The sequence below is a fragment of the Pistacia vera genome, unplaced genomic scaffold (genome assembly GCF_008641045.1).
Source record: "Pistacia vera cultivar Batoury unplaced genomic scaffold, PisVer_v2 Contig51, whole genome shotgun sequence".
NCBI lineage: Eukaryota > Viridiplantae > Streptophyta > Magnoliopsida > Sapindales > Anacardiaceae > Pistacia > Pistacia vera.
Window position 1 is genome coordinate 607,954 of NW_022196346.1, and position 286,838 is coordinate 894,791.

At 36.1% G+C, this 286,838-nt stretch overlaps 27 protein-coding genes and 4 pseudogenes across 41 annotated transcripts; 17 read left to right on the plus strand and 14 right to left on the minus strand.

Moving 5' to 3' along the window:
• Positions 1 to 11,855: 11,855 nt before the first annotated feature.
• LOC116106124 (secreted RxLR effector protein 161-like) lies at positions 11,856 to 12,523 on the plus strand. Its single transcript, XM_031392477.1, has 3 exons — positions 11,856 to 12,076; positions 12,163 to 12,298; positions 12,401 to 12,523. The coding sequence occupies exons 1-3, from the start codon at positions 11,856 to 11,858 to the stop codon at positions 12,521 to 12,523; spliced, it is 480 nt and encodes a 159-aa protein (XP_031248337.1).
• A 4,193-nt stretch (positions 12,524 to 16,716) lies between these two features.
• Positions 16,717 to 21,254, minus strand: LOC116106210 (acyl-coenzyme A oxidase 3, peroxisomal-like). The gene is made up of 13 exons (XM_031392551.1): positions 20,699 to 21,254; positions 20,486 to 20,603; positions 20,291 to 20,398; positions 19,993 to 20,165; positions 19,790 to 19,889; positions 19,616 to 19,690; positions 19,348 to 19,478; positions 18,780 to 18,915; positions 18,550 to 18,669; positions 17,876 to 18,022; positions 17,699 to 17,803; positions 17,502 to 17,603; positions 16,717 to 17,114 (listed from the first exon to the last, which is right to left on the minus strand). The coding sequence occupies exons 1-13, from the start codon at positions 21,151 to 21,153 to the stop codon at positions 16,866 to 16,868; spliced, it is 2,019 nt and encodes a 672-aa protein (XP_031248411.1). The 5' UTR covers positions 21,154 to 21,254; the 3' UTR covers positions 16,717 to 16,865.
• Positions 21,255 to 27,423: 6,169 nt separating this feature from the next.
• Positions 27,424 to 29,295, minus strand: LOC116106213 (ras-related protein RABA1f). 2 transcript variants are annotated; one of them, XM_031392557.1, is made up of 3 exons: positions 28,823 to 29,295; positions 27,826 to 28,285; positions 27,424 to 27,749 (listed from the first exon to the last, which is right to left on the minus strand). In XM_031392557.1, the coding sequence occupies exons 1-2, from the start codon at positions 29,041 to 29,043 to the stop codon at positions 27,853 to 27,855; spliced, it is 654 nt and encodes a 217-aa protein (XP_031248417.1). In that variant the 5' UTR covers positions 29,044 to 29,295; the 3' UTR covers positions 27,424 to 27,749; positions 27,826 to 27,852. The 2 variants fall into 2 exon arrangements, with proteins under 2 accessions (XP_031248417.1, XP_031248416.1); XM_031392556.1 differs by having other exon boundaries at positions 27,424 to 28,285.
• Positions 29,296 to 34,494: 5,199 nt separating this feature from the next.
• On the minus strand, positions 34,495 to 35,283 carry LOC116106126 (acyl-coenzyme A oxidase 3, peroxisomal-like). Its single transcript, XM_031392478.1, has 3 exons — positions 34,816 to 35,283; positions 34,603 to 34,720; positions 34,495 to 34,515 (listed from the first exon to the last, which is right to left on the minus strand). The coding sequence occupies exons 1-3, from the start codon at positions 35,268 to 35,270 to the stop codon at positions 34,495 to 34,497; spliced, it is 594 nt and encodes a 197-aa protein (XP_031248338.1). The 5' UTR covers positions 35,271 to 35,283.
• Positions 35,284 to 37,364: 2,081 nt separating this feature from the next.
• LOC116106127 lies at positions 37,365 to 53,436 on the minus strand (annotated as a pseudogene).
• Positions 53,437 to 53,568: 132 nt separating this feature from the next.
• LOC116106212 (ras-related protein RABA1f) lies at positions 53,569 to 55,440 on the minus strand. Of its 2 annotated transcripts, XM_031392555.1 has the most exons (3): positions 54,968 to 55,440; positions 53,971 to 54,430; positions 53,569 to 53,894 (listed from the first exon to the last, which is right to left on the minus strand). In XM_031392555.1, exons 1-2 carry the CDS (start codon positions 55,186 to 55,188, stop codon positions 53,998 to 54,000), a joined length of 654 nt encoding a protein of 217 aa, XP_031248415.1. In that variant the 5' UTR covers positions 55,189 to 55,440; the 3' UTR covers positions 53,569 to 53,894; positions 53,971 to 53,997. The 2 variants fall into 2 exon arrangements, with proteins under 2 accessions (XP_031248415.1, XP_031248414.1); XM_031392554.1 differs by having other exon boundaries at positions 53,569 to 54,430.
• An 816-nt stretch (positions 55,441 to 56,256) lies between these two features.
• Positions 56,257 to 66,593, minus strand: LOC116106211 (GTP-binding protein TypA/BipA homolog). Its single transcript, XM_031392553.1, has 19 exons — positions 66,181 to 66,593; positions 65,592 to 65,666; positions 64,876 to 65,026; positions 64,527 to 64,595; positions 64,254 to 64,426; positions 63,525 to 63,662; positions 62,941 to 63,066; positions 62,658 to 62,756; positions 61,999 to 62,119; positions 61,754 to 61,817; positions 60,547 to 60,601; positions 60,344 to 60,468; positions 59,768 to 59,841; positions 58,903 to 58,952; positions 58,385 to 58,471; positions 57,534 to 57,584; positions 57,371 to 57,454; positions 56,956 to 57,006; positions 56,257 to 56,449 (listed from the first exon to the last, which is right to left on the minus strand). The coding sequence occupies exons 1-19, from the start codon at positions 66,496 to 66,498 to the stop codon at positions 56,366 to 56,368; spliced, it is 1,995 nt and encodes a 664-aa protein (XP_031248413.1). The 5' UTR covers positions 66,499 to 66,593; the 3' UTR covers positions 56,257 to 56,365.
• A 1,358-nt stretch (positions 66,594 to 67,951) lies between these two features.
• Positions 67,952 to 69,532, minus strand: LOC116106214 (annotated as a pseudogene).
• A 4,647-nt stretch (positions 69,533 to 74,179) lies between these two features.
• On the plus strand, positions 74,180 to 74,963 carry LOC116106128 (LOB domain-containing protein 2). The gene is made up of 2 exons (XM_031392479.1): positions 74,180 to 74,864; positions 74,950 to 74,963. Exons 1-2 carry the CDS (start codon positions 74,180 to 74,182, stop codon positions 74,961 to 74,963), a joined length of 699 nt encoding a protein of 232 aa, XP_031248339.1.
• A 1,211-nt stretch (positions 74,964 to 76,174) lies between these two features.
• LOC116106243 (pentatricopeptide repeat-containing protein At1g06270-like) lies at positions 76,175 to 80,869 on the plus strand. 9 transcript variants are annotated; one of them, XM_031392596.1, is made up of 7 exons: positions 76,175 to 76,356; positions 76,432 to 76,545; positions 77,168 to 77,263; positions 77,920 to 78,102; positions 78,177 to 78,202; positions 78,520 to 78,628; positions 79,652 to 79,740. In XM_031392596.1, the coding sequence occupies exons 1-6, from the start codon at positions 76,257 to 76,259 to the stop codon at positions 78,580 to 78,582; spliced, it is 582 nt and encodes a 193-aa protein (XP_031248456.1). In that variant the 5' UTR covers positions 76,175 to 76,256; the 3' UTR covers positions 78,583 to 78,628; positions 79,652 to 79,740. The 9 variants fall into 9 exon arrangements, with proteins under 9 accessions (XP_031248456.1, XP_031248457.1, XP_031248453.1 ...); XM_031392597.1 differs by lacking the exon at positions 78,520 to 78,628 and having other exon boundaries at positions 79,652 to 79,859; XM_031392593.1 differs by lacking the exon at positions 79,652 to 79,740 and having other exon boundaries at positions 78,177 to 78,319; positions 78,520 to 79,228.
• Positions 80,870 to 81,146: 277 nt separating this feature from the next.
• Positions 81,147 to 83,176, plus strand: LOC116106129 (glucosidase 2 subunit beta-like). The gene is made up of 5 exons (XM_031392480.1): positions 81,147 to 81,210; positions 81,322 to 81,435; positions 82,058 to 82,153; positions 82,810 to 82,992; positions 83,067 to 83,176. The coding sequence occupies exons 1-5, from the start codon at positions 81,147 to 81,149 to the stop codon at positions 83,174 to 83,176; spliced, it is 567 nt and encodes a 188-aa protein (XP_031248340.1).
• LOC116106078 (pentatricopeptide repeat-containing protein At1g06270) lies at positions 82,892 to 85,759 on the plus strand. Of its 4 annotated transcripts, none has more exons than XM_031392429.1 (4): positions 82,892 to 82,992; positions 83,067 to 83,092; positions 83,410 to 83,891; positions 84,542 to 85,759. In XM_031392429.1, exon 4 carries the CDS (start codon positions 84,601 to 84,603, stop codon positions 85,615 to 85,617), a length of 1,017 nt encoding a protein of 338 aa, XP_031248289.1. In that variant the 5' UTR covers positions 82,892 to 82,992; positions 83,067 to 83,092; positions 83,410 to 83,891; positions 84,542 to 84,600; the 3' UTR covers positions 85,618 to 85,759. The 4 variants fall into 4 exon arrangements, with proteins under 4 accessions (XP_031248289.1, XP_031248290.1, XP_031248292.1 ...); XM_031392430.1 differs by having other exon boundaries at positions 83,410 to 83,518; XM_031392432.1 differs by lacking the exons at positions 82,892 to 82,992; positions 83,410 to 83,891 and having other exon boundaries at positions 83,069 to 83,092.
• A 6,533-nt stretch (positions 85,760 to 92,292) lies between these two features.
• On the plus strand, positions 92,293 to 93,795 carry LOC116106244 (tetraketide alpha-pyrone reductase 1). Its single transcript, XM_031392599.1, has 6 exons — positions 92,293 to 92,410; positions 92,496 to 92,665; positions 92,779 to 92,967; positions 93,047 to 93,209; positions 93,306 to 93,498; positions 93,580 to 93,795. Exons 1-6 carry the CDS (start codon positions 92,293 to 92,295, stop codon positions 93,743 to 93,745), a joined length of 999 nt encoding a protein of 332 aa, XP_031248459.1. The 3' UTR covers positions 93,746 to 93,795.
• An 8,674-nt stretch (positions 93,796 to 102,469) lies between these two features.
• On the minus strand, positions 102,470 to 103,759 carry LOC116106230 (ervatamin-B). The gene is made up of 2 exons (XM_031392577.1): positions 103,315 to 103,759; positions 102,470 to 103,062 (listed from the first exon to the last, which is right to left on the minus strand). Exons 1-2 carry the CDS (start codon positions 103,757 to 103,759, stop codon positions 102,470 to 102,472), a joined length of 1,038 nt encoding a protein of 345 aa, XP_031248437.1.
• Positions 103,760 to 107,910: 4,151 nt separating this feature from the next.
• Positions 107,911 to 110,017, plus strand: LOC116106229 (basic leucine zipper 61). Its single transcript, XM_031392576.1, has 4 exons — positions 107,911 to 108,614; positions 108,734 to 108,824; positions 108,929 to 109,055; positions 109,500 to 110,017. Exons 1-4 carry the CDS (start codon positions 108,085 to 108,087, stop codon positions 109,655 to 109,657), a joined length of 906 nt encoding a protein of 301 aa, XP_031248436.1. The 5' UTR covers positions 107,911 to 108,084; the 3' UTR covers positions 109,658 to 110,017.
• Positions 110,018 to 117,657: 7,640 nt separating this feature from the next.
• On the minus strand, positions 117,658 to 120,831 carry LOC116106130 (golgin subfamily A member 6-like protein 6). Its single transcript, XM_031392481.1, is given in 6 exon segments — positions 117,658 to 118,448; positions 118,492 to 118,591; positions 118,593 to 118,670; positions 118,672 to 118,812; positions 119,372 to 119,507; positions 119,781 to 120,831. Coding segments are annotated over 6 exon segments (1,824 nt in total). The 3' UTR covers positions 117,658 to 118,130.
• A 3,866-nt stretch (positions 120,832 to 124,697) lies between these two features.
• On the plus strand, positions 124,698 to 127,114 carry LOC116106131 (annotated as a pseudogene).
• A 9,565-nt stretch (positions 127,115 to 136,679) lies between these two features.
• LOC116106132 (golgin subfamily A member 6-like protein 22) lies at positions 136,680 to 139,938 on the minus strand. Its single transcript, XM_031392482.1, has one exon. The coding sequence runs from the start codon at positions 139,856 to 139,858 to the stop codon at positions 137,153 to 137,155; it is 2,706 nt and encodes a 901-aa protein (XP_031248342.1). The 5' UTR covers positions 139,859 to 139,938; the 3' UTR covers positions 136,680 to 137,152.
• A 3,797-nt stretch (positions 139,939 to 143,735) lies between these two features.
• Positions 143,736 to 146,571, plus strand: LOC116106133 (annotated as a pseudogene).
• A 1,343-nt stretch (positions 146,572 to 147,914) lies between these two features.
• Positions 147,915 to 151,829, plus strand: LOC116106080 (sodium/calcium exchanger NCL1-like). The gene is given in 8 exon segments (XM_031392434.1): positions 147,915 to 148,056; positions 149,682 to 149,867; positions 150,115 to 150,299; positions 150,480 to 150,625; positions 150,822 to 151,095; positions 151,186 to 151,473; positions 151,583 to 151,674; positions 151,676 to 151,829. Coding segments are annotated over 8 exon segments (1,452 nt in total). The 5' UTR covers positions 147,915 to 147,929.
• A 1,192-nt stretch (positions 151,830 to 153,021) lies between these two features.
• LOC116106219 (PLASMODESMATA CALLOSE-BINDING PROTEIN 5-like) lies at positions 153,022 to 154,550 on the plus strand. The gene is made up of 3 exons (XM_031392566.1): positions 153,022 to 153,636; positions 153,778 to 153,805; positions 154,195 to 154,550. The coding sequence occupies exons 1-3, from the start codon at positions 153,291 to 153,293 to the stop codon at positions 154,346 to 154,348; spliced, it is 528 nt and encodes a 175-aa protein (XP_031248426.1). The 5' UTR covers positions 153,022 to 153,290; the 3' UTR covers positions 154,349 to 154,550.
• Positions 154,551 to 156,193: 1,643 nt separating this feature from the next.
• On the minus strand, positions 156,194 to 157,134 carry LOC116106228 (RING-H2 finger protein ATL40-like). Its single transcript, XM_031392575.1, has one exon. The coding sequence runs from the start codon at positions 157,019 to 157,021 to the stop codon at positions 156,299 to 156,301; it is 723 nt and encodes a 240-aa protein (XP_031248435.1). The 5' UTR covers positions 157,022 to 157,134; the 3' UTR covers positions 156,194 to 156,298.
• A 17,378-nt stretch (positions 157,135 to 174,512) lies between these two features.
• Positions 174,513 to 177,943, minus strand: LOC116106198 (transcription factor TCP4-like). 2 transcript variants are annotated; one of them, XM_031392540.1, is made up of 3 exons: positions 177,852 to 177,943; positions 175,956 to 177,403; positions 174,513 to 175,039 (listed from the first exon to the last, which is right to left on the minus strand). In XM_031392540.1, the coding sequence occupies exon 2, from the start codon at positions 176,994 to 176,996 to the stop codon at positions 175,968 to 175,970; it is 1,029 nt and encodes a 342-aa protein (XP_031248400.1). In that variant the 5' UTR covers positions 176,997 to 177,403; positions 177,852 to 177,943; the 3' UTR covers positions 174,513 to 175,039; positions 175,956 to 175,967. The 2 variants fall into 2 exon arrangements, with proteins under 2 accessions (XP_031248400.1, XP_031248401.1); XM_031392541.1 differs by lacking the exon at positions 174,513 to 175,039 and having other exon boundaries at positions 175,534 to 177,403.
• Positions 177,944 to 190,651: 12,708 nt separating this feature from the next.
• LOC116106241 (17.6 kDa class I heat shock protein 3-like) lies at positions 190,652 to 191,080 on the plus strand. The gene has a single exon (XM_031392589.1). It carries the CDS (start codon positions 190,652 to 190,654, stop codon positions 191,078 to 191,080), a length of 429 nt encoding a protein of 142 aa, XP_031248449.1.
• Positions 191,081 to 191,680: 600 nt separating this feature from the next.
• Positions 191,681 to 193,888, plus strand: LOC116106134 (pentatricopeptide repeat-containing protein At3g58590-like). The gene has a single exon (XM_031392483.1). The coding sequence runs from the start codon at positions 191,681 to 191,683 to the stop codon at positions 193,886 to 193,888; it is 2,208 nt and encodes a 735-aa protein (XP_031248343.1).
• Positions 193,889 to 229,167: 35,279 nt separating this feature from the next.
• Positions 229,168 to 230,780, plus strand: LOC116106135 (disease resistance protein RML1A-like). Its single transcript, XM_031392484.1, has 3 exons — positions 229,168 to 229,580; positions 230,208 to 230,275; positions 230,392 to 230,780. The coding sequence occupies exons 1-3, from the start codon at positions 229,168 to 229,170 to the stop codon at positions 230,778 to 230,780; spliced, it is 870 nt and encodes a 289-aa protein (XP_031248344.1).
• Positions 230,781 to 238,391: 7,611 nt separating this feature from the next.
• Positions 238,392 to 245,246, minus strand: LOC116106183 (bifunctional aspartokinase/homoserine dehydrogenase 1, chloroplastic-like). The gene is made up of 16 exons (XM_031392522.1): positions 245,182 to 245,246; positions 244,737 to 245,099; positions 243,405 to 243,493; positions 242,980 to 243,283; positions 242,732 to 242,784; positions 242,432 to 242,646; positions 242,239 to 242,326; positions 242,038 to 242,151; positions 241,423 to 241,521; positions 241,108 to 241,302; positions 240,306 to 240,388; positions 239,830 to 240,055; positions 239,446 to 239,591; positions 239,167 to 239,302; positions 238,594 to 238,677; positions 238,392 to 238,514 (listed from the first exon to the last, which is right to left on the minus strand). The coding sequence occupies exons 2-16, from the start codon at positions 244,756 to 244,758 to the stop codon at positions 238,407 to 238,409; spliced, it is 1,962 nt and encodes a 653-aa protein (XP_031248382.1). The 5' UTR covers positions 244,759 to 245,099; positions 245,182 to 245,246; the 3' UTR covers positions 238,392 to 238,406.
• Positions 245,247 to 254,127: 8,881 nt separating this feature from the next.
• Positions 254,128 to 257,465, plus strand: LOC116106225 (probable protein phosphatase 2C 2). The gene is made up of 5 exons (XM_031392572.1): positions 254,128 to 254,935; positions 255,288 to 255,461; positions 255,977 to 256,147; positions 256,242 to 256,421; positions 256,855 to 257,465. Exons 1-5 carry the CDS (start codon positions 254,264 to 254,266, stop codon positions 257,008 to 257,010), a joined length of 1,353 nt encoding a protein of 450 aa, XP_031248432.1. The 5' UTR covers positions 254,128 to 254,263; the 3' UTR covers positions 257,011 to 257,465.
• A 384-nt stretch (positions 257,466 to 257,849) lies between these two features.
• Positions 257,850 to 263,405, minus strand: LOC116106137 (protein PARTING DANCERS). Its single transcript, XM_031392485.1, has 8 exons — positions 263,348 to 263,405; positions 259,631 to 259,755; positions 259,465 to 259,553; positions 259,271 to 259,366; positions 259,086 to 259,180; positions 258,973 to 259,013; positions 258,807 to 258,890; positions 257,850 to 258,004 (listed from the first exon to the last, which is right to left on the minus strand). Exons 1-8 carry the CDS (start codon positions 263,403 to 263,405, stop codon positions 257,855 to 257,857), a joined length of 738 nt encoding a protein of 245 aa, XP_031248345.1. The 3' UTR covers positions 257,850 to 257,854.
• A 338-nt stretch (positions 263,406 to 263,743) lies between these two features.
• LOC116106224 lies at positions 263,744 to 267,249 on the plus strand. Its single transcript, XM_031392571.1, has 4 exons — positions 263,744 to 263,908; positions 264,033 to 264,086; positions 265,223 to 265,274; positions 266,852 to 267,249. The coding sequence occupies exons 1-4, from the start codon at positions 263,814 to 263,816 to the stop codon at positions 267,059 to 267,061; spliced, it is 411 nt and encodes a 136-aa protein (XP_031248431.1). The 5' UTR covers positions 263,744 to 263,813; the 3' UTR covers positions 267,062 to 267,249.
• Positions 267,250 to 270,944: 3,695 nt separating this feature from the next.
• Positions 270,945 to 276,520, plus strand: LOC116106193 (TVP38/TMEM64 family membrane protein slr0305). The gene is made up of 7 exons (XM_031392534.1): positions 270,945 to 271,434; positions 273,131 to 273,183; positions 273,725 to 273,817; positions 273,904 to 274,127; positions 274,908 to 274,974; positions 275,748 to 275,861; positions 276,282 to 276,520. The coding sequence occupies exons 1-7, from the start codon at positions 271,044 to 271,046 to the stop codon at positions 276,303 to 276,305; spliced, it is 966 nt and encodes a 321-aa protein (XP_031248394.1). The 5' UTR covers positions 270,945 to 271,043; the 3' UTR covers positions 276,306 to 276,520.
• Positions 276,521 to 286,838: the final 10,318 nt, after the last annotated feature.

A 286,838-nucleotide genomic window follows, 5' to 3' on the forward strand; every position in this document is an offset into this window, starting at 1 on the left:
CACGATCAAAAGGGATAATAACGTTTGCTCCCATCAGGTTTGGGCTAAGTATAATCGCACCCAACACAATATGATAGTGACAAATATAACCAGATTTTTAATGGACGTTAATAATTTTTACTGAATATTGAGTCATCTTGAGTTAGTGGATATCTTGAGCCTCACGCTGATGAAAAAAATAGCAAAGTGCAGTACTTGATGTCAATTGCATGATCTTATGACCATAATAAGTTACACCTCAAGGCGTTATGTCAAGGACAAGTAGTCTAGGAGTCATGTATCGTTGTTCCCCCAACCCCTTACCCCATCAAAGCGTTGAATGTAATTACTATGGGGTGGGCAAAAATTGACCTCCCATGTGCTTACATAACAGTTAGCCTAGATTCAAGTGGGAAAGACTTGATCATCCTTGCATTCTCTTTATAATTAAGAAATTACCATTTAGTCAAGAAGTTTTTGAAAATTATGAAAGTATCAAAATACCCTTAATTTTAATTAACAAACAAAGGAAAATTAAAAAAAAAAAAAAAAAAAGATATATGTTATATACTTTAATCAGGAACGGATCTAAAAATTTATGTTTGGGTGGGTCAAAATAAAAATTAATTACACATTAATATTTTTGTTAGGATGGGTGAAAATCTAGAAATTGTACATTTTAATATTTAAAAAAAAAAAATTATGACGCACCCTCAACTAGTACTGCAACCGCCCCTAACTTTAATAATATGTTTGTAAAGAAAACCTATTTAAATATATAGAAAATACATATTAAATAATATTTAATATTTGACAAAAAGCATGTGAGAATATTTAATCTTTTATCACATTTAAAATATATTAAATACTAAATAATTTTTTTATTTAATAATAGATTTAAAGAAATCTAACGATAATGTAAAATTTAATTTTACCCCTCATCATTAGTTATATATAAATCGCGTAAAGCTTAAGGGTAGTAAATGATCAATTTTCAAACAGACAAGGGTGGTTTTAATAGAATGGCCAATACTTGGCATATGATTGGGTTTTCTAAAAGCTAGGGATAGTATGTGAAATTTACCCCTTTTAAGTTTATGACGGCTCACCTTCTGTCTCATTTCGAGTGTACTTACTTGGGACAAAAGACTCGTTCCATTGACTCAAAAGAAGTAGAAATACATTTTCACACCCTAACTATTGCATATGTAATGCCACCCCTGTTTAAGAAAACTATTAAAGTTCCACCCATTCTCAAATTCAAACGTTAACATTGACGGTCAAAATTTTCAAAATCCAACTGAAATTGACGTAAAGTAACAAAACTACAATGCTCTTGGAAGAGAATAACCTTAAACCTTAGAAAAGGTTACAAAAGATACAACTTTGACGGTCAAAATTTTCAAAATCCAATTGAAATTGACGTAAAGTTACAAAACTACAATGCACTTGGAAGAGAATAACCTTAAACCTTAAAAAAGGTTACAAAAGATACAAAAAATAAAAGACAAATATTTACATAAAAATATTAAATGATATGACCAGGGCATTTTGGTTTGAAAATATTGTTAAATGTGAAGCCTTAAAGCGACACCGTTTAACTTAAGCCAAGAATTTCCGAAACGACACTGTTGTGACTTAAACCGACGCTCAATCCTGATCGTTGGTTTGAATCCAGATCTAACGACTGAGGACTTAGGCTGAGTCAAACCTATAAAAGCTGATGACTCTTCAGTTTTTCATTAACGCGTTTTTCTCTCTGTTTTGATATCTCTCTGAGTTACAAATTAGGGTTCAAGATTAGGGTTTGTTCGTGTGGGTGTAAATTTGCGGGAAATATGTCCATTGAGTTGTGTTTCTTAGTAAGGAGGGAACTTGGTGTAGTGTTCTGATATCAGATTATAGGTTTACTGTTGTTGGTTCAAATCCTGTTTGATCTTGGTGAAATCTTGTAAGAGAGAGAGGTTGAGGGTTGTAATCGTTCTTGATTGAAATAGAAAGTGCAACGAGCATCCATATTCTGGAGCTTAACGTGGACGTAGCTTGTTCAATATTGAACAAGTGAACCACGGTAAATACTGTGTGTTGAATCTGTTTGGTTTACGTTGATTGTGTGTTTGTTGGTTGATGTTTGCTTGATTTGTTTACGATTCTTTACAACAGTGGTATTAGAGCCTTGTATTAGGTCTAAGGTGTATCTAGGTTTAGGAATCTTGACGAATTTGAAAATTAGGGTTTGGTAGAATTTGGGGGTTTTTCGATTTAAAGGTTCCTAGATCATTAGGACTTCAAATCTCGCTAAATTGTGGGGCCAATTCTTGAGATTGGGTCACAAACACAAGGGATTGACGATTTTTGGGCAAAAATCAAAATTAGGGTTTCGTTAGAATTTGGGGGTTTTCTTTCAAATTATGGTTTCGAATCATACTGCATCTGTTTAAGAGTATTTCGGCTAGAACACTAGTGCCCGCCTTAAAAACTGCCTAGCAGTACTTGGCAACCTCTGGTCTAACAATGCCACGTACTTCTTAAACTGTTTTTCTTTTTTGTTTTTTGCCCTGTCATTACAGTATAATGAGCACTACTCGTATGGAGATCTCTTAATATGATGGGAAGATCGACTTCAATACATGGAAAAAGAAAATGAAGGCTTTGTTATCACACAACAAAGTCGGGATCGCACTTGAAAAGGATGAGTCCAAATGGCCAGAAGAAAAGAAAAAGAAAAAGGCAAAAGTGGACGAAAAACATACAATTTGATCATTGTGAACGTGTTAGACATCGTGCTGCGAAAGGTGGATGGTGTGGAATCTCCAATTCCACTATGGGGTAAACTCGAGTCTCTATATGCTCTTAAATCTGCCCCTAATTTAGCTTTCTTGAAAGGTGCTTTATTTTCTTATAAGATGGATATAGCTAAATCACTAGATGACAATCTTGATGAATTCTTAAAAATGACCCTAACCCTAAAATGTACTAACTAGGAACTAGGAGATTCAAGCCTTGCTATGATTCTGTTGAATTCACTACCTGAAGAATATTTAGTAGTTAAGAATGCACTCCAGTATAGTGGGACAGTACCTAGTGTGGACCTGATAGTTTCTGGACTAAAATCTAGGGAATTAGAATTAAAGATCCAGAAGCGTAATGGTAGCAACTTGTTTGTGAAAGCGGAAGTTGAGGTTGGGCAATCTAGTAAAGAAAATGGAAAGACTCACCAGAGAAATGTAGGCTTTAAAAATAAGAAGAACAGTAAAGGAAATGGTAGAACTAATGGGGAATCTAGGAAATGTTTCTTCTGTAACAAGGTAGGACACCTAAAGAAAAATTGCTATGATTGGATTAAAAAGAACAAACAGAATAGTACAGAGACAAACCTAGCTAGCTCTAGTAGTAACCTAGAAATATCAGAAGCCCTTACCATTTCTAATACATCTAGAGGCAGTGAATGGGTACTAGACTTAGGTTGTAGTTTCCATATGAGCCCTAACAAGGACTGGTTCCAAAGACTTAAAATTGGGGAGCAGGAAACTGTTTTTATGGGGAATAACCACTCCTGTGAGATTCAAGGGATAGGGGATATAACCATTAAGCTGAATAATGGTAAGTTAGTATTACTAACTAGGGTCAGGTTTATACCTGAATTAAAACGAAACCTAATTTCCTTGGGAACCTTGGATGAATCAGGCTGCTCTTATAAGGCACAAAATGGTTGTATGGAAGTCTACAAAAATGGAAATGTGTTAATGAAAGGGGTTAAGAAAAATGGTCTCTATATATTGTGTGGACAGTTCTATCCTGATGTTTCTAATTCTATTTTATTGTCTACTAACATATCTGTTGCAGCAAAATGGCACTTGAGATTAGGCCATATAGGCCAGAATGGTATGAATGCATTGAAACAACAAGGTTATTTTGGTAATGATGTTGTAACAACCTTAGATTTTTGTGAAACCTGCATCCTTGGAAAACAGCATAGGATGAGTTTTCAAAAGGGGACTCATCTTGCTGCAAACTATCTAGACTATGTCCATGCTGACCTTTGGGGTCCAGAAAAGGTGAAGTCACATGGAGAGAACATATACTTCCTCTCCATTGTGGATGATTACAGTAGAAAGGTATGAGTATACCTCCTAAGGACTAAGGATGAAGCCCTAACCAAGTTCAAAGGTTGGAAAACCCTTGTAGAAACACAATTAGATAGAAAGGTCAAAACCCTTAGGACTGATAATGGTCTGGAGTTCTGTAACCTAGAATTTGACACCTACTGCCAAAATCAGGGGCTACAAAGGCATAGAACTGTCAGGGCAACCCCTCAATAGAATGGGGTTGCAGAGAGAATGAATAGGACTCTCCTAGAAAGAGTCATGTGTCTTCTGTTCACTGCTGGGCTACCCAAGACCTTTTGGGGAGAAGCCTTAACTACTGCTGCTTATTTGATCAATAGAAGTCCATCCAGTTCAATAGGTTTTAAATCCCTGAAGAGAGATGGTCTGGAAGGAAACCTAACCTAAATCACCTAAGGGTTTTTGGGTGTGCAGCATATGCACATACCAGAGAGGGTAAACTTGAACCCAAGTCTCTAAAGTGTGTCTTCCTAGGGTACCAGGATGGTACAAAAGGTTATAGGTTGTGGGAGAGAAATGCACCAGGAGTTAGGATCATTATAAGCCGAGATGTAGTCTTTAATGAGCTAATCTTCCCTTGTAAAGTGTCTACTGATAATGCAGGAAACTCAAAAACAGATTCCGAATTGCTTGATCAAACAGAGAGATCACAGTTTGAGGTGGAGCCACAGAACTTGCCAGAGCACTTAGAACAACCTGAACAAAGAAAACCAGAAAATGGCATACTGCAAAACATTGGGGATCAATATGAAGAAACTGTGCAGCTTGAGAACAATGAAGAAGAACAGGATGAGAACCTAGCAGATTACCAACTGGCCAGAGATAGGGTTAGAAGGGAAATAAGGCCCCCAAATAGATACGGCTATGCAGATTGGATCTACACAGCCCTGGTGGCTGGGATAGAAACACTGAGATCTGAACCAGAGACATATAAGGAAGCTGTGAGTTCAAAAGACAGTAAAAAGTGGCTGGAAGCAATGAAGGAGGAGATGAAATCCTTAAGACAAAACATCACTTGGACTCTGGTCCCAAAACCTACAGACCAGAAGCTAATTGACTGCAAATGGCTTTATAAACTGAAGGAAGGTCTAACAAGATCAGACCCTCCAAGATACAAAGCAAGACTGGTGGCAAAGGGCTACACACAAAGGGCAGGTATTGACTTTACAGAAGTTTTCTCTCCTATGGTTAAGTTTAAAACAATTAGACTTATGCTAGCTGCAGTAACTCAATATGATCTAGAACTGGAACAGTTAGATGTTAAAACAGCTTTTTTACATGGTGAATTGGAAGAGAAAATTTATATGAGTTAGCCATTAGGGTTTAGAGATAGAAACCTACCTGAGCATGCCTGCCTGTTGCACAAGTCCCTGTATGGACTCAAACAATCCCCTAGGCAATGGTACAAAAGATTTGACTCCTTTATAGTGGGAATTGGGTTCATTAGGAGTGCTTATGATAGCTATTTGTATTATGCTTGTTTTAATAACCTACCCATGTACTTACTGCTATATGTAGACGATATGCTAATAATCAGTAAGTCCAAACCTCAAATAGATGAATTAAAAGCAAAATTAAATGCTGAATTTGAAATGACAAATCTAGGATCTGCAAAAAGGATATTAGGGATGATGATTGATAGAAATAGAAAAGAAAATAGACTGAAACTACACCAATTCCCATATCTGCAGAAACTAATATCTAGGTTTGGTTTGACTGGTGCTAAAACTGTAAATGTACCCTTAGCAGGTCATTTCACCTTAAGCAAAGTTCAATCCCCCAAAATTGATGTAGATAGGATTAAAATGGAAAACATCCCCTACTTTAGTGCCATAGGATCAGTGATGTATTCAATGATAAGCACTAGGCCTGATCTTTCATTTGCAATATCTCTATTAAGTAGGTTTATGTCAAATCTAAGAATAGAGCATTGAGTTGCCTTAAAATAGATACTTAAATACATTAATACTACAATGCATGTTGGATTAGAGTATTGTAAAAGAACTCTTGCACTTAATCTTGTTGGGTATGTAGATTCTGACTTTGCAGGAGATCGTGATTCAAGGAAGTCCAACACAGCTTATTATTTCACTTTAGGTGGAAATTGCATTAGCTGGAAATCCCAGCTTCAACCATTAGTGGCACTGTCCACAACAAAAGCTGAGTATGTGGCAGTAACTAATGCTTTCAAAGAGGCAATCTAGCTACAAGGGATTTTGAAAGAGATAAACTTGATGAATGGCCCTGTGACTATATATTCTGACAGTCAAAGTGCCATTCATCTAAGTAAAAACCCAGTATACCATGAGAGGACGAAGCATGTGGATGTAAAGTATCATTTTGTCCGAGATCAGATTTCAAAAGGAACTGTCAACCTGCTGAAAATTCCAACTGAAGAAAATCCATCTGATATGGGAACCAAAGTTGTAACTGTTGTAAAGTTCAAGCACTGCTTGAACATTCTTCACATCAACTGAATTCAGCAGAGCAAAGAAGGAGTATGAGAACTGCTTGCTGCACCTACTGGTTATTGACAAAGGAAAGAATAAGGCTTCAAGGTGGAGATTGTTAAATGTGAAGCCTTAAAGTGACACCGTTTAACTTAAGCCAAGAATTTCCAAAACGACACCGTTGTGACTTAAACCGACGCTCAATCCTGATCGTTGGTTTGAATCCAGATCTAACGGCTGAGGACTTAGGCTGAGTCAAACCTATAAAAGCTGATGACTCTTTAGTTTTTCATTAACACGTTTTTCTCTCTGTTTTGATATCTCTCTGAGTTACAAATTAGGGTTCAAGATTAAGGTTTGTTCGTGTGGGTGTAAATCTGCGGGAAATATGTCCATTGAGTTATGTTTCTTAGTGGGGAGGGAACCTGGTGTAGTGTTCTGATCTCAGATTGTAGGTTTATTGTTGTTGGTTCAAATCCTGTTTGATCTTGGTGAAATCTTGTAAGAAAGAGAGGTTGAGGGTTGTAATCGTTCTTGATCGAAATAGAAAGTGCAGCGAGCATCCATATTCTCACTACAAGAAAATTGACATTTTGTGTCTAGCAAAATTAGACGTAGAAAGTCACATTTAGACGCTAAGCCATTTTTAGCGTCTAAATTTGGTTGTCGCCCCCTTAGTTGCAGTAGGCTGGTCACAGATTCATAGTGCGTCTATATTGTGGTTTAGACGCAAAAGTTTTTTTTTTTTTTTGCGACTAGCAAAATAGTCGGTAAATCCTGGTCAAAATAGTCCTCCAACTTAGACGCTAAAAGTTCAAGGGTAATTTAGTAAAATTGTATAGCGACTAATCAATTAGTTGCAAAATGTCAGTTTTAGTGTCTAATAATTTGTCGCGAATCCTACACAAATTAGACGCCAAAGGTGTAAGGGTAATTTCGTAAAAGGCTTTTGCAACTATTTTGTTAGTTGACGAATGTATCTATTAGTGACCAAAATTTAGTGGCTAATTGTAACTCTTTTAGACGCTGAATGTAGAATCCAAACGGTTTTCGCGACTATTTTATTAGTGNAACACTTCCAAAAACTCGCACTTTACCCCTAAACTACAAATTTTCAATTCAACACAAACACTCCAAAAATTCAACACCCACACTCCTAACAATCATTCAATGCATAAGCTACCCTTCTTCAAACAATATCAATGCTCAAAATCACCCAACACAATCAACTCAATCGAAATAAAAATTTTCAGATCTACTATTCGAAACATGAAATTTTTCGATACAATTGAACCAGAAACAGCCCAGATTGAAAAGCCCCAAATTTTGGATCCACAAATTTTCGTGAAATTTTCGCAAAAATTGTTGTTGAAATGGGTTGATTTTGTGTTTAGGAGTGTCATGGAGTAAGAAATTTGGTTTAAAAGGCACTAGGGAAGCAAAACATTGAAGTTTGAAAAATTTTCTCTCAAATGGAAGTGAAGGGTTTCGTTACAAATGAAAAATAAAAGGTTGTATTTATAGAAAAGTGTCGTCGCCGCGGCGAAGAAGAAACTTCGCCACGGCGATGTTCTTCGTTTATAACCCTAAAAATTTCCCAAGTTTCGCCGCGGAGAAGAAAGAATTCTTCGTAGGGGTGAAACTTTCCCGAGGATACAAGGCTTCTTCGCCCCAACGAAGAATATTTCTTCGCCGCGGCGAAATGCCTTAGCCAACTTTCCAAAAATTTATTTTCAATTTCTTCGCCAAGGCGAAAACAGCCAGGAGCTTACCCAATTTTCAAGTCTCTTCGCCCTGGCGAAGTTTGGAACTTTTTCATACTTCCTTTGGCTAAAGACTTCACCTGAAACACCCAAAAACAATTACATAAGAATTCATAAAAACTCATAATGAAATTAAACAAAATTAACAACCACAATGAAAAAAAAAAAGTTAAAAACACTTGGGTTGCCTCCCAAGAAGCGCTTGTTTATAGTCGAAAGCTCGACTCTCTCAATTCTCAAGTTGGGATGTCAAGCCGGATTGGGATGGAGTTGCAACTCATCACCCCCTCAATGTATGGCTTCAACCTTTGTCCATTGACCGTGAAAGTGCCCTTTTCTTCATGTGTAACTTCGACTGCTCCGGATGCGTGAATCCTTGTAATAGTGAATGGTCCGGACCATCTAGACTTAAGTTTTCTGAGGAATAGCCAAAGTCTAGAATTGAACAACAACACCTTCTGTCCTACTTCAAATTCCTTTCTCCTGATATGCTTGTCACGCCACCTTTTTGGCTTCTCCTTATAGATCCGGGCATTTTCATATGCTTCAAGACGAAACTCATCGAGTTCATTCAAAGTCAGCATCCTTTCTTCTCCAGCAGCTTTCAAGTCCATTTTAGCTGATTGACTGCCCAGTATGTTTTATGCTCGAGTTCAACTAGCAAGTGGCATACTTTCCGATAAACCACCCTGAATAGAGACATACCAATCGAAGTCTTAAAGGCAATTCGATAAGCCCATAATGCATCGTCCAGCTTTCGTGACCAATCTTTCCTAGATGCATTAACTGTCTTTTCCAAAATCCCCTTGAGTTCTCTATTTGATAGTTCCACTTGCCCGCTCGTTTGTGGATGGTATGGTGTTGCGACTCTATGTGTCACACCATATTTACTCAACAACGCATCCATTTGCCTATTGCAAAAATGTGACCCTCCATCACTAATGATTGCCCATGGTACCCCAAACCTTGAGAAAATATTCTTTCTCACAAACTTAATCACTACCCTAGCATCATTAGTCGGCAATGCAACTGCCTCAACCCACTTTGACACGTAATCCACCGCAACTAAGATAAATGTGTTTCCAAAAGAATTTGGAAAAGGACCCATGAAATCAATCCCCCACACATCAAAAAGCTCAACCACCAAGATGTTGTTCAATGGCATCTCATCTCTTTTTGAAATATTGCCCATCTGTTGACATTGGTCACACTCTTGAATCATCTGGAAGGAATCCTTAAAGAGGGTTGGCCAATAAAAACCCGATTGTAAAACCTTCGCTGCTGTCTTAGCTCCTCCAAAATGGCCACCTACTTCTTTCTCGTGACAATGCCTAAGAATGCTTTCCATCTCCTCCTCTGGGACACATCTCCATATCATTTGATATGTACAGTGTCTGTATAGAAATGGTTCTTCCCAAAAGTAGTACTTCAAATCTGAGAAAAATTTTCTCTTTTGTTGGTACGTCATACCACTTGGGAGCACCCTTGATGACAAATAGTTTGCAAAATCCGCATACCATGGTGCTTCCTCCACTGTCATCAACTTCTCATCCGGAAATGTTTCTCTAATCCGCATACCAAAAACTTGATGCGTTGAACTACAACATGCAAAAATAGCAAGTATACTAGTCGCATAAAGTAATATAATGATGAGTAAGAGTATCGTTCCCACGAGGATTGTTAGCTAATCACTAAGTTCTCTACCGTTTTCAAGTTGGAGCAACCGAAATCTTTTAGATAATTGGGAGCAATTTAACCTATTGCTAAGACAAATTCACTAATTGCAAATTAATTAAGAAAGCAAGATGTAAAATACGGATAAAATCAATTCAATTAAAAAGGGTAGGGTTTTGACTTCATTCGGATTTTATGGGTTGAACCTAAAATTTTACTAAATTCATATTCATACGCAATGGTTGTAAATCAAATTTACGAAGGTGTTAAACATACCCTCTCGAGCTATGTTTCCTATTCTTCCTTATTAACCTTCCGCACCCAACAATTTGAAGGTTAACAATTCCGAACTCATTAAGCAAGAGAATCCTACAATGATTTCATTGATTCTTGCATCTATCTCTAGCATCCAATACTATAATGGTGATTACCCAAGAAACCTAACATGATTCATTTCTCAATCTTATCATGTTCTTCATATAAAAGCATTAAAACTCAGAGTAAACACACAACCAAAGCATACTCATATGAAAATAAAACACTCCAACACTTAACCCATTAAAATCCAAATTACAATCAAAACCCTAACCCAAAATGGGTTAGTTCATAGCTAGATCAACAATACAACAACGAAAAACGAGAATATCAACATCTAGCATAATGAAAAATGAGATAAAAGATAAGAGATCTCCCCAAAAGATGAATCCCTCGGTTAGAATCGAATCTTCACCCTTGTTACAACTCAAAATCGCTCAAAATTCAGCCAAAAAATGTAAAAGCTGCTTAACCTAAAAAAAAACGAAGTTATAAAAGGCTAAGTGTTTCTTTTATACCTTGCCCCAATTACCCAACAAAAACACACACAAAGTAAAACTGTGCGTTTAACAAAACTGAAAATAATGACCGTCGCCGCGGCGAAGAGAGAATCAGACATGCTCGTCTCTGGCCTACTTCGCCGCGGCGAAGCTTCTTGACAAGTTCTGAAATTACAAAATTGCCACTTTTCTTTCTTCTTCGCTTGATTCTCCGATTCCCGGTGCTCTCTCTCTTTGGAACAAACCTCATCGTGCTTTATCCTGCTTCAGAACTCTCTTATCTTCTGAGATCCGCTAATTCTGAGTCAAAAACTTTCAATTTTGTCCTTATTTGCTCCAAATGTCCATTTTAACCTGAAACACAAAATGTCAAGAATTAAGAAACAATTCAGGTAAAAATGCACTAGAAAGTACCTGAAATCCGACTAAAAAGTCTAATGAAAACTGTATAATCCACGGATTATCATAACTCAATATGATCTAGAACTGGAACAGTTAGATGTTAAAACAGCCTTTTTACATGGTGAACTGGAAGAGAAAATTTATATGAGTTAGCCATTAGGGTTTAGAGATAGAAACCTACATGAATATGCCTGCCTGTTGCACAAGTCCCTGTATGGACTCAAACAATCCCCTAGGCAGTGGTACAAAAGATTTGACTCCTTTATAGTGGGAATTAGGTTCATTAGGAGTGCTTATAATAGATTTTTGTATTATGCTTGCTTTAATAACATCCACATGTACTTACTGCTATATGTAGACGATATGCTAATAATCAGTAAGTCCAAACCTCAAATAGATGAATTAAAAGCAAAATTAAATGTTGAATTTGAAATGACAGATCTAGGATCTGTAAAAAGGATATTAGGGATGATGATTGATAGAAATAGAAAAGAAAATAGACTGAAACTACACCAATTCCCATATCTGCAAAAACTAATATCTAGGTTTGGTTTGACTGGTGCTAAAACTATAAATGTACCCTTAGCAGGTCATTTCACCTTAAGCAAAGGTCAATCCCCCAAAACTGATGTAGATAGGAATAAAATGGAAAACATCCCCTACTCTAGTGCCATAGGATCAGTGATGTATTCAATGATAAGCACTAGGCATGATCTTTCATTTGCAATATCTCTATTAAGTAGGTTTATGTCAAATCCAGGAATAGAGCATTGGGTTGCCTTAAAATGGACACTTAGATACATTAACACTACAATGCATGTTGGATTAGAGTATTGCAAAAGAACTCCTGCACTTGATCTTGTTGGGTATGTGGATTCTGACTTTGCAGGAGATCGTGATTCAAGGAAGTCCACAACAGCTTATTATTTCACTTTAGTGGAAACTGCATTAGCTGGAAATCCCAGCTTCAACCATTAGTGGCACTGTCCACAACAGAAGTTGAGTATGTGGCAGTAACTGCTTTCAAAGAGGCAATCTGGCTACAAGGGATTTTGAAAGAGATAAACTTGATGAATGGCCCTGTGACTGTATAATCTGACAGTCAAAGTGTCATTCATCTAAGTAAAAACCCAGTATACCATGAGAGGACGAAACATATGGATGTTAAGTATCATTTTGTCCGAGATCAGATTTCAAAGGAAACTGTCAACCTGCTGAAAATTCCAACTGAAGAAAATCCATCTGATATGGGAACCAAAGTTGTAACTGCTGTAAAGTTCAAGCACTGCTTGAACATTCTTCACATCAACTGAATTCAGCAGAGCAAAGAAGAAGTATGAGAACTGCTTGCTGCACCTGTTGGTTACTGACAAAGGAAAGAATGAGGCTTCAAGGTGGAGATTGTTAAATGTGAAGCCTTAAAGTGACACCGTTTAACTTAAGCCAAGAAATTCCAAACGACACCGTTGTGACTTAAACCGACACTCAATCCTGATCGTTGGTTTGAATCCAGATCTAACGACTGAAGACTTAGGCTGAGTCAAACCTATAAAAGCTGGTGACTCTTCAGCTTTTCATTAAGGCATTTTTCTCTCTGTGTTGATATCTCTCTGAGTTACAAATTAGGGTTCAAGATTAGGGTTTGTTCGTGTGGGTGTAAATCTGCGGGAAATCTGTCCATTTGAGTTGTGTTTCTTAGTAGGGAGGGAACCTAGTGTAGTGTTCTTATCTCAGATTGTAGGTTTACTGTTGTTGGTTCAAATCTTGTTTGATCTTGGTTGAAATCTTGTAATAGAGAGAGGTTGAGGGTTGTAACCGTTCTTGATCGAAATAGAAAGTGCAGCAAGCATCCATATTCTGGAGCTCAACGTGGACGTAGCTTGTTCAATATTGAAAAAGTGAACCACGGTAAATACTGTGTGTTGAATCTGTTTGGTTTGCGTTGATTGTGTGTTTGTAGGTTGATGTTTGCTTGATTTGTTTACGGTTATTTACAATAGTTTCGAATAAGCTAATTGGGTAAAATAATCACGTGAACTAATCAAATTAAAAATAAAAGTAAAACTTTGCACTAAACAAACATTAATCAGATCTTGAAAGTAAAGCGACAAAGAAACAATTGAATACAACCTTCAGTATAACTTCATTGCACACTTCACAGGAAGGAACATCTAGATTGCAGAACCAACTCCACAAATCAAGGCAAGACCTGACACCAAGTCTTATTTTACCATCTTCTGTGTAAAAAAGGCACTTCTCTTGCAGCAGCTCATCCGAAGTTTTTTCCTTCTGAGACGTTGTGAAATTTCTTAATGCAGCAGGAGCATGAACAACATTTTGTGACTGGGATCCCATACCAGCAAGAACATGAAAATGTACCATGAGAATCATAAAGTATTAACCCTATGTACACGAAAACAACAAACAAAACTTCCTGTCACTAACCCATTTGCAAACAAAAACAACAAAACAAAAACCAAATTTTTTCCCATACAACCTACAGTAAACGAAACCAACAAAGGTGAAAAAAAAAAAGATGACTACCTCCAGTCCTCCACAAGTTCAACCACTCGCAAATGCAAACCCTATCATTACCAGCCTCAACGATGAACGACTTCAAAAGCCGTGAGTAAGTAGACCAACTGTCATTGACCAAAGAACTTGCCGTTCGTTGAAAAAACAAGTCTACCGCCGAAAAAACTCTCTGATAACAACCCCAAACCCTTATCCTCAACACTGTAAACGAACCCAAAACTCCAAAATCGCCAAACACAGCCACAACTGCATTCTGGTGATTATTGTCGCCATAAACAATCAAATCACCAGAATGCAGTCGAAGCCATCAGCCAGAACCCAAAAGTTGCCCCTTCCAAAACACGCAAAAGTCATCGTTTCTTTTGTTTTTCTTTCTAAGTTCAAATACCCTGGACACGTGCAACGCCTTAGCCCACAACTTCAATTTTTAATTTTTAATTTTTAATTTTTAATTTTTATTTTTTATTTTTTATTTAATAATAAAATGACCATCCTACCCTTAATTATAAATGAATTTTGACCATCTTACCCTTCTTTATAACTAAATTTACTGACGGAAATATGTTGTGGGTGGTCATTTGGTATTATGAAACTTTTTGGGTGGGAAAGTGTCACTTAGGCAAACCTTGGGTGGGAAATAGTCGTTTACTCTTATTTTAATGCGATATTAATCGTCGCTGTCACGTAATGACATGGATATCCAATTCCATTACTTGTGAATATATTATATTTTAAGGTCATCGTCTTTAAATATCTAACCGAAGTACAATAATTTGAATAATTAAATTTATGTAAACGACTTTTTCCAAACCCAAGGTTTGCCTTAATGACACTTTACACCCAAAAGGTTTCAAAATATCATTTCTTCACCCAAAATTTATATTCTGTTAAGACCCAAAGTTGATTAAACACCACCATTTGAACCAGTGGCGAACCCAGGATTTTTGCCCAAGGGAGGCATCCGTAGCTCTATCATTGTTTATCAAACAACTAGTGAAAAATTAAAAAAAAAAATATCAAACCTTAAGCAAAGGAAATAATATAATATCAATAATCTGAAAGAAAATAATGCAACAATACAATACTTTACCACTTGAATAAATCTATGAGAAGCAAAACCTTGAGCAAATTATGTTGAAAATAATATTCAAATATAACATTAAATTCGCGAGGAAACACAGGAAGTTTTTTACGTGGAAGAACCTCTTCAATTAAAGAGAGCAAAACGCCACGAGAATCTAACGATCAACTTAAATTCAATATAATTAAAAGAATTTACGACAATCAGAATCCACCAAAAATGTTTTACACAAATTTCTTATTTCTCCTCTTTTTTTTCTTTTAATTTTTTTTTTCTTTCAAAGATTATAATATAAATTTTCATGACTTTGATCAAGCATAACCTTAGTTAAAGTCAACCAAAACTTAAATTAAGTCAATGTTGCCTTGACTTTTAATATGAATTAATAAAAAAATTGGAAATTTTCTTAGTCTAAACATAAATAATAACTCAAATTTCCTTAATAATTTTGAGCAGCTAAACAGTGACGTTTGAAATATAGGAAAGTGATCGGTAAAAAGTGAAGAATAACGTTCAGTAAAATATAGTTAAGCATGATTCAACCCTAAAATAAACTAAAATGAAATGAGCAATAAACATACCTAAAACTGATAAAACAGAAAACGAAGCTAATTATGGGACCTTGATAAGTGAAGCTTCAACAATTTCAGTCTTCAAAAGGTTTAAGAACGAATAATATAGAGAAAGTGAAAGAGAGAACGAGAGAATAAAGAATTTTAGGGATAAAATTATAAAAAACATATACACATAAAAAGGAGTGGAGAAAGTTTTAAACTTTTAATATGTTGTAGGCGTAGAATATATATATATTAATGGTAAGTTTTTGATGAGTATGGATATATATATAATATTTCTCTTTTTTTTTTTAAATCTGAAGATATATATAATTTTTATAAGCCTATATAAATAATTTTTTTTTTTTTTTTTAAATGTGAGGCCTACCCTCTAAGGGGTTGGGTCCGCCCCTGATTTGAACTTCCAGTCTCTTCTTTACAAAAACCCTCACACTCTACAACTCGATTTCTCGCTGATTGTTGTCCACCACAAAGCTAGGGTTTTCTGTTTTTGATTTATTTTTGATTGAATCTGATGCCGAATATTCAATTAATCACCACCGTTCAATCCACTGGCCTCTACCCTATAAAACACCTCTTACCTTAACTCTTGGTAACACGTCGAACGTCGGCTGAAAAAGTGAAGTGTACTTCAAGTATTAACGGAATATAAGTTTAGGGTTGGAAATGTGGTATTTTAAAACTTTTGGGGCGAGAAAGGTTATTAAGGCAAACCTTGGGTGGGAAACATTCATTTACCCTTAAATTGAAGATCAAAAGTCTAAAGAACAACAGTGTGGAATGGAAACGAGAATTTTTGGGCACGACAAGGTAAATGATATTTTTGATAAGGTTGTTCGAGTTGCCAAATCCAATTGCATTGCATATGCTGATATGCACTGAGGTCATATTTGTAGATACAAAACAGTGTCTAGAATACAGAGTGTGGGTCCGTTTTAATATTTTTAATGTGTTTTTTTTTTTTTTTTAATGGTAGTTTGTTCGTTTATAATAAGTTTGTGTTTCTCAAACTCTTACTTTAAATATAGGGTCAAAGTACGGTGTAAGGTTGACCTCAACGTCATCTTTAGAAGATGAGTTGCAAATCGAAGGATCATAGGGCTTAAAATATTAACACTATGTTATATTGAATGCAAAAGTTAAAAATAAATCAGCCATATTAAGATATATTATGTAACATTATTATGGTTTATTTTCAACTTAACCAAGAGTCCCTTTGCTTGTTAACCTCAACCCTGTGTCATTTTTCCAGTACCTTTTAAACCCAAGGAACAAACAGTAACGAGTACCAAAACAATCCATTGGGTAATTGTGCTTAGAAAACAAGAGCCCCGATTTATTAATAAACTGTTTTACAAAATGTATGTTTCATCACAATTTCAATAGCATGTGTTTGACCGGCTGCTTACTCTCAAGGCAGACAGCTGCGGGCATTACACCTTTTGCTTCAACTAAATAACCAAACTATTGATGAGCTGAAGACCAAGAATTTGCATCAATCCAGTTAAATGCTATAGGGCTCAAGAAACCATCGGGAATGCCAAAGGAACTGACCAAAGCGAGTGCATGTGGTCGCACTTCGCTACACAGTTGTTTGACTTCTTTCCTCACAGCAGCATCATTGTCTGTTGATAAATACGCATATCGGAGAAACGCAGCATCTTCTTCCAAGCATATTAAAGCATACAACGATCTCAACAAACCTAGGACATGCTGCAGAAGAAACAATTCACCTGCTCAGCAACTTCCATTTCACCTTTTTAACTAATTTTGTTATAATATTATATAACAACATTAATGCTAATTGCAAACAAACCCCAAATATTTATACTTCCAACAGAATATTGGAAACTGTAAGTATCCCAAAAATGTTATCTGGCTGTAATAAAAGGACTCTGCATACCTAAGATTTCTTAATCTGCTATATTTCATTTTCCATTCAAAACAGTTGATTTCCCATTGCAGCTTTTTACTTGGTCACATAATATCACAACCTTTATATACCCATACAAATTGGACAAATGGATATCTGAAATTGGTTCTAGATTTCATGCGGAGGTCAAAGTAAATAAGTTACTATAAATAATTGCTAAAATTTACCTTCAAAGAACCCTCTGATACAGTTGCCTCAGACTCAATAAAGGTTTGCAATATTAATCTATCTGAAAAAGCTCTACCCAAATCTTCTGCAAGCTGGTAACTCTGGGTGTGGTAAAATGAAAACAGCAATTAGAGAAGAATACTGCAAATGGGAGGAGAAGCAGTTTCCAAGTTTGGTTACATAAGACCATTCTCACCAGAATGAAGGCATACTCTTTACTTTGTCCCCTGGCTTGATGCTGCGACACTTCCAAAGCAAAACGACTCAAGAGATCTCTCTCCCTTAAGCAGAACGCATCCATCTGACTTGCACAGAGGTTAGCAACAATCAAATAATATTTACAATAGCAATTGTAAAAGCTAAATTAGCTTACTTGAAACTGGCTGCTCCTGAGGATAGAACTTGCAAGTTGAGATGGGATCACAGGGCAAGGCTTATTCATGTGTTCTAATCCCAAACCTTTGAAAGAATTATTTCTCGTCTTAGCTGCTATATACTCTGCAAGAAGCGCCTTGCTAACCTATATTCACACATTTAACTCACAAATTAATTTGATTTACAAATAGATCTATTGAGAATGTAAAAATGAGTAGAAATATACTTCCATATTAAATTTTAGCCATTTAGCAAATCAAATTAAAAATTGGTAACTCAAAGCTTAACATAATAAATCTACAAATCAAAATTGAATATTGCAATCTGCACATTGTGATCCAAAAGAAGCAGGAGATTACTAAGATTCAACCTATATAACTGCCAGAGAGTTATCAATACTCAATATAAACTAAACTCATTTATGATCAAGAACAAAAATATTGTTTAGCCTCCAACCTTTGGAGATGGCTACTAAATAATTCATGTCATTTGAAGAAGGTATTAGAATCTAACATTTTCTGTGTCTTAGATAGACTGATACCTATTCTAATTTTAAAAAAAAAAATGAATGAAAATACTCAGCCAGGTCATTTTGAAAAAACAATTTATACCAAAATATTGAAGTCTTACATTAAAAAGGTTTATAAAAAAAGACCATAAACTTTATGCTACCTGCTGCATCAAGACATTGTTATCCCCTTCAAAAGTAGACTGCACATCGAATTCACTTTTCAAATGACCAACATGATTCTCAGTCTTAAGTCCCTGTCCTCCACAAGCTTCACGACATTCCTGAAAGTACAGTAATGTCACTTTGGTGAAACCACTTAGCAGGAATGTATATAACACAATTATAATTGCAGAAGCATGTAAATCATTCAACAATAATTGCAGTTTCTCACCTGTAGTGTTCGCATATTATGCCAGGTATGTGCGGCCTTGAGTGCGCTTGAAACAACATGAATGGTTTTGTTTGACTGAGGTGTTCTATTCACATATATCATCTTCAAGTAATTTGTGGCCAAACTCATTGCATATCTGTAGCCCAGCAAGAATTGGGAGAAAAGGGAGAGGACGGCAGGGGAAACAAGAATAGCAGTTTGCTAGTTAAGATCATCAAGAGACAGGTCTTTTAAGAATTAGTGTCATTCGCATACCACATATTACTGAAGCAATCAGGATACTTACATAAGTATTAACTAAGTGAAAGAACAAAGACACTTGTAATAGAATCAAACTCCCAACTTAGCTTTGAAAACAAATAAAAACTGGCAAGAATTTTAAATGTGCCAACACAGTGGAAAATCCAGTTCTACATATACTCAGTTGATACTGGATGCTATTTCTACATTCATTGTAATGAAAGTGCAAGACAAAAGTTAATATCCAAAATACGTCCAATTTATATATACATTCTTTCGATAGGAGCTAAAATTTAAATTTCACAATACAAGTTATTGAGATGCTTACGTCTTTGCAAGGAGAGGCAATAGTCGCCGTTGATGACTTGGGTAATCAAGCAACAGGGTTTCAGGCCATTTTGGTGAAATAGAGAAGGCCCGTCTAGATAATGCATACCTTATAGCAATTGCTAAACCAATCTAAAAGGAGAAGAATGCTATTTATCAGTACTTCATTAAGTTTCTTATGAGTTACCTGCATCACAGGCCCTAGAATTATACACATGCATCAAAAGTTGTCCAACCCAAATACAGACCAAATTTAAAATGTATTTTACCTTTGATATGTACACTGCACTAGCTGCAATAGTTACACGACCAGATGTTAAAGGGGCCATAAAAGCGGCAAACCTCTGAACATAATATACTTATATTAGCATTTAGAAAGTTAGATAAATAAGCTAGAAGAAAAAGAAATAGAACAAAATGCCATCCAACAGCAAGATAATTACCTGATCTGGGTCTTTAATTGCACTCAGGTATTCCCCATTTGGTGAAACATCAGCAACCGAATTCAATAAATTCTCCCTGGGGATGCGGACATTGTCAAACCTGGACAACATTCCAAAACTTCTAGAGTTACATCTCAACCATAGAAAAAATAAATTTAAGGTCATTGAAGCATGAAGGAGAACAGTTGTCTCATAATTATTACCAGAGACGACCATTATCAACACCATTCAACCCAATTTTATGACCACAGTCAGCTATCTGGATATTAGGACAGATGTTACCATCTTCATCCCTGATCTGGCAAATAAAAGCATGAACCCCTTGATTTTTCCCATTAATTTCAAGCTGCGAAAAGACCACTGTATGTGTTGCATGCTAAACAGGCAAAACAACAAAAACAATGTAAGCACAGATGCTGCAAGAACAAAAACAGTAGCGTACAAAATTTTACATGTGGCACAGGAATCAAAAACCTTATGAAATTAAAAAGAGATTCTTACATTAGCGGCCCCACCAATCCAGTACTTCTGAGCAGATTCACAAAGAGTGTTTATAACAAACTCGCCAGTGTTTGAATCATAAGTGGTAACCGTTTCAATTCCTCTGACCTAAAAACAACAGTCCCAACCAACAGTTCAAAAATAAAGGATATCATAAGATTCTACAAAAGGAATTAAAAACATTACTATACATACATTACTTCCATGTCCCAACTCCGTCATTGAAAAGCAACCCTTCACCACATAATTCTCAGTGTCTCTCAGCCACTTGTCGTGGTGGCGCTTCGTCCCGAAAAATTGGATGGCCCCACCCCTGCAACCAAATCAGAATCCAAAACTTTTTTTAATTTTAATCAAAAATCCAGCTCGTACAAATTAATTAAATGACAAATTTCAATATTTAATTACCACAAGAAGAAGTGAACACCGAGCTTGATGGCGAGCGAGTGGTCGAACATATTGACAACTTCAAGAAGAGCTAATTTGGTCAGCTCAGCTTCGACTCCTTTGGCAGTAAGCCAGCCTTGAAAAACCCCTCTTTCCAGCAAGTAGGAAATTCTCTTCATTGTCATCTCCCGTTGTTGCTCCATCGACTGATTATAATCAGGCGATATAAAGACTTTCTCTCCCGCTTTTTTCGGATTAAAAAGTTTGCTCTGTACGATGAGATTGAACAGCCAGTCTCGGTCTTGGACGTTGTGGCCATCCAATAGTTTCCGCATCTCTTTGATGTCGAAATCGTAAAGTTCATTGAGTTCGGGCGGACAGTAACTTAAGCATGCGTTTGTGGAAATAATCTGAGAAGAATTGGATTGCAAGAGATGATCGCTGAGGATTTTGGCTCGTTGAAAAGCGCGATCCATTTTGTTGTGAGACGAGAATGGTGATGGAGGAGGTCTGATTTGTAAGTGGAATTGTTTAACGGCTAAAGGGCGTTTTGATTTTACGCGTGCAAGCGGTGGTGTGAGCAAAATGACGCGGTTAGTTGGATCGATAAATTTATCGGTTAAAAACAACAATATTATATTTTATCAACGAATAAATTTTATAAAAATTTGTGTATAAATTGTGGTGGCATAAAATATTCGTTTTTCCTTTTATTATATACCACATCAATTTATACATAAATCTTTATAAAATTTATTAGTACATATAACATTATTCTAAAAATAAAATGACGAAAATATCTTATATCTCTATCACTATCAAACACCAACAAAAATAGTTAGTCATTATTAAAATAAGATTAATTCTATTAAAGCAGTAAATAAACAATGGTAGATTACTGTAATACCTTCTTTCTTAACTAGTATTCGTAGAAAATATATCATGATAAAATACATAAGTATAACAGGAAAAGTAATGGGCCCAAAAATTTTCTTTACTTTATATATAATTCTTTACATAACAAAATAGCATATACAAAAGCTTTAATAATGGTGGACAGTAATGTCATTTCTCTTCGCTTCCCGATGTCCATTCGACCGCTTTTCACCTATTTCCTGTAAAACATGGAAAAACAACGAGGTGGGCACTAATTGCTCAATATGTAAATTATCTACTCTTCTATCCTCGTGACTTATTGAGTTCTTTCCTTACTCTATTCTTTTTATTTTTCATTCTCTCTTTGTTCTTTCTCTTATCTTTCACTGTTTCTAGTTCTCACTGTTCTTTCATTCTAACTTTCTTGGTTCTATCTTTCTTTCTAATTCTCTCTCTGTTCTTTCTTTCTTCTAATCTCTCACTAACCATGATAAGAATCATGATAATATGCATGGATGAGATGCAATGCACAAAATGCATAGAAAATGCATTTTCTTTCTTCTTTTCTCTTATTCTGTTTTCTTTTTCTTTCTTTCTGTTTCTTTTCTTTCTTTCTATTCTTTCCATTCTTTTTATTCTTTCTTTCTTTCTTTTTCTTTTCTTCTTTTCTTTTCTCTCTTTTCTTTTCTTTCTTTTCTTGTTTGCTCATTCTTTCTTATTCTTTGCCGATCGGACTTGGTTGATGCATGGATTCGGAGCCCCAGCCGTGTAAGTGAGTACAGTCCTTATCTACATGTACTCTTACAGACTATACAAATTGTTTTCTTTTTAGGCCACTCAATTAAGGTGGTGTGCATGTAGATATTTCTTCTTGATACAACCCTCATCCACATACACTCTAACGGGCCGTACAAATGCTTCTTCTTCTTCTTAAGCCGCTCACTTAAGGCAGCATGTATGTGAGAATATTCTTCTTCTTGTCACCCACGGGTTCCCCATCACAACAACCTTTCTTTTCTTCTTTTAAAGCATTCTAGCTTTTTCTTTCTTTTTCTTTAATCTTTCTTTCTTTATTTTTTAGGTTCTCATACATATGCATATGTATGCATGTGGATGGCTCATGCTTTTAATTCTTTCTAAGTGCAAACATGTAATGCAAAAATGTCATGTAGCACAAAAATAAGTTTTCTCTACTCATGCACACACTTCTCTTAAGCATTGCATCAAACATCATGTATGCATACGCAATTTCTATTTTGACTATATTTCTATTTTCTTTCTCAATCTACCAATAATTGGAGTAAAACCCCCTTAAATCATCACTAATCCTGGCCAGGAAATTACACTTCATAAATCTTCTTAAACTATTTCCAACTTCTATCAACACAACCATCCCTTCTCATGGTGGAAATCCAATCATGGACCATCATCAAACTCAATAACAATTCCATCCACAAATCTCAAGCATATAAATTCATATAAGATTCATATGAAACAATCTCTACACTTTTATTGCTCAAACAAGGGTTAGGGTTGGATTTACTTAACTTGTGCTTGAGTAATTCCACTACAATTCCTCTTCTTTGATGGACTTGTTCTTTCTCTAAAACCCTAAGCACAAACACTATAAGAATCCAACACTTTTACAAATTAATCTCATATCTATAGCAAGAATCCTTACCTTTGGATGCTTAGGATCAAATCTTTACCAAAATCCAACCAAAAACCCTCTAATTTTCCTTAGAAATTTAATGAAAAGATGAGAGAGTTGGAGAGTAGAAATGGCGTGTGAGTGTAGAGAATGGAAGGGTTTGTGAGATTAAACCCTTAATATCTCATATTAATATGCATGCTTTCCCATTTTGCCCTTGCACTTTCTTTAAAATTTCATCTTTGCCCTTTAGTTCATTACCAATACACCCCCATCTTCATTACATTCTCCATAAAATTTTCTTACTTTTCACTTCACACTTTTACTACTAATTAGGGGTAGAATGGTCACTTTGCCTCAAAGGAAAAAAAATTCTCTAAAAACTTCTCAAGAATTTCAACCAGCTCTTTAGCCCCGGCGAAGATTTTTCTTCTCCTCAGCGAAAAATTCCAGAGCATACGTCGCCACGGCGAACTTTATTCTTTGCCTCGACAAAGTCTACAATTTTCTAACTTCGCCAATCCTTCACCAACTCAGGGCAAACAATCAATATTAACAGCATACAAGTTTGGCTAAGGGCAAACAAACAACATTAAGGATCAATAAGCATATTCAAGCTACGTACCTCAAAATGGGCCTTAAAATTACTAGATTCAAAGTTTTTTTTTTTTTTTTTTAACAGTAACAAAATAATAATTACAAGAGGATTTACAGGTAAGGACACCAAAGTTTTTTAGGCGTAAGTCGATTGCGGTGGGGGCAAAAGCTATGATGTTTAATGTTTATGTAGTGCTAAAAGATGGGTGGGTGGACGGTGGACCTCACAAAACATACCAATTAAATTTAGTGATATTTTAGTAGGGTTTACAATCACAGTCACGTGACTCACATGCTATATCATCCGACGAATCAGACGGACCTTCTCCTACAAATTAAAAAAGATTAATCAAGAGAATAATAGAATAAAAGGAGTACACTAGCATTAATATTTTATAACACTCCAAAATGTATTTTCTAATTAAAGGATAAATGGGCAAGGCCACGTTTTTCCATGTTAATTAGAAGCACAAGTCCTATTCATAACTTGGACATTATTCTTCAATATTATTTTCGATTTCAATCAAATTATTAACAATTTTTAATGTGAAATTTTTTTATTTAATGAACAAAACAGTAAAATAGTAAAATGTTATTGTTTTCCATACTCTCCTCGAAGGCGCGTGTTGTCCTTATTTGTGCACTTAACAGAAAGTCTTTAACAGAAATTATGGGAAGTCATTTTCGACAAAATCCGAAAACTGAAACGATGTCGTAGGGGCAACAACATAACCTTAAGAAACGTAATGATTGGATAAGCGGATAAGGTCGTTGCTTATCTCCAACTACAATTGCTTATGCATTGGGGTTCTAAACAATGACGTGTCTGTACTCAACCGTTCTAGGACGCCATTTTGTAGTTGATGTGGCAGTAGGGGGGATGTCACGTTCAAGACTCTTAATCTTGTTTCTTAACAAATATAATTTTTTTTTTTTTTTAATAAGCAGGTCGTGTGACTAGGGCTGTATATGAGCCGAGCTGAGTCGAACATTACAGTGTTCGAGTTTGGCTTGTGAAAATTTAATGAGCTTGAGCTCGAGTTCGAGTTCGACGAGCTCTGAAAACCAGGCTTGAAGCTCGAGTTCGTTAAATATTTTGAGCTCGAATTCAACTCGCGAGCCGCTCGTTTATGAGTTCTCAATCTAAAGCAATCCATCAACAATCCTTCAAAATAGCCCCAATACAAAGCCAACCCACTAATCATCACCAACCATCATTAGATCCAAAGCCAAATAGCCACAAATATATGACTCAAAATTCCATCAACTGTGAGAGATAGAAGAAAAGAGAAGAGGAGAGAAAAGAAAAGCAAAGAGGGAGAAGGAAAGAGATGGAAGAGCGAAGGAGAAGTAAGAAGAAAGGTGAAGAAGAAGGAAAATGGAGGAGAAAAAAGACGAAGGAGAAAAAAGATGAAGAAGGGTATGAGAAAGTGGCGGCGCTGGAGACAGAAGATAGGGTTTAGGAAGTGGGATAATTTATATTGGATATAGTAAATTATGTATAACCCCCTGATACTTAAAAAAACAGTACTTATACCCTTTCGAGTCATTCACGAGCCTATCGAGCCGAGTAGTGGGTGGTTCGTAGCTCGAGCTTAAGCTCAGCTTGACTTTTTTCGAGCCGAGTCGCGAGCTACTCGCAAGCGGCTCGGCTCGCTTACAGCCCTAGTCGTGCCAGTTGATGCTCACTTAAAGTTAATCTCTCTAAGTTCCGAAATTAATAATCGAATAATTCTTTAGTAAGGTTCTAAAATTAACAATCGTGTAAGTCTTCGGTATTCACTGATTATCCATTAAAAACTAAAGTGAATCAAATTTAAAATCCTTTAAATAATACATTTAAAAGTTGACAACTCGATCATATAATGATAATTAAATACAAATTATTTTGTGTTGCTCGGACTCTATTTGATTAAGCACAAAAAAAACAATTCAATATGAACTGAAGTACTTTATGATAACAAAGAAATAAACCAAATAATTAAATAAAGATAGATTATTACAAGATGATTATACAACGGTGTTAAGTTGCGTGGACTGACACCCACTCATTTCCTCAAGAGAAAATTACTTAATTGGATACTTGGGTCTGGAATCACAATGGAAGTTGATTTAAAAGTAGTAATAAAATAAAATAAAAAAAGAAAGAGGAACAGAAAATGATTTAAACGAACGAATGCTGTAAACAAGCCGAGTCGAGTCGAGTTTTCGACTTATCAAGCTCGACTCGTTTGCTACAAGATCAAGCTCGAGTTCGAGCTCGAGCCTGTCGAATCAAAGAAAAGGGACTCGAACTCGAGCTCGATCGAGTTCGAGCCGACTCGACTTCATCTTCATCATCTGCATCTCTATCTCCATCATCTTCATCATCTGCATGACTGCATCATCTTTATATCTTTATCTTCATTATCTTCATCTTTATCTCCATCATCTTCATCTTCATCTTCATTTTCTTCTCCATCTCATCTTCATCTTCATTTTCGTCTCCATCTCATCTTCATCTTGCAGAAAATCACGATTTACACTGCTTCCATCTCCATCTTCCTCATCTTCATCTTCATCTTCATCTTCGTCTTTCGTCTTCGTCTTCGTCTTCTTCCTCAATACAACCTTATTTTGATTTTGATTTTGATTTTTTATTATAAAAACTTGCAAGAACAAATTTAAGAGTTAGGATTTGTCGATTTGGGAAATCTGATTTGAGGGTTTAATTTTGTATTTTAGAACTAATTACATTGGGGGGTTAACATAAAGAATAAAGACAACACTTCAGTCCCCACTGTTTATAAAATATAACAAATAGAACCCTGCTTAGTCGAGCCACATCAGGCTCGCAAGGCTTCAAGCCGAGCCTCCCCATGTTCGAACTCGGCTCGTTTTATACAGCGAGCTCAAGCCGAGTTGACTCGGCTAATCACGAACCGAGTCATAAACGAGCTTTAGACGAGCCGAGCCAAGCCAAGCCAAGCCAACTCGCGAGCCGTTCGACTAGTCTGACAGCCCTAAAACAAACTAATTTTATAATCACCAGTATCCCCTCAGTTTACGATAAAATAGAGAAGAAAAAAAATGTTCTCAAAGCTGCAAAGTTCACATCCTTGAAGCTATTCATGTAGAATCTATAGATTTGTTATGAGGCAAGAGGAAAGAAATTTAAGAAGCTGCAGAAGGTCAAGCTTTGGAGAGGTTTCATTTTATATTATGGTATTTACAGGAGTTAATATCTAAATGATATTGGATCTATTTAATGATATGTATGGGCAATGAAAAAATGGGATCGTTTAAGATTCATATATTTAGAATAGAATGACTCAGCGGTAAAATTAGTTGCGGTATCCGGTGAGGAAGGTACAATAAGGTGTTCTTCATTTAAGGCAACGCCAATGTCAGACAGCGAAATGACTATTCACAACTACTACCTGCCCTGGGTAAACTTAATGAAAATACAGATATACACATTCATTAGACCATCATTCATCTCATGCCCCATGCTGACCAATAAATGCTGCCTTCTCAGTTCTCACTTCTCACTACCAAATTTAACATCAACTACAATAAAAGATAAGTATATAATACTCCAAACTCCCAGATTTTTTAACTCCCTTGTTGGGTTGCAAGTGAATTAAGTAAAAACTTAAATTTCAGTACCAAATAATCAATCAATCACTTGGAGAACAGAATTATCTTAACATACTTTCCAAATTTCAATCCTTTGCAATAAAATTTAAACTAATCTAGAGACTGGATACTGAATACATACTATAATAATACTCGGAGACAAAACAAACAATACATTAAGAAAAAACACAAGGAGCTTGCACCAAATGTGAGCTCTTAGATCTGAGGGCTTATGATTTCAATTAAACTCCGACAAGATTTTGACTCTCTCAATCCATGATGTACCACAAAACTACAATTTGTTCCTGCACCACTCCATGTGATCTCATCCTGACACATACAAAAACGAAGATGTCTCCAAACCATGGAAATGTAAATTTGAGAAAGAGGAGAAACTAGTTTTTACCACGATAACTTCTTTCATTGCTGCAGATTATGCACTGCAGCATCCAGCCTTTTTCACCGCTGATACATCATCTTTAGTGCCAACATTAATAGTTTGCCCCTTGGGCAAGGCTGCTGGATCTTCGCCAACATCAAGAGCTTTCCTGCTGACAACACGATATATCTGAGTGAGTACTTCTGTGAAGGCATTTTCCACGTTTAGTGATTCTAGCGCAGAGGTTTCCATGAAAAAGGTAGTCTCTCTCTCAGCAAATGACTGAGCATCCTCGGTGGAAACTGCACGCAAATGACGTAAATCTGCCTTGTTTCCAACAAGCATGATCACAATGTTGGAATCAGTGTGATCCCTAAGCTCCTTTAACCATCTCTCCACATTCTCAAACGTGACATGTCGTGTAACATCATAAACAAGCAATGCACCTACCGCTCCTCTGTAGTATGCACTTGTGATTGCACGGTACCTAATACAAGATGATCAGCATCAATGAAATGATAAAAAGGACTATATTCCACAGAAATATTAAGCAAACATAATGTGTTGCCAATCAAGAAGAGGCAGAATGCCAACAATGAAAATTAGTACAAATCAGTTAAAAAGAAAATGAAGCCAATCAAAATGCATTGGTTTCTCTCTTTATCACTATATTGTTTACTTTTCTTGTCAATTTCTTACACTATCTCAAATGGAAATCAGTATTAGTGATAATAGATTAGATCTTAAACAAGAGTGATACTGATGCCACAATATGCACCTAATTTTGCAGATCAAAACTTAACACAATGAGCTTTATATCTGTAACAGAACTATGCAGCTAACATTCATCACATCAAATGCAATTCAGCGAAAAAATCTCAATTAATAAAAAATATACGCATGCGATAGTTGATTGACAATCGGCCTTAGTTGTATTATGAATTTATAAAACAGGGTATTAAGTAGGGATCTCAGATAACAAGATCTGTGGAATTCAAATGAAAATGATGAACAAAACATTTACCGTTCTTGGCCGGCAGTATCCCAAATCTGGGCCTTGACGACCTTGTCATCGACGCGAATGCTGCGAGTAGCGAATTCGACGCCGATGGTGGATTTAGATTCGAGACTGAATTCGTTTTTAGTGAATCGTGACAAGAGATTGGATTTACCAACTCCAGAGTCGCCAATTAAGACCACCTTGAACAAGTAATCGTAGTCATCATCAGCTCTGTAAGCTCCCATTTTATGTTGTTTGTGTTTATCAGATTCTTGTACTCTAATCTATTTTAAGTAAGTAGAAGTAATATCTACTATGAGAATGGAAAGGATCAAGATGGCGATCTATACATTTGAGTTTGAGTGAAAAAGAGAGATTTGATTTGCAGGAAGAGGGAGAGAGAGAGGCAATGAAGTTGAATTAGTTGGAGCCTTACCTTTTCAAAGCTTTCAATTTTACCTCATCTCAACTCAAACTGGCAATTGCTATTATTCCTTTCTTTTTCACTCTACTTTCCTTTTCTAATTCTAATTCAATAATAAAAGTACAAAACTGAAAAAGATATTTACAAGTGAAATTACATTCTACGGAATGTCTTTACAATATTTACAAATCTTGCCATAACTGGCGCTTCCTTTCTGTTGTTAAATTAAATCAAACTTTTAAAATTCAAAATTTCAACCTCATCTAGCGAAAACTATAAAATATAACATTTTAAATTTTAATTAATTTGTGAATGGATATTGAAAAGAAATAATCTGTATCTGAATGAGTCTTCCTTTGATTTACTTTAAGTTAACAGGTTCCTTTCCAGGAAAGTTGTTTTCCTAACTCCATGATCATTTCCTCTGTTCACATTCTTCAATATCATTACTATTACAATTTCAACTTTTTTATGCATATTCTTTAATTATTTAGACGTGAAAGCTCACCGCCTATTTATGACCTATACCATGTCAAATTAATAGCAGACTTGTTTGTCATAATCCAATTAAAATAACAAGATTGTCAACTTTTAATTATATAAAAGGAAAAAAATTCAAGGTATTTGACGAAGAAACAAATCAGGATTCAGGAAGGACAATTTTGAAGAGCTTCTTCTATCAATTTCCCGGCAACCATTCACTATTATATAAAATTACATTCGCTTAAGCATTGCATCAAACATCATGTATGCATAACGCATTTCTATTTTCTTTCTCAATCTACCAATAATTGGAGCAAAACTCCCTTAAATCCACTAATCCTGCCAGAAAATTACACTTCATGAATCTTCTTAAACTATTTCCAACTTCTATCAACACACCATCCCTTCTCATGGTGGAAATCCAATCATGGACCATCATCAAACTCAATCACATTCCATCACAAATCTCAAGCATATAATATAGTCATATGAAACAACTCTACACTTTTATTGCTCAACACGGATTAGAGTTGGATTTACTTACCTTGCTTTGAGTAATTCCACTACATTCCTCTTCTTTGATGGACTTGTTCTTTCTCTAAAACCCTAAGCCACAAACACTATAAGAATTCAACACTTTTACAAATTAATCTCATATCTATGCAAGAATCCTTACCTTTGGATGCTTAGGATCAAATCTTTACCAAAATCCAACCAAAAACCCTCTAATCTTCCTTAAAATTTATGAAAAGATGAGAGTTGGAGAGTAGAAATGCGTGTAAGTGTAGAGAATGGAGATTAAACCCTTATATCTCATATTATATCATGTTTTCCCATTTTGCCCTTGCACTTTCTTTAAAATTCCATCTTTGCCCTTTAGTTCATTACCAATACACCCCCATCTCCATTACATTCTCCATGAAATTTTCTTACTTTTCACTCCCCACTTTTACTACTAATTAGGGGTAGAAGGGTCCTTTGCCTCAAAGGAAAAAAAATTCTCTAAAAACTTCTCAAGAATTTCAACCAGCTCTTACCCCGGTGAGATTTTTCTTCACCTCAGCAAAAAATTCCAAAGCATACGTCGCCGCGGCGAACTTTATTCTTCGCCTCGACAAAGTCTACAATTTTCTAACTTCGCCAATCCTTCACCAACTCAGGGCAAACGCAATATTAACAGCATACAAGTTGGCTAAGGGCAAACAAACAACAGTAAGGACCATAAGCATATACAAGCTACGTACCCTCAAAGTGGGCGTTACAATTACTAGATTCAAAGTTTTTTTTTTTTTTTTTTTTTTGTATAGTAACAAAATAATAATTACAAGAGGATCTACAGTAAGGACACCAAAGTTTTTAAGGCGTAAGTCGATTGCGGTGGGTGCAAAAGCTATGATGTTTAATGTTTATGTAGTGCTAAAAGGTGGGTCGGTGGACAGTGGACCTCACAAAACATACCAATTAAATTTAGTGATATTTTAGAAGGGTTTACGATCACAGTCACGTGACTCACATGCTATATATCCGACGAATCAGACGGACCTTCTCCTGCAAATTAAAAAAGATTAATCAAGAGAATAATAGAAAAAAGGAGTACATTAGCATTATAATTTTATAACACTCCAAAATATATTTTCTAATTAAGGATAAATGGACAAGGCCACGTTTTCCATGTTAATTAGAAGCACAAGTCTATTCATACATTGGACCTTATTCTTCAATATTATTTTCGATTTCATCAAATTATTAACAATTTTTAATGTGAAATATTTTTATAATGAACAAACATAAGAAGTAAAATGTTATTGTTTCCATACTCTCCTCGAAGGCGCGTGTTGTCCTTATTTGTGCACTTAACGAAAGTCTTTAACAGAATGGGGGAGGTCTTTCGACAAAATCCAAAACTGAAACGATGTCGTAGGGGCAACAACATACCTTAAGAAACATAATATTGGATAAGCGATAAGGTCGTTGCTTATCTCCAACTACAATTGCTTATGCTTGGGGTTCTAAACAATGACGTTTCTGTACTCAACCTTCTAGACGCCATTTTGTAGTGACGTGGCAGTACGGGGATGTCAGGTTCAAGACTCTAATCTTGTTTCTTAACAAATATAATTTTTTTTTTTTAATAAGCGGTCATCTGGTTGTATACGAGCCAAGCCGAGCCGAACTACGTGTTCAAGCTTGGCTCGTGAAAATTTAACGAGCTTGAGCTCGAGCTCGATTTCGACGACTTTGAAAACTAGGCTTGAAGCTCTAGTTCGTTAAATATTTTGAGCTCAAATTCAGCTCGCAAACCGCTCATTTATGAGCCCTCAATCCAAGCATCCATCAACAATCCTTCAAATAGCCCTAATACAAAGCCAACCCACTAATCATCACCAACCATCTCAATCCAAAGCCAAATAGCCACAAATATATGACTCAAAATTCCATCAACTAGTGAGAGATAAGAAAAGAGAAGAGGAGAGAAAAAGAACAAGAAAAGCAAAGAGGAAGAAGGAAAGAGATGGAAGAGCGAAGGAAAAGTAAGAGAAAGGTGAAGAAGAAGAAGAAAATGAGGAGAAAAAGACAAGGAGAAAAAAGATGAAGAAAAGTGAGGAGAAAGTGGCGGCGCTGGAGAAGAAGATAGGTTTAGGAAGTGATAATTTATATTGGATATATAAATTACATATAACCCCCTGATATTTAAAAAATAGCACTTATACCCTTTCGAGCCATTCACGACCTATCGGCCAGTAGTGGGTGGTTCGTAGCTCGGCTCGAAGGTACTCGAGCCGCTCAAGCTCGAGCTCGGCTCGACTTTTGTCAGTCGAATCTGGCTCGTCGAGCCGAGCCGCGAGCTACTCGCGCGCTCGGTTCCTTACGCCCTAGTCGTGCCAGTTGATGCTCACTTAAAGTTAATCTCTCTAAGTTCCGAATTAATAATCGAATAATTCTTTAGTAAGGTTCTAAAATTAACAATCGTTGAGTCTTCGGTATTCACTGATTATCCATTAAAAACTAAAGTGAATCAAATTTAAAATCCTTTAAATAATACATTTAAAGTTAACAACTCGATCATATAATGATATTAAATACAAATTATTTTGTGTTGCTGACTCTATTTGATTAAGCACTAAAAAAACAATTCAATATAAACGAAGTACTTTATGATAACGAAGAAATAAACCAATAATTAAATAAAGATAGATTATTACAAGATAATATAACATGTTAAGTTGCGTGGACTGACACCCACTCATTTCCTCAAGAGAAAATTACTAATTGGATACTTGGGTTTGGAATCACAATGAAAGTTGATTTAAAAGTAGTAATAAAAAAAAAAAAAAAAAAAAAAAGAGAACAGAAAATGATTTAAACGAACTAACGCTGTAAACGAGCCGAGTCAAGTCAGTTTTCGACTTATCAAGCTCGACTCGTTTGCTACAGGATCAAGCTCGAGTTCGAGCTCGTCCTGTCGAGTCAAAGAAAAGGGACTCGACTCGGCGCTCGATCAGTTCGACCAACTCGACTTCATCTTCATCATCTGCATCTTATCTCCATCATCTTCATCATCTGCATCTTTATCTCCATCATCTTCATCATCTGCATGACTGCATCATCTGTTATATCTTTATCTTCATCCTCATCTTTATCTCCATCATCTTCTTCATCTCCATTTTCATCTCCATCTCATCTTCATCTGTAGAAAATCACGATTTACACTGCTTCCATCTCCACTTCTTCATCTTCATCTTCATCTTCATCTTGTCTTCATCTTCTTCCCAATACAACCTTATTTTGTATTTGATTTTTTATTATGAAAATTTGCAAGAACAAATTTAAGAGTTAGGGTTTGTCGATTTGGGAAATCTGATTTGAGGGTTTATTTTGTGTTTTAGAACTATTACATTGAGGGGTTAAACTAAAGAATAAGACAACACTTCAGTCCCCCACTATTTATAAAATATACAAATAGAACCCTGCTTAGCGAGCCACATCAGGTTCGCGGCCTTCAAGCCGAGCCTCCCCATGTTCAAACTCGGCTCGTTTTATACAGCGAGCTCGAGCCGGTTGACTCGGCTAATCACGAGCCGAGTTGACTCGGCTAACACGAGCCGAGTCATACGACTTCAGACGAGCCGAGCCAAGCCGACTCAAGAGCCGTTCGACTCTTCTGACAGCCCTAAAACGAACTGATTTTATAATCACCAGTATCCCCTCAGTTTACATAAATAGAGAAGAAAAAATATGTTCTCAAGCTGCAAAGTTCACATCCTTGAAGCTATTCATGTAGAATGTATAGATTTGTTATGAGGCAAGAGGAAAGAAATTTAAGAGCTGCAGAAGGTCAAGCTTTGGAGAGGGTTTCATTTTATATTATGGTATTACAGGAGTTGGTATCTAAATGATATTGGTCTATTTAAGATATGTATGGGCAATGAAAAATGGATCGTTTAAGATTCATATATTTAGAATAGAAGGACTTAGCGGTAAAATTAGTTGCGGTATCCGTGAGGAAGGTACAATAACGTGTTTCTTCATTTAAGGCAACGCCAATGTCAGACAGCGAAATAACTATTCACAACTATTACCTGCCCTGGGTAAACTTAATTAAATACAGATATACACATTCATTAGACCATCATTCATCTCATCCCATGCTGACCAATAAATGCTGCCTTCTCAGTTCTCACTACCAATTTAACATCAACTACAATAAAAGATAAGTATATATACCCAAACTCCCAGATTTTTTAACTCCCTTGTTGGGTTGCAAGTGAATTAAGTAAAAACTTAAATTTCAGTTTTCAATTCCTCTGACCTAAAAACAACATTCCCAACTAACAGTTCAAAAATAAAGGATATCATAAGATTCTACAAAAGGAATTAAAAACATTAGTATACATACATTACTTCCATGTCCCAACTCCGTCATTGAAAAGCAACCCTTCACCACATAATTCTCAGTGTCTCTCAGCCACTTGTCGTGGTGGCGCTTCGTCCCGAAAAATTGGATGGCCCCACCCCTGCAACCAAATCAGAATCCAAAACTTTTTTTAATTTTAATCAAAAATCCAGCTCGTACAAATTAATTAAATGACAAATTTCAATATTTAATTACCACAAGAAGAAGTGAACACCGAGCTTGATGGCGAGCGAGTGGTCGAACATACTGACAACTTCAAGAAGAGCTAATTTGGTCAGCTCAGCTTCGACTCCTTTGGCAGTAAGCCAGCCTTGAAAAACCCCTCTTTCGAGCAAGTAGGAAATTCTCTTCATTGTCATCTCCCGTTGTTGCTCCATCGACTGATTATAATCAGGCGATATAAAGACTTTCTCTCCCGCTTTTTTCGGATTAAAAAGTTTGCTCTGTACGATGAGATTGAACAGCCAGTCTCGGTCTTGGACGTTGTGGCCATCCAATAGTTTCCGCATCTCTTTGATGTCGAAATCGTAAAGTTCATTGAGTTCGGGCGGAGAGTAACTTAAGCATGCGTTTGTGGAAATAATCTGAGAAGAATTGGATTGCAAGAGATGATCGCTGAGGATTTTGGCTCGTTGAAAAGCGCGATCCATTTTGTTGTGAGACGAGAATAGTGATGGAGGAGGTCTGATTTGTAAGTGGAATTGTTTAACGGCTAAAGGGCGTTTGATTTTACGCGTGCAAGCGGTGGTGTGAGCAAAATGACGCGGCTAGTTGGATCGATAAATTTATCGGTTAAAAAGTAATATTTGATCAACGAATAAATTTTATAAAGATTTGTGTATAAATTGAGATGATATAAAATATTTACTCTTTCTTTTATGTTATATCATATTAGTTTATACATAAATTTTTATAAAATTTGTTGGTACATATAACATTATTCTAAAAGCAAAAGGACGAAAATATCTTATATCTCTGTCACTGTCAAACACCAACCTAAATAGTTAGTCGTTGTTAAAATAAGATTGATTCTATTAAAGCAGTAAATAAACAATGGTAGATTACTGTAATACCTTCTTTCTTAACTAGTATACGTAGAAAATACATCATGATAAAATACATAAGTATAACAGGAAAAGTAATGGGCCCAAAAAATTTCTTTACTTTATATATAATTCTTTACATAACAAAATAGCATATACAAAAGCTTTAATAACGGTGGACAGTAATGTCATTTCTCTCCGCTTCCTGATGTCCATCCGATCGCTTTTCACCTATTTCCTGCAAAACATGGAAAAACAACAGGGTTTTTACTAATTGCTCAGTATGTAAATCATCTACTCTTCTATCCCCGTGACTTAATCTTGAGTTCTTTCCTTACTCTATTCTTTTTCTTTTTCATTCTCTCTTTGTTCTTTCTCTTATCTTTCACTGTTTCTAGTTCTCACTGTTCTTTCATTCTAACTTTCTTGGTTCTTTCTTTCTTTCTAATTCTCTCTCTGTTCTTTCTTTCTTCTAATCTCTCACTAACCACGATAATAATCATGGTAACATGCATGGATGAGATGCAATGCACAAAATGCATAGAGAATGCATTTTCTTTCTTCTTTTCTCTTATTCTGTTTTCTGTTTCTTTTCTATTTTTCTTTCTTTCTGTTTCTTTTCTTTCTTTCTGTTCTTTCTATTCTTTTTATTCTTTCTTTCTTGCTTTTTCTTTTCTTCTTTTCTTTTCTCTCTTTTCTTTTCTTTCTTTTCTTGTTTGCTCATTCTTTCTTATTCTTTCTTACTCTTTCTTATTCTTTGCCAATTGGACTTGGTTGATGCATGGATTCGGAGCCCCGGCCGTGTGAGTGAGTACAGTCATATCTACATGCACTCTTACGGACTGTACAAATTCTTTTCTTCTTAGGCCACTCAATTAAGGTGGTGTGCATGTAGGTATTTCTTCTTGGTACAGCCCTCATCCACATACACTCTAACGGACCGTACAAATGCTTCTTCTTCTTCTTAAGCCGCTTACTTAAGGCGGCGTGTATGTGGGAATATTCTTCTTCTTGTCACCCACGGGTTCCCCATCACAACAACCTTTCTTTTCTTCTTTTAAAGCATTCTATCTTTTTCTTTCTTTTTCTTTAATCTTTCTTTCTTTATTTTTATATGCATATGTATGCATGTGGATGGCTCATGCTTTTAATTCTTTCTAAGTGCAAACATGTAATGCAAAAATGTCATGTAGCACAAAAATAAGTTTTCTCTAAATGGTAGTTGTTCGTTTATAATAAGTTTGTGTTTCTCAAACTCTTACTTAAATATAGGGTCAAAGTACGGTGTAAGGTGACCTCAACGTCATCTTTAGAAGATGAGTTGCAAATCGAAGGATCATAGGGCTTAAATATTAACACTAGTTATATTGAATGCAAAAGTTAAAATAAATCAGCCATATTAAGATATATTATGTAACATTATTATGGTTTATTTCAACTTAACCAAGAGTCCCTTTCTTGTTAACCTCAACCCTGTGTCATTTTTCCAGACCTTTTAAACCCAAGGAACAAACAGTAACGAGTACCAAAACAATCCATTGGGTAATTGTGCTTAGACAAACAAAGCCCCGATTTATTATAAAACTGTTTTACAAAATGTATGTTTCATCCAATTTCAATAGCATGTGTTTGACCGCGCTGCTTACTCTCAAGGCAGACAGCTGCGGGCATTACACCTTTTGCTTCAACTAAATAACCAAACTATTGATGAGCTGAAGACCAAGAATTTGCTCAATCCAGTTAAATGCTATAGGGCTCAAGAACCATCGGGAATGCCAAAGGAACTGACCAAAGCGAGTGCATGTGGTCGCACTCGCTACACAGTTGTTGACTTCTTTCCTCACAGCAGCATCATTGTCTGTTGATAAATACGCATATCGGAGAAACGCAGCATCTTCTTCCAAGCATATTAAGCATACAACGATCTCAACAAACTAGGACATGCTGCAGAAGAAACAATTCACCTGCTCAGCAACTTCCATTTCACCTTTTTAACTCATTTTGTTATAATATTAATAACAACACTAATGCTAATTGCAAACAAACCCAAATATTTATACTTCCAACAGAATATTGGAAACTGTAAGTATCCCAAAAATGTTATCTGGCTGTAATAAAAGGACTCTGCATACCTAAGATTTCTTAATCTGCTATTTCATTTTCCATTCAAAACAGTTGATTTCCATTGCAGCTTTTTACTTGGTCATAATATCACAACCTTTATATACCCATACAAATTGGACAAATGGATATCTGAAATTGGTTCTAGATTTCATGCGGAGGTCAAAGTAAATAAGTTACTATAAATAATTGCTAAAATTTACCTTCAAAGAACCCTCTGATACAGTTGCCTCAGCCTCAATAAAGGTTTGCAATATTAATCTATCTGAAAAAGCTCTACCCAAATCTTCTGCAAGCTGGTAACTCTGGGTGTGGTAAAATGAAAACAGCAATTAGAGAAGAATACTGCAAATGGGAGGAGAAGCAGTTTCAAGTTTGGTTACATAAGACCATTCTCACCAGAATGAAGGCATACTCTTTCTTTGTCCCCGGCTTGATGCTGCGACACTTCCAAAGCAAAACGACTCAAGAGATCTCTCTCCCTTAAGCAGAACATCCATCTGACTTGCACAGAGGTTAGCAACAATCAATAATATTTACAATAGCAATTGTAAAAGCTAAATTAGCTTACTTGAAACTGGCTGCTCCTGAGATAGACTTCAAGTTGAGATGGGATCACAGGGCAAGGCTTATTCATGTGTTCTAATCCCAAACCTTTGAAAGAATTATTCTCGTCTTAGCTGCTATATACTCTGCAAGAAGCGCCTTGCTAACCTATATTCACACATTTAACCTCACAAATTAATTTGATTTACAAATAGTCTATTGAGAATGTAAAAATGAGTAGAAATATACTTCCATATTAAAATTTAGCCATTTAGCAAAACAAATTAAATTGGTAACTCAAGCTTAACATAAAAATCTACAAATCAAAATTGAATATTGCAATCTGCACATTGTGATCCAAGAAGCAGGAGATTCTAAGATTCAACCTATATAACTGCCAGAGTGTTATCAATACTCAATATAACTAAACTCATTTATTCAAGAACAAAAATATTGTTAGCCTCCAACCTTGGAGATGGCTACTAATATTCATGTCATTTGAAGAAGGTATTAGAATCTACATTTTCGTGTCTTAGATAGACTGATACCTATTCTAATTTTTTTTTTAAATGAATGAAAATACTCAGCCAGGTCATTTTGAAAAACAATTTATACCAAATATTGAAGTCTTACATTAAAAATTTTGTAAAAAAAGACCATAAACTTTATGCTACCTGCTGCATCAGACATTGTTATCCCCTTCAAAAGTAGACTGCACATCGAATTACTTTTCAAATGACCACATATTCCAGTCTTAAGTCCCTGTCCTCCACAAGCTCACGACATTCCTGAAAGTACAGTAATGTCACTTTGGTGAAACCACTTAGCAGGAAGGTATATACCACAATTAATTGCAGAAGCATGTAAAAAATTCAACTAATTGCAGGTTCTCACTGTAGTGTTCGCATATTATGCCAGGTATGTGCGGCCTTGAGTGCGCTTGAAACAACATGAATGTTTTGTTTGACTAGGTGTTCTATTCACATATATCATCTTCAAGTATTTGTGGCCGAACTCATTGCATATCTGTAGCCCAGCAAGAATTGGGAGAAAAGGGAGAGGACGGCAGGGGAAAACAAGAATAGCAGTTTTGTTAGTTAAGATCATCAAGAGACAGGTCTTTTAAGATTAGTGTCATTCGCATACCACATATTACTGAAGCAATCAGGATACTTACATAAGTACTAACTAAGTGAAAAACAAAGACACTTGTAATAGGATCAAACTCCCAACTTAGCTTTGAAAAACAAATAAAAACTGCAAGAATTTTAAATGTGCCAACACAGTGGAAAATCCAGTTTCATACATATACTCAGTTGATACTGGATGCTATTTCTACATTCATTGTAATGAAAGTGCAAGACAAAAGTTAATATCCCAAATACTTCCAATTATATATATTTCTTTCGATAGGAGCTAAAATTAAATTTCACAATACAAGTTATTGAGATGCTTACGTCTTTGCAAGGAGAGGCAATAGTCGCCGTTGATGACTTGGGTAATCAAGCAACAGGTTTCAGGCCCATTTGGTGAAATAGAGAAACCCGTCTAGATAATGCATACCTTATAGCAATTGCTAAACCAATCTAAAGGAGAAGAAGCTATTTTCAGTACTTCATAATTAGTTCTTATGATTCTGCATCACAGGCCCTAGAATTATACACATGCATCAAAATTGTCCAACCAAATACAGACCAAATTTAAAATGTATTTTACCTTTGATATGTACACTGCACTAGCTCAATAGTTACACACCAGATGTTAAAGGGGCCATAAAAGCGGCAAACCTCTGAACATAATATACTTATATTAGCATTTAGAAAGTTAGATAAATAGCTAGAAGAAAAAAATAGAACAAAATGCCATCCACAGCAAGATAATTACCTGATCTGGGTCTTTAATTGCACTCAGGTATTCCCCATTTGGTAAACATCAGCAACCGAATTCAATAAATTCTCCCTGGGGATGCGGACGTCAAACCTGGACAACATTCCAAAACTTCTAGAGTTACACTCAACCATAGAAAAAATAAATTAAGGTCATTGAAGCATGAAGGAGAACAGTTGTCTCATAATTATTACCAAGAGACGACCATTATCAACACCATTCAACCCATTTTATGACCACAGTCAGCTATCTGGATATTAGGACAGATGTTACCATCTTCATCCTGATCGGCAAATAAGCATGAACCCCTGATTTTTCCCATTAATTTCAAGCTGCGAAAAGACCACTGTAGTGTTGCATGCTAAACAGGCAAAACAACAAAAACAATGTAAGCACAATGCTGCAAGAACAAAAACAGTGCGTACAAAATTTTACATGTGGCACAGGAATCAAAAACCTTATGAAATTAAAAGAGATTCTTACATTAGCGGCCCACCAATCCAGTACTTCTGAGCAGATTCACAAGAGTGTTTATAACAACTCGCCCCTCAATTTTCTTAGGTATTTTGAGATTATCAGGGTTATCTTTTTCTGTTACAATTTTATCCCTTATTAATAAAAATTTTAGACAATAATACCCCTACTTTAAAACAAATTTACATTAATATTCTATTTCAATTTTACCCTTGTTAATTAAAATTTTGGACAATAATACCCTTATATTTAAAATAATTTACAGACCACCACTCACCGAGCCACCACCGCCATTGCCACCCAGCCACCACCGCCGGTAGCAACCAACCACCACGAACCGTCGCCGAAAAATCGTCGGAGTCCTTGAAAAGGAACGAAATTCCGTGGGAGGCTCCGGGAGGCTTCGATATGGCCGTTTTCGGCCATATTGATGGCTGAAAACAGCCATATCAGGCCAGATTTGGCCAGAAATGGCCAGATCTATTCTGGCCATTTCCGGCCAGATCGATGGAACTGGTCGTTAACGGCCAGATCTGGCCTGATATGACTGTTTTCGGCCATCAATATGGCTAGAAACGGCCATATCAAAGCCTCTTTGTCACGGTGAGGTACTCACGGGTGCTTTCGGAGATTTTCGGCTGTGGTTTGCAGTGGCGGCAAGCGGCGGCAGGAGGTGGGGGTGATTTCATCATAAATTAAAGTTTTATATAAGCGGGGTTGTTTTAGCTAAATCTGAAATATTGGGGGTTAAAAGAAATTATTCAAAAATTAATAATAAAAATAATCTTATATTAATATTTAAAAGGGGGACAATTTAGTAATTTAAAGAACATACCCACCAATTTATTCCCCATAACCAAACATATTCATATAACATACCCACCAACTAACCAAACATATTTTTTTAAAGATTCTCAGTAATCTTCCAAGGTAATCTATCTTCCCAGTAATCTAACATTCCTGAACCAAACGTCCCCTTATTTTAATGCTATATTAATCGTCGATGTCACGTGATGACATGGATATCCAATTCCATTACTTCTGAATATATTATATTTTAACGGTCATCATCTTTAAATATCTAACCGAAGTACAATAATTTGAATAATTAAATTTATGTAAACGACTTTTTCCAAACCCAAGGTTTCCCTTAATGACACTTCACACCCAAAAGGTTTCAAAATATCATTTCTTCACCCAAAATTTATATTCTGTTCAGACCCAAAGTTGATTTCGCACTACCATTTGAACTTCCGGTCTCTTCTTTACAAAAACCCTCACACTCTACAACTCGATTTCTCACTGATTGTTGTCCACCACAAAGCTAGGGTTTCCTATTTTTGATTGATTTTCGATTGATTCTGACGGTGAATATTCAATTAATCACCACCGTTCGATCCACTAACCTCTATTCTATAAAAAACCTCTTACCTTAACTCTTGGCAACTCGTTGAACATCGGTTGAAAAAGTGAAGTGTATTTTAAGTATTAACGGAATATAAATTTAGGGTTGGAAATGTGGTACTTTAAAACTTTTGGCGGGCAAACCTTGGGTGGGAAAAAGTTATTTACCCTTAAATTTAAGATCAAAAGTCAAAAGAACAACAGTGTGGAATGGAAACGGGAATTTTTGGGCACGACAAGGTAAATGATATTTTTGATAAGGTTGTTCGAGTTGCCAAGTCCAATTGCATTGCATATGCACTGAGGTCATATTTGTAGATACAAAAAAGTGTCTAGAATACAGAGTGTGGGTCCGTTTTAATATTTTTAATGTGTTTTTTTTTTTTTTTTTTTTAATGGTAGTTTGTTCGTTTATAATAAGTTTGTGTTTCTCAAACTCTTACTTTAAATATGGGTCAAAGTACGGTGTAAGGTGACTCAACGTATCTTTAGAAGATGAGTTGCAAATCGAAGGATCATAGGGCTTAAAATATTAACACTATGGTATATTGAATGAAAAGTTAAAAAAAATAACAGCCTATTAAGATTATTATGTAACATATTATGTTATTTCAACTAACCAAGAGTCCCTTTGCTTGTTAACCTCAACCCTGTGTCATTTTTCCAGTACCTTTTAACCCAAGGAACAAACAGTAACGAGTACCAAAACAATCCATTGGGTAATTGTGCTTAGACAACAAGAGCCCCGATTATTAATAAACTGTTTTACAAAATGTATTTCATCACAATTCAATAGCATGTGTTTGACCGGCTGCTTACTCTCAGGCAGACAGCTGCGGGCATTACACCTTTGCTTCAACTAAATAACCCAAACTATGATGAGCTGAAGACCAGAATTTGCATCAATCCAGTTAAATGCTATAGGGCTCAAGAAACCATCGGGAATGCCAAAGGAACTGACCAAAGCGAGTGCATGTGGTCGCACTTCGCTACACAGTTGTTTGACTTCTTTCCTCACAGCAGCATCATTGTCTGTTGATAAATCCGCATATCGGAGAAGGCAGCATCTTCTTCCAAGCATATTAAAGCATACAACGATCTCAACAAACCTAGGACATGCTGCAGAAGAAACAATTCACCTGCTCAGCAACTTCCATTTCACTTTTTAACTCATTTTGTATATATTATAACAACACTAATGCTAATTGCAAACAAACCCCAAATATTTATATTCCAACAGATATTGGAAACTGTAAGTATCCCAAAATGTTATCTGGCTGTAATAAAAGGACTCTGCATACCTAAGATTTCTTAATCTGCTATTTCATTTTCCATTCAAAACAGTTGATTTCCATTGCAGCTTTTTACTTGGTCACTAATATCACAACCTTTATATACCCATACAAATGGACAAAGGATATCTGAAATTGGTTCTAGATTTCATGCGGAGGTCAAAGTAAATAAGATAATAAGTTACTATAAATATGCTAAAATTTACCTTCAAGAACCCTCTGATACAGTTGCCTCAGCCTCAATAAAGGTTTGCATATTAATCTATCTGAAAAAGCTCTACCCAATCTTCTGCAAGCTGGTAACTTGGGTGTGGTAAAATGAAAAACAGCAATTAGAGAAGAATACTGCAAATGGGAGGAGAAGCAGTTTCAAGTTGGTTACATAAGACCATTCTCACCAGAATGAAGGCATACTCTTTACTTTGTCCCCGGCTTGATGTGCTGCGACACTTCCAAAGCAAAACGATCAAGAGATCTCTCTCCCTTAAGCAGAACGCATCCATTGACTTGCACAGAGTTAGAAACATCAAATAAATTTACAATAGCAATTGTAAAAGCTAAAATTAGTTACTTGAAACTGGCTGCCTCTGAGATAGAACTTGCAAGTTGAGATGGGATCACAGGGCAAGGCTTTTCATGTGTTCTAATCCCAAACCTTTGAAAGAATTATTCTCGTCTTAGCTGCTATATACTCTGCAAGAAGCGCCTTGCTAACTATATTCACACATTTAACTCACAAATTAATTTGATTTACAAATAGATCTATTGAGAATGTAAAAATGAGTAGAAATATACTTCCATATTAAAATTAGCCATTTAGCAAAACAAATTAAAAATGGTAACTCAAAGCTTAAATAATAAATTACAAATCAAAATTGAATATTGCAATCTGCACATTGTGATCCAAAAGAAGCAGGAGATTACTAAGATTCAACCTATATAACTGCCAGAGTGTTATCAAACTAATATAAACTAAACTCATTTATGATCAAGAACAAAAATATTGTTAGCCTCCAACCTTGGAGATGGCTACTAATAATTCATGTCATTTGAAGAAGGTATTAGAATCTAACATTTTCGTGTCTTAGATAGGCTGATACTATTCTAATTTTTTTTTTAAATGAATGAAAATACTCAGCCAGGTCATTTTGAAAAACAATTTATACCAAAATATTGAAGTCTTACATATAAAAGGTTTGTAAAAAAAGACCATAAACTTTATGCTACCTGCTGCATCAAGACATTGTTATCCCCTTCACAAAGTAGACTGCAATCGAATTCACTTTTCAAATGACCAACATGATTCTCAGTCTTAAGCCCTGTCCTCCACAAGCTTCACGACATTCCTGAAAGTACAGTAATGTCACTTGGTGGAAACCACTTAGCAGGAATGTAATAACACAATATATAATTGCAGAAGCATGTAAAAAATTCAACAATAATTGCAGGTTTCACCTGTAGTGTGTGACATATTATGCAGGTATGTGCGGCCTTGAGTGCGCTTGAAACAACATGAATGGTTTGTTTGACTGAGGGTTCTATTCACATATATCATCTTCAAGTAATTGTGGCCGAACTCATGCATATCTGTAGCCCAGCAAGAATTGGGAGAAAAGGGAGGAGGACGGGCAGGGGAAACAAGAATAGCAGTTGTTTAGTTAAGATCATCAGAGACAGGTCCTTTAAGAATTAGTGTCATTCGCATACCACATATTACTGAAGCAATCAGGATACTTACATAAGTATCTAACTAAGTGAAAGAACAAAGACACTTGTAATAGGATCAAACTCCCAACTTAGCTTTGAAACAAAATAAAAACTGGCAAGAAATTTTAAATGTGCCAACACGTGGAAAATCCAGTTCTACATATACAGTTGATACTGGATGCTATTTCTAATTCATTGTAATGAAAGTGCAAGACAAAAGTTAATATCCCAAATACTCCAATTTATATATATATTCTTTCGATAGGAGCTAAATTTAAATTTCACAATACAAGTTATTGAGATGCTTACGTCTTTGCAAGGAGAGGCAATAGTCGCCGTTGATGACTTGGGTAATCAAGCAACAGGGTTTCAGGCCCATTTGTGAAATAGAGAAAGCCCGTCTAGATAATGCATACCTTATAGCAATTGCTAAACCAATCTAAAAGGAGAAGGATGCTTATCAGTACTTCATTAAGTTTCTTATAGTTACTGCATCACAGGCCCTAGAATTATACACATGCATCAAAAGTTGTCCAACCAAAATACAGACCAAATTTAAAATGTATTTTACCTTGATATGTACACTGCACTAGCTGCAATAGTTACACGACCAGATGTTAAAGGGGCCATATAAAGCGGCAAACCTGAACATATATACTTATTAGCATTTAGAAAGTTAGATAAATAAGCTAGAAGAAAAAGAAATAGAACAAAATGCCATCCAACAGCAAGATAATTACCGATCTGGGTTAGCTTAATGCACTCAGGTATTCCATTTGGTGAAACATCAGCAACCGAATTCAATAAATTCTCCTGGGGATGCGGACATTGTCAAACTCGGACAACATTCCAAAACTTCTAGAGTTACATCTCAACCATAGAAAAAAATAAATTTAAGGTCATTGAGCATGAAGGAGAACAGTTGTCTCATAATATTCCAGAGACGACCATTATCAACACCATTCAACCAATTTTATGACCACAGTCAGCTATTCGGATATTAGGACAGATGTTACCATCTTCATCCCTGATCTGGCAAATAAAAGCATGAACCCTTGATTTTCCCATTAATTTCAAGCTGCGAAAAGACCAGTATGTGTTGCATGCTAAACAGGCAAAACAACAACAAAAAACATGTAAGCACAGATGCTGCAAGAACAAAAAAAGTAGCGTACAAAATTTACATGTGGCACAGGAATCAAAAAACTTATGAAATTAAAAAGAGATTCTTACATTAGCGGCCCACCAATCAGTACTTCTGAGCAGATTCACAAAGAGTGTTTATAACAAACTCGCCGTGTTTGAATCATAAGTGGTAACCGTTTCAATTCCTCTGACCTAAAAACAACAGTCCCAACAACAGTTCAAAAATAAAGGATATCATAAGATTCTACAAAAGGAATTAAAAAACAGTACTATCATACATTACTTCCATGTCCCAACTCCGTCATTGAAAAGCAACCCTTCACCAATAATTCTCAGGTCTCTCAGCCACTTGTCGTGGTGGCGCTTCGTCCCGAAAAATTGGATGGCCCACCCCTGCAACCAAATCAGAATCCAAAACTTTTTTTAATTTTAATCAAAAATCCAGCTCGTACAAATTAATTAAATGACAAATTTCAATATTAATTACCACAAGAAGAAGTGAACACCGAGCTTGATGGCGAGCGAGTGGTCGAACATACTGACAACTTCAAGAAGAGCTAATTTGGTCAGCTCAGCTTCGACTCCTTTGGCAGTAAGCCAGCCTTGAAAAACCCTCTTTCGAGCAAGTAGGAAATTCTCTTCATTGTCATCTCCCGTTGTTGCTCCATCGACTGATTATAATCAGGCGATATAAAGACTTTCTCTCCCGCTTTTTTCGGATTAAAAAGTTTTGCTCTGTACGATGAGATTGAACAGCCAGTCTCGGTCTTGGACGTTGTGGCCATCCAATAGTTTCCGCATCTCTTTGATGTCGAATCGTAAAGTTTGAGTTCGGGCGGGAGAGTAACTTAAGCATGCGTTTGTGGAAATAATCTGAGAAGAATTGGATTGCAAGAGATGATCGCTGAGGATTTTGGCTCGTGTGAAAAGCGCGATCCATTTTGTTGTGAGACGAGGATGTGATGGAGGAGGTCTGATTTGTAAGTGGAATTGTTTAACGGCTAAAGGGCGTTTGATTTTACGCGTGCAAGCGGTGGTGTGAGCAAAATGACGCGGTAGTTGGATCGATAAATTTATCGGAAAAAAATTAGTATATTTGATCAACGAATAAATTTATAAAATTTGTGTATAAATTAGTGATATAAAATTTACTCTTTTTTTATGTTATATCAATTATTTATACATAAATTTTATTAAAATTTATATGGTACATATAACATTATTCTAAAAGCAAAAGGACGAAGAAAATATCTTATATCTCTGTCACTGTCAAACACCAACTAATAGTTAGTCGTGTTAAAATAAGATTGTTCTATTTAAAGCAGTAAATAAACAATGGAGATTACTGTAATACCTTCTTTCTTAAAGTATACGTAGAAATACATCATGATAAAATACATAAGTATAACAGGAAAAGTAATGGGCCCAAAAAAAAATTTCTTACTTTTATATAAATTCTTTACATAACAAAATAGCATATACAAAAGCTTTAATAAGGTGGACAGTAATGTCATTTCTCTCCGCTTCCTGATGTCCCTCGGCTTTTCAACTTTTCCTGCAAAACATGGGAAAAACAACAGGGTTTTACAATTGCTCAGTATGTAAATCATCTACTCTTCTATTCCCGTGACTAATCTGAGTTCTTTCTACTTATTCTTTTTCTTTTTCATTCTCTCTTTGTTCTTCTTATCTTTCACTGTTTAGTTCTCACTGTTCTTTCATTCTAACTTTCTTGGTTCTTCTTTCTTTCTAATTCTCTCTCGTTCTTTCTTTTTCTAATCTCTCACTAACCACGATAATAATCATGGTAACATGCATGGATGAGATGCAATGCACAAAATGCATAGAGAATGCATTTTCTTTCTTCTTTTCTTTATTCTGTTTCTGTTTTTTTTATTTTCTTTTCTTCTGTTTCTTTTCTTTCTTCTGTTCTTTTATTTTTTTATTCTTTCTTTTTTTTTTTCTTTTTTTCTTTCTCTCTTTTCTTTCTTCTTTTTGTTTGTCATTCTTCTTATTCTTTTTCTTTTTATTCTTTGATTGGACTTGGTTGATGCTGGATTCGGAGCAGACGAGCCCCGGCTGTGGTGAGTGAGTCAGTCATATCTACATGCACTCTACGGACTGTACAAATTCTTTTCTTTAGGCCACTCATTAAGGTGGTGTGCATGTAGGTATTCTTCTTGGTACAGCCTCATCCACATACACTCTAACGGACCGTACAATGCTTCTTCTTCTTCTAAGCCGCACTTAAGGCGCGTGTATGTGGGAAATATCTTCTTCTTGCACCCACGGGTTCCCCATCACAACAAACCTTTCTTTTTTTCTTTAAAGCATTCTATCTTTTTCTTCTTTTCTAATTCTTTCTTTCTTTATTTTTTTTTTTTTTTTTATAGGCATATGTATGCATGTGGATGGCTCATGCTTTTAATCTTTCTAAGTGCAAACATGTAATGCAAAAATGTCATGTAGCACAAAAATAAGTTTTCTCTACTCATGCACACACTTCTCTTAAGCATTGCATCAAACATCATGTATGCATACGCAATTTCTATTTCTTTCTCAATCTACCAATAATTGGAGGAAAACTCCCTTAAATCATCACTAATCCTGGCCAGAGAAATTACACTTCATGAATCTTCTTAAAACTATTTCCAACTTCTATCAACACAACCATCCTTCTCATGGTGGAAATCCAATCATGGACCATCATCAAACTCAATAACAATTCCATCCACAAATCTCAAGCATATAAATCATAAAGATTCATATGAAACAATCTCTACACTTTTATTGCTCAAACAAGGATTAGAGTTGGATTTACTACTTGTGCTTGAGTAATTCCACTACATTCCTCTTCTTTGATGGACTTGTTCTTTCTCTAAAACCCTAAGCACCAAACACTATAAGAATCAACACTTTTACAAAATAATCTCATATCTATAGCAAGAATCCTTACCTTTGGATGCTTAGGATCAAATCTTTACCAAAATCCAACCAAAAACCCTCTAATCTTCCTTAAAAATTTGATGAAAAGATGAGAGAGTTGGAGAGTAGAAATGGCGGTGTAGTGTAGAGATGAGAGGATGGAGATTAAACCCCTTATATCTCATATTAATATGCATGTTTTCCCATTTTGCCCTTGCACTTTCTTTAAAATTCCATCTTTGCCCTTTAGTTCATTACCAATACACCCCCATCTCCATTACATTCTCCATGAAATTTTCTTACTTTTCACTCCCACTTTTACTACTATGGGGTAGATGGTCACTTTGCCTAAAGGAAAAAAAATTCTCTAAAAACTTCTCAAGAATTTCAACCAGCTCTTAGCCCCGGTGAAGATTTTCTTCACCTCAGCAAAAAATTCCAAGCATACGTCGCCGCGGCGAACTTATTCTTCGCCTCGACAAAGTCTACAATTTTAACTTCGCCAATCCTTCACCACTCAGGGCAAACAGCAATATTAACAGCATACAAGTTTGGCTAAGGGAAACAAACAACAGTAAGGACAATAAGCATACAAGCTACGTACCTCAAAAGTGGGCGTACAATTACTAGATTCAAAGTTTTTTTTTTTTTTTTTTTTTTGTAATAGTAACAAAATAATAATACAAGAGGTCTACAAGTAAGGACACCAAAGTTTTTAAGCGTAAACGTGGGCAAAAGCTATGATAAGTAAGGTAACTAAAAGGTGGCGTACAATTACTAGATCAAAGTTTTTTTTTTTTTTTTTTTTTTGTAATAGTAACACAAGAATAATTCAAGAGATCAAAGTAAGGACACCAAAGTTTTTAAGGCGTAAGTCGATTGCGGTGGGTGCAAAAGCTATGATGTTTAATGTTTATGTAGTGCTAAAAGGTGGGTCGGTGGACAGTGGACCTCACAAAACATACCAATTAAATTTAGTGATATTTTAGAAGGGTTTACGATCACAGTCACGTGACTCACATGCTATATTATCCGACGAATCAGACGGACCTTCTCCTGCAAATTAAAAAAGATTAATCAAGAGAATAATAGAATAAAAGGAGTACATTAGCATTAATATTTTATAACACTCCAAAATATATTTTCTAATTAAAGGATAAATGGGCAAGGCCACGTTTTTCCATGTTAATTAGAAGCACAAGTCCTATTCATAACTTGGACCTTATTCTTCAATATTATTTTCGATTTCAATCAAATTATTAACAATTTTTAATGTGAAATATTTTTATTTAATGAACAAAACAGTAAGATAGTAAAATGTTATTGTTTTCCATACTCTCCTCGAAGGCGCGTGTTGTCCTTATTTGTGCACTTAACAGAAAGTCTTTAACAGAAATTATGGGAGGTCATTTTCGACAAAATCCGAAAACTGAAACGATGTCGTAGGGGCAACAACATAACCTTAAGAAACATAATGATTGGATAAGCGGATAAGGTCGTTGCTTATCTCCAACTACAATTGCTTATGCATTGGGGTTCTAAACAATGACGTGTCTGTACTCAACCATTCTAGAACGCCATTTTGTAGTTGACGTGGCAGTACGGGGGATGTCAGGTTCAAGACTCTAAATCTTGTTTCTTAACAAATATAATTTTTTTTTTTTAATAAGCGGGTCATGCCTAGGGTTGTATACGAGCCAAGCCGAGCCGAACACTACGGTGTTCAAGCTTGGCTCGTGAAAATTTAACGAGCTTGAGCTCGAGCTCGAGTTCGACGAGCTTTGAAAACTAGGCTTGAAGCTCTAGTTCGTTAAATATTTTGAGCTCAAATTCAGCTCGCAAACCGCTCATTTATGAGCCCTCAATCCAAAGCAATCCATCAACAATCCTTCAAAATAGCCCTAATACAAAGCCAACCCACTAATCATCACCAACCATCATCAAATCCAAAGCCAAATAGCCACAAATATATGACTCAAAATTCCATCAACTATGAGAGATAGAAGAAAAGAGAAGAGGAGAGAAAAGAGAAGCAAAGAAAAGCAAAGAGGAAGAAGGAAAGAGATGGAAGAGCGAAGGAAAAGTAAGAAGAAAGGTGAAGAAGAAGAAGGAAAATGGAGGAGAAAAAAGACAAGGAGAAAAAAGATGAAGAAAAGGGAATGAGAAAGTGGCGGCGCTGGAGAAAGAAGATAGGGTTTAGGAAGTGGGATAATTTATATTGGATATAGTAAATTACATATAACCCCCTGATATTTAAAAAAATAGCACTTATACCCTTTCGAGCCATTCACGAGCCTATCGAGCCGAGTAGTGGGTGGTTCGTAGCTCGGCTCGAGAGGGTACTCGAGCCGCTCAAGCTCGAGCTCGGCTCGACTTTTGTCAGTCGAATCTGGCTCGTTCGAGCCGAGCCGCGAGCTACTCGCGAGCGGCTCGGTTCGCTTACAGCCCTAGTCGTGCCAGTTGATGCTCACTTAAAGTTAATCTCTCTAAGTTCCGAAATTAATAATCGAATAATTCTTTAGTAAGGTTCTAAAATTAACAATCGTGTGAGTCTTCGGTATTCACTGATTATCCATTAAAAACTAAAGTGAATCAAATTTAAAATCCTTTAAATAATACATTTAAAAGTTAACAACTCGATCATATAATGATAATTAAATACAAATTATTTTGTGTTGCTTGGACTCTATTTGATTAAGCACTAAAAAAACAATTCAATATAAACTGAAGTACTTTATGATAACGAAGAAATAAACCAAATAATTAAATAAAGATAGATTATTACAAGATAATTATATAACAGTGTTAAGTTGCGTGGACTGACACCCACTCATTTCCTCAAGAGAAAATTACTTAATTGGATACTTGGGTTTGGAATCACAATGAAAGTTGATTTAAAAGTAGTAATAAAAAAAAAAAAAAAAAAAAAAAAAGAGGAACAGAAAATGATTTAAACGAACTAACGCTGTAAACGAGCCGAGTCAAGTCAAGTTTTCGACTTATCAAGCTCGACTCGTTTGCTACAGGATCAAGCTCGAGTTCGAGCTCGATCCTGTCGAGTCAAAGAAAAGGGACTCGGACTCGAGCTCGATCAAGTTCGAGCCAACTCGACTTCATCTTCATCATCTGCATCTTTATCTCCATCATCTTCATCATCTGCATCTTTATCTCCATCATCTTCATCATCTGCATGACTGCATCATCTGTATATCTTTATCTTCATCATCTTCATCTTTATCTCCATCATCTTCATCTCCATTTTCATCTCCATCTCATCTTCATCTTGTAGAAAATCACGATTTACACTGCTTCCATCTCCATCTTCTTCATCTTCATCTTCATCTTCATCATTGTCTTTCATCTTCTTCCTCAATACAACCTTATTTTGATTTTGATTTTTTATTATGAAAATTTGCAAGAACAAATTTAAGAGTTAGGGTTTGTCGATTTGGGAAATCTGATTTGAGGGTTTAATTTTGTGTTTTAGAACTAATTACATTGAGGGGTTAAAACTAAAGAATAAAGACAACACTTCAGTCCCCCACTATTTATAAAATATAACAAATAGAACCCTGCTTAGCCGAGCCACATCAGGTTCGCGAGCCTTCAAGCCGAGCCTCCCCATGTTCAAACTCGGCTCGTTTTATACAGCGAGCTCGAGCCGAGTTGACTCGGCTAATCACGAGCCGAGTTGACTCGGCTAATCACGAGCCGAGTCATAAACGAGCTTCAGACGAGCCGAGCCAAGCCGACTCAAGAGCCGTTCGACTCGTCTGACAGCCCTAAAACGAACTGATTTTATAATCACCAGTATCCCCTCAGTTTACGATAAAATAGAGAAGAAAAAATATGTTCTCAAAGCTGCAAAGTTCACATCCTTGAAGCTATTCATGTAGAATGTATAGATTTGTTATGAGGCAAGAGGAAAGAAATTTAAGGAGCTGCAGAAGGTCAAGCTTTGGAGAGGGTTTCATTTTATATTATGGTATTTACAGGAGTTGGTATCTAAATGATATTGGATCTATTTAATGATATGTATGGGCAATGAAAAAATGGGATCGTTTAAGATTCATATATTTAGAATAGAATGACTTAGCGGTAAAATTAGTTGCGGTATCCGGTGAGGAAGGTACAATAACGTGTTCTTCATTTAAGGCAACGCCAATGTCAGACAGCGAAATGACTATTCACAACTACTACCTGCCCTGGGTAAACTTAATGAAAATACAGATATACACATTCATTAGACCATCATTCATCTCATGCCCCATGCTGACCAATAAATGCTGCCTTCTCAGTTCTCACTTCTCACTACCAAATTTAACATCAACTACAATAAAAGATAAGTATATAATACTCCAAACTCCCAGATTTTTTAACTCCCTTGTTGGGTTGCAAGTGAATTAAGTAAAAACTTAAATTTCAGTACCAAATAATCAATCAATCACTTGGAGAACAGAATTATCTTAACATACTTTCCAAATTTCAATCCTTTGCAATAAAATTTAAACTAATCTAGAGACTGGATACTGAATACATACTATAATAATACTCGGAGACAAAACAAACAATACATTAAGAAAAAACACAAGGAGCTTGCACCAAATGTGAGCTCTTAGATCTGAGGGCTTATGATTTCAATTAAACTCCGACAAGATTTTGACTCTCTCAATCCATGATGTACCACAAAACTACAATTTGTTCCTGCACCACTCCATGTGATCTCATCCTGACACATACAAAAACGAAGATGTCTCCAAACCATGGAAATGTAAATTTGAGAAAGAGGAGAAACTAGTTTTTACCACGATAACTTCTTTCATTGCTGCAGATTATGCACTGCAGCATCCAGCCTTTTTCACCGCTGATACATCATCTTTAGTGCCAACATTAATAGTTTGCCCCTTGGGCAAGGCTGCTGGATCTTCGCCAACATCAAGAGCTTTCCTGCTGACAACACGATATATCTGAGTGAGTACTTCTGTGAAGGCATTTTCCACGTTTAGTGATTCTAGCGCAGAGGTTTCCATGAAAAAGGTAGTCTCTCTCTCAGCAAATGACTGAGCATCCTCGGTGGAAACTGCACGCAAATGACGTAAATCTGCCTTGTTTCCAACAAGCATGATCACAATGTTGGAATCAGTGTGATCCCTAAGCTCCTTTAACCATCTCTCCACATTCTCAAACGTGACATGTCGTGTAACATCATAAACAAGCAATGCACCTACCGCTCCTCTGTAGTATGCACTTGTGATTGCACGGTACCTAATACAAGATGATCAGCATCAATGAAATGATAAAAAGGACTATATTCCACAGAAATATTAAGCAAACATAATGTGTTGCCAATCAAGAAGAGGCAGAATGCCAACAATGAAAATTAGTACAAATCAGTTAAAAAGAAAATGAAGCCAATCAAAATGCATTGGTTTCTCTCTTTATCACTATATTGTTTACTTTTCTTGTCAATTTCTTACACTATCTCAAATGGAAATCAGTATTAGTGATAATTGATTAGATCTTAAACAAGAGTGATACTGATGCCACAATATGCACCTAATTTTGCAGATCAAAACTTAACACAATGAGCTTTATATCTGTAACAGAACTATACAGCTAACATTCATCACATCAAATGCAATTCAGCGAAAAAATCTCAATTAATAAAAAATATACGCATGCGATAGTTGATTGACAATCGGCCTTAGTTGTATTATGAATTTATAAAACAGGGTATTAAGTAGGGATCTCAGATAACAAGATCTGTGGAATTCAAATGAAAATGATGAACAAAACATTTACCGTTCTTGGCCGGCAGTATCCCAAATCTGGGCCTTGACGACCTTGTCATCGACGCGAATGCTGCGAGTAGCGAATTCGACGCCGATGGTGGATTTAGATTCGAGACTGAATTCGTTTTTAGTGAATCGTGACAAGAGATTGGATTTACCAACTCCAGAGTCGCCAATTAAGACCACCTTGAACAAGTAATCGTAGTCATCATCAGCTCTGTAAGCTCCCATTTTATGTTGTTTGTGTTTATCAGATTCTTGTACTCTAATCTATTTTAAGTAAGTAGAAGTAATATCTACTATGAGAATGGAAAGGATCAAGATGGCGATCTATACATTTGAGTTTGAGTGAAAAAGAGAGATTTGATTTGCAGGAAGAGGGAGAGAGAGAGGCAATGAAGTTGAATTAGTTGGAGCCTTACCTTTTCAAAGCTTTCAATTTTACCTCATCTCAACTCAAACTGGCAATTGCTATTATTCCTTTCTTTTTCACTCTACTTTCCTTTTCTAATTCTAATTCAATAATAAAAGTACAAAACTGAAAAAGATATTTACAAGTGAAATTACATTCTACGGAATGTCTTTACAATATTTACAAATCTTGCCATAACTGGCGCTTCCTTTCTGTTGTTAAATTAAATCAAACTTTTAAAATTCAAAATTTCAACCTCATCTAGCGAAAACTATAAAATATAACATTTTAAATTTTAATTAATTTGTGAATGGATATTGAAAAGAAATAATCTGTATCTGAATGAGTCTTCCTTTGATTTACTTTAAGTTAACAGGTTCCTTTCCAGGAAAGTTGTTTTCCTAACTCCATGATCATTTCCTCTGTTCACATTCTTCAATATCATTACTATTACAATTTCAACTTTTTTATGCATATTCTTTAATTATTTAGACGTGAAAGCTCACCGCCTATTTATGACCTATACCATGTCAAATTAATAGCAGCCTTGTTTGTCATTATCCAATTAAAATAACACGATTGTCAAATTTTAATTATATAAAAGGAAAAAAATTCAAGGTCTTTGACGAAGAAACAAATCAGGATTCAGGAAGGACAATTTTGAAGAGCTTCTTCCATCAATTTCCCGGCAACCATTCACTATTATATAAAATTACATCGAGGCGTTCCGCTACAAAATTTGAATAACTTCTCACTGCCTTTGATATTTACACAAAATGTAATATTCTAGTTTTAATTATTATTTCTCGATACAACATTCAGTATTCTCAGTCCTTACTGTTTGTTAATGAATAGTTTTACATGTTCATATATGGAGCTATACTAATGCGAACCTGTAATTATGGTATAATAACTTAGTGAGTTCAACAAATTGTATCAAGGATAAATCCTCTGGTACAACAATTTTATAGAATACAAAATTGTAAGGACAAAGGCTTATTCCTTCGGCCTTTTGCTCATGGCTTTACGCTTGTTAACGTCCAGGTATTTCTTTCTCAACCGAATGGCCTTGGGTGTAACCTGCATACATATATGATATTATAAGATATCAATAAACAAGCAAAATCACGAAACATTTAAGTTTCATAATTAAAATTTAAGCTCAAATTATATGGATAATCAGCATTCAATTACATGGGAGAAATTTATAGTTCTTTTTACGCCATTTTGTTTAGTGGAGTTGATAGCTCAAATTATGTATCATTTACAGGGATTCCCTTCTCCAGCGGATTCCCCATAGATTTCCTTCCCAAGGGTGGGCATCCCACTTGGAAAGGAAAAAATTACTTTGTTTTTTGAGTTAAAAAGGGTGGTATAATCTTTTTCTTTCAAATTGTGTTAAAAATAATAAGAATTTCCTCAATCAGAAGCCACCAATTATGTGATCTGTTTATGACAGAATGGAAAATGTAGGGAGAAAAAATGACATAATAAGTAGAGCCTAACGAATTTGAAAATTTCTATAAAAAACTAAGTAAATATCTCCTAATAGCTAAAAATGAAGTTAAATATTATTCACAACTAACCTCAATAAGCTCATCAGAAGCTACATACCCTATAGCCTCTTCCAGTGTCATCTGCACAGAAAATAACATATCAACAACCCAATACATAGCTGAAAGAGCTTCTAGTTAGCCAGCAACCAAAAACACCCTATTGCTACTTGTTCTCCAATTTTGAATAGTAAATTATATGACAACTTGCTATGTCAAAATAAAAGTTCACTTTGGTGCAGTGCAACTCATAAACGACAAAATATGTCATGTACAGAGTTTCAAAAAAAACCAGTCAATGTATAATAAGATATTAAAAAACAAGCTGCAGGAGAATATTAATGCTACATGGTCTGCGTTAACAGCTCATAGATTGAAAAACAAATAAACATATATATTGAAAAAAGAAAACCAGACAACTCAAGTTCAACGGTAGAAAATTGCATACAAGGCGAGGAGGAGATAGCTTCACATTCTCGTCCTTGCCAGCAGCCCGGATATTATTAAGTTCCTTGGCCCTCGCTGGGTTGACCTGTTAAGGAAAATAATAGCAAAGTCAGTCACCTTGAAACAACAAAAATGCATAATGTGAGAGGTAAGATCAATCATACATCGAGATCCGTATCCCGTGAATGTTCACCAATAATCATGCCATCATATGTCTGCACATAATACAATAACATTAGCAGCAAGTCAAATGAATAGCCACACTTAGAAATGCTATTTGCTAAGGTTGGTGTCTCAAATTCCTTGAATACAGATAATCTCTTTCACTCTCCCCATTAAATGTTTATCATTCTTTTTATCCAAAGGCCCAACAGACAGCCAACATATGCTATCCTAAATTCTTTTCCCTTTATCACATTAGATACAAAGAGTCTGCAATATACTCATGTGACATAACAAGAATCTGCAACATACTCATGTGAGACAACAAGAAACTGCAACATTCTTGCAGGATATACACATCAATCCCATCGGAATCAGGGTAATGAAATCATGATCAGACGGGAAGTTAGAAAGGCGTCAGCAGTCTGATATAACATATAAATTATCTACACTTCCAAGCTTATTATACAAGCTCTTATAACTAAACTAACTTAAATACTATGTTTTATTGCTAAATCATATTATTTTTTTTAAAATAAAAATTGTTTAATATAAGTTCATCTTCCTTTATGTTATATGTCAATATCTGTTTGTATAAGATTTCTGACAGTCAGTTTATAACTTAAGTATTTCATAAAATACCAGTACTAAACATGCTTGGCTACAATAATATGTCTTAAACAATATATGCAGAGTTTCTTGTCAGAGGAAAACTCGAAGATAGGAGGGCTACCAATCATGTTCAAATTTTAAAGACTGGAACTTCAATATCACATATGGATGATAATGAATCTGAGCAAAAGCAAAGAGGCAAAAATGAAAGCAGTAAAAGTGGTTATTTTAAGTAGACAACCTCCACTCCAGGAGGCACGAAAAGAATTCCACGAGCTTCTAAACTCATTAATGCATGAGCTGTGATTGTACCATAGCCCATTGATATCTGTTCAATCAGTAAACAGATAACATCAGGTAGTAGACTGAAAAATATTACAAGTAAAATAAACTCCAAGATCTAATTCAATTAGAAGACATAACAGATCTTACAACATACATTTTCAAAGCATTGAATAATTGGTGGTATCTTAGCAACAAATACATAATATTTAATGCATACTATCAAGAAAACAATATGTTTTAAACTCTTAGTACTTCATATATCCAATAAAACTCTATATTATAAAATAGAGAGTTTGAAGGATCTCTGTCCATTTGCAATGTCAATATTTATGTTTCAGAAACTAAGAATGCAAAAAGACACAGCATCTTATACAGTTATAAACACTATTTCGCTCTTTTTGGTGAGAAAGTGAAGATTAACAGATAATTTTCAGTAACAATGTCATGAAGCAGAATGGCATTTGATAAACATACCAACACTCCTTTTCTAACATTTCCAAGAGGCCCTCGATATTTTTCATACTCTGCAACACATAGATTACAATGCGCATTAGTGTGAAGATTTTTCCAAGACAAGAAAGGAGGAAAGATAATCAGCCATGAACAAGTGAGATTGTGGACACATTAAAACACTTAAAAAGCAAATAATGCATTCAGGTCTTTTACCAGTCCGTGGTTCACAACTCATCTCAAAGCAAAATGATTAAGATAATGATGAAAAAAAAAAAAAAAAAAACAAGGTCATTGCTATGAACTGAAAATTGATTGTCAAAAGTAACATTAACTATTACAAGTCGTCTTCTTTTTAAGAAACAGTACCAGGATTAACCTTAATCAAAGTCTATCTCCCTGTCATGCTAGAATACTAATATTTCAATTCCCCCAGAATCCATGCCCTTCATAAAACAAAAGTGACTACCCTCAAGTAGTCATACTCCAAGATTGAACTGACAATAAGCAAGTACTATTACATATGATCTACCACCAGATTTCTAGGCACACATTTAGGGAACCAACCCATTTTAGAATTTAGACATATTCCTACTTCCCTATACATTTTTTATTTTATTTTATTTTAATTGTTATATATATGAGTGTGAACATACATATCATAGCCATGTATATATACACATGTATTTAGGCACATTTGGAAATAGATCGTATTTATGTCCAATCAATCTAATCTTTCAAAAAACTAAAGCTCTGGACTATATATTCATGTACCTAGGTCACCAAGTGTTAACAGGGTTAAGGAATTACTACCCCAATGGGACATTAAAACAAAGAACAACAAATAGAAAGTAACAGTCAAAAAAATCCCTAGATTAAAAACACATACTTAGGAAAGCACGATGCATAAATCCAGTTCCTCGAGTGTCACTGCTGAACACACTTCTGTAACCAACAAGGCCCCTGAAGTACATAACAGACAAGAAAATTATAATTTTGAAGGATAGTCAGACACCCCCTGGGATTTGAAACAAAGTAAGCAATGTCAAAAGAAAAGGAAAACAATCACCAGTATTCTAGAATTGTGAACCATAAACATCAAAGCAGGTAACAGACCTACTGGGCCTTAACTTCTAACTAGTAAGTTATTTCTTTTTTGATGAATTTTGGTTGCAAGGTAAAAAACCACACTCAGACCGTACAAGAAACAAATACATAAAGAGGTTAGACAGTATTTCTTCCAGAGGGTTTCTTTGCACCTTGATTTTGCCACCCCTCTAATAGAGATACCTTATATTCTATTCTTTATTCATTTCTCCTCAATATCCTTTACCCAAATCTTGTGTCATCAAAAAGAGTCTACATCTATCATTTATTCTTAACTGTAAGGTATTGGAAATATGTTTTATGAGCTGGCATTAGATGAACACTTAACTGAGAGTAGAAAGAGAATTTAAGCACCAACCTCGAAGGACAAGTCAAAGATAATTTGGTTCTGCCATCATTTCCAGGGACTGGACCCATGTCGACAACTTCAGCTCGTCTATGAGAGAGAGCTTCCATAATCAACCCCACATGTTCTTCATTAATCTGAAATAAAATCATAATAAGTAAAAGTTCCAATTATAAGAGTGTAAAACCAGTTGATATGCAGATCAGAAATCCTACCTCAATAGTCACTTCTTCAATTGGCTCAAGCTTCACATTATTTTCGGTTTTATACCTGATTTGGGAAGGAACATTGTTCAAGAGATAAAAATCATAACTTGCCAAAAAAATAAAAAAATAAAAAGAAGAGCACACAAATAAAGGTATAAGACAAAACAGAGGCAGCAAACAAGACCAAGAGATTTTAAAAATAACATCAATAGATTTGGAGAAGAATTGATACAAACAGATGCTGTTTCTACAGTTTTGGCAATGAACCCATCACTCAGATAAATTTCTGATACCTCATGAACAGGAATTATGATTTTTTTTTTTAATATAATAAACATTAAACTAACTTTATTAATAAATAAGAATTTTGATTCTTAACACAGAATTACAGAAGAAACATGTAGGATTAATTTTGCTTACCTCCCCTGAGGTTTGTTCTAATTTTGCAAACACCCCTTATAGTTAGAAAATTGTTTCTGACCTCCCTTTGTAAGCATCTATTACCTCCCTTAAGATTCTACCAAATTATTGGTAATCTTCCTAAAAAATTTTCTTAATTATCATTGACCTCCCATCAGATTTTGCTTAATCATTGTTTACAGTGGACAGGATAGCAATACTAATACTATAGGGGAGGTCAAAGAAAATTACCAAACTAAATCAGAATTTGTAAAATTACACTAACAGTGAGAGGAGGTAACCGAAATTAACCCAAAAATATATAGCTCAGCAAATATATGAGAACTTTTCAAATTTGAAACACAAAAGTCAACAGAAGAGGAAGAATAAAGGTTCCTGAAAAAGTTAACATCAATCAAAATAATCTGATTGTTGTTACATTTTTCAGTAGGACCTACCTCAGACCAGTGGCACTCATCAACAAAATTTGATATTACTTTGCTTATATTAACAACATAAATCCAGTAAATGAGAGTTTAAAAAATAAAAATAAAAAAAAATAACCCTCCCCTGTAAACAATACTTTGACGCTATAGTAAGTTGCATCCCAGATAATGCTTACAAACTTTAATAGATATATTAGATGCTTTTCACCTCTCACTTCTGATCTTTCTCTTTCAAATCAATACTAATATTGTGAGGTTTCCAAAGACTTGATCTATGGATTTTTTATTCGTTGGACACAAACAAATGACATGTGTCATTAATATGGAATGAGACAAAACCAGTGCCTTAATCAAGAATCTTAATAACGTACATAACTTTTGGTGGTGAGACAGAAAGCTCAAATCCTTCACGTCTCATATTCTCAATTAATATACCTATTTACCATAAAAGAAAAATTAGAATCAGCAGAAATTTAAAAAACAAAAAAAAAAAAAGGAAGCGAGATACAAGTGGACGCAATTCATGGCTATACATATTCAGAGAAATGCTTTTACCTCAAGTAAAAGAGGAAAAAGGAAAAATAAATAAACAAATCCAATGTTAGGAGATACAAACCAAGTTGAAGTTCACCCCTTCCCTGAACCTCATAAGTTTCTGCCAAGCCTGGAAGTACATTTATGGCAAGGTTTGTTTCAGCTTCAGCCATTAACCGATCACCAATTTTTCCTCCTGTCAGCTACAATTATAAAACAACGAGAATCCCATCACCTCAGATAGCGGCAAAAAGAGATATACATACATCTTAAAAAGCATTGTGGTGTGGAAGAGACATATAGTACAGGCAAAGCATCATAGGGACATTTCATACGATTCCCCAGTAGTAGATCAGCAAAAATTCTTGTGCAGCCCAGCATGAAATCAGTAAAAACATATTGCAAGGGTTTACATAAAAGTTTAAGAATGACAGCTGCAGTGATGTTTTCTATGAGGCACTTCCAAGGGATTGACATGTACCAAAAAAAAAAAAAAAAAAAAATTTCCAACTGTGTAAGCATTTAAGCCATCAACAAATAACATCATAAAATCCAATCTCTTACTCTATAGAAGATGTGGCTAAGGTTAGTTTCAATAACCATGACCAGTCAACATGTTGATGAACATGCGGCTGTCCATTGAGAAATGCATGCTAGCAACCATGGAAAACCAGGATATTGAAAGTAGCATAAAGCAATGTATATGTTAGGGAAAGAGAAAAGGCAAAGTTTGAGACATACATGGCTACCATCGCGACCAGCCAATGGAGAATCATTTACACCAAAAGTCATGGAAATGGTTGGGGGGTCCAACTCAATGGTGGGTAATGCAGTCATAACCTATCAGAACATTCAAAATCCAATTCAAATGGAAGTAATTATGTTATTTCACAAACAAAACAGTTAAGTACACTTTTAAATAGAAAATATACCATAAATAATCTGCTAATATCGAATGTTACACATGATATACCAAAGCACACAATAAATCTCAGAAGAAAGACTATAACATGCACCCAAATACCTCTGTATTTGCCACTGTATGGCCTATTGATGGTTTTGTCATCCCAGCTATCGATATAATATCACCTGCTCCTGCACTGTCAATTAGAACCACGGATGTGCCTTTCTTTTTCATTAGCTTCAGAACCTACAAAATTAAGATCATCAATCAAACTGATATCACTGAGAAACATAGGGTCAAAGTAATTTGGTATACCAAAGAGAAACAAAGGTGAAATAATTATAATTCTCAAAGCTTTATCATTTAATTTGAGCGATTTTGATTGTATGCAACACAACCATTGAAAGGATTTACCGATATTATCAAAGCAACATTGGATAACAATAAATTTTTCTCATCATCCATAAAAAAGACTAATTGATTTTATAATGATGTAATTATTTTCTTGAATCTTCAATGTGATGAATCTCGTGATTTTAATAAAGAAGGCCAAATTCATTGATGAAATTTGTAGCATTGTCATGCAACTCTTTTTCATTGTAAAAAAGAAACTGGAGCTTACAGCTCAGACCCAGTACCAAACAGCAGATTGAATATAATGTGAATCAGGATCAAGTGAATTCAGTTAACACCGAACAACAAACCTTTCCTTCTTCGATTTTCTCAGTCCCAGAATCAGTGATACGTAGTCCATGTACTCTGTCACCAACATAAATGACTCCAGAAGCAATGCGTCCACTCAATATCCGCCCAAGATAAAAGTCCTTTTCCATCATTGTAACCTGAAAGGCAACATCAAGTATCTTTGTCAATGTTCACAAAAAAGAGGTTAGTGGAGTGAATAGCAAATGAAAAACAAAAAATAAATGACTTAAGAACCAAAAGAGAAGAGAATGCTAAACAAAAAAATAGGAAGTAAATAAAAGCTATGCCAGATAACCTATAATTTACTCTGTTTATATGAAGATAGCAAAAATATAGCAAGGAAAGCATGGACCCAAAAAGTACACTGAAAAACAGTGCAAGTACCATTCACCCCAACGCACTGCCAATAGAAAAACTCATCTTCGACATTTCATATTAAAGAACACCTAGCAATCGCCATAATCAGGAAGATGACTTGCACCAGAACAAGCTAACAGAACAAAGACAAATTACAAACTGGAAATGCATAATTTGGCAAATCTTCATCTTGGTGGACAAAATTTTGCGATCCAACTATATTTAGATTTTTATATAGCATAAAACACAAATAGACTCACACCATTTTATCATATTATATGTACATCCGCAGCACAGAAAAGCAACTAAGGAGAGCATTAACAGAATTACATGGACACAAAACATTCACTGGACCAGCAATGAATACCAACCAGCATCTGGAATGGTGCATCAAGGCTTGCTTTGGGTGGAAGAACATGTCTTATGACGGCATCAAGCAGCTGAGACATGTTCTTTGCATCAGCTGGAGGATCTTTGGTAAAGGTGGAAGATGCCCATCCTTCTTTAGCAGAGGCATAGAGAACAGGAAAATCTAGTTGTTCCTCTAACATAAATATAATAAAATTTATTAGACAATACTTCCATCCAACTTATTACAACAGCAAGTGAAAATCAGATAACACTTTTGAACTTATATTTTTTACCTGTGGCACCAAGATTTGCAAATAGGTCGAAAACCAGACTCTCAACTTCATTACACCTCTCCTCGGAAACTGAGTGATTAGCAACCATAGAAATAAGGACTAATACATATCTTTAAAAAATAAAAATTAAAAGAGAAACATAAATTCTAATCCATGTCTAAACCAAAGAAAATGCCATATGCAAATAGTTGCCACAGATATAATATGATCTTGCAATTGTAAACCAGCTACCTTCTTTTGGGGAAGAAACAAGGAGGCCATCATTGATAGAAAAGTATTATTACAAAGAGTGAACAAGCTATCCACAAAAAGAATTTTTCTAAAGGAAAAATGAAACATATGTTCATACCAGCAGGTCTGTCAACTTTGTTCAAAAGAAGAATGGGACGCAGCCCATATTTCAAGGCTTTGGCAAGAACAAACTTTGTCTGTGCAAGTGGACCTTCACCAGCATCTACAACTAAAATTGCTCCTTCCACCATGCCAACAACCCGCTCAACCTATACCCATCCAAAATAAAGCCAAGCAAATATCAATTTCAGCAAAAGTTCTGTAGGCTGTCATTTTTAAATAAGGCCTCGAAGTAAAGCATATTTTCCACTCCAACTCCAGACATTGGGACTTCAAAATTTTCTCATGTCATTCACTTCATCTTTGCCATGGAAACAATATGCTACTGTTTTTATTCAATCAACAAATTTACACAATTTAAGGCTTATATTTACATAAAACATGTCCCTCTTAGAAAGTAAACGGATAGCAGGCCACCAATGTCGACTGTCGAGAATCATACTTTATCAAATAATTTACCATACATTATATTATAATTCCCACTATGGTATAAGCACCACTCTATACCTTCTTGCCTTCTCCTATATGAAAGCACTTGAACATTCATGTTGTGTACTGAGATCTCCATGCCCACATTATTATACTTTAGATTCTTCCACTTAGATTTTTTAAAGCAGACAACATAATATATTCTGTCATTATTCAACAATTAGACTATAAATAAAATTTAAGTCCTGACAATATGTTCTAAACATAATCACAGTGGAGACATACTTCACCACCAAAATCAGCATGTCCAGGTGTATCAACCATGTTTAGTTCATTTTCCTTCCATGATATCGACGTAACCTGGAAATAATTTAGAAAATTAAAGAGGAAAAGTTAGGGCAGGTAAAGTAGAAGTGATAGAATTGATAGTTTTTTAATCAAATTAGAGAATAGAAATCACCAAAGTGAACAGCAATAACATACTAGAAAACAAAGATTAGCAATTTGCATGGTTTAACAAAAGCAACGAAATCATATCTCGGTGATATGTATTAGCTCATCTACCAATATATTAATACCATTAGCATGTGTCCTGAACAATATATATTGCAAGACTTTTCAATATAATTAGCATAATATAAGTTTAACAAGGATTTCAATCAGCAATAAGTTGAGTGACTTCTCTTGACCGAGCTTACTCATCAAAGTTAAAAGTTTTGATCTATATAAGTAATAAGCCACAGTTGTAGCATACAATACTACTGTGGATTCAGTAAATTACAATCTCATACAGTTTAATTACAACCTTCAAAATCAGAAAAAAAAAAAATGTTTAATGTTAAGTTGAATTCATATATAAAATTGTAAATCAAACCTTAGAGGCGATGGTGATACCACGTTCACGCTCGAGGCTGATGGAGTCCATGGCGCGCTCGTGCGGGATATCAGCGCCGCACTGTCGTAAAAGCCTGTCCATAAGCGTAGTCTTGCCGTGGTCAACGTGCGCTATAACTGCTACGTTGCGGAGACGGCTAGGGTCCAACGCCGGATTTGGAGTTAAGGCAGCATTGGCGGCGGTGGACAAAAAGCGCGCGGTTGACAGATAGGATTTGATGTGAGACGAAGACGGCGATGAGGAGAATGATTTCTTGGAGGTGGACCAGAGTGAACGGAGAAGTAGAGGACCAGCCATTCCGGGAGAGAAATGGCTCTGGTTTTGGAACTCTTCGAGTGTTTTGTCCGTTCTTAGTTTCTGTACATGTGACGATGGTTTAGGGCTTTGGAAATCGTTTCTGTGAGGTGAAACCGTGAAAGGTTTTTTCGGGGGTTTTGCAGTAAAAATCTTTTTGATCCAGAATTTTTAAAAAGTGACAAAGGAGGGTTAAGGGTAATTTAGTCTTTTGACAGGATTCCTCGAGTTACTTAACGGATTTTATTGAAAGATATTAACGGTGGAACGTCTAAGTTCACTTTCACTAAACCTAAAGTACTGGAGATGTTTTGAACTCCTCGCCCTCAGAGCTTTTTTGTAGAAAGTTTGATCTTGGATTTCAGTAATACTACACTAATAAACCATTTTCATTAACTTTCTCTTACAAACACGATGTGTCAGTTCGTAATTGGTTAGCTCGCAATGGGTCTTGTCTGTCTAACAATGGATCTTGCCTGATCAAAAAAAAATTGACCAATTATAAATTATCATATCAATATTTATAAGAGAAAGTTGTAAGAAGTATTTATCAATCTATCTTTTATTTCCCGATTTTATTTATATCCACCAAAGAGTCTTGCAATCCTTTGAAGAATTTGGTGGCTTTGTTAAAGTAATTAATAAATAAGATGGGTTAGGGCCCGTGGGTTTGGGTTTGTAAGGCCCAATTTGGGATGAATAACACTGGATCTACCCCTACAATACAAAACGTCCCCATCCTTCAAATAGATTTGATTTGAGGTTTCAAATTTTACCATGCATTTCTAAGTGTAGAGATTTTATTCATTGCTAACTCGTGGATGATCAAAGGGAAGCGCATATTCATTATTTCATTCTTCTTCATGTCTGCAATTCATCAATTTTTTAACAGAAATTATGGATATAATGTTACATAGCAAGGCCAACAACTCAAATCATTCAGATATAAAGTTTTCCTGCGCATATAACAGAGTAAAATATCTCACCCTTAATCCCTTATATTTACAGGTCATAAGTTCTATTTATATATTATATATATAAGCTCAACCATCCAACAATTACAGTTAAATGAAAAATTCATAGGATTTATAGTAACAGACCATGAAATGTTTGATCCGAGTTTAAAATTATTAATTTTCGATTTGGAAAAGTTTAGGATAGAAAATAAGAGATCTGTTTCGTTGCAAACTCAATTCTGTAAATGACAATCTCAGTTACTAATCAACTTGAAGAGTTCTCAAGTATTTATTCTAGTTATATATATATATATATATATATATATACTCTTGCATGCTACTCAGAGATTACCTTACAGAGCTCTTAGAGAGAGCTCACGTATTCGCAAAGTTTGACAAAATGCCTATTATCCATCAGGCAATATAGACACAGAAATAAAAATGCTAAGAGAAATGGTGGATGTTACATATATGGAGGAACTTAAAAATGAAATTTGGTTTTACAGAAACACGCATGGCCTTGTCTTTCTCCGCTTCTTCTGGGTTTCGGAGGTTGCAAAACACCCTTGATGCGGCATCAAACACAGTCTTACATTCTGTTCATCACAGCAAACACATAACATAAAACTGTTGAACTTGACATGTTCTTATTAATTAGTTTACTATGACTCAGTTAAAGGGAAATTGACTTCTAAATAATTTTAAGGCTCATTATTGCAGATAATGACAAAAGAAGATTGAACAATCATATGCTGAAGCTTAACTTTCTACTTTTTCCGCAAATAAAGGGATCGTCGTTTAAATAAACTTTATCACTATCAAAAATGTTCTGAGATGGTAAAATTTTCTTTCGGTTTGTACATTGTGCTTTTAGAAGCAAGCGCCTAAGATATCCGCTACTGAATAAAACCCACTTCTTCATCAGACATTCATCTGAAACTGGAAGAAAGAAATTAAAAAGTTGGTAGTTTAACGTGGGCTGAAAGTTTGAAACAGAGGCATATTCTTTAGTTAGTAAAATTCTGCATAAAAATTTTATTTTTATTACAAACTTCAGAAAAATAACCAATTACCTGCTGAGTCTTGGAGCTGCACTCTAAGTAAGCCGCAGCACCGATCAATCTTCTTCAGTTCTTCCCCCTGATCCGAATTGAAAATGTCCATCATGACATGTTGAATGCTAATTTGACTCTGTTGAAATAGTATGCCTTAGTTTGCATATAATTTATCTCTAAGAAAATTACCTGTGCTGTTGAGATTGGAGTAGTGGCCAGGATGATCAATCAAGTACTGCTTGTCATCTCGTAAATCTGTATCAAATTAAATCAACAGCTCTAATATTAGAACCTCAGAGTGATGAAAACTTACTGTCTGAGATAATCATAATTTGTTTCCTTCACACAAGTAGAACTATGTTTACCATTTTTGTTCCTACAAGAATGATAGGCACAGTCGGAGCATAATGCCTCAGCTCAGGGATCCACGTGCCAAGAAATTGTTTTCTGTCAGATTGCAACAATTTGAAATAGAAATCAAAAGCAAAAAATAAAAAAATAAAAGAGTTGTAACCTTTTTTGAAATATTTTCATAGCTAGCTTTGCTGACGAGAGAAAAGGCCAACAAGAAACACATCTGCACCCCTGAACTCAAGGCCTAAGCCTGTTGTAATCCTCCTGCCGTGTACAACCAATCTATTCTGTAAGTAATTGAAAGTTTATACTTTATATGATAATTCTTCAGCAGAAATTTTTAGCCATCTAATTTAAAGGCATAATACTGAAGCAAGGTAGCTCAATCCTCACCAGCAGTACCCATAGTCCAAGGGAACTGTGCTGCCATCCACCACATTAGCACTAAAGGTGTCGAACACCGTGGGCACGTAGTCCTATCAGAAGAGAAAATGAAGAAAACAAACTCAAATTAAGCGGCAAGTTTATGCAGATAAGGAGAGGACGCCAATTAAAATGTGATATACGTTCATACCGTTGGGAAGGTATTGCTAGTGTAGGAGATTAGCATGCAAGTCTGCCAACAGCTCCATCGCCGACAGTGACACACTTGATGAATCTAGCCGGGCTCATTTTTTCGTAATTAAAAATCTGTTCTTGATGATCAACCCTTTCTTCTCTTCCATTAACGCTAGACTAGTCTCGAGCTTTGTCACTTTTTACTTGAAGCAAATCTTGAATGTACAAGATAGTTAGAGGAAGCTGGGAAAGAGTTTGAAATTTGAATAGGAAAGAGGGGAGGTGAGATGGCGTTTAATAAAGGTGAAGATATAAATAAAGCACCCAACTTTAGTTTACTATGATTGCCAAATGCTTTTCTGTTTCTTTAAGGGGAAGGACAGTCACACAGTCTAAAGAAACGAGTATATGTTTGGTGGTAGTGTTAGTTGGTAAGTGTTAGACAAGGGAGACTCATATGAATACTTAGAAACTGAACATTGCTATTTTCCATAAATAATCTATATCATGAATCCAAGAAAATTAATACCCAAACGTGTATTTGCACGTTATACTCATTATGTTACGAGAGTGTCTCAAGAAAATTTTGACCTAGACAAAAATTTTGGGGTTCTTTATATATAAACATATATAAAAAAAATTATTTAAATTTTTTTTGTCTTTTGAATCAAAATTTTGGAGAGGTGGACGACGACCGACGGGTAACGGGGTAGGTGGTGGGGGGTTTTGAGAGCATATGGGAGAAGTGATAGTGGTGAAATGGGTGATTTCCAATGTCAGGATTGACCGAAAAGACTTAGAAGTGCATCCCAAAAGGTATCGGCGCTGGCGATTGCGAGTGAACAATGGGGTATATAGGGGTTTTGGTGAGAAGGTTGAGGGGAGGAAGATGGTGTTATTGTGGAAGGCCAACGATGTAGGTACATGCCAAAAAGGTCGAAATGGTTGTTCACACACAATAGAGCTAGGTGTGAGATTCGTAAAAAATTGGCAAATCGGGGCTATCAAACTGGAAAACACTTGGAAAATGATAAAATGATAGTTCCACGTTTGGTGAGGAAATCGAGAAATCAGCTCAAAAGGCTGGCGGCAGAAGAGGGGTGGAGATGATTTATGTGGATACGAATTTTGGAATTGAATTGGGGTGTGTAATTTAGACATTAAATGACATTTTAACCTTTTATTTTAAAAGAAATCAGTGTAATTGAGGTGTAAATTAGAATATATGAAACTAGAGATAAAATTGCATTTCATCAAACTTTGGGGGGAAAATATATGTAAAATTATAATAAATTTATATTTTTTTTTTTTTTTTTTGAGCCCCTTGGAATGGTTAGGTAAAAATTATACATATTTTTATTTTGTAATTATTAAAAAAATTATAAAAAATTGTCCTTTTTTGCCCTATTTTTTGGGCCCTGGCAGCCTCACTGCTGCCCTTGAGCCGCCCTAAGTTTACCATTGAGACATTGAAATTTCCATGCTACCCACCCAGTGATTCAATTTACCAAAGGGATTGTAGATTTCAGAAATTAAACTCAGTTGCATTGAAAGAGTATAGTTTTGGTCAAGGTATCAGTCAAGCGACCGATTAACTTTATTGGGAGCCACGCCATGATTAAGGGAGAAAAAAGTGGAGTGCAACATGGGGGGGTATATTAACTTTGGTAAAGAAATAGTTGCGGTTACCAGGATGAATTGTGAGATAGGATCAGCTCTGTTTGGCGATGGAATTATGGGGGTGTTTGTTTGTTTTTTTTTTTATTTTTTGCGTGATTGAAAGGTGTATAAGTCAATTGTGTGTCTTTTAACTTATTATAAGAACCCTAAATGAAGAGTGATAAATCATCTCATGCTACTCCTGTTGGTATTTGAAAGATTTCAAATCTTAAACTCAGTTATACCCTTTTAACAGTGTGTTGTTAATGTGCTTATCAACCAGCCAGAAAGATATGTCTAACTGTTCAACTAACCGAAAGCAAAGATCTTTATACAGATTTGATGTGAAAGATAAATGGATCTTTCGATATGGCTCTCTGTTAAGTATTGCTCTCAATGATAGTGATGGGTTATGGGTGGGTCTAATATGGACTCTGTGGGTTTTTGGACTCAATTTTGATTAATATGGATCAAAATTTGTTATATATTCAATAAAATTTAATAGAAGACTGGTTGATATATTTCATCTCGAGTGAGATAAAGAGTATTTCCAAAGACTCTTTATATGATCCAAACTATTTATATAAGGAGTTTACTAAAAAATAAGGGTCTAAACGACTTTATTCTTTAAATATAAATCAAAGAGTGAGTTTGACTCTTCCTGTTATAATTTAATTAATAAACTAACGTTTTTATATATTTTATTTATAATTCTCTCTCTTATTAAGTTTTTTTAAATAAAAATATATTTTTATAATTTAAAGAATTTATTGAATTTGATAAAAAATTTTATTTTCATATTTAAAAACTAATAAAATATTTTTATTTATATAAAAGATAACACACATAATTGATACATAAATTAAACTAGCATTTGCCAATTAAGTCAAAGAAACATGAAGTATACTGACAAGACCTAAAGCAGATAACACTATGGTGTTACAGAAGAGTGAGGCCTTAGGATTGTTGTGAAATTCACGCTGTAAGATCAGACTTGCAAGATTTTTCTAATGTGTAATTATGGTTTTACAGACTTTCTCAGTTCCACTTGCGTTAACATTGGGCGGCATCTTTAATTACTCTTCTTCAGGCGTTTCCTGGTGTGGTACCAAAAAGAGGCTAAAGATTGGGCCTTATTCTATAATTTTTCTGGCCCAAATTTTGTTTTTTACATTAACGTAATAGTTCATCTTTATACTCGAGTCCAATGATTTATACAACTTTGATAACAACATTTGAACAATAACAAAAGTTTGTTTTAAATTGGTCAAGTAAAACACATTCAATAATATACAGTGTGATCTCATATCAACTTTTAGTGGTTCCCTTCAAAGAGTGATAAATTTTTGCTCGGTGATACCGATACTGACAAGGCTCTGACTTGAAACCTATAACATTATTACAGTTAAAAACAAGATTTTTTGTTATTATATATAATTTTTTTTTTAACTGGGGGTGTTCAGGTCAATTTACGTGCATCTGAACTAATCCCCCAGATAAGGGTGAAAATCAAGCCGAGCCACTCACAAGCGGCTCAAGCTCAACTCGATTTTGGCTCAAACTCAGCTCAACATTGGTTGAGTCGAGTTCAAGTTCAAGTAGTTTGAGTAGTCATTCAAGTCGAGTTCGATCACAGTAGAACTCGACTCGAAACTTGATTAAAACTCGAATATTCGAATTCAATTAAAGCTCGTATTCTCGAACTCGAATAATGAAATTCCAATTACAGGTACTGAGTTTGAGTTTGAACTTGATTTCTCAAGCTCAAACTCGAACTTGAATTTAGTACTATAGCGTTTGAGTTGAATTCGATTAACTGGATACTCGACTCAACTCAATTTCACCCCTATCCTTAGGACCCTGAAGTTGAAAAGTGGCCACCCCTATTAGCAATCGAGGTAAATCAAACTCAAAACCTCTTGAGTAATACATACAGAAGTCCTAGTTGACCACTTGGTTAGCCAATAGTGGTTTATAAAATACTTAAGTTTTGGCAACTACTAAATTTGTTAATAATTTTCCTAGAGACAATGAAAGATTTTATGAAGTTGACATTCTTGTGTCTTGTAATTGATATATAAAAATAGATAAGAATAATGTGATTGTACATAATTCAAAATAATATTGAGAAGAATTTGACATGGTACTCTTTGATAAACAAAAATAAAGTAATGTTGAGTATATATAGTTGGTAATTTATCACACTTAGGCCTTGGAGTTGATGGATTAAAATGTCTTTTTCTTAAGCATCCTCTTTGTCTGAATAAAATTGATGCAGATTGACTTTCCAGATTTGTGTAGTATAGAGTTTACAGGACACGATATAATTCATGAATCAGGATATATTAGCCTAAAAGAATTTTACAAATTAGAAAAACTATCTTCTCGTCAAGTAGTTGGCTCTTGGCAGACACTGTTTCAATACAAAATATTACTATATAAAAACACTTTTTAAAATACTAGAGTAGTTGTATATTAATAAAATAAAAATTAAAGTTTATAATTAAAATTAAAAAAAACATAGTAATATCGCTTGTCCAAATAATTTACGCGGTCTGCATGACTGTCACACTTTGATTCTTTTACCATCCCAATTAGCTTATGCCAATTTTTAATTAAGGAAAGATGAAAAAATAGATTTGTTTTCTATTAAGACTAGATTTCTTTCTTTATTAAACATAATATTATTTCTTCTTCTCCCGGCGGCTCTTCTTATTCCTATGATCTACCTAAACCCTAATCAACCATCCCCCAAACCTTTACACACACTGACAATCTTTTCATGCCCTTATACACAAACACTTAAACTTGTTCTTTGATCATCTTCTTGTTTTTCTTATATTCTTTATGCAAACATTCTCTTTTCATTCTCGCGCACCCACAAAATACTTGTATGTAATTAAGGTGTGTATATGTAACTCAAACTTGTTTAATTTCTTCCTTAATCTTATATTATATATTCTCCCGCATGTGTTTCTCTTGATTTCTTCCTTACTGATGATGTTTGTTATCTGTAAATTTTGCTAGAATATATACTTTGTTAACATAATTACATAGAAAAGTTTGTGTTTTTATTGTTTTTGTTTTTGAAATAATTATAGGATGCAAAGGAATAACAATAACTCTGCTACATCAAGCGTGCAATCAGCATGTGCTGCATGCAAACATCAAAGGAAAAAATGCAACGAGGAGTGCAAACTCGCCGCCTATTTTCCGGCTGATAGAAGCCGAGAATTTCAAGCAGTTCACAGAGTTTTTGGTGTGAGCAACGTCACAAAGATTGTGCATAGTGTTGATGAAGAAGATAGACCAAAAGTTGTAGATTCACTAATCTGGGAAGCCCTTTGGAGGCAAAAGAATCCGGTTTTAGGCCCCTATGGAGAGTACAAAAGAATTTGTGAAGAGCTTAAATTATACAAAAGCCAAGCCCTAATGCAAAACCAGAACCAAAATCATCAATTAATGGCGGGACAAGGGGGAGTCATTTTCCGACCCCCTTTAATCGGATGGAATGGAACAAACGGGATGAGTAATAATGGAATGAGTATGGAAGAAGTAGTGGTTAACAATAATAATAATGCGGGGAATTATATTAATCACGATGGAAATTCGATGAGTGAATTGGAGAGTAGCTATGGTTATCCTTCAGTACAATTTGTCCAAAATCCAACGAAATTAAAGCAAGAAAGAGAGGTTGGTGGTGTTGTCAATATTCCGCTACAACAGCAGCCACCACAGCAACAACACTCTATCACTAGAGGGTTTAACCAGCAATACTACATTTCAGGTAATTTCGATGTTTAATCTAATTTTAATTTTGTCTTTCTAAGTACTTACTTGATCAATGAATTCTCTTATTTTGTTTTTTATAGGTCCATTTAGTTAAATCAATGGGAAGATGATGGAAAGCAAGCACGCTATGGGAACACAAGGCATGGTTGATTTCGATGTTCGATATATAGAATGCTGATCATGATACTTCTTCTTTCGTCTTGGATATTGAAAGACACACATATATATACATCATATAAACTTATTTCTTTTAAATTAAATGGGCTATAATGATTTTTTTCTTTTTTTCTTCTTCTTATCGAATCCTTTATTTATTCCACTTGAATTACAAATTCAGAAGGGGGAGGTTTTTCATTTAAGAATGTAATGAATTTTGACTAATCTTAAATAAATTTTGTTTTAAAAAGCTGGTACGTACCATATATATATATAAATTATTGAATTGACTATGCATGTTTATATTTTGAATTTTAGTTAATATAATCCATTTTAATAAAATAGGATATTGGAGATTACAGTAAGACATTACCAAAGTAAAACAAACTTCCTAAAATACATAAATTTATTGCTATATACATATATCAATTTTCTTTAAATAATTATATCTTGAAAAATAATGATTGTCTGTGATACATGTATATTGATGGATGCATAAAGAGAACAAGAAATTGGAATTTATAAATGATGAGAACAGGCAATCGGAATTTATTCAAAAAAAAAAATCCAGGCGTGGGGGTTAATGTGTACGTTCTCATCCTTTTTTATTTCTGTATACACCTTGAAGAATGAATAACTCCTTAACTAATCCTGTCCATTAAAAGATAAAGAAAATCAAACGCGGTATGTACCTTATGATTCACCGCAATATCTATTAATATTATAATTGATTTTCAACAATTCACAATTGTTTGCCTTTTGAGCCTTTTAAGTTACGGACAATTTTTAATTCAATTAAGGAATTCGGTTACAATTTTATTTATTTTTTTACAAGTTTTGAAACAATTTTCGAACGATTAAATTATAACATTTGAATAATTGAGATTGAATTTAAATTATCTTATTTTTAAAATGCATTAAAAAGTTAAATATGATATAAAAATTGTGTTATAATTTATTTTAAAATGTGATGCCTGTTAACCTTGACATTCAAGTTGTCACATGTTAGTAATTATTTATACTTGTTGATAAATATAGTAAATAAATAATATTTAACCGAGGAAAGTTAAAAAAAAAAAAAAAAAAAAAGAGGTACAGAACTCAATGTGATTTAACTGAAGCAGAACCACTGGGCTAGCCAATTGGGTCTTGACTCTGAGTCAAGGTCTACTTGTGGAATAATAATGGTTATGTCGAAGTGTTTTCTTTTCGACGAAGCCCAGGAAACACGATGTTCAAAAACTCGATTCCTCTTATTCTGATTTCTATCTGTTTCCAACTCGTTTTTGTTCACTGTAAATCACCCTTCATCCTTGGTGTTCACCCACTTGGTAACGCTTTCTCTTCTTCTCCCAAAAGCTTATTATGCTCCTGAAAATCTTCAATTAATGAATGTGCTTTTGCAGATCAGAAATACTTTTCGTCAGAGATTATAAAGTGCAAAGATGGGTCCAAGTCCTTTACCAGAGACCGTCTTAACGACAATTTTTGCGACTGTATTGACGGAACTGACGAGCCGGGTATCATATTGCTTTTTTTATTTTTTTATTTTTCAGCTTAGGATATAATGGGATATTACTATGTAAAATATGATTGAATGAATTTTAATGTTAATATTTTTGAGTTTTTAGCAGTATGGTATTATATATAAATCATCGGATGCTGCCACTGAGACTATGTAGGTTGATATTCAAGTGATGAAGTGATTTATATGCAGTCCAGAAAACAAAATTAGGGGAAAATATTATAGATATTACCCTTTGGATTAGGTAGTATCAAGTCATTAATTAAGTAGACTCTTAATTTTCTTTGGAAATGAAGCTACCCTTTCCATATATCTTCACCTATGCAGAGATTTGTATCATTGGATGCTTCATTTTCTCTTTCTGTTCTAATGGTATCTTAAGTATCCTCCAGCGTTAAAGTTTTTCGATTATAGTCTGGGCTTTTTCCTCAAAATTTAATTGTTTAAGTTGATTAAACTTCTTAATGAATGAGTTATACTTTTGTTTTTTAATGTCGTCCTGTTGCATGAACTAATTGTATTAGTTAATTGCCAGTTATTCTTCATTCAGTTTGCATTTTCATGTTGTTAATGTCTCTGTTATTAGCTTAATTAAGCCTTCTTTCTTGTATTTTCAGGAACTTCAGCTTGTCCAGATGGCAAATTTTATTGTAGGAATGTGGGAAGTACACCTCAGTTCATTTTCTCTTCTCGTGTAAATGATCATTATTGTGGTAAATATAATTCTTAAGATCACTTCTTTTTCCTCAATTGTGATAGCATAGCCAGTTAGGACTTCTGGAAATGTAAAAACATAGTTCAGGCATGTAGCATTAAGTTTTGGGACGCCTCTTGTATTAATATGCAAATAACTGGAGATAATATCATTGACAACCCTACTGTTTTGAGCGTCATGTTTGTCAATGTCTTTTTTGTGACTTGCCTGTTAATGTTTTGTTTTGGATTTTGAACTAGTCTGGAGACTGAGATTGCTTGTTATGTTATCCTTCTCTAGGATCATATAACTTCTTTTTACAGTTCAATGAAGGCCATTTTATATGTGTGAACTAAATTGATGATTGAACAATGTCTTACTAAAATGGATTTTGAACAATGTCATATTCCCTGTGCTTATGGCTTTTTATAAATTATAAGTCTTAAAGTCATCAAATGTCTCTCTGTTAAAGTTAGCTGAATTCACATAGGTGTAGACTTGTTACATTGATGCCACCACGAAGTTCTGTGGAACTGAACTTGATTTTTGTTATCCAGATTTGTCCTATTTTGTCTAAAATTTGAATTTGCTTGTTTCTTTGGATTAAGAAAAATAAGAATACTCTTGTGCCTCCCCCTTGAAATTCCTGCCTGTTGTTAATGAACATTTTCTTAGATTGCTGTGACGGAAGTGATGAGTACGATGGCAGCATCAGGTGTCCCAACACTTGTGTCATGGGAGGGAATGTTGAGTACAAACATAGTAATTACATCTCTACAGTCAATGATCTGGACTCTATTGATGCAAAAGAAACAAAAAATCGAGTGAATTTGGAGGATTTAATCCAGAAGCTTGAAGGTATTCTGTGTCTCTGATAGTTTTGGTGCAGCTGTAAAACTTTATGAGACTAAGTTTCTGCTGGTTGCTTCCAGGGTTGAAGATATTCTTACTTCTGCAGGTCGGTGTGGTTCTCATTAGTTTTGTGATGATTTTTCGGATAATTCATCGCCGTTTTAGATCTAGAAGAAGGCATCATCGATGAGGAGTTCATTGCCAGTTACTAATTTGTTTTCTGGTAAATAGTTTAAAATGCTGTTTGACTGACTTCCTTTGTTTGCAAAGATTTTGCTTGACTGGTATATAGGAATACCACCATCATGGTTTTCCTTTATTTTTTATTTTATTTATTTATTTTTTTTTTGTAATTCTATAATTAATTTTCTCTCTCTCTCTATATATAATTTTTTTATAACTTTACTCCCTGATTCCTTTCAGGTTCTTATAATGACGGACTGGATTTTTTCATTCCAGGTTTCTTTTGATGGATGTATAATATAATTATTCTTACATGCCACAAGAAGGGAGATCTAGACTAAAATTGGAGGTTGATTGCCTCTGTTCATACCAACAGTGCAAGTTAATTTGTTATTGATGAATGAACATCCCACAGATAAATCTGTTAATACAATATAGAAACTTGTATGGATAGCTTTAGCTTTGTCTCAATCGTGTCACATAAAAGAGAATCAGTCTCAATGTCCAAAAACATTTGCTCACTTCCAATGGTATGCATATTATTCTTGGCAGCAGTTCATACTTCATACATCCCAGTTATAGCTAGCCCATACTAGTATCTCATCCAAGTTGATAATAATTCGTTAAATTATCCTTAAAACTATTATGTAATGAGAATTTGTAAGAGTCAGCCACGCAGCCAGAGATGTGGTTCATCATGATTTCACCTGTGGTGAGCTCAGGTTCGGTCCATTAGAGTAAAGATTTAGTTTCTTGTACTTCATGTTTGTACCCATTTAACCTTTTCCTCATCATGTTCAGCACCTGAACTTGATGAGTATCATGTTGAATTTAATTCTAGTATTATCCACGGATTCAATTAAACGGCCTCGTTTTGATTGTAATTTTATGGTGACTTGTATAAGTTAGATCTTGGTTTTGTCAGAGAACTTCTACTTATACGTTTCGGGGTTGCGACTAAAATCTCTGGCATCTTACAATATTTAACTTATTTACTTGCAAGTACCGTTTATGTTTTATCTATTAAGCTTTTGTAGCATAAAATATTAAATAAATCAATTTTGGAACTTTACCTATACCGTTTTATCAAATGGCAGTTTCCAAATTAATGTCCCACCACTGCCCATCTTGACCCTTTCAGATCAGACTCTTCCATCAATGAATATTCATGTTGCCCCAAATCTCTATGTGACCAGGTGTATTATTTTGTCGATTAATGTATTGTGCATAAGGTGTTCGCTGATATGCCACTGTAAGCTTTGGACCTTGCGTTTGTAAGCATTTAATTAGTTACATAAAGAAGAATAAGAGTGGAAACTTCTTTTTTGCTTTTTATTGATTTAAAACTTTTCTACATGATGATTATCTGCAGGTTAACATTGAAGCACCCTTGCTATCCTTCAATTTTTTTTATTTATTTACAACGAAACGATGATGACTGGAGCAAAAAAAGTTTGCAGATCCCTTGTTAATCTAGGTCCTTCTCTCCTCCAGTTTTCTTCACTATCATCACAAACGCTTGAAGAAATCAAAGCTGCAGTTGAAGCCAAAGACTACCAACAAATTCCTGACCTTCTCATTTCCTACAAACAACCTTGTCAAAACCCCAATCCCTTCTCATTCCTCTCCACCATCCCTAACAATCACAGAATTAAAGTCATTGATGATATTTTGCGTTCTTTCATCCCTCTCAGACCCCGCTCTCGCCCTCAACTTGCCTATGATTGCCTCCTATCTTATGCCCTCCAAAGTTCCAATCCCCTCCCTCTTGCTCTTGCCATCCTCCAACGTACTCTTCGTTCTGGCTGTGTTCCTGTCCCCCAAACGCGCCTTCTTCTTTCTTCTGTATGGCTTGAGCAAAGACGCCAATCTCACTCTGTCGCTGACATTCTGTTAGAGATGCGGTCCATTGGGTATCACCCGGATTGTGGCACTTGTAATTACCTTTTATCGTCTCTCTGTGCTGTTGATCAGCTGATGGAAGCGGTTAAAGTTTTGAAGGGGATGGGTAGAGCAGGATGTTTTCCGGATTCAGAGAGTTACAGCATTGTGATTGGTGCAATGAGCTCATTCAGGAGGACCGATGATGCAGTAGAGATGTTGAAGGAAATGGTGGCAAAAGTTGGATTGGTACCGAGGCATGCAACGGTGGTGAAAGTGGCAGCCGCATTGCGGGCAAACAGAGAAATGTCGAAAGCAGTTGATGTGATTGAGTTATTGGAGAGGGAGAAATTTCTTGTTGGATTTGAGAGCTATGAGTTAGTTGTTGAGGGGTGCTTAGAGTGCCATGAATATGTTTTAGCAGCGAAGGTGGTGATGGGGATGACAGGGAGAGGATTTATCCCATATATAAAAGTTAGGCAAAAGGTGGTAGAGGGGCTGGCTAGTATTGGTGAGTGGAAGGTTGCTTGTGTTGTTAGGCAAAGATTTTCAGAACTCAAGTCTTAGGTTTGTTCGTAGAGAGTTCTTGATGGAGAAAGGAATAAAAACACATAACCAGGCATTTGAATCTGGGAACTAATAATATATGGCACTTGTTTCTTCCTGCAAATTTTCAGAGTTTATTGGGGCTGAATCCCCAGCAGCTGTGCTATGACACGGTGCCGTTTTTGGAGGTTATCTTAACACACTATTTTTACTTTTGTAGCATTCGAATTTAGTGACAATTAAACTTTTTGAATTTGATTGTGTTTAGAAACTTAAGTTTAGTGAATGTAAAATGTGTGCGCATGCAAATTTCATATAAAAATATGTACATGTGATTATGAATAGGTTTTTAATTTTCATTAATCTTTAATGTAATTATTAATTTCATTTTTTATACAATTATCCATGTGTTAATACATGATTAAAGCCCAGGAAACACGATGATCAAAAACTCGATTCCTCTTATTCTGATTTCTATCTGTTTCCAACTCGTTTTTGTTCACTGTAAATCACCCTTCATCCTTGGTGTTCACCCACTTGGTAACGCTTTCTCTTCTTCTCCCAAAAGCTTATTATGCTCCTGAAAATCTTCAATTAATGAATGTGCCTTTGCAGATCAGAAGTACTTTTCGTCAGAGATTATAAAGTGCAAAGATGGGTCCAAGTCCTTCACCAGAGACCGTCTTAACGACAATTTTTGCGACTGTATTGACGGAACTGACGAGCCGGGTATCATATTGCTTTTTTTATTTTTTTATTTTTCAGCTTAGGATATAATGGGATATTACTATGTAAAATATGATTGAATGAATTTTAATGTTAATATTTTTGAGTTTTTAGCAGTATGGTATTATATATAAATCATCGGATGCTGCCACTGAGACTATGTAGGTTGATATTCAAGTGATGAAGTGATTTATATGCAGTCCAGAAAACAAAATTAGGGGAAAATATTATAGATATTACCCTTTGGATTAGGTAGTATCAAGTCATTAATTAAGTAGACTCTTAATTTTCTTTGGAAATGAAGCTACCCTTTCCATATATCTTCACCTATGCAGAGATTTGTATCATTGGATGCTTCATTTTCTCTTTCTGTTCTAATGGTATCTTAAGTATCCTCCAGCGTTAAAGTTTTTCGATTATAGTCTGGGCTTTTTCCTCAAAATTTAATTGTTTAAGTTGATTAAACTTCTTAATGAATGAGTTATACTTTTGTTTTTTAATGTCGTCCTGTTGCATGAACTAATTGTATTAGTTAATTGCCAGTTATTCTTCATTCAGTTTGCATTTTCATGTTGTTAATGTCTCTGTTATTAGCTTAATTAAGCCTTCTTTCTTGTATTTTCAGGAACTTCAGCTTGTCCAGATGGCAAATTTTATTGTAGGAATGTGGGAAGTACACCTCAGTTCATTTTCTCTTCTCGTGTAAATGATCATTATTGTGGTAAATATAATTCTTAAGATCACTTCTTTTTCCTCAATTGTGATAGCATAGCCAGTTAGGACTTCTGGAAATGTAAAAACATAGTTCAGGCATGTAGCATTAAGTTTTGGGACGCCTCTTGTATTAATATGCAAATAACTGGAGATAATATCATTGACAACCCTACTGTTTTGAGCGTCATGTTTGTCAATGTCTTTTTTGTGACTTGCCTGTTAATGTTTTGTTTTGGATTTTGAACTAGTCTGGAGACTGAGATTGCTTGTTATGTTATCCTTCTCTAGGATCATATAACTTCTTTTTACAGTTCAATGAAGGCCATTTTATATGTGTGAACTAAATTGATGATTGAACAATGTCTTACTAAAATGGATTTTGAACAATGTCATATTCCCTGTGCTTATGGCTTTTTATAAATTATAAGTCTTAAAGTCATCAAATGTCTCTCTGTTAAAGTTAGCTGAATTCACATAGGTGTAGACTTGTTACATTGATGCCACCACGAAGTTCTGTGGAACTGAACTTGATTTTTGTTATCCAGATTTGTCCTATTTTGTCTAAAATTTGAATTTGCTTGTTTCTTTGGATTAAGAAAAATAAGAATACTCTTGTGCCTCCCCCTTGAAATTCCTGCCTGTTGTTAATGAACATTTTCTTAGATTGCTGTGACGGAAGTGATGAGTACGATGGCAGCATCAGGTGTCCCAACACTTGTGTCATGGGAGGGAATGTTGAGTACAAACATAGTAATTACATCTCTACAGTCAATGATCTGGACTCTATTGATGCAAAAGAAACAAAAAATCGAGTGAATTTGGAGGATTTAATCCAGAAGCTTGAAGGTATTCTGTGTCTCTGATAGTTTTGGTGCAGCTGTAAAACTTTATGAGACTAAGTTTCTGCTGGTTGCTTCCAGGGTTGAAGATATTCTTACTTCTGCAGGTCGGTGTGGTTCTCATTAGTTTTGTGATGATTTTTCGGATAATTCATCGCCGTTTTAGATCTAGAAGAAGGCATCATCGATGAGGAGTTCATTGCCAGTTACTAATTTGTTTTCTGGTAAATAGTTTAAAATGCTGTTTGACTGACTTCCTTTGTTTGCAAAGATTTTGCTTGACTGGTATATAGGAATACCACCATCATGGTTTTCCTTTATTTTTTATTTTATTTATTTATTTTTTTTTTGTAATTCTATAATTAATTTTCTCTCTCTCTCTATATATAATTTTTTTATAACTTTACTCCCTGATTCCTTTCAGGTTCTTATAATGACGGACTGGATTTTTTCATTCCAGGTTTCTTTTGATGGATGTATAATATAATTATTCTTACATGCCACAAGAAGGGAGATCTAGACTAAAATTGGAGGTTGATTGCCTCTGTTCATACCAACAGTGCAAGTTAATTTGTTATTGATGAATGAACATCCCACAGATAAATCTGTTAATACAATATAGAAACTTGTATGGATAGCTTTAGCTTTGTCTCAATCGTGTCACATAAAAGAGAATCAGTCTCAATGTCCAAAAACATTTGCTCACTTCCAATGGTATGCATATTATTCTTGGCAGCAGTTCATACTTCATACATCCCAGTTATAGCTAGCCCATACTAGTATCTCATCCAAGTTGATAATAATTCGTTAAATTATCCTTAAAACTATTATGTAATGAGAATTTGTAAGAGTCAGCCACGCAGCCAGAGATGTGGTTCATCATGATTTCACCTGTGGTGAGCTCAGGTTCGGTCCATTAGAGTAAAGATTTAGTTTCTTGTACTTCATGTTTGTACCCATTTAACCTTTTCCTCATCATGTTCAGCACCTGAACTTGATGAGTATCATGTTGAATTTAATTCTAGTATTATCCACGGATTCAATTAAACGGCCTCGTTTTGATTGTAATTTTATGGTGACTTGTATAAGTTAGATCTTGGTTTTGTCAGAGAACTTCTACTTATACGTTTCGGGGTTGCGACTAAAATCTCTGGCATCTTACAATATTTAACTTATTTACTTGCAAGTACCGTTTATGTTTTATCTATTAAGCTTTTGTAGCATAAAATATTAAATAAATCAATTTTGGAACTTTACCTATACCGTTTTATCAAATGGCAGTTTCCAAATTAATGTCCCACCACTGCCCATCTTGACCCTTTCAGATCAGACTCTTCCATCAATGAATATTCATGTTGCCCCAAATCTCTATGTGACCAGGTGTATTATTTTGTCGATTAATGTATTGTGCATAAGGTGTTCGCTGATATGCCACTGTAAGCTTTGGACCTTGCGTTTGTAAGCATTTAATTAGTTACATAAAGAAGAATAAGAGTGGAAACTTCTTTTTTGCTTTTTATTGATTTAAAACTTTTCTACATGATGATTATCTGCAGGTTAACATTGAAGCACCCTTGCTATCCTTCAATTTTTTTTATTTATTTACAACGAAACGATGATGACTGGAGCAAAAAAAGTTTGCAGATCCCTTGTTAATCTAGGTCCTTCTCTCCTCCAGTTTTCTTCACTATCATCACAAACGCTTGAAGAAATCAAAGCTGCAGTTGAAGCCAAAGACTACCAACAAATTCCTGACCTTCTCATTTCCTACAAACAACCTTGTCAAAACCCCAATCCCTTCTCATTCCTCTCCACCATCCCTAACAATCACAGAATTAAAGTCATTGATGATATTTTGCGTTCTTTCATCCCTCTCAGACCCCGCTCTCGCCCTCAACTTGCCTATGATTGCCTCCTATCTTATGCCCTCCAAAGTTCCAATCCCCTCCCTCTTGCTCTTGCCATCCTCCAACGTACTCTTCGTTCTGGCTGTGTTCCTGTCCCCCAAACGCGCCTTCTTCTTTCTTCTGTATGGCTTGAGCAAAGACGCCAATCTCACTCTGTCGCTGACATTCTGTTAGAGATGCGGTCCATTGGGTATCACCCGGATTGTGGCACTTGTAATTACCTTTTATCGTCTCTCTGTGCTGTTGATCAGCTGATGGAAGCGGTTAAAGTTTTGAAGGGGATGGGTAGAGCAGGATGTTTTCCGGATTCAGAGAGTTACAGCATTGTGATTGGTGCAATGAGCTCATTCAGGAGGACCGATGATGCAGTAGAGATGTTGAAGGAAATGGTGGCAAAAGTTGGATTGGTACCGAGGCATGCAACGGTGGTGAAAGTGGCAGCCGCATTGCGGGCAAACAGAGAAATGTCGAAAGCAGTTGATGTGATTGAGTTATTGGAGAGGGAGAAATTTCTTGTTGGATTTGAGAGCTATGAGTTAGTTGTTGAGGGGTGCTTAGAGTGCCATGAATATGTTTTAGCAGCGAAGGTGGTGATGGGGATGACAGGGAGAGGATTTATCCCATATATAAAAGTTAGGCAAAAGGTGGTAGAGGGGCTGGCTAGTATTGGTGAGTGGAAGGTTGCTTGTGTTGTTAGGCAAAGATTTTCAGAACTCAAGTCTTAGGTTTGTTCGTAGAGAGTTCTTGATGGAGAAAGGAATAAAAACACATAACCAGGCATTTGAATCTGGGAACTAATAATATATGGCACTTGTTTCTTCCTGCAAATTTTCAGAGTTTATTGGGGCTGAATCCCCAGCAGCTGTGCTATGACACGGTGCCGTTTTTGGAGGTTATCTTAACACACTATTTTTACTTTTGTAGCATTCGAATTTAGTGACAATTAAACTTTTTGAATTTGATTGTGTTTAGAAACTTAAGTTTAGTGAATGTAAAATGTGTGCGCATGCAAATTTCATATAAAAATATGTACATGTGATTATGAATAGATTTTTAATTTTCATTAATCTTTAATGTAATTATTAATTTCATTTTTTATACAATTATCCATGTGTTAATACATGATTAAGAACATGTAACGCTCCACTTGAGGTACGTAGTAAATTATGTTGTATGTTTGAATGTTTCTTGCTTTGTTCTTCTTTGAGCTTGTATGTCATTATTTTCAGTTGATTGACCCTTAATTGGTTTGGTTGAGTGTTTGCCCTGATTTTAGTTGGGTTTTGGCGAAGTGTGAAATTTCGTTCTTCGCCGTGGCGACGTTGGCTTGGTAATTACGGTGTAGGTTCTGTAATTTTTCGCCGGGGTGACAGAACTTTCTTTGCCGCGGCGATGGGACGACAGAAAAGTGTATTGAGGTTTCTAGAGAATTCCCCATATGGGTAAAATGACCATTCTACCCCCAATTAGCAGGAAAAGTGGGGAGTAAATTGTAAGGAAATTTTATGGAGAATATGTTAGAAGGGGTGTGTGTTTGTAATGAATTAAAGGACAAGGATGGAATTTCCAAGAAAGAGCAAGGGCAATATGGGAATGAATGAAGATAATTTGAGCTAAAAAAGGGTTAAGCTTAGTAAACCCTTCATTCATTCTTCTTCCACTGCCTCTTTCATTTTCCATTTCCTCTCAACTTTTCCTTCAAGTTTTCAAGGATTTTTGAGGGTTTTTAGTTGGATCTTGGTAGAGAATTAATCTAAGGCATCCTAAGGTAAGGATTATTGCTTTAAATGTGAAGTTTTTCATATATTTGTGTATGAAAATCTTATGGTGTTATGGTTTTATTGTGTAAAGTTGTAGAGAAGGGACAAGCATTTTAAAGGAAAGGAAAGTGCTTTACAAGGTAAGTAAATCAAATCCAAGTTGAAATTTGAGAAATCTTGTGAGTATGGACTAAGTAGAGATTTATATATGCATGTGTATGTTATGCTATTGAGAAATTGGGTTGAGATGAGTATTTATTTTATGGTTGTTGATTACACTTCATTGATGAGAAGTGTTAATATGTGATGAATATGTAGTGACGAGAGGATGTAGGTTGAAATGAAGTTGGAGGAGATTGAGTATTTTCTTTGGAAGTGTTCTTTTATGACTAGATGTGAGGGAGTTTCCTCCCATTTTGGATGGTTCAAGAGAGGGATGAAACCATAGATAAAGTAGAGTTTATATATGCACACTAGTTGTTTGATGAAATGCCTAAGAGAATCATGAGTAGTAACTTTAATTCTTGCAACATTGCATGTTGGCATTTCATGAGTGCATTAGTGGAGAAGATTAATTGTGCATTGAGAATTGGCTTGAGAAAGAGTAGAGAACTATGTGTATGAACTACTCTAAGATGAAAAACAGGGTGGTGTTTTGTGATCTCCACCCGATTGTGATGAAAAATGGGTTGGTGCTTTGTGATCTCCACCCGATAGTTACGAAAAGCGGGTTGGTGTTTTGTGATATCCACCCGAAAGTTACGAAGAGTGGGTTGGTACTGTGTGAACTCCACCCGACCGTGCCTCGGTAAGATGAGGCTGTGACAATAGCAGAAGTTAAGTAAGAGAGTTGTGTGAAAGAGAAAATAAATGAGATGAGAAAAAGTGTAATGAAAGAATTAAGAGAAAGAATTACGAGGACAGTCGAGTAGAGGATTTAGTTACTGAGCATTGTTTTGTGCTCAACCCGTTGTTTTTTTTTTTTTTTTGTAGTTGCAGGATCTAGGTGAGAATGCGGTCGGATGGGAGTCGGCACGCGAGGAGAAATGGTTACACTGTCCTTCATGTTTTTGATAACTCTTGTACATAATCCAAACTTTGTAAAAAGAATGTATATGTTTAATAAAAGAAAAATTTGGGTCCAACTCTTTTACTATCTTATATATAATTTCATTATGTATATTTTATTAGTACTTGATTAGAAAGGAGATATTATAGAACAAAAAAACGAAGTATTAAGAGGTAACAAATCTTGCTAAAAAAAAATATATATATATATAATCTTGTCAGAATAAATGGCTACAACTCGTCAAACAACATTTTACCATAATTTTAGCTAATAATCTACAATCAATTCATCAACAAAATCACAATACCGCAGAGGTAACGAGTCAATTACTTTATTCCCCATGTCAATCGGACTTCGTCAAAAATGGTTGAATCTCGACGCATCTGCTATCTAGGACGGGAGCCAAAGCTTGGGTGTAAGTGTAACGGGGTATTCGTTGGATATAACTTTGTGTGATTATTAACATGATGTCTCGCGTAATATGACTTAGAAATTAATCTCTCTCTAATACACGCAAGGTTTGAAGTTTAACAATATAAAATTGGAGATTTGGATCTTATGCCTTATCTAAGCTTAAATCAGTCTTGAAATTTACCACTATTTTCAATAATCTGCACGAGATTTCTGATAAAATACTTCAAATTTTCCATTTTTCTTTATCATGATTATGGTTACCATTATAACACTAAACCTTCAAAATTATTTAAAAAAAAAAAGTTATAAAAATATGCATGAATTGAGATTAAAGAGTAATGAAAATTTCTAAGTTTGAGTTCTGTGAGCTAGCATTCTTAAAATGAGAACTTCTTTTAGCATTATTCTCCAGTTCCCTCGTATTTGAGAGAAGTTATTACCATGCAACGAGAACAATGTAGTGAAACCATGTATCAAATCTTTGATGAGTAAGCGAGGATTAATCAAAATAGTTTTGGACTAATGGAATCGACAGAAGGGAGAAAGAGCTGGAATTAACTGTTAACTTACCTATGAATATTACTTTTTATTATCAGCCAGCAAAATAAGTAATGGCTCTTTTTATAAACTATTTATTTGTGCTAAGGCATTTCACTAGTCTGCTCAATATAATTTTTTTTTTTTGCAGCTTAAACTCTTCAAATTCATTGTTTCATTTGAATTGCATATAATATATAAGCTTATTGAGGTGAAGTCTGTCATCCTAAACGCAGCTCAAGCCTAGCTAGCCTCCATAGCAACTCTTTCTGTATATTATTCTTATTATGATTATAATATGGGACAACTCTTTCTGAATTTATGCTCCATTGCACATGGGTATGCCCATTAAATAACCCATTCTATCTCTCTGCCTTCCAACTCCAATTAAGGCCTCCCTACCACATCCTCCTTTAACTATAACCCTTTAAATTTAATTTTAAGGTTATAATTGGCTGGGAATGGGATAAGAAAGACTTTTCTGTTTTGTGTTTGAAAACAGTGTCTTAAAATAAAATATAAACGAAAATCGTTTTTATTTACTTTTGGGTGGGAGTGGGGAGTGTGTAATAACAGTCCACGAAAGTCAAAACAAAAAAAATACGATCGTAGCTTATCTCTGAGTAAACTTTCAAAGAGATTTTGTACTAAGAAGCGCAACATAAACAGGCAATAAGCCATTAGATGTTGTCCAGGAGGGTTGACCATCTTTGACTTTCAAAAATAAGATGGTGATAAATAGGGGATGTTAGAATAGAAAAGAGATGATGAAATATCTCCCACTTAAGTTGTATTTTGCTCTTAAAATAGGGTTTGTTTGGTATGGTTTACCCGAGTAAAGCTTCTTGAAGAAGAACTTAACAAAATATAATTTTTGTAAAAAAGTTGTTATTGTATGATTAAAAGAATGTAAAAGGATTTTCCAATGTTAATTTACAAAAAAGGTTTCAATATACAAAAATAAATCAAGTCAAATATTTAAAATAAAATAATGATACTCAAAAAAGAGTTTCTCGGAAAAACATAAATTTTAAGCCTCTCTTATAAGTAGTAAAATAGTTTATTTTAAATTCTATAAGCGTTTTTGAAATCTTATCAAAACGACAAAAAGAAAAAAACTTCGTGACTTTAAAATAAGTCCGACTAATTTGATCATTGAAGTCAACAATCTTCTCCATAATAGTCTCCATCTATACCAAGGCAAATATGTGAAAGAGCAAACATGATTAATGTTAAAACAGTCTCAAGACTCTTGTGATTATGGGCACTGCTCCATCAAGTTGGTGACCCCATTGAAGATGTTTCATTTTAAATGAATATTTTTAGATCCTTAAATTTTCCACTACGTGACATTCCAAGCAACCGCAATTCACCTATTACCTGCAAAAATATTGAAAACAATGAAGTGAGCAATAATTGCTCAGTAAATAAACCCGCTATGCTACCCTTCTCTCTTCGTTACTTAAGTTCTGAATTTTCTTTCCTTACAACTCATTTCCCGAGTATTCTCTATTCTTTCTCTGTTCTTCTCTCCGTTCTTTCTCTATTCTTTCTCATTCTTTCTCTGTTTTGCTCTCTGTTTTTCTCTCAATTTTCTAATTTTTACTACTCATGATAATGAGCATGGTATTGTGCAAATTCATAATGCAAATGCATAAATGCATAGATTATGCATTTTCTTTTCTATTTTTTTCTTATTCTGTTTCCTGTTCATTTTTCTTTATTTCTTCATTTCCTTTCTTTTCTAGTTTTTCTTTCTATTCTTTCTTTTCTTTTCTTTTCTTTCTATTCTTTCTTTCTTTTCTATTATTTCTTTCTTTCTTTTTTTCTATTCTTTCTTTTCTTGCCGATCGGACTCGGTTGAGGCATGGATTTAGAGCTTTGACCGTGTGAGTAAATTCTCTAATTCTGGGTATAGTCCTCATCCACATGCACTTCTAACGGACTGTACAATTTCTCTTTCTGAATTCTGAGGCCGCTTACTAAAGGCGGCGTGCATGTGAGGCTGTGTCACTCACGGACTCCCCATCACAACAACCTTCTCTTCTTTTTATTTTTTTACACTTTTTTAAATAAAAATTCAGATTTGAATATCTTTAATATTCTCATTTCTTTCTATTTTCTCTTTAACATATTTAAAAAAATTTTCATGCTCTTATGAATATGTATGCATGTAGATGGTTTCATGCTTATAATTCTTTCTATATTCACACATTTAAATGCAATTATGCATTATGGAATGCAAACATGTCATTCTCTACCATCTACAAACTCATCCCAAAATAACACATAATCATACTCATACATGCACTTCTCTTTGGCATTTCATCAAACAATTCATGTGCACAAATCAACGTTAATTTGGCTACACTTCTATCTCTATTCTAAGCCACAAAAAAATTGGAATAACATCCTCCATAATTAACGCCAAATCTGCACAAAAAACACACTCCAAAAATTTCCACTTCAATTCTTCCAAATTTCAACCAAACATTCATTAAGAATTAAATACACCAACACAACTTCTCATGGATAGGTTTTAATAATTATTCAACACCAAATCCATCAACAATTCTACATATAACACATATATATGCATAAAGAAAATTCTCTACACAACATAACTTAAATCATACTTAGGGTATGATTTACTTACATTTGATATGAGCAATAAAACCCTTAAAGAATCTTCTTTGATCAAACTCTCTTCCTCTTAAATCCTATGAGCACAAACCATCAAAATTCAACACTTTAAAAATAAAAAATCACTTCTTAGTGCAAGGATTTTACCTAACGATGCTTGGGATTGAAAATCCACTCAAAAAATACCCAAAATCTATGAATTTCTTTTGAAAAAGAAGTGAAGAAATTGAGAGGATTTGGAGGAGACGGTGGCGTGAAAATGGGTTAAAGAGTGGCTAGGGTTTCACTCTTCAATCCTTGATATAACATAAAATTAAATATAGTTTCCCATTTTACCCTTGCACTTTCTTTAAAATTTCATCTATGTCCTTTATTCAATTACCATAATGCCCTCATTTTATTGTATTCTCCATAAAATTCTATCTCTTTTCACTCCCCACTTTTTCAACTAATTTTGAGTGAAAAGACCATTTTACCCTTAATACAAGTTTAAGGCATTTTCTTCGCATTTTCTCAAAATAACTTTAACAAAAACTCAACTAAAGATATAAGAACATAAATTAAGTTACATACTTCCATGTGTGCGTTACAAGATGTTTCATTTTAAATGAGTATTTTTAGATCCTTAAATTTTCAATATAAAAACGCTTTACGTGATTAGTAATGTATATAGGAAGCAAGCACTTTGTGTACATATTGATAAAGTATTCTGTAGATTCATTGTTCACTCTTAATACAACAAATCTTTACTGGTTAAACTTCTTTCATATAACATGTAATAACAACTTCGATCTGCTTACCTAATTGTAATTTGTAAACATTAATAAGGTAGTGATGTATTTTGCGCCTCAAAATATAATAATGATTCACAAGTGTTGAATGGTTACCTTCTCGCCAAATGCTCAACTGTCAAAAGGGAGAAACTCATATATATATATATATATACTGGGTTGTCATGGCTGCATGACAAGAAGCCAATGGATCAAACAAAAGGGAAAGTTTGCGTAACGGGGGCTTCTGGCTTTTTTGCTTCTTGGCTCGTTAAGCGCCTTCTCTTGGCGGGCTATCAAGTCACTGGAACAGTTAGAGATCCAGGTTTGTCTTTAACCCTTAATTACTCTTCTTTTTGATAACAATGTCTACGAACTATCAAGATTACCCTATTTGATTTTTTATTAAGAAAATGAGAAGAAATTAGTACATTTGTGGAGGCTGGAAGGAGCAAAGGAGAGACTGCAATTGGTGAGGGCCAATTTAATGGAAGAAGGCAGCTTTGATGAAGCAATTAAGGGATGCCATGGTGTCTTTCACACCGCTTCCCCTGTAATCAAACCTTCATTTGACCCCAAGGCATGTTGTGTTTCTGTAGCAATCAATTTTTATTGGGAATTCTAAATAATGTAGAGTAGTAGTAATACCAATTGATGATGATAACGCATGCATGGTTTTCTTTTAAACTGCAGGTAGAAATCATAGAACCAGCTGTGAAGGGGACACTGAATGTGCTACGTTCATGTGCGAAAAATCCATCTCTAAGGCGTGTGGTTCTCACCTCATCTTCTTCAACAGTGAGAGCAAGAGATGATTTTGACCCCCAAATCCCTCTTGATGAGTCATCTTGGAGCTCTGTCGACCTATGCGAGAAACTCCAGGTAATAAGACATCAATCCCTTACAAAATTTTCCAATATAATCATGTTAATGACTAACAATATTCAGTGTCATTGTTAAGATATGGTATGCTCTATCAAAAACTCTGGCTGAAAGGGCTGCATGGGCATTCTGTGAAGAGAAAGGGATTGATTTAGTCACAGTTCTACCTTCATTCGTTATTGGACCTAGTTTGCCTCCTGATTTAAGTTCTACCGCATCTGATGTCCTTGGCTTACTAAAAGGTTAAGGTTAATTTGTTTTTGATTATCTTCTATATGATTTTCTTCGCAATCAGTATAAGTTGATGGCATGCTTATTAATTCATTTAAAACAAACAGGAGCAACAGAGAAATTTCAGTGGCATGGCAGGATGGGATATGTTCACATAGATGATGTTGCCCTTTGCCACATCCTTGTTTATGAGCACAAAAGTTGTCGTGGGCGATACCTTTGTAGCTCAACCGTGGTGGATAACAATGACTTGGCATCCTTTTTGTCATCACGTTATCCATGGCTTCCTTTGCCTCAAAGGTCCTTAATCTAAATGGGATAATCTTAATTTCTTGTTCTTTATTTTGTCCTGCCACTTACGCCACGGATAACTTTTTTCAGGTTTGAAGAACTAAACAGACCATACTACGAGTTCAACACTTCAAAACTGACCACTTTGGGATTCAAGTTCAAATCTATTGAAGAGATGTTTGACGATTGCATTGCTTGGTTTGTGCAGCAAGGTTATATAGATGGCAAAGAGCAATCATACATAAACAATGCTTGAAATTGTACTTCAATATTTCTTTAGATTGTCAAATGAATGAAGTACTAATGAGGAACTCAATAAGACAAATAAATGTTTCTCTTTTTATTCTCTTCTGAAATCATTGTGATTAGTCTTTTAACATAGGTGTTTTTAAAAAAAAAAAAAAAAACTAATCCTGGCTAAAAGAGAAAGAGATTAAAGAAAGGCAATCATATATTCTACATTTTAGCATGAATAGGTTGGTGAGACGTTACAACGAAGGCAGATAATAGAGACCACAAAATCTCGAGTAGCCCAAGACCCACATACAGACACGTATCCACGTGATTGTTGTGGCCTTTTGTGGCTGCAATTGCTGCCACATTTGATTACCACCCGGCCGCTATAGACGTTTTCTGGCCTAATGCTTCAAAACATCACTACATGACACGAGTGGGGTTTTTATTTTTGTTGTTGGACTGATGAGACTGAATTGAAAGTGGGTTGCCTTTAACCTGATATAGTATGGAAATTCACCTCGATTAGACCCAATTATAGATTCCTAAACTCCTGAATAAACTTTTCCCACCTGACCATATTGCTATATTAACAGAATTTTGATTTGACAAATCTCCCTGTGATGAGCAAAATGTAAAAGGGGATTGGCTAGAACAAGCAGTCTGATGAGACAGTAAAGTCTAAAGATGATAGTTCTAGAAATGTAGAACAGAGTGATTGGATTTGGATAATGGAATTTTATGGACGGTATAAAGCCTTAAAACTGTGGTACTGTTATAAGAAGTGGAAGTTTACAAGGCCGTGGTCCTTGTGTGTTTGATATGCAATGGGCACTCATTTTCCAGAGTCGAAGTGATGGCGAAATTTATCTTCAAATAGTGCCAGATAGGTATTTTGCAGCCTCATAATTTGGGTATTTTACGTACAGTTTAAAATTGTGCTATTATGCTAGTTGTCCACACAAGAAATGAATTCAATTCTGTCATTCAGAAGCCAAAAGACGAAGATGATGGACGGCCAACGATCATGAATGGAAAGCCATGAAGAAAAGGCAAATAAAAAGTGCAGTTGTGACTCCCATTTATGATGAAATCTAAACGTTATCTCCCTCTCCACGTTCCTTTCTTTACAGCTCATTCAGTATCAACAGAAAGAAAGAAGAAAAGTTTCACAGATAATAATTCATCCGTACGTACTGAACTTGCTTATATGAAACACCAATGGATAATTGGCTCCATTTCAGCTACTCTGTGTTAAAGTTTGAGCTCTTTTTAATCTGCAACACCAGTGAGAATCACTTCCCTTTCCAATTCTCTTTCTCACATGTCATACCACACTACTTTTCTTTGTCAGTTGCCATACCAATATTTTTTCCTTTGATATAACTACGGTTAAGAATTTGAACGATTCTTGTTGATGTAGTGATGCCTTGCTGGAAATGGATCAATACTCAAGTCTGCAGGATTGTTTTTGGATGATGCAGAAGGCTTCATGCAGCAGTGGTCCAACGTGCATGTCTGCATGGTTTTTGTGTTTTGCAGTAGAATGGTTTAAATGTAATTAAGTTAATATTTTCGGTGTAATTTGTAAAAATAATATTAGTTGTTAAGATTTCAAATTTGAATTGTATTACCTGCTGTAGTTGTTGAATCAGCAGAGAGTAGTTAAGTTGTAAAGCATGCTGTATATATTGATCAGTTTGAATACAAAACTGGGATTTTCAAAAATTCATATTAAGTGTTCTGTTTTCATCTTCATTTTCTTTTAGTATTCTCTGGCTAAAAACCTACAAATGGTATCAGAGCTATTTGCAGAAACCAGAAACTTAGCATCCTAAGCCTTTCGTTTATGACTCAACAACACACTCCATTCTTAGCAAAAACTTAACCTGCATCTAACTTTCTTCTTCTCTACATCAGACGCGAAAAATAGAGCATGACTACTCAAACAGCCTTGATGGCTCCACCGGTCTTCAATGGGGAACATTACCACATTTGGGCTGTCAAGATGAAAGCCTTTCTCAGGGGGCAGGGACTGTGGCAGTATGTGGAAGAAAATAGACAGCTAACACCCTTGGGACCAGATTAGATCAATCGAAGAAGAAGCTATCAAAGCACCTAGAGCTCTCTCTCATATTCATGCGGCTGTGACTGACCTTGTATTCACAAAGATCATGGCATTTGAGACCCCAAAATAAGCATGGGACAAGTTGAGAGAAGAGTATATGGGAAGCACTACAACAAGAAAGATGCAAGTGCTAAATCTAAGGAGAGAATTTGAAATGCAAAGGATGCAAGAGGCTGAGAAAGTGAAGGATTACATTGATAGACTAATGAGCGTTGTCAATAAAATCAGACTAATGGGAGTAGAGTTGACTGACCGAAGGGTTGTGGAAAAGATTTTGGTAAGTCTTCCGGAAAGATTTGAGTCCAAAATATCTTCTTTGGAGGACTCTAAGGACATGACTCAGGTCACATTGACTGAGCTTGTTCATTCTCTCCAAGCGCAAGAATAAAGGAGACTTATAAGGCAAGAAGACACTAATGAGGGTGCAATGGTTGCAAGTTACAAAAGTAAACCTGCACAAGGACAAACAAGGAAGTATGGTGGAGATAGAAAGGGGAAAGAGAAGAGTAGTAACCAGTGGGAAAGGCCTGGTGGAGTGAAAGAATTTTCGGCCTGTACTCAATGTAAAAAGAAAGGGCATCTGTAGAGAAGATGCTGGTTTAGGTTTGGTATACAGTGCAGGAGTTGTAAGCAATTCGAGCATATTGAAAGGGTGTGTAAGAACAAAGGAAACCAGCCAACATAGCAAGCAAAAGTTGGAGAGGATCAACAACAATGTCAAGAGGCTGAATAACTTTTTGTGGCCACCTGTTACACTGCACAAACTAGCAATGAAGCTTGGTTAATTGATAGTGGCTACACAAATCACATGGCTGTAGACCTGCGAAATTTTGTAAGCTTGGATAGATCATACAGCTCCAGAGTCAAGATAGGAAATGGTGAATTCATGGAGGTCAAATGCTTGGGGGATGTTGCTGTCCAAACTTGGTTAGGTACAAAAATAATTCCTCATGTGTTGTATGTTCCTAGAATTAGTCAAAATCTATTGACTGTGGGACAAATGCTAGAGAGGAGTTATTCCTTACACTTTGAAAACCAAGCATGTACCATATTAGATCCTAAAGGGGCTGAATTGATAAGTGTAAAGATGCTAAGGAAAAGCTTTCCGGTTGAGTGGAAAAACACCAATGAATTTGCATTGTCAACTAGGCTAGAAGAGTTAGAAACATGGCACAAAAGGCTTGGCCATTATCACTATAATGGCCTCAAAGAGTTGAAGAATGCAAACATGGTTCATGACCTGCCAGAAATTGAGGAGAAAAGCACTTTATGCAGTGCATGCCAAATTGGCAAATTGAGCAGACCTACATTTCCTTCGAATCAGACCTGGAGAGCATCAATGAAGCTTCAACTGATTCATTCAGACGTGTGTGGTCCTATGCAAACAGAATCCTTGAGTGGTAGTAGGTATTTCATACTCTTTGTAGATGATTATACATGGATGACATGGGTGTATTTTTTACAGCAGAAAGTGAGGTCTCTGCAGTGTTTAGAAAGTTTAAATTGCTGGTTGAAAATGAGGCTGGAACAAAGATCAAATCCTTTAGAAGTGACAATAGAACTGAGTACACTTCAAAGGAATTCAGTTTGCTTTGTTCAGAAGTTGGTATTAGACATCAATTCACTGCTCCTTACACTCCACAATAGAATGGAGTAAGTGAGAGAAGAAACAGGAACATCATGGAGATGGCTAGATGTATGTTGGCTGAGAAACAACTTCCTAAGAGGTTCTGGGCTGAGGCTGTAAATATAAGAGTTTATCTTCTGAATAGGCTGCCAACCAAAGCAGTCAAGGGGCAAACACCAGCTGAGGCGTGGACAGAAATTAAACCAGCAGTTGACTATTTGAGAGTGTTTAGAAGTGTGTGCTATGTGATGGTTCCAGCGTTGAAGAGAACCAAGTTGGATAACAAGGCTGAAGTTGGTATTTTCATTGGTTGCAACAACCAATCAAAAGGATTCAAAGTGTACATTTTGGAAACAAAAAGAGTTGTGATAACTAGAGATGTGAGAATAGATGAAAATGCAATATGGAATTGGGAGAGTAAACAGATTGAGGCTGATTGGAAAATGTTGCAGCCGATTAAAAATGTGTTTGAAGAAGCTGAAACTGAAGCAGATGAGGAACCAACAGTTCGAGGAACCAGGACCTTGGCTGATGTTTATGCAAGGTGCAATGTTGCTGTGTTAGAACCTAAAACATATGCTGAAGTTGCTGGATCAGATGGTTGGAAGAAAGCAATGTAGGAGGAGATTGCTATGATTGAGAAGAACAACACTTGGAAGTTAGTTGAAAGACCTGAAAAAAAAAAAGGATAATTCAGGTAAAGTGGATATACAAATTAAAGCTCAATCCTGATGGTACAATCCACAAACACAAGGCTAGGCTTATAGCAAAAGGATTTGCACAATAGCAAGGGGTGGATTACACTGACACATTTGCTCTGGTAGCTAGACATGATACTATAAGGTTGATCCTTGCCATGACAGCCCAATTTGGTTGGAAAAATTTCCAACTTGATGTGAAATCTGCGTTCCTAAATGGCTACTTGGATGAGGAGATTTTCGTAAACCAACCCGAAGGCTACCAGGTGAAGGGTGAAGAAAGAAAGGTGTACCTGCTAGAGAGGGCTTTGTATGGCCTAAAACAAGCACCTAGGGCCTAGTACAGCCGCATAAATGAGCATCTTAATAGCCTAGGCTATGCAAGAAGTCCAAATGAACATACTCTTTATGTTAAAGAAGCTAAGGGTGATTTAATTGTTGTGTCATTGTATGTGGATGACCTGCTGATGACAGGGAATAATCCGGACCAGTTGAGCAAGTTCAAACAATCCATGCAATCTGAATTTGAGATGACAGATTTGGGGGAGATGTCATATTTCCTTGGTATGCAGATTTTTCAGTCCAAAAGTGGGATATTTGTGTATCAAGAAAAGTATGCAAATGAAGTTCTCATAAAGTTTGAGATGGAGAATTGCAAACCTGCAAATACACCCTTAGTTTCTAACCTGAAGCTGAGCAAGAATGATGGTGAGAAAAGAGTGGATGAGAGCATGTTTAGAAGTCTGGTAGGATGTTTGCTCTATTTAACAGCCACACGTCCAGACCTGATGTTTGCAGCTAGCTATCTCTCTAGATTTATGAGTTGTCTAAGTGAATCACATTATAGGGTAGCAAAGAGGGTGTTAAGGTATGTAAAAGGAACTTCAAACCTTGGCATTTGGTTTAAAAGGGCAGAAAACCTGGTTTTCCAGGGTTACATAGACAGTGACTGGGGAGGTTCTTTAGATGACATGAAAAGTACCTAAGGGTATGTGTTTTACATCAATGAAGGTGCCATTAGTTGGTTGTCAAAGAAGCAAGACTCGGTGGCTCAGTCCACTGTAGAGGCAGAATACATTTCTGCCGCAGCTGCAGTGAACCAAGCTACTTGGTTCAGAAAAATTTTGTCTGATTTGAAGCTGGATCAAGGTAAGCCAACACCAATATTGTGTGATAATCAATCAGTGGTGGCAATGGCAAAGAATCCAGTTCTCCAAGACAAGACCAAACATATTAAGATTAAATTTCATGCAGTAAGGGAGGCTGAAAATGATGGGGAAGTGACTTTGATACACTGTCGAGGTGTGGATCAGATTGCAGATATCATGACTAAGAGTTTGCCTAAAGCCAAGTTCGAGAGACTTAGACTCAAACTTGGTGTTTCCAGCAAATGCATCAAGGGGGAGTGTTGATATAGTGATGCATTGCTGGAAATGGATCAATACTCAAGTCTACAGGATTGTTTTTGGAAGATGCAGAAGGCTTCATGCAGCAGTGGTCCAACATGCATGTCTGCATGGTTTTTGTGTTTTGCAGTAGAATGGTTTAAGTGTAATTAAGTTAATATTTTCGATGTAATTTGTAAAAACAATATTAGTTGTTAAGATTTCAAATTTGAATTGTATTACCTGCTGTAGTTGTTGAATCAGCAGAGAGTGGTTAAGTTGTAAAGCATGTTGTATATATTGATAAGTTTGAATACAAAACTGAGATTTTCAAAAATTCATATTAAGTGCTCTGTTTTCATCTTCGTTTTCTTTTAGTATTATCTGGCTAAAAACCTATAATTCTCACACAAGTTAATGGAAATTCATTCCTTGTAGAATCAAAATCCAAAAGTAGTTGTTATATCAGTATGCATGTGTAGTTCAAATTTAGGAAAAAAGATTTCAGTTTTAGACTTTCTAGATAATAAAATTCATTAAATTCAGGGGAACACTCTGGTTCAGTTTCCAGCTTCAAGTTATTTCATTTAATATTATACGCCGGACTTGTTTTGTTTCTGTTGTATTGTTTCTTGACTTGGGTAAAACATGCAGCATTCTGTTTCACGTAATAGAAATTTCGGAGAATGGAGCTTCCAAAATCATCTGCAAATGATGTCAAAGATCAACGAAGATTAATTGAGAGCAAGTGATGGTGTTGGACAATCGAGTAGTGTCAAACAGGAAGGATCATAAAAAACTGCTGCTTTCAATATCAGTAGCAACAAGGACTCTGTTAACAAATGGATGGTGTTTGAAAAAGAAGAGAGTGGTGGCAAGACGGAATCGAATGGGACTAGTCTCGAGACGAAAGGGAATAAAATACTAGCAGGAGCTAGCATAGCTAAAAGGACGACGAAATGGGGGTTCGTGGTGTAGAAAGACGTCAGAGAAGGAAGTTTCAAAGCCGTTAGTGATCAGAGCAAAGATTCATCAGAAAGATTTGCAGTGGATTTCACAAGGATGTTAGAGGAATCAGAATCCGGGGCCATTCCGAGAGTGTGTCAGGAATTGAAGGAGGCTTTAGCCACATTGCAACAAACATTTGTTGTGTGTAACGCTACTAAACTAGATTGCCCAATTATGTGCGCCGGCAGTGGATTTTTTAGAAAGATTGATTACTCTTTGGCTGTGTTTGGTTTCAGTTATGGGCAGATAACTCTTGTTATCTCTATCTTTGATTCAATATTCTTTTGTTGGGTTTGATAGTAATATAAGATTACGGGAATATTTTATTCTCAATAGTGAATATTGTTGATCATTTTGGCAGTTATCAGATTACCTAGTCTAGGGGTGTTATTCTTTTTTTACCAAGGTTATCTTTTTTTTTTTTTTTTAAAAACCAAATTTGCCCTTAAATAAAAGCCATTTTGGACCGAATTGCCCTCAAATGTCTACTAAATAACAATTACCCAGACCCCCTACATTTGAGAATTTAGCTAAAACACACCAAACATAAAAAATTTAAAAGTTAACAAAATACTCTTAGCCACCAAAGACCACCATCGGCCACCCACAATAATAGTCAGATCAACGGGATTTGGCTGGCCGTGTGCCAATCTTGATGTTTTCGGCCACATCGAAGGCCAAAAATGGCTAGATCGTCGAGGAGTTAGCAGAAACAGCAAAAACTTGGCACGGCCGACCAAATCTTGCCGATCATGTGCCGTTTTGGTGACTGTCGCTAGCAGCCAACGGTGGTCTTGAGTGGTTGAGGGTATTTTGTTAAAATTTAAACTTTGTTTTCGGGTGTTTTAGCTAAATTCTCAAATATAAGGTGCTAAAAGTAATTCATTTAAATAATAATAATAATAATATTAAAATGGAAGGACAATTCAGTAAAAGTTTCTGTTGATAATATTTTATTCTTCACAACCAAACATCTTAATTATTTATATCTACTAATCTAACCAAACATATTGATGTAACATTCCTCTGTAATCTTCAAAATAATCTATTTAATTAGTAATATATCCTATATTTTCAGCAATAAAACATTCCCCAAACCTTCCAAGGAGGTCATTGGAAGGAACTGGTAATCATTGTCCTTCATCATCCATAAAATCGGAGATTTGGATCTTTTGCCTTAGCTTAAATCACTCTTCAAATTTACCACTATTTTTAATAATCCGCACAAGGTTTCTGATAAAATACTTCAAATTAATTTTCCATTTTCTTTATTATGATCACCTTACGATCATCGTTACCAATTACATTAATACTATAACACTGAACCTTTCTCTATCATCGTAATATCTCAAAATTATTTAAAAAAAAAAAAAAAAAGTTTATAAAATACGCATGAATTGAGATTAAAGAGTAGTGAAAATTTCTAAGTTTGAGTTCTGTGAGCTAGCATTCTTAAAATGATATTTAACTAGTTTGAATTAAGAATTTCTTTTAGCATTGTTCTCGAGTTATAAAAAGTTAACCTATTCCCTTGTATTTGGGAGAAGTTATTGCCATGCAACGAGAACAATGTAGTGAAGGCTAGTGAAACCATGGATCAAATCTTCGATGAGTAAGCAAGGATTAATAAAAATAGAAAAAAAGTAGAGAGTTGAAATTGTGCAATGAAGATAATTTTCTGGGAACTAACCGTTAACTTATCTATGAATATTACTTTTTATTATCAGCCAGCAAAATCAGTAATGGCTCTTTTATAAACTATTTATTTGTGCTGGGCATTTCACTAGTCTGCTCAATATAATTTTTTTTTGCAGCTTAAACTCTTCAAATTCATTGTTTCATTTGAATTGCATATAATATATACGCTTATTGAGGTGAAGTCTGTCATCCTAAACGCAGCTCAAGCCTTAGTAGGATAGCTAGCCTCCATAGCAATGCCACAAGTACCTCTTTTGTCTTTGGAATCACGTTCCAGTCTTATATAGCCAGATTCACCCCAGTTATTCCCCCAAGAATTCTTCACTATCCAATATTTTTTACCAGATTCTTCTCCATAACCAACTACTGCGACTCCATGATTGAGCTCATGTCCACAAACTCCAGTGAAAATACCATGGGAATAGAGTTGAAATGAATTTCCACCCGCATCAATTGCAACGGATACAGGTTGTTTGGCAACGGCAGCTTCTAGGTCTTCCTCGTTATTAGCAGTTACGGCTTCATATCCACTTATTGTCACTGCCTGATTTTTTATTTTCGCTTTATTACAGGTTTCATCTTTACCCATGTAAGGGTAATCATTCTCCGTGGTTAAACCACCGTTCTTTTTAATGAACTCAAATGCCTTCTCCATTAATCCACCATTGCATCCTTGGTTGTTACTGTTAACATCGCAGTCCACTAGTTCTTGCTCCGATAGAGATACCAATTTTCCTGTTTTGATTTTGTTGATGCCTTCTACAGCTGCTACAGCAGAAAATGCCCAACAACTTCCTGCATAAAATGTAAGATATTGCTCATGTACAATCCTTGCACATATAACAAACTGTTCAATTTTAAATGAAAAGCGCATCTTCTTTAAACTAGCTTATACACTATCAAAAAAATATTTAAAAGTATGTATTGAATTTAAGGTTCAGGCACCATGGTTGTAAGAAAGGGGGTTTAAGGCATGTATTTCTGCGGTACTCCTTATTCTGTTTAAGTATGTATTTAAAAAGTCTATGAATTGTAAGTTTTTCGTACCACAATAGCCTTGATTCTTGATTGGAGTTACAGCGCCTTTCTTTCTCCAATCTACACTTGGTGTTGGTGGTGAACCTGAAGACAAGCTTTTAACAAACCTCCTTGGATTCGATGGTTTCCTATAACCCAAGTAGATAGATTTAAACTCTTCGTTTGTCAAGTCAGCAAATTGATTGTCAGTCAGCTTGAATGATAAGTTTTGAGAATTGATGAAGTCAATGAACTGAACATTGGATGAGTAGATTCCAAATCGCATTTCCCATTCATCTCGGGTAGCATATTCTTTACCATTTCGTGCCAGCCATCTCTCATACCTCTCCTGCATGGATGATGGATCGTAGTCTTCAGGTCGGTTGTTTCCAGACCTTGCCCCGGAAGGCATCCATGTAACCCACAAAACAAAGAGAATAAAACCAGCATTTCTTAATATCATGTGCATATCCATTGCTGGCTCGATATAGAAACACTGCAAGGATATTAAGATGGAAGCTTCCACCTTAATAATATTGAAACTTTACAGAGTAATATATACAAGTCTGTGATCCTATTTTGGAAATGTACAGCAGTAAATTCCTAGGATATACATCAGTTACAATATTTCAAAAACAGAGAACTATGACAGCAAATATTCTACAGTAATTGCAAATCATTCATGCAGATTTCAGTTTCTGATTTTCTTTAATGTGTTGACTTCCTTTTGTATCACTTTCCTTAATAGAATGAATGCATTGCTTTTAGACCAAAAAAAAAACCATGAAATAGATATTTGCAGTTCATCTATATTGCCTGTTCATACTTGCGTGCAAGATTTTCCAGTTTTGGTTTGTCTATAGTTTTTGTTCACATCTTTTGTGCGTGTTAGTTTCGCTACAAGGTTTATCATGTTTTGATTTCCTCAGCTACGGATGGAAAAAACCGGTTAATCAAACCGGTATCTTGAACCGGACCGGTTTTCGGTATAAAAAAAAATTTAAACCCAAACCGATCTGGTTTTGATTATAAACCGGTTTAAAACCGAATCGAAAATTCGGTTTGATTAACCGGTTAATTATAATAGGCTATATTTGTTCGGACTAATTCTGTCAAACCCTCCACTTTGACCCATTTTTTTCCAGGTTTTTTTTAACTTGAATTAAAGTTATATTTATTGTAATTGAATAATTTGAATTTATATAATTTTAATGCATATCAAGTATTAATAATTTAAAATTACATTAGTGAAGACTTAGGGATAAATTTTTTTAAAATGCGCAAAATATAAAATTATTTTTTAAAAAATTGAATTTTTGAAAATGCGCATTAGTGAAGACCTAGAGATAAATTTTTTAAAAATTGAAAAATATAAAATTATTTTTTTATTCATTAAACCGGTTTAAAAATCCGGTTCGGTTAACCGTTTTTGTTATTTCAAAAAACCGAAACAGAACCGAATATTCGGTTTACAAAATGTGGCAAACCGAAACCGATAAAAAACCGAATTTTCGGACCGGTTTCGGTCTGATTTTCGATTTTTTTTTTCCACCCCTAACTACAACGTCCAGATTTGTTTGATATTGGTAAGATGAGAATAGCTAACTAGCTAAGAGCCTAAGCTTAAAGCTCCGAGAACATTATTGGTTTATTGGAGTTTTAGTGGTTAATTTGTGCATCTAGAGTCTAGACACGACTTCTCAGTATGCGAACCCAAGTTTGAGTATTGGGTTGTCATTCCTGAAAACCAGCCTATTTTTTATGCAAAAGGGTATTATCTTATAGAAGCCTGACACGGATTTGGCGGGGTTTAAACGTGGAAGTGTCAAATTTATGCTAACTGATTGTTAGTTGTGGAGAATTTTGTTTAAATTTGCACCGTTATGGCGAACCTAATTGTTATATATTATCCATAAAAATTGGCTTACAATCTAATTTCATAAACTTGGTTTACAATATAATCTCACAAACTTTCTCTTACAATTCTAATATGGTAGCTCACAATTTGCCAACTCGTAATAAGTCCTGCTTGATCAATTACGAGTTGCCCAACTACAAACTGACGAGTCGAGGTTGTGAGAGAAAATTTATGAGATTAGGTTGTAAGTGTAGTGTTGATACAGAAATCTGTATCAACCAGCGAGATCCGATTGATCTTGTCGGGATCGGAACAGATGTGTGCGTGATTATGGGTAATCAGCTATGAGTAAACGAAAATGCTAGAAAATAAATGACAAGAAGGACTTTTAAAGTGGTTCGGCAAAGTTTAATAGCCTACGTCCACTGTGTTTTACTTATTTGCTGTGAGAGCTTACAATATAACTTCTAAACTAGAATTTGGTATCCCCCTCCTCATCGTTTTAGGGGATATATATACAAGATTTACATAAAAAAAAGAGCAAAAATAAAAGGATTACAATTGATTGGGACTGTAACTCTGATATTCTAGCGATTAGGTTCTAAGATTGCGCAAAGATTGCTGTTAATCTGATTGTTCCCGTAATATCTAGGATCTGAAGTTATTTGGGAATTGATTGAATAATCATTCAGGTTCTCCGTGACTAACTTGTGCTGGGTCGAGCTATGGCTTGACGAGCTTATGTTGGGTTGAGCAATCATAATCACCGAGGTCATTCTAAGTTGAGCTATATCCTCGCGTCGATCCGAGTTTGGCTGAAAAACCACAGACAACATGTAGCATCACCCATATATTATTCATCCTTGATACATTATTATGGCAATAATCACTTAAAGCGCCAAATGTTATGTCGACCATCAAACCCATTAATAAACAAATCAATTGAGCACCACTAATTGTGTCAAGTTAGGAAAGTTTGATTTGTATAAAAAATTATAATATAGAAAGATTATCATGCATGTTACATTGTGTTTGTTCGTGATAAAACGTTTTCTTTTAGGTGGAGTTGGAGAAATTGAGTAGGGTGGATCTGCTTAGCCAGAGAAAAGAGATTAGTAATCAACTTAAGCAATTTTTAGTCTCGTTAAGTCATAATTATTGCAATATTTATAACAGCCTAAGTTCAAATACTCCCTAACATATATAAAATTATTAAAATTTTACTTAATTCATTAATATCAGCCTTAAATCTTATGTTTTGGTTGCCACAGAAATTCTATCCAGACACCGTTTCATTTGAACATGAATTGTGAAGTTTCGAATAATTTGCGTGTAAAAAGCTAGATATAATAGTGTGTCCGACAAGAGATACATGGGGTATAATATAAGCCGAATTGGTAGAACCCATCAGTCGATAAGGAATAAACACAAAGAACAAAAGCCATTGCGCAAAGTTGGTGGACAATCAATTCGGATGAATGAGTTTGCAGATATAGTCACATGCATTTTATATACTGCGATGATAGTTTTACAAAGACATATATAAAGGAGGTATACAAAGACAATCCTCACCCTTAATTTTCATGATTTTTTTCTCTCTCTCTCTTCTCTTTTTTTGTTTTTTCTTTATTATTATTATTTTTTTATGATATCACTTTGTAACTTTCTTTGTATAGATATTTGTAAGAATAGCATTTTCCTCTTATATAGTATACCAAGTGTACTTGTTTTTCAAGATGCTTTACTGCCTGGGCACTTCCTTGAGATGAAAGGCGGCAAAAAATCATAAATAACTAAGAAGGTAAACATAAAAGTAATGACGATTAGTGCCTCCCAAGTCGTAGATTAAAAAAATAAAAACATAAATTCCAGATTGATGAATTGATAGCGATGGAACTAGCTAAGGACACAGTACCTACATGTGCGTATGTTTTGGGGACAAAGCAAAGAAAGCTTAGAGCGTGCAAACAATTCACATGCCTTCATACAAATACAATGACATGATCCCTTACAATCCCAATTCCTTCCCTTTCATAGCTCATCTCCCCAAACTTTTCTTATTATATGCTCCATTGCACATGGGTATGCCCATTAAATAACCCATTCTCTCTGCCTTCCAACTCCAATTAAGGCCTCCCTACCACATCCTCCTTTAACTATAACCCTTTTAATTTAATTTTAAGGTTATAACTGGTTGGGAATGGGATAAGAAAGACTTTTTATGTTTTATGTTTGAACATCGTGTCTTAAAATAAAATATAAACAAAAATCGTTTTTATTTATTTTTGGGTGGGAGTGTGTAATATTAATAGTCCACAAAAGTCAAAACAAAAACGATCGTATCTTATCTTTGAGTAACTGAAGAACTGAATTTTAACTTTAAAACAGATTTTGTACTAACATAAATAGGCCATTAGATGTTATCCAAGAAGGTTGACCATGTTTGACTTTCAAAAATCAGAGGGTGGTAAATAGAGGGATGTTAGAATAGAAAAGAGATGATGAACATGGGAATATGTTTCCATGGATTGTAAAATAATGAGACTATTATAAGTAGGGCACTAAAGAGATGGTCACAAAGGCACGTGGTTGCTGATTCCTCTTCGTTAATAAACTACTGGCGACTTTCCAGTTATACCGTTGAGACCCAACCTCCTACCAGCTGTACATAGCTGTCCAATCTTCCCCCATGTGACCCCAGTGCTCCCACTTTCAGAGAAAGATAAAAGATATAACATTTTCTTTTTCACCCCCCTCCTTCATCATGTTCTTCTTCTCTCTTTCTCAGTTTTAATATCAGCACTACGTTACATTTCACTATATATATTAAACAAACCTTTCTTATACAAGTTCATTTGGTTTGCTCTCGTCTTGTGTTGTGTTGTTGTCTCCTTGTCCATACTTTTTCTCTCTTGTCAACATTTCTTTCTCACTTCTTTTATATGGCACAATTGCCTCCTAAAATCCCCAACATGCCGCCAAATTGGCCTGACTTTCACCACCAGAAGATGCCGTCAATGGCCAACATCAGTAGCACACCACAAAACCCTTCATGGGTGGACGAGTTCCTTGACTTCTCCTCCGCAAGACGCGGAACTCATCGCCGCTCCGCCAGCGACTCCATTGCTTTCCTCGAGGCGCCAATGCTGGATGAATGTCGTGGCTCAGGCGGGCGTCCCGGGTCCGGTACTAATCACGAGTTTGATAAATTTGATGACGAACAGTTCATGTCTATGTTCACTGATGATATGCCAAATGCCGTGGCCCCCACCGTCTCATCCTCCAACCCCTCTACACCGTCAGATCACAATAGCATTAATGACGAGAAAGATACACCTTCCGATCAGAAACAGCAGATAAGGAATGAATCCGATGAGGTGCAGAGCCAGTGCAAAACGGAGACTCAAGCTCCACCTAACACCACATCAAACACGTCCTCTGATAGGATAGTTGATCCTAAGAGGGTCAAGAGGTAATTAATAAACTTTACATTAACTTGAATAATTAATAATGTTGTTGATTATATATTAAGTTGATTAATTATTGTTTGATAATGACATGCATTTGTTTGTTTCTGATTGATTTCTGTAGAATCTTGGCAAATAGACAGTCTGCACAAAGATCACGAGTGCGGAAGCTACAATACATATCGGAGCTTGAACGTAGTGTTACATCATTACAAGTATGTAGATGCTTTCTCTTGAAGTTGGGTAATGCAAAAACTATAATTATGATTACCGCATGCTAAAATTTTATTGTTTTCTGGGTTTTGTTGCTGAATTGAAGGCCGAAGTCTCGGTGTTGTCGCCACGTGTTGCATTTCTCGACCATCAACGGTTGCTTCTCAATGTCGATAACAGTGCTCTTAAGCAAAGAATCGCTGCATTGGCTCAAGACAAGATATTTAAAGATGGTAAGTCTGCTTAATTCTGCAACTATGCATATTAGTTCCATAATTTAAGTTTTTCGTTCTTTAATCATGGGTTATTAGTCTCTCAATTAAGGGATATATCAACTTAGTTGTAGCTAAATATTTTAATAAAACACTATTACTGAGAGGAATGTACTAAAGGGACAGTACTAAAATCTTATTGAAGTTTCTTAATAAATTGGCAGAATTGTTAGGTTTTTCTCATGAATGTTGCATTGGTAGTTTTTATACAATTATTTAGATGGAAGGTGACAGATAGAGATAGGAGATTAAGTACAGAAAAGAAAGTAGCTGTATATATATATATATATATATATACATACATCTGTGATAGCATGTGGGTTGTCACATGCATAACAATAATATATAATGGATCGATTAGGCTTTAACATCTATCTTTTTGTGCTTGTTAAAAATTTTATGCAGCTCATCAAGAAGCTCTGAAGAGAGAAATAGAAAGATTGAGGCAAGTGTACCACCAACAGAGTCTTAAAAAGATGGAAAATCCTGGAGCCTCACCAGCACCAGCACAACCTGCTGATGCCAAACCCTCCATGGAAAAAGAACAGCTTCTCAATGTTTGAATCTCACAAGACGTGAGACTCGATGTCCCATGGCTCCTTTCAGTATGGTTGTACTGATCAAGACTTAATTAAGAGAAAGAAATGTAGCAATGAAACCACAGTTAGCCCACAAGCTACTTGCTTGTGTTGATGCTCGAGTCTTGGTCTCCTCCTCAATGTGAAGGAATTGAATGGGAAAGAGTCAAATTGAAGGAGGAAAATATAAGGCTATCCTGTGTAGCTGTTGAAGCCACATGATACATGTACATTGACATGATTGTTTTACTTGTAAGTTTGGGACCAGTGAGGGTTGCAGGTTGAGATTTCATTAATTAAATCCAGGAAAGAAAAAGAAAGGAGATGCAGCTGCAGCTGTTGTTTCAAAGAAGTAAAAAAAACTGTAGTTTGTCTTTTGGTTTGACTGATTGGGAGGAAGGAATGTGGTTTTTACTTTATTAATTATTTTAAAATTTTTTATTCTCTTTTTCAAATGATAAGGTGTGCGTTTGGAAGGCAAAGGGGCCGCTTGTATTGGGATGTATGAAAGGAAGATGATGGTCGGGCTTAGGCTAGTGGTTTTGCTGTCAGATTTTTGTACTTTATTCAGTGGCTTTTCTTGGTTTGTAATGATGTTTATTTGTCAAAACAAGAAAAATGAAATGTATATTGCCAATTGTAAATAGAGTGCAGTTTAGAAGACCTCATTTGGATTAATCTTTTATTCATAATATGAAGGTTAATTAGTTAGTAATTATTTCTTGTAAAAGGTTTTCAATTTCAAGTGTGTTTGGGGAAATAGAAAATATATTTTATTATTATTGGGAGTAGGCGCTTGGAGGACCACTTAAAATCATTATTATCCATATTTTAATAATGAATAATACTATGTTTACAATTTAATATCACGTTTTTCTCTTATAATTTTAATGTGACAGACGATTGTTACGTCAACTCCTACCATATTTTAGATATTAAATGATTTTAATAATCATTTATTAAGGATGAACGATCATTCCTTACAGATGAACAATCATTTTTCTTAAAGAGTTGTTGTTATTTATGCATGAAACAATCATTTCTTATAAATGAATAGTCGTTTGTTTTCAAGGAGTAGAGTTTGTATATAAAAAATAATTATTTATGTTTAATCAAAGTCATCAATTGACGTAATAATCACATTAACTAGTAAGAAAAGATTAGGAAATTGGATTATATCATATTTTTTTGTTTATTACCGAATAACAACTGACTCGATTATTATGTAACAAAGTGTACATTCTACTTTCACAGTTCCCGAATTAAAGCTAACCAATAAAAACATACTTATATGAACTCTTTCTTTCACATTGTTATTGGCTAACGAATGGCACTAGCTACTATGGAGTGCAGATTAATAATATTTCTGTTTAACATATTTAAAATGCATGCTACTACAGTACAAATTATATTTTTTTTAAAGAAAAGAAAATCAAGTAGAAAAATATACACTGATGAAGGGCATGCATTATAGTAATATTTGATGCGTTGATTTTCCCATTACGAAGCAGTGTTAATATCTGGATGTGGTTGGTTCCTCTTCCTCATCCTCATCCTCATCAACCATTCTTCATTTGCATGAATAATAATATTTATGGGTGGTTGTGGTGGAACATCATAATTATATATGCCAACCACACCAATGTATATATATATATATATATATATATGCACACGGCAGGTACAACTAATATGAAGCATAAAAATAATTGACACCTTAATTCGAGGAAAGAACATAAATATGTACTCATATAACTGAAGCATCTCGTGCCTACCGAAAATATCTACAAAACAGAGTCAAAGGTAGGATAAAGCCTTGATTTTCCATTTCCCAAGCAGATTAACGGTAATCAAGTCCATGACGGGCCTGGTGCGGGTGCGGCTGTACGTGGTCGTCAGTGGGCTTGTTTATACCAAAATTCCATCTGCGCCATAGCTGTTGTGTGGTTCTGGTCCAACAATACGATGCCAACTGCATTGATGGAAAATGAAGAGAAGTAGAGCAATTGTGGATGTTCCTATAGTTATCATAAACAGACCCTCGAAGCTAAGTGGTCCCAAACTATCCAGATCATTATCTTTCTCCGAATTGTCTGAGCAATTGTAGGGGGACATCAATGAACTTTCCAGCTTTTGCAATTCTCCCTTTTCAGATAATCTTATAATTGCTTCGGAGATGTCAGGAATAACGGATCTTTCGAAAGGCCTAGTAATAAACATGCAGGAAATGCACCAACTGTTCAAATCAATCCAACAATTTTAAAATTAAAAAAAAAGATCAACACTTACAAATCCAAAACATATGGAATCTCAAGAAATTGCAGCAGCTATATTTCCACTCATAAGGTCATTACGATAATCATCTTCCGAATATATTTTCTTAATGTTGGTAGGGTAAAAGTGTAATGCATCCTGCAAATACTGCACAACAAAGGACCCTCCCTCGCACCGAACTTTAGCTCCGGTCCTAATTAGTGTATCAACTTGATCAAATCGTTGATGTGATTATCAATGCCAGAAATAATCATACGACCATTGTCATCCGAGACAAATTGTTATGCAGTTTCAGTCCTGTACAAATTAAGAAAATTAACCATGACTCTTGCAAATATGAGATATAAATTACATGAGAAGTTATTACCCTGCAACGAGAACAATGTAGTGAAGGCTAGTGAAACCATGGATCCAATTTAGTGCCAGGTGGTGATTTCTGGATGGTGTTTCCGCTCGCTTAGCCACACAACGAATCCGTTATACAAAATGAGTTGCAGCCCACATGTGAGTGGTGAAACAACCATGCACATGCTCCCCCTGCTTTTCTACGTTTGCGAGCAACCATCTGTTCAGAGTAAGGTCGAGAGAATTCTGTACAATTGCAACGATTGGCTACTACTATAGCCGTATCTTCTCAAGTCAATTTTGGTTGTAAAGATGCAATATGTATTAATTGAGATATAATTAATCCAGATATATGTACCAATACTTATAAGTACTATCAATGGATATCTTACCTTCAAATGAATTTGCTCGACCATAGAATTATAGGAGCCGTTAAAATGGAATAAGATCATACTTCAATGTATGTGGTAAATAATTCTTACTGGCGATGGTTCGAAAGACTTTAACGGAAAACCCAGTAATATTTGGATGACCACCCTCCAGTGTCACGTTTACAAACTCTTTATGCGAACCTTGTAGAGGGTGATGTTGCTCCAGAAAACCCTCTACCAACTGACCAGGGGGCTCCAGCCTCCAGGCCAATGCACTTGTCCTAAGAGTCACATTTTTTTTTTTTATCTATTTTCTGAAATTACCAATATTTAATGCTCTTTCATATAATTTGTTAGTCAAATTTAGCTATAGTCACTTGTTTTTATAATTTGTTAGTCAAATTTAGCTATAGTCACTTGTTTTATTTCTCAATATTTTTTATTAAAAAAAAACTAAGAAATTATTAACTAATTAAAAAGTCTAGATTTTAAAAAGTCATGATGAAGGTAAGCATTAAGATCAATCATTGAAATATCAAATTGTTAACAATTAAAAAGTCTATATTTTGAATCTTTGATACAATATCCAATCGGTCCAGGTATAGTAGTGATGTTAAAAAAATAGACTACAAATTCCATAATAAAAGGTATATGAAACTTTGAAGTCTTTATTGACTTAATTTGGAACTTTTTTTTTTATTAACTCTATGAAGTGAAATATATTATCCGTATTTTATAAATTAATACTATAAATGTTATTATTTAAAAAATTATAAATGAATATCAATGCATGTTATACTCTGTACAATCTATTATTATTATAATTTCTTTTGATAATCGCAGCGTCAATATAAGCTTTAATTATTACAGTGCTTGAGCTCTTTATATCATTGTTTTAAAACCGGGATTGGAGGGCAACCCGTTTTGCTACCCGGGTCACGGGTCAACCGGTCAATCGGTTAGACCGATGACGTCAGCGATAATTTTATTTTTTAAAAATTACATATTAATCCCTCAAATTTTAATATATTACTCCCCTAAAAAGTTCAAATTAGTCCCAAAATTTTTTATTTATTTCAAAAATGCCCCAAAAATTACTAATTAATCTCTAAACTGTTGACATATCTTTAAAACACCCCTATAAAATTACAAATTAACCCTTATAATTTTAAAATATTACAAAAACCCCTAAGACCTTAACCGGATCGGAGAAGCTGCCGGGTCTCGGTCCGATCCGGTCTTTAAAACAGAGCCCATATATATTTTGATCCTGGCTACGTGCCTAGATATAACACCAATATTTAGCTTCGGTCAAATGTATTATTTTTTTAAGAGTAAAAGACATGTTCACACCCAAGGTTTTGGCGAAATGCCAAGTTCCCACCCCTGGTTTCATAAATTCCAGAAATCCACCTTTAAAGTAACACCATTAGTCACTGTTAAATTCTAACACATATGCAAATGATGATATTACTAAACTGCCCTCCCATCTTCTTCATCTTCGTCTCACCAGCTCAAAATCCTCTAAAAGCCATGGCCACCATCGCCACCGCCACCAGCATCCCAAAACTCATTCCAATTCTTCTCATTATCCTCCTCTCCTTCACATTACAATTACAGAAATTTCCAATGATTCATGGTTCAATATGACTTAAAACTAAAGTAAGTAAAAATTAAGAGGGAAGTAATTGCATTATCTTATATATATAAAGATGTGGTGCGAATGAAGCCATTCGTCAACTTTCAACTTCTTCACCAATCACCATCACATCTTTTATTTTTAACTTCTCTCCCTTTGGTACCGTTTGTTGTTCTTCATCTCCCTCAAACTCCACCAACAAGTCACCAGTGAAGCAGCTGAGAGAAGACTGGGAAAAAGCTCCAAACCCATTCCTCCAAGGGGAACTTATCTAGCCAAACACCATTGCAGGTTCTAAACATTTCATTTATTATTCCATCCAAGCTTTGTTTTCATCAATTTATTAATTAGTTTTTTTTTTTTTTTTATTATAGACATGCATGGAGCAGTTGCTGCGGTAAATCCCTTGGCCTCAAAAAGCAAAAGCTCAGCCACCTCCACTTCTACCTCAAAAAGCAAACAACACACAACTCATATCAAGCAATCAGATTTCTCGGTGTCAAACTAGGACCTGTAATTCATAGTATAAACTAGAGAATATATTTTCTTTTTCCCAAAAAAATAGATTTAGTGTTGGTTGTGGGCGTGGCTTTTCTTCGAGCAGGTTGTGGGCGTGGCTTAGGAGTGCAGAAATCCAATGACAAGGGGGTCGTTGGCGACCTGACTACACACAACAGTCAACCAAATACAATAAGCAATTAGGAGTAGGTGTTAATTGTGTTTGATTTGAGGTAAAAACTGGCGGTGGTGAGGCTTCCAAGTGCGCGACAGTCGCACGAGATCAGCTGCGGCAGCCGGTGAACAGTGAGTTGGTGCGGCCAGAAGGTTATGGGGTTTTGATGAGGGTGGGGGGATGAAGCCGACGGTAGTGTCAGGTGAGGTGTTGGTGCCTTCAATCGTCCGAAATCTGGCCATGGAGCAACAATCGCGCGAAGCAAAAGGTTGCGGCGACCGACGATTTGTGGGATGAACAGGATGGGGGATAAAGGGTGAGAGAGAGATGTTTTGGCAGAAACAAAAAGGCAGAACGACTTACACCTAACCAAAGTTTGGAGAAACAACATATTGGTACCCAAAAGGTTTCAAAAAGACAAACATGTACCTTTCGTTAGGGAAAAGACTAGAATGCCCTTTGAGAAATATTAGTCTATTTTTTTAATTACTTTTAAACCCCTTAAGTTTATTAATTTCATCAAATACCCCCATAAAAAAGTTTAAAAATTAACAAAAACACCCCCATCTACCCATACTTGCCAGATTCCAGCGGCCACCGTCGGTGGTAGCCGGAATCTGTCACAACGGTCTCTGCTACCACCGAAAATGGCCTGTAGTTTACTGATCTGGCCTTTTTCGGCCAGATCCACCACGGATATGGCTGGAAAAGGCCAGATCTGGCCGTCAACGGCTGCAACACTCCATCTTTGGCCGTTAGCGACGGCCAAAGATGTGGCCATCTTTGGCCATCACTTTCCGGCCAGATCTGACCTTCTCATGTCAGATCTGGCCTTTTTCGGCCAGATCCACTGTAGATCTGGTCGAAAAAGGTCAGATCGGTGAATTACTGACCATTTACGGTGGTGGCTGTCGGAATCTGGCAAGTATGGGTGAGTGGGGGTGTTTTTGTTAATTTTTAAACTTTTTTCTGGGGGTATTTGATGGAATTAATAAACTTAAGGGGACTAAAAGTAATTAAAAAAATAGACTAATATTTCTCAAAGGGCATTCTAGTCTTTTCCCTAATGGAAGGTACCTGTTTGTCTTTTTGAAACTTTTTGGGTACCAATCTGTCGTTTCTCCAAACTTTTGGTAGGTGTAAGTCGTTTCCCCAAACGAAAATATTAAAATATGTTAAATGACTATTTTAGCCTTTAATAGTTAAAAAAAAAATGAAACAACATTAATGTGAGGGTGGAAATCTAGAATTTATGAAACCAGGAGTGAGACCATGCCATTTCACTTAACGCTGCGTGAGAACATGTAGTTCGCTTTCTTTTAATAGTTAAGATCAATTGTATTATTTTTTTAATAGTTAAACAAAAATTATTTCTTATATTTGCTACAACAATTCAATCATTTTACTGAATTTCTAGGAAAATAATTTTCACATAAATTTATTCCTTGACTCAGTTTGGGCTAAATTTTATTAAGCGAATATAAGTAAATATGCAAGCAATGGACAGCGTTACAGTGCTTTTGTTTGTACCCTCTACCACCACTTGATTTCCCCTTGTTTTCTTATAAAAGTGCTGATAAGACTCTTTAGCATTAAAATTTAGCCCATAAAATCGGTGAGCTGAATTTTGCTGCTTGGCTTGCTCCCAAAGGAAGAAAGTTTTAATACTTAAATTCAAAGGAGTCTTATTACATAGAGATGTTTTTGGTATTATTCAAGTTTGCTTTATATATATAACATACGAGAGAGTCTAGAGTATAACTAGGGTACGAATAATCTAAATTAATGCCACAAGCCTCTAATTAATTGACACCTATTGAGTTTACTAAATTGTATCTTATTGGTCCTCTGTTTTATGCTTCAGTTCAGTTTGGTCTTTTATTTTAGTTTCTGGTTTAAAATAAAATTAATAAAATATCAATTTATTAGTGGTTTGTAGCACCAACTCAAATTATTGAGGTGGTAGTCTAAAATTTTCTTATAACGTTCATATGTTTTCCCAGTGTCAAATTTTTTAATGCTGTCTCATAGCAGGAAATAGCTGGTGATAAACAGCAGAGGGTTGCCCCGCTCTTAACTTGACTCTCACTGCCTCAGGCTGTAGTTATAATTTTCGTAAGGCATGGATTCAGAGCTAACCTCAAAGTTTAACCTGATAAGATCTAACTCTGATCAGCAGCTGCACAAGTAACATCCATCAATACTCGACCAATTCTCATTCTCTGGTAAACGATGTAGAAGATAATAAAGCAAACGCAGGTCATCTTCAGAGACAAGAAAATCCCAAACCAACAAACCAATCATCAAGCAAAGGTTTAAAGTAGGGGAAGTTTAGGAAAAATAACTACATAAATTGGAAACTATTTCCTAGATGATGTCTTACTTCATCCATTTCTGAAACAAACAAGCAGTATTACACTGATTCTAGCTACTTGTCATTGCTGCTGTTAGATGCAACATTCAGATCTCTTTCCACTCTGCAAAATTCCAATTTGTATATCTACATGCAGCAGGCACAAGCTTTGCACAACAGCATAATCAATTTTCTATTCTCCATTTTACAACCCAACTTAGAGCAAAAAATTCACCATAGAAATATTAGATATTGGCATACAGATATTTGATGCTTATTGCTCCACACCAACTTCCCATAAAAATAAAATAGAACAATGAAAATTAATCCTCATTTTTTTAGCAATCATGAGAAAGTGTACAAAACATGTTTTAAAAGAAGAAACAAGTAAATGGCTAACATAACAAATAAGGAACAAGTTTGCAGACACCACCTATCAAAGAAGTTCACCCCAGAAACAACTCATCAGGCAATAGTTAATTTGCGTAATCCCAAATACAGAGGAGCTTGGGGGCAGGGAATTAGCAAATTCATTGCTCATATTTAACGGCAAACAAGAAGCACAAATTGCACGTTCATAAATGATGAGTGATCACAAGCAGACAACATAGTATAGCATTTCTAGCCTACTAAAATGATCTGCCGCCATCTTAACATATCAACACATACTAAAGATTTAAATACATAAATCTATAAACTAGGAAGAAAAAGAGGTGCAGAAACTATAATTTTTTTGGCTAAACGTTCCTCTCCATTAACCTATTAGTAACATGATTCAATTCATTGACTTACCGACCAGACAATCACTCATTTGGAGCGCATTTTGTATCTTCAGAAACCTTTTGTTTTGCAAGCAATTCCTTGAAGTGTTTTACCTCATTTTCAACATCAAGCACCTTCATAGAAAGCATATGAACCCCACAATTATGTGCTTCGAAGTTTGAAATCCATCCTTCTTCAAACTCCTTAATTTTCTTTTCAATTAGCACACGGTTCATTGTCTCTTCTTCCTCTAGCTTCCTTTTATCTGCTTCTTGCTTCTTTCTGTCATTTTCTAGCTTCACTCTTTCTTCTTCCAGCATCCTTCTTTCTTCTTCTTGCTTCCTTGTCTCTTCTTCTAGCTTCATCTCTTCTTCTGCTTCTCGCTTCTTTCCTTGTCTTCCTTCTCTCTTCTTCTAGCTTCATCTCTTCTTCTTGCTTCCTTCTCTCTTCTTCTTGCTTCACACTTTCCTTTTCCAGTTCCATAGTGCTTAGAACTAAACCCACCACCAGTAACATCCTGGTAAAGCGGATCATCAGCCTGCGGGCACCGTGCTCTATATTCAGCAAATGCCTTATGATCTCTTTCAAAGCCTTCTATATCCCTCAAGGACATTTGCCATAACATAAAGTTCACGCTCAAGCTTATAGACATCAATCTGCCTTTTATGTTGTTCCTCCAACTTCGCCTTATGCAAGTGTTCAATCATGTTATCCCGCTTCGCACTTCATTAATTAAAAATTGTTGATTCACATTGGACTCCCACAACCTGATCTTTTGCCTCATACATCATTGTAGCCTTTCCCATCCAATGCTGTATTGCTGCTCCATACACATGTGAAAATCTGAAGATGACTTATTAACCCATGATCCTCCACTCCTCAACCGCTTATTGCTACCACTAAGATGAGACCCCTCATTCTCCTGATCTAGGTCTCTTGTTCCCATTACCAAAATGTGAAGATAAGCGCCTGGATTTGTATGAGTATCAACCCTAGACGAAAGAAACTCCCCAGCAAATCATCATCACAAACTGTATCCCTTATTAAAGGAACTTGCACTGTTTCCATTCCTTGAATAAGATTAGCTGAGGATACCATCTCCAAAGTATCGTTCAGGAGAAAGAGCAAATCCTGCTTCGTGCTGCTGTTCTTCCTCCTCCTCCTCCTCTTTCTCCTCCCTCTTCCTCTCCTTCTTCTTCCACTTCTTGTTTCCTTTCCCTATCACAATCCATAACCTTATCATCACCAAGAGTACACCCCCTTAAAAAAGGCTCTTCTCAACCACATCATTTTTCCCATCCAATAACCAGGACCCTGTTGTTCTTCATTTTTATTTCCCCCAAAATTGACGACATCATCATCTCCGACAACCTCCTTTTCCTCTTTCACAACATTCTCTTTTACATTAACAACATTATCTTGACCAAGACACACCTCAATGTTATGCTCCTCCAACTCAGTTGTTTTACTATCATCAACCCCATCATGCATTTTCACATCCCCATCACAGTCCTCCATCTTCATCTTTGGCCTCTTCTCTCACCTCCTCTTCATCTTTGACCTCTCCCTACCCTCCTCTTGTTCATCTTCAACCTCTCCTCTCGCCACCTCTTGTTCTTCTTCGACCTCCCTCTCACCTCCTCTTGTTCATATTTGACCTCCTCTCTCACCTTCTCCTTTTCATCTTTGACCTCCTTCTCTCACCTCCTCTCTCACATCTTTGACCTCCTCTCTCACCTCCTCCACTACATCTTTGACCTCCTCTCTCACCTCCTCCACTACATCTTTGACCTCCTCTCCCACCCCCTCCTCTTCCTCTTTGACTTCCTCTCTCACCTCCTCCTCTTCTTCTTTGATCTCCTCTATCACCTCCCCCTGCTGCTGTTTGACCTCTTCTCTCAACAACTCCGCTTTCTGACATTTGATCAAACACTGCAAATGCGAAGCGTAATAACAATTCTCCAACTTTGAGACCGTTAACTCTTTCTCCACCATAAACCAAACCAAAGTAGCCCACAAAGTCTTCTCAAAATTCCCTTCTTTGATCATATTCATCCAATTCAGCACATCCTGCGGCATCATCCACGTGTCGTCATGCAAAAGCATCCAATTCGACACTACCTCTTGGATAAACCCTATCGACTCCTCCGATTCTTTCTCACAAGACTCCCCAGAACCGTCCGACGCATGCACATTGACGATATTCTTATCCTTCCCTACCGGCAATTTCAATGCGCGGGACAAATCCGCACGATTCACACGGACTCTTGCACCGTTGACGTAGCTGCTACGAGCGCTCGAGTTGTAATTTGCGATGATTTGGGCGATGAGATCCGTACGAATGTTGGGGTCGAACTCCAGATGAACAAAATCCCATAACCCAATTCGTTTCAACAGAGGTTCATGGCGGGAGAAATCTAGGTTTCTGTTGGGACGGAAAGGAATTGGTCTTAGGGTTTGCTTAAGAATTCCGAGCTTTTTCAACCATTTCTTTCCTAGAGCAGCAGCGCGTCGGTTTTTTTTGTTAAGTTTCTTGCGTTTGATAGGAGGACGGCGGATGAGAGTGGGGACAGTGGATTGAGAGACGGGGGTAAGCACCTCTAGATCGTCTTCATCCTGATCTTCTTCAAATTGGTCAGAGTTATGAAGATTTGGTATATCTAGGGGTATTTCTAGGGCTAGGGTTCTAGGTGACTGGTATTGGGTAGGTGAAGATACTTGTTCTTCGTTCTGGGTGGACATGTTAGGGTTTTGTTGGGTTGAATTTTGGAGTTGATTTCAGAAGAAAACACCAACAGTGGGAATGAAAATGCTAACGGAGACACTCAAAGGCTGTGGCTTTTTGTTTTCTCTGCTACCCTCTGGACTTACCAATTAATGCCTGCCACGTCAGGAAAACTTTTGACTCCACCTCTTAGAACAGAACAAGGGTCATCCAGATCCAGTGTTAAAAAATAAAATAAAATGTTTAATTAAAAAAAAAAGAATCTTTTGAGTTGCCTGAGAGAAGTATATCTAATTCTACCTGAATTTGTGAAAATTTGCTAGAATAGTTTTCAAAATCTGATTTTTAAAAAGGGGCATTCGACCCCTTTATACTGAGGAAATTGTGTTTTGCCTTATCTATACATATACAAAGTTTGATATATTTATTTTCATAATTATAGCATATATTAAAAATTAATTTTTTTTAAAGTTTTATTTTATTTATCTCGAATGACTTATCTATTGATGAGATATTATTTAACATATATTAAAAATTTAATTGGCGCACCGATGATTAGTATTATATCATTCATCATCAAAATAAGTGTTTAAAATGAAATGATGCCATGAGCATTACCAAGTCACAATCCTATACTTGAACGAAGACCAGAAAAATAACCCAAAATCATCACAAAAAGTTTCTACAGCTGTGAAAAACTGATAAAACTTTTGTTCTGTTGTTCAACGTGCAGCAGCCCAATAAACCCATTGTAAGTCGAACAGACGAGAGTGAATTAAAGCAATTCATTGTAGAAGATAATAGTTCAAAATTTTATATGCTTCGAGTTCTCGAAAGAATAAGCAAAATCGAAGCCTTGTTTCTAAGCAAGAAACTCAAATGATCATACTAGTTTTGAGTTATTTAATTTCTTCCAAGATTTCACAGATAAACTGTGTTTGCCAGCAGATATATTTCCGCAAAGTTTGTATAAAAAATATATATATATCAAATATAATAATGCCTCTAACATTGTTATGCCTAAAAAATTAGGCTGCCCAACAAGTGCCTAAAAGATAAAATGTACTAGCTGTCAAACTCATACCGTCTCAGAGATATTCTATATCAACCATATCTCATTTTAAGATAAGGACGAACGAGAGCTCTCTATGTGCCAAGACAACTTGCAAGAGCACTCATTACATTTACTTTAAAGGCGTATAACTTGACACCTCTCTTCTTAAAAGAATAGGGTTGGGCAGATAGAGCTAGGCAAACATTTGAGCTTCATCATTCCTCTTTGTAAACAAAGTATTTTTCCATCTTTGTATGTCTTACGGGCAATATCATAGAAATAGTCAGAGAATAATAAAATAACAGTGTATTTGCTTTAAACATACGAACCACTATAAAAACTTTTCTTGCCTATCTACTATTTATGTTTTCTGCAAACATATATAATCTCAACATCATATTCAAATCTTATGAATCCGTCACGTGTAATTTCTAAGGCTCTCTTAGCACTTTGTACATGTGAGTCGTAGATGTCAAAATCAAGCATCAATAGTTTGGTGGCTCATGCAGGTCTCGAATCTGCGTCCAAGCTCCCTGATCGTGTGGGTCCAAGCTCCCCGATCCTCAGCTCCAGATCGCTAGACCAGATCGCACGCATCAGAGTTCTCGGTCTGTGTGGTCATATCGCAGATCGCACGCTCAGATCGTTGATCTTTAGCTCTCGGATCGAAAGGTCAGATCGCACGCTCAGATAATCCAAATCACGCGTTCAGATCATTTAGATCGTGCTTCCGAGCGGCTAGGTCGCGCTTCCGAGCGCTTAGATTGCTGATCTTGTGTGTCTCAGATCAAGCTTCGCGCTTTTTGATTAAACTTCTTGTGTTCTCAGATCAAGCTTCATGCTTTCTGATCGAACCCCTTGTAATTTTAGATTGAGCTCTTTATGATCTCAGATCGAGCTCCTTATGATCTCAGATCGAGTTTTTCATGCTCTCTAATCGAGCTCCTTATGCTCTCTGATCGAGCTCTTTATACTCTATGATCAAGCTCTTAGCTCCTAAATCACGATCAGCTCTCAATTATGAGATTACGAACAGTCTCAAGCTGTGTTCTCAGTTCTCAGATCATGACCAACTGCCAGCGTCAGAAAAAACACATAGAAAACTCAAAACAGCACTGAAACATGTTAAAACGACGGATTTTGGCCCCGAAAATGGCCCCAATCGGGTTATCTGCTCCCATGACTAGAGCTTGGAACAAGCTTTCCGTGGGTATCTTACAAGCTCCAAAACTCCTCCTGGATCAAAAGTTATGGCTGTTTTAAGTTGGCCTGTCCGTTTAAGGCCTCTAAGTTGTGCATTTGGGCTTTTGACGTTAGCTCCCTCCAGGAATTCGTCTGCTAGACATTTTATGTCAATTATCAGATCACGCTCGGCTTTGGATTGCTGCAAGCGCTCAGATCGCGGTACTAACTCTCAGCACCCGATCATGCCAGGTAAAGTTCGAGCTCTTCAGTTCGAGACTGCAGCCTATAGTGTGACAGCCATTTAGATCAAAGACCTGAGTTTTTTAAGCGCGATTACGCATTCCAAAAATTGGGGGGGTTCTGCTATGTCTAAAAAATCGGGTTGATGTCAGCTCAACAAATGCCTAAAGAACAAAGTGTACTAGCTATTAAGTTCATTCTGCCTCAAAGATACTAGCTATCAAGCTCATTCCGCCTCAAAGATATTTTATACAACCTCTATCTCATTTTAAGATAAGGACGAAGGAGAGTTGTCCGTGTGTCAAGATAACTTGCAAGAGCACTCATTACATTGACCTCAAATGTGTATAAATTGGCACCTCTCTTCTTAAAAGAGGGGGGCTGTGCAGATGAGAGCTAGGCAAACATTTGAGCTACATTATTCCTCTCTATAAACAAAGTATTTCACCATCTTTGTATATCTTACGAGCAATACCACAGAAATAGCTAGAGAATAATAAAATAACAATAGATGTAGAATTTGCTTTAAGCATTCGAACCTCTATAAAAATCTCTCTTTGTCTATCTATTATTTATGTTTTCTGTAAACATATATAATCTTAGCACTATATTCAAATCTCATGAATCCATCACATGTAATTTCTAAGATTCTCTTAACTATTTGCTCGTGCAAGTTGCTAGTGTCAAAATCAAGCATCAACAAACATAATTTTGTTTGTGTAGATTATCCTCGGATATCAAAACCTTGATCTGAATCTCAATTTGTCTGCCCTATTCTCATTGGTACGAAGATTCAGCTGTCTTGTTTATTTCTTTGGGAAATACCCTGACACTGACGCAAGACACCTAGTAGAATCATAAATTTTCATATTAACTACGTGAATTAATTTATTTCCTAATGATAAGTTGTATTAATGTTAGGTTAGTCAACCTCGGACGTTCTACTTCTATGAAAGATCGGCATTCTTGAAAACATGTGACTGATACCTTAATTTTTCTATAAATTTAATTAAAACTTTTGATGACGTCTAGATGGTGATTCTTATAGCTATAGACACAACATGCTCTTTCTAAACTATTGCTTTCCGGATCGAAATCTTGCTCACTTACAGCTGTATATTGCATTCCATCAGAAACTTTAGGCTAGTGATGTTGCATTCCATCAGTTATTTTATTCTCAAATTGGTTTTCATTTTACATTTAGTCCAATTTCATTGGTTGTTCTTAGTTGTCTTGATTTTCCTGTCTTATTATTATATTGAATTTTGAATCACGTTTTGATCTTAGCCCACTCTTAGTAATTAAATTATGAGCTTCCAGCCTTATTTATAAATCATCCGAGGTTATGCAGTCAAAAACACAGCAATAAGCCTTTCAATCTTGTAAAGAAAGCCAAGATAAAATATGGGAAGGAAGCTGGCATTCTGTCTTATACTTTTTTATCTAGCAGTAGCTTGTCCTGCACAGAGTCCGCCCATTAGCAATTTATCTTCTGTTATGGTCTCTGATGGAATCCAAGCTGTTGAGAAACCAACATTCATCTTACTTAACAGCTTCATATCTTCAGATACCTGTGAGCAAGCCTATGGATTTTTGCCATGCACCACCTCTCTCTTTTGCAATATTTTCCTTATCTTTGTCTATGGTTACTTAATGTTCCAGGGTGCCAAAATTTTGTCAAATGGAAGTGCGATTTTGCTGCAAATTCTTGGTCCTGGCATTATTGGTGGCTTACTCTTGCCTGTATTGGGCTCTGCTCCTGATGCAGCAATCATCCTCGGTGAGTTTTTTATTCTTCAAATTTGGTTTAGCTTGTCTATTAGACTAGTTTGATTTTCGATCTACTACCGGATACTTACATTTTTGTTAAAGAACCTCCTTGCAACAGAGTGGTTACCTTAAAATATGGACTAATGTAATCTAATTCAACTCTAATTAGCACTGATGTTTTTATAGATTCTGGACTAACTGGGAACAAAGAAACTGCTCAAAGTCAAGTATCTGTTGGGATGGGCTTGATGGCTGGATCAACTGTTATGCTTCTCACCATATTGTGGGGCTCCTGCCTTATCGTTGGCAAGTGAGACATTGAAGGTTCCACCGCAGTAGATTTAAAAGATACAAAAAGATTCAGCTTAACTTGTATATCCCTATATTTTCACCAAGTCTATGTGCTTGTTGATGCGTACACTTCAGTTTTGCATTACATGCTGATCTGTGAAGGTCTGTTTGTGTGCATACACATTAGAACATATGCTACTTTTCTTATGCAACTGTATGTTGCTTTTTAGTTTCTTGAAAATTTGATCTTTAATCGGCTGGAGATATAGTAGTTCAAAGCAGTCTTAATAATGAAATTTATACTCAATTTTATCCTTGGAGGAATTTTGATGCAGAAAAATATCGTATTCGGAATACTAAAAGGGTAAATGATACGTGTTCAATAATGGGATGCATACTTCTTTTGTTTGCAGGATCTGGTGTGAGCACTGATATTGGACCAGCTTTGCTGCAAGGATGATGATTATATCTGTTATACCAATCATAATAGTCCAGTTATCACAATATTTCTTCACAGAAGCTTCTAGTTGTCGTTTAGCAATCCTGATTTCACTCATTGTCTCCGTTTCTTTTGTGATTTATTATTGCCTATATCAGGTAGTTAGACTGGAGTTCGTAAATGATCCTCAAGATTGAATTTCTGGCTTTTGAATTATGAATTTTCTTCTGGAAACAAGCCCTGTTAACTTGTTGCTAGCAATTAAATTGAATATATTAACTTGTTTTTTTCTTGCTCCTTTCTTCACTGGTCCAGAATAATTTTTCTAAACACTGAATGCAGGTATTTCAGCCATTGATCCAGAGGAGAAGAATTGCACATGCAAGGCTTAAGCATGTAATATCCGGAATTTTGAAACATTTGAGATTGCATGCACTGGGAAGACTCTTTACAAATGATGGTCATCCTAACAGAGATGTCATAAAAAAGTTGGTCTTTGCTATAAACTTTCAACTATATCTTTTACCTTTTATCTGACAGTTGTTTGAATAGATTACAAGAAATAAATTGCAAATAAAGTCACCCAGTTAATTTTCCAAACCATAAAAAGAAACCTTTAGAACTGAACACCAATATGGATTTTCAGTGCACTCTCCCTGCTTTAATGACAGGTTATTTGACGCAATTGATGAGAACTCGGATAGAAAACTATCAGCTACCGAATTAAGAGCTTTGATAATAGGAATCCAATTTGAAGAGATAGATATAAACAATGATGATGATGTTAGACAATTAATGGAAGAGTTTGACACATCTCGGGATTTACATATTGATGTGGAGGAGTTTATCACAGGAATCTCAAGATGGCTATGCAAGGTGAAGCGTTCTGCTACCAGAAAACCAGAAAAAAAAAAAAAAAAAAAAAACGTTTAAATGATTTTCATGAGGTATGTTCATAATTTCTTCATAAGGTTTCCTCCAGGTCATGTCTCTTTGCGTGATGCAATTGTAGATGAAATGCAGAAAACAATACCGGAGTTTGATCTTTTGGGGCATCAGAGTGATGATGTAGTTGAAAGTATTAAGAATCCCAAAGTGGTTGACCTCCAAAGCAGTGTTGTTGCTACTTATGGGAACAATTATAGCAAAGTGGTTGACCTCCAAAGCAGTGTTGTTGCTACTTATGGGAACAATTATAGCTTCTGTGTGTTCTGATCCTCTGGTAGATGCCGTTGACAACTTCTCAACTGCATCCGGCGTTCCTTCTTTCTTTGTCTCATTCATTCTTTTGCTATTCGTAACATTCACCATAGAAATATGATATTATGGCATCCATATTTGATGCTTATTGCTCCACACCAACTTCCCATAAAAATAAAATAGAACAATGAAAATTAATCCTCATTTTTTTAGCAATCATGGAAAAGTGTACAAAACATGTTTTAAAAAGAAGAACAAGTAAATGGCTAACATAACAAATAAGGAACAGTTTGCAGACACCACTATCAAAAGAGTTCACCCCGAAACAACTCATCAGGCAATAGTATTTGCGTAATCCCAAATACAGAGGAGCTGGGGGCAGGGAATTAGCAAATTCATTGCTCATATTTAACGGCAAACAGAAGCACAATTGCACGTTCATATGATGATATCACAAGCAGACAACATAGTATAGCATTTCTTGCCTCCTAAAATGATCTGCCGCCATCTTAACTATCAACACATACTAAAGATTTAAATACATAAATCTATAAACTAGGAAGAAAAAGAGGTGCAGAAACTATAATTTTTTTGGCTAAACGTTCTCTCCATTAACCTATTAGTACATGATTCAATTCATAGACTTACCGACCAGACAATCACTCATTTGGAGCGCATTTTGTATCTTCAGAAACCTTTTGTTTTGCAAGCAATTCCTTGAAGTGTTTTACCTCATTTTCAACATCAAGCACTTCATAGAAAGCATATGAACCCCAAATTATGTGCTTCGAAGTTTGAAATCCATCCTTCTTCAAACTCCTTAATTTTCTTTTCAATTAGCACACGGTTCATTGTCTCTTCTTCCCTAGCTTCCTTTTATCTGCTTCTTGCTTCTTTCTGTCATTTTCTAGCTTCACTCTTTCTCTTCCAGCATCCTTCTTTCTTCTTCTTGCTTCCTTGTCTCTTCTCTAGCTTCATCTCTCTTCTTGCTTCCTTGTCTCTTTCTCTGCTTCATCTCTTCTTCTAGCTTCATCTCTTCTTCTTGCTTCCTTCTCTCTTCTTCTAGCTTCATCTCTTCTTCTTGCTTCCTTCTCTCTTCTTCTTGCTTCACACGTCCTTTTCCAGTTCCATAGTGCTTAGAACTAAACCTCCACCACCAGTAACATCCTGGATAAGCGGATCATCAGCCTGCGGGCACCGTGCTCTATATTCAGCAAGCCTTATGAGTCTCTTTCAAAGCCTTCTATATCCCTCAAGGACATTTGCCAAACATAAAGTTCACGCTCAAGCTTATAACATCAATCTGCCTTTTATGTTGTTCCTCCAACTTCGCCTTATGCAAGTGTTCAATCATGTTATCCCGCTTCTGCACTTCATTATTAAAAATTGTTGATTCACATTGGACTCCTCACAAACCTATCTTTTGCCTCATACATCATTGTAGCCTTTCCCATCCAATGCTGTAGTTGCTCCATACACATGTGAAAATCTGAAGATGACTTATTAACCTGATCCTCCACTCCTCAACCGCTTATTGCTACCACTAAGATGAGACCCTCATCTCCTCTCGTGATCAGTAGGTCTTTGTTCCCATTACCTTGTGAAGATGAAGCGCCTGGATTTGTATGAGTATCACCCTAGAGAAAGAAACTCCCCAGGCAAATCATCATCACAAATCTGTATCCATTATTAAAAGGAACTTGCACTGTTTCCATTCCTTGAATAAGATTAGCTGAGGATACCTCTCCAAAGTATCAGGTTCGGGAAAGAGCAAATCCTGCTTCGTGCTGCTGTTCTTCCTCCTCCTCCTCTCTTCTCCTCCCTCTTCCTCTCCTCTTCTTCCACTTCTTGTTTCCTTTCCTCATCACAATCCATAACCTTATCATCACCAAGAGTACACCCCCTTAAAAAAGGCTCATTCTCAACCACATCTTTTTCCCATCCAATAACCAGGGACCCTGTGGTTCTTCATTTTTATTTCCCCCAAAATTGACGACATCATCATCTCCGACAACCCTCCTTTCCCTCTTCACAACATTCTCTTTTACATTAACAACATTATCTTGACCAAGACACAACTCAATGTTATGCTCCTCCAACTCAGTTGTTTTACTATCATCAACCCCATCATGCATTTTCACATCCCATCACAGTCCTCCCCATCTCATCTTGGCCTCTTCTCCACCTCCTCTTCATCTTTGACCTCTCCTCACCTCCTCTTGTTCATCTTCACCTCTCCTCTCGCCACCTCTTGTTCTTCTTCGCCCTCTCCTCTCACCTCCTCTTTCTATTGACCTCCTCTCTCACCTTCTCCTTTTCATCTTTGACCTCCTTCTCTTCATCTTTGACCTCCTCCTCTTCATCTTTGACCTCCTCTCTCACCTCCTCCTACATATTTTGACCTCCTCTCCCACCCCCTCCTCTTCGTCTTTGATCTCCTCTCCACCCCCCTCTTCTTCCTCTTTGACTTCCTCTCTCACCCCCTCCTCTTCTTCTTTGATCTCCTCTATCACCTCCCCCTGCTGCTGTTTGACCTCTTCTCTCACACAACTCCGCTTTCTGACATTTGATCAAACACTGCAAATGCGAAGCGTATAAACAATTCTCCAACTTTGAGACCGTTAACTCTTTCTCCACCATAAACCAAACCAAAGTACCCACACAATCTTCTCAAAATTCCCTTCTTTGATCATATTCATCCAATTCACAGCACATCCTGCGGCATCATCCACGTGTCGTCATGCAAAAGTCCATTCGACACTACCTCTTGGATAAACCCTATCGACTCCTCCGATTCTTTCTCACAAGACTCCCAGAACCGTCCGACGCTTCACATTGACGATATTCTTATCCTTCCCTACCGGCAATTTGGCGGAACAATCCCGCCGATTCACACGGACTCTTGCACCGTTGACGTAGCTGCTACGAGCGCTCGGTTGTAATTTGCGATGATTTGGGCGATGAGATCCGTCCGAATGTTGGGGGTCAACTCCAGATGAACAAAATCCCATAACCCAATTCGTTTCAACAGAGGTTCATGGCGGAGAAATCTAGGTTTCTGTTGGGGCGGAAAGGAATTGGTCTTAGGGTTTGCTTAAGAATTCCGAGCTTTTTCAACCATTTCTTTCCTAGAGCAGCAGCGCGTCGGTTTTTTTTGTTAAGTTTCTTGCGTTTGATAGGAGGACGGCGGTGAGAGTGGGGACAGTGGATTGAGAGACGGGGTAAGCACCTCTAGATCGTCTTCATCCTGATCTTCTTCAAATTGGTCAGAGTTATGAAGATTTGGTATACTAGGGGTATTTCTAGGGCTAGGGTTCTAGGTGACTGGTATTGGTAGGTGAAGATACTTGTTTCTTCGTTCTGGGTGGACATGTTAGGGTTTTGTTGGGTTGAATTTTGGAGTTGATTTCAGAAGAAAACACCAACTGTGGGAATGAAAATGCACGGAGACACTCAAAGGCTGTGGCTTTTTGTTTTCTCTGCTACCCTCTGGACTTACCAATTAATGCCTGCCACGTCAGGAAAACTTTTGACTCCACCTCTTAGAACAGACAAGGGTCATCCAGATCCATTGTTAAAAATAAAATAAAATGTTTAATTAAAAAAAAAAGAATCTTTTGAGTTGCCTGAGAGAATATATCTAATTCTACCTGAATTTGTGAAAATTTCTAGAATAGTTTTCAAAATCTGATTTTTAAAAAGGGCATTCGACCCCTTTATACTGAGGAAATTGGTGTTTTGCCTTATCTATACATATACAAAGTTGATATATTTATTTTCATAATTATAGCATATATTAAAATTAATTTTTTTTAAGTTTTATTTTTTATCTCGAATGACTTATCTATTGATGAGATATTATGATATTATTTAACATATATTAAAATTAATTGGCGCACCGATGATTATTATATATCATTCACTCATCAAATAAGTGTTTAAAATGAAATGATGCCATGAGCATTACCAAGTCACAATCCTATACTTGAACGAAGACCAGAAAAATAACCCAAAATCATCACAAAAAGTTTCTACAGCTGTGAAAAACTGATAAAACTTTTGTTCTGTTTTTCAACGTGCAGCAGCCCAATAAACCCTTGTAAGTCGAACAGACGAGTGAATTAAAGCAATTCATTGTAAAGATAATAGTTCAAAATTTTATATGCTTCGAGTTCTCGAAAGAATAAGCAAAATCGAAGCCTTGTTTCTAAGCAAAAACTCAAATGATCATACTAGTTTGAGTATTTAATTTCTTCCAAGATTTCACAGATAAACTGTGTTTGCCAGCAGATATATTTCCGCAAAGTTTGTATAAAAAATATATATATCAATATAATAATGCTTCTAACATTGTTATGCCTAAAAAATTAGGCTGCCCAACAGTCCTAAAAGATAAAATGTACTAGCTGTCAAACTCATACCGTCTCAGAGATATTCTATATCAACCATATCTCATTTTAAGATAAGGACGAACGAGAGCTCTCTATGTGCCAAGACAACTTGCAAGAGCACTCATATCATTACTTTAAGGCGTATAACTTGACACCTCTCTTCTTAAAAGAATAGGGTTGGGCAGAAGAGCTAGCAAACATTTGAGCTTCATCATTCCTCTTTGTAAACAAAGTATTTTTCCATCTTTGTATGTCTTACGGGCAATATCATAGAAATAGTCAGAGAATAATAAAATAACAGTGTATTGCTTTAAACATACGAACCACTATAAAAACTTTTCTGCCTATCTACTATTTATGTTTTCTGCAAACATATATATCTCAACATCATATCAAATCTTATGAATCCGTCACGTGTAATTTCTAAGGCTCTTAGCACTTTGTACATGTGAGTCGTAATGTCAAAATCAAGCATCAATAGTTTGGTGGCTCATGCGGTCTCGAATCTGCGTCCAAGCTCCCTAGCGTGTGGGTCCAAGCTCCCCGATCCTCAGCTCCAATCGCTAGACCAGATCGCACGCATCAGAGTTCTCGGTCTGGTGGTCATATCGCAGATCGCCCGCTCAGATCGTTGATCTTTAGCTCTCGGATCGAAAGGTCAGATCGCAGCTCAGATAATCCAAATCACGCGTTCAATCATTTAGATCGTGCTTCCGAGCGGCTAGTCGCGCTTCCGAGCGCTTAGATTGCTGATCTTGTGTGTCTCAGATCAAGCTTCGCGCTTTTTGATTAAACTTCTTGTGTTCTCAGATCAAGCTTCATGCTTTCTGATCGAACCCCTTGTAATTTTAGATTGAGCTCTTATGATCTCAGATCGAGCTCCTTATGATCTCAGATCGAGTTTTTCATGCTCTCTAATCGAGCTCCTTATGCTCTCTGATCGAGCTCTTTATACTCTATGATCAAGCTCTTAGCTCCTAAATCACGATCAGCTCTCAATTATGAGATTACGAACATTCTCAAGCTGTGTTCTCAGTTCTCAGATCATGACCAACTGCCAGCGTCAGAAAACCTAGAAACTCAAACAGCACTGAAACATGTTAAAACGACGGATTTTGGCCCCGAAAATGGCCCCAATCGGGTTATCTGCTCCCATGACTAGAGCTTGGAACAAGCTTTCCGTGGGTATCTTACAAGCTCCAAAACTCCTCCTGGATCAAAAGTTATGGCTGTTTTAAGTTGGCCTGTCCGTTTAAGGCCTCTAAGTTGTGCATGGGCTTTTGACGTTAGCTCCCTCCAGGAATTCGTCTGCTAGACATTTTATGTCAATTATCAGATCACGCTCGGCTTTGGATTGCTGCAAGCGCTCAGATCGCGGTACTAACTCTCAGCACCCGATCATGCCAGGTAAAGTTCGAGCTCTTCAGTTCGAGACTGCAGCCTATAGTGTGACAGCCATTTAGATCAAAGACCTGAGTTTTTTAAGCGCGATTACGCATTCCAAAATTGGGGGGGGTTCTGCTAGTCTAAAAAATCGGGTTGATGTCAGCTCAACAAATGCCTAAAGAACAAAGTGTACTAGCTATTAAGTTCATTCTGCCTCAAAGATACTAGCTATCAAGCTCATTCCGCCTCAAAGATATTTATCAACCTCTATCTCATTTTAAGATAAGGACGAAGGAGAGTTGTCCGTGTGTCAAGATAACTTGCAAGAGCACTCATTACATTGACCTCAATGTGTATAAATTGGCACCTCTCTTCTTAAAAGAGGGGGCTGTGCAGATGAGAGCTAGGCAAACTTTGAGCTCATTATTCCTCTCTATAACAAAGTATTTCACCATCTTTGTATATCTTACGAGCAATACCACAGAAATAGCTAGAGAAAAATAAAATAACAATAGATGTAGAATTTGCTTTAAGCATTCGACCCTCTATAAAAATCTCTCTTTGTCTATCTATTATTTATGTTTTCTGTAAACATATATAATCTTAGCACTATATTCATCCATGAATCCATCACATGTAATTTCTAAGATTCTCTTAACTATTGCTCGTGCAAGTTGCTAGTGTCAAAATCAAGCATCAACAAACTAATTTTGTTTGTGTAGATTATCCTCGGATATCAAAACCTTGATCTGAATCTCAATTTGTCTGCCCTATTCTCATTGGTACGAAGATTCAGCTGTCTTGTTTATTTCTTTGGAAATACCCTGACACTGACGCAAGACACCTAGTAGAATCATAAATTTTCATATTAACTACGTGAATTAATTTATTTCCTAATGATAATTGTATTAATGTTAGGTTAGTCAACCTCGGACGTTCTACTTCTATGAAAGATCGGCATTCTTGAAAACATGTGACTGATACCTTAATTTTTCTATAAATTTAATTAAAACTTTTGATGACGTCTAGATGGTGATTTCTTAGCTATAGACACAACATGCTCTTTCTAAACTATTGCTTGCGGATCGAAATATTGCTCACTAACAGCTGTATATTGCATTCCATCAGAAACTTTAGGCTAGGGATGTTGCATTCCATCATGTATTTTTTATTCTCAAATTGGTTTTCATTTTACACTTAGTCCAATTTCATTGGTTTGTTCTTAGTTGTCTTGATTTTCCTGTCTTATTATTATATTGAATTTTGAATCACGTTTTGATCTTAGCCCACTCTTAGTATTAAATTTATGCAATTATTAACTAATTAAAAAGTCTAGATTTTAAAAAGTCATGATGAAGGTAAGCATTAAGATCAATCATTGAAATATCAAATTATTAACAATTAAAAAGTCTATATTTTGAATCTTTGATACAATATCCAATCGGTCCACGTATAGTAGTGATGTTAAAAAAGAGACTACAAATTCCATAATAAAAGGTATATGAAACTTTGAAGTCTTTATTGACTTAATTTGGAACTCTTTTTTTTATTAACTCTATGAAGTGAAATATATTATCCGTATTTTATAAATTAATACTATAAATGTTATTATTTAAAAAATTATAAATGAATATCAATGCATGTTATACTCTGTACAATCTATTATTATTATAATTTCTTTTGATAATCGCAGCGTCCATATAAGCTTTAATTAGTATAGTGCTTGAGTTCCCTAAATCATTGTTTTAAAACTAGGAGGGTAACCCGTTTTGCTGCCCGATGACGGGTCAATTGGTCAATCGGTTAAACCGATGACGTCAGCGATAATTTTATTTTTTAAAAATTCCTATTAATCCCTCAATTTTTAATATATTACAAAAATTTCCCTAAAAAGTTTAAATTAGTCCCAAAAAAATAGATTTGGTGTTGGTTGTGGGCGTGGCTTTTCTTCGAGCAGGTTGTGGGCATGGCTTAGGAGTGCAGAAATCCAATGACACGGGGGTCGTTGGCGACCTGACTACACACAACAATCAACCAAATACAATAAGCAATTAGAAGCAGGTGTTAATTGTGTTTGATTTGAGGTAAAAACTGGCGGTGGTGAGGCTTCCAAGTGCGCGACAGTCGCACGAGATCAGCTGCAGTAGCCGGTGAACAGCGAGTTGGTGCGGCCAGGGGGTTATGGGGTTTTGATGAGGGTGGGGGGATGAAGCCCATGGTAGTGTCAGGTGAGGTGTTGGTGCCTTCAATCGTCCGGAATCCGGCCATGGAGCAACAATCGCGCGAAGCAAAAGGTTGCGACGGCCGACGATTTGCGGGATGAACAGGATGGGGGATAGAGGGCGAGAGAGAGATGTTTTGGAAGAAACGAAAATATTAAAATATGATAAATGACTATTTTAGCTTTTAATAGTTAGAGAAAAAAAAAAAAAAAAAAAATGAAATAACGTTTAATGTAAGGGTGGAAATCTGGAATTTATGAAACCGGGAATGAGACCATGCCATTTCACTTAACGCTGGGTGAGAACATGTCGTTCGCTTTCTTTTAATAGTTAAGATCAATTGTATTATTTTTTTAATAGTTAAACAAAAATTATTTCTTATATTTGCTACAACAATTCAATCATTTTACTGAATTTCTAGGAAAATAATTTTCACATAAATTTATTCCTTGACTCAGTTTGGGCTAAATTTTATTAAGCGAATATAAGTAAATATGCAAGCAATGGACAGCGTTACAGTGCTTTTGTTTGTACCCTCTACCACCACTTGATTTCCCCTTGTTTTCTTATAAAAGTGCTGATAAGACTCTTTAGCATTAAAATTTAGCCCATAAAATCGGTGAGCTGAATTTTGCTGCTTGGCTTGCTCCCAAAGGAAGAAAGTTTTAATACTTAAATTCAAAGGAGTCTTATTACATAGAGATGTTTTTGGTATTATTCAAGTTTGCTTTATATATATAACATACGAGAGAGTCTAGAGTATAACTAGGGTACGAATAATCTAAATTAATGCCACAAGCCTCTAATTAATTGACACCTATTGAGTTTACTAAATTGTATCTTATTGGTCCTCTGTTTTATGCTTCAGTTCAGTTTGGTCTTTTATTTTAGTTTCTGGTTTAAAATAAAATTAATAAAATATCAATTTATTAGTGGTTTGTAGCACCAACTCAAATTATTGAGGTGGTAGTCTAAAATTTTCTTATAACGTTCATATGTTTTCCCAGTGTCAAATTTTTTAATGCTGTCTCATAGCAGGAAATAGCTGGTGATAAACAGCAGAGGGTTGCCCCGCTCTTAACTTGACTCTCACTGCCTCAGGCTGTAGTTATAATTTTCGTAAGGCATGGATTCAGAGCTAACCTCAAAGTTTAACCTGATAAGATCTAACTCTGATCAGCAGCTGCACAAGTAACATCCATCAATACTCGACCAATTCTCATTCTCTGGTAAACGATGTAGAAGATAATAAAGCAAACGCAGGTCATCTTCAGAGACAAGAAAATCCCAAACCAACAAACCAATCATCAAGCAAAGGTTTAAAGTAGGGGAAGTTTAGGAAAAATAACTACATAAATTGGAAACTATTTCCTAGATGATGTCTTACTTCATCCATTTCTGAAACAAACAAGCAGTATTACACTGATTCTAGCTACTTGTCATTGCTGCTGTTAGATGCAACATTCAGATCTCTTTCCACTCTGCAAAATTCCAATTTGTATATCTACATGCAGCAGGCACAAGCTTTGCACAACAGCATAATCAATTTTCTATTCTCCATTTTACAACCCAACTTAGAGCAAAAAATTCACCATAGAAATATTAGATATTGGCATACAGATATTTGATGCTTATTGCTCCACACCAACTTCCCATAAAAATAAAATAGAACAATGAAAATTAATCCTCATTTTTTTAGCAATCATGAGAAAGTGTACAAAACATGTTTTAAAAGAAGAAACAAGTAAATGGCTAACATAACAAATAAGGAACAAGTTTGCAGACACCACCTATCAAAGAAGTTCACCCCAGAAACAACTCATCAGGCAATAGTTAATTTGCGTAATCCCAAATACAGAGGAGCTTGGGGGCAGGGAATTAGCAAATTCATTGCTCATATTTAACGGCAAACAAGAAGCACAAATTGCACGTTCATAAATGATGAGTGATCACAAGCAGACAACATAGTATAGCATTTCTAGCCTACTAAAATGATCTGCCGCCATCTTAACATATCAACACATACTAAAGATTTAAATACATAAATCTATAAACTAGGAAGAAAAAGAGGTGCAGAAACTATAATTTTTTTGGCTAAACGTTCCTCTCCATTAACCTATTAGTAACATGATTCAATTCATTGACTTACCGACCAGACAATCACTCATTTGGAGCGCATTTTGTATCTTCAGAAACCTTTTGTTTTGCAAGCAATTCCTTGAAGTGTTTTACCTCATTTTCAACATCAAGCACCTTCATAGAAAGCATATGAACCCCACAATTATGTGCTTCGAAGTTTGAAATCCATCCTTCTTCAAACTCCTTAATTTTCTTTTCAATTAGCACACGGTTCATTGTCTCTTCTTCCTCTAGCTTCCTTTTATCTGCTTCTTGCTTCTTTCTGTCATTTTCTAGCTTCACTCTTTCTTCTTCCAGCATCCTTCTTTCTTCTTCTTGCTTCCTTGTCTCTTCTTCTAGCTTCATCTCTTCTTCTTGCTTCCTTGTCTCTTCTTCTAGCTTCATCTCTTCTTCTTGCTTCCTTCTCTCTTCTTCTTGCTTCACACGTTCCTTTTCCAGTTCCATAGTGCTTAGAACTAAACCTCCACCACCAGTAACATCCTGGTAAAGCGGATCATCAGCCTGCGGGCACCGTGCTCTATATTCAGCAAATGCCTTATGAGTCTCTTTCAAAGCCTTTCTATATCCCTCAAGGACATTTGCCATAACATAAAGTTCACGCTCAAGCTTATAGACATCAATCTGCCTTTTATGTTGTTCCTCCAACTTCGCCTTATGCAAGTGTTCAATCATGTTATCCCGCTTCTGCACTTCATTAATTAAAAATTGTTGATTCACATTGGACTCCTCACAAACCTGATCTTTTGCCTCATACATCATTGTAGCCTTTCCCATCCAATGCTGTATTTGCTCCATACACATGTGAAAATCTGAAGATGACTTATTAACCCATGATCCTCCACTCCTCAACCGCTTATTGCTACCACTAAGATGAGACACCTCATTCTCCTGATCAATAGGTCTCTTGTTCCCATTACCAAAATGTGAAGATGAAGCGCCTGGATTTGTATGAGTATCAACCCTAGACGAAAGAAACTCCCCAGGCAAATCATCATCACAAATCTGTATCCCATTATTAAAAGGAACTTGCACTGTTTCCATTCCTTGAATAAGATTAGCTGAGGATACCATCTCCAAAGTATCAGGTTCAGGAGAAAGAGCAAATCCTGCTTCGTGCTGCTGTTCTTCCTCCTCCTCCTCTTCTTCTCCTCCCTCTTCCTCTCCTTCTTCTTCCACTTCTTGTTTCCTTTCCTCATCACAATCCATAACCTTATCATCACCAAGAGTACACCCCCTTAAAAAAGGCTCATTCTCAACCACATCATTTTTCCCATCCAATAACCAGGGACCCTGTTGTTCTTCATTTTTATTTCCCCCAAAATTGACGACATCATCATCTCCGACAACCTCCTTTTCCTCTTTCACAACATTCTCTTTTACATTAACAACATTATCTTGACCAAGACACAACTCAATGTTATGCTCCTCCAACTCAGTTGTTTTACTATCATCAACCCCATCATGCATTTTCACATCCCCATCACAGTCCTCATCTTCATCTTTGGCCTCTTCTCTCACCTCCTCTTCATCTTTGACCTCTCCTCTGACCTCCTCTTGTTCATCTTCAACCTCTCCTCTCGCCACCTCTTGTTCTTCTTCGACCTCTCCTCTCACCTCCTCTTGTTCATATTTGACCTCCTCTCTCACCTTCTCCTTTTCATCTTTGACCTCCTTCTCTTCATCTTTGACCTCCTCCTCTTCATCTTTGACCTCCTCTCTCACCTCCTCCACTACATCTTTGACCTCCTCTCCCACCCCCTCCTCTTCGTCTTTGATCTCCTCTCCCACCCCCTCTTCTTCCTCTTTGACTTCCTCTCTCACCCCCTCCTCTTCTTCTTTGATCTCCTCTATCACCTCCCCCTGCTGCTGTTTGACCTCTTCTCTCAACAACTCCGCTTTCTGACATTTGATCAAACACTGCAAATGCGAAGCGTAATAACAATTCTCCAACTTTGAGACCGTTAACTCTTTCTCCACCATAAACCAAACCAAAGTAGCCCACAAAGTCTTCTCAAAATTCCCTTCTTTGATCATATTCATCCAATTCAGCACATCCTGCGGCATCATCCACGTGTCGTCATGCAAAAGCATCCAATTCGACACTACCTCTTGGATAAACCCTATCGACTCCTCCGATTCTTTCTCACAAGACTCCCCAGAACCGTCCGACGCATTCACATTGACGATATTCTTATCCTTCCCTACCGGCAATTTCAATGCGCGGGACAAATCCGCCCGATTCACACGGACTCTTGCACCGTTGACGTAGCTGCTACGAGCGCTCGAGTTGTAATTTGCGATGATTTGGGCGATGAGATCTGTACGAATGTTGGGGTCGAACTCCAGATGAACAAAATCCCATAACCCAATTCGTTTCAACAGAGGTTCATGGCGGGAGAAATCTAGGTTTCTGTTGGGGCGGAAAGGAATTGGTCTTAGGGTTTGCTTAAGAATTCCGAGCTTTTTCAACCATTTCTTTCCTAGAGCAGCAGCGCGTCGGTTTTTTTTGTTAAGTTTCTTGCGTTTGATAGGAGGACGGCGGCTGAGAGTGGGGACAGTGGATTGAGAGACGGGGGTAAGCACCTCTAGATCGTCTTCATCCTGATCTTCTTCAAATTGGTCAGAGTTATGAAGATTTGGTATATCTAGGGGTATTTCTAGGGCTAGGGTTCTAGGTGACTGGTATTGGGTAGGTGAAGATACTTGTTCTTCGTTCTGGGTGGACATGTTAGGGTTTTGTTGGGTTGAATTTTGGAGTTGATTTCAGAAGAAAACACCAACTGTGGGAATGAAAATGCTAACGGAGACACTCAAAGGCTGTGGCTTTTTGTTTTCTCTGCTACTCTCTGGACTTACCAATTAACGCCTGCCACGTCAGGAAAACTTTTGACTCCACCTCTTAGAACAGAACAAGGATCATCCAGATCCAGTGTTAAAAAATAAAATAAAATTGTTAATAAAAAAATAGAATCTTTTGAGTTGCCTAGAGAAGTATATCTAATTCTACCTGAATTTGTGAAAATTCGCTAGAATAGTTTTCAAAATCTGATTTTTAAAAAGAACCATTCGACCCCTTTATACTGAGGAAATTGTGTTTTGCCTTATCTATACATATACAAAGTTTGAAATATTTATTTTCATAATTATAGCATATATTAAAAATTAATTTTTTTTAAAGTTTTATTTTATTTATCTCGAATGACTTATCTATTGATGAGATATTATTTAACGTATATTAAAAATTTAATTGGCACACTGATGATTAGTATTATATCATTCATCATCAAAATAAGTGTTTAAAATGAAATGATGCCATGAGCATTACCAAGTCACAATCCTATACTTGAACGAAGACCAGAAAAATAACCCAAAATCATCACAAAAAAGTTTCTGCAGCTGTGAAAAACTGATAAAACTTTTGTTCTGTTGTTCAACGTGCAGCAGCCCAATAAACCCATTGTAAGTCGAACAGACGAGAGTGAATTAAAGCAATTCATTGTAGAAGATAAGAGTTCAAAATTTTATATGCTTCGAGTTCTCGAAAGAATAAGAAAAATCTAAGCCTTGTTTCTAAGCAAGAAACTCAAATGATCATACTAGTTTTGAGTTATTTTATTTCTTCAAAGATTTCACAGATAAGCTGTGTTTGCCAGCAGTTATATTTCCGCAAAGTTTGTATAATATATATATATATATATATATCAAATATAATAATGCCTCTAACATTGTTATGCCTACAAAATTAGGTTGATGTCAGCTCAACAAGTGCCTAAAAGACAAAATGTATTAACTCTCAAACCTATACCACCTCAGAGATATTCTATATCAACCATATCTCATTTTAAGAGAAGGACGAACGAGAGCTCTCTATGTGTCAAGGCAACTTGCAAGAGCACTCATTACATTAACTTCAAAGGTGTATAAACTGACATCTCTTTTCTTAAAAGAATGAGGCTGGGCAGATGAGAGCTAAGCAAACACTTGAGCTTCATTATTCCTCTATGTAAACAAAGTATTTCTCCATCTTTGTATGTCTTACGGACAATATCATAGAATGATAGAAATAGTCAGAGAATAATAAAATAACAGTGTATTTGCTTTAAGCATACGAACCACTATAAAAACCTCTCTTGCCTATCTACTATTTATGTTTTCTACAAACATATATAATCTCAACACCATATTCAAATCTTATGAATCCGTCACGTGTAATTTCTAAGGCTCTCTTAACACTTTGCATATGTGAGTCGTTGGTGTCAAAATCAAACATCAACAGTTTGGTGGCCCATGCAAGTCTCGAATCTACGTTCAAGCTCCCCGATCGCGTGCGTCCAAGCTCCCTGATCTTCAGCTCCAGATCGCTAGGCCAGATCGCACGCATCAGAGTTCTCGAATCGCGTGGTCATATCGTAGATCGCACGCTCAGATCGCTGATCTTTAGCTCTCGGATCTAGAGGTTAGATCGCACGCTCAGATAATCCAGATCGTGCGTTCAAAATCGTTGAGATCATGCATTCAGATAATTTAGATAGTGCTTCTGAGCGGCCAGGTCGCGCTTCCGAGCGCTTAGATTGCTGATCTTGTGTGTCTCAAATCAAGCTTCGCGCTTTCTGATTGAACTTCTTGTGTTCTCAGATCAAGCTTCATGCTTTCTGATCGAACCCCTTATGATCTCAGATCGAGCTCTTTATGATCTTAGATCGAGCTCCTTATGATCTCAGATTGAGTTTTTCATGCTCTCTAATCGAGCTCCTTATGCTCTCTGATCGAGCTCTTTATGCTCTATGATCGAGCTCTTAGCTCTTAAATCGCGATCAGCTCTCAATTATGAGATTATGAACAGTCTCAAGCCGTGTTCTCAGTTCTCAGATCATGACCAACTGCCAGCGTCAGAAAAAACGCATAGAAAACTCAAAACAGCACTGAAACATGTCAAAACGGCGGATTTTAGCCCCGAAAATGGCCCCAATCGGGTTACCATGCTCCCATGACTAGAGCTTGGAACAAGCTATCCGTGGGTATCTTACGGGCTCCAAAACTCCTCATGGATCAAAAGTTATGGCTGGTTTAAGTTGGCATGTCCGTTTAAGGCCTCTAAGTCGTGCGTTTGGGTTTCTGATGTTAGCTCCCTCCAAGAATTCATCTACTAGACATTTTATGTCAATTATCAGATCGCGCTCAGCTTTGGATTGCTCCAAGTGCTCAGATCGCGGTCTTAGCTCTCAGCACCCGATCGCGCCAAGCATAGTTCGAGCTCTTCAGTTCGAGACTGCAGCCTATAGTGTGACAGCCATTCAGATCAAAGACCTGAGTTTTTTAAGCGCGATTATGCATTCCAAAAACTGGGGGGGTTCTGTTATGCCTAAAAAATCAGGCTAATGTCAGCTCAACAAGTGCCTAAAGGACAAAGTGTACTAGTTATCAAGCTCATTCCGCCTCAAAGATATTTTATACAACCCCTATCTCATTTTAAGATAAGGACGAAGGAGAGTTGTCCATGTGTCAAGGCAACTTGCAAGAACACTCATTACATTGACCTCAAAGGTGTATAAATTGGCACCTCTCTTCTTAAAAGAGGGGGGCTGTGCAGATGAGAGTTAGGCAAACATTTGAGCTTCATTATTCTTCTATGTAAACAAAGTATTTCACCATATTTGTATATCTTACGAGCAATACCACAGAAATAGACAGAGAATAATAAAATAACAATAGATGTAGAATTTGCTTTAAGCATTTGAACCGCTATAAAAACCTCTCTTGTCTATCTATTATTTATGTTTTCTGTAAACATATATAATCTCAGCACTATATTCAAATCTCATGAATCAATCACGTGTAATTTCTAAGACTCTCTTAACTATTTGCTCGTGCAAGTCGTTGGTGTCAAAATCAAGCATCAACAAACATAATTTTGTTTGTGTAGATTATCCTCGGAGATCAAAACCTTGATCTGAATCTCAATTTGTCTGCTCTATTCTCATTGGTATGATGATTCAGCTGTCTTGTTTATTTCTTTGGAAAATACCCTGACACTGACGCAAGACACCTAGTAGAATCATAAATTTTCATATCAACTACGTGAATTAATTTATTTCCTAATGATAAGTTGTATTAATGTTAGGTTAGTCAACCTCGGACGTTCTACTTCTATAAAAGATCGGCATTCTTGAAAACATGTGACTGATACCTTAATTTTTCTATAAATTTAATTAAAACTTTTGATGACGTCTAGATGGTGATTCTTATAGCTATAGACACAACATGCTCTTTCTAAACTATTGCTTTCCGGATCGAAATCTTGCTCACTTACAGCTGTATATTGCATTCCATCAGAAACTTTAGGCTAGTGATGTTGCATTCCATCAGTTATTTTATTCTCAAATTGGTTTTCATTTTACATTTAGTCCAATTTCATTGGTTGTTCTTAGTTGTCTTGATTTTCCTGTCTTATTATTATATTGAATTTTGAATCACGTTTTGATCTTAGCCCACTCTTAGTAATTAAATTATGAGCTTCCAGCCTTATTTATAAATCATCCGAGGTTATGCAGCAAAAAACACAGCAATAAGCCTTTCAATCTTGTAAAGAAAGCCAAGATAAAATATGGGAAGGAAGCTCGCATTCTGTCTTATACTTTTTTATCTAGCAGTAGCTTGTCCTGCACAGAGTCCGCCCATTAGCAATTTATCTTCTGTTATGGTCTCTGATGGAATCCAAGCTGTTGAGAAACCAACATTCATGTTACTTAACAGCTTGATATCTTCAGATACCTGTGAGCAAGCCTATGGATTTTTGCCATGCACCACCTCTCTCTTTTGCAATATTTTCCTTATTTGTCTATGGTTACTTAATGTTCCAGGGTGCCAAAATTTTGTCAAATGGAAGTGCGATTTTGCTGCAAATTCTTGGTCCTGGCATTATTGGTGGCTTACTCTTGCCTGTATTGGGCTCTGCTCCTGATGCAGCAATCATCCTCGGTGAGTTTTTTATTCTTCAAATTTGGTTTAGCTTGTCTATTAGACTAGTTTGATTTTCGATCTACTACCGGATACTTACATTTTTGTTAAAGAACCTCCTTGCAACAGAGTGGTTACCTTAAAATATGGACTAATGTAATCTAATTCAACTCTAATTAGCACTGATGTTTTTATAGATTCTGGACTAACTGGGAACAAAGAAACTGCTCAAAGTCAAGTATCTGTTGGGATGGGCTTGATGGCTGGATCAACTGTTATGCTTCTCACCATATTGTGGGGCTCCTGCCTTATCGTTGGCAAGTGAGAAATTGAAGGTTCCACCGCAGTAGATTTAAAAGATACAAAAAGATTCAGCTTAACTTGTATATCCCTATATTTTCACCAAGTCTATGTGCTTGTTGATGCGTACACTTCAGTTTTGCATTACATGCTGATCTGTGAAGGTCTGTTTGTGTGCATACACATTAGAACATATGCTACTTTACTTATGCAACTGTATGTTGCTTTTTAGTTTCTTGAAAATTTGATCTTTAGTCGGCTGGAGATATAGTAGTTCAAAGCAGTCTTAATAATGAAATTTATACTCAATTTTATCCTTGGAGGAATTTTGATGCAGAACAATATCGTATTCGGAATACTAAAAGGGTAAATGATACGTGTTCGATAATGGGATGCATGCTTCTTTTGTTTGCAGGATCTGGTGTGAGCACTGATATTGGACCAGCTTTGCTGCAAGGATGATGATTATATCTGTTATACCAATCATAATAGTCCAGTTATCACAATATTTCTTCACAGAAGCTTCTAGTTGTCGTTTAGCAATCCTGATTTCACTCATTGTCTCCGTTTCTTTTGTGATTTATTATTGCCTATATCAGGTAGTTAGACTGGAGTTCGTAAATGATCCTCAAGATTGAATTTCTGGCTTTTGAATTATGAATTTTCTTCTGGAAACAAGCCCTGTTAACTTGTTGCTAGCAATTAAATTGAATATATTAACTTGTTTTTTTCTTGCTCCTTTCTTCACTGGTCCAGAATAATTTTTCTAAACACTGAATGCAGGTATTTCAGCCATTGATCCAGAGGAGAAGAATTGCACATGCAAGGCTTAAGCATGTAATATCCGGAATTTTGAAACATTTGAGATTGCATGCACTGGGAAGACTCTTTACAAATGATGGTCATCCTAACAGAGATGTCATAAAAAAGTTGGTCTTTGCTATAAACTTTCAACTATATCTTTTACCTTTTATCTGACAGTTGTTTGAATAGATTACAAGAAATAAATTGCAAATAAAGTCACCCAGTTAATTTTCCAAACCATAAAAAGAAACCTTTAGAACTGAACACCAATATGGATTTTCAGTGCACTCTCCCTGCCTTAATGACAGGTTATTTGACGCAATTGATGAGAACTCGGATAGAAAACTATCAGCTACCGAATTAAGAGCTTTGATAATAGGAATCCAATTTGAAGAGATAGATATAAACAATGATGATGTTGTTAGACAATTAATGGAAGAGTTTGACACATCTCGGGATTTACATATTGATGTGGAGGAGTTTATCACAGGAATCTCAAGATGGCTATACAAGGTGAAGCGTTCTGCTACCAGAAAACCAGATGAAAACGCTCAGACGTCAAACTTTTAAATGATTTTCATGAGGTATGTTCATAATTTCTTCATAAGGTTTCCTCCAGGTCATGTCTCTTTGCGTGATGCAATTGTAGATGAAATGCAGAAAACAATACCGGAGTTTGATCTTTTGGGGCATCAGAGTGATGATATAGTTGAAAGTATTAAGAATCCCAAGTGGTTGACCTCCAAAGCAGTGTTGATGCTACTTATGGGAACAGTTATAGCTTCTGTGTGTTCTGATCCTCTGGTAGATGCCGTTGACAACTTCTCAACTGCATCCGGCGTTCCTTCTTTCTTTGTCTCATTCATTCTTTTGCTATTCGTAACCTCTAGTGAGGTAGTTTCAACGCTAACGTTTGCGAGCCGGAAGAGTTTGAAAACTGCATCCTTAACATACTCACAGGTTAGTATCTTCTTCACATGCTTTGCAATATAAAATAAAACAATTCATTTTTATCTTTCGTTTAGTGTTTCACCTGCTTGCATCTTCTCTTAACTTATAGCAAAATTATTATGGCCCCTGATAATTGTGAAATTTTCTTGAAACAGATATATGGGTCGGTAACCATGAGTAATATACTTTCGGTGTCAGTGTTTCTGGGACTTGTTTACTTCCGGCAGTTGACATGGAAATTTTCAGCTGAAGTATTAGTAATTCTGCTAGTTTGCATTCCAACGGGCCTCATCGTCAGTTTCCGCACAACCTTCCCTCTTTGGATGTGTGTAGTGGCCTATGCACTTTATCCATTCTCTCTCCTTTGGTGTATGTTCTTGGATGGTCCTAGTCCATTGCAGTTTATAAGAAGCAGAGAACTTCAATAAGCTATATAACCGAGCTTCGGGTTACTTGTGCGCGACGACCAAATTTCAAAATCAAAGCCTGTTTGTAATCGGTGCTCTCTCTTCTTTTTGTTACGGTTCTTCATAAAACTATTACTGCTGTATAGCCTGTCACCATATGTATTCAACTATCCAAGTAAATCAGCAATTAATTTCTTCATTACTATGAGGGATGGACATCACTTCATAAAAAGAGTCGATTTAGTTTAAGGGTAATCGTTACACATCAATTATTCACTTCACATTCATCCATGTGCGTCATTAACATAAATTATCGACATCACTCGCTATAGAAAAAGAGCCAATTCAAAATAGTAAAATGGCCTCAACTATTTTCCCCTTCTCCAATTCTCAAGAATTGTTGCTTTGTAACTCAAGATGAACACAGAAGGTGCAAAAGAAAAAGGTGAGAGTGCATTTCATAAGCAAGATTTTGAATTACTGACAAGGTTATGGTACAACCGAAGAAGTTAGCCTCCAAGAGCAAAAGATTATCAACACCTTATAGTGACGACTCTCCCCCACAAAGTTAAAATAGAAAATTTGAAATACCGTGGCAAGTTGAGGTTGAGGGTATTTTTTGGCATTTACCCTAATGTTAAAGTACTTCTTCCATGTACTATCCACTTGCATTTTTAAATTATAGTATAATGATTTTTTTTGTATATTATAAATCATTAGTGTTACAGGTACAATGTGATGATTAATCATAGTTTTTTCCTAACAAGTTCAAAAATATTTTCATTAAAGATTGAAGTTGTTATATGATTGATGTCGAAATTTAAAATAAAGACCAACTTCACTTGGTACTTGACGACCTAAACCTACTTTGCAGTAAGGTTTAAGGTACCTCCTGTATAAGAACTTCATTTTCAGTTATTTTATTCTCAAATTGGTTTTCGTTTGATATTTTATACAATTCCTCTTGCTTCTTCTTTGTTGACTTATTATTATGTTGAATCACATTCTCATCTTCCTCTTCAAATACCAAAGTTTCCAGCTTCATATTCAGTCATCTGAGCCTGTGCAGCAAAAAAAGATAGAGACTAATACGCCAGTCAATCTGTTTAACAAAGCCAATTTAAGTTATGGCAAAAACAATTGCATTCTTTCTTATACCCATCTTTTATCTAACACTAACTAGCCCTGCACAGAGTCGGCCTATTAGCGATTTATCCTCTGTCATGGTCTCTGACGGAATCCAAGCTGTTGAGAAACCAACATTCATCCAACTTAACAGCTTGATATCATCGCATACCTGTGACCAAACCTATGGATTTTTGCCATGCACCACCACTGTCTTTGGCAATGTTTTCCTTATTCTTGTCTATGGCTACTTGATGTTCCTGGCTGCCAAGTTTTTGTCCGATGGAACTGAAATTTTGCTGCAAATTCTCGGTCCCGGCATTATTGGTGGTCTATTCTTGCCTGTGTTGAGCTCTGTTCTTGATGCAGCAGTCATCCTCGGTGAGCTTAATTAACCATACTTTGCCACCTCTCCATGTTGCTTTCACTCTTCAAATGTTTGCACTTGCCTGCAAGACATTTGTTTCTTCAAACTAAACATTGTTTTCTTTCTTTCTTTGTTCAAACTAGTGCGGTCTGTTGTTTGGTCCTGAGTGCTTGTTGATGCTGGATTTTGCACCAACGAATTTTTACGTGTATAATATCAAGTGACTGTTTGATGTACGTGAAAATAGAATGTCAGAAAAATAAAATAGCTGTAGAGGGAATTTTTAAGTGGTTCGGATGCTAAGATAGCAAGTCCTACGTCCACTGATTTGTATTGATATTAGTGGGTGTCAGGTCGCGGTCGCGAGCTGACTTACAACAGACGAAAAAGTCAAAGCAAAGTTTTACAAGAGAGAAATTTCTGTTTTGTTCCTTTTTTATGTAAAATGGCCGAATCCCCTTAATGAAGGGGTCTTCCCTATTTTATACTGAACTGAAATGTATAATCATTGCTAAATCCGTGGTTTGGTGTGATTGTCAGTGTATAATCAGGCTTTATGTCCCATTTCCCTTTTTCCAAGCTGACATCGCACGACTTGTGGCAGGAGAAAGGACGCGTGTGGGCTCCACATCACTTGGCAGGTCTGACGTGTGCGTGTTGCTCTGACGAGAGCAGGTCGCCCTTCACGTGACTCTTCCCACGTCAGGCCTTTATTTCCTTAGGCATAACAGTGCTTAACTATTATTAGTAATGAATCTCCTTATGCGAGGTTTCCTTAGTCCTTACAACTATATGTCTTAATAGCAGTTTAATTTATCTCTCATTTGGTTGATACAAGAATCGGACAGGGATCACATAACTCTGATCTCTTCTAATTTTATCTTGGTAAGTTTTGCTATTCTATGATTAGGTTCCAAGCCGCCATACGGGCAAACTGTAACCAGACAGTTGATAATTCTAACTAAATTAAAATATTATATAGTTTAATATTTTGGTTCCTTTTTTCCAATCAATTACGGAGAGCACAAGTGTATTCCCGACCAGTTGCTTATATTTTACAACTAATCTGTGATATAAATTCATGTGCTTTCATTTTCCTGCAGCCTTGCTTCAACGTTTGCAACTTCTACTTATTCATTATTTTATATATTTCAAGTTGACATAAATTTCCCTCGAATATTCGAACGCTCATCGTAAGTAACATGTGGTATAAACTTTTATTATAGAATATAATTTCATATTTTTCCACAAGGAATAACTAAAGCCTCACTGTTCCTTTTATTTATTTATTTATTATTATTTTTATAACAAACGAGAAGTAAACTCGGCAGCGCTGTTTTGGCTTAGCTTTGTTTGAAATCGGAACAGTCCTGGCTTGACCTACAATCCAACTGATTATCAATGCTGTAGTGTTAGGAAAAAGGTTGAACTTGCATGGATTTTTTATTTTTGGCTTTTGCACTGTAGTTGAACTGCAGGGACAAGAACTTCATCAGATAATGACTGTATAAGAGTAATTACAAGTTTTCCACCAATTTGGATTTCCTCGAAACAGTACAGATATTAAAAGAGTGAGATCTTCTAATATTGACGTTCAAGTGGTCACTTTATGCTGATATACTCTCTGTTTTTTCTGTAGCTTCTGGACTATCTGGGAGCAAGGATACTGCTCAAAGTCAGGTATCTGTTGGGATGGGCTTGATGGCTGGATCAACAGTTATGCTTTTAACTATATTGTGGGGTTCCTGTCTTCTAGCCGGGAAGTGTGACATTGAAGGTTCCACTGCAGTAGATTTGAAAGATACTAAAAGATTCAGCTTAACTGGTATAACGCTATATTATTAGTGTGTTTTGTGGCATCTGTTTCCTTCCGTAGGCCTTTTACTTATTCAGCTCTATGTTGCTGTTTAGCTACTTCAAAATAGTTTCAACAATGAAATTTATACTCAATTTTTTCCCTTTTTGAGCGAATTTGACCAGAAGAACTACGGAACTTGTAGTTCCAGGTGTGAATGCTCAATGTTTGGATGTCAATAACCTGATGCATACTTGTTCTATAATTATGTTTGCAGGATCTCGTGTGAGCACTGAGATTTGGACGAGCTATGCTGCAAGGATAATGATTATATCTGCTATCCCATTCATCATTGTCCAGTTACCACAATATTTCCTCACTGCAGCTTCTAGTAGTCGTTTAGTAATCCTGATTTCACTCATCGTCTCCATTTCTTTGGTGCTTTCTTATTGCCTTTATCAGGTACTTAAAACTAGAATTCATAAATGATCCTCAAGATCACATTGCTAGCTGTTGATTTTATGAATTTTCTGCCGGAAACAAGCCCTGTTAACTTGTAGCAAATTAACCATAAGATCTTAGTTTGTTCTCTTTCTTTGTCCTTTGAACTGATTCAGAACATTTTTTTGAATACTGACGCAGGTATTCCAGCCTTTGATTCAAAAGAGAAGAATTGCATATCTAAGGCATAAGCATGTAATATCGGGAATTTTAAAACATTTGAGATCGGACACACTGGGAAGATTCTTTACAGATGATGGTCTACCTAATATAGATGTCATACAGAAGTTGGTCTTCGCTTAACATCCTTCTATATTTATTACCATGTTGTTTAATTAGATTTATAAGAATTAAAAACAAAGAAACCCCTTTTCTTTTGTATGCTAGACCATGAAAAACTTTGGGCACTCAGCACAAGTATAACTAGACATCAATTTGCAAGTCAGTATCTGACTTTCATTGCACTCTTCGCATTACTGACAGGTTATTTAGCACAATTGATGAGGATTCAGATGGAAGACTATCCGCTAAGGAATTAAGGGCTCTGATAGTAGGAATCCAATTCGAAGAGATAGACATGAACATCAATGACGCTGTTGAACAAGTTCTGAAAGACATGGATAAATCTGAAGATTCATTCATCGATGTGAATGAGTTTGTTGCTGGAATCTCAAGATGGCTTATTAAGGCTAAACATTCTGCTAAACGGCGGGATGGAACTCCCATGAAACTAACAATTTTGAATGATTTTGATCAGGTATGTTGCTCATTTATTGATATTAAGAAGGTTTCCTCCTGCAGGCAGATTCTATCTCTTTGCATGATACAAATTATTGATGCAATACAGCGGGCGAGGAAAGAGTATGATCCGTTGGGAGATGAAAACGATGAGGTCGTAGAAAGTATCGGAAATCCCAAGTGGAAAGCCTCCAAAGCAGTGTTGATGCTGCTTATGGGTGCTGTGCGTTCTGATCCTCTTGTAGACGCTGTTGACAACTTCTCAACTGCTTCAAGCGTTCCTTCTTTCTTCATCTCATTCATCATTTTGCCATTTGTTACCTCTAGTGAGGTAGTTTCAACTCTAACTTTTGCCAGCCGGAAGAGGTTGAGAACTGCATCCTTAACATACTCTGAGGTTTGTATCCTCTTTACTAGTTGTTTTTTAACATTAAACAGAAAACGTGCAATAAGGTTGGTTTGGCTTATAATTATGGTCCCTAATACGTGGAACAATATTGTTTCAGATATATGGATCTGTGACCATGAGTAATATCCTTTCCCTGTCAGTGTTTCTGGGTCTTGTTTACTTTCGTCAGTTGACATGGAACTTTTCAGCTAGTATTGGTAATTCTACTTGTTTGCTTTGTAACGGGCCTCATTGCCAGCTTTCGCACCACCTTCCCTCTTTGGTTGTGTTTGGTGGCCTATGCGCTTTATCCACTCTCTCTGCTGTTCGTGTCTGCTCTTGACTATGTTTTAGGATGGTCCTAAATCCTAATCTCAGATGACCAAATTTATAAATAAAAGACTTACAAAAGCTTCAATAAAGCCGTGCTTTGGGTTACTTGAGTGATGACCAAATTTCAGAGTCAAATCCACGTTGTACTAGATGCTTTGTCATGGTTCTTTTTCTGTGACTTCATTGCATAAACTTGAAGCTTCAGAGGCTAAGCATTGCTACTGAAAAGGCTCTAATTTTCTGGTGGGGTATGCTATTTTGCTGTATAGTGTATCATTATCTGTATTCAACTATCTAAGGAGGAAATCAATTATTAATTTATGAGCTTCCATTAGTATGAGGGATGGTGACTTCATGACAAGATCCAGTTTTGCTGAAGTGTAAGCATTACATAATCAATTATTCACCTCACCGCCTCTCGTTTGTCCACGTGTGCCTCATTAACATAACTTAGAAGCCAATTCAAACAGTGAAAAGCCCTCAACTTTCTTTTCCTATCTAATTCTCAAGATTAGTCGCTTTATAAGTTAAGAACAACGCAGAAGATGAAAAATATAGGTAAAATGTTTTACACCGCAATTCATTGGCAAAATTTTGAATTATTGACAAGGTTATATTAAAGCAGCAGAGAGGCAAAAGAATAAATGAAATCTTAAATTAATGACTCTTCCCTAGTAGTATAAGTTGGCTTTCATCCTATTAATAATATAAATCTATTGCTTCTATACACATGTTATTTTCTCGGTCGTTAATAAATTAAAATATATTTGGTGAACTAAAATCAAACGTTTTAAGTTTTCCATCAAATGCTAATGTTAATTTGATTATAAATTGATCAAAGACTTGTATCACTTATCCAAATGTGTTTTTTTTCTTTTTTTTAATCACTCAAGTTATTTAAGTCAGTCTGTGGCATTTGAATTAATCTCTTAAAAGTGTTGAGCAAGTAACAATCTCATGGAAATGATTGGAATTCAAAACTTACAAAACCTCTAATTTTTTTTTTTTTTTTTTTTTTTAACCAAATATGCTTTTTAATCGAGATAAAAGTAGACATTAAATGCACCTTCTGGGTAGATGAAAGTTAAAATAAAGAGACATCAAAAGAAGGAATTCGTAAAAGACATAGGTTATTGTTTTCCCTCTCCTCTGAAATAAAAGAATAGTATAACCGACAAAGATGGCAATAATATCTGGTCACCAGATAGATTAACTGATAAAACGACAAAGACTTATTGAGCCTAGTTGAAATGACCTTTACTCTTCTTCACTCCCCCGTCTCCGCCACTCTCCCTACGACACTACCCACTAAGCCCACAGATCTCTCTTTTCGATACACCAACGGTCATTTCGCATCAATCCCAACTCTCTCCCCAATATAACCAAACTAAATCCAAACGCGTTTTTCTCTTCTCTCCCCCTCTCTTTAAGACAATCTCAATAAGATCAAGATAGCAATCACAATCATATTGTTGTCTCTCTCTTAAAAAGACATGTCTTTGTCTAGCAAATTCACTTTCTTTCTCCTCCTTCCGCTCATTTTTCACGCGTTTTTGTTAGTCGTTAGGGCCCAGAACGGTGGGGTTGTGGTATCGCAGCAGCTGTGGTGCGTGGCTAAGAACAACGCGGAGGACGCCGCCCTGCAGGGGGCGCTGGCCTGGGCCTGCGGTCAAGGGGGAGTGGACTGTAGCCCAATCCAGCAAGGCGGGCCTTGTTATGACCCCAGTGATATTCAGCAAATGGCGTCTTATGCTTTCAATGACTACTATTTGAAGCACGGCATGACTGATGATAGCTGCAACTTTGATAACTCTGCCGCTGTCACTTCTTTGAACCCTAGTCAGTATCAAACACAACGCTTCAATTCTTTTTATGTGCTTCTGGATCTACAAGTCATATACTATTTATCAAATTCTGTTTGATTTGCTTATAAGACCCTTTTGCATAATTATTGATTTTTGTACTCTGTTTTGATCTCAGGTCGAGGTAGCTGCAAATTCCCAGCTAGGTAATGCCTTTAGAAGCTTATAAAGAGTGCATTTCTGTTTCTTTATTTACTTACTTTCTAACTGTTATGATTTGAGCTCTGTTTGGTTTTGGGGAAAACCAAATCCCAGAAATTGAATTAGTAAACTGGCCCGGGATTTGTGTCAAAATAAATAGAGTTAGAAATGGCTTTCATTTTTCATTTATGTTGAAATGATATCCCTTAAAATAATTGCCGTTTAGATTTAGTTACTCTGTTCTGAAATGTGAAAAGAAGCTCATAAGCATAATCTTTAGTGACATAGTGCAAATTTAGAGGAGAAACTACGCATTTAACACCCTTCTTTCCACTTAAAATTGCTGTTAAATTGATGATTAGATTGTTTGATAAATTTGGATTTAATAATGCAGCTCGGCAGTGAAGAATGGGAACAATGCAGGCTCAACAGCAACAACAGTGGGAATGGGCACAAATAGTGCAGATTTTAGTGGCTGCAGACAGATGGCTCGCGCATGGTTTTGGCCCTTCATTACCATTCTTTTGTTCTTTTTGAGTATAATTTGAGTAAGATAGGCTACTGGTTTCTCTTTTTTGTTCTTTTTCTCCCTTCTTATGCATCATATTCTTCAAACTGTCCAAAAAAAGGGCACAGACCTTCTGTTGAGATTATACTTTTGTAGACGTTTAGGAACAGTTCTGGTTATTGGATTAGGGTGTTTTTGAGTTAATATTTTTGATATTATTATAGTTATCTTCAATTGTTAATCTACACATCATAGTTTATCCAATTATTTGTTTCATATTAGAAGTCTGTTTCTGTTCATTTGGGGATTATATTCCTAATTGGAATATTTGTGTGGCCTTAGAGTTTGGCTCCAATTCCAGGGCAGCAAAACATATTAGATTTGAGAAGTAGCTTTAACAACAGAAATCACAAGGAATGATTGTTGTTTTTGAGCATATCCATGAGATTTAGTATCCTTAAACTAATTATTTTGTTGGTGAAGTTCCAAGATAGTATTTGATGATGAGTAGGAGATCCAAGTATCCAATCCCAAAAGACAAAATAATTTTCTTTCATTGATGATAACTAGGTTAGATTCAAAACAATAAATTTGACTGACCGAAGCCAAAAAAGAGTAGATTAGTGATTTGCAGACAATAAAAACAGAGTAGTTGATGTGAATATGGCGGAAAGGTAGGTAGTTGGGTCTTTAGTAACAAACGAACAAAATACGCAAGTTGTGGCCTAAAGAAGCAAGACGCCGCCCCACACCAAACAACAAATGACGCTTTGAATACGAAGAAGATTTGACATAAAAGCAGCACAGATTACAGCCCAGGTGTCGTCGCCTGAATTTTACTTTCGTATTCCCTGCTTTACTTTTTTTCTTTATTTAATGTCATGTAGCATTCAAACATCATCAGGCAGATAACTAAAGTAGGCATTTCAAGCTTCTTTTAACAAACATATCAGACTGGCTCTAATTCATGCTGATGGAGACTAATTAACTGACGACGAATGATGGCATTTACTCAAAGTCAACTGATTTGTTATTTGTTGGCGTGTTCTCTCTGAAGATCGTGGAAATAATTGACTCCAAACCAGAAACTAATTTCACCAAATAATCGTATAATAAAATGGTGGTTAAACTTGAGACAAATTCAAAGTTCAAATCAAGAAGGTATTGTAAAACCCTGTATTTTCTAGATCTTATTGTCAAACTTGGCTATTTACAAATTTCCAGAACTTGATAAAGATGTGTCAACTGCATACAATTACCATAACCTTGCGGTCAAGTTACACTTAGAAATTGCAGACATATAAAGTCAACTGAAAAAAAAAAAATCTAGATATTAAAATGAAGGCTAAGTCAGATTAAGGGGCTCAGCATTCGTTAAATTATTGTTTTCTTTATTAACTACTCTGTTAGGTTCCAACCATACTTTGAATATTAATATGAACAAACATTGCATTCACCAGTAAATGTACTATTGGGGTGATGAGTTTAATTCCTTGCTATTTTCAATAGAGCATATCAGTGTGAATCCCTTGAAAATGGTAATAAGTTGAAAATTAATCAGATAATTAAGATATTCGCTGGTCAATGACTAATAAAGAGATTGGTTCACATGGCATGCACCTAATTAATACATTTCTATAATCTGCTTAGGTTACCAAATACTTCCTCTTTAGACTTAACAGACACCATTTAATTAATTAATTAATAATTAGACATCACAAAGTTTGAAAATCATACAAGCCTTTTTTATAATATAAAATCCCTTTAATTTATAAGTATATAATCTCTATGCGGTGCAATTGGAGCCCTCTTTTTCTTTTTTTTTCTATGTTTATCAACTGTATTATGTACTAGATTAATAAAATGCAAATAAAGCCTGACAACAGAGAGAAAAATATATAAAAAAAAAAAAAAAAATTACGAATTTATATTTTATAATACATAATCTAATGAAATATTAACTGTAGAAAATTTAGGCCTTTACCGATAATCACTGTCTCTCCAAATCTACCATATCTTCTTGGGAACAAGATTGAAGTCTCCTTGACGATCTATCCCTGCTGAGTATTCTTCTGAAAGAACTCAATCTTGAACTGGAACCTAAAATTTTAGCAGAGGATTCACCTCCAGTATTCGATGTCCCTTCCTGGCATGACAATGTGGAATTCACACGTTCCAACGGTGGAGCTGTGGCTGCAACAGCAGAGGAAGGACCCTCACGGGATTCCGGCTGCAGCCGCGGCTCGGCCTCGGTGCGGCAGATGGGACATGTGGAATGTGAACCAAACCATTTGTCTATGCACCCTGCATGGAAAGTGTGCTTACAATTCGGCAAAAGTCTGGCCATCTCTTCGTTTTCAAGATTGCTTAAACAAACCGCGCACTCTATTACCATGGTCTCAACATCAACACCATCTTTCTGTTTGAAGACAAACATAGGCAAGGAGGAGATGACCAAAGGGTCAAGGCCGGTCTTGGGCGGCTCACCGGATTGGCCATGAGCCGCGGTGAGGTCCAGACTACGAATAGCCGCTCGGCGTTGTCTGGCTTGGCGTCTGAGGACACATCGTGCGTAGATGTGAAGGACTATAACTAGAACTACGACGAAAGATAGTGAAATGATGGCAGTGAGCATGATCTTGCTGTTAAGATCATAAGGGTTTTTGGAAGTGAAAGATGAAGGATCATGATCATGATCATCGTCGTAGCTCATGATGGCGGAGGGATTGGAGTTCGCTGCTTTGGTGTCTCAGATGAGATGGGAGAGATGGAAGAGCAGAGAAGGATTTTATGTTGGTTTTTAATTCTAAGGTAGACTTTGTGAATAGCGTGGGCAATGGGTTTTCTTAGAAAATTATATGCAACAAAACAATGTAAATGTTACGCAGATGAAAGGTGTTGACTGTTGAAAGTTGACTTCTCCAACTTTACTTCTATATTTCATCTAACTTATTGTATAATCCTTATACAGTATATAACCTATTAACAGTTCTCATCTAAGAATAAACCATATAATAATCTTTTCATTAAATATAAAAAAAAAAAACTGACGAGAAAGTAATAACAAGTATAATTTCAAAGAAAATTGTTAGCTTCAAGGCAGCAATTTCCTCTGATTATGATCCTTTCACGACTACAAGAATAATTTCTCCTATTAATCTCGATTAAAATAGATATTAATGATACTTCTTTAAATTTCTGAAAATTTCAATTACGACTAGATAGAGTTGAGGTTGTGGAGTTCTTATCTTTTAGTAGGATAAAACATCATAAAATTTGTAAAAGACTTTCTATATTCAAGAACCTACCATAAATATTTTGCATTTGGAAGCTTCAATTTTTTAATCACTAAATTATTTATTAAATAATTAATTATCTTTTATTTTAGAGTAATATTTCATCTTAATATATTCTATCACTTTGAATCTCATAACCATAATTTTACGCAATATACTGAAGATATTATTATTATTATTATTTTGAATGGACCTAAGGTAATAGTTTAAATAAACGAAGCTTACAAATATTAACATAGTCTTCTTGTCACTTATTTTATTCAATGTATTTAAACATAAAAAGGACTTACAGAAAGTGATAGAAAATAAAATGTATATTTCACCTAACTTGAGCGTTTTAATCAAATTATTATAATAAATATAATTATATAATCTATCAAAATACAAGATGAAGACTTTTTTTATATGCTGAAAAAATAATTACGCAAATGGATTTAATTTTTAATTCATTAAGGTGAAAATATGTATTATCAATATATATGAAATTAAAAAAAAAAAAAACAAAATGGCGTGGCTAAAAGGTGGATGGAAAGTGGTGTTTAAATAGTGGGCATGCGAGATGCATCAAAGCACATGATTTTTACAAAAATTAATTATTTAGCAATCTTTACACCAAGGTGTGACAAATGTACACATCCACCAAATATTGTGATTCATATATTTATTATTTAATTTGTAAGTTTTAATTTTTGAAGCAAAGATGATACGATGTTGGTGTGAAAAGGGCACATGTTTTGTTACTAGAAATAATAATAAACAAACCACCTTTAATTTATGTGATCTATAAATGTAGTATGCTTTAGCCTAACTCTTTAGAAATTTTAGTAAATTATGTATTCTTGAAATGTGAAAGCCTACTTTTTCTTTGTTATTTCTTTTATTGCTTTATTTTCTTCACCTTCTTATATAAGTGATCAATTACCTCACTCGAATATTTACGTTTTATCTTTTTATATATTTTACAAGTTAATAGTTTAAAAACCATAATTTATTTCATAATATAATATGTTTTTTTAATATCATATATGGCAGTTTGTTTTGATGCCGACTAATGAGAAATGAAGTGGTTCAATTCAATGTGAAAACACTGACCCCATCTCTCTTTCTGTAACCAAAAGTTTAGAAAATTTCACATTTTCTATTCAAAATAAAATTTCCATTCTTTCAATGTCAAAAATTAACTTCTCAACGAACTGGAAGACCGAATCTGATATTTCTTCAAAGAAAAAAGATTTGCAGATTTCAAATTAAAACTTCAACACTGGTTTTACACGGTATTATATATTAAAATATCGTTGGTTTAAGTGGCCTAAAATCTGGAACTTTCTCTATGAAGACTTATTTCTTGTTTGACTTTAAAAATTTCTCACAAGAAATTGCACTGTTACAATAATTCTCATATATCTTTGAATAAAGCTTTGAAGATTTAACAATGACAACGGAAATTTGATTGTCTAAAGACAATGATGCCTTTGAATTTTTGGTAACATGTGGATTGCGACTTTCATTGTGCAAAACCTGTTAATTCAAAACAATGACATAATGAATTTTTTTCATACCATTCAGTTTATTGCAAAGATTTTCGCCCCAGTTTCATGACTTATACCTTCATAATATTATGTTATTCATTTTCACGATTAAAGAAAAGTTTAGTACTTTATACATAGACTTAAGTTTAAGAAGAAAGAGGGAAGAGAAATTACAGGCGCCCGAGTTTTGTGTTTGGGTAATGTTGAAACGTTTTAAACACAATACGAGTATTTTTTTATTTCACATATTTTAAAAATATTAAATTTTTGTCACGTCTTAATATGTTGGTCTGTTATAATACTTCATTACTTTGTACCAATAGAATTGTTTTGACACAAAAGCATAAGATAAATTATTTTCACTATTCACTTAAGAAAATTATTCTTTCAGTGGTATAAGCATATCAAATTATTGTTGTTTACCACATATATTACATAATTTAATTGAAGAAGATATATAACTGTTGATGCTTGATTTTGACACCAACAACTAGCACGTACAAAATGCTATGAGAGATTAGAAGTTACACGTGATACGGAAATGTGTAGCAAGAGAATGAACAAAAGACGGATTTTAAAGTGGTTCGGATGCTCAAAAGCGAATCCTACGTCCACTTTTGTTGTATTATTAGATGGATACAGTCAGGTTGCGTGTAGCGAACTGAGTTACAATCTAGAGAGAATACAGAGAGAGAGAGAGAGAGAGAGAGAGAGAGAGAGAGAGAAAGTGTGTGTGCTTGTGTGTGTGTGTGTGCATGCTATTTCAGACTAAGATAAGCCAATCCTGTAGATGAGAGAGGAGTCCTCTATTTATAGTGGTAGAACTCAAGGTAATGATTACAAATCTACAAGTGGGTAGGTGTTGTGCAAGTCCTCCCTTGTATCCCATTGGTAGTCTGCATGAGAAATATCCTCAAATTGCGTAGGACTTGGGCAGGTGGATGATCGCTAGCCACTCGCAAGCTTGGCATTCACCTACTGCATTGACAAGAACTATACTTCTTCCGTCATTGCGCGACGTGGCAACATTTGGACCGCACAAAGCCTCCCTGAATTCTGATTGGCTCTTGCTGACGAGAGTCCACGTCAGCCTTGACTTCTTAGGCATAACAAAGGCCCCCCAGTTTTTAAGGTTTAAGGATTGAACCTTGAGAACTTCATGATTATGCCACGAATTGACTGTCCCAAATGACGTTTGGTTGAGCTGATCGAGCTGTAAGGAGGTTGCAGCATACACCTCTAAGAATAGCACAAGCGACCTGAGGTGGCCTTCTCCCACAGGTTCAACGACTTAGGTCAGACCCCACTCAGTGCCATACCGACATGCTTTGAATCTCATCCGCAGTTCGTGACCTGAGAATACTTAGCACATTTTTACTAAGAGCAAGGAGTCACATCGTCTCGAAACCAACGCACGACGAAGAGTGTTTTACCCAAACGACCTCTACAGATGTTATTTGTTGCTCTTGACAGCTAGTTTGGTCAATAAAATAATCTTTATTCTGATAGACGTGTCTACTGTGCAATGAGTGCCAGCCATGCGCATTAAATGCAAGTCATGCTGAAACGACATTCTCTTTCAGAGCATTAAATGCGGATGAGAGTGCATTTAATGTGGAAGAGATAATTGAGTTGTCGCTTGGTTGCTCCAATGGAGGGAAGCGTCGATTGGCACTATCGAAGCGTGACATTTACTTCTTCTCGCTAATTAATGACACGTGGTCGCAATCAATAGCAAGAAACGTATCCTACCCAAGCGTCGCTTGCCTAGGGAAATCAATCATCGCTTTTTCCCCCTATAAAACCTCAGGCTCGCCTCAAGTTTTGTCACAGAACTCATACTTTCAAAGAAAGAATAAAGCTCTCACGAAATCGGTCTCCCTTTTTTTCAGTTGATACGCGCCCTTCGTTACGATAGGAAGTTCATTCCCCGCAGCCAAGAGGTAAAGAGGATTTCTTTTTCACTTTCTTTTATTATTTTGTTAGTAGCTTGATCGATGGTAGATATGAACTGTCTGGTGAACTTTCATGGTGCATATTTCTGGGCAGTGGTGAGAAGAGAGGTTTTGTCTTTATAAAAAATGAGAACTTAGGGCATGAATCCTTGGGGATTCATTTCCCAAGGGTTTTTCTAAGGTTTAAGGAAGGCACATTAGGGTTTCTTTTGTTCTTCTACGTCATCGTACAGAACACTATACGAAGATTGAGTTTTCTCTGCGTGTCGCTCATTTTTCAAACTTTGGGAGCAATGGATGCCTCAGCGACAACGACCAAAGTAGTCGAAGGGACGAGCTCGCAGGCGCCCATCGCCCTAGCAGGTCCCGTGCAAGAGACCTTTTCAAGGGCCACCCGGGATGAGATACAAAAAGCAATGGACCAATACGCACTTAGCGTGGATGTCTACCAATACATAACATATACAGCTCAGAATCCCCCAGAGGAAATGGCTGCGATCTCAGAGGCGATCTTCAAATGTGGGGCGTTGATACCTTTTCACCCCCTCATTAGATCGATCCTTGACCACTTCAAGGTCGCGCCATTGCAATTGACACCCAACGCGTATATGATAGTTGTTGCTATGTATATCGCATGTGGCAAGAATGGCCTTGGTGAGCTGACAGCGCTGGAGCTCGCATGCTCTTACTATCTGAAGAAGAGTAAGGATAAAAATTCTTTTTAACTCTCGAAGCGATCTACGATCAAGGGAGGAATATTTGGTTACCCCAGTAACGTCCGGGCCTATGAAACCAATTCTTTTTTTTTTTTAGTGCAATGGTGTCTGCCAGTTTAGGGAGCCGAGTAGGTTTTCCTTTCTTTCAATTTGCAAATTGTTCCTTTTCCTTCAGTTTTTATTTTCTAACAAACTTTTTTGTCTCATTGCAGAAAATAAGACGACCAAATTGACGGCTTTGATTGATTTCAACCGAATTGTAGCATTCGGTAATCTACCCGAGCAAAGTCGCGATGCGAGATTGCTTGTGACTACCGCCAACATGAGAAAATACGATTTTTTCAATCCTGAATCATCTCTAGAACCCTAGTCCATAAGTATCCTCACACTTAGAATCTCTTTCCTTTGTCTGCAGTGGCCTTTTCACTAACGTGCTTTCATGCAGCGACCATGCCACTTAGAGTTTCGAGGCCGACGACAAGGATCGGGGGTTCGTATTTCCCCGGGTTGTCCTGACTGAGCCAGCTAAGGCGATACCCCCACAGGAAGGATACAGATGGGTGCGCGAACACCCTCAGAATGAAAAGGGGAAGCTTCTCAGCCCGCGATTGCTCGTGCCCCAAAGCAGAAAACCATGGGCCAAAAAACTAAGAAAATGAAGCAGATGCAGGCTAAAGAATCAGAGTCCGAGCCAGAAGGCTTAAGGGTGCAGCCTGGGAGATCACAGCCTTACCAGGCTTTCCACTTGGGAGTGCCCCCAAAGCGTGCGTTTGGAATTTCGGTGATCCCCGAGAGCTCGCGTAGAGGAGAATGGGAGGTTGCGGTTTCCCGAAAGAGAGCGGGCAAGCAACAGGCTGACAAGATGCCAGTTCCTTCGGGGGCAGACACGTCTGTGTTGGACTCCATGGGCAACTCCCAAAACACCTGCAGCCAGTGGTGTATACCCTGCTGGAGTGCCAATTGGTTGCGGCCTTTGAGGAGTTCGTGGCCTCCTGACCCGCGGGCCTGATGGCTACAACACTTCAGCTGCAAAGCCAGGTAAAGCGACTCATTCTTGTCGAGGATTTCCCAATATTAGTTGATTTTCTCATCCTTTATGACTTTCAAAAAAATGGAGGTTAACTCTTGTTTCTTTTCTCATGTAGTCTCTATTCGCCTTGCACATAGCCCAACAGAAGACCAATCTGGACTCTGCTAGAGGGCTCCACGAGTTGAGGGATGAGAATGCCAAGCTAAAAAAGGACTTTACGACTCTAGATACAGAGGCAAAGGCGTATCACATCCCGGCGAACCAATACTTGATGGAGAGAAACTCTACCCTCCGCACAATGGAGTTCCAGAAGGCTGAGCTCGAGAAGAGAGGCGAAGAGAACAAAGAGCTCTAGTGGACAGTGGCCAAACTCACCAAAGAGTGTGGCAAGAAAGAGCAGGAGCTGAAGGTAAACTCAGAGTGAGCCATGAAGGCTGAAGAAGAGATAGTTGATTGTGGGAAAATTGTGAGAAGCAGAAGAGAGCATTGGAAATAGACCTTGAGCTTTCCCAAGGGCGGGCCGCTTCATTAACAAATCAGATGAAACGGCAAAACCTTAAACTCGAGAGGAAGGTCACTGACTGAGCAATTCAGGCCATCTATAGCTTACGACCAAGGAATTCGGGGATGGACCTCTCCGACCTCCCGATTAAATATCAGGACATCCTTGCTTCCATGGCCCGAGCTGATGATGAGGTCGAGGAGGAAAAGGGACAAGAGCCTCCTCTAGAGGATGACCAGCTGAAGGAATACGTCCTTGAAGACCCAACAGCTGATCGGATGGTCAACGACCAATTAGGGGATACAGAGGTCGCACCCACAGAGCCTGGAGGTGGAGACCAGTGATCGCTTCTTCTGCTTCTGCACAACTTTTCTTTTGACTCTTGTTTCGTATTACTTAACTCTTTTTCGGCTGCCCACTGTATTTATTCAGATTACATATATAAAAGAAGTATTTTTAGCCATGTGTGATAGCACTTATAATTTCAAGTACTTCACAAGACTAATGTTACATATCTGAACAGGAAACTTGTAAAACATCATAACGAATAAGATCATACAAGACATATTTGTTCAAGACAAAGAAGAACGATCTCATTTATAAAGGTTACGAGGAAAACTTTACAAGTAAAAGAAATGAAAAATTAAGAGCGAGTTCGGAATCACTAGTGATAAGGGCGAAGATGCTTAACATTCCAAGCTCGTAGTACTTTAGAACCGTTAAACCTCTTGAGGTGATACGTTCCTGGTCGTATTACTTTGGCAATGCAGTATGGACCTTCCTAGTTAGGTCCTAGTACCCCCGCACTCGGTTTCCTTATACTGAGAATGGCTTCTTTCAAAGCCAGGTCACCGACCTGAAAGTCTCTTATCTTGAGCTATGAGTCGAATAACCGTTTCACACGCTGCTGGTAGGATGCTATCCTTAACCGATCCTTATCGCGGTGTTCTTTAACTAGGTCCAAACTTGCACGTAGAAATGCTTCATTGTCTGTTTCATTGAATAGGTCTTTCCAGAGTGAACCAGTTCCTACTTTCACTAGGATCATAGCCTCGCAGTCATATGCTAGCGAGAATGGTGTTTCTGAAGTAGAGGTTCTCAGAGTTGTTCTATATGCCTATAGAACTTTTGGGAGGTCATCAGCCCAATTACCCTTGGCAGCGTCGAGCTTGGCTTTCAGAGTGTGCTTGATGGTTTGTTGACAGCTTCAACCTAACCATTAGCTTGTGGTCTTGCGATTGAGGCGAACTTTTTATGGATCCCCAACTCATCGCAAAACTGCTTGAATTCGTCATTGTCAAACTGCTTCCCATTATCATAGATAAGTCTTTGAGCTTCTTGATAGTGAATCCCGTAGTGGCACACTATATTTTTTAAGACGAAGTCTTTGAGCTTCTTGATAGTGATCGCAGCCAAGGATTCAGCCTCGGCCCATTTGGTGAAGTAATCTACCGCGACCACAATATACTTGACGCTCCCCTTACCGGCTGGCATGGGCCCAATTAGATCAATTCCCCACATGGAGAATGACCAAGGGCTAGTCATTGTTGTCACTAGTGGGAAGAAGCTCGCAGGATGTTCGCGAACCACTGACACTTGTCACAATTTTTTACAAAATTGAAAGTGTCTTCCTGAAGTAGAGGCCAATAGTACCCTTGGCGGACAATTTTGTTGGCGAGGGATCGTGTGGCAGTGTGATTATCGCATATCCCTTCATGTATCTCCCTCATAACAGTCTGCTTTTTTTGTCAGTTACACATCGGAGGAAAATAACACTAAACCCTCGCTTGTACAACTAATCTCCGACGAGCATGTAACGAGTAGCTCTGGTGTGTAGGATTTTTGCCTCAATCATGTCACTGGGCAGAGTCCCATCTCGGAGATACTGAATGATTAGAGTCATCCAGAAAATTGATTATGTTGTAGCTACGGTCTGCTCGGGGGAGTTGATACTAGGAATCTCTATGTACCGGACTAGGATATTTTCTGACACATCTTAGTCTAACGACAAGGCTATTCTTGCCAAGGCGTCCACGACAGAGTTATTGTCTCTCGGAATTTGCTTGAACGTGAAGTACTTGAAAGACTCGAGTACGGCTTTAGCTTTCTTCAGATAGCTGATCATGTTCTCTTCCTTGGCTTGATATTCTCTCAAGATCTGATTAACAACCAGTTAGGAATCGTTGTGAATATTGATCGCGCTTGATCCCATTTCTCTTGCTAATCGTAGACCAGCGATCGAGCAACGCTTCATATTTGGCTTCGTTGTTCATAGCTTGGAACCCAAATCGAAGAATTCTATGGATGCAAGTCCCTTCAGGACTGGGGAGGAGAAGACCTGCCCCGGTCCTTTTCCTATTCGAGGAACCATCGACATAGAGGCTCTAAGTCGATAAGTTTTGAATGGTTTCCTAGATGACTTCGCTGGCTTGCTGCTCGGATTCCCAATTCGATTGGTATGAGAATTCTAAAATGAAATCGGCAACAGCCTGCTCTTTGATGGTTGCTTTCGGTCTGTAATACAGATCGAACTGACTCAGTTCCATTACCCATTTGAGTAACTTACCCGAAGCTTCCGGCTTCTGAAGAGCTTGTTTGAGCGAGTAGTTGGCCAAAACATGGATTGTGTGGGCATGGAAGTAGGGTCGCAACTTCCTAAAGGCGATCAGCAGGGCATAAGCTAATCGCTCCATTTCTGGATACCGCATCTCGACATCCAATAGTCGCCTGCTCGTGTAATACACTAGCCATTGAACTCTACCCTCTTCCCGAATAAGAGTTGTGCTGACCGTATGCTGAGAGACCAACAGGTACATGAGTAGAATTTCCTTGGGGAGAGGCTTGGATAGGAGATGTGGCTTTCCGAGGTGTTTTTTTAATGCTCTGAAAAGCATGCTCGCACTCTGGAGTCCACTCGAACTTTTTGTTGGCCCTGAGTATATTAAAACATGGCAAGCAACAATCTGTTGCCCTTGATATGAAGCGATCGAGAGCTATTATTCTCCCATTTAGGCTCTGAATCTATTTTCAATTGGTCGGGCTTTTTATATCAAGGAGAGCTTGGATCTTCTCGGGGTTGATTTCTATTCCCCTCTGGTTAACCATATGCCCCAGGAACTTTTCCGATGATACTTCGAATAAGCATTTAAGAGGATTGAGCTTCATCTTGTACCTTCGGAGTACGTCGAACATCTTAGCGAGATACGCTATGTGATCTAAAGCGACATGCGACTTGACCAGCATGTCATCAACATAGACTTCTATCGACTTTCCGATTTGCTCGGAAAACATATGGTTAACTAGCCGTTGGTAAGTTGCCCCAGCGTTTTTTAGGTTGAAGGGCATGACCTTATAACAATACAGTCCCCAATCTGTAATGAATGAGGTATGTTCTTCGTTCGATGCATGCATCAAGATCTGATTATATCCAGAGTAGGCATCCATAAAACTCAATAGCTTGTGCCCGCAGGTGGCATTGATGAGCTGGTCGATCCTTGGCAAGGGAAAGTTGTCCTTCGGACAGGCTTTGTTGAGGTCGGTGAAGTCAACACAAGTTGGTCACTTGCCATTGGGCTTCTTTACCAAGACCGAATTTGCAACCTAGCTCGGTTAAAACGCTTCTCGAATGGACATGTTCAAAAGGAGTTTATCTACCTCAATTTTCAAGGCAGCATAACGTTCAGGGTCCATTGCTCTAACGACAAGGCTATTTTTGCCAAGGCGTCCATGACAGAGTTATTGTCTCTCAGAATTTGCTTGATCGTGAAGTGCTTGAAAGACTCGAGTGCGACCTTAGTTTTCTTCAGATAGCTGATCATGTTCTTTTCCTTGGCTTGATATTCTCCCAAGATCTGATTAACAACCAGTTGGGAATCGTTGTGAATATTGATCGCGCTTGATCCTATTTCTCTCGCTAATCGTAGACCAGCAAGCAACGCTTCATATTCGGCCTCGTTGTTCATATCTTGGAACCCAAATCGAAGAATTCCATGGATACGAATCCCTTCGGGACTGAGGAGGAGAAAACCTGCCCCAACCCTTTTCCCGTTCAAGGAACCATCGACATAAAGGCTCTAAGTCGATAAGTTCTGAACGGTTTCCTAGATGACTTCGCTGGCTTGCTGCTTAGATTCCCAATTCAGTTGGTACAAGAATTCCAAAATGAAATCGGCAACAGCCTGCCATTTGATGGTTGCTTTCAGTTTGTAATGCAGATCGAACTAACTCGGTTCCATTGCCCATTTGAGTAACTTACCCAAAGCTTCCGGCTTCTGAAGAACTTGTCTAAGCGGGTAGTTGGTTAGAACATGGATTGTGTTGGCATGGAAGTAGGGTCGCAACTTCCTAGAGGCGATCAGCAGGGCATAAGCTAATCGCTCCATTTCTGGATACCGCATCTCGACATCCAGCAGTCGCTTGCTCACGTAATACACTGACCATTAAACTCTGCCCTCTTCCCGAATAAGAGCTGCGCTGATCGCATGTTGAGAGACGAACATGTACATGAGTATAATTTCCTCGGGGAGAGGCTTGGACAGGAAAGATGGCTTTCCGATGTGTTTTTTTAATGCTCTGAAAAGCATGCTCGCACTTTGGAGTCCACTCGAACTTTTTGTTGGCCCTGAGTATATTAAAAAATGGCAAGCAACGATCTGTTGCCCTTCATATGAAGCAACTAAGAGCCGTTATTCTCCCATTTAGACTCTGAACCTATTTTCGATTGGTCAGGCTTTTTATATCAAGGAGAGCTTAGATCATCTCGGGGTTGATTTCTATTCCCCTCTGGTTAACCATTTACCCTAGGAACTTTCCCGAGGATACTCCGAATGAGTATTTAAGAGGATTGAACTTCATCCTGTACCTTCAGAGTACGTCAAACATCTCAGCGAGATGCACTATGTGAGCTAAAGCGACATGCAACTTGACCAGCATGTCATCAACATAGACTTCAATCGACTTTCTGATTTGCTTGGAAAACATGCAGTTAACCAGCCGCTGGTAAGTTGTCCCAACGTTTTTTAGGCCGAAGGGCATGACCTTGTAATAATACAGTCCTCGATCCGTAACGAACGAGGTATGCTCTTCGTTTGACACATGTTTCGAGATTTGATTATATCCCGAGTAGGCATCCATAAAACTCAACGGCTTGTGCCCGCAGGTGGCATTGATAAGCTGGTCGATCCTTGGCAAGGGAAAGTTGTCCTTCGGACAGGCTTTGTTGAGGTTGGTGAAGTCAACACAAGTTCGCCACTTGCTATTGGGCTTCCTTACCAAGACCGGATTTGCAACCCAATTTGGGTAAACCGCTTCTCGAATGGACCCGTTCAAAAGGAGCTTATCTACCTCAATTTTCAAGGCAGCATAGCATTTAGGGTCCATTGCTTTTCTCTTCTGGCGAACCAGCTTGACCGCACTGTCAATGTTTAGTGTATGACATATGACATTCGGGCTGATCCCGATCATGTCAGCATGAGTGCATGCAAAAATGTCAACATTCTCTTTGAGGAAACTTGTCAGGTTTTTGGTGAGCTGAAGGTTGAGATTCCTCCCGATTCTTAACACTCGAGTCGGCTCATTTTGATCGACTGATACCTCAGATAAGTCCTCAACTAGCCCACTATGAGGGCACTCTTGGATGCGAGGATCCATGTTATCCTCTACTATGCTGGGTTGTGGCTCGATCTTGTTGATCGCCATTGCCTGCTCGGGGATGCCTATCGGCCTTCCTTTTCCCTTGCACGCCATCTGCACTGCTCTTATGTGGCAATCGTGAGATTCGCGTTGAAATCGCTTACTTCTCCTATCCCCGTCGGGCTAGGGAACTTCATTTTTAGATGGTAGATGGAGGTGAATGCCGTGAAATTTCTCAGTAGAGTCGTCCCAAAATGCCATTGAAGGAGGACAGACAGTCTACCACTAAAAATTCTATCATTTTGGTCATTTCATTGGTTTCACCCAATGTGACTGGGAGTAAGATCGTTCCCCTAGGAATCAAATGATCCCCAATAAAACCATAGAGAGGGATGGAGGCAGGCTTCAGGTTTGCCTTATCCAGTTGCATTTTCTCGAAAGATCGCTAAAAAAAGATATGTAAGTAATTGATCTACCATACGCAGCGAAAAACAAAAATTCAATCAGTAAATCAATTACCTTTCATTGCCTAGATCCGAATATAGATTATACCATTTATATGTTTATTAAAAAATATATATATATATATATATGTATATGTATAAAGCAAATTCATTCAAGGATTAGAATACTTACCTACGTTTGGAGACTCCTTCGAATATCTCTGATTTCGGACGGTTACTGTTCATGGTTACTATTCAAGATTACTGTTTCATCGTCTACTGCTCACCATCTACTGTTTATGATATACTGTTCATGGTTACTGTTCACGTGATTTGTCGTCAATCGATCACGGAAGTCCACACGAAGATAATCCGCTGAACCCTTGATTATTTTGCTAAAACAATCAAGGGTTTCAAGAATCAAGAAAGAAGAACAAAAAAAGTTTTCTTTTTGAGAGAGAGAGAGAGAGAGAGAGAGAGATAGGGTGGCCAGGATTTTAATTGAATGAATAATTCTCTCATGTTTTAATTTTAAGTTGCACTTATATAGTGCAACAATTAACACCCTATTCCACTTAGGAATAGTAATGGGCTCCAACCCTAGTTTACCCTTGCAACCAAACACACCCTTTATGATATTTTAATTAATTAATTAATATTATAATTAAAATAAATTAATATTTAATAATATATTAATATTTAATTAATAATAATAATTCATTTTAATATATACAGAAATATATATAAATATAATCTCACTAATTTAATTTTAATATTAAAATTAAATACAGGCAACAACCTCAGCAAATTTAATTGCACTGTAAAATTACCAAAATACCCTTTCGTCCTAAAAGACGAAAATACCCTTCTCACAGATTGATTCTTAAATTATCTTCTAAGTGTGTGACCCGTAGGCTCCTCATCATATCGGTAGTGTGTAGTATCGCGATTAACACCAATTAATCGTCTCACTACACACAGACCAAGATTGGCCCCTAGCAAGGCATTATGGCCACCCGATATATTCGGATTCAGCGAAACCATAGCCTATCAACGGTTTGGTTACCGTGCAATCAAATCATTTCATCAACTGTTATCTCATCGAGACTGAGGTACAAAAATAATGTGAACCTTAGATATCATCGACATGTTTGTATTCAGTTACTAGACCAATGTCAGGAATATTAAATTGGATTGAGCATCAACTCAATCCCACTGTGACCACAGATTTTGTGTCATTGTCATTTACTGAATTCCCTAGTGAGATAACTTCTCCCGTACCCAAGAGTGATTAATCATTTGTCGATCCACCATAGTCTCGATACACTTATCAATGTAGCCAATCACTACCGTATTGATAGCTCTGAATAGAACTATGTTGGGCTAGTGTCAAACTACACCAATTGGTGCATAAGGTGTGCCGGTGATCTCAAGTCTAAGGATCACATGCACCACTATCTGTTAAAGGATTTATTCTATAGACACTGGGGTTACCATCTATATGAAATCCTCTAGTGGGTCTGTCCAGTGAACTTGCCTCTAGCAAGCACCCATGCGTTGTACCAGGTTGTCGGCAAACAACCTTGACAAGTGAGATTAGTCACTACCTTTCGACAATGTCGTTTAACACTATGATAGCCTTATCGTATTATCTGTGTCCTTGGTCAGAATAATATTAGGGCTACGAACCTTTCTAGAATGGCCACCATATGTGATCATAAGGTTCTTACTATCAAGATTTGAAACACTTGATACTCTCGTCAGTGTTCTACCATCCTAAGGACATATATCATTACATACATGATATTAAAGAATATGCCTTTTGTTGATAAATAAATATTTATTACAGAGTCAATTTTAAAATAATTGATTGGCTCTAGGGCACCTACTCCAACAGGATATTCACGGCGCTTCCATTTTCCAGCAACATTCTATGGACTTTGCACGGGCCTATTTCAAGCGCGATGACGAGTGCATCCCCATGGGGATGATGCAATCGCACCACGTCTTTCTCAGAGAAGGTGATCTCCTCTTCCCGGCGAATCTTAGCAGGTCGCAACGTTGTGCTCATTACACTCACAGGGTCATGACAGGCTTCCCAAGCATACCTCTCCTGGGCACCTTGAGAATTCCCCGCGAGGTGCGGTCCTCCAAAGATGATCCCTACACAGTAGAGACCACAGCGCTTCTTCCCTTGTTCCACTTGATCCTTTTCCCGAACGGGAGTTAGACCATCAACATACTCTTTGAAATGCCCCTACTTGATGAGGTCTTCAATTGCTTACTTGAGAGTCCGACACTCATCGGTATGATGCCCATTATCCCGATGATAGCAGTAGTATTTTTTGTTGGCCTGCTCTGACTTATCCAGAATGGCCGACACTGAGGCATTCAGATGAGCATTAATTTTTGTCGCGATCGCAACGAGGAACTAGGGCATAAGATTTCTTGGGCTCAAACTGTTGTCTCTTTCCTTTCCGCTGATCGTCATTAGCCCCTGTGCAATCAGTCATTCTACTATTCTCCCTCTGGTTGGGAGCACTGCTCGAGGGACTGGGGTCGTGGCGATTGAGAGTGGCCACGAAATTTTCAATTCGGAGTATTTCTCGGTGAGGTTGTAGAAGCAAATGAGGGAAACATCATCCTCGGATTGCAGTTCCTTCTACAAATCTGTCTATGGGCGAACCCCCACAATAATGAGAGTCCGAACAGACTCCTCGGGAGCATGAGCCACTTTATGGAGTTCCTTGTGGAACCTGTCTATGTAAGATTGGAGGGATTCATCCTTCTCTTGCCATATAATGCTCAGGTAGCTCAACGGCATTGAGAACTTCCTATTCGCCTGGAAGTGTCTCAGGAACGATGAGCTCATTTGATGCCATGAGCTGATTGATCTTGCGGGAAGCAACCTGAACTAGCGCTTGGCATAGGCAGTTAGGGTTACTGCTAAGTAACGACATTTGGCCAAGTCGAAGACTTTGTGGAGTTTCATGAGGTCGTTGAACTCATAAAGGTGATCCTGCGGATCTGAATTCCTATCGAATACCCGCATGTCGGGCATTCTGAATCTCAATGGGAGAGTAGCAGCTAAAACTGTTGGAGAATAGGGAGACGCCTCTATGACCTTCCCACGCTCATTCTGCTAAGTCTTAAGCTTATCCAAAGCTCATTGTAGTTCCTCAACCTGAGGTAGCAAAGCTGCCTAGGGATCGCTTTCCACAACGTGGGTTCAACCCTCACGATTGTGGTTGAACAAAAGCTGCAAATCAAGCTCTTCCTCAACTCGACCGGAAGCTCTGGCAAACCTTGACACACGCTGGCTGGAGCCGTGTGAAGGCATTGAATGACTCGGAGAGTTTTCCTAATCTCCGTAGTGGTCCGAACCAACCCGTGGATGATGGGGATTTCCCACATGACGACGGTCGAGGTTGTCATTTCGACGATATTGGAAATCTATCTGCCTTGCACTTTTGTGGGAGTGCCCATGCGACGTGGCGTGGGACGGCTCAGGCTGCGACATGTCGTCGAGTCGCAATGCGACATGTATTCTCCCCATTGCATGACCGGTGTTCGCTGGTCCCTCAGAGCCCTTCGGTCCGCTGCTCGCCACTTGTTTTCCCCTACTTTTGCGTACTGCAGTGCGCGCGGTATGGGCTTTTTCCCTTTTCCGCGCTTTCGCGCGACCTGTAGACGTTTTAGGCTATGGCACCGCTTCATTGGATTCTGGTGGCACGACCCAATCCAAACAATCCAGCCTTTGGCTGACCGTTTGGAGAGTATTATTGAACCTCTCCAGGTAACTCATTACGATTGGGTTGAGCCGTGAGCTTGAAGGAATATCCACCATGATACTCTATTGGACTGGCGGCACTTCGGGAGAAATGTCATCCTATACCTAGGGGATTTCCTCATTGTTAAAGTCGGTTAACTCAGTTTCGAAACCGGGAGCCATTTGCTGATGGGTAGGACCGATTAGTCAAAGGTTTCTGATGAAAAGCAGATACTAAATCAATCTCTCCTTCTAGCGCCAAACTGTTGATGCTTGATTTTGACACCAACGACTCGCACATGCAAAGTGCTAAGCGGGCTTAGCAATTACACATGATACGGAAATGTGTAGCAAGAGAGTGAACAAAAGACGATTTTTAAAGTAGCTCGGATGCTCAAAAGCGAATCCTACGTCCATTGTTGTTGTATTAATAGATGAATACAGTCAGGTCGCGTGTAGCGAGCTGAGTTACAATCTAGAGAGAATACACAGAGAGAGAGAGAGAGAGAGAGAGAGAGAGAGTATGCTGTTTCAGACTAAGATAAGCCAATCCCGTAGATAAGAGAAGAGTCATCTATTTATAGTGGAAGAATTCAAGGTAATGATTACAAGTCTGCAAGTGGATAGGTGTCGTGCAAGTCCTCCCTTGCATCTCATTAGTTATCTGCACGAGAAATATCTTCAAATTGTGTAGGGCTTGGGCAGGTGGACGATCTCTAGCCACTCGCAAGCCTGACATTCACTTGCTGCACTAACAAAAACCATACCTCTTCTGTCATTGCGCGATGTGGCAACGTCTGGACGATAGAAAGCCTCCCTGAATTCTGATTGGCTCTTACTGACGAGAGTCCACGTCAGCCTTGACTTTTTAGGCATAACAATAACCCTCTTTTTTATCTGTCTCTACGCATAGTAAGGTCTTCGCATGGATGTCGACATTAATTAATAATGGGATATTCGTATTCCTGAACCAACATTTAATCCTGTTAATAGAGAACAAGAACAAGGAATAAGGACATATAACAACCTAAGCATATGTCGGTTGCATGTTTTAAACGTGGATACATTTTGAAGCACTTTTCAGATTTTGGAAGAAAAGTAAAAGCATTTTGAATGTTATATCAGAAGAGGGAGTCGAGGAAAAATACTGTTAGGGTTTAGGGTATTAAAAGGGACAACAACCTCCAACGAACACAAAACAAAAAGGTTTTGGTTTATTGTATTGAAAATTAAATTTTATTAATTTTGGATTTGTTATTTATATATATGGTTATACCTTTTCCTTTTATAATTGGCTTTGCTTCTTTACTAACCGCACCTATTATTTCGTCAACCATATTACTTTTGTTCGGATACATCCTCATTCCTCAATACAAATGGACCTCTGTTTGGATCCAAGTCTCATGGACCAAGTCCAGTCCTCGAATGTGAGGAGGCCTCAATCAACTTTGGAAATCAATTTTTTTTTTTTTTTAAGAAAAACAGACTGACCCAACAGTGAACTTGTTACATCATTCATTATCAATCTTCGTCTTCTTGTTTGCGAATTGAACAAAGCCATGTGGAGTCTGGAAAATTACAGTACAGCTACAGTTATTGCAAGAGCAATAATAGTGGTGTGTGAAGAGGGAACATTGCAATGCCATTAATGAAGTAGCACGGTAAAGTCAAACAGGAATTAGCTAGTACTTGATGCTATCGTTGCTGCTTTTGCTTCTGTCAGAGGGAACTAGCTAACTGTCTTCTCTATCTCTCCTCATCCCCCAAACTTTCAAACAAACTTCAGACAAGTAACTTATTTTTACTATTCTGCATACATGGGGATAACAGGGCTATGCATTGCTTCCATTAATTCCATCCCTGAATAATCAATGTAACCTTCAGATTTGTTGGTGAAAGATGCATGGAACATAGCTAACACAACAAAAATATTTAAAATATAACTTGTAGAATAACTTTCTTCAACTGCAGAAGGAAAGATATCCACACTACTTGATTAACATGAGAAATAAAGATGTCCATTTGTTGAAGGTTTACTAGTTTTCTTTAGGCTCCATTTTCTGTTAGTTTAATGCACTAGTTGAGTGTAAACTTTATCATCATAATCAGTTAAAAATAGACTCTTTGATTTACAATCGATATATACAAATTATAACTCAAAACTCATATAGATATATCATGATTTTTGATAATTATTATTGAACCGAAGCAAATTTATTTGTTCCCCATAATAAGAAAGAAGTGATATTTTCTGGTTTCAATGATGAAAATATAAGCTATAATACCTTCATTCATTAATAAATTAATAGGATGAAATGGAAATCATCAATTTCTGTCCCTTAATTTTTCTGAAATCAACAAAAAATGTTCTGCTTCCATATTCAGTGATAACAATGACAGGCAGTATACTATACATATAGGAAGAGAATTAACACTTCATCTGGAAATAATAAATTTCAACTCCTGCTCTTGACCCCATAATTAAGCTGCCCATGAACATCCTTACTGCTGGAATAATTGAAACAAGACATATCCCTTTTCTTTCTTCCAAGAAATTCCCCAGAAAACTTTAAAATTCTAGTTCTTCTTTGCAATTGATTAATGCTAATAATGGATATATATCACTCATAAGGCTCAAGCCAACAAAATATCTGCTTATAGGGTTTGAGTGAAATAATCACTTAATTAATTTGTTCATAACGACACTTATTCTAAGATTAAGACTCTAGTTTTCATTCATACGATAAGCATAAATTTTGGAAAATGAAACAATTACCTTGGGACAGATTCAATGGTGAGAATTGGGAGAAGAAGAGGTTGGCCTTTCACTGTGCTCCTCTTCACCATGAATTCTAGCAGGAATGCTAAACCCTTGCAATCCATCAGACACAAAGCGACTGCCAAAAATTGAAGACTGGTGAATTTCATGTGTTCTTTGGTGGTCTGTGGAGCCAATAGGAAGATCATCCCAAGCCCGAACTGATTGCGTGAAACTGGACTGAAGGGGTCCCCTCTGAGAAAATGCTAATGCTGCTTGTTGTGACAACGACGGTGAGTTAAACATAAAACTACCACCTCTATTTTCTGAGCTTGTGTCATTGTTCCAAGCTACCATTCGATGAAAGTTGGCGTCGAACCCCACAGAAGCTGAGCCTGCGAAGAGGGTTTGATCAGTTGAAGGTGTGTGACTTCTATCTCCCCTTGACTGACCATGAATTAGACCAGAGTCTTGAAAGGAATGAAGTGATAGGCCAAGATCTTCAGTGTGGTTTGTAGTTCTTGAGATTATATCAGCTGGGTAGTTCTGAAAGTTGATTGATGAGTTTGTAGTGCTTGTTGGGAAGAAAGATTTTATGGTATCAGCTATAGAATCAGTGTCTAAAGGCTGCGCGATGAAAGATGAATCATTGTTTGTGTTATCACCCAATTGCCTATGGATCTGAAAGCTATAGCCAGGTGACTCTGATTGATCTTGTATTGGTATTTCACCACTTGAGCCTAGATTAGGCTCAGCTACCATAGCATCGGCAGCAGTATTACTAACATTTGGGTGCCATGGCGGTAGCTCAGCAAGCTTGTCAATGGCAGACTTTGCCTTCTTTATAAGCCAATCTACAGCTTTGCTGGGTCGGTCATAGCCTAGCCGGTCTTGAACATCATAGAATTGAATGGCAGTGTGGGCTGATAACCGGACCCTCCGATCTCTGGGACCTTTTGAGGTATAGACCTTGCTATGGCGGTCCTTTCGCCCGGTGGATCGAACAATGTGACCTCCTTGGACTTGAACTATTTCTCCGTCAGTGCCCTTCATGCCCATTCTTTCTTTATATTTTGAAGTACTGGTTTGTTTCAAAGACTGTCTGTTGGCTGCTACTTCTTGCCCTTGCCCATATGGTGGTTGGTTTTCTTGAGGTTGAAGATGTTGCAAATGGGGAGTGCTCGTGCCTGGATTTTGTTGCTGTGTTTCTTGTGGTATTAGGTGTCTAATTTGGTGGACAGGCCTCTGAGGGGGCTGATGATTACCCTGGAAATCCAGATTCCTAGACGTTCAGATTTTGCTCTTCAAAAAGACTTTTTTTTTTTTTTTTTTTTTTTACAGTTTTCTTGTAGAGCTCAAAATCTTTGCCTGGCCTTTCACTCGAGCTGCTGTTTTTGCTTGCTACTCTTCATCCATCTGCAACTGCTACCACCCTGAAGCTGATACTTCTCTTAAGGCCGCTGATCCTAAAAAAAAAAAAAAAATCTGACATTGTATTTCTGCAGATTGCATACCCCAACACTACCACTAAATCCAAAACCCAGAATGAAAATACAAACAAAATATATCAGATATCAAATCCAGTTTCTTATAAACCCAAAGTTTGTAACGAACTCATCTATCTCTATTTTAGCAGAGCAAAATGAAGCAGGCAAGATGGTGGGTTTCTCTATGTAGGCTGCAAAAACAAAACTACGAATTACACCACTAACTTTTTGGGTGATATCCAATTAAAAAACGAAAACCAAAAATTATATTAAAATCAAAAACCATAGGATTTTGGGACCCTGGATCAGTAAGTAGGGGAGTTTGCCGTTGATATGAAGTGAGATTGAATATGATTTAAGAAGACGAAGAGAAGAAGTGACGGAAAAGGATTGGTGCCATAGAGGTAAGTAGGGAAAAAAAAATTACCCTTATGAGAAGTACTACTGGTTGATGCTTCTGCAAAGGGTGGCAGGCAGGAGAGATTAAAGATATTTTGACATCCCACTCTCAAGTCTCAACTCCACAACATAAAACATAAAAATATGTAAAGAATTTAACAAGAAGTCTCAAATTAACCGAACCCTATCTAGAATCTAGTACTCTCTCTCTCTCTTTGGTTATTATGACTTTATTTTAAGACTTGTTAATGAAGATCGTTGGTGATGGAGTTATAATTGGAGTGATGGATGGTCGATAAGGAAATGACCAAAATGGCCAACTCTCTCACCCACTCCTTTGAAGGCTTTGATTATGATATCCAACAGCTTTTCTGGTTTCTTTCCTCTCTGTACTGTTTTTTTTTTTTTTTTCCTTCTAGTTCCACATCCAATATTAATATATGTTATGTTATGTATGTATGGTTTCATCAAAAAGAAACGACAAAATATAATTTCCTTTTCCTCCCGCGCATGCAATTCTCTGAGTCTGAGTGTACTCTCAGTCTCAGAATCATTCTTACCATAATTTGGAAAAACAATAAGCTTAAACTTAAAAAATTAATGCAATCCCTAATCCTGATAGGAACTTAGTTACATTAGAGAGAGATAAAAAATCCCATTTATATGAATTCTATGCAGAGATGAATACATGCAGTTGGATTCATGTTAGGTATAATAAGTAGCACAAGTTATAAGTGAATAACCCATTTTCTTATTATTTGTTTAAGTTGAGTGCTCTCAATAACTTGGCCAGTCATGTCAGAAGTTTATATTATCATGCTTATAATTAAACATTAAACTAAACCTTAAATATAAACAACTAGTTTCAAGTTAAGTCATGTATAAAATCAATCAAGCATATTTTAAAGTTGTTATCACATGTTTAGTTTATGTAATAAAAATTGAATGGAAGATATATGTGTGTGAAGCAATAGTATTTAGTATTAGAGCGAGGCAGGGTTAGGACTTAGGTTGAAGGGATAATTTGCCTCTAAAACAGCAGCAGAAGCAGCAGCAGCAGCAGGTGTTGATGACTTGATGTTTTGGTTACAACAAGTTAAGGGATATGAACATTAAGGAAAGGAGGGGGTTTCGAGGAATGTGAGATTTAAAAGTGGCCACGATTCCTCGTTGCAAGGACTCTTTTCTTTTCTCTCTCATTACAAGAAAGAAAGGGCCTAGCGCCCTAGCTGCTGTCGTTTTCATCGACTTCCTTTATTAAATGCTTGGATCATCATCAACCGCCCATCTCATTCTCTTCCGACACCTGTTTTTTTTTATTTCTCTAAACTTAATTAACAGCTCGGGTCATTCTAGTAAAATTGTTATCCCATTTTTCTAATTTAATTTTTTATAAATAAAAGGCGGTGCAGCGGCAAAATAAATCATCAGAAGAAAATTAACTACATAAATAGAGGCACTTGTATTGTATGATACTCACTGCTACCTAATTGAGAGTGATTTGATTTGATACCATAAACTTTCCATTCAAGCATTTACCACCATATTTCATTTTGTCACATCACCTGCCCTTTTTTCTTCTTCTTTTCCGTGGATATTTTATTCGTCTCCATTAAAGGTATGCATTATGCAAAGTATTTTAGGGTTTTCCACTCTTTTCCCACTATTTATTATTTAATTATAGTGACCCAAAATTGGGCAATGCTGCCCCCTGTGACTTAGCAAACCCCATAAATGGTTAGTCTATAAAAAAATATAAAGGCTACGTACCCTATTATGAAACCTAAATTATTATATAAACACCTTTCACATTTTTAACTTTCCAAAGATTGCTATACATATATTAACGGTCTATTTGGATATCACCCATTTCATATATATATATATTGAGAGAGAGAGAGAGAGAGAGAGATAATATAATTAGGTATAAACCTTTACTTTAGGCAAAGAGACAGGCAATTAGAGTTTTGAATTATCGCTCTTCGATGGTGTACAACTTTAGTTGATAAATTGTTAATGCATGCTGTTACAATCAGAGGGTGGAGTTAAAGACTGGTTCAATTATAGATATATTTCCATGGCAATTATGAGGATGATAATAATTTCGTGTTATCTAATTTTGACAATATATATACATATTAATTGACCATTTAATATTGAACACATAGCATGGTACAGCTAAATTAGATTAGGATCTGATATTACATTTAATATTTTCAGCTACATTAAATTCTAAAGAGGAACACGTCTGAGCTAGAAGGTAACTTAAAATTAGATTTAATTTGTTTATAAAAACTTGTATTTTGGACTTTTGGTGGCTTCTCTTCATCAGCTTTTGAATGTGATCGTACACAACACAACACCTAGCATGCGCACAGTACAGAGTCAATTTCCAAACCTTGCCATGATAGTGATGGTATATGACTTCAAGATTTAAGAGGCTAACTTATATATATAACCCTTGACTGCTGAACTTTAAAGCATTCTAAGATTCATACAACTTTATCATGGAGATAGCTTTGAATTTCATGTAAAACTGTAAATGTCGATATCTATCAAATATTTAATTATCATTGCATCAGATTCTCTAGCTAGACTGGAGTTACACAGAACATCTGTCTTGAAGTTTTGATAACTTTTATCATCGATACATACTCTTTTTTGGGCGAATAAATGAACTTATTCTTTGCTTTCACAAAAAAATGGCAAACAGGTAATAAGTATATGATGAAGTTGCATAATTTATGTGACTGAGGGAAGTGGTGTACATGTTTCACTGTTTTTGGGTTGGGTTTTTTAATGGACAGAAAATTGAAAGGTAACCAAGCATGCGATAGAAAGGAAAAGAGAGGTGGAGCATGTATAGATTTGTTGCAGTCCTAGAAAAGGACAATGACAGGGGGACCCTGATCTTCTTTCAATCTGTGTAAAACGTGAAAACCACCAATCAAGCTCGTGATCCAAGAATTATGACTTTAATGTCCCACTGATCTTATTCTGTATTATTTCTCTTTCTGTGTATGTTTTTTAGGTGAGAACGAGAAGAGGTCGAAGGAGAGACAGTAGGTAGCAGTATGAGAGAAGATAGAGAGATTGTTTTCAGCAATTTATGAAGCGAGAGAGAGAGAGAGAGAGACATGAGCAAACTGCCAAGTTGTTATTTTGTTGTTTGTTTTTTTACGATCGTCCTGTTTATCACGGCATGTGGCTTTCACATTTTTCAATCTCTCACACATTCTACTTCAAGCATGCATCTAGCTACCCTACACATGTTACATATATATATTGCAAAGTATTAACTTTAGGGCAACCACAAGCACATCATGTCATGCATACACCAAAAGCCGTGCTTGCTACCTATCTCTTTCTCTCTACTCAAAGGTACCAACCTAAAGTTTCAACATAATCACATCATATTCTAGTTCTAGGTTATGAAGGAAAGCATGAAAATCTGAAAGTTTAACGACAACTTTCAGAGTAAACCCTAGTGTAATGAGAAAATTAAAAAAAAAAAAAAAAAAAAAATTCAGCAGATTCCATGCAACAAAGTTCTCCAAAATTAATTAATACTGATTTCTGTCGTACCTGAAAGAGAGCGGCGGAGTTGTATCCAAGAAGGTAAAATTTGTTTTTCTCCTTGACGGTCTTGGTGAAAACCAAGTTGCATAAGCAAAAGATGAGTAATTATCAAGAATTAATAATATTAATTGGGAAAGCAGTTGCTGTCACAATCAACATTATATACAAAAGAGTAGTCTTTTGTATATTTAACATTAATTGATTGCGCATGCATGCAGAGCCAATCAAATGGCGGGCGTCCCACTTGTAAAAACGACAGCACCTAGCTAGCTCATTCACTGTATACACTATGCAGTGCTGTATATATACACAAGAATAATACTACACTTACAAAGTCCTCATACAAGAATGTGTATACAAAATGATGTGTCATACTGGGAGAGTGAATTTATAAAATCAACTTTTTAACTAAAGTCAAATTCAGTGTCTAATCATTGTATGACACATCACTTTGTATATGTATCTTTGTATGGAGACTTTGTAAATGTAATATTACTCATATACACAAACCACCTTCAAGAGGGACAGAGATGAGGACAACGAAGCTGTGGTTTTTAATGAACATCTAATCAGATCTCTTTAATTTCATTGACATGGCTACACAGCTTCATCATCAGTTAACCACTTTTCTCTACACATTACACCCAAGTCTTGTTGCTATCATTCATTCACAACGACTTTTATTATACCAATATATATATATATATATATATACTGTAAAATTCGAGAAAGATTTACAGTTTTTAATATAAGAATGTTAATTAACTCAACAGAACATCAAATTCTGGCGACACAAATCAAGCATTAATTTTCAAAGTGGGAATTCGACCTTAAATGGATAAGTTTTAGAAGCAACAAAGGATGAGTGGTTATAAATCTATTATTTTCACATAAATAAAGATTTATAAATCTTTTCAAATAAAATCAAAATTTGTATTAATTTATCATGTTACGACGGGGCATGGAATTCGATATATAAACATAACGCAATTTGGAGAGTTGAATAACATAAGCATATATAGATGGGTGCAAAAAGTTTGGATGGATGATTCCAATAATTATACCAATGGTAGGTCCAGTACTATCTTTACTGGTGATAATGACTAGGCAAGTGGAGAAGAGAGAGTTGTCAAATATGATTCAGTACTGTCATCAACCATGGAAGTTGCTTTGAGTTTTTTTTTCTCCTTTATTTTGCTTTACAACATTCCTTCCTCTTTTCAAAGGTAAGACTCTAAAAGAATCATGCAATGCTCCTTAACTTATAACTTTTACCAAACCCAAAGCCATTTAATTAAATGGTAACCATGCACTTATGATTTTCAAGATTTTGAAAGGAAATTAGATTAAATCTTTTCTAATTGCTCAAACGAATTGATTTTGGTGAGGATGGGATGGAGCAAAATGGGCATATTGCATAGACGCAAAACATTTTTTTTGTTTTTTTAGTGTAAATGTATAGATGAAATCCGGTGAGGATGAGGTCACTGCTTAGCAAATCATCTTTAGCTGATTTCCCAAATCCAATTGTGATGGTGAAAGTTTTACGAAGCAAGAGTGCAACTGCAACCTACAGAAAGTCGTCCACTCTTTCTTTGCTTGTAATATTATTCTCTTATCTTCTTAGCCGTATTTGTCACCGTCTGTCTATTGTCAAACCAATTTGATTTGAAATTTTATTAAACCTGGGACTTTTATAACAAAGAAATATCACAGTTCAATTCAATCTTGGCATTGGTTTTGTAAAGAGACACTTCGTAACATTTACTCATGCAATTTGTTTTCTATAATTAAAATGATTTTCAATTATGGGTTTTCTTTCAAAAGCATAATATATCAGGTTTTTGAATTGAAATTAAAAATGTAAAAGATTATGACAATTTATTTTAATTAAGTCAAGTTGTTTAAAAGAAGGCGTGAGAATTGAATAGTCGATGCTTTTATGTATCTATAATGTAACACTTTATTCAAAATGCGCATGACTTTGATTTTACTGAAACATGATGAGATGAGTACATATGGGCTGGCATCAAAAGCCAACACGCAACACTAAGAACATTTCAATTTTAAACACTCACATTCCATGAATTTCCATTTCTATCTCTTCACTGTGTAAAATGGTCAAATAATATAGACCTTCATCTCTTTTATGAAATCGGCATTCTTTTAGGTCATTATTTAGATAAAAATCAACAATATGAATTGTTGTGTATGATTTTTCCATTAAGCTCAGAGAATTATGAGGTTATAGCTTGATCCATAATCAGTTAGACTCACTCGATTGTCCGACTCAGCATAAGCTCGTCGAATTATAGCTTGACCTAGCACAAGCTAATCGCGACTAATCCCTATAGTTGCTCAACCAGTTCACAGATAACTTTAGATCCCGGATATCTCGAAAATGATCAAATTGATAGCAATCTTGGCTAAATCTTAATACTCAATCGCGAGAATATAGAAGTTGCATTTTAATATTAATTGTAATCCTTTTATTTTCGCTCTTTCTTTTATACAAAATCTGTATATAAACTCTCTCCAACGATGAGAAAGAGGTTAGTAAATTGTTCTAAGAATATTATTGTAAGCTCTCACAGCAAATACAATAACAGTGGACGTAGGCTCAAGAGTTTAACTCGTCGAACCACTTTAAAAACTATTTGTGTCATTATTTTACTGTTTTTCATTCATAACATTGCTAGTTACCTATAATCACGCACACATCAGTTCTGATTTTGTCAAGATCAATTAGATTGCTCTAGTTGGTGCAAACCTTGTATCAACATGAATAATAACCTGAATCAAAGTATTGTGTCTTGAAAATTACTTGCTCTAAATAAGTATAATGGTGAAAGACAAATAAACTCATGCGATATCCAAACGAAAATCACTTTTTATTTGTTTGTCCAAAACATTTAAACTGTGTAAATAAATAAATCAAGATTTATGTATATACATGTATAGTGTCAAAAGTGTTTATAGGAAAGAAGAAATTAAAGAAATATTTAATAAACATAGGTTTACAGTTATAAAAGAAAAGAGTATTGTAAGGGAGAAATTTTCAGTTTGGTACAACCAATCTATTAATTGGATTTATTACAGGCCCATTGAGCCTATGGGCTATAGAAGAAAAGAGGCCGCACTCTATTCTTAAACTTCCTTGTAAGTTACATCTATAATTAATATCAGGCCCACGTAAGGGAGGTGGCCATTTAACTTTATTTGCTCTTTACTTTAACATCAAATAAAAAGTTTTCACTTCTTGTACAATTTATTAATATTAAGGCATCAATAAATTTTTAATTCCAAAAACGTTATATTATACATTGATCTAAATAAAATTTTATATTTTTGTAGCCAATGTTTCTCAAATGATTAAAAAATAGGAACTTTTTTGGTAAAAAAATTATTAAAATTCCCTCTAAGAATTAATAAAAGTATGAAATATTTTAGAAAGAACGTTTTCTATATATATATATATATATATATATATAATATCAGATATCCTGATTATTATAAATATATTAATTTATTTTAATTTAGAGTATATCTAAAGAGGGTCTATGGTAACCATTTTTCAAATTTAATTAATTATATATTCGAAATTATTAAACTAAGATAGATAAATTGTTAACAATTTATGTCTTATAAATCAAATTCTTAAGGTGCAGTATGTGAACCATGGTTGCTTGATCAAAACTTTACATTATTAACACTTGATACTTTGTTATAATATTTTTTTACCTTTTTATAAATGCATATTATACTAATTTGTTGTATATTAGAATTAGACAACCGAGCCCTCTTATTAGGGCAAGTATTTAATTTCTTATTCACAAATTTAATGCTTAGTTGGCGGCCCAGACTCAAAACGAAATAAACCTTTTGTTATAGGCCTCAGAAAATGGAGGCAAACCCGATCCCAACCCAACTCAGACCCAGGTTTGGCTTTCATCTGTTTTGGCTCCCCATTCTAGGCGCCCAAATTTTGTCAGATTCCTCTAGTATTCTGAAATTCCAAAAACGAAAAACTCCCTCCTTTGACTAATAACAATTCAGACACAACTCAAAAACATAAAATTTAACTCCCTCCTTGAAACTCAAAATTCTTAAATCCAAATTTTCAGATTTGTAGAAACATTAAAAAACCTTCTGCCAAATTTTTATCATCCCTCCAAAATGAACCAATTACCCATCACTACAAATACCTCCTCCATCTTCATTCTCTTCTATCAACCTTCTCTAATATGGCCAACAACAAAGAAAATATCCCTCCTTTCCCTGCAAACAAAACTAACCCTCCTGCCCCATCTTTCAAGAAAACCTTTAAGCGAAGGTTAAGAAGGCCTCTCGCTGACATCTCCAATCTCTTCGACATTTCAGCACAAGAAAGTGATTTCACATTATCCCCTTTATCGTCTGTTTCTGTCTGTATTACTTCAAATCCTCGGAAGAGAAGAGCTACTGAGGATCCTGATTTAAGAGAAGAGATGAATAGCGCCAAGTCATTGAGGATGGGGTTCAGATAATTCATATAATTACTGATTTTAGTTTTAGATTCTTTCTGGTATTACAGTTTTTTATATGGATGAGAAAATTTTCTTCTCATATGTTGTTCTTGATATGCTATAATCGATGCAAAATTTTATCTGATTTATTTAAATAAAATCCCAATCCATGTAATCAGTTAGATGTATTTAACTTTTTTATCCTTAATTTCCAATCTCATATGCTGATAATAGTTGGTAAATTAACTCCATATTTATTAATTTAATTCCAGAAAATATGTCATATGCTAAATTAATTACTTAATTTCAAACTCTAAGGCATGCTAACAGAGTATCTATCGAGGTGTAAAGAGAGATGAGAATTAGAATCTTGATGAAATACTCATATTCTAGAAGTTTTAATAGGTAATTAGAAGAATATAAGTTGGGTAACAAGATTAGTTAATAAAGTATTTAATAAATTAATTAATAATTAGAGGTTTATCTATTCGATTTTATTTAAGCAACCGGCCTAGTCTTCGTTATGTTCCGCCCATGCCATTAACCTTATTAAAAATTCATAGTCGCGAGCCAGACGGATGAAAATCATAAGCAATTTCATATTTTAATTTAATAAGGGTTTGACTTCTCCAGCCCACTTCTACTTTCATGTAATCAATTAGTTTTGAGTGTCGCCAAATTGTAAAAATATTGAATACGTAAGCGGAAGCCGAGCCCACCACTTAATAAGATTATAATTTAATATTTTGCTTTATAGATTCTTAGATATTCTTAGACTGAAAGAATATTGCTGATACCAAAATTAATCATAAATAATATTATATTCAGAACGGATGAACGTATCAATTGATTATTGATGTAATTCAAAATATTGAGTTTAAGGTAATTGGATTTTAATTACAATTTCAATTTTATTTTCCTCAATTAATACATAAGGCTATGAAGTTAACGGATGAATAAATATTTAATGATCAACCTTATTAACAAAAGAGATGAATCAAAATCAAGAATTTTTAGATAATACACAAAGAATCCTTATTCAACTACTAGACAACCAAAGGGTGGTACCATTTCAAATTATGTTTGAATATAATTAAGTTTATGTTATTTATATCTTGTAGTTCAATAAAGAAGGCTTTATCTTCAGATTCTGCTGGTGTTGGAGAGCACGAAGAAGAATGAGGTGTTAGGGACGTTATATGGAGAATTTCAGAAAGAATGATTAAACATTAAAAAGAAAGTTAACCACTTTATAGTGGAAGACTTGGATGCTTTGGAAAACAAGTTGCATAGAATAATGAATAATTGTTGTAGTGGGATTCTAATATATAATGCACTACTTAGTAGGAAGTAAGAGGCTTATTAAAGCCTCTAAAATTTCAGATAAATTGCTGCTCCTGAGATTAAAAAATTAAAATGACAGACACATCGATCATGGCGGTCTCTATCTCTTGCAGTGACTTCATTATCCAGTAACTAGCACTCGCAGATGTCATCAGCATCATATAATATATAAATTAAGGCAAGGGCCGAAGGCTATATATCACTAATCGTATACTCTGTTTATTTGTCAACTTGATTGGATCATCATGTTCATGCATTTGTACATTATCCACTATTGATCTCACTTTACATTAAGTATTTCCCAGCTGTTTATGATCAACACAGTGAGGCTTCTTATATGATCTTATCCATTTTTGAAGTCATCTTTAAATGTAATACATCTATCGTGTGTTTTCAGTCAAGTTAATGTTGAACAATATTTGAATATTTAGCTCTTACAATATCAATTAATATTGTTACTGAATATTATAGATAGACGTTATTGTATAATCATCTGAATCCTTTATCAACATGATGATAATGGCCCTGTGGCAATAAGTTGAGGAGATACCAAACTGGTTTGGATAAACCAAATTACTTAAAATATTTAAGCTGCGGGCTGGCCATCAGAGATTACGCAGACAGGAGACCTCATTCAAAGAAAAGGACTTTATTTATGAAAAAGGACAAGAGAATTATTTGGCAACTGGGATATATGCAGGTAAATAAGTAGCTAATGTGTATAAACAAGACAAGAGGCCTCCGCAAAACCGCAGGCGGCTACATATATATAGAAGAATACCGGAAATATAAAGATCATCATTACTGTTGGAATCGGTATATTTATTTCTACTAGTAGTTGTGAAAAAAAAAAAAAGACACCTTTTAGTTGTAGTTTTTGAGTGTGTCTATTTGTGTAACTGTATGTGCAGAGAGAGCAAAAAAAGTGTGTACTGAACAGTGAACTGTGTGCTATAGGCATAGCTTTACAGTTTTTTTCGGTTCTTGTACTGTTATACAATAATGAATAAACGTGATTGTTCATGGCATGAAATATAGGAAAACCGATCCATCCAACTTTTTCTAGCTAATCTCTCTGTGTTGTGTGTTTAGTGCATTGCACCATACACAAGAAAACAAAACTTAACTTAGCCAGCGGTTGTTTGGCAGCAGTAAAAGCCTAAAGTATTTGACATAATGCAAAATTATTGAGTGGGGGCAATGTGCATTTGCTTTATGGAATCCAAATTAATCGTGTTTGTCCCTTCGGAATCTCAGGGGAAACATTTGCGGAGAAAGTTGCATTGAAGGGCAACCCTTAAAACATCAGAAGTGTCACCGAAACCAAAAGTTAGCAACTGACTAGACCCACACTTAATGCTGACGACAATGCGGGTTGAACTAAAGTGCTTCTGAAATTTGAAGTCCTAGGAATATATATTTTCATCCTTGGAGAATTTAATGAACTGGACAGCTCATATGTGATTAGACATTGGCTACTGCCATCAAAAAATTGTTCTCTTGATATGAACTCGACATGGGCAGCACTACAAAACAAGACAAACTAAATACACCATTTGACTCCCACTTTGTTTGAATATAAATCCAAAAGATAAGAAGATCAATAGCTATATAAGGAGCTAGCTCTCCAAGTTTGAATTACTAATCTACAATATAGCTACAGCTTATAGAGCCTCAGGAGGAATATGGCTAGCCTGAAGTTCTGCATATGTTTCACTTTGCTTTTGTTTACATTCTCAAGGTTTGAAGCTAGAAATCTTCAGCTCCATCCAGAGAAGAAAGACGTAACCCGAGTTCTGCAAGAACTGCTAGAAAAATCGTATGAACTCAAGGCAAAGATGAGGAATGAAGACATTGCCCCTAGCTATAGTGACGCCAAGAGAATTAGTCCTGGAGGACCAGACCCCAAACACCACTAGGAATCTATCTTTAATGAACTTCTAGCAGAGCGCCGCGCTATTCAATCGATGCATGAGCTACGGAGGTGGAACATGACCATTTTCAGAATTTATCTGTGATTTTGAATCGCCAGCTAACTCTAGTAATGCAATAATCTGTAACGTCACCTATTCCTAGATATTTCAAATCATATTGTTGGTTCAAAAAGGTACTTCTACTTGTGAAAAAAGGGCAAAAAAAAAAAAAAAAGTTCATAGGCGGTCTTTTTCAGTTAAGAGTTTGTTCATTTACTGTGCATGAAATCATCCACTGTATTAGGTCATCAAATTAAGTACTGATCGCCACTTCTCAATTTCATATTAGTTGACCTATAAAGGCAATGCACTTGCATTTTAATACATATTATTTAGTTTCAGATTAAGTTCTGGCCACTTGGCCCAACTCATAATAAATCATTTGAGTACTCTACGTCGGTGGCTCAACCCAATAGAAGGAAAAAGTACATCAAGTAGAAGTATTTCTGGTTCTGGTTTTAGCCCCTTCATAGTCTTTTAATTATATGTTAAAATCAGAAGAAATTGTTTAAACAATTAGTAATTTAGTATCCATATCATCATTCTCATATATAAATCTTTATCATATGGCTGAATGCATTTTACATTATCTTTGTACTCGACACATGTGGGTTTTTAGTGATTCAAACTGAAACCTCGGCAGTGGTCCTAAACGATATCCCGTATAACAGTATGTACATAATTAAGTCAAAGTTCTATAACTTTACAAGTGGTATATAGTCCTCATGTTCACTTTTTTTGTACAAGTTTGTTATCAACTCAAGAAATATTAATATAGAAAATTATAATGCAATGACATCCAAAAGTTAATGCAAATGAGATCAGAATATATTAGTATTAAAAGTCAACGAGACCAATTTATTTTGCTAAAAGAAATTCATGTCACGATCCTAGTTAGTAAAAACGCGTATTATACGGACAGCCATATAATTCGCGTATAAAACGCACGTATACGAATTTTGCAAATTCCGCCGAATTATACGTGTATTTTAAGCCCTCCCGTATAATTCGCGAATTATTGAAAAAAAAAAAGGTCACCCCCAAAACGACGTCGTTTAGTGGGTTTTTAACTAACAATTAAAGCAAATCTCGGTCTTCAGTTCTTCTTCGGTTCTTCCTTACTTCAGTTCTTCTTCAGCTTTTCTTCCTCAAATCTTCACGTTTTCAGCTTTAAGCAATCGACTCGAGAAGATGAGTGATGGCACTAGTGTTTCGATGTTGGCGTGTTGCAGAGACACGAAAAAAGAAAACTGTAGAAGCTTACAGAACTCTCTCCGTTTCTCTGTTTAGATAAAGATTTCCTAAGAAAGCCGTGAATGTACCAGACTCCTCTTTTGCTTGCTATATATAGTCGTACTTAGTACAATCAGTTTCATCAATCAAGCAAGAATTTATAATACACAAACGAAAAACTTAGAAATTACACAATGGCTCTAAGTCTTTTCGGTGGCCGCAGGAGCAACGTGTTCGACCCTTTCTCTCTTGACATTTGGGATCCTTTTGAAGGCTTCCCACTCACCACCACGGTTGCTAATGCACCCTCATCTGCATGCGACACCTCAGCCATTGCCAACACCAGAATTGACTGGAAGGAGACCCCAGAAGCTCACATCTTCCGGGCTGATCTTCCAGGGCTAAAGAAGGAGGAAGTGAAAGTCGAGGTTGAAGGCGGAAGTGTTCTTCAGATAAGTGGAGAGAGGATCCAAGAGAACGAGGAGAAGAATGATAAGTGGCACCGCATTGAGAGGAGCAGTGGGAAGTTTACGAGGAGGTTCAGGTTGCCGGAGAATGCTAAGATGGATCAGATCAAGGCTAGCATGGAGAATGGTGTGCTTACTATGACTGTGCCGAAATAGGAAGAGAAGAAACCTGAGGTCAAGTCTATTGAAATCTCCAGCTAAACAGAAAGAAAAAAGAGTGCCTCTGGGCTTGAATGGTGATGAAAATGTTCTGTTTAGTATCTTGTATTTCTGGTTCTTTTATGTAATACCCTTGAAATGTTGATTTGCATTTGAAATGTTATGTTGATTTTAACTAGGTAGTCTATAAAAGTGTTAAAACTAAGATTGATATTGCCGTATTTTTCAAAACGTATTATTGACAATGCACTGTATTAAACCCGTATATACCCGTACCGTATTTTTTTCGTATCCGAATTTTATAGCCAAATTTTTATAAACGTATTTTTTACCATTTGTCGTATTATACCCGTAAAATTTCTATACTATTTTTTTGCTGTACCCGTATTTACTAACTAGGGTCACGATATGTCAGCCACTGAGAGGTCATAATATCTCTATAGTCAACTGAATGGCGCCAAGGCCCAAGGCCTAAGTGAAAAAGGTTTACTTACAAAACGGTTGGACATCCTCAACAAAGACCACTTTTCAAGCCTCACCCATCAGCCTCTATAATTAGCTGGGATTTATATCTAATTTTCCCGCGCTTTATGAAGTATGAACATTTACGGAGATTTCTTGAAACACCATCACCGTCTACTACTACTACTAAAATCTTGTTCAAAGACTCCTTCCATTCGCAACACCAAACCTCTTCATGCACTTGTCATCACTTTGGGTCCAAACTCTAGCCAAACTACCTTCCTTTTCAACAATGTCATCTCTATCTACGCATCAGTCGGTGAACTATCATCAGCACGTAAGGTGTTCGACAAGATGCCGGAGAGAAACGTAGTGTCGTTTAATACTATAATTAGTAGTTACAGTAGGTGTGGATATGTCGGGGAAGCTTGGAGATTGTTTTATGATATGAGAAATTGTGGGTGTAGGTCGACCCAGTTCACGCTGGGTGGGCTATTGTCGTGTGATTTGTTGGACCTTTGCAAGGGAGTTCAGTTGCACGCTCTGATTGTGAAGAATGGGTTGTTTATAGCAGATGCTTTTGTAGGGACTGCTTTGTTAGGTTTATATGGAAGGCATGAGAGCTTGCATGAGGCGGTTTGTGCATTTGAGGATATGCCTAAGAAGAGCATAGTGACGTGGAATTCGATAATATCTATTTTTGGGCGATATGGATTTGTTGAAGATTGTATATTTTTCTTTCGTGATCTTGTCAGGGAAAAGATTCCTTTGTCTGAAGGTTCTTTTGTGGGTGTTTTATCAGGATTTATTTGTGAACAATATTTGGGATCAGGAGAACAGATACATGGTTTAGTGATTAAAAATGGGTTTGATAATGAAGTTTTGGTTGTGAATTCTGTTATTAATATGTATGTGAAATGTATGCACGTCAGCTCAGCGGAGAAAATGTTCGAGCTGAATGTTGGGGATGTTGTATCTTGGAATACAATTATTGGTGCATTGGTAAAGAACGGAAAACCTGAAAAAGCATTGGAATTTTTCTTAAGGATGTCTTCGGATCAAGATTTTCAAAATGGTACCACATTTGTATATGTTATTAATTCTATTGCTGCTCTGCAGATCGCAGTGTCTGGAAAATCTATCCATGCTAAGATAATAAAAACTGGTTTAGAATGTGATGCTTTTGTGGGCAGTGCATTAGTTGACTTCTATGCGAAATGTGATAATTTGGAGGATGCTCAACTGTCGTTTGATGAAATATCTGATAAGAATGTGGTTTCTTGGAATTCGTTGATATTGGGTTATGCAAATAAATACTCTTCTACTTCTATGTTTTTACTGATAGACATGCTTCAACTAGGTTACCAACCGAATGAGTTTACATTTTCTCATGTTCTTAAATCATCATTTACCTTTGAGCTTTCTCAGCTTCATTGTTTGATTATAAGAATGGGATACCAGAGCAATGAATATGTATTGAGCTCCCTTATGAGTTCATATGCCAAAAATGGTCTTATATCAGATGCCATAGCTTTTGCCACAATTTCCAACTCACCAATTGCTGTTGTCCCCTCTAACATCATTGCTGGAATTTATAACAGGTTGGGTCAGTATCATGAAGCACTAAAGTTGCTTTCTCTGCTTGAAGAACCGGACATAGTATCTTGGAACACTGCTATTGCAGCTTGTGCTCACAATGGTTATTATACAGAAGTTTTTGAACTTTTTAAATACATGCAACTGGCTGATATCCATCCAGACAATTGTACATTTGTTAGCCTCTTGAGTGCATGCACCAAACTATGCAACCTTACTTTGGGCTGTTCGCTTCATGCTCTCATCATAAAGGCTGACATAAATCGTTGTGACACATTTTTGTTCAATGTGTTAATAGACATGTATGGAAAATGTGGGAGCATAGGAAGTTCAATAGAAATATTTAAAATGATGACAGATAGAAACATAATCACATGGACCACTCTAATTTCAGCTCTTGGACTCAATGGTTTTGCTTATCAGGCATTAGAAAAGTTTAGAGAGATGGAAATTTTGGGGTTTAAGCCTGATAGGGTTGCTGTCCTTGCAGTGCTTACGGCTTGCAGACATGGTGGCTTAGTGACAGAAGGGATGGAGTTGTTTGGCCGAATGAAAAGTACTTATGGGGTTGAACCAGAAATGGATCATTATCATTGTTTGGTGGACTTACTGGCCAAAGATGGACATCTGAAGGAAGCTGAGAAAATAATAGCTACAATGCCTTTCCCACCAAATGCCCTTGTATGGCGTAGTTTCCTTGGAGGCTGCAGGAGACAAAAAACTGTAGAATATGGAGCAGTTGGATGAGCTCTATGACACGCTAGTCATATTGTGATTGCAGAGATTCCTCATTCCCCACCTTGAATTCATCTGGACTTGGTTTAGCATCTCACACAACATGGAATGGCAAAATGGATTCATGATTTGGTTGGCAGAGGTCCTTTTAAGCAGTTGTGGTCGATAGGCCAAACAGAATGGAGGAATTTCTGAAACATTGCTCTTTATCACCAGACTGAGTTGTCACCTGATCCTCTACCAAAGGTAATATTCTTTGTATTTCATTTATAAATTATAAATCACCTACGAAAGATAACCTAAATGTTGTAGCAAGCTAAGACTAACCTCTCATATGCTTAACATGGCAGCTCACTTCCCTAATTCATGTACCTATCAATCAAACACTTGTTCAAAATGACACTCCAGACCCCTGTAGCTAATGGATTTCGTTAGTTTTTTGAGTTTAGCAGATTTTCATTGATGTTGGCTTAAAAACTCTTTTTAAATAAAATTCCTTAATTGTTCACTTAAATCAGGGGAAATTTTTCTTTGAACAATTATAGTTGTTTATGTGGCCTTTTGATGTCTACATAATTTATTTCGTTACACTTGCAGTATCTATGAAATATCATACACAGTTGACTACTAGCAAGGCCTTACTGTAACTTAGAAACGTTTTCTTGGAGTGTTGGTTGGTTATTCGTAATAGGCTAAATTGGAAACTACCTCCTGAGAAGATATAATAAGAAAATTTTCTATCATAGACAGGGTATCTAGGTGTGTTTGTTTTATTATTTTGGGTCGGATTTTTGAAAAAAATGAGTTGGGTGGTTATTACGAGGTAGGATTTAAAAATTAACAAAAACACCCCCACCCACACATTAAATGCTAGTAGTCGGTCATCACTGTGGCCGGAAGTCGCTGTAATGGCGCACGACTAGCTGGATCTGGCTGGTCGATCTACGCCAAGTCTGACCTTTGACGGCCAGATCTGGGCACATTTGGTCGTCAACAACGCCAAAGATATGGCCGTCGTCGACAACCAGCTATGGCCAAAGATCTGGCCTTTTCATGTCCGTGGATCTAGTAAAAAAATGCTAGATTGGCGCACTATCGGCCAGATCTAACCGGTAGTGCACCGTTATGCCAGATTCTGGCCATCTTTTGGCAGTGGTGGCTGGAATCTGGCAAATGTGGGTGGGTGAGGGTGTTTTTGTCAATTTTTAATTTTTTTTGTTGGGGGTGTTTAGTTAAATTAACAAACTTAAGGGGTTTATAAATAGTTAAATAGAATAGAATTTGATTTTCATAATAAGGAAAAAATATATATCTTGGGTAGGATTTCAAAAATCCTACCCAAAATAAAGAAACAAACACACCTAGAAAATTAGTTGAATATTTCCAATTTGAAAAATTAGGGGACCACTGACTCTTCAAAGTAATAGTATACTTAACCGTTAATAGTGGTTGAATTATTGTAAAACCAAATTCACGATCCGTAGACAGATGACACAACGAGTATTTATATGTATTTTGAGAATATGCTTAAATGGCATAGTTAATGATGGTCCTACTTGATGGTTTTGCCATAAGAGATAATTATTGACATTGTTTCAAGATTGACATGTCATCCATTTGAATAATGTTATATACACAACTCTCGGTATGAATTGATTTGATTCAATTGCTTTTATACATCAGTTTTTGTTATGCCTAGAAAAGTAGGGCTGACGCAGAGCCCTCTCAGTATAAGCGGTCAAAGCTTAGGTAAGTCCTACAGCCATTCAGACGCAGTCATGTCGCACGCTGACGTAAGTGACATGTTCCTGCTAGTGCAGTGGGTGTGCATCAGGCTGGTGAAAGGCTGAAGAAGATCCACATGTCCAATCCCTGCAAGAGTCGAGTAAATCACTCGAGCAAGTGAGCAACGAGACGCAAGGAAAGATTTGCACGGCAATCTGACCTACTCCCTGATTTAGTAATTATTACCTCAATTCATCCTACTATAAATAAAGAGATCGTCTCTCGTTTGTGGGATTAGCTAATTTCTCTCTAGAATAACATTTATACTCTCTCTCTTTCTCTCTCTCTCTCTCTTGTAACCTCTTGTAAGTCAGCTCGCTGAATGCGATCTAATCTCAAATATATTAATACGATACCAGTGGACGTAGGATTCGCTTACTTAAGCATCCGAACCACTTTAAACATTGTTCTTTCTCTTCAATTCAGTTCAATACCCCTGTACACGTGTGTCTTCTGAGTTAGCTCAACATTTTCCATGTGTGTTTAGTTGGTGTCAAAATCGCGCATCAACAGTTTGGCGCTAGAAGGAGGGCCTGATTTAGTATTCGTCCTTCATCAGGAGAATCTCTAACTAATAGGTCCAACAACAAATGGCTTGCAGATTCGAACCTGAGCGAACCAATCATGATAAAGAAGAAATCCCCCAGGTGCAAGAGGGCACTTAGGAAGTTTCGCAAAATCTCGTGGGAGATATTCCTTCAAGTTCACGGCTTGATCCAGCCGTCATAAGCTACCTGGAGAGGTTCAACAATATTCTCCAAACGGTCAACTAAAGATTGGACCGCTTGGATCGGGTTGCACTACCCGAATCAAATGAGGCGGTGCCATCGTAAAAAACGCCTGCTGGTGGCATGAAAGCGCGGAAAAGGGCGATAGACCATACCGCGTGCATTGCAGCGTGTCAAAGGAAGGGAAAACAGGTGGCGAACAGCCGGCCTAGAGGCTCCGAGGGACCAGCGAACATCGATTATATCCCGGGTAGAAAACCCGTGGCACAAAGACTCGGTGATATGTTGAGGCCTGAGCTGTCCCGTGCCATGTCGCGCAAGCACTCCCACAAAAGTGCAAAGCGGGGAGATTCCCACTATCGTCAAAATGACGACCCCGATAGTCGTCGTGCAGGAAGTTCCTACAGTCCGCGGGTCGGTTCGCACCACCGCGGAGGTCAGGAAGGTTCCCCAGACCATTCATTGCCATCGCACAACTCTAACTAGCGTGTGTCAAGAGCGGTCGAAACTGCCAGCCGAGGTGAGAAAGAATCCGACCTTCGTACTTTCCTCAACCGCAATCGTGAAGGTCAAACCCGCATGGGGGAAAGCAATCCTCAGAAGGCTCCGCTGCCTTAGATTGAGGAGCTACAACGAGCTCTAGATCAACTAAAGGCTCAGCAAAATGAGCGAGGGCAGGTCGCAAAGGCATCTCCCTTCTCTCCGGCTGTGTTAGCCGCCCCTCTCCCATCTAGATTCAGAATGCCCAATATGCGGGCGTTCGATGGAAATTCTGATCCGTAGGATCATTTGTACGAATTCAACGACCTGATGGAACTTCACCAAGTTTCTGACTTGGCAAAATACCAATGCTTGGCAGTAACTCTTACATCTCATGCCAAGCGATGGTTCAGGTCGCTCCCGATGGGATCAACCAGCTCGTGGAATCAGATGAGCTCGACATTCTTGAGACACTTCCAAGCGAACAGGAAGTTCTCAATGCCTTTGAGCTACCTCAGCAACATAAGGCAAGAGAGGGATGAATCCCTCAAATCTTACATCGACAGATTCCACAGAGAGCTCCATAAAGTAGCTCACACTCTTGAAGAATCCATTCGGACTCTCATCATAGCGGGAGTTCGTCCACAGACAGATCTGTGAAGGAGCTGCAATCAGAGGACGATGTTTCCCTCACCCGCTTCTATAGTCTCACGAAGAAATACCTCCGTATTGAGAACTCCGTGGCCGCGCTCCACCACCACGACCCCGACATTTCAAGCAGTGCGCCAAGTTGGGGGGAAAATAGGAGGGCTGATCGTCGATGGGCTAACGATGATCAGCGAAAAGGAAAGAAACAGTGGTTTGAGCCCAAGAAGTCTTATGCTCCAGTTCTTCGTCGCAATCGCAACAGAAATCAATATACCCCTTTGAATGCATCTGTCTTGGCCATTCTTGACAAGTTAGAAGAGGCCGGCTTGTTCGAAGAACCTGAGCCCATAAAAAATCCCCCTTCAGCTAGAAACAGTAAAAAGTAATGTCGTTATCATCGGGACAATGGGCATCACACCGATGAGTGCCGAGCTCTCAAACAGACAATCGAAGATCTTATCAAGCAAGGCATTTCAAAGAGTATATTGATGACTTTGCTCTCGTAAGGGAGAAAAATCGAGAGGAATTGAGTAAGAAGTGTCGTGATCGTAAGGGTATCTGTAGCGTCGGGATAATCTTTGGGGGATCACACCTCGGCGAAAACTTGTGAGGGGCCCAAGAAAGATATGCTCGCGTAGCCCATTTCGACCCTATCCGTATGATGAACATGACGCGGCGACCATCAAAGGTTCGTAAAGAGGAGGAAATCACCTTCTCTGAAAAAAACGCAGTCTGATTGCATCATTTCCACGATGATGCTCTCGTCATCACGCCCCAAATAGGGCGCTGCGATGTCCACAGAATGTTGGTAGATAACGGAAGCGCTGTGAACATCCTGATCCAGCGAGCTTTCAAAAGAATTAAATTGGATAAGGCCGACCTGAAGCCCGTCTCAATCCCTCTATATGGTTTTACAAGGATCACTTGATTCCCAAGGGAGTGATCTCGCTTCCAGTCACGCTGGGTGACTTTGACGAGGTGACCAGGGTCACTGAATTCTTGGTAGTGGACTGCCCTTCCGCTTTTAATGGCATCCTAGGGCGACCTCTAGCTTCAAGGTAGTCACTTCGATCTACCATCTTAAGATAAAGTTTTTCACCTCGACGGGGATAGAGGAAGTAAACGGATCTCAGCGCGCATCTCGCGACTACTATGTAAGGGCAGTGTAGATGGCGTGCAAGGGGAAAGGCATCCCCCGTGGCATTCCCGAACAAGCAATGGCAATCAGTGGGATCAAACCATAGCCTGGCCCAGCCGAGGATAATATGGATCCTCGTATCTAGGAATGCCCTTCCAGTGGGCTAGTTAAGGATCTATCGGAAGTGTCAGTCGACCAGAATGAGCAGAGCCGAGTGTTGAGGATTGGAAGCAATCTCAACCCCCAGCTCGCTACTGATCTGACCAGCTTCCTCAGAGAAAATATTGATGTGTTCGCATGGACGTATGCCAATATGGTCGAGATCAGCCCGAACATCATTTATCATGCCTTGAACATCGATAGTGAAGCCAGGTCGATCCGCCAGAAAAGGAGAGCGATGGATCCAGAGCGATATGCTGCCTTGAAAATCGAGGTAGATAATCTCCTTCAGAATGGGTCCATCCGGGAAGCGGTCTATTCGAGCTAGGTTGCCAACCCGGCTCTAGTATAGAAGCCCAACGGCAAGTGGCAGATCTATGTTGACTTCACCGACCTCAACAAAGCTTGTCGAAATGACAGTTTTCCCCTACCCAGGATCGACCAGCTCGTTGATGCTACCTCCAAGCACGAGCTGTTAAGTTTTATGGACGCATATTTGAGATACAATTAAATTCTGATGTATGCGTCGGACGAAGAGCATACCCCATTTGTTACAGATCGGGGGTTGTATTGTTATAGGGTTATGCCTTTTGGCCTGAAAAACGCTGGAGCGACTTACCAGCAGTTGGTTAACCGAATGTTTTCCGAGCAGATTGGGAAGTCGATGGAAGTCTATGTTGATGACATGCTAATCAAGTCGCATGTCGCTTCAGATCACATAGCACATCTCGTCGAGATGTTCGACATCCTCCGAAGATACATAATGAAGCTCAATCCTTTAAAATGCTCATTCGGGGTATCCTCAAGAAAATTTCTGGGGTACATGGTTAACCAGCGGGGAATAGAGATCAACCCCGAGAAAATCCAAGCTCTCCTCGACATGAAAAGCCCGATCAACTGAAAATAGGTTCAGAGTCTCAATGGGCAAATAGTGGCATTTAGTCGCTTCATATCGAGAGCAACAGATCACTGCTTGCCATACTTCAACATCCTCAAGGCCAATAAGAAGTTCGAGTGGACTCTTGAGTGCGAACATGCATTTTAGAGCATTAAAGAGCACCTCGAAAAACCACATCTTCTGTCCAAGCCTCTCCCGTAAGAAATTCTGCTCCTGTATTTGTCCGTCTCTCAGTACACGGTCAGTGTAGTTTTAGTTTGGGAAGAGAGCAAGGTACAATGGCCGGTTTATTACGCGAGCAAGCGTCTGCTGGATGCCGAGATGCGGTATCCGAAAATGGAGCGATTGGCTTATGCCCTGCTGATCGCTTCCAAAAAGTTGTGACCTTACTTTCACACCCACACAATCCATGTAATAACCAGTTACCTGCTCAAGCAAGTCCTCTAAAAGCCAGAAGAATCGGGTAAATTGCTCAAGCGGGCCATGGAACTAAGTCAATTTGATTTACAGTATAGACCGAAAGCAACCATCAAAGGGCAGGCTATTGTCGATTTTATCTCAGAATTCTCGTATCAGCCGATAGAGGAATCCGAGCAACAAGCCAGCGAAGCCACCTAGGAAACTGTTCAGAACCTGTCGACTTGGAGCTTGTATGTTGATGGATCATCGAACAGGAAAAGGGCCAAGGTAGGTCTTCTCCTCCTAAGTTTCGAAGGGACTCGCATTCATGGCATTCTCCGTTTCGGGTTCAAAGCGACCAATAATGAGGCCGAATATGAAGCTCTGCTCACTGGATTACGGTTGGCAAAAGAAATAGGATCATCCGCGATCAGCATCCACAGCGACTCCATGCTGGTTGTCAACTAGATTTTGGGGGAATATCAAGCCAAGGAAGAAAACATGATCGGTTATTTGAAGAAAGCTAAGGCCGCACTCGAGCCGTTTAAGCACTTCACGATCACGCAAATTCCTAGGGACAACAATTCTGTCGCAGATGCCTTGGCAAAGATAGCCTCATCGCTGGATTCAGACGTGTTAGAGAGCATTCCTGTTCGATTCATAAAGGCCCCCAGTATCAGTTCGCCCGAACAGGCCTGAATGCAACTGAATCAGTCTCCTGGATGACCCCCATCATTCAGTATCTTTGAGATGGGATCTTGCCCAACGACAAGGTCGAGGCAAGAACCCTGCAAACAAGAACTGCTCGTTACACATTCATAGGAGATCGGCTGTACAAGCGAGGGTTTAACGCCCCTCTTCTCCAATGTGTAACCGATGAAGAAGCAGATTATATCATGAGGGAGATACATGAAGGAATCTATGGTAATCGCACGGTCGCACGATCCCTCGCCAACAAGGTTGTTCGTCAAGGGTATTACTGGCCCCTGATTCAAGAAACCTACAGTTTTGTTAAAACATGTGACAAGTGTCAGCGGTTCGCAAACGTTCTGCGAGCTCCTTCCCACCAACTGGTAACCATGTCCAGCCCTTAGCCATTCTCCATGTGGGGAATCGATCTCATCGGGCCCATGCCAGTTGGTAAAGTGGGAGTCAAGTATGTGGTGGTCGCGGTAGACTACTTCACCAAGTGGGTCGAAGCAGAGCCATTGGCCGCGATCACCACCAAAAAGCTCAAGGACTTCGTCTTCAAAAATATTGTGCCGTTATGGGATTCCTCATACCCTTATCTCTGATAACGGGAAGCAGTTCGATAGCGAGGAGTTCAAGTAGTTTTGCGACGAGCTGGGTATCTATAAGAAATTTGCCTCTGTTACAAGACTGCAAGCAAATGGTCAAGTTGAAGTTGTCAACAAAACCATCAAGCACACTCTGAAGGCCAAACTTGGCGCAGCCAAGGGAAATTGGGCCGACGACCTTCCAGAAGTTCTGTGGGCATACAGGACAACTCCGAGAACCTCTACCTCATAAACCCCTTTTTCGCTAGCATATGACTGCGAAACAATGATCCCTGTAGAGGTAGGAACCAGTTTACTTCGGAAGGACCTGTTCAACGAAACAGACAATGAGGCGCTTATGCTCGCAAGTCTGGATCTAGTTGAAGAACATCGCAGCAAGGCTCAACTAAGAATAGCAGCCTATCAGCAACGCGCGAAAATGTTCTTCGACTCTAAGGTTAGAAAAAGAGACTTCTAGGTCGACGACCTCGTTTTAAAGGAAGTCCTTCTCGGTACTAGAGAACCAAGTGCAGAAGTTTTGAGACCGAACTGGGAGGGCCCATACCGCATTGCCAAAGTGATAAGACCGGAGACTTATCATCTCAAAAGACTGAATGATTCCAAAGTATCGCGAGCTTGGAATGCTGAATATCTCCGACCATATTATCAGTAATTCCAAACTAAATTTTTCCTTGTAAAGATTTTACTTTTCTTGATCTTTGTAAATAACAAGTGCATAATCCTGTTCTTTTGTAATCGTTTTCCCATGTATATAATTTTGTTCGCATAGATTTGTTCCAATGTTATTGTAAACAGTTAGAATGTGATCTCATGTATAACATAGGGTATGAAAATTGTAAGTACTCATGAAAAATTAAGAAAGACATGTATTTATTTATTAATAAAAGGGAAAGTACATAAGCGAGCAGGAAAAAGACTACAAAAGCAGATCATTGATTCTCGTCCCCAGGTCCCGGAGAGGCGACCTCAACATCCCCAGGATGGTCGCGGATCACCTAATCGAGTACGAGCTCCTCTGGGACGTACTCCGGATGCTCCTCTTCCAGGTCAGGTCCCCGAGCCACTTCCTTATCCTTGGCTCGCGCCATGGAAGCAAGTTCATCCCGGTACTCATCAGGGAGGTCGGATAGATTCATAATAGGGTTTTTCGGCCGAAGGGCGAAGAGGGACTGAATCGTCCATTCTGCAGCCCTCCTCTCGATCTCCGCCTCTTGCTGCTGCATCTCTGCGGTTAGCGAAGTGATGCTGCTGCGAGTGAATTGGAGCTCAGCTTTAAGCGCCAACCGCTGCTTCTCAGTAGTCTCCCACAGCTCGCCCCTTTCCCGCTCTGCTCGTAAGGCCCGCTGGGAGGTCGTTTTCAGCTCCTGGTCTTTCTCGCTAGCCTCCTTGGTGAGTCTGGCCACTGTCCTCTGGAGCTCTTTTACCTCCTCTCCGTGCTTCTCCAGCTCGGCCTTCTGAAAGTCCATCGTGCGAAGTGCAGCATCCCTTTCGGACAAATGCTAATTCGCCTGAACGATGGACGAGTCTCTGTCTGCTTGTGCGGCCTCTAGTTCCCTCTTAAGACGCGCATTCTCTTCCTTCAGCTCGACTAGTCCCTCAGCAGCCCCTAGCTGAACCTTCTGTAGGGACAGGTGCATAAAGAGCAGGGCCTGCGTAACGAAGAGAATAAAGAGTTAGTACGATCTAAAAAAGCAAATATAAGTCCTCGTTGAGGACATCTCATTTACCTTGCTCTGGTGTTGGAAGGACGTGGACATTAGGTCCATGGGGTTGGAGGCCACGAACTACTCGAATGCCTCCGCGAGCCAGCACTCTAGCAGGGTGAAAACCACCGGCTGCAGATGGTCCAGAAGTTGCCCCATCGAGTCCAGCACGGGTGTGTTTATGCCCCCAGCAGGTAGAGTTCCCTCCGCTGGCTCTTTGCCCGACCTCTTCCCGGGGACTGCGGCCTCCCTTTGCCTTGTCTGTGGACCCTCTGGGTAATGGAGATGCCAATCATGCCCCTGGGTAGCCCTCCCGAGCAGAACGCTTGGTAAGGTTGCAACCTCTCGGGCTGAACACCCACAGCCTCGGTTTCGGACTTCGACTCCTCGGTCTGAATTTGCCTCCTCTTCTTAAGCCTTTAGGCTATTGTTTTCTACTTAGGGCGGGCAGTCGAGGGCTGGGGAGCACCCGCAAGTCGGACCGGAGCCTCTGTCGATGTCCCTTCGACGGGGAGACCGCTGGGAGTCGCTCTAGCCGGTCTGGTGGCACCGAATCAGGGGAAGGCAAAGTGCCTTGGTCGCGGCGATCTGGACACCCTTGGAGGCATTGTCGTTGTATACGAACATCGTTAGCAAAACAGTTCGCTGCATGAAAAATCTAAAAATAAGCTAAGGTTACGAAGCTTGCTTTGTGTGGTCTCTAGGGTCGCTTCGGAGTTGAAGAAACCATACCTCCGCAAATTTGCGATTGTCATGAGCAATCTTGCGTCGTGACTCTCTTCAGGCAAAAAGCCGAAGGTAGTGATCCTGTCCGGATCCTCAAAGAGCGTTAACCTGGTCGTTTTGTTAACTGCGAAGAAACAAAAAGCTCGTTAGCGAAGAACAAAAGTAAGTTTGCAAACTCAAAAGAAAGGAGAACCTACTCGGCTTCTGAAAATGGAAAATGCCATTGATAAGAGCTTGAATGTTTATATTTTATTAGTGATTTAATTGATTTATTTATGGAAAAATGTGTTAAAAGTGTGGAAATTGGATTATTCCTTTCATAAATACCATTTATGGGATCACGGTGCATTTTGAGTGTTTTCAGGCTCAAACAGGTTGTTGAAGGGAAAAGAATGATGTTGATAGAATTCACAACGCGTAGGAATAAACGGCACAAGAATCAGGGTCGAAATGAGGGAGTTGTGGCACGTCGAAGATGTTACGGAAAATCTGGAAATTCTTTATCATGAGTATGCCTCGATGTTTCTGTCATAACTTGAGCTGTAGAAATCAGAATTCGACGATTCTGGTGGCATTGGAAAGCTTATTCAGAGAGCTACAATGTTCGTGTTGATGACTTCATCTAACTCTGAAGATTACGGACGCCTTGGACAGAAAGAACGATCGCCGCGGTGACCATTCTTACCGCCACAACAATGGGTCACGGGTTTGTGTTAATTCATTACCCTAATCCGAATCTGAATGGGCGAAGTTTTCTAATCTTTTTCCTAAGCACGACCAGAACCCTAGAGAGATAAAAGAGAGTTTTTAAAAAATTAAAGGGGACTTTTTGGAGGAGGAAGAAGACGACTATCAAGTTGGAGATCGGGATCCTGAGAGCTCTCATTGAACGATTAAAGAAGTTTTATCTTTTTCTTTCCTGAACTGATGTCATTGAATAGAATGATGGATTGTGTTATTTTCATTATGAACTAATTTTCTTTTCTAGGGCTAAGATGTAGCCCAATTTATGAATATGTGTTGACTTGGATTGTTGTTAATTCTTATTGAGCTTTTAATTCTAAGTTTTATGATTGTGCATAATGCTTTCAATTCTCAAGGGCCCGAGAGTTGAATGATATCATGGGTTAGGTTGAGATCGAGAGATGAAACCTGATTTGTCTTAGGTCATAAAACCATAGATTGAGCGAACGGTAGAGATAGGTTACCGCGATCTGTGAGGCTTCGGTAAATTCCATAGAGCTTAATGATCTCTTAGCTCCTAAATCCAACTTAGAGATATCTTAGGTTGTTGCTTAAGGGTTAATTTGCTAATTGCTCGAGAGAGAGTTAGTGGAATAATAGGGGATTTGGCTTTTAGAATACGCTTGATTAGGTTAACAACAGATGTCAATGCATAGGATTAAATTGGTACGAAATCTATGCCCTAGGTTTAGTTTTATTGATCTTTACTTCAAAGTGTTTACAAATTCTGCATTTGTTTAGTTTTTAGTTTATTATTTTATTTCATTAAAGTCATTCTTAAAATTCCGTTTTATCAAATAGCAATAGAATAGACTAGTTTGGTACTTGGTAGGTAGTTCCCTTGGGATTCGACACTCGTTTACTCGAGTTTTACTACTTGCACGATTTCGTACACTTGCGAATAGCTTGTCAGCCATCATGACGAAAGAAAAAGAACTTCGTCTTGTATGCTCCTATGTTGCTCGGGTAACTATGTATTCCTGCTTCAATGGTAGATCGCTTGGAAAGATAGTAGGAATCCTTGTCTTTACTCTTTTTCAGAATGTACGAGCAATCAAGCTCTAGTGCGGTTAGCTCGCCCAATCCTTTTTCGCCGCACGCGATGTACATAGCCACGGCTATCATGTACGCATTCGGCGTGAGCTGTAATGGTGCGATCCTGAAATGATCGAGGATCGACCTGACAAAAAGGTGGAAAGGGATCGACCTAAGCTATGTGTACCCAATCTCGGAAGACCTCCACGCTGAGAGCGTATTGGTCTACTACCCTTTGAATCTCCTCGGCCGTAATTATCGATAGGATCCCTTGATGGGGACCCGCAGGAGCATCCTGCACAAGCGAACTGGTCCCTTCCTCAATTCTGGTCATTGGGGAGTACATTCTACTGTGGTCTAAAAAAAGTGACATGCAAGGGATCATTCAGTCCTCGTACACTGTTTCGTACGATGACGTGGAGGAAAGTAAAAAGCTTCCTCCCTTAAACCCTAGAAAAACCCTAACATAATAATTTTAGAGCCTCCATCGAATGGCTCAAACCCAAGGAGAATAATCCATCTCCGATCAACTAACGGCGGACTATCATCGCATGACAACTATCGAAGGCAAGAAATAAAAACAAGTGGCAGAGAAATCATCCTTACCTCTTGGAATGAGAAGATGAATCTTCCTACTTCGAATATCAAGCGCGCACTAGTCTGATAAACATAATCAGGGCTCACAAAAATTTTTGCTCTCTCTGAAAAGATGAATATTGTGGCATTACCTGAAGTGGGCTTGAGGTTTTATAGTGGAAGAAGTGGCGCTTTGGTTTTCCGAAGTCAAACGACGTTTGGGCGAAAAAAGCATCTGACCGTTGGTCGCGACCACGTGTCGTAAATCAACAAGGAAGAGTGACTGTCACGCTTCAAGAAACCAAATCGTCGTTCCCTTCCGTTGAAACACTCAAGCGACGGCTCGTTTTCCCTCCTCCACATTAAATACGCCCACATCCGCATTTAATACTCTGATAGGGAATGTCGTTTCAGCATGGCTCACATTTAATGCGCATGGCTGACACTTATTGCACACAGGACACGTGTGTCAGAGCAAAAGATATTTCATTAAATGTGTCAGCTACAAAAGTGCAACGGATAACATCTGAAAAGGTCGTTACATAGAACACTCTTCGTCTTTTGACAGTCGTGAAGCGACGTGACTCTTCGATCTTGTTTTATGTCAGTCGCAAAGCAACGCGATTCCTTGTCTTCAGCAAAAAATTCCGCCAAGTGCAATAAGGTCACGGACCTCGGTCGAAAACCAGTCATTGTTATGGCACTAAGCATGGTCTAAGAATAGGTCGCTGACCCTGAAAGTAAGCCATTTCAGGTCGCCTATATGGAAACGTTTCTTTGACCTCTTTGCAGTCAGGTCAGATCGATCAGTATCTCTTCAAACGCATCAAATCAAGGCATAATACGTAGTTTTCAAGGTTCGATTCTCAAACCTTAAAAACTAAGGGACTTCTGTTATGCCTGGAAAAGTAGAGATGACGCAGAGCCCTGTCAGCATAAGCGGTCAGAGCTTAGGTAAGTTCTACAGCCATTCAGACGCAGCCACATTGTACGCTGATGCAAGCAGCATGCTCCTGCCAGTGCAGTGGGTGTGCGCCAAGCTGGTGAAAGGCTGGAGAAGATCCACGTGTTCAATCCCTATAAGAGTCGAGTAAATCACTCAAGTAGGTGAGCAACGGGACGAAAGGATTTGCACAACAATCTGACCCACTCCCTGATTTAGTAATCATTACCTCAATTCATCCCACTATAAATAAAAGGATCCTCTCCCGTTTGTGGGATTAGCTAATTTCTCTCTAGAATAGCATTTACACTCTCTCTCTCTCTCTCTCTCTCTCTTTGTAACCTCTTGTAAGTCAGCTCGCTGAACGCGACCTAATCTCAAATACATTAATACGATACCAGTGGACGTAGGATTCGCTTACTTAAGCATCCGAACCACTTTAAACATTGTTCTTCCTCTTCTATTCAGTTCAATACTCATGTATACGTGTGTCTTCTAAGTTAGCTCAGCATTTCTCACGTGCGTTTAGTTGGTGTTAAAATTGCGCATCAACAGTTTTAATTTGCTAATTTTTTTTTTTTATTCAATTTCACTCTTATACTCATGAGTCATATCATATTACTTCCATTATAATTTGTTGAATAATCATATAAAAAGCAAAGACAGTAACAATTGGATCATGATTTCAGTTTACATTTTAAGGGTAAACTTTTTTGTAATAATTGATCAGCATTCGAGGTTTATTGGCTGCTATCATGTGAAATTGTGATTTCTCTTTGCCTTTTCTATTAGCGTAAGCGTAACCTTGATTCCTTGAACCACTGCCAAATCTTGCATCCTCTAATGGATTTCGTCCAGATTCTCTGATGAAGTTGCAGAAGGTTGTCACAAATGAACCAAAAAAAAAAAAAAATTCTATGTGCCAATCAAGGAATTAATTAATATATAAAAACACTATATACCCTGAGAAATTCAGAATTCTAAGGTGTATAAGGGATAAGGAAAGTGATTATCTGAATAATAATTTGTTTGAGAGTTTTAAATTTGTACGTAGCGAATGGGGAGCAAATGAAAGTTAGGTGAATGGAAATAAATATAAGATATTCAACCGCATGTTCAAATGTTTTTGTGTTTTGTCGAAGAAATTAAGCCTTTAGACATGGTTTTATGAGGCAATTTCCCTTTAAATTTATGTAAACCATACCGTCCTATGGTCCTTGAGTGCCTTATGTCACCGGTCGGGAGTTTCACACTTAAAAGACTAACCTATTAGGTGGAGGGACTTTCCCCATTTATAAATCCAAGACCTCCCCAATACGCTTCCGTTGTGGGATTCGTTACATTCTCCCCCACCTAATCATATAACGCCCTTGTCACAGGTGGGGCCCCCTGGCTACCTGTCCACCTCACTCTCGTGTGGACCCATAATCACATGTGGACGCCCCTACATGGGCATTTGGCGGGACATCGAAAGACGAATCAGGTCTGCTCTGATACCACTTGTCACGGGCTGAGAATTTCACACCCAAAAGGCTAACCTAGTAGGTGGAGGGACTTTCCCCATTTATAAACTCAAGACCTTCCCAATACGCTTCTGATGTGAGATTCATTACACTTATCAGTTAACATTGGATTGGAGAGAGAGTGTGTGTTGTTACAGGTGTAGATGCTCTCTCCTATGGGATGCACAAACACCGGCCTAAACGTACGCCAGAGGTATTTACTTTGTGGGCGTTGATGAGTTTGATAATTATATAATGTGTTTATTTGATTCTCGTTCAAATTCATGTGGGGAAATCTTGATTTTAGTATGAGGATTTGGTACAGGCAAGAAAGAGTTTAGTTTCAATCTTGTATCATTATTTTATGTTTCCCGAAAGTGTTCTCTAAAAGTGCACGTACTGTAGTAGTTGTACTTGTACATGTACCCTTTCCTTTTGTGTAAGTAAAAACAAAAATGAAAATTTCAAACCCAATGTTGTCTGCACATTCTACAAGATAAAAAAAATAAATGAAAAGCGAGAAATGAAACAGCATACAATTATAAATAATTAATAACAAAATATGAATAGAAAACAAAAAGCATCCATTATTTTAACTACAGTATCATAATAAGCCTTTATATCACTACATGATTTATTTGTCTTGTGGAATTTGTTTCGAATTTGTTAATGGTTGATTGAATAATACTACACTAACAATCATTTCTCACAATCATGACTTGACAGTTCGTAATTGGTCAGTTTGTAATAAATTAGTATGACTCATTGTGAACTGACTAATTACGAGCTGCCACGTTAGAGTTGTGAAAGAAAGTTTGTGAGAGAGAGTTGTTGGTGTAGTATTATTCTGGTTGATTTCTATTCACTGTTGAGATAAAAAATTTAATTTAAGATGAAAGCTATTGTTTTATGACAAAAAAGAGAGGCAAAGAGATGAAATGATAATTGAATTTTTTTTTTTTTTAAATTTGTATTTATTCTGTCAGCTATATAAGTACTCTTTCATGCTACAAGAGACTTTACCTAAATTCTTACTTTTATTTAAAACAAAATCGGAAATTGATAACCAAAAGTTCATTACATGTTTTACTAGACAGAAATGAGGAAAATTAGAAGGAAATTGATCAGCAAACGTTTTATTATACGTTTTACTGGACAGAAATTTAGAAAATCGAAAAGGAAAACGTAAACGAACAATTAGAATTTAACTACATTTACATGTGTGGTGAAGTATGGATATGGCTGGCGGATACGCTATCTTTCGCGTGCTTATCACAATCTCCTCCATTGTTCCTTGGAATATGTGTACATCTCGACGATTTGGGAGGTGGAACCAGACCTCTTGTATGTGACACAATTACGAGTTTTGGCAGCTTTGTATTAAAGAGTAATGCTACAGCCACCAACGATAGTGCACCGAATGACGTGGCAAAATCCTGACCGCTGATTAATATTAAGTTAAAATTAATTAATGGTCAGTATTTTGTCACGTCATTCAGTACACAAATTCGGTGCACTACCGTCGGTGGCTGTATTATTTTGCTTCTGTTAAAAGGCCTAGCCATTGCAAGAGGTGGTTCTGAGCACAAAATAATCAACAAAAAGATGGTGGTTGTTACTTGAACCTTCCAATTTGTCATGCTTATTAATACTCGAGAGTCCAGACGGTAAGATTGTCTTTTTGTTTTAATTTTGTGTTCCGAGATTGGCTTTATATAATATTTTGAATAATGACAAAGCTTCTGAGTTTGCCTTTACTTAGGCGGTGAAAAGTTGGGGGTCCTTGTTATCTATTTTGTTACTTTATCTTTCCTGAATTATTACTAAATAGCACAACTAAATTACAATACGCTATCAGCACGAAAAGCTTAACAAGTGTAACGGTGCATGCCTACTGAAAGATGGACTTCAAAACTGAGACATTGATATCTAGTAATGGTAGAGACATTTGTATAGTAGATAGTGCAACAACGCACACCATTCTTTAGGATAAAAAATATTTATCAGGTTTGACTTTTACTGAGGCTAAAATAAATATCATATCAGAATTTGCAAACATAATTGAGGACTCCAGAAGAGAAACACTCATGTTACCAAGCGGAATTTAATTAAGTATCTATGATGCTTTATATTCTAGCAAATCCAGAAGAAATTTGTTTAGTTTCAAAGATATACGACTTAATGGATACCACATTGAAACTTTAAGTGAAAAGGATGGAGAGTTTATATGCATCACTGCTAATATTTCATGTCAGAAACATGTACTAGAGAATCTCCGTGCTTTCTCATCAGGGTTATATTACACATTCCTGAAGAATGTTGAAGTATATGTATTTATGAACCAGAAGTTCATTGATCCTGAACTTTTTAAAATTTGGCACGACCGTCTTGGTCACCCAGGATCTACTATGATGCATAAGATCATAGAAAACTCACATGAGCACCCATTAAAGAACCTAAAGATTCTGTCACCTAATGAGAGTGCTTGTATTGCTTGCTTACAAGGCCAATTAGCACTTAAGCCATCCATCACTAAAGTTGGTGTAGAATCCCCATCATTTTTACAAAGAATTCAAGGGGACATATGTGGACCTATTCATCCACCAAGTGTACCTTTCCACTACTTTATGGTACTGATTGACGCATCGACACGATGATCATATGTTTGTCTACTATTTACCCGTAATGTTGTATTTGCTAGATTGTTGGCACAAATTATCAGATTACGGACACACTTTCCAGATTACCCAATTAAAGCAAGCCGTATGGACAATGCTGGTGAGTTTACCTCAAAGACATTTGATAATTATTGTACAGTAATGGGAATTTATGTTGAGCACCTAGTACCACATGTACATACCCAGAATAGTATGGCAAAGTCATTTATAAAGTGTATCTAATTAATTGCAATAACATTGCTAACACATACGCAATTATCGACTTCTACTTAGGCTCATGTTGTTTTACATGCTGCGGTGTTAATTCGCCTAAGACCCACTGCATATCATCAATACTCTCTAATACAGCTTGTATTTGGACATTAGCCTAATATATCCCATTTAAGAACTTTTGGTTATGCTGTGCAAGTTCCAATTGCATCCCCTCAATGCACCAAAATGGGACCCCGACGTTGTTTGGGAATATATGTTGCTATGACTCACCATCTATCATAAGATATCTTGAGCCCCTAATGAGTGATTTGTTTATCGCACGTTTTGCGAATTGTCATTTTGATGAGATAACATTCCTATTTTTAGGGAAAAAGATAAAGCCTCCTAAAGTAAGGCTTGAACTTTCTTGGAAAGTGAATTCTATGTCTCATTTAGATCCTCGCACATCTCAATCTGAAATTGAAATGCAAAGAATAACACATTCGCAAAATATTGCCAACCAAATGCCTAATGCATTTATAGATGCAGCAAAAATAACGAGATCATACATTCTTGTTGTCACTACACCAGCAAGGATTGATGTTGCCAATGAACAATCCATGTGGGCAGCGATCGATTCATCTATTATACGCCAGAAGTGTGGTAGGCCTATTGGAGCCAAGAATACTGTTCCTAGGAAACGAAAGGCACAAAATCAAATAGGTGCCAATATTGACAATACTTGAATAATTGATAATTCCACATCTTCTAAACTAACTCCAGAAGAGTTAACAAACCCTAATAGGACACAAGCCCCTGAAGAGGAAGAAATCCCTGAAGGAATACAAGAACATAGAAATGAAGAAATTTCTATAAACTATTCTCACTCTAAAGAAATGTGGAATCGTGAGACAACTATTGTCGATAACATATTCTCATACGCAATAGCTACTGAAATTATGAATGATGAGTTTGAGCCACGTTCTGTTGATGAATGTCGACAAAGACATGATTGACCAAAATAAGAAGAGGCAATTCAAGTAAAATTAACCTCCCTAGCAAAACATAATGTATTTGAACATGTAGTCCAAATGCCTAAAAACGTGAAACCCGTAGGATACAAGTGAGTATTCACAAGGAAACGAAATGAGAAAAATGTGATTGCTAGGTATAAGGCTAGACTAGTGGCTCAAGGTTTCCTACAGAGACCTAGAATTGACTTTGATAAAACGTATTCACCAGTGATGGATGCAATCACATTTCGATACTTGATTAGTTTATCAGTCTCAGAATGACTCGATATGCGTCTCTTGGACGTTGTCACTGCGTATTTGTATAGTACACTGAATACTGATATCTATATGAAAATCCCTGAAGGATTTAAAGTGTCAGAAGTAAATAAAAGGAACATGTATACAATAAAATTGCAAAGATCGTTATATGGGTTGAAACAATCAAGACGAATGTGGTATATTCGTCTTTGTGAATATCTGATGAAGGAGGGATACATCAATGATCCTGTATGCCCGTGTAGTCGGATCAGGATTTGCAATTGTGGTACTCTATGTCGATGACATGAACTTAATAGGGACTCTTGAAGAGGTTACAAATGGTGCTAAGTACTTAAAAAAAGAATTTAAAATGAAGGATCTGGGGAAAACAAAGTATTGTCTGGGCCTACAGATTGAGCATTGTTCAAATAGAATTTTGCTTCATCAATCAAATTATACTGAAAAGATCTTTAAGCGAATTTATATGGATAAATCTCACCCTTGAGTGCCCCAATGGTAGTTCGATCTCTTGATCTTAAAAAGGATTCATTTTGTCCTAGAGAAGACAACGAAAAGGTACTTGGTCCTGAAGTACTGTATCTAAATGCAATAGGTGCATTATTATATTTGACACAAATTACGAGACCAGACATAGCACTTGCAGTGAATCTGTTGGCAAAATTTAGCTCTGCACCAACTCGCCGACATTAGAACGGGATCAAACATGTCTTTCGTTACCTCAATGGAACAAAAGACTTAGGATTATTTTATCCAAGGAAATCTGTTAATGATCTTAAATTAGTTGGCTATACAAATGTTGGGTACCTTTCTGATCCTCACAAGGCCCGCTTGCAAACGAGATATGTTTTCACTTATAATGGTACTGTAATATCATGGCGCTCTACAAAACAAACATTGGTTGCCACTTCCTCTAACCACTCCGAAATTCTTAAGCTTCATGAAGCCAGCCAACGTATGGTTAAGATCTATCATCTATCATATTGAAAGCACATGCAAATTGCCATGTACCTCAGATGCTTCCACACTTATAAATGAAGACAATGCGGCACGTATTGCCCAAGTCAGGGGAGGATATATCAAAAGAGACAAAATCAAGCATATTTCACCGAAGTTCTTTTACACTCATGAACTCCAGCAAAATTGAGATATTGATGTCAAACAAATACACTCTAGTGATAATCTGGCATATTTGCTCACTAAGGTCTTACCAATATCAACATTTGAAAAGTTAGTGTATTAAAACCGGTATGTGACTGTGGTGAAGAAGGGGGGTGGGGCAGTGGTGTTCCCTTTCATTTAATCAATCAATTTTCATTTCAAAGCAATCCAATATTTTGAGATAGTAAAAGTTACTCACATCTCTCAATTCTCTCACTTTAATCCTTGTTATCTATTTTGTTTACTTTATCTTTCCTCAATTATTATTAAATAGCACCACTAAATTACACCAGAAAAGAAATACTACCTTCAATATTTTATTAAAAATAAGCTATTAACTAAAAGTTTCAAGTGGTGAACTGCATGCATGTTCATTTAAAAATACATTATTTGAAAACGTGAGCACAAGTGACAAAAGTGATGACTCCATGGAAGTCTCCTACACAAAATTTTCTAAAGTTTGACTAATTTATTTGGCAGTTGTCTATCGCCCTATTCAAGTAGTTGCAAATGGACAAATATAGATGCGTTGAATTTTATGTTTTTTTTTTTTTTTTTGGGTATTTTTAAGAATATTAAAAATAATTAAAAAATATGAAAAATAAAAATACGTTTGAGATGTTTGTTAAAAACAGTATATAAAAACCCAAAAAATAAAAGCGTATTCAACTTATTTTTCTTGAAAACACAAACAAAAATATGAAATTTATTGTTTGCACAACCAATAATTCATATTCAAAGTATCACTTATTTTGTTCATCTCAATGAACTGGTCTTAAATATGTTAATAATTCATTTCCATTCATAATTATGTAGTGAAAATATTAATTTAAAATAAAGAATGTTATTTTAGGAAAAAGTATAATAATAAAATATAAAAGAATAAATAAATATTTGGGGAGAAAATTGCATTGAACATTTGAACTATTGAAGGGGTAACCCTTAAAACATCAGAAGTGTCAACAAAACCAAAAGTTAGCAATAGACTAGACCCATACTTAATGTTGATATGCCTAAGAAAAGTTTAGTGAGGTCTATTTTTGGGTGATATGGATTTATTGAAGAGTTAGTAGGCCTGACTTGGCCAACCTACTTTTAATTGCAACAAAACTATTGGATATGCAATGTAAGTGAACACTTAACTTGTTAAGATTATAATTAAGGGGATGATTGTGTTTAGAGCATGATGTGTGTAAATATTTAATTATTATCATTTCAAATTAATTAGGTGTGAATCTCTATTATTCGTCCAAATATTAGTTTTATTCTGTGAGGGTGTAAGTGTAACTTTAATAAACATGCCTACCTTCTAATTTTAGACCTTTTTTAAAGAACATTAGAGGTTGAATTAATTAAACACTTTTGTCAACACAAGTTCCAAAGAATTATAAACAAATAATTGCTTTTAGAGAATGTTGGAGAATACAAAGTTAAGAGTGAATCAACCATCTAATCATTTCCCCCAACTAAAAGATACAACAATCAAACCCACTAATTTAGATTACTGCTCTTACAAAATACAGATTAAAATAAGGTGTTTCTGTGAAAGAAAACAGAGGAAAATATTGAAGACTTAGTGAAAAGAACCACTTTTATTCATTAGCTAAATATAGTTTTAAATAGGAATTGTAAACAACGTGCATATCATAAAAAATTAGGACAACTACGTCCATGAATAACAAACTCTTCTACAACTAAAATTCTCCTAAAGCATAGGTAATCAACTAAACTACTTCCTATAGAATAGGACATCAGCTATTTATTAAAAACAAACTTTAACACCCTCCCTTAAACTGGATGTCTTCAGACATCAGTTTAGAAAATGAATATCTACTCCAGCACTTGTGCACCACACACTTCCTTCATTGAATAGACTCCAAGCAAATTCTGAAGCTTCATAAAGATTACTAGCTTAAGAGGCTTTGTCATAATATCTGCAATTTGGTCTTCACTTCAGTTAGAAACCACATCAATTACCTCATCTTTGCTGAGATCACGCAGAAAATGATACCGTACATCTATATGCTTGCTTCTACCATAAAAGACGGGATTTTTTTAGAGTCTAATTGCAGACATGTTATCACAATAAACTATTGTTGGACCTTTTTTATCATAACCCAATACTTCAAGTAATCTTCTTAGCCAAATTGCTTGACAAGCATAAGATGTTGCAACAACGAATTCAGCTTCAGTTGTGGACAAAGTCACGATTGATTATTTCTTAGATGACCATGAAATAACGCTAGATTCCATCATGAAAACATAACCAGATGTGTTTTTTTTTGTCATCTACATCACCAGCATAGTCACTATCAATAAAGCCATATAAATCCAAAAGCACACATAATATTGTTTTCTTTCTATGCAGCACTCCAAAATCAATTATCCCCTTCAAATATCAAAAAAATTTCTTTGCTTCAGAGAGATGAAGCTTCGTTGGGCATTCCATATATATGCTTTTGAGACTTACTACATGCATTATGTCTGGCCTAGTTGTAGTTAGATACATCAAACTCCCTACAATTTGCTTATAGAGAGTAGCATTCACTTTCTTTCCTTCAGAATTCTTCTTGAGCTTCACACCAGGATCTGTTGGGGTGTTGACTAAGTTGCCATCTTTCATTTGAAATCTATCCAAAATTTCTTAAACATATTTCTTCTGTGTGATGAATATGCCACTAGGTGATTGAATTACTTCAATGCCCAAAAAATAGCGCATTAATCCTAGGTCTGTCATGACAAATTCTATCATCATTAATCTCTTAAAATCAGAAATCATGTCCTGATCACTACCTGTGAAAATCAAATCATCCACATACAAGCACACTAGAAGTATCTCCTTCCATTTCCAGTTTTTACAAAAAAAAAGTATGCTCATAAGGACATTTTGGAAAGCCTTCTCTCAGAAAATAAAACTCTATGCAATTGTACCAAGCTCTAGGCACTTGTTTCAATCCATATAGCGCTTTTTCAATTTGTACACCTTGTTCTCATCTCCTTTTTTTCACATAACCTGGAGGTTGCTCAACATACACATGCTCATGTAAGTCACCGTGTAAAAAAGTTGACTTCAAGTCCAGTTGAAAAATAGGCCATGAGTTTCGTGCCACAACGGAAAGAACCATCCGAATGGTGTCATGCCTTACAACCGAAGCAAACACTTCTTTGTAATCAACTCTAAATTCTTGCTTATAGCCTTTTGCCACTAGACATGCTTTATGTTTCTCCACTACACCCTTCTCATTTAATTTGGTCTTGTAGACCCATTTGACACTGATCACTTTTTGCCCCTTTGGAAGATTCACTAACTCCCAAGTCTGATTTCTTTCAATTGCATTGATCTCTTCCTTCTTCGCCTTTTGCCACTTTGCTTCTTTGATAGCATCGTGAAATGCTATAGGATCACTCTCTGCAAATAGAGCAAAATGAGTAATTGTATCTTCATCAAATAGTTCATCTGCACTTACATAGTCCATCATCCAAGTTGGTCTTCTCCTTGGACGTGACTCTTTTGGACTTAACAAGTTTGGTGGCTGGACTTCCCTTGATGAAATTTTAGATGTAATTTTAGGAGGAACTGCTAAAGTTTCAGATGTAACTTCAGGAGGAACTGCTGATTGTTGTAGATGTCCAAATTCTAAGCTTCCTTCTTCTTCATCAAAACTTACAAAAATATGATTGGGTTGCTGCTCCAAATTGTTATTAGTCCAATTCCACAGCTTTTTCTCATAAAAAATAACATCACGACTAATAACAATTTTCTTAGTAATGCGATTAAATAACTTGTAAGCTTTAGAAGATTCACTTACACCAAGAAAGACACACCTTTTACCCTTGTCATCATGCTTCTTTCTTTTCTAATCTGGAATATGTGCATAGTGTCACGGGCTGGGAGTTTCACACCCAAAAGGCTAACCTATTAGGTGGAGGGACTCCTCCCATTTATAAGCCCAAGACCTCTTCAATACACTTTCAATGTGGGATTTGTTACATTTTCCCCCACCCAATCCTGTGACGCCCTCGTCACAGGTGGGGCCCCCTGCTTGTCCATCCACCTCACTCTCGTGTGGACCCACAATCACACGTGGACGCCCCTGCGTGGACGCTTGACGGGACATCGAAAGACGGATTGGGTCTGCTCTGATACCACTTGTCACGGGCTGGGAGTTTCACACCCAAAAGGCTAACCCTATTAGGTGGAGGGACTCCTCCCATTTATAAGCCCAAGACCTCCTCAATACGCTTTCAATGTGGGATTTGTTACAATAGGCAAGACACCCAAAAATTCTAAAATGATCTACAATAGGTTTGTGACCACTCCAAGCTTCAGCAAGTGTCATATTTTGGACAGCAAATGTAGGACTTCTATTCAGAATATGAATACTCCAATTATCGATTTCAGGCCAAAAAGTCTTTGGAATTCTGTCATTGGCTAGCATGCTTCGAACCATATTTAAAATGGTATGATTCTTCATTTCGGACACACCATTTTGTTGCGGTGTATAGGATGTTGTAGGCTGCTTCCGAATACCATACAAGGCACAAAAGTTAACAAATTCTTCTGAATTGTATTCACCACCTCAATCACTTTGAAGAATCTTAATTGTTGACCATGTTTCATTCTCAACAAAGATGTTTTAAATGCTGCTAGAGCTTCTGACTTTTCCTGTAAAAAATATACCCACATTTGTCTGCTAAAGTCATCAATAAAAAAAAAAATATATCTTTTCTTTCCATTAGACACCAGATTGATCGGTTTGGCAAAATCAGAATGGACCAGCTTTAGTGGTTTACCAGCTCTCCATGCCTTTCCTTTTGGGAAAGACTCCTGGTGTTGCTTGCCAACATCACATTCTTCACAAATTTTGTCAGGACAATTGATCTAAGGAAGTCCAGCAACCATCTTTTTATCATGAATTGTCTTTAAACCTCCGAAATTCAGATGACCATAGCAAGCATGCCATAGCCATGCTGAATCATCCTCCCTTGCAAAGAAACGAGTTTGAATATCACTCTCGATGTGTAAAGGAAACATCTTGTTTGCTATCATGAGGGCCTTTGCAATCAGACCTTTTTTGTTGATCTTGAATTTGACAGGCTCCTTCTTTAATAATGATGGAAGAACACTTCTCATGAAGCTGGCAGACTAAGAAGATTGCTTTTCAACTTTGGAACATAGAAAACACCCGAGATGGTATGTAGGGTGTTATTTTTTATACGAATTTTGATGTTCCCGTTTCCCATAACAGAAACTTTGGAGTTATCTCCAAACTTCACAATAGTTTTGTATGATTCATCTAAGTAGGAGAACATTGACTTGTCTCCACACATGTGATTGTTGTAGACAATATCTAGGTACCACAAATTTTGATTTGGCTCCTCCATGTTTTGACACACCATTAAAAGAGTGGCTTCTTCCTCATCTTCCTCCTTTTTCTTTGCAAAATTTGCCTTTTTTGTCTGTGCTTTTGACATGTTAATGTAACATTCAGAGCGATAATGCCCATACTTATCACAACAAAAGCATTTAATTTTTTACTTATCAAACTTTGGCATCTGATTAAAGGAACCTCAACCTCTGCCTTGAAAGTCAGAATGATTATCTCCTTTACCTTGTCTTCATCCTCATCCTTGACCTCTGCCTCTTCCATGTCCTCGACCTCTGCCCGGCCCTCGACCTTGAGGGGTGGTGCCTTGTAAAGCTTGCTCTTCAAATGTGGTATCTTGATTCTTGATTTTCTACTCATAAATCAACAAGGGGCTATGCAATTCATCAATTGAAAGCTCATCAATATCGTTGGACTCCTCAATTGAACAAATGACATAATTGAACTTCACCGTCATTTATTGAAAAAAAATTTCTACCAGTGTGACATCTTCTATCTTTTCACCATGTAGCCTCATTTTACCAGCTATCGTCATTGTCCTGGAGAAATAGTCATCTACAGATTCTCCTGGCTTCATTTGAAGAGTCTCAAAATCTCTACGGAGTACTTGAAGATGTTGTTTCACCTTCGTTGCGCCTTGATACTTTTTCTTCATGGAATCCCAAATCTGTTTGGATGTATCTTTTTGAAGAATAGTCTCCAATATTGAGCGATCAATTGCTGAAAACAGGTAGTTCTTTACTTTAAGATCCTTCAATTTTTGGTCTTCAAATGCCTTTCTTTGTGCCTCTGTTGATGCTTCTCTTGCTGTAGGTTCTGTAATACCGTCTTCTATAAGATTCCAGTATTCTTTCAATCTCAAAAAATTCTCCATCAACATGCTCCAATGGTCATAATGACCATCAAAGTGGGGTATTGCAGGTTGCACAAAACTTTCAGACGCCATATGTGATCATTGTTGCAATTATGAGGAAAGAAGAGCTTCAACTCTCTGACTGCTGTCTTTCACACCTCACGTGTTTCACTCAAATGGCTCTAATACCAATTGTGAAAGAAAAAAGAGGAAAATATTGAAGACTTAGAGAGATGAAAAGAACCACTTTTATTCATTAGCCGAATATAGTCTTAAATAGTAATTGTAAACAACATGCATATAAAAAAAAATAAGACCACTAAGTCCATGAATAACAAACTCTTCTATTGCTGAAATTCTCATAAAGAATAGGTAATCAACTAAACTACTTCCTGTAGAATAGGACATCGGTTATTTATTAAAAACAAACTTTAACAGTTTCTCATGAATAAAAATACACTCAATTAATTTTTAAGACAAAATATCATTATCCAACAGGAATAAAAATACGTTCAGTTGATTCTTACGACAGTATATCACATTATTGATTGTCTTTGAAAATTAACTAAATTAAAACAAAAAAAATATAATTATTATTCTAGTATAGATGTCAACAAAGCCATTTAATTTTGCCAAAAGTAAAACATGAAATGTCAACCTTTGGGCCACTTCTCCACAGTCAACTGACTGGATTCTATCACGTTGGGCCAAGGCCTAAGCAATTAACTAGACGCTTCTTTTAACAGAAACAAAACGAACTTGCTTAAAAATGGATGGCTCGTATGCAGAATTATTCACTCCTTCAATAAAGATAATTTTGGAAGCCCAATTTCATGGCCGTTAAACCCAGAACAATTAAGTTCAACTAGTTTGAAGTTAGAAACTTAAAGCTGAAAATACCGGGATAAAAAATTGAAAAAAGGATCCGGGTTTGATTGATTGCATTTGTTCCAAAATGAAATTGAGTAACTCGGAAAATAGAGTGACGGTGGCGGTGGTGATGGTGATGGTGATGGTGATGGTGATGGTGGAGGCGGTACCCACGATGGAGGTGATGGCGGTTGATTGCAGCAAACCATGATACATCTTAGTAACATTAGATTAATAACTTGAATAAATCTGTTTATTAAATAAAACAGGTGGCATGGTATTCCTTAGATTTTCTCAACTAACTAACTGTCTACTATGCCGAGAGAATTTTTCGCGCTCTTTATTAGCATTAACCGAGATTCCTTCTCTTATGAGGCTACTATTAAAATCTTGTTCAAAAACTCCTTCAGTTTACATTACAAAATCTCTTCATGTACTTGGCCACATCTTGGACCCAAAGTGTACCCAACCACATTTTGGGCCCGAAATGTACCCAACCCACCTTTCTTTACAATAATGTCATCTTTCTGTAAGCATTAGTGGGTGAACTATCATCAGCACATAAGGTGTTCGAAAAAATGCTCAATAGAACCTAGTCTCGTTTAATAGCATAATTAGTGCTTACTGTAGATGCGGATATGTTGAGGAAGCTTGGAGAATGTCTTTTGATATGAAAAATTGTGGGTTTCACGTTCGGTGGGTTATGTGAAAAATGGGTTGTTAAAGGTTGATGCTTTTGTAAGGACTGCTTTGATAGGTTTATATGGAAGACATGGGAGCTTGGATGAGGCGGTTTGTGCATTTGAGGATATGCCTAAGAAGAGTTTAGTGACATGGAATTCGATAATATCTATTTTCTGGGCGACGTGGATTTGTTGAGGACTGCATGTTTTTATTTCGTGATCTTGCGAGGGAAAAGATTCCTTTGTCTGAAGGTTCTTTTGTTGGTGTTTTATCAGGATTTATAAGTGAACAATATTTGGAATCAGGAGAACAGATACATGGTTATTGATTAAAAATGGGTTTGATAACCAATTTTTGGTTGTGAATTCTGTTATTAATATGTATGAGAAGTGTATGCGCATCTGCCTGGCGGAGAAAATGTTCAAGGAGCGGAGGATGTTCATTTTGTAACTTAGGATACAATTATTGGTGGATTGGTTAAAGAGCGAAAAACCTGAAAAAGTATTGGAATTTTTCTTATGAATGTCTTTGGATCAAGAGTTTGCCAATGATACCACGTTGGCATTCGTTATTAATTCTTGTGGTGCTCTGCAGATCTGAGATCCCAGTGTGTGCAAATCTGTCCATGCTAAAACAATAAAAAAAGGGTTTAGAATGTGATGTTTTTTTGGGCAGTGCATTAGCTGACTTCTATGTGAATTGTGATAATTTTTTTATCGATTGGCACGCTTCAACTAGGTTACCAACAGAATGCGTTTACATTATCTCATGTTCCTAGATCATTATTGACCTTAGAGCTTTTGCAGCTTCGTTGGTTGACTATAAGAATGGCATACCAGAACAATGATTATATATTGAGCTCCCTCATGAGTTCATATGCCAAAAATGGTCTTAAATCAAATGCCATGGCTCTTGCCGCATTCCTGTTCTGGAACTGGAAGTTCCAATCAAAGCAATTCACCAATTGCTGTTGTCCCCTCTAACATCATTGCTGGAATTTATAACAGGTCTGGTCGGTATCATGAAGCACTAAAGTTGCTTTCTCTACTTGAAGAACTGGACCTAGTATCTTGGAACAATGCGATTGCAGCCTCTGCTCACAATGGTCATTACACAAAGTTTTAGAACTTAACTACATGCAAGTGGCTGATATCCATCCATCCAATTGGACATTTGTTAGCATCTCGAGTGCCTGCACCAAACTATGCAACCTTGCTTTGGGCTGTTCGCTTCATGCTCTCATCATAAAGACTGGCATAAATCGTTGGGACACATTTTTGTTCTATGTGTTAATAGACATGTATGGAAATTGTGGGAGCATAGGAAGTTTCAATAGAAATATTTGAAATGATGACAGATNCCAATTTATAATCCTCATCTTTCACATGCAGTGGAAATTGCAGCAGAAATGCTCACCCCTCAACATTGATTAGAGCTAAATTGTCAATTATTTCAAACCCTTTGGAATGTCATATCGCAAAACTGGGATAATGGTGCGAGGGTGCAAGAAATTTGCCCCAAAATATAATTTAATTTAGAAACAGAAGTCAGAAAGTTACGCAAATTTAACAGACATATGAGTAGTAATCAGTTCTGTTAGGATTAGGATAAGTGTGTTAATTAGAATTAGGATAAGTGTGTTAAGTCTTTTATTATTATCTTTTATGATTATGTTAAGTCTTTTATAATTATCTTTTATACTTATATTATTAATTTATTAGGATAGAATTAGGATTATCTTATCATCCATTTATAATTAGAGTCCTTTTAAGAGTCAATATATTCAAGTGTAAGGTTATATAATAGCCTAAATCCAGATTGTGGGAATGAATAACAGAATTTTGTCAACTAATATTTCTATCTCTTGCTCTTGGAGGTCTCTGTTCCTCATATAAACAGATCCTATCCAAAACCCTATCATTGGTGCTCTCGTTGAGAGTTATGGCTGAAGGCACTCGCTTGCGTCTTTTGGATGAGCAGCTTGCTAAAATTATGGCTCTACAATCTGCCCAGGCAGAGACTCTCACTTCTTTAACAGAGAAATTAGAAGTTTTGACAGTTGGTTTTCAAGATATTACTTTGCAGATTTCAGCTCTAAACAAGAAGTTTGATTAAACCTGCCAGCAAAACCAACAACAAAACCAACATTCCGGTGAATCATCTTCAAATTTGACTGGGCAAGGTGGATCGACTTCCGGGAGTTTTTTTCCCAAGTCTTTCCGTTTAGAAGTCCCTTGTTTTGATGGCACGGATCCACGTGGATGGAGGTTTAAAGCCGAGCAATTCTTTGATTACCATAATATCTCTACTGAGCAACGATTGACAATCTCTTCCTTCCACATGGATGGGCCAGCTCTCTCCTAGTATCGTTGGATGCATTCCAATGGGCAGATCCATTCTTGGCATTCTTTCCTACAGGATTTAGATGTTCGTTTTGGGCCTTCGAAATTTGTGAATTACCAAGGGCAGTTGGCGAAACTTACTCAAACAGGTTCTGTAGTCGCTTATCAAACAAAATTTGAGGAACTCTCTAATCAAGTTTCTGGACTTCCAAGTACGTTCCTTCTAAGTTGCCTTGTATCAGGGCTCAAACCAAAAATCCGAAGGGAGGTGCAGTCCTTTCGGCCTCACACCCTCAACCATGCCATGAGTCTTGCCCGCTTACAGGAGGACAAGCTACAGGATCTACACCTATACTTGCATTCTGTCGACCCCGTATCTTGCGATCCTAGTAAATCAACTCCTAATGTTCCTTCAGTGCAGCAGACCCTTTTGCCTACTCCAAACAAATCGGATTCCTTGCCTGTTAAGCGACTCACAACAACACAGATGCAAGAACGACGCAACAAAGGTTTGTGCTATAATTGCGATGAGCGCTTTCACCCTGGGCATCGCTGCACGGCCAAGTTCTTTCTCTTGCTGATGGAGGGGGATGATGATGATGAGCACGAGGATGAACCAGGATAACTGTTGTTGATGGTGTCGTACCTTGCAACCTTGAGGACAAGGTTGAGGCGAAGGGGAAGACAATGTTAGGATTAGGATAAGTGTGTTAATTAGAATTAGGATAAGTGTGTTAAGTCTTTTATGATTATGTTAAGTCTTTTATAATTATCTTTTATAATTATATTATTATCTTATTAGGATAAAATTACGATTATCTTATCATCCCTTTATAATTAGAGTTCTTTTGAGAGTCAATATAGTCAAGTGTAAGGCTATATAATAGCCTAAATCCAGATTGTGGGAATGAATAAATGAATTTTGTCAACTAATATTTTTATCTATTGTTCTGGGAGGTCTCTGTTCCTCATATAAACAGATCCTATCCCAAACCCTATCAAGTTCCCCATTTCCCAGCCTCTTCGTAAGACAATGTCCCTAGTATCAGAGCTTCGCTAACTGTAGAGAAGATAGCTCTCCACGTTACGATATAACCTAATAGTAATGTTTTCTTAAAGTTCTAAGAAGATATACAAACATTAGAGTGATTTTGCAAGATAAGCATATATAAGGCTGCATACAAACCTTTTCTTGGGTCTGCACTGTACACTCCATCCACATCAGTCCAGATTGTGACTTGACGAGCCCTGAGAAGAGCACCCATTATAGAGGCAGAGTTGTTGCTTCCATTCCTCTTCAAAGTTGTGGGCATATTATCAAATGTACTGGCCATAAAACCGGTTGCTATTAACGTCTCCGATGGATTTTGAGAATACCATTTCTTTAGCCTTTTTTCAGACTCCGACAATTCAGGATCAACTTGATTAGAGCTGGTTGGATTTACAATGATGACATCTCTTCTACCCATCCATTGGCAATCCATATTATTGGAAAATTTTTATTTTTAACAATGAGACAACGGGTTCGGATTCCGGGTCTACAGACCCGGATATGATCATTGGAAGAAATTCAGATTTTTAAAATTTTTAAGAAGATTTAAGATAAGAGAAGAGCAAAAACCAGCAAAAGAGAATGAATATTATAAATTAAAGAATAAATATTATAGTTAGATGTTAATCTTTAAGTAAAAATTACTTATTTGAAACCTTTCTAATTTGTCTTATAGGAGCCAACTTCTTAAAGCAGTTGTGACTTTTTTCTGAAAGAAAATTTACTTTGTCAATTGTCATTCATTTTCTGCATTCAAAGAATCTACTTGACGAGGTAATGTTTATTTATGTCTGTTTGAATAGTGGTAATATATGTATTGAATTTTCTTTCTCAAATTTAAATCTCTGGAATTTCGATGTAGACTCTCGTGAGGAGCTGCAGATTCATGGTCGACGAATTAGACGCTACAACAAGCCCAACATTTGTCACCTCTCCTAGCTGAACTTGCTTTGCTTCTGGTGACGTCAGTACTACAGGCCCTATTTATTCAAGAAGGGACTTTCTGTGCAGATATGGATCAAACGGGCAACCAAAAGCCCATACAGTAATAGAAACTCGATCTTCACACAAAATAGTAATATTACTTATACAGACAAAGTGTACAAGCATTTTTATATATGTAAACGTAGTAATGCTTTTCAATGTCGTACCATTCATTCACATTTATTGAATTCATCATGTAATGTGTATATAATTTTGTATACAAAGTTTATATATATAATATTATTAGAATTGAAAAGAGACTCATACAATATTATAAATAGAATGGTCAAAATTAAAGGATATTGAGTTTGGTACACTCTATAATTCCAAGTCTAAACATGATGGAGATCGCATAATTTATATGATAAAGTTAGTCAGAGTCTCACATTAAATACTGCACAAACTCAATCTAAAATTAGAATTCCAATAACCACTAAACTCTCATATTCCTCTCACAATCACTACTAATGTACACTTCAACCTTTCCTCTTTGACGTACTAGTCATTATCGATTTCAATTTTAGTGAGTCACCCATTCACCACGGAAAAATTCACTATATTTTTAAGACCCATTGACATAATTCTTGCTTAACTTGGAAAAAAATGTCATTAAAAATTGACATAAAAGAACCAAAATCTTAACTCAAACGAAGCTTTATTTATGTATCATATAAAACAAAACATATGGTTAAAAAAAAAATTATAAAGGAGAAGTAAGACCTGTGTTGGTTCATATTATACATATTTATTTACAACTACAATTTCAACTATATTTTCGTATATTTAATTGGGCAAACAAATGCTTCTTATTTCCAAAACTCAAGTAATCATGCATCACTTAATGGAATGAAAATATAGCTAGTATTTTAAATCGGATGAATAATACAGATTCCAAGGGAAAAACAACTAAGGTTAATTACGATATAATCAACAATAATACTTTAAAGACATCTTTATTAATTGTTACTATTAAATTTTATCACTGATAATGCATACACGACTGAAAGACAAGGTGTCCGAGATGGAGAATGGGTCAGAATTGAAGACTATTAATAATATTTAGATATATAATCACACACATAAAATGCAAAATTATATGAATGATAGGTACACTAATTAATGTTAAGAAGTTCAGAATCAGAAGTTGGTTGTGTTTTGAAGAAAAGAGAATGAAGAACTCCAGTTCATTGAAGTTCAAATGTTTGTTAAAACAATCAACGGTCAGCTTGACAGAGGATATAATGAAGTCCGTTAAAGGTTCTAAAATTCACTAAAGGCACTATAGTTCTGTTAAAGTCGGTTAGTTTTTATAAGTTGAATACTTGAATGACACGGTTTTATTATACAAATAAATTTACAAATGAAGGAGCGATTGTTTTTGGATTCAAGTCTACATGGTTTGTGTTGTTGCTTCGCTTGAATTACAGCTTGAAGAAGATGATTCAACGGTGTAGCTTTTGACAATTTGTGTTTTTTTGTGCGATTGTGATTACTAGTTAGACTGATCATATGGATTGCCAACCTGTGACAGTTTTTGTATGTAGTGTAGAAATATTTTATACTAGTAAATTGATTTAGATTCCCACGCGGCAAAGAATCTTTTGGGAAGTGACAATCAAAAACTAATTGAAGTATGAGACAGAGAAATTAATCAATTAGGAAAATTATTAATCATTCACATGGTCTCCCCAAATGAAAAAGCTATTTAATTTTGGATAAACATACTAGGAAAATCAGTTTGGTGATAAACAGTATTATCAAAATGATCATGGTATCAAGAGAAAAGTTCATCGAACTAGGGGAAAGGTTCGCCGAAAGTTGTTAGCATTTTATAATTTAACTTAGGCCAAATGACTTGTGCATACCCAAGATTTATCGTAATGACAAGTTGGTATCCAAAAGGTTTTGAAACGACAAATAGGTACCTTCCGTCATGTTCTGTTAGTGATTTTTGTTTATTAATAGTGAAAAGACTAAAATGCCCTTCAAAGTTTCAAATTTAGTTTTTTATAAATTTAAAATATCTAAAAAACCCCCTAGGTTTGCTAATTTAATTAAACACCCCCATATATAAAAAGTTTGTTAAATGACAAAAACACCCCCACCACCCCCGTGCCAGATTTCGGCCACCATCGCCGAAAACTGGCCGGAAAACTGCATTACGACACAGATCCGTCGGATCTGTGTCTTAACGTGCCGATCTGTCCTTTTCCGGCCTGATCCGCCACGGATCTGGCCGGAAAAGGCAAGATCTGGCCGTCGAAGCAGCAGCCAGATCTGGCCGGAAAAGGCCAGATCTAGTGCCAGATCTGGCCGTCGACGCCGCAGATGGAGTTTTGCGGCGTCGACTGCCAGATCTAGGCGTAGATCTGGCCTTTTCCGGCCAGATCAGCCACGGATCTGGCCGGAACAGGCCAGATTGACGCGTTACGACACAAATCCGATGGGTCTGTGTCGTAACGCAACTTTCCGGCCAGATTCCGGCGGCGTTGGCCGGAATCTGGCACTGCGGGTGACGGAGGTGTTTTTGTTATTTTATAAAATTTTTATATATTGGGGTATTTAGTTAAATTTGTAAACTTAGGGGGTTTTTTAGAAATTTTTAAATTTATAAAAAACTAAAATTCAAACTTTTAAGGGCATTTTAGTCTTTTCACTATTAATAAACAGTAATAAACAGAAATCACTAACAGAACATGACGGAAAGTACCTATTTATCATTTCAAAATCTTTTGAGTACTAACTGTCGTTACGATAAACCTTGGATACGTGTAAGTCGTTCTCCCTTTAACTTATCAAAGATTAAAGAGATTAAATATGTTATACAAATGTGGGAGTAGATTCCCACGCGGCAAATAAATCTTTTGGGAGGTCAAAATGCGAGAAATTTCAATCAAACACTAAGAGATAAGAAATAATTAATTAAACTTTGTGGAAGGTTCGAGATAGCAGATCAGGCAATCACACTTTTATGATAAAACTTTTCGTATTGCTTCTTGAGATGGTGCTGCTTCGTTTTTGAAAGCCTATCAAGTACGATGGCTTCTTCTGCTTCTTCTTCCACGGCTGTTGAAGTGAGGAAGCATGATGTTTTCCTCAGTTTCTGTGGCGAGGACACCCGGACCACATTTACCAGCACTTTACATGGAGTCTTGAACGAGACAAGTATAAATGTTTTCATTGATGATGAACTTAACAAAGGAGAGGAGATTTCGTCATCTCTTATGAGTGCAATTGAAGAATCAATGATTTCCGTTATTACTTTCTCGAAAGGTTATGCATCTTCAAGATGGTGTCTTGAAGAACTTGTGAAGATCATGGAGTGCAAGAAAACGCAAAAACAGTCGGTAATACCAGTTTTCTATCTCATGGATCCATCAGAAGTAAGGAATCAAACTGGAATTTTTGGAGATGGATTTGCCAAGCTTGTAGAAAGTTTTGATGAGGAGAAGTTAGAGAACCTACAAATTGACAGAAGAACAATTTAAAGACAAGATTCAGACATGGAAGAATGCTTTGACAGATGCAGCCAACCTATGTGGCAGGACATCAAATAAGAGATCGTAATTCTCTACCCTTTAATTTAATACTCTGGCAGTTTTAGCTGATTTTAACTTTCACATTATACATCAAGTAGTTTAAGAGAGATTCCATATATATATTTTACTGGATTAATGGCCATTTTTTTTTTTTCAATACCTAATAGAAGATACTCTCACATTAAAATTCACAAATTAAGTAGCTAGTTACTTACTTTTTGCAAAATATTTTACATGTTTGTTAGAATTTGAAAAATATATTACCATGTTAAGTTGTTATCACACCTAAAGGCCGATATGACATCCTTATTATGACATCATGTTGTCATCTCACATAAATGGTCTCAGTTTTGTCCTCTGATACCATGTTACCTAAAAGCCTCTGATATAATGTTGATCTACCATCCCTATGATGTCATGTTAAGTTGTCATCACCATGCTAAACTTCATTAAAATCAACTATTGTTGGATTTTTTTTTTTTTTTAATTCTTAATGGTTTACTACAGATTTAACAGTTTTTCTTTTTCATTATTGTTAGGCTTAATTATAATCTTGCAAAAAAAGTTATTGAAGATATTTTGAAGATCTTAAATTTCATGTCCCCAAGTAATAATGACAAGAAATTAGTTGGAGTAGAATTATTCATTCAAAAAATTGAATCTTTGATGCAAATTGGGGGAGAAATGTTCACATTGTATGAATTTCGAGAATGCGTGGTATAGGCAAGAGAACTATTGCAAAGAGTGTATTCGACAAAATAAGCAATCAGTTTGAAGGTTCATACTTTGCTAGAAATATTAGGGAAGAATCAACGGGTCGTTATGGACTAACTTGGATGCAACAAGAACTTCTTTCTAGTATATTAAAGCATCCTATTGGCTTCACAAAAGGAAGGCTTGGTCGTAAACAAGTTCTTATTATTTTGGATGATGTGACTACTTCAGAACAAGTAGAATCTTTAATTGAAATTAGTACCTTGGGTCCAGGAAGTCAAATCATTATAATAGCAACAGATAAACAAGTGCTTCGAAATTGTGGAGCGGATGACATCAGTATATACAAGATGAAGGGGCTACCTATGAATGAAGCTCTTCAACTTTTTAGTTGGTAGCTTTTCGGCGAAATCGTCCCAACATAGATTATGGTGACCCATCAAATAGGGTAGTAAAATATACTAGAGGTGCTCCACTAGCTCTTAAGATGTTGGGTTGTTGCTTGCTTGGCAAATCAAAACAAGTTTGGGAAAGTGCATTACAAGAATTCGAAATAATTCCTCATGTGGATATTCACAAGGTACTAAAAATAAGTTATGAGGACCTAAATTATAATGAGCAGAATATATTTCTAAATATTGAATGTTTTCTTCATGGGAGAATAAAGGTTGTGGTAAACTTTTTGGATGCTTGTGATTACAGAACTGAATATGTACTAAGTGTTCTCACGTACTGATAAGTATCTCATAACTATATCAGAAGATAATAAGATAACAATGCATGATTTGCTTTAAGAAATGGGTTGGAAAATTGTTCAACAAGAATCCACAAAAGATCCCAGTAAACATAGCCGTTTATGGTACCGTAAAGATATCTATGAAGTATTAGAAGAAAATAAGGTAAGTGTCAAACACATTGTATATATTCTGTTTTGATATTTTATAAATTTATTTCGAGAATTATGTTTCCACTTTTCCTATCTGAATTAGCTTGGATCAGTTTTGGCTTGTGTTTAATCATTTTAGAAGAAAGTCGAAAAAATAGCTAATAAAATCTTAAATAGTTTATAGCTAATTATCATCTTTCTTTGGTATTAGGTTCCTAATAAAATTGAAGGCATATGTTTAGACATGTCTAAACAAGAAGAGACCATATACTTAGAACCTTGTGCTTTAGCAACCATGCATCAACTTAGATTCTTTAAACTACATAATGCGCACTATGAAGAGAATAATATCAATAAGGTGCATATTTCCCAAGAGCTTCGTTATGTTTCGACTAAGCTACGATACTTATCTTGGCATGGATGTCCATTGAAATCATTGCAGCCAAATTTTTTGCTGAAGTACCTTGTTGCGCTTGACATGCCTCACAGCAATATTGAACAACTTTGGTCTGGTACCCAGGTAATGTAGTGATATTAATATTCCGATATTTCTTTCTTAAGTTCTCAATATCAAAGATACTAATATGTGTTACTGATTATTTATTTCCTATTTACAGCTTCATAATTTGAAACATATTGATCTCAGTTTCTCTAAACATCTAAGGATTCAAGATCTCTCATTGACCCCAAATCTTGAAAATTTGATTTTAGAAGGTTTTACAAGTTTGCGTGAGATTGCCTTATCCATTTATGGTCTCAGTTATAAGCTTCTTATCTTAAATCTAAGGCAATGTAAAAGCCTTGGTAGTCTTCCAACAAGCATTCGTCTAGAATCTCCCAAAAAGGTTATCTTTTCAGGGTGCTCGAATCTTAAGTTGTTTTCACAGATCTCTTGGAATATGAAAGAGTTATATTTAGATCAAACTGCCATAAAGGAGTTGCCGTCGTCAATAGAGAATTTATCCAGACTAGTTATATTGAATCTTAAATGATGCTTTATGCTTGAGAGGTTGCCAAGCAATATCTTTGTGTTAAAATCTCTTGAACATCTCAATCTCTCAGGGTGTTCAATACTTCAGGGATTGCCCGATAACTTGGGAAATTTAGAAGCTTTGAGGGTGCTTAAAGCAGAGGGGGTCCCTACGCGCGAAGTACCAACATCCATTCTAAATTTGCGCTGTCTAGAAGAACTAGATCTGACAAGCTGTGGTATTGAGGAGTTGCCGAAGAATCTTGGTCAGTTATCCTCACTAAAAAGTTTACTTCTTGGCAGAAACTTCTTTGAGAGCATTCCAACAAGCATTGAACAGCTTTATTGGTTATCTTATCTTGACGTAAGCTACTGCGAGAGGCTTCATATCCTACCAGAGCTTCCATGTCTATTAGAAAATTCAGATGCACACAATTGACAGCATTGGAAGCATCATCATCAAGTTCGTCGATTCTCTTTGGCAGATTTTTTTCTAAAAGCGTAAGAGTTAACTTCAGCAATTGCTTCAAACTGGATCAAGAGGCCATCACTGACACTGTTAAAGTATTTCAACCGTCACAAGATCATAATTTTGTTGAATGGGTATGTATGTTTAAGAAAGACTAAAAGGGCTCCTCGCTCTTTCTTTTTTCATATGATTTTTTCATCACTTCTGTTAGAAAAAGAAAATTGTTAATGATATATGTTAACGTTTATAACCATGTCATAAGTGGTTGACTTCATTTTTTTTTTTTTTTTTTTTTTACGTCTTGTACAGAGAAGACTTTTACACAACAGAAGTCGTTGTTTCTGTTCCCTGGATGGGAAATCCCAGAGTTGGGGTCTTTTAGAGATAGGATCTTTATTAACTCTGGAGAAAAAAGTATCTTCGCTCTAGTGACTGACTTTCTTCTCATCTGGGTTGTTGTGGGTTTCGAAACTATCATAATGAAGGCCAGAGTTTGGTGGTTGGCTTTGGTGTTTGCTCACAAGAGAAGATGGTATAATCGATGTGTTCCCAGGAACTTTGAGGGGATGGGACTATGTAATGGACCTGACAATGTGGACTAGATCACGTATTCCTGGGATATGATTTTGTCTAAGTTCTCTGTTCGCACACTAATGAAGATCGCAGATATTGTGAGATGACCATCCGATTTTATGTTGAGAATTTAAATATGAAAGATAGGTTGTTGCAATGTGAAAAAGTGTGGAGTTTGGTGTCCAAACTTAGAGTTAACAAGGGAAGAAAAACCAGAGTCCAAGAAATTGAAAACTGAAAATTTCTATGTTGGCGAATCCAGCTCAAGGTAATATGGCTTCCTTTTTTTCTCCTGTTATTTTCTATCTTTTCAAGATTCCATTTTGCTTGAATTCTTGGGAAAAATGTCTGGGTGGTTGTACAGGGAGGAGAAACCAGAGTCCAGAGATTGAAAGGGAAAATTTCTGCTGGCGAATCCAGCTCAAGGTAAATAAGATGCTGTCTCTTTTTTCTCTTTCGCATTTTGCTTGAATTTTGGGGAAAGTGTCTTGGTTTGGTTGTACACATCTAATATCATTTGTTTTTACTTGTTTGGTAAGTTCTTGTCATACTAATAAACATTAACCTCTTTTTTATGTAATTGAATCTTCTCCTGATCAATTTCACCTGACACTTGACGGTGACAAATTTTGTGGTCAGGATTGTTTGTATCATTTTCTTTTCACTCACATTGTTATCATTTTCTTTTCACTCACAACCGAAACGAAACTGCTTTGTACCCTCTTACTCTTAGGCTTGGCTCTCTCTCTACTATTCAAGCAACAAAGAAATCCCATGAAAGGTTATGGGTTTGGAAAAAGTAAAATTTGTTTTATGAATCAGATTCATTCTATTTCTTACTAATTTCATATTAATTTTAAAATTGTATGAGTGATTTTATTTATGCGTTGCTTCTAACAATGTATAGGTAATTCTTTATGTATTCTCTCTCCCAAATGTAACTATTGCTTTTTTTCTTTTGTATATATGCTCCAGGTGAGATAGGTTATTTATATATGTTTTTCCATCAATAATAATTTCTAATATATCATAATAAAATTTGATATGAACACTATTATTGTCTTCCTTTTCAAGTTTTTTTTTTTTTTTTTTTGTAAGAAAGATCTTTTAGCATAAATTTTGAAACAATGTTTGTAATTCTCTTTCCAGATTCACAGAATCTAGTTTACGTGGAATGTGTGTTTAAGTATGTCTGAAAGTTATGTCAATACTGAAAATGAAAAAAATAAGGGCGTTAACAGGTAAAAGTCTCCTCTGTAGCCGCTGGAACCTTACCTTACTCATACACTGTCAAAACTTACATTACCTTACGCTGCAAGCCCCGCTGTTTTGGGGCAGGGCAGACTGCTGGTGCCCCACTGTTTCGAGCTGTGGGGCAGTGCGCTCGTGCCCTTTGCAATGGGCACAAGAGGCTGGAGCCCGGCTGTTTCGAGCCATGGGGCAGTACTTCCTGCTGCCCTTTGCAATGGATGCGAAGGACTAAACCCCGCTTTTGGGGATAGGGTGGTGCGGCCCACATGCCTTTGTAGTGCGCGTGCACGGCTATGTGCACGAGTAACTGCTCCCTACCCCCTCACCCTCACCCGCTCACCAGCGAACGAGAACCGAATGAGTCACCGTAGGGAAATAATCTCAAGACTAAGAGAAGTATAAATCATATCCACACCCTTTGCATTAGGCATGCAAGGGTGCGCTCCTTGCACACGTGGTTTGTAAGGCGTGCACACCGATTTTCCCTCAGCATCTAGCAACGTCTCACTTGTGAGTCGTTAGCCTCGTGTAACAGCGCCACCAATGGCATGACTCATTTTCCCCACAACAGTAATGATAATATGTACGAAATTTCTTTTTCTAATTTAAAGTTTTGGGATTTTGATGTAGGAAAATACTTAAAGCCTTCCCGAGGTGTTGCTGCAGATTCTAAAAATTCAGAGATCTAGCGAATAGACGCCACAACAAGCCCAATATTTGTCATTTAGCTCCTAGTTGAACTTTCTTTGCTTCGATGGTGCGACTACTGAAACTTGCTGTATTTGTCCCAGATAGCAGTTGATAAGAGTTTGATTTGACTTGATTCATTTAGTGACAACCCAGATGAAGTTGATATTAGATCGGAGTGTGATCAGGTCTTTCGCATGAGCCACTTAGATTTCATTTCCATGAGTCTAGGTAGTTTGATTATACGTATAAAAGATAATGTTAACTAATGAAAGAAAACAATATAGAATATAAAAAACATTTACAACTAATTAAAGAAAACTTTAAGACTTAACATATTTTGCACGAATATGACTCCTTCCAGTTCACCCAACCATGGTAGCAAAGACAGAATTCCAAAATTCTTAAAGCTTGAATCTGAAAAGAAAAACAGTGCAGTGATGAAAAAACTAAGCCAAATCGGGAAATTCATAAATTCCAGATCCTTAAATACCACTAATGTTGTGGAAAATCCTACCCAGGATAATATGAATCCAACATCGAATATACAGATGCAGCTCAAATTGCTCAGTCTTCAACGTTATACAGCCAAATTGTCTATTATTGAAAACTTCTACAGAGTATCCACTGTCCACAATCATGAAACCCAGACCAGAATTAACAAAAAGATGAACATAATCAATTAAAATCCCAAGCTCGTACCTATAGAATCATGAAACCCAGACCAAAACTAACACCAAAGCACGTCAAAATTGAATTATCTTAATTGTGTATTATAAATTCAAATGGATAATTTAAAAATTAAAAGATGAAAAATTAAAAACAAAATGATCATAAAAATAAGCTTTGAAAACTGATTCATTTTATTTGTGTTAACTTCAATCAATAACACATCAGGTATTTGGTAATTCCCATGAATGAATCCTAGTAATAAGCAAAAATCCTAGACATTTATCATCAACAAACTGAAATTCAACTGTTAAGTAATTACATGAGAAGATTCCTGATCAGTCAAGAAACTAAAATCCTATAAGGCCACTGCCATGATGACTACGACGTTGTTCAACACCAACGAAACTCTTCTTCTTCACTGGACGTGGTTTCGCCAATAATCCGACGACGGCTTGAAAACAGCAAGTATATGATAATTCCACCGATTCTTGGCTCTCCAACGGTCTCCCAAGCGGTGGTAATGTTTTCATGGCTCCAGGTGCAGAACGCAGTTAAACTCATCAGGGTTTATCATCTTTCCGATTTTGACATACTGTGAGGGATGGATTGACAAAAAAGCACCCATCTCGGATGTTAAGAACAAGCGTGACAATCAACTCTCCGTTTTGGTTTTCTTATTGGAATGATCAAAGGGAATAATACAATACATCTCCAAGAAGCGATCAATAGATTCAAAGAAAGGACCACACGCTTTGCTGAAAGAGGCCACCTATACGCATCTTTGAAGAAGTTGTTCAAGAACTCCTCCTTTGCAGTATCTATCAAGCATCACTTCCGTCATTGTTGTTTCAAACCCAAACAGAGGTATAAATTATTACAGAAACTCAGGTTCAAGAATGAGAATTGCAAATCCAATTTCTGAAAACACTCAAGAAGACACAACAAGAGGAAACTCTGTTTAGGTATATACATAAGGGTAATTTAGTTGATTTTATCTTTCATTAAAAGAATTAATTAGATTAAAATATATTTTTTTTTTATCATTTAATTAACCTGAACTGTAAGTCATATTCCAGCAAAGAGCATATTCCCTCCCCAAAATTTATCTTGCTCCTGTGAAACACATTCTCCGAACTGAAAATGATTCACAAAAACCAAATTCAAGAAGAAAATTTAAATGTAGGATGACAAAAACTAGGAGCTATCACCTTATGGCAGAACAAAGAAATTGGAAGAAGGACTAAAGAATAATGATCCAACTTAAAATGGGTAGTTAAAAAAAAAAAAAAAAAAAAAAAAAATTGAAGTTCAATTCAAGAAATTTATAATATTTTAATACAAAGCATAATAATACTTGACCTAAAAGTTCTACGGTGAAAAAAAATTAAAATAAAATCTTTGAAGTGAATAAAGGTGGCGTATATCATAATGAAAAGAGAAAAAAAGTTTGAATTCGTAGAAATGTAATTAATAATAAACATATTATTTAGTTTAATTAATATTTATTTTAATGGAATGCGTTGAAGGTTTATTTTAATATATTTCAATTATATTCTAAAACTACAAAAAAAAATACCAATAAATTATACGAAAAGAAACAATACGTGACTAAATCCAAGCTCTCTTACTGAATAAGATCAAGGCATACATAGCATCAGCCGCCACGCTTGTGGGCAGAAAACAAAACAACACACTACATGCGATACTAATCTAACACTACTTCAATCTAAGCTGCTAAGTAACTAAATTAAACAAGATTGATTTTCATATTTATTACGAACTAAGAACACTAGAATACAACTCAAGCATACAATCGACAAAAGTACTCGAACCTGTCTTAAATAACCGAAAGAAGGATAGCTAAAACAGTAGGTAAGAAATTGACATCACTATGATGGGGCACCGAGATATGAGGCTAGCCGCAATATGTCACTGAAAATTCCACCGGCTGTGATTGAGTCCAGCACCGGACCACGGCTATAAGTGGCTGCTCCTTGTATCTTGTTGTCGTGAAAGCTATGATATTGTCAGAACCAGAGAGCTGTGCAAATGGATGGTTTTTTGTATCTTCGCAACTGCACCATACCTTTTCGGTTGACAGCATCCACCACTCCAACATACAGAACCTGAGATACACAATTTGACGCAAAGACAAGATCTTACATGTTAAGCAAAAACGAAAGCAACCTATTCTTGTAAATCAGCTCCAGAGAAAAGGACCACACCATAACTTGTGACCAATATAAGACATACTTCAAGAAGAACAAAAAAAATTTCTCAAATTTTTCAGAATTCTCTGTCTAGGGAGTCATGATATGTTGTATCAAAAGTATTGTATTCTCTAAGATTGTAGGGCCATTTATTCTCCACAGGATTAAAAATGTGCGCCCAGCTTACTTCTTTAACTTTTTAGGGACTTATTAGAATTTAAAACATGATTCAGACTCAATTTTGAGGTATTGTCATTAGGAAATTTGAGTCTAGCTCTACTGAAAGGTTAAACTTCCAAGAATGTTTTATAGAAAACTCACTTCTCCTGCATCCTCAGCTTCTTGTCTTTCCTTAGACAGTTCTTGGTCAAATTGTGGTAATTGCTTCATGAACTCTTCAGCAGATGCACAAGCCTACAGCAAAATATTAGAACATCACATTGAAGATGAACTTCTTCCTTAATCCAATATGGAATTGAGAAAAATGTCTTACCCTTAAAGGTTCAGGCACAAGACTGTGAACAGGGAGATCAGAAAGTTCCAGCTTCAGACCAGATTCTCTAGCAAGAATTATCACCTGCAGAAAGAAAATCATCTTATGAGTCTGTTCTCATCTAAATGCATTCAGCATGGAGGCATGGAATAAATACATATAGAAGCGTATAATATAGCATGCCTTTACAATCGTCCCATATTTGATTTGTGATGACATAACTACCAAAAAGATCAGAGGCAATAAATATCATTAACAGTTTGATTCAACCGTAGCATCTGGTTGGACCAGAGCGGTAGTACCACCTAATACATAAAGAATCGTTTTTAAAATGATCAATCAAAGAAATTCACAAAAAATGTGAGGAGCTAACTTATCAGTCATCAAATAAAGTTTGCTATAAATCCCTTAACAATGAGGCTGTTATAGAATGTTGACAATATGTCTTAACTGTCTTTTGGCATTTGGGAGTTGCCCATAGCGGTGGCCAAAAAAAAAAAAAAGAAAAAGGAACCCACCCCTATGAACTTTAATGCACATTTAAATAACATAACCATATAATGCACATAGTACCTTTCTGGCCACATCTGTTCCAGATAGATCATCCCTAGGATCTGGTTCAGTATAACCTGCTTCTTTTGCCTCTGCCACCACCTCACTGAAACTTCGTGTGCCTATAAAGTTGTTAAATAGATAACTCAAAGTCCCACTGCAACAATAAATCAAGAGGGTTAAGGTTTGTGTTAGTAGATGTATAACTTATGTAAAACACATGCATTTTAGGTGCTCAACCAACTTCGTTTTTGTAAGTATGACTGTTTCTAGCTACCCGGCAAAGTAAATATGCCTCACCTGAAAATGCCTTCAATGCGCAATATCTTGTCCCCGGTTTCAAGCAGTCCTCTTAAAGTGCTAATGATTGGAAGACCAGCGCCAACAGTTGCTTCATAAAAGTAATGTGTGTAGGATTTCCGTTGAAGGGCCCTCAGCTTTAAATACTGGATTGACATGGAAATTACATCAATAAAAAGCCACCAAAAGGATCGACAATACAACAAGATTCAAGCAAGGATAAATAATCTTATAGAAGAGTTGATTAAGCAGTCCTAATTATCGTCTTCTAAGTTAACAGAAAGGTGGACCAAGACACTAACTCGTCCAGAATGAGGACTTCATAATTACTATATTATTGTTATAATCATAATATCCAAATGACTTGGCCAAAGTTAACATTACTTGATCAAGAGGCCCAGAATTTGCTTTTTTGTTTGGTGTGATCACATGAATCCCTTTACACAACCAATCACGGTAACAACTGGCAACATGCGAGTCTGCTGTACAATCTACCAAAGCCGTATTTGGGAAGAAATGATTCCCATGCACATGTTGAGTAAATTTGTTGAGGTCAGCTACTTCTCCTTTCTCCTTTAATAGCTCTCTCCATCTCAGCAAGTCAATGCCCCTATAACGAAAGATAAATGAGTCCACAGGCTGCAGAGTAATATGCTTATAATGAATAAAACAAGCAGTTTGATTAATCAAACCATCCCACCATACAAACCCAAATTGAGCTCCTAACAACCAACCAAGAAAAAAAGTTTGTATTGTTATGAACGGTGATTAATTCACAGCAGGAAGAGCAAAGTCACTAGATTGTTTCTCAAACATGATATCATACCCCTAGGATTATCCATATAAATCTTAAAACTTACGAATCACTCAAGAGCATATTCCTCGAGCCAGTAATTCCCATGACACGCAAGTCAATGTTAAATTCTTCCTTAAGAACTGCTGCCTGCCAAAGGAAAAAGTTCAAAACTTATTGAGATGCCATTTATGAAAGAGCATATAGCTTCATAACTTAACTTGGGGGAGGACAGACCATTCCAACAGCTATTATTAAATTTCTCCTTTTGTTAAGCATGTTACATTCTTATATCTCTATATGCGTATTTCTCAGATTATTGAAGTTTGAAACAAATTGCAGGTTTTTTGAATTTGGATCAAACTGAAACTATTTCCATAATTTTTCAATTTTGAATTTTAATGCAAGAAGATGTAGTATGTACGCAATTTATAATATTCATCTTTCACAAAATTTTACCAACATCCCTAGTTCAGTGCTATCTGAAAAAGTGCCCAACATTACACATGTAGGACCAGATGTGGGAAACAGATAAACAGCATTAATATTTTGGGTTCTCTCTAAAAACAAATGATAAACAAGTTCATGTCTATGAAGGAAAACACTAAAGCTTTCTGATTAGTGATCCCATGCCTCTGATCACAAAGATGATAAAAAATTATAATAATGAAAGCAGAACCATAACCACCATAGTTCAGCACCACTATAAACTATCAAATTAACTGTCCTAGTATATGCCATAATTAACTACATATGTGTTGGCAAAGATTACAATTTTCCATTTCATACTCACAACAGTGCCTGTATCAGAGATGCTAAACTATAAATGATATAATTAAAAGTTGAAGTGAACTATCTAATTAGTGCACCTGATCCCTGAGCTGGTCAAGTAATGTGCCACCTATCAAACCAGGGCCAATAATCCCCATTGCTATTGTGGTTCTCGAAAGATAAAACCTAGAGTGGACAGCTCTCAAAGCCCTTATGCAATCTTCACGCTTGACTACGACAGTAATATTGTACTCAGAGCAACCTTGGGCTATAGCACGGACATTGATGTTTGCCTGCAATGCAATAATACTTCAAGCACATTACAAGGAATCACAAGATTTAACGATCGAAGCAGAATCTGGAAATTGAGTGAACCACTGAATTTATTTATCAAGATACATGATATAATTTACCTTTGCCAAAGCATTAAAAAGAGTGGCACTAACTCCAGGCGTACTTGCCATTTTCTGGCCCACTGTTGCTAAAATGCTACAATTGGGAATGATTGCCACCTAAGAATAGTAACTTCAAGATATATTTTAAGTGGAAAAATAGAACAACATCAAATTTGGCATAAATGGAACTCGGTAACTCTTGCACTTGTAACACTGAAAAGGAATAAAGAGCTCTATAACACAGATTACCTACATGAAACAAGCTAAAGATTCAACCTATGATGAATTATGCAGACATGAAACTTTTAGCCAGGAGCTTTGTAGCTAATTCATAATATTAACTAATAGGTGGATAAGTAAATAACTAATCAATGTTTTTTAGCAACTTTCCAGGGTGGGATATCAACTGTTTAATCATAGTAGAATGTTGTTATGAGAAAACAAAAGAATGAACAGAAGTCAATTTACAATGAGAAGACTATATAAGAAACACAATCTTACCAATAATGTTGTAGGACAACCATGTCAGAAATCACCACACAGAAGATAAAATAAATTGTAATGGTTTTTATGCTTTTCAAATTATCAAGTCCACAAGTTCATTATAAATAAATAAAAAAAAAAAAAAAGCACCTGGGAAAGCCGTCCAGCATTCAGAGCTTCACGAAATCTAGACTGTAATGCCTCTGCAACAGCTTTTACTTCCTTCTCAGGCACAGCAAAGCACACAGAATGCTCACTACTGGCCTACATCATTATCACCCACTAAGAATGTGAGTACTAAATAATAAAATAATAAAAAAATATTAAACTTAAACTAGAGGAAGAATTTACCTGAGATATCATGATGACATTAGCTCCAACGTCTTTCACAGCACCGAAAATGGCATTTGCTGTACCGGGAACGCCAGCCATTCCAGTTCTGCCAACAGGAAAATAAAAAGAACATAAATGGTACAAAATTTAGATGAACAAATTGTAACCTCAAAAATAAACATGCAGTGGAAATTGCAGCAGAAATGCTCACCCCTCAACATTGACTAGAGCTAAATTGTCAATTGTTGCAAACCCTTTGACAGGAGTGTCCACAATTTGGTCATCTTCATTTTCACAAACAAAAGGCCGACATATCATTGTTCCAGGTGCAGAGAGGTTAAAGATATTCCTTATTACAATTGGAATGTCATATCGCATAACTGGGATAATGGTGCGAGGGTGCAAGACATTTGCCCCAAAATATGACTGCACAATGACATGAATTTAATTTAGAAACATAAGTCAGAAAGTTACAGAACTTTGACAGACATGTGAGTAGTAATCAGTTCACCATTTCCCAGGCCTCTTGGTAAGATAATGTCCTCAGTATCACAGCTTCACTAACTGCAGAGAAGATAGCTTTTCACATTACAATCAAACCAAATAGTAATGTTTTCTTAAAGTTCTAAGAAGATACCCAAACATTGGAGTGAATTTGTAAGATAAGCATATAATACTATCTACCAAAAAAAAAAAAATGACTATAATTGGTAACCCAAATTTGGATAAAAATGCATATATATAAGGCTCCATACAAACCTTTTCTTGGATCTGCACTGTACACTCCATCCACATCAGTCCAAATTGTGACTTGACGAGCCCTGAGTAGAGCACCCATTATAGCAGCTGAGAAGTCACTTCCATCCCTCTTCAAGGTTGTGGGAATATTATCTGGTGTACTGGCTATAAAACCAGTTGCAATTACTGTCTTCGATGGATTTTGAGAATACCATTTCTTTAGTTTTTTTTCAGATTCAAAAAAATCAGGATCAACTTGATTAGAGCTGGTTGGATTTACAATGAGGACATCTCTTGTATCCATCCATTGGCAATCCATACCATTCTGCACCAAAAACAAAATAATATGTTAGTTCAAATAGCTTTGAAAGCTTATTGCTGGCTATATTTAAAAGGCTACTATTAACAAGATATTCTTTTTAGCAATGAGTGAATAGCCCTCAGACCTTTCTGACAACAGCTGCTAACAACTGAGCAGTCCACAACTCTCCATGTCCAACAACAAAATCTGAAAAAGATTCTGTAGCATGACCAGCTGCAGAAAATAAATAAATAATTAATGATTGATAATATATTAGAGATCAATTTCTGAGTTCACACAGCAAGTTTAGCTGAAAAGGAAAAGGTCTATGACAATAGAGATAACCGAATCCCATGACTGTCAGCATGCTAGGATTCAATTTACTACATGCCTATACAATCTAAACATATTAGACACAAGGACTCGTCTTTCGTTACATAAACAAGAGATTCCAAAAGATATAAGTACATGTAGGCAGATTTTAGAGCATATTTCCAAGAAATTTATATCCATATCACATTGAACCCATATCCTATGTGAATGTCTTTGTGATAGAGGAGTCAGAGGAGAGACAGATAAAGAACAGAAAAGAGATAGAGAATAGAAATTACAGAGATAGATAGAAGGAGAGAGGATAGATTAGGGAGAACAGCAAGAAAGGGGAGAAAACTAGAAGAATTCAGAGAGAAGAGAAAGAATCAAAAGGGAGAGAACCAAGATTGTAGTCTATAATCAATTAATCAAGCATATTAAAACAGAGCCTATTTATAGGCTTAAAAACTTTACTATTCCTCCTATATCAATTTGTCTTATAGATTATGATAAAATTACTTGCATCATGATCTTTTGAAGAGTGAAACTAAGGTAAGACAACAAAATCAAGATTAACCTATCAATATAAAAATTCTAAAATATTGTTTCTGAAATTGATACCTTCAAATTTATCAATCAAATTGTTCTTATATAGGGAAAAGATATGGAAAAATGCATAAAGCCCCAGTTGAGTTCTTTTAAAAAATCCTGAACATCTACATAATTGTGCTTATCAAGATTTCATAGACAGTATATTAATAATTAAATAACGTCAGATTTTCACTTCCAACCTAATGGAAAGAGACTAGATGAAACTGGGGGATAACACTTCCAAAAAGCCAACATGAGTTTAAATAGAGAAGCTAGAGAAGAACATGAGATTAAATTTATTCCTGCCCAGTCTAGGTTAGCTTTAATTAGGTACAAGATCAGAAAGACACAACATCAAATTGGGATCAAGTCATACATAAATGAGACTCAAAATAATGATTCTTATGCCATGGTTAATTAATTCTCACTTATACATGGTTTACTAAATTCCTCACTCATACATGAATACAAATTCACACAATCTAAAACAAATAACTCTCCACCAATCTAGAGCATGACTCAAAAGAAGGGGCAGGGGGAATGATGAGAGACGAGGAGAGGAGCACAATGATACCTATGTTTATTGCACGAAGCATAGTTTGAGGTTATGAAGTCATCATGCAACCGAGACAAGAAACCAGCAAGTTCATCCCATCAAGTAGATCATGTGCGTTGATCGATGCTTTCGAAGACAGCATCACAGCAGATACGTATGAATCATCCCGTGACTGTGCCTTGAAGATGAGGTCATACATCATGTCCGTTACTTTTGACATAGCTGAAACTACTACCAATTTCCTTTTGTATCATCCTTATATATCTCTGCAACATTTTGATTCTTTCAGAGCTCCAACACAGGTGCCACCAAACTTATGAACAGACCATAAGTCTCCTTCGGGAAGCTGAAATTCTTCCATTGATTTTTCCACTGAAATATCTGTAAACATGAGAAAATTCAGGTATTGACTGAATTGTATTTACAATTTCCAATTGTAACTCAATTAGATTATAGAACAAACCTGTAACTGAAGCCAAAATGTGTGAATTTGAAGACTCTCTTTTCTCTGCTGTCCAAAGGCTATTCTGAAACATACAACATAAAAAAATAAAGTTAAACAAAAATATAAACTTTACAATCTACAAGAAACGTTCAAAGAGCTACTCTGATTATAAGTTGTGAAACCTTATACATACATCAAATGCATCATTTAACATAAGTAAATGATTCACCAGGACCCCTCTCATTAACTCTAAAATTACAAATGTACAGCTAGCATAAGGACAAAGCTTATCAGTAAGTATCAGTTGCAAGGAAACTTAAAAGATTAATTTTTGACAGCAGAAGCATCAAACTGCATTGATTAAACCAGTTTTGAGGCAAACAAAGTGATTTACCAGGATTGGAGGAAGATGAGAGGAAAGCACTTTGAAAGCAAGTAATTAACTTAAAAATTATCAAAACTCATCGTTTAGAAGTAATTCTGACGCATCTTTTCAAAGAAAAAATTCTAATTAATCAAAAAGTAATAAAAAATCAGACAGTGTCACCAAAGAGTACAAGACACATTGCTTAGACATTGTTTGAGAGAAATGAAAAAATTTACCCGGACCTGGACTCATTAAATAACCATCTACAAAATTTATATCAAATGCAGACACATCAAGAGCATCAAAATCACCGTTCTTAAGCAATGAACGACATTAACCTTAAAATGGAAGGAAGAAGAAAAGCAGCACTTTGAAAGAAATTCATCAAAGACATTTAGAAGTGATTATGGGCATCTCTTCGAAGCCAATTCTCTAACTAATCTTAAAATCATCAAAGAAAGACATCGTTTAGAACCAAAAGCTCTAGCCGGACCGGGGTCTTCTATCATTCAAATTACAAAATACATGACATCCACAGCTTCAAAACGACTGTTTAGAATCACATATAGCATCAAAACGCAGCATTTAAATGTCGTGGAAGCAAATGATGAGACTTTCCAGAAAATGAAAGGAAGAAGAGAATCTAATTACTTTATAATTATCAGAAGCAGTAATTATCAAAAGCGTCTTAAACAACAAATAATTACCGAAACGAATCGTTGAGAAAGAAATCTTATGCCTTCCAATTAATCCAAAAATTTTGAAACTTATTTTCAAAGCAAAAACTCTAATTAATCCAAAACCACAGACAGAAAATAGCACCAAATGCAATGTTTTAGAATCAAGTCACGAGACACGGTAACACAAAGACATCAAAAGCACAGAGACGCACCGTTTTGATGGGAATGAAAGGGAGGGAGAGGAGAGAAGGAGCGGCATTGAGAAGGAGGAAGAGAGATCTGGTCTGTTATGGTGAGCCAATGCGGCTGAAGATTGAAGAACTCGCGAAGAGATCGACGCGGAAAACGCATTGTTGTGCTTTGTTGGTGCTGGGTCTCTGCAATTTTTGTCGCTATTATTTGGCGGCTTGCTCTTTTAGAGAGAGCTGCTTCAACTTCACTGTACGATGCTAAGATATTTGGTGGGTAGCTATCAGATGCGAACTGCACATCACCGTATTCGGATGACCACTAGTTTAATGACACGTCTTAGTTTTGTCCTTGTAAATTAATCACCTAAAAACCTACTAATAATAAAAATAAAAATTTTAAACCTTTTTTTTAATATTTATAACAAAATCTTTTTATTCAATAGAGTAAAGAAATTATTAAACTTATTTAGAATTTTAATAATAAAAATATTATTGAGGAGATTAGTCCACTAATTACGAAAATGATATTGTAAGTTCTAAAAAATGGTTGTTTCTAAAATGGAGAACCAAATTTGAACTTGGGTATAACATTTTCCTTTTCACAAACATATTTGGATTCAGTTTCATTTTTATGACAAATTTACAGGGATTTTCAAATTTTAGGGGTTTTTTCTACATGAATCAAAAAATTTATATAAATTTATAATTTGGTGAAATTAATTCAAAAAATATTAAATAATTTGATTAGGGTAGTCATAAAACTAAAGAGCTAAACAAAAGTGAAAGAAAAAGACCAAAAGGGAATTGGCCTGTCCGCACTGCGAAGAGACTCTTGTCCGTCTAAACAGTGAAGATAAAATAAAAATAAATATTTGTAGGTCCACCTCTGAAAGATACCAAACACTTGGAGGATACGCATGCAGCATATTGTTTGTCACATGTCACTTGTCTCTTATGAATATTATTAAATTATAAATTAAGGACAATTCTCACTTACCAATTTTTTGTACTAGTAAATTGAATATTTTTCCATGTGAAAATGTACATTTAGGGTATTTACGTCATCTCACGCTATTTAAAACACATAGGTTTTATCATCTTTTTACGAATCCAATGGTGGGTGAAAGGTTACCCTGTGTCATAATTGTTTTCTATATATATATTCAAGATTTTAATATATCAAGGATGAACGAGTTATCAATGTTTTATTTGATGGATCGTCATATTATCTTTTTTTAGTAAGAGGGTAGGTAACTCTATGTTCAGTTGCACAACAAATGAACATTTATTCATGTAAATTTATAGTTATGGTATCCTTTATCTTACTCTTATTTTGAACCATTAAATAAGTTTTACTTGGTATCTATCATTTTTTTTTTTTTTTTTTCTTTACCAATCGAATAATGTACCAATAAGGAAAAGGTTACCCTATTTCATATTTTTTTTCTCTATATATGTATGTTGTTCAAGATTTTGATATATCAACAATGAATGAGTAGCAACGTTTTTATTAGATCGATCGTCTTATTATCTTTTCATAGTAAGACGGTTGGTAGCTCTGCACAATAATTAACAGTGTTTCATCTCTAGTAAATTTTACATAGAATAAGCTGAAAAAATCTTTTAGATGAAAGTCAATCAAATGATAATAAAACCCATAAATCAAAAGAGAGTGATTGCGATTCACAAAATATTTTGTTCTTAAAAAAATTAAAAACAAGTCATCTCCATAATTTATATTATATAATTATAATATTGTATTATAATAATTAGATAGAATGCAAAGATGTTTTGAGAATATACAATTATATTTCATAGATAATAATCTAAAGATGATAATTAACATAATATATTCTTGGATAAATTTCAAGCTTATACGAAAGCAATTATTATGAAATTTCGAGGGACTGACAACATGTTAGATGAAATGTGAAAAAAATGCATGGATTCACCACAATCATTTTCATGAAATTGAACGATTTTGGTCAATCAATTTCACCATTTTTATAGCTTCAAAAGAATGTCTTTTCATTTCAGTCAAATAATTGAAGACTGATACTACCTCTTTCTTTCCCATACTCGATGAATATATATTTTGATCTTATTGTATGATATTGTTTTTTTAGGATATTGGAGGATATAATATTAGTAAATCTCAAAAAAAAAAAAAAAATTATATTCAAATATTATTGTTGCAAGTGTAGGATGATTCATTCCTCTATCTATTTTCAAACCCGAAATTTTCATAAAGAAATCTCAATATAGAACAAAATTGTGCTATTGGGTTTTCTATAGATATTATAACATAATGAACATATGAAAATTATGTCGATTCCACCCCCAATTATTTTTATTATCTATTTATATTAAAGAGGCGGAAAAAGGCGAACTAAGGGATTATACATACCTTCAATCCACTGGTGGTATCTTTACCCATGATTTATCTAGAGTAAATGTCAAATTTTTCTGTTCACTTTCATATTTACCCTATTTCATTTTATATAGAAGTAAATAACCATTCACAATCACAATTTACATTTATAAAGTAATACAATTAAAATGCTATACAATTTTTAATTTATAAATGTCTAATTAATTTTAAGTTTTAACCAATGTTGTCATTCATAATATAAGCAATTTTTCAAAATCAATGGTTTCATTTTTCTAAATATTTTTCCAAAGTCTTATAAGTTGAAATAAAATGTATTCCTATATAAATGTCACAATTATTCCTGAAATTCTTAGGGACATCACAAAATGCTATGATCCAATTTCATGAAATTGATATGATTTATTTTTAGTTCATATCATGAATCAATTTTAAACATTGTCATAGTTTAAAAAAATATGCCTTTTTCATTTCGAACCAATAATCGAACAATTATGGTAGTAGATCAATTCATTCTTATTCACAACAAGTTATATAATTTGATCTTATTGATATGATATTATTTTTTTTAGGATATTGGAGGATATTAACACTAGTAAATATAATAATTTTTGTGTTTAAATAATTTTGTTGAAGTGAAGAACGATTCATTCACCATGTCGATGAACACTTTCACATCCGTAATCTTCATAAAGAAATCTTCGCATAGAATAAAGTTGTGTTATTGGATTTTTTTTGTGTGGATATTATAACATGATTTATGAAAATGTGACCATCGATCATTTTTATTTTCTCCTTATGTCATAAAGCGAATAAATTAGGTTCTTTTAATGTAACATCATGTCTTATATTATATTTCATTAATAAGAACTAAATTATAATATTAATTGAAATATTGAATGTTACATTAATAAGACATAAATAATTCACAAAATATTATTTTATTAAATTATGATAAAGAGTTTATAACAACTGCAAAAGGTTGAGATACATTCATCTTACACTAATAAAATCAATTGTGGTATTCGATTTTAGATGGACATGTTAACATTATGGGTGGCCATATGAAAATTACGTGGATTCCACCACCAAACATTTTATTTTGTACATGTGGTTTATATATTCTAGGTTGTAAAGGAGTTAATTAATGGAGAGATTATTTAACGTGATGTAATGTAATGTAATGTGATTTATTTATTTATTTTATATTCTATATAGAATTTTGTATTTTTTTGATCGCCCTGATTAAGAATATCAAGTGAATTTTTAAGTAAATAGGATTTTAGGCAATTGTTTAATCTACCTAACCATGAAGCATGTGATGCCTACTGTGTACTAATATTTGCATGAATGTTAGTCCTTATAAAATAAAGATTAAATACAAAAGTAAATGCCAAATTTTTCTGTCCACTTTCAAACTTTTGATATCTTAATTCTATTTTAAAATGAGTAAACAACGTATTCCCACCCAAGGTTTGGCGAATCTGCAGTTTCCACCCATGGTTTCATAAATTCCAGATTCTCACTTTTAAATTAACACAGTTAGTTTTCTCTTAAAATAACCTCTACATCTCAAATTTCTCTCAAATAACCCCCACAGGAGATCCCTGCCAAGCCAAAAATCCGGCATAATTCTGGCACCATTGGACCTCCCCGACAACACCATCAGCATCCCCTTATCCTCCTAACCAAAACCCCTAACTTTTCCACTCGAGTGCACCTTGGCGAGGTGTCAGAATTTGGCTGGAAAGGCACAACAACATGTGAAAACCTAAGGGAGAAGCGGATGCAATCCACGGGCAATTGCAATTGGCGATGTTGGGGTTTTTGGTAGGGGAAGCCGATGATTCTATTGGTGGTGTCGGGGGTGGTTTCCAGTGCCGAGACCTATTGGAATTTGGATAAAACTCGTGATTGAAACTAAGAGCGGTGACCGACGATTGGGGGGTTCAATCAATTGGGGAGGTTAAAGGTTTTGATGTGAGGGTTAAGAGGATTGTAGTTGTGGTGTCAGGAGGGGTCGACTGCGCCGAGAACAGGCCAGAATGACCTGAAATTGCTGGTGGGGTGAATTTGGTGAAGAGTTGTTTTGAAATTTTTCAGTGGGGTGAATTTAAGAAGTGAAAGGTTATTTTGAAATGACTATTTTACTCTTTTAACTGTTAGATTAAACGGTTTTCTATAAATTTAAGGGTAGAAATCTGAAATTTATGAAACCATGGATGGAAACTTTAGATTCACCAAACCTTGGGTGAGAAAATGTCGTTTACTCTTAAAATATACCTAGAACTATAATAGTTTGTGTGACTTTCACAACCACAATCGCTAAAAGTAATAAAATTTTAAATTTAATATATTATAATGCATAGTATAAGTAGTTTTCCAAAATCAATGTTTTCATTTTTGTAACCTTCGAAATATTATTCCAAAGTCTCATAAGATGAATTAATCAAATTGAAATTTTCTTGTTCTGTCTCATACTACACAATTCAATCAAAATTGATTTGCCTCCCTTTCAAATTTACATAAATAAGACCAAGCTGTTCCATGCCCTTTTAAAGTTGAATGTCAAACATCTTGAAAGCAGTAATTAATTGGTTGTAATTTACTATTTATGAAAATTATATAAAAAATATTGACTCGAATTCTTCACGCTACACATCTAAATAAACCGACTTTGTATTATAAATTTATATCACATCATTTATCTATATTTATAAAGTTTTTATTGTATTAACAGTCTATATTTATCAATTTTAAATTTTTATTCTTCTTTTAATTTTTGGGTTCACAAATTCTTATATAATTTAACAGACACAATACAAAATTAATCTTGAATCACCAAATCTTGTTTATCTTCTTTATTTATAATGGAAGTATGTTATGAATTCACCCTCGAGTATATGCTTCAACATGAATAAGACATGAATATATAAATCTCTAATTAAGTTTAATTTATGTAAATGTGAAAAGCATCATTCAACATAGAATGTGGAACACTTCTACTCTGATTTTAGAATGCATGAAAATGCCCATTCAAATTCAAAGTGAATTTTTAATTAAATAACGTAACCTCACTTTCATTACAGATTATTAAAAACTCCTAACACAAGACAACTAGTTTCTCATTGTCATTATCAAATTGTACTTGTAGGCAGCTTAAAAAATTGAAAATTTAAGTATTAACATATAACTTATACCTAGTCTATTTATTTACTTTTCTACTTAAATAATGTAATTAAAGTTATAATCATTGGCCCCAATATCAACTGTCATCAATAATTCTTAATTAATTATCTTTATGTTTTTAATTCATCAAAACATCCATGACGCCACTAACAAACTTTATGATATTTAACACAAATTATTCATATAAATTTTAACTAATTCTTTGCAATTGATCCAATACAATCAAATTGACCTGAGTATAATTGAAAGAAATTGTTTTTAATGCCAACTTTATAATTTTTAAAATATATGAAAAGAAAAATGAATAAATGGCTAAAAATTTATGTATTAGGAAAGGTTTGACCCATTGAATTAGATACATCAAATGAGTATAGAAAGAGATTCATACAAAATTTTGGGCCCATTTAACTTAAGCCCACTTATAATATTGAAATTTTGTGTAAGTTTGGGTTTTGACAAAATTAAATAGTGTTAATAATGAACTTCGTTGGGTTGGTTATAAAGCAAGTTCATTGACATTCGATAGATAAAAATTTGGGTGGTGTTTATTATTTAGTTTTTTTAAATAATTTCTAAAATAAGAAGTTTGATTTTTTTATTTTTAAAATTAAAAAACTATTTCATTAACATATTTTAAAAGTAATATTTGAAAATGAAAACAATGAAAACGTGTTTGTTTTCTTTTTTTAAGAATCAACATAGATAATAAAAGCATGTAAATAAAACATGAAAGTCATTTTACAAGGAAAAAAATAAAGAATAAAAACATGAGAAATCTTTAATATATATTGTAATTAATATTTTATTTTGGGCATATAAATGATACACCTACCCAAATTAAATACATTAGATAATGTTAAACTTATGGAAAAAAATTATAAATAAGTATAGAAATGAATGCATCAACTATTACATAATCTATATAAGGAGCTTATTGATAATTTACACTATTTTCACAACTTGATCAAATTTTTTTTATATAAATATTGATTTTGTATTTTTTAAAACCAATAATTAACCGTTGATCATTGGTACACACTTCATAAAAAACTAAAATAGTTCAGATCAAAGATCGATTATATATATAATATTATTCTTATAGTATTTTTAATCTTTTAAAAATATATTAACAATAAGAATCATTCTTTTAATGTGCATCCTTGGATAATCCTATGAAATTAGGTGTCAAAATATGAATTAAAATGTAAGGTTGATGCATACTAAGCTTTAATTTAATCTCAAAAATGGTGAATCATTAGTTGTAGCCTGCTAAATTAGAGTCAAAACTCAAAATACTATATAAAAAGACAACTTTACAAAGGCAGCACGCAGAAGATTTGGTCAAAAATGGAATAATAATTGATGTATTAAGCAAATGAAAGGATCCAGGCTGACAAACTAAAACTCCAAAAATCTACTAATAATATTAATTAAAAAATTACTTAATCTCATAACATAACATTGTTAACCAAGTCAATTAATTGTTAATTTCCTGCTTAGGTAAATATTTACCAGATTTGGGTGAGAATTTGTCATATCAGACCCCTTCCACTTGCCTTTGAATTTGTCAAATTTAATTAAATATCACGGTTAATACTTAATATTTTGGAAAAACATCACTTTGGCCCCTTTTAATTTTTCTTAATACAATCAACTCCCAAAGGGTAAGTTACTATTTTAAAAATCTAATGGGCAAATGGTATTACTAAAAATTCTTTAATAGTCAAAAATTAAATTAATTATCTCTGGGTGATCGAGTGGTTCGATAGAGACTCTTGGATGTATTTCTCAAGAGGTCCTAAATTCGAGTCCCTCTTTAATTGCTACTTACTAATAGGGGTAGTCATCAGTATTCTTATCCAGTCGATAATTCTAGAATCCTAAGGGATTAGCTAAGATGCGTGTAATGTAGTCCGAACACCCCTAGTCATCAAAAACATCAAAAAAAAAAAAACAAAAGTAAATTAAATTAACACAGCATATTAATAATAGAGGTGTCGAATGATGTTGACTCGAACCGCCTGGGTCTAGATGATATGTGGTGTAATGCATATTTTAGTAACATACAAGTCTTCTGCACAGTTCAATGCAGCGAAATAAATAGCCTGCCTTAATCGTCCCCTTTGACACGTTATGTTACAATATTAACTTCATTTCTCATCACCAAAACATTGTTCTTCTCTCTCAACACAACACTTTTTTCTTCTACCTTTTGAAAACTCTTTTATCGAATATTTAACTTAAATTTTTTTTGTTGTATGAATCACACCTTTTATATATAGTCATGCTGAAAAGTAGTACTGCATCACACAAACAAAACAATTTTGTCAAAAGTATGCTAGATTTGCATGAATTTCTATGGGGTTTCTCCATTGTTTCTCTTGTTATTTACTTATTCCGTGGTCTCAGAAAGGCCATAGCCATGGCCTCTCTAAGCCTTAACTCTCCTCTTTCTTCTCCTTCTCTTCATCCTCTTTCCTGGGTCGGCCAGCTTTTTCTCCAACAAGGAGCAGCTGGCTCTTTGGTTTCTTTGGATTCAGAAATCCGGCAAGAGAATCATAATATTATACTTTCTGAAGAAGCTACACAAACTTTGCATGATGACAAAAATTCTCAGCAGAATTTTCATGACAAAAACCCTCAAGAAAATTCCTGTGTTTTAGATGGGAAAGTTGTGCAAGAAATTATTATTATTATGAGTGAGGGGTCAGTTGCTGCTTCTGCAAGTAGTGGAAAAGGAGCGATAAGGTTGAGGAAGAGGCCGGCGAGGCTTGTTGTGCCTGAGAATTGTGCAAACTTGGGATTGAAGAGTGAAATAGAGAGGAATAACAAGTTGGAAAGGAAAGAGTTTGAGGTTGAAGGAAAAGATTTCACTTTGGCTAGTAAGAAAGGAAGAAGAGAGGTTATGGAAGATGGATATGGAGTCATGGTTGATATTCTTGGAGATCCTAAACAGGTAATTTAACTTACAATAATCTCTCTATAGTCTTTACAATAAGAATCTGACTACTTTGGATGCAACTAAAACTAGGTATATCACGTTTCAAACTCTAATTTCTTGGTGTCCAAGAGTCTTATAAAGGGCAAAAATCGGTGCATAATGTAAGTTTTGATGCATGAATATCATTTTAAATGTACCCAATACAGTAAAATTCTTATACTTTCTACGATTTTGGTGCTAAAAATTTTCTTTAACCTAAGCATTAGATAATCTAACTTAATATTCAAGTACTAGTAGTTTGAATTCTTTCCTTTACATACTTTTTGTTTTGTTTGGAATAACAATATTACCTATATGGTTTCACCAGGCATTTTTCGCTGTAATTGATGGGCATGGCGGCCGAGCCGCGGCAGATTACGTGGCTGAAAATTTAGGAAGAAACATAGTGAAAGAGCTGGGAAATGATGGGGAAAAAAATTTACAATTAGAAGATGCAATTCGGAAAGGTTACCAGATCACAGACACAGAGTTTCTTAGTAAGGTAAACTTTGAAAAGTTCAACACTCTTTTGAAAAGCGTGTACAAAAATTGACTTGGTCTTTAACAAGATTAATTAATTACACCGTTTTCAACAAGCATTCACATTGTTGCTTAATTCAATACTCAATATTCTTATCAATTTTGGTTAATATATGAGTAAATTTTCTATTACATATAACATACATAAACAAGTTTTTTTGGCATATGCATTGTCTTGAATGTGCGTTTTGTTTTTCAGTTTTTCTTGATACAGTATTACTCTTTGTAAAATATTATGAGTCGAACATTTAATTGACCTTGCTGGTTCACTACGTAACAGCGATCCCACTACTTTCAAAATTGACAGATACATTTTTAAAATTAAAATCAGCAAAATACTGAAGTTTCATGAAGTTTAATAAAAAACTGAAAACTTAGGGGAGACAGATAAATTTCACAGTCTGACTTTGTGTAATATTCATTAAAAAAAAAAACGTTTATTTTGTGTATTCATATGGGATCTTATTTCACTTACAGGGAGTTAGTAGCGGAGCTTGTACAGCTAGTGTGCTATTGAAGAATGGTGAGTTACATGTAGCAAATGCTGGTGATTGTAGAGTAGTTTTGAGTAGGAAAGGAATAGCTAATTCTTTGACAATGGATCATCGTCTAAACCGGGAAGATGAACGACTTCGAATTGAGAATGCAGTTAGTTCTTCAATCTGTAAATTTTTTTTGTCAATAGAATTGGATTGTTTTTGTATCAATTGCAATACTTATTAAGTTTTAACATATATTGCAGGGTGGTTTTGTGCATAATTGTAATGGAGTTTGGAGAGTTCAAGGTACACTTGCCGTTTCTAGATCTATTGGAGATTTGCATTTGAAACAATGGATCATTTCTGAACCAGAAATTAGAAGTCTTCCATTGACTTCAGATTGTGAGTTCTTGATTATGGCTTCTGATGGATTGTGGGATAAGGTATGCTGAATTGCTTATATGTAATTATTTACACAAAAAAGTTGTAAACATAATTAAAAATAAAACATCAAAACCAAATTAAAAAATAAAAAAACACCAAAATTCTCTCGAGATTTGGCTAAAATTTTGACAAATTCTTAACGGTTTTAAAAAAATATCAAAAAAACTTCGTAACCTTCCTTCAAATTGTCAAAGATCTCTCTCAAAGTTTCACAAAATTTATCAGACATTTCACTAATAAAAAAGGTGTTTGCCTAACGAAAGTGAATGAAGTTTACCTAAAACTAAAGCACTAGAAGCTAAGATATCAAATTTGAAAAAAAAAAAAAAGAAAAAAAAAATGTAAACACTGTGCTTAAGACTTTTGGTTTCCTAAATTTATCTATGATATATTTAAGAGCACAAGTTGATGAATTTTGTGTGAATTAATCAGGTAAATGAACAGGAGGCAGTAGATGTGGTTTCAAGAGACAATAACTCATTAGAGTCTTGCAAAAAGCTTATCGAGATATCTTCTAGCAGAGGCAACATGGATGATATTACAGTCATGGTAATCAATCTTCAAAAGTTTGTGACGAACTGTCCTTAATTGGCAGAGATTCATGAGAATTTTAAGCGAAGGAAGATTACGGGTGAATAAATTTGCGCCAAAGAATTGAAACAATTTTGCATGATAAATTAGGAGGTTAGTATATCAGATTTCAGAAGATTTTTTCCAGTGGGCTAATTTTTGTTTTCTGTGGAGGTGTAGAAGGAAATCAATTCTTGTACAAAATTTTCAAATCATGCTAAATTTATTGCTTGACAGAGCTTTATTTGTACCAACTTATCCTGCATTGATTTGTTATCGATCAGAGTTCTACTCTAATTACTTTCTTGTCGACAGAGCTTTATTTACTGTTAATGAATATAACATGTTCAGCTAAGTACGAATCACCAATGCTAGGACAACTTTTAATTCATGATCATCTTCTGGGACATATTGTAAGTATCTGAAGTAAAAGAGTTGTATTAATGGATGTTCTTAGACTTAAGACTTGTGTAATGGACCTCATTTTCTTATAGTCTGAATTCTAAAAAATATATATAAAAGAAAAAGACTAATATCCTGTACCTCTCCAAAGTCAAATCTTGAATTTCCAGTCTGAAATATCATTAATACTGTGAAATTCCAAACATAGTTGAGAATGATTTTGTTTTGACATCATTGAAAGCATATATAATACGAGCATTTAGAACACTTTTACCTACGTTTTATATAGAAATTCTAAATTCTAAATCTAATGCCTCTTTCTATCTACATACATTCCAAAGGAAGTATTTAATCAAACAACCTGCAATCATGTCACTATAATCCTCGCAGCACATATCAGGCTAAACTAGCAACAAAAACTGCTAAAAAATCATGAGAGATAATAAATGTTTGAGAAGCATTAATTGATTTTCGGATTGAGATAAAACTTTGGATCTCTGAAGAACCTGACTATCATTTCAGCCTTGTCTGCTGATAGGTCTGTGTTCTCTAGAATGTATTCCTTTGATGCTTTAGCAATTGCTTCAATTGAACCAATAGCTTGATTAAGCTGAAAGAGAAGAATGAGAAGGCGTTATCATTTTGAACAGGAATTCATCTTTGAGTATGGTCACAAAATATAGCTACACTGCCAAAATTTTACAAGCTATTGATTGATTTAAAATTCGCAGTATTGTTGACAATATCCATTGTCGAACTGGATATTGTGCAATGCAAGATTCGACTTATCAGAATGCTTGTAAAATACGAACTTTATGAACAATTATGGTTCATTGATTACATGTTTGTGACTTTGTGTCCAGAAAACCTCCTCCATGCATGTATATGAACTCAGAATGCTCACAGAAACCAATAATTTATTACTTAATCGTATCTAAATTCAGAACTGTAAAATGAAATGAATGTCAAGTCAAGACAAAAAAAGGCTTCAAATTGTTTGAAATTGGACTGAGCTTCTAAATTTTAGAACCTGTGTAAGTGAAAGCAAATTATATTTGAAGTTGTATCATGAATATATCATTCTTTATTAATTTTTCATATTGCCCACTGGGATGGATTAAGTCAAAAATTTTGCTCTAAAACTAACTAAATTCAAGAAATTTTGAAAATTTACTTGTTTTTCTACAACATTTTGTTATTAATAAGAAACAGCATATTATCAGGTTATAAATAAGAATAGATGGCAGCAAACAGTGGTAAACATCATATTATGACCAAAATAACCAACAGTTTATGACGTAACTCTATAAAGTTAGATCAAACTCACATTTGCGGAGAACAAAAAGATTTCTAATACTGAAATGGGAAGAAGGCATTGAACAGGTTGCTTGAATTAAAATAAAGTAAATTACCGCATTTGCATCATGATAATCTATAGATGGTATGGATGTGACCACTCCAAGGAAAATGTCCATTCCCTGCACTGATTGCCGTCTCTTCACATGCAATAGAAGGAACAAAAGAATTTAATGAATAATCTAGAATAGACGTTCAAGTAAGTGAATAACTTCCACCAACCTCAGTCTTCATTTTTGATATGGCATCTCGCTGCTTGCATGCTGCAGAATACCGGGTATACAATAAGCTACCTGAATGGAAACTGAAGCGAGCTTCACAGAGTAAGACTATACCTCCACGAGAGTGAGCTATTTTAACAATCTTTTCAAATCCCATCTCTATGTCTTGAACTGGCACAAATGTTGGTCTACCAAGTTCCAAACTATATCTTCATTAAATGCAGATAGGTATTCAGGATTTTAGAATAAGAATCAGAATACAGAGAGATAAGCTTGAACATTGTGTTCAGGTAACTCACTTGAAGTAAGAGCGAACAAAAGAATCATTTTGGTCTCTAGTTGGGAGACTGACAACAACATAGAGATGAGCAAACTGCTCCTTCAGTTTCTTCACTCTACAAAAGTCTGATCAAATAAGGGCTAATTGCATTTCCACCTGACCAAACTTATATGAAATAGCAAACAACTTGAATAGGGAAAAGTCCTAGACTACCTGCTAAAGACTGGCTCAATATTGTCGCAATTCCAGTTTGTTGCAAAGATGAATGAGATTGATAAACCTCCACAGTTAAAAATTAAGTCCTATAGAAAAAATCTCTAGAATTGAGTGATAAATGAATTAAAAACAAAATGCATACGGAAAATGAGAAGGTAATTACAGGAGCTATTCGAACAAAATTAAGGCGGAAAGAATTTGCACTGAGGAAGGAAGAGATAAAATTGATGAATGATGGGTGTTGTTCATCTCTCCATGTGCTGCTCATCATACAAACTCCAGCACCACCTTCAAACACAAAATACTACTGACTGAAACCATCATTTCAGGAAGACATACATGTAACAAGTAAAGATTTTTGAACAAGTATTTAGTGTAGCCTGCTATTATCAGCATCCAAATAATCCATCCCCAATGATGTAAATATAACTTTATACAAATGATATCAATGTTTTCGTCTTTCACAGTTTGAATGAAGAAATCAAACACAGAACATGAGATTGACATTGTATAAAATACACACCCTAAGGTATCAGAGACATAACTTAGTTCAACTCAGTGAAGTCTACCGACAAACATTTAAAGCATATCTCTATTAGTGTCTCATACACATGTAGCAAGAAGCTGAATGAATATAAAAAAGTTTTCTTTTGGAATTCTTAAAGCAACTTGTGAGTAAACCTTACAAAAGAAATTTTCTGTTATGCAGGTCAACTTATATCAATGAAACAAATTCATATTTAAAGATACACACAGAGAAAGACTAAATAACGAAATAAAGACAGAGCAGAGCTCAAAGTTTTCACATCCTTGTTCGCATTGCGGTATCAAATCAACCTTAACTGTAACTTCAATACTATCTAGTAACCAATTAACAGCTATCTAGTACCTTTATAAATTTTTCCTTCCTATGTTTGTGTAGAAAACATTCTTTGAGTACTTTTGAATAAAGTACTTTCTACAAAAGCACTTTCCAAAGAGTACTTACTAGAAATCACTTTCGAAATAGAGTACTCTATGTGAAAGCACTCAAAACCTCTTTCTGAAAATTAAAATAATGAAGTATTAAAAAAAAAAAAAAAATCAACTTTTTTTACCTAAAATGAAATCTAAAAAATTAAAATTTGAAGTATTTAAAACGAACACTTAATCTCTTCGCTTAATCATTTCTTCTTTTCTTGAGATTCTCAGACAAAAAGATCAATAGATAACCACATTCTCTTTCGAAAAAAAAAACTATTCAATTTGTTGTTTCTTCAAACAAAAAGAAAAATTAAAAAAAAAATCCGTTTACGAGAAGCTTCGAAACTAATTTTGATTTCTTTATTCTGCGTTTTCAGACTAATGAAAATATAAAAATAATGAAATCGAATTTCTTGTATTTCTTGTTTGGCTGCCGAGAAAATAAAATTACATACGTTTTCTCGGAAACCAAACAATCACGGAGCTAATCAAAAGAATTAAACCTGAGTTTGCGAAATGTGATGTGTTCTGGCGTTGGATCGCTTAGCTTGATTTTTGATGCGCCATTTTCAAAGAATTAATGAAAATTGTTGAGAGTGAGAGATATTTTGAAAGTGAAGCGGGACTTCTAGTTTCAACTCAACTTAAATAGTAGTGCTGCAAAACTCAAAGCCCTAAAGTTTATGTATTTACAGAATACCTAAAACAAAGTTTTTTTTTCTTAAATAAAAAATGAATTTGATTTTTAAAATTTAAGACCGTGTTGATAACTTTTGTCCAAAATATTTTTAACAAAATGAAATAATAAAAATGCTAAAAAGGGGAAAAAATGAAAAAAGAATAACCTTTTTTTTTTTTTTTTTTTTTCAAAATTCTTTTTATATCCGATGATAAGACAATGTGAGAATTGATGCATAAAAATTACATCAATTATCAATTCACTTTAAATAATCTTTTGATTGGCAAGATAGTATAAAAGAGAAATATTAAACGAAAAAATTTATAATTTAAAAAAAAAAAACTAAATAAATTTAAATATTAATGCATAAAAAATATTAAAAAATGGGTATTGAGAACATATTTTTTACGCAAATAGAATAAGCTTTGCCATATTAAGATAGTAGAACTATTTTTAACCAATAGTGTTTTATAAATCCATTTTCTAAGTGCAAATTCTATTAAATTTTTTAATTTTATATTATGTTTCCTATAGTATCAACTAAAAATAAGTACAATAAAATCTTTTTATAGTCATAATGGTATAATAAAACTAATAGTAGAATCAAACAAGTATAGATTATAACTTAATAGTGATATAGTTACAAAATTATTGTTTTGACTTAGTTATTCTTGGTGCAAGTTCAAAGATCTACATTGGCCCGTTTTACTGCACATGGCAAAAAGGAGAATGTCCCCCACTTCATCGCACAACTGCTTTGTTCCTACCACCAAATAATACTTCCAAAATCAAGTCGTGTGATGGAGGCATCATTAGAAATTTCAAAGGTTATTATCGTCAACGCTTTAATCGTGTACTTTTAAAATAGATAGAAGATCATGTCTTGAAACCAACAAAGATAAGTGTCATTGATGAAATTGTAAATGTAGTTACTATAAGGTCAATTGATATAAAGTCACAGACAATTACCAATTGTTTTAAGCACTGCAAAATTAGGACCGTTGATATCAATGAATTGCAAGTTACAAATGAAGTTGATGAGGAGAATAAAAAAGTCATTGCAGAATTGAGTGATCAGATTCGACAACTTTACTACATTAATCAAATGAATATTAATGTCTTCTTTAATCATTCAAATGAACAACAAATCATATATGCTTTAACTGAAGAAGAAACCAATATTGCTAAATTAGATAAGAAGATGAAATAGATAATCCTGAGAATGATAATACCGAAATACAAAAAAGTTTCATTCTAGTAAGCTATAAACATACTTGATAATATTTTGACTTCAACAAGAAGGTGTCCATGCCCGAGAGTTATTACGTATCCGCAAGTTCAAAGATGTGATAAAAACTCTAAAGCATAAGTTATTGTCCCAAACAATTTTAGATAAATATTTTATTTTATCTTAAATCTTTAATATAACATGTAATATATTTTTTCCAATATAGAGATAATTATTACTATGTGAAGACAAGTTCCTTAAGACATGACCTATAAAAAATTATAACTTATCACAAAATGAAGTTTATTTTCATTTATAATTGATCTAAATTATGACTAATTTTTTTTATAACTATATGAAAGTTATTCATATATAGAATATCACTATAGAGATGTCTCACTATATATGAATATTTAATTTTGTTGATGCTTGATTTTGACCCAAACTAATCGCACGTGGGAAATGTTGAGCTGACTTAGAAGACACACGTGTATGGAAGTATTGAACTGAATAAAGGATGGGGAGCAATGTTTAAAGTGGTTCAGATGCTTAAATAAGCAAATCCTACGTCCACTGGTATTGTATTAATATATGAGATCAGGTCGCATTCAGCGAGCTGACTTACAAGAGATTAGGGTTTAGGGTTTATACCTTAAACCCTAAATTCTAAACCCTAAACTTACAAGAGATTACAAGAGAGAGAGTATATATATGTGATATTCCAGAGAAAAATTAGTTAATCCCACAAATGGGAGAGGAACCCTCCATTTATAGTGGGATGAGTTAAGGTAATGATTATTAAATCTGCGAGTGGGTCAGATTGCCGTGCAAATCATTCTTTGTGTCCCGTTGCTCATCTGCTCGAGTGATTTACGCAACATGTGCAGGGATTAAACACGTGGACCATCTTCAGCCTTTCACCAGTCTGGGCCATACCCACTACACTAGCAGAAGCATGCCGCTTGTGTCAGCGTGCGACATGGCTGCGTCTAAATGACTGTATGACTTACCTAAGCTCTGATCGCCTGTGCTGACAGGACTCTGCGTCAGCTCTACTTTTTCAGGCATAATAAATTTGAACCATAATTAGGCTCAACTATCTAATCTTTCTTATTGAAGATTTTTTTTCGTTTATAGATATTCGTTTTAATATATTTTAAAAAAAAATTTAGTAACTTTAAGAAATTTTTAATAATTTTGAAAATTGTTGATACTGGAGTCTTAACGCTCCTCAAGTCTCAACTATATTTCAAGGACGGATGAAAGTAACGCAATTTTTAAACCATTTTTAATATTTTGTACTTACACGAGGCCAATATTTTTTTTTGTTTATGGGCCTTCCAAGGCCCATAAACTGAAAATCTCTTTCCCTCTCTCTCTTTTTTTTTTTGTTATCTCTTTCTTCTTCTCCGTTATTTCTCGTTACTTCGCTTCGTTAAAACAGACTCAAAATTCTGAAGGAAGAAGACAATAGAAATGGATTCAGCAAACTCCAAAGCCTCTAAAGGCGTCTCTGCCCCTTCTCAATCATCTTCTAAACGACTTTTGTTCGACCGCCGCTACGGTTGGGTGTAAATATCTTTTCCTTCTTTCACTCTCTCTATATCTCAATTTCATTGTATACTTATATAAATATACATTACACAAAATGGGGTTAATTTTTTATTTTTATTTTCGAATAATCTGATTTTGTAGGTTTGATGAATGGAAGGACCCATCTGAAGAAGCTCTCGCTGGAGGCCGAGGAATGTGAGTTTTCTTTTCTTTTGTTGATTTTCTCTTTAAACCCTGCTGTTTGTTTGCTGAGAATCGAAGAGAAAAGTTGAGAAATTTAGTAGATTTATATTTTTATAGTTTGTAAAAGAAGTTAGAACATGTGGGTTTTTAGTGTTATTTTTAAGGGTTGTATTATGAACAGGCATTTTAAAATAATGATATCCCTGTAATGGAGATAGGTTTAGTCCTGGTTTTAATCCGGTAACGTTACCAGTTCAATGAGATTTATTAATTTTAATGTAAGAATTGAAATATTTTCCAGTTGATAATGGTATATGAATTGTAACATATAGTTGCTATATCAGTGCACAATGTTAGTGTTTTCACGTTATTGACTGGCCATTGCACATTACCGAATCAATACTTTAGGATGATTTAGGGTTTAATTTTTAAATTAAGTTAGAACATGTGGGCTTTTAGTGCTGTTTTCAAGGATTGTAGTATGAAAGTGGCATGTAAAATCCCAGTAGTGGAGATACGTATAGGCCTGGATTTGATCAGGCAACATGAATGAGTTAAATGAGTTTTAGTAATAGTAATGTCATGCTTGTAATATTCAACTTCCAATTAATTATGGAATATGAATTGTAACATAAATTCACTTTATTAACGCACAATGTTACTTTTTCCATGCTATTGAGTGGCTAGTGCACATTGCAAATTGAATACAGTTAGATGTTTCAACACTTGTTACATGCAATCTGATCTTCCAACATTTGTAACCTTACCTGGGTTACTGACCTGTCGCTTGGTTTCATAGCCTGAAAGACTGGAAAGAGAATTTCATAGAAGTCAACTGTTCAGCGACACCATCAATATGGTTATTAAGAGTAGTAATACTACAAGAAGGTTGTTTTTTTTTTGGTTGCTTATGAAACTGACTGAAGTTAATTGCCTTTCTTTCAATTTTACATTTTGTTATTAGCTGAATCTAATGTTATTAGCAACATCTTATGCTATTAGCATCACTTTTCTATGTCATCAACTAGACATTTTTCTAACGCTGTTACTGTGATTTTAGTATAGTGTAGCTAATTTTTCTTTTTATAACTTTTAGTGCCTAAATATTCACTCACTAATGAATGTTTATTTCTCTTACTTTTGAAAAGGTTTTGCATATTGCCTATCGCAAAAGCTGTCTTAAAAACGGCTTCAGACTCGGTATGATGATTTTTCTTAGTTAGAATTCATTCTTTATTCTTCCTTTTTCTAATTTTATATTTTATTTGGTTTATAACATTCTATTAACTTTGTACTGTGCTGTTTTTAATTTTCACATGGGATGAGCTTGACTTCTATAAGTTGTCAATTATTAAATGGGTGAAGAGAAGTTTTTTTTTTTTTTTTATTTAAAGAGGGTACCTTGTAGGTCCTGATTGGACTTTTTTGTGGTTTATTCACCAAAAAGTTCTTTGTTAAATTTCCTTGCTTTTTTTCTTAGATTAATTGTTTGTTTTGATAAGATTTGTATGCATGTTGTGGTAGTTATACTTGAGAGTTCTCTGAATATCAATTTTGGCCATGAATTTTATGATGTTAGATTAGTCTATAAGAAATTAATGCCCCAGTTAAAGCTATCTAGAAAGAATTTACTAGGCGCTACCTCCTGTAGTTAGCATCTTTTTGTTCAAACTTTACATCTTCCATGACTTTGCACGCATTTAAAATAGTTTAGATCTCTTGATAATGATACTGAGGAGTTGTTGGACATTGTCGTGATTACTCTAATGTTGCAGATATGGTGTATTGACCTATTTTAAAACATATGTTCTGATTCATTTTGACAGTTTTTTCCATCTCTGTTTGGAATTTTTTTTTTTTAAATATATTTAAAATTATGTTTATACTATTGGATTTAGCTTTTAAGTCCACAGTTGGACTTGGATCAAGCAGCTGATGCTTTTGGAAAATTAAAACCAAATATTAAGTGTGGTCAACATTTTTTGTTCTTTGACCTTAAACATTGTCTGTGTCTTAAAACATAAATGCACATATTCAGTTGATCTATAAATGGTTTTCTATCTTCTCACAAAGTTTGAAGGTTTGTATTTCGTCATACATTGTTGTCATTTATGAATGAGCTTTATTTCTTCCTTTCATTTCCTCTCTCTTTCCGTTTTCTTTGTTCCTGCTGTTGTTCTTTTAATTAAGCAGGTCTTTGATTTCCTATGACCAGTTCTAGCCAAATACCCACTTGAAAGTGAATGTAAAGTTACAGAGTCTCTGTATAACCATCCTGTCTAGTATGCTTGCCATGTGGGTAAGGTAAAAGGATAAAATCATAATGGTGACCATTTCCACTATCAATCCATTTAGTCCTCTGTCCACATAAACTGTTCTCCTGTCCCTTTTCTCTGAAGATACTTCATGTTCATGCCTAGATATGTAGTTATAACTATATGGTTGACATGAATTAACGCTGTGCATATCTTTCCTTCTTGTGATGTAGTCCTTTGCATTTTCATTTCCTACCCTTGTGTTTATGAATTTGGCATTTAACCATTCTGCAAGTGCTTTGCATTCAGCATACTTGTTTTCTTGTTGCTTTTCTTGTTTCCATATGCTTCCAAAGCTTAATTTCGTAAGCAGTAATTTAATGCATCTTCACATAAATAATGTTCTCTAACAACACTGATGGATATCACCTACAGATACAACATTTAAATGATTTGCACGACTGATGATGAAAAATATTATATATTTTTTTATTTATGTGTCTTTAACTGCAATTTCTGCAGATCAACCTTGCAGCAAGCTCTGCTGTTGAAGTTTATGAGAGGCCAGAGCTCCTCTCTCCTCAGTCGCTGAAGGCTAGTTTCAATGGTTGGATTCACAACATCTCATCTTTTGTTCAGAAACCAGAATTCAACTGTCTTACCGTCAAAGGAAATTCTACTTCAGATTCTATTATTTACTCTTCACATCTGCATATCGGCAACAGAGAATGACAAAAGGATTAAGCATGAACATCTGCCCTGTATTTTTACTTATAAACGGCAATCAGTGTTGCAGGTATATGTAGGCATGTAAATGGATTTTTATGAGCTGAAACACCGGAAGGTATACCTTGCGATGGACTTGCTAGAATAGCTCTTGATGCTGGTAATTATTAAATTTATTAGTATTGCGATTATCATTTTCATAATATATTCTTTGATTCTATAAAGCAGTGTGAGTTTAGTAGCGGAAAGTATAAGCCATTGTATGCGGATTATCTCATTCTTACTAAAAAATCACCATCCTTATTGAAAGTTCTACAAGGGCTCATTTGAAGAGTTTGTGTATAAGTTTAAATTCATTTTTGCAGTTTATGAGTAAACACTGGTACAAGTTTATGCAAGATATCTCATCTGTTTTAATGCTCAATCTGGATTGCATTGTGAGTTTGAAATTTCCAAGTGAAAAAGGGAATTTCGGTTGGTTCCCAACATTGCTTTTATAATATCCTGGGAGGTTAGGGGTTGATTTCCTTTACAAAAATCTTAAAAGGGGATTATTTCGATTTGCTGTGATCCCATGTTGAGAGGGTCGGGTCGCTTTAATGAAAGGTAAATATTATCACTTCACGAGTTAGTATTTTGGGTAATTGATAAATGTCAGATCTTCTTATTTGCAAATAGAATAAATATTCTACTTATCGTTTCTTTATAATAAGAATAACATGAGAAGTTATGGATAAGTTTGGTTAAGTAACTATGGTTTGCATAATTCTAAATCATGTAAAAATCCATTTCGATGCCCAACTTTTAGAGACAAATTAAGAGAATTAGAGATAACTCAAGCCTGTCAATTCAAGGGCACAAGAGTGATGAAATGATATGATAAGCAATTTGTTGAAGAGAGGTTTTGGATTGTACCATTATATTAAAATTTATTAAATTGTGTTGTCAATAAAATTAGTTAAGAGCATTAAAGTTGTTCTTTATTTTAAAAAGCATTTTTCATATAAATAAAGAATATCTTTATTGATTTTTAAATATAAAAAACAATTTTTTTTTTCAAATCTAATAGACTTTTTAAATTTTAGGAAAGAGAATATGTGTTTCAAAAAAAGAAACTTAGTAGAAGAGATAAATCATAAATAAAATGCACAGAAATTTGTAATTTATTATTTAAAATTAGGATAGAGAGTGAAATTTGACTTTTTTAATGTGGAGAGTTAAACTCACTCTTTAATTTATATTTAAAGAATAAATAGTCAGATTGACTCTTGTTTCTATAAATAAACTCTTTAAAATAAAAAGTTTAAATCATATAAAAAGTTCTTTAAAAATGCTCTAAAAACATAATTTTGGGTCATAATCCTTAATTTTATATTTTGACTTGTAACAATATTTGAATATCTAACCATTTATTTATCTTAGTATAAAATTTTTAAAGGATTTAATTAATTAAAGCAACAAAATAGCATTTATTACTTTCACTTAGCCAATCTCTAATCCCAAATTTTGGTTAAATTTCTAAATCAAAATTATTAATTTCAATGTATTACCCTATGTTTCACAACATTTGTTAAAAAAATCTATCTTCTTACTTGAATAATCTCATAAAAATTTATCAAAAATATTTCTTTCACCAAGGAATAATTTCATAACTAAATCATAAATTAATTTCTCAAAATTACGAAACCAATCAAACCTCACAAAAGTCGATATCCCCAATAGCAACGTGGCACAACCAAAGCCCTGTAGCACAAAAACTCCGTCATTTTCCAAGTAACGAAATCACCAATTTTCTTATCNGGATTATCTCATTCTTACTAAAAAATCACCATCCTTATTGAAAATTCTACGAGGGCTCATTTGAAGAGCTTGTGAGCATTTTTAAGGGTGCTCTTTATTTTGAAGAGTATATAAATAAAAAACATATTCATTAATTTTTAAATATAAAAATTATGGTTTTAAAAATTGGATCGTTCGTTGACCCGGTTAAAGGGTTGGTTTGTGGGTTAACCCGTCCAACCGATTGGAACGGTTGGTCTGATCGATATGTAATAGTCTCATCTTTAAATAATTCTATTAATTATTATAATTTTGAAAATTAACAAATACATCTCTAAAAGTTACGTATAAACCTTTGTGTGCGTTTAAAATAAAGTAAATACACCCTCAAGTTTTATTATTAATTATTTTTTCTCTCTTCCTATCACTTCCATCTTCCACTTTTCTCTCTCTCCTTGTCACGCCATCACTTTCCATCAATTTTTTTCTTTTTCCTTTTCTCTCTCTCTCTCTCCCCCATCACTCCCCGTCACTTTCTTCTTCTTTCTTCTTCCTCTTTCTTCTCTCTCTCTTTCTTCTTCCTCCTTCTTCTTCGTCTCTTTCTTCTTCCTCTACCGTAATTTTTCTTCACTTTCTTCTTCCTTCTCTTTCTCTTCATCTCCTCTTTTCTTTCTTCTAATTTTCTTCCTTACTCTTTCTCATGTCTTCTCTTCTTTTTCTTCTTCCTTCCCTTCCCTTCCCCTCCCTTTACTTCTTCTTTACAGTTGAAGATGAAAATGGAAGATAATGAAACGGTGCTAAAATTAGTTTAGAAATATGATTTTTTTTGAATTAGACGAACCGTTTTAAGCCTCGAGCCGGTTCGACGGTTTTATACTGTTTTATCATCTATTACCGGTTCAAAACGGGTTTATTAACATTCCCAGTTTTATGTAAACACAGACCGAAGTAAAAGACGGCTCCCAATCGAATTGGTCAGACTGGTCGGTTTGGTTCGAGTTTTAAAACAGAGATAAAAACATAATTTTTATTCAAATCTAATAGACTCTTTAAATTTAATGAAGATGTTTTTTATTTTTAGGAAAGAGACCTAATGGAGAGATAATTAATAAATAAAATACATAAGAATTTATAGTTTATTAATTAAAACTAGGATATAGAGTGAAATTTGACTTTTTAAATACAGAAAATCAAATTTACTCTTTAATTTATATTTTAAAGATACAGAGTATTTTAGACTCTTATTTTTGTGAATAAACTCTTTATAATAGTTTGAGGTTTGAAGAGTCATTTAGAGAAAACATAATTTTGGGTCATGATCGCTTAATTTTAAATTTCGACTTGGAACAATATTGGAATATGTAACCATTTATTTATCTTAATATAAAATTTTTAAAGGATTTAATTAATTACAGCAGCAAAATAGCATTTATTACTTTCACTTGGCCAATCTCTAATCCCAAATTTTGGTTAAATTTCTAAATCAAAATTATTAATTTCAATGTATTACCCTATGTTTCACAACATTTGTTAAAAAAATCTATCTTCTTACTTGAATAATCTCATAAAAATTTATCAAAAATATTTCTTTCACCAAGGAATAATTTCATAACTAAATCATAAATTAATTTCTCAAAATTACGAAACCAATCAAACCTCACAAAAGTCGATATCCCCAATAGCAACGTGGCACAACCAAAGCCCTGTAGCACAAAAACTCCGTCATTTTCCAAGTAACGAAATCACCAATTTTCTTATCNGCCAATCTCTAATCCCAAATTTTGGTTAAATTTCTAAATCAAAATTATTAATTTCAATGTATTACCCTATGTTTCACAACATTTGTTAAAAAAATCTATCTTCTTACTTGAATAATCTCATAAAAATTTATCAAAAATATTTCTTTCACCAAGGAATAATTTCATAACTAAATCACAAATTAATTTCTCAAAATTACGAAACCAATCAAACCTCACAAAAGTCGATACCCCCAATAGCAACGTGGCACAACCAAAGCCCTGTAGCACAAAAACTCCGTCATTTTCCAAGTAACGAAATCACCAATTTTCTTATCAATGCCATCGCTTTACCCTGACCACCAGTGAGTCTCAGAACCTTCAAGTTACAAATCACAGCCCACACAATCATCTCATTTACATGGCACTCTTCTCTCCACAACCACAACTCCACCACCACCGCCCACCCCACAATGCACGCACTCTACTTCAAACCCCCCACAACTTCTCCGTCTTGCTTTTTAGCCCCTTCTTGCAACTCTTTTCTCTACTCCTTTAAGCCCCACAAGCGCTTCCATTTCCTCAAGCCATGCTCCTCCCTGAAACAGACCAAGAAGCAGCAGACCCTTCAGAAGAGGAATGCCCCTCAAAGTTTGAAGTGGCTCTTGAGTCCCAAGAGTGGTGGTGGTGATGATGACGAAGATAAGGGTAAAGGAGAGGGCTTGGAGAGTGATGCTGCTTTAAAAGGTACCCTTTTGGCGGGAGTTTTACTTGTGGGTGTTGTTGGTGGATTTGGGACCGTTGGGTTCATTTATAAGGACCAGATCAATGCGTTTTTGAACCAGTTTTCTGGGTTTATTGAAGGTAAAGTTCGCTTTTTAACACCCTTTTGTGGTTTTTATTGATTGGTATTGAAAGTTTGGTTCTTTTTTGGTATGTTTATTTATTTGGGTTCAATTTTGTCAATTTCGTTAGTTTTTTTGACCTTGTTTGGATGTTTAAATTGTGAAAATTCCGGTGGTTGAATTGGTCATTTTATAAAATTTGGTATTGATGTTGCTGTGGAATTTAATGAGTGTGTCATAACGGGAAGTTTGAAGTGGACATTGGTGGAGATTGTTGAGAGAGAAATAAGAGGTTATATGGTAATTGGGAATTTGGTTTTAGGTTGGGCTAAATGGAACTGGCCTGAATTTTTTTGGTTCTGTGGTAGACTCTGGGGCTTTGACCCTCTGTGATGGCACTGACTTAAAATGACAAGTGTTCTGTTAGATTCTTTGCCATTTGCTTGTCATGGTTTAGGTGCTCTAACTAGGTTAGAGTCATTCGTGCCTACATCTTGGTCGGTTTTCATCCAAAATTTAAGCAAATAATATGGATTTAAAGCTTTTGATGAGAGAATCTATTGAAACTGGTTCCATCTAAATTATTTTATCATGTAGTTGAAATGATGCCAGTAAGTTTTTTGGGTTCAAGAAAGTCGGCATTCATAATTTGTTGTTGCATGCATCTGTATGTATCTTGTGGGTAGGTTATTGGCATGTAAATTACAGTGCATAAAAGTTTGTCTCAGAAAAAGCATAACATGTTAGTTTTTGAATGGTCTAAATTTTTTAGCAAAATGAGGTCAAATTGGAGAATATCCTTTAGGGTTGTTTACTCTATTTGAGGGTTGTGGAATGTGAAGCGTCAGCTGTATTTTGATGCCAATGTTAGGAAGTGAAATTTAGTTCTAACAGAAGAAGGTACAATTATATCAAAGGCAATATTTTGATTGTACTGCTGTGCTAGGATTTCGAAATGCAAGCTCCTGTTAACCTATACGTGGTATAACTGTTGGATTTTCGGCTGAATTTTTAGACAGGTCTCTTAGAAAACTCAAATATCAAAATGGTCATGAGAACTTTCTGGTGAATTTTAACACCCCACTCCCTGAAAAGAATTTCCATTAGTCTTAACATTGGAGTTCAACTGCTGAGTTGTGGCAACCTTGTGACGTTCTTTTTTATTGGAAAACATGGAAAATGGAAACAGTTGGGAACTTCTTTTATATATAAAAAAGCTAAAGTTGGTTGCTTCCCTTGTGCACCTTATGGTCCTTATCACTCAAACTCAATCAAATTTTGGAGTAGCTGACCATTGGAGGATGACCTGATTGTATGGCAACCTAGAATTCTTGCCTTTTTTAAGTGGAGAAAAAGGAAACTAGAATTTCATGCTAAATATGCTCTAAAATATCAAATTATGTAGTTTTGGAGTGTACTTTTGATATATGTCTGCAAACTTGATTTTGCTTATGAGACAAACTTTCCAGTCATTATGTTATGAAAAAGTTTTTGCTGCTTCTGTGTGCAAAACTTCTGTGCAGACAAGGAACATTCTAGTTTGGATTTAAAATTCCATTTGAACTCCTATAACTTAGTTTCCTTATGGTCCTTGGTGGAAGCATCTTTTAAACAGAAATGTAATTTGTTCTGGTGTTAGTAGCCTTTTAAATATTTCCTTTACAGAAGAACTTTGCTTCCCCATTTTTATGATGTACGTTTATTTTAATGGACAGGTTATGGCCCTGCTGGATATGCTTTGTTTGTGGCAGTGTATGCAGGTTTGGAGGTATGCATTTGGAAAAGTTTGGGATTCAGGCTTATGTTGTTCATTTGGATTACTTTTCATCATAAATATTCAATATAGGTACTTTTGGGGATTAGGTTATCCATGAGAAATGGGAAAAAATAGCATATTAAGTTTGTTTCTCTTTGTCATCACATATTATGAGTTGAGTAATCATTTCTTGTTGTTTTTCTTAGTCGTCACAGATTACGACTTGTGTAATCTTTTGTTCATTTGTATTACTTCTGATCATAAATGTACATTACAAATAACTTTAGGCATTTAGATTGTTCATGAGAAATAGGAAAAAAAAAATAGCTTATTTAGTTGTTCTTTGTCATGATCTCAAGTTGATAAAGGGCTGAAAATCAATTTGTTCATCATGGACTAGTCACTCTGACCTGCAATGTCATCTGTACTATGGTTATCGTGTAATATATTGCAGAGGTTTTAATATACTATCTGTTTTCTTTTCCATGTTTGAAATCAGTATATAATCATTTTCTTTGCTCAAACTGATTTTAAATAGTATACGATCTTCTAGATCCTTGCCATTCCTGCCATTCCATTGACCATGTCAGCTGGACTTCTATTTGGTTCTGTTATTGGCACCATCATAGTATCCATCAGTGGAACGGTGAGTTGGCCTTTTCGATTGTATAAATAATGGAATGATGACCATGTGTTTTAACACTGATTCTTATAATCTCTTATTGTTATTAGGTGGCAGCAAGTGTTGCTTTTTTAATTGCCCGATATTTTGCCCGTGAGCGAATTCTTAAGCTAGTTGAAGGAAATAAAAAATTTCTTGCAATTGACAAAGCAATTGGAGAAAACGGCTTCAAGGTTGTCACTCTTCTTCGTTTGAGTCCTTTGCTTCCATTTTCCCTGGGAAATTATTTATATGGATTGACATCTGTAAAGTTCGTTCCGTATGTTCTGGGAAGGTCAGACTACTGTCCATCCTTTTATTTGCCTAGTTTTGTTGTTACATTGTTAATGTCATTGTTCAATGCTCTTAGCATATCTAATTTACTCTTTTTAAGATGAATTGCTATGCTCTATAACTTATTGTTATCTGCTGCCTATATGGATTTGTTCTTTACTAATAAATTATGCTTGAAGATTGTAAACTAATAATGTTTGTGGTGTGATTTTTTTACCCTGTTGGTGTCTTGTTGTCATGGCTTCTTTTAATCTTTCTCTTGTGCTCCCAAGTGGTTTTCAGAAACTGGATTATATTTGCACTAAATGTTATTTATCGGAATGCAGACTGCTGCTGTTATATCATTTTGGCCGGATATTTCCTGTTCAAAACTTATCAAACAACGTTTCTAGTTTTTCATTTAGAATTATTCTTGCCCTATAATAAAACGAGTCCCAGAACTTAAGAAGTATTCTTTCAGACCTTCAAATTTGTTCAGGATTTTCTATTCAATCTTCTTCTTTTTCATAAATGGACAAAAAGGTTTCGTGAATTAACTTCTATCTATCAGAACAAAAATTATAAGAGATTTGGTATTTGCCAATGAATTGTCTAAAAACAATTGCAAGCTTATATTTGATTAGACTGTTGAATGTGTTAGCCTGGTGTCCGAGTCAAGTGACTTGATCTATATAATGAACTCATCGGCCATGTTATGCATTACATCTGAACTTATGGAAGAAAAATTAGAACCATTTAAAAAATGATGTCCTCATCCTGATTAATTTCTTTTATCATGCAGCTGGCTGGGGATGCTTCCAGGAACATGGGCTTATGTGAGTGCTGGAGCATTTGGGCGAGCAATTATTGTAAGTTTGTCACTGTCATGTTATTATAGACTTGTTAATTTCATGTGTGATCATACAGTTAAAGTTTATTTCTAGTCCTTATAAATTTTTTCTTCGTTGGACAAGTGGGGAATGTTGGGGTGAACCAGAGAAGTTTGGGTAGAGCTGGATCAAAATGTTGGCTAGGTTTTCCAACCACAGAAAACTAGATTTTTATACTAAACTGTCTTTTGAGTAAACTGGCACTTTCGTGGTCAGAAAGGGGACAAGAACTAGCGACGTAACGGATGAGTAAAACTGGCACTTTCTCTATTCAGTTTCAGATGTCAGTGACAGGACTTGAATTAGTAATAAATATGCCTTTAATTATTCTTCTTTTTTATGTCGTAACTGTCATCTTATGATAGATTTGTTTATTTCATGTGTGATTATATATCTAAAGATTATTTCTAGTCCTTATAAATTTTCCCTCCGTTGGACAACTGTGACAATAAGGACCTTAACATTGTACAAAACTACCACTGCACCCTGTAACTGTCCTTTTTCACGTTCTATGCTTATTCTATCTCGCACCCTCTTCCAACCTTGTGAAAAAGAAATGCAAACTATGGTTTTGCATATTCATTCTCTTCAAATCTCTTGCTTGACTTGTGTATTAAATTTAATCTTACACCTGATTTAAGTTAAAAGGTTGAGGTTTATAAGATCATGCAACATGAATGAGATTTTGTGTATACGATAGGTTGGCTGACTATGATGTTTAACTTACAATAATTTGTTTTCGTTACTTGCAGCAAGAAGAGTCTGAAATTGCCATCGGTGGTGGAGGAAATGGTCAGCTATTGACTCTCGGCCTGGGACTGTTGTTCACAGCCTTGGCTGCAGCTTATGTGACGCGGCTTGCCAAGGTAATTCTACGCTGTTCTCAGGTTTTCATTTACGACCAAAAATGTATTACTTTCTCTTTTTCTGTCTCTCTTAAGTCTATCCTTTCCTCCACAAATTTAAACCAACTTTGTTTGATCCCGTGTGTTAACAGAAATAGATACTATAAAGCTTTTGCACAATCACAAGAAACCTTACCAACTAAGATATCGGCACCCAACGAATATGTTACTAGTAGCAATTTGATTTTCTAAGATATTTTATTCCAAGCAATTAATCCGTGAATGAATAGAAACGAATTAGATTCTGCTGTTTTTACATATCTTTTAAAGTTCCGTTGGCCTTTTTTTTCCCTTTAAAATTTGTATTGTTCATAAGTTGCATAGTAATATACATTCATTCCCTTGTGCAATAACTGGTTATTGAATATTTTGATGGTGCAGGATGCTGTAAAAGATATTGAGTAAACAAGGAAGCATTGGTCTGCCCAATTAAGTTGGGCAACAAGATAGTTGAAATTGTAAAACATAGAGTTGTAAATTTAACTGTATAATTGAGAACCCAAACCCACCTCTAACTTCTCTTTTGTAGTTTTTTTTATCTGTTTTTCTCCATAAATTTTATGTTTTCATATGCTACATAAATGAAGAAGCCTCAGTGCCTCTCTTTTATGGGATTTTCAAAGTCTTTAGATTATTATTTATCATATTAATATTTTCTTTACAATTTGCATTTTTATTAGTGGAGTAATTTACAATATTTTCTGATAATGTTATTGGNCAGAAATAGATACTATAAAGCTTTTGCACAATCACAAGAAACCTTACCAACTAAGATATCGGCACCCAACGAATATGTTACTAGTAGCAATTTGATTTTCTAAGATATTTTATTCCAAGCAATTAATCCGTGAATGAATAGAAACGAATTAGATTCTGCTGTTTTTACATATCTTTTAAAGTTCCGTTGGCCTTTTTTTTCCCTTTAAAATTTGTATTGTTCATAAGTTGCATAGTAATATACATTCATTCCCTTGTGCAATAACTGGTTATTGAATATTTTGATGGTGCAGGATGCTGTAAAAGATATTGAGTAAACAAGGAAGCATTGGTCTGCCCAATTAAGTTGGGCAACAAGATAGTTGAAATTGTAAAACATAGAGTTGTAAATTTAACTGTATAATTGAGAACCCAAACCCACCTCTAACTTCTCTTTTGTAGTTTTTTTTATCTGTTTTTCTCCATAAATTTTATGTTTTCATATGCTACATAAATGAAGAAGCCTCAGTGCCTCTCTTTTATGGGATTTTCATAATCTTTAGATGATTATTTATCATATTAATATTTCTTTTACAATTTTCATTTTTACTAGTGGAGTAATTTACAATATTTTCTGATAATGTTATCGGAAATTTTTGAGGTTGTGTTTGTTTTATTATTTTGAGTAAGATTTTTGGAAAAATTGAGTTGGGTTGTTATTTCAAGGTAATATTTGAAAATTAATCAAAATACTCTTACAATAAAAAGTTTAGAAATTGACAAACACACTCCCGTTTATCCACATTTGCTAGATTTCGGTCACCACCATTGGAAGGTGGTTAGAATCTGGTGTAATAGCACACTACTGGTTGGATCTGGTTATTAGTGCATCGATCTAGCTTTTTTTGTCAGATTCACCTTGGATCTGGTTGGAAAATGTTATATCTACAGTCAGATTTGATCGTTAATGGCCACATTTGGTTGTTAATGATGGTCAAAGATATGATCTTCATTGATGGTCAACGACGACCATATATTTGGTTGTCGTTGATGACCAAATGTAATTAAACATCTGAAAACAAATATGTATTTTAGGTAAGATAAAAATAAGATAAGACAAAAATAATAAAATAAATAGGCCTGAGATTTTCTGGATAATTGCAATTTTTTTTATGGCAATATTCCCCATTTTTTGTTTATATTTAACATGTGTCTAATTAATATCAATATTGAATGTCCTAGTCGCTATGTTGTGTATGATCGAATATAACAATGAATTATTAACAATTATGCAAAAAAAAAAAACTAGAAACCAAACCGAACCGGTTAATCGGTCTAAAAAACCGGTTAACCGGTTTCAATTTCGGTTTTAAAAAATGGCTAAACCGATTTTCCGGTTCGGTTTACAGTTTATATCATTTTCATAACCGGTTTAATAAACCGGTTTTCCTATAATCCTATTCATATAATAATATTATTTTAATTTTTAAAAATCCTTATTATCTAAAATCCTATATACCTAAATCTAATATTAGTTTGAAAAATTTGAATCTTGAATCCCTAACTTCACACTCGACAATACTCCTCCTCTCAAACTCGTCGGCCGCCGCTGCCCTCTCCACTCTCCATTGTCTCCAAGACTCCAGTCGTCGCTGCCTTCTCCACTTCCCTGTTGATTTCGCTCCCAAGTCCTTCTTCTTCTTCATTACTCGTCTCTCCTCCTCCCGTCCTCTCCTCTCAAACTCGTCGGCTGCCGCCGCCCTCTCCACTCTCCAAGACTCCAGTCGTCGCCGCTGCCCTCTCTAGTCTCCAACAACTGAAGATTTTGGTGGTTAGGTCAGTAGGAATAGGATTTTATATAGTCTCAAATATATTTCTTAGGTTTTCTTACTTTTGACTTTCTTTCTTGAACTGTATTAAGAAGGGATGACTCATTCTTGAACTGTCAGGCTGCAAACGTGAGGTTCTGTAGAGTACTTGCTCTTGTAAGTGGCTGATTCCTGGTGTTTATTGTTGGAAGTAGAATTTAGTCATTGAGAATGTTGAAATTGTTGACCTTGTATCACATTTCAGGCAAAACCTGATGCGGGGAAACTGATAATTGCTACAGTAGCTCTATTGATTGCATCCTTGTCTAGTATCTTGATTGTATGAATTCTTTGTATTGGTACTCTTTCTTTTCTCAAGTTGAATTTAGAATGACTTACCTGGTTCTTAAATATGTGCTGATGAGTTTTTCTAAACTTTGAATCAATTGTGCAGCCGAAATTTGGTGGGAAAATAATAGACATTGTCTCTGGAGATATTGGAACACCTGAACAGCAAGCTGCAGCTTTAAACGCAGTCAGGGACACCATCATATAATTTTTTTTTTTTTTTTTTTTATCATAACATATAAAAAAAAGGCAAAAAAAAATTATTAATAAAGCCGGTTAACCGGATTGCAAACTAGAAATCCGGATCGGTTTGCAAACCGGTTTATGCCAAAATCCAGACCGGTTTCGGTTTGCAATATGGCTTGAACCAAAAAACCGGTTCGATTACAAAAAGCACATATCCGGTTCGGTTAACCGGTTTTTTACAGCCCTAATTAACATACATTTCACTATTGATTTACTTGGAATTTATCTTCATATTTATCAACAGACTCTTTTATTTTTATAAATTCGATCAATCCTTGCTGAAGAGCGGAAAACTCAAGATCTTACATTTTTAAACTGCAGTAAGATGGAAGCAGAATTTATTTGAAAAATAGAAAACTAAAAACTAAAATTTGTTAATTTCGTAAAAAATTTTGTTCGGAATAAAATTCTTAAATTAATTAAACCAGTGAAAATGATTATTTTTATTTTTTTTTATTTTTCAGAAAGTGTCCAGTCATTTCTTATTAGAACTGTTAATAGGGACAAAATGTTATTAATCTACTAAAAGTTTAAAAGCCCACAGAGTAACGGTAACTTCCTCCAGGCTTTAATTTTGGCGCCTTTATTTCAAAAATCTGTTCCAAGAAAGGGCAAATTAACGGTCCTTTTTAGTTTTGGAAATTAGGGTTTGACAATCGACTTACTTGTAACGCAATTAATAGCAAACTCTTACTTATTTTCTATAGAACTCTCCAAGTCTGCAAAAACTAGAGTTTCCTAAAACAGAGCTTCCTTTGTTCTCCCTTTCTCTGAGTGTTTTCAGAAATTCGAGTTGCTATTCTCTGTTCTTGAACCTCTGTTTCTCTTATTTCTTTAATAATTCCTCTGTTTGTGTTGAAACAACAATGACGGAAGTGATGCTTGATACTGCCAAGGAGGAATTCTTGAAGAACAATTTCAAAGATGCGTATAGGTGGGCTCTTTCAGCCAAGCTTGTGGATCCTTTCTTCGAATATGTTGATCGCTATGTGGAGGTGTATCGTATACACTATGATCACTCGCATAAGAGAACCAAAACCGGAGAGACTGACTGGTACGGTGTTCTTAACATCCGAGATGAGTTGCTTTCTTGTCAATCCATCACTCATCGGTATGTCAAAATTGGAAAGATGATAAACCCTGATGAGTTTATCTGCGTTGCGGCACCTGGAGCCATGAAACTCATAACCACAGCTTGGGAGATCGTTGGAGAAGACAAGAATCGGTCGAATTATCATGTTCGTGCCGGTTTCAAGCTACTTGAGTCTTCGGATTATTGGCCAAAACCACCTCTGATGAAGCAAAAAAGTCTTGTTGCTGTTGAACAATTGCGTGATCATCATGGGAATGCGCTTAGTATGGGGTTTTAGTTTCTTGATCAGGAATCTCCTCGTGTAATCACTTAACAATTGAAAATAAACGTGTAGGCGTTTTGTTTATGTTTAGGATTCATTCATTGGAATTACCAAATATCTGATATATTCTTGATCCAAGTAAATACAAATCAAATGAATCTGTTTCCAAAGCTTATTTTTTAATATCAGTTTGCTTTTTAGTGTTTTCAATAAGTTATAAATAAAGTGAAAAATGGGTTTTATTGATTACTGCGGTTAAAGAAAGAAGCCGTATACCAAAAGCTATAAAAGTTGTTTTTACTGGAATTTGTAAGCTATAAAGTCGTTTTGAGGTTGTCTTTGTTCTTTATAATAGAGGTTGGCTGTGATTTCTCTCTTGATTTTATGATTTTATTTGTGTATGCTTGGCTTGGGTTTTAATTATGATCATTTTTTTTGTGGTTGGATTTATTTGAGAATTTGGGTTTGGTGGGTTATATGAGATTGTAAGTTGTAATCAGTTTGGGTATTGATGACTTTGTAAGTTTATCTAGTAGAGAAATTGTCTACAGGTGAAGTTAAAATTGTTATAGTTTGATTATCTTCTTGTTAGTAATTAACCAAAATATATGAAATTTGATTTTATTGTTCATTCCTTTCATCTTTTCATTATTAAATTATCCATTTCATTCAATTTGGGTGTGCGTTGGTATAAATTTTGGTCTGGGTTTCATGATTTTATAGGTAGGAGCTTGGGATATTTATTAATTAGGTTCGTTTTTTTGTGAATTCTGGTATGGGTTTCATGATTGTGGACAGTGAATGGTCCTGTGGAAGGGTTTTCAACAATAGAACAATTTGAGCTGCATGTGTTTATTCGTTGTTATAAATTCAATATTTAGTGATCGATTATGATGTAGCCCAGCAGTGAACATTCTGTGTGCATTGATATGCATGTGGAAGAAGTAAAAATACAGCTAATGCTGGTAAATTTGGTGCAGCAGAATTTCATGTTTCCAGTTTTTGCCATGATCGGTAGTGAAAAGGTAATATTAACTTGGGCTATGCTATTTGGATATCGATAATTACAAAGTCCTCATTCTGGATGAATTCGTAATCAATTCTTGTTCAAGATTATTCATCCCTGCTTGATTCTTGTTCTTTTGATGTTCCCTTTTTTTTGGGTATTAGAATGTAATTCTTGTGTAAATCCAGTATTTAAAGTTGTGAGGTCTTCAAAGGAAATCCTGTACTCATTACTTTGTGAAGCAAATGTTGCTGCTGGTGTTTCAGTCATTAGCACTTTAAGGGGCCTGCTTGAAATTAGAGGCAAGATATTGCGCATTGAGGGGATTTTCAGGTCAGGCATATTAAATTCATTTGTTGCCAGGAACAGAAATGCAGATAACATGAAAAATTGATCAATATGTATTTCAAGCATCTGAAATACCATATTTATAATGCTTCTGTATGTGTTTATTTCATGCCAATTTAAGCCAATTTTTCCTTACTTGATCTGCATTTACTGTATATGTGCACTTCTGTTTGATATTAATTCGTAATATCTTATTTCTCCCTTAGAATTTGTGGCCTATAGACATCCAATATTTGCAGGTGGTTTCTGCAACTTCTGCTTGATATATGAGGAGATCTACATATTGCAACTTCAAATATAGTTGATTAGTGAAGTTCAGAGATAGTAAATGAATGTTCAAAGCTCTGTTCTAAGTTTGTGCTCAGTGTTTGCACTTGTAGAAATGCATACAAAATACAAAGTTGCTCAAGCATCTAAAAATGCATGATTCTACAGAAGCCTCACCTTCTTGATTTATTATTTATTTCTGCAGGTGATATTTCTTGCTAGAGAATTTGGTCTGAAATCTGCAACTTTCTTTTATCTTTCACTTCGTAGTATTGTGCCCGAACCTTAAATAGCAAGACAAATTTTGTCATTCTTAAACTGTACTGAGGTACAAGTTCATTACCTCAGATTTAAAGTTTAAAAAACTTCAAGAGTCCACAAAAGTAAATTACGAGACTTAACAGTAATTTTGGCGCCTGCTTTCAAAACTCCGTTCCAAGAACTGCAAATGCTTTTAGAGCGTAAACTAATCGGCTCTTTTTTAGAGCGTAAATTAAGTAACTTCAAGGGTTTCCTAGTTCTTGTGAAACAGAGCATACCTTGTTTTCTCTTTCTCGGAGTGTTTGAAGAAAATGGTGTGGCGATTCTTTGTTCTTGAACCTATATTTCTCGTAGTTTTATATACAAAGATGACAGAAATGATGCTTGATGCTGTTAATCAAATGATATTATGCTGGAAGCTCATGAAGTTGGTGCATATTTTTGAAGTGCTGGAGCTGCATGTTCTGGCGGCAAAACTGGAATTTGTCTCTTTTGTTTTGCATATGAATTTCTTATATTTTTATGATAAAGATCTTAGGTGAATTCAGCTTGATTTTTGCTGCTGATTAGGTGCTAATGTAATGTGATGTGTTTGTAGTTGTTAGTAAAGTATGGCTGTTTAAATTTTGATTGTAATTCTGCTGCAGAGTAGGTATAACTGCAGTGCAAACCATGTTTATATTCAACATTTCTGTTCAATGAATGTTAATTCCCCCATGAAACATTCTTGTGTGTGTGTGTGTGCCAACATAACAGCTACATTTTCCTTAGAATTCTCCAGCTCAAAAAACCTTCATTTGGTATCAGAGCCACCATATTCCTCCAGACCAAAAACCTCAACTCCCTTAAGATCTCCTCCATGGCAACAAAGCCAGTATCTCTTTCTCCACCTATCTTCAATGGTGAGCAGTACCATGTTTGGGCTGTCAAAATGAAGACCTATTTGAGAGGCCATTCCTTATGGCAATATGTGGAGGAAGAGAGACAAATCCCTCAACTTGGAGCAAACCCAACACTGAATCAGATTAGGATACATGAAGAGGAGGTTGCAAAGGCTCCAAGAGCACTCCCCTGCATCCATTATGTAGTAACTGACCAGGTCTTCTCCAGGATAATGGCTTGTGACACTCCCAAAGAAGCTTGGGACAAGCTCAAGGAGGAGTTTGGGGGAAGTAGCCAAACCAGAAACATGCATATCCTTAACTTGAGGAGAGAGTTTGAAGTGCTCAAAATGCAAGAAATTGAAAATGTTAAGGAGTATGTGGATAGATTAATGAATGTTGTAAACAAGATTAAGTTGCTTGGGGAGGAGCTGACTGATCAGAGGATTTTGGAGAAGGTTTTGGTTAGTTTACCCAAAAGATTTGAAGCAAAAATCTCCTCAGCCTAGCTGAACTTGTGCATTACCTTCAAGCACAAGAACAGAGAAGGCTGCTGAGGCAGGAAGATTTGGGTGAAGGAGCTATGTTTGCAAGTTAAAAAAAGAAGGGATTTCAAGGGGAAAGTAGGAGGTACGCTGGAGAGAAGAAGGGGAAAGAAAAGCTGAGTAATCAAGGAGGAAAAAATGTGGGTGCAGCAAGAACTTTTGCTCCTTGTCCTTACTGCAGGAAAAAGAACCACTTTGAAAATAGATGTTGGTTCAGGCCTAGCATTCAGTGCAGGTCTTGTAAACAATTTGGGCACATTGAAAGAGTGTGTAAGAACAAAGGGATTCAACAGGAACAGCAAGCTGAAGCTGTGGAAAGTTCCCAGCAGACAGAAGAGAGTACAGAGCAGCTGTTTGTGGTCTCTGAATGCATGGTTGCAAGCAGCCCTAAAGTGTGGTTAATTGACAGTGGCTGCACCAACAATATGACCCCAAATGCCAACAATTTCGTGAGCCTAGATGAGGATTACCAATCCAAGGTGAAGGTGGGAAATGGTGAACTGCTGGAGGTGAAAGTCAAAGGTGATGTTGCTGTCCAAACCAAAACAGGTACTAAACTCATAGCTGATGTTTTGTTTGTGCCTAAAATCAGTTTGAGCCTACTTAGTGTAGGACAAATGTTAGAGAAAAATTACTCTCTGCATTTTAAGGACCTCACTTGTGTTATTTTAGAGAGTGATGGGACTGAATTGATGAAGGTTAGAATGCAGGGAAAAAGTTTTCCTATAGAATGGGGAAAGGTTGCTTTTCAAAACTACTCAACTAGGATAGATGATTCAGAGTTGTGGCATAAGAGATTTGGACACTTTCATTATCATGCCCCAAGGAACTTAAACACAAGAACCTTGTCCATAACCTACCCGAAATAGACCAAGGTGAAGGATTGTGCAAAACCTGTCAAATTAGCAAACTCAGCAGGCCTCTATTCCCTACAAATAAAGCTTGGAGATCAAGTGAAAAGCTCCAACTTGTGCACAGTGATGTGTGTGGTCCAATGCAGCAAACTTCTCTAAGTGGAAGTAGATATTTCATCCTTTTCATAGATGATTTTTCTAGGATGACATAGGTGCATTTCTTGAACCAAAAATGTGAGGTAGCTGCTATATTCAAAAGGTTCAAGCCGTTGGTTGAAAACCAAACAGGTTTGACACTCAAAACTTTGAGAAGTGATAATGGTGGAGAGTATACATCTAATGAGTTTGAAGAAGCATGCAAAGGGGCTGGAATTTGGCATCAGTTCAGCAGTCCATACACTCCACAACAAAATGGAGTGAGTGAGAGAAAGAATAGGACAGTGATGGAAATGGCTAGGTGCATGATGATTGAGAAAAATTTGCCCAAAATTTTCTGGGCAGCAGCTGTTAACACAGGGATCTATCTTCTTAATCGGTTACCAACCAAAGCACTGATAACAAGACTCCCTTTGAAGCCTAGTATGTTGTCAAGCCAAATGTGGATCATTTAAAGGTATTTAGAAGTGTGTGTTATGTGTTTGTTCCAGCAAACAAAAGAACTAAGTTGGATGAGAAGGCTGAAGTAGGCATCATGATTGGATACAGCAGCCAGTCTAAAGCCTATCAAATTTACAATCCAAGCTCCAAAAGGATTGTGATTAGTAGGGATGTCAAGGTTGATGAAGGAGCTACTTGGAATTGGGAAAAGAGGCAAGTTGAGAGAAGGATCAGCAGCCAACATGACACAGATCCAGAAATTCAGAATGCAGAATTGAATCCTGAAGAAGTAGATGAAATGCCAGTCTGGGGCACCAGGTCTTTGCATGACATATATGAGAGGTGTAATGTGGCTGAATTGGAGCCTACATGCTATGCTGAAGCTGCAAAATCTCAAGCCTGGAGGGCTGCAATGCAGGAGGAGATGAATGTGATTCAGAAAAATCAAACTTGGGAGCTGGTTGATAGGCCACTTGACAGAAAAGTAATACAAGTTAAATGGATATTTAAAAGGAAACTGAATCCTGATGGATCAGTGAACAAACTCAAGGCAAGACTTGTTGTTAAAGGCTTTGCACAGCAATTTGGAGTTGATTTTTCAGAAACTTTTGCACCTGTGGCAAGACATGACACCATTCGACTTCTCATGGCAGTGGCAGCACAATTCAGTTGGAAAATCTTCCAACTTGATGTAAAGTCTGCATTTTTAAATGGATTGCTTGATGAGGAAATCTACATTGAGCAACCGGAGGGGTATGAAGTCAAGGGAAAGGAGGAGAAGGTCTATCTGCTCAAAAAGGCCTTGTATGGTCTCAAACAGGCCCCTAGAGCCTGGTATAGCAGAATTAATGACTATTTGTGCAAGCTAGGATATGCTAGAAGTCCAAATGAGCACACCCTTTATGTAAGGGAACAAAGAGGAGAAGTGATGATAGTCTCTCTTTATGTTGATGACCTCCTGGTGACTGGAAGCAATCTTGATCAGTTGGAAGAGTTCAAAAGAGCAATGAAGATGGAATTTGATATGACTGATTTGGGTGAAATGAGCTACTTTATTGGCATGGAAATATACCAAAGCTTAAAGGGTATATTTGTGTGTCAAAAAAGGTATGTAAATGAAGTGCTAATGAAGTTCAATATGGACAATTGTAAATCAGTTGACATTCCACTGATTCCTAGCCAAAAGCTGAACAAGGAAGATGGTGCCAAGAGGGTGGATGAAGGGGTCTATAGAAGCTTGATAGGATGCTTGTTGTACTTGACAGCAACCAGGCCTGATTTGATGTACACCACCAGCCTCTTGTCCAGATTCATAAGCAAGCCAAGTGAGATACATTACAAGGCTGCAAAAAGGGTGCTACGGTACATTAAGGGGACTACTGAGTTAGGAATCTGGTTCAGAAGGGCAGAAAAATTCAGTTTGATAGGCTTTTCAGACAGTGACTGGGCAGGCTCAGTTGATGACATGAGAAGCACTTCTGGATATGTTTTCTTTGTTAACCATGGTGCCTTGAGTTGGCTCTCCAAAAAACAAGAGACAGTTGCCCAATCTACTGCTGAGGCAAAATACATTTCTGTCGCAGCTGCTTCAAACTAGACAGTCTGGTTGAGAAAAATTCTGTCAGACTTGAGGCTGAATCAAGATGAGTCTACCACCATTTATTGTGATAACATGTCAGCTGTTGCAATTGCTAAGAATCCCATTCTCCATGGTCGAACTAAACAT

Bases quoted from the DNA above. Each gene is read 5' to 3' on its own strand.
- LOC116106124 (XM_031392477.1), top strand. From the start codon at position 11,856: ATGGAAAACATCCCCTACTCTAGTGCCATAGGATCAGTGATGTATTCA. The intron at 12,077-12,162 runs GTATGTGGATTC...AAACTGCATTAG, and splicing joins CCTGCACTTGATCTTGTTGG to CTGGAAATCCCAGCTTCAAC. The intron at 12,299-12,400 runs GTATAATCTGAC...GTCCGAGATCAG, and splicing joins TGATGAATGGCCCTGTGACT to ATTTCAAAGGAAACTGTCAA.
- LOC116106210 (XM_031392551.1), bottom strand. From the start codon at position 21,153: ATGGATCGCGCTTTTCAACGAGCCAAAATCCTCAGCGATCATCTCTTG. The intron at 19,479-19,615 runs GTAAAATACATT...TTCTCCTTTTAG, and splicing joins GTGCAGTGTACATATCAAAG to ATTGGTTTAGCAATTGCTAT. The intron at 18,916-19,347 runs GTAAGCATCTCA...GCTGGGCTACAG, and splicing joins TTGCCTCTCCTTGCAAAGAC to ATATGCAATGAGTTTGGCCA.
- LOC116106213 (XM_031392557.1), bottom strand. From the start codon at position 29,043: ATGGGAGCTTACAGAGCTGATGATGACTACGATTACTTGTTCAAGGTG. The intron at 28,286-28,822 runs GTAAATGTTTTG...ATCTTGTATTAG, and splicing joins GATACTGCCGGCCAAGAACG to GTACCGTGCAATCACAAGTG.
- LOC116106126 (XM_031392478.1), bottom strand. From the start codon at position 35,270: ATGGATCGCGCTTTTCAACGAGCCAAAATCCTCAGCGATCATCTCTTG. The intron at 34,721-34,815 runs GTAATTAAATAT...ATTTGGTTGCAG, and splicing joins GGTGTTCACTTCTTCTTGTG to GGGTGGGGCCATCCAATTTT. The intron at 34,516-34,602 runs GTATGTATACTA...TGTTGTTTTTAG, and splicing joins AGTTGGGACATGGAAGTAAT to GTCAGAGGAATTGAAAACTG.
- LOC116106212 (XM_031392555.1), bottom strand. From the start codon at position 55,188: ATGGGAGCTTACAGAGCTGATGATGACTACGATTACTTGTTCAAGGTG. The intron at 54,431-54,967 runs GTAAATGTTTTG...ATCTTGTATTAG, and splicing joins GATACTGCCGGCCAAGAACG to GTACCGTGCAATCACAAGTG.
- LOC116106211 (XM_031392553.1), bottom strand. From the start codon at position 66,498: ATGGCTGGTCCTCTACTTCTCCGTTCACTCTGGTCCACCTCCAAGAAA. The intron at 64,427-64,526 runs GTAAAAAATATA...TATTTATGTTAG, and splicing joins TGCAAATCTTGGTGCCACAG to AGGAACAACTAGATTTTCCT. The intron at 61,818-61,998 runs GTTTGTATCTCC...TATGGTAAATAG, and splicing joins AAGGGGTGAACTTCAACTTG to GTATATTAATTGAGAATATG.
- LOC116106128 (XM_031392479.1), top strand. From the start codon at position 74,180: ATGCAAAGGAATAACAATAACTCTGCTACATCAAGCGTGCAATCAGCA.
- LOC116106243 (XM_031392592.1), top strand. From the start codon at position 79,711: ATGATGACTGGAGCAAAAAAAGTTTGCAGATCCCTTGTTAATCTAGGT.
- LOC116106129 (XM_031392480.1), top strand. From the start codon at position 81,147: ATGATCAAAAACTCGATTCCTCTTATTCTGATTTCTATCTGTTTCCAA. The intron at 81,436-82,057 runs GTATCATATTGC...TTGTATTTTCAG, and splicing joins TGACGGAACTGACGAGCCGG to GAACTTCAGCTTGTCCAGAT. The intron at 82,993-83,066 runs GTATTCTGTGTC...GGTTGCTTCCAG, and splicing joins TTTAATCCAGAAGCTTGAAG to GGTTGAAGATATTCTTACTT.
- LOC116106078 (XM_031392429.1), top strand. From the start codon at position 84,601: ATGATGACTGGAGCAAAAAAAGTTTGCAGATCCCTTGTTAATCTAGGT.
- LOC116106244 (XM_031392599.1), top strand. From the start codon at position 92,293: ATGGATCAAACAAAAGGGAAAGTTTGCGTAACGGGGGCTTCTGGCTTT. The intron at 92,411-92,495 runs GTTTGTCTTTAA...TTTTTTATTAAG, and splicing joins TGGAACAGTTAGAGATCCAG to AAAATGAGAAGAAATTAGTA. The intron at 93,210-93,305 runs GTTAAGGTTAAT...TAAAACAAACAG, and splicing joins TGTCCTTGGCTTACTAAAAG to GAGCAACAGAGAAATTTCAG.
- LOC116106230 (XM_031392577.1), bottom strand. From the start codon at position 103,759: ATGGATATGCACATGATATTAAGAAATGCTGGTTTTATTCTCTTTGTT. The intron at 103,063-103,314 runs GTACGAAAAACT...CATTTTATGCAG, and splicing joins CAAGAATCAAGGCTATTGTG to GAAGTTGTTGGGCATTTTCT.
- LOC116106229 (XM_031392576.1), top strand. From the start codon at position 108,085: ATGGCACAATTGCCTCCTAAAATCCCCAACATGCCGCCAAATTGGCCT. The intron at 108,825-108,928 runs GTATGTAGATGC...GCTGAATTGAAG, and splicing joins GTAGTGTTACATCATTACAA to GCCGAAGTCTCGGTGTTGTC. The intron at 109,056-109,499 runs GTAAGTCTGCTT...AATTTTATGCAG, and splicing joins AGACAAGATATTTAAAGATG to CTCATCAAGAAGCTCTGAAG.
- LOC116106132 (XM_031392482.1), bottom strand. From the start codon at position 139,858: ATGTCCACCCAGAACGAAGAACAAGTATCTTCACCTACCCAATACCAG.
- LOC116106219 (XM_031392566.1), top strand. From the start codon at position 153,291: ATGTCTTTGTCTAGCAAATTCACTTTCTTTCTCCTCCTTCCGCTCATT. The intron at 153,637-153,777 runs GTCAGTATCAAA...TTTTGATCTCAG, and splicing joins TGTCACTTCTTTGAACCCTA to GTCGAGGTAGCTGCAAATTC. The intron at 153,806-154,194 runs GTAATGCCTTTA...TTAATAATGCAG, and splicing joins AGCTGCAAATTCCCAGCTAG to CTCGGCAGTGAAGAATGGGA.
- LOC116106228 (XM_031392575.1), bottom strand. From the start codon at position 157,021: ATGAGCTACGACGATGATCATGATCATGATCCTTCATCTTTCACTTCC.
- LOC116106198 (XM_031392540.1), bottom strand. From the start codon at position 176,996: ATGGGCATGAAGGGCACTGACGGAGAAATAGTTCAAGTCCAAGGAGGT.
- LOC116106241 (XM_031392589.1), top strand. From the start codon at position 190,652: ATGGCTCTAAGTCTTTTCGGTGGCCGCAGGAGCAACGTGTTCGACCCT.
- LOC116106134 (XM_031392483.1), top strand. From the start codon at position 191,681: ATGAACATTTACGGAGATTTCTTGAAACACCATCACCGTCTACTACTA.
- LOC116106135 (XM_031392484.1), top strand. From the start codon at position 229,168: ATGGCTTCTTCTGCTTCTTCTTCCACGGCTGTTGAAGTGAGGAAGCAT. The intron at 229,581-230,207 runs GTTAGAGAACCT...CATTATTGTTAG, and splicing joins GAAAGTTTTGATGAGGAGAA to GCTTAATTATAATCTTGCAA. The intron at 230,276-230,391 runs GTAATAATGACA...TGCGTGGTATAG, and splicing joins CTTAAATTTCATGTCCCCAA to GCAAGAGAACTATTGCAAAG.
- LOC116106183 (XM_031392522.1), bottom strand. From the start codon at position 244,758: ATGCTTCGTGCAATAAACATAG. The intron at 241,522-242,037 runs GTGCTTTTTTTT...TACTATTCTTAG, and splicing joins ATGCTGGACGGCTTTCCCAG to GTGGCAATCATTCCCAATTG. The intron at 240,056-240,305 runs GTAAGTTTTAAG...CTTTCGTTATAG, and splicing joins AATATGCTCTTGAGTGATTC to GGGCATTGACTTGCTGAGAT.
- LOC116106225 (XM_031392572.1), top strand. From the start codon at position 254,264: ATGCTGAAAAGTAGTACTGCATCACACAAACAAAACAATTTTGTCAAA. The intron at 255,462-255,976 runs GTAAACTTTGAA...TTTCACTTACAG, and splicing joins ACACAGAGTTTCTTAGTAAG to GGAGTTAGTAGCGGAGCTTG. The intron at 256,148-256,241 runs GTTAGTTCTTCA...CATATATTGCAG, and splicing joins GACTTCGAATTGAGAATGCA to GGTGGTTTTGTGCATAATTG.
- LOC116106137 (XM_031392485.1), bottom strand. From the start codon at position 263,405: ATGCCTGAAAAAGTAGAGCTGACGCAGAGTCCTGTCAGCACAGGCGAT. The intron at 259,756-263,347 runs GTAAGTCATACA...TTGTGTTTGAAG, and splicing joins CACAGGCGATCAGAGCTTAG to GTGGTGCTGGAGTTTGTATG. The intron at 259,181-259,270 runs GTGAGTTACCTG...CATTTAATGAAG, and splicing joins TTTGTTCGCTCTTACTTCAA to ATATAGTTTGGAACTTGGTA.
- LOC116106224 (XM_031392571.1), top strand. From the start codon at position 263,814: ATGGATTCAGCAAACTCCAAAGCCTCTAAAGGCGTCTCTGCCCCTTCT. The intron at 263,909-264,032 runs GTAAATATCTTT...CTGATTTTGTAG, and splicing joins GACCGCCGCTACGGTTGGGT to GTTTGATGAATGGAAGGACC. The intron at 265,275-266,851 runs GTATGATGATTT...CAATTTCTGCAG, and splicing joins TAAAAACGGCTTCAGACTCG to ATCAACCTTGCAGCAAGCTC.
- LOC116106193 (XM_031392534.1), top strand. From the start codon at position 271,044: ATGCACGCACTCTACTTCAAACCCCCCACAACTTCTCCGTCTTGCTTT. The intron at 273,818-273,903 runs GTGAGTTGGCCT...TATTGTTATTAG, and splicing joins TAGTATCCATCAGTGGAACG to GTGGCAGCAAGTGTTGCTTT. The intron at 274,975-275,747 runs GTAAGTTTGTCA...CGTTACTTGCAG, and splicing joins CATTTGGGCGAGCAATTATT to CAAGAAGAGTCTGAAATTGC.